Genomic DNA, 288,358 nt, shown 5'->3' with positions numbered 1-288,358 from the left:
AACAAATGGACTCTACAATTTAAGGCCAAAATCAAATCCAGACCTGGCTGCTCAAAAGGAGAGGGTTAAAAGTGAACATTAAAAACAAAAATAAAACCTTGGAAATAGGGTGCTGCAGAAATAGAAATAATCTGAAACACAAACTTTATACAAAGGCTAGACATTGCCTAAGTCTTAAGTAACTGGCTTATAAGCTCCAATCTACACATTTCAGTGAGAGGTTTCTACTTCTATTTCCTGTCTTTCCAGCTGCTGAAGAGAAAAATCTATTTTATCCAAACAAAAATCCCTAGTGGGTTACAGTTTAGAAATAAACAATAATAGAAATCCCACAGAACATCTGTTTTGGACAATGCCTGCCTGAAAAGCTGAGTGTTATGAAATTGGGATATTTTACTGAAGTAAAATGATGATGAAAGAGAATTTTCTACTTCATTGCCATATTGATATTTTAATTGATATTGATTTGAGAGCTCTAAAATTTAAGCTTATTAGTTTATATAAAAAACCACTCATAATATGTTTTCAAAGATCAGATGTATGCTAGGAAACAAACATGAGATAGGGCATGTTTGTCAGATGCAAATGAAAAAGTGGTCCATTTTTGGGAACAGTAAGAAAAAGTCCAAAATTTAATGCCAGTAAGTTCTGTGCAATGGGGATATTGGGTGCAATGGGTTCTGTGCAATGGGGAAGAGATGACACCTTTCAAGCAGTAAATGAAATTAATTTCACACATTCATAAAACATATTTAGAACTAGTGGTGTTTTTGCACTGAATTTATAGAAAACTAATAATTTCTCAGTCTCTCTCAAACTGCTCTCATATCCTTAAAAGACAGAGTCTATGCCTGTGTTTAATTTTATTCAAAACAGAGGCTTCCATTCTTTTGATTGTTTAGTGAGGGTTTAGTCTTCTATTTCTCACTACAGCAATTCACCCTTCAAAAGGTTAAGAGCTAGTAAGATAGATAAACATAATGGTAAGTTTAACAACAACAGGAAAATATTCTCATTACCTAGGGACATCTCCAGAACATAAAAATACCTGAAGGTCAAACCATTTTGCCCTTAAAAAGAAACCTTTACAGAGAATCTAAGCGATAACCCTTCTAACCTTTCACAGTTTTCATTGCATTGATGGTCTCTGAAATGACCACACTTTGTTCTGTTCATAAAGAAATTATATAAACCCAGAAGCAGTTTAAATACACTACTTTACATTCCCATTTTAATATGCAGTACTCTATCAACTCAATCAAATTATTACATTGTGGTGTATGTGCACTCAGTAACACACTTGGGTTTAGTAACACAGTACTCACTGCCAAGTTACGTGGGGGGAGGGCATGGAAATTAAATTGATTGGCACTTCTCATCAAAGCACTCTCCAGTGAAATTATTGAAGTGAATGTTTTCCCCTACTGTCCCCTAAGGAGTTAACCCAAAAAGTGTGCAAGATGTGATATCCCTTGGGCCATCATTACCAGGGCAAATCTGTGCAGTGTTAGGCATCCACATTGGTGACTGTTAGTGTTAGGTAACTTATCTATTACCTGAAGTCTCCATTTTCTGTTTGCCTTTTCCTAAAGATAAAATCACAAATATCATAAGCTACTGCTGTACTGTACAACAGCATAAACCAACTGAAAAGGAAACTCAAAATGGTTGCAAAGGTCCTCTCAAGTTCTGACATTATGCAAGGTAAACAAAAAAACAACTCCAAATCTTCTGCAGGGGCATCTGTTCAGAGGACTAATTCCATCAGAGGAGTGTGTAGGTCAGCTGCATAAACCCAGACCAATTGCAATGGTTTTCATTAAGCAGATGTGAGAAACTGGGCTTTCATACGTACTCCACAAACAGCTTTGTTTGAGGTCTCAATATCTGTTTCAACAAGCGCTGCAAAAGCCAAAATCGAGCTCTACTTCATATAATTCTTACTCCTGTAAGGGTCAATCATTTTATTGATTCCTGCAAATCTCACGTCCATTTCAGTAACACAAACACGTACCCCATTTTTAAGATGATCAGGAACTAAAATACTGGGATGGTTTTAAACAATTCAGATTGTTTCTACAATTCATGTGTGATTTAATTGTTTCTCTTCCTACAGGCTGTGAAGGTGCGATGAAATGTCAGCCCCATGCACGAGTAGACTATTCAAGGAGTCCAAGAGACTCAAAAGAAAAACAGACAGAGCTAAGATAAAAGCAACTTTTATTAAAATACTCTTCAAGCTTCAAAATGCATAAATTAATGGATGTGTAGCTACTATAATACATTATTTTACAGGAGAACCATAGGGCTTGTGAAGCTTTCATGAACACAAGAAAGCATAAGCTTCACTCTGTAATAAATAAATACTACTGTCTAATCTTGTCCCTGCTAAAAGATGTGTCGAAGCTCTTACACAGCAACATTCTGCTCCATTATTCTTTAAGTTTTCCAAAACATGAACATGTTACTAGTCTAAGCAGCAAAATCTTTATATTGAGCTTTCACGTCAATTCAAAACACTGGAATATAATTTTTTTAATTTTCTTTTCTTGGCTTAAAAGCAGTCTGTCTTCTTGCTGTACTTGGTAAAACATTTACAACCACTCTAAAATTGACCTGCTGAAAATCTAGTGAAGTCCAACATAATTTTCCTGGTAGGTATGATAATCTGAAATAAGTGCATACAATCCCCTCTTCATCTTCTTCCCCCAGCCCCAGAATCAAGGTAACATAATTTCTTATCCATTTGTTCAAAATTTTCTGATTTCTAACAGTCTACAGTTACTCAAACTTAGCAATGCAAATGACTTCTTTCAGGCAGAAAAAAGAACTGAAACAGCCATCTCCTCTCCACATTGGGAGATTCAGCCACTGAAGTTATGTTTTAAATATATATTTTTGTCAACTAATGATTAGCACAAAAACATTTTCATCCCATTTTTTACACATCAGTAGGAAAGTGTTAGAAAAGTATAGAAAAGGCTAGAATTTCTCTTGCAGAAAGGCTATTGAAATACGTTTCCTTTTTTAATTTTTTTTTCTTTTTTTTTGCAAAGCAGAAGGAAAAGAAGAAAGGAAGTGTTTGCATTTTGCTTTTGCAACTTGGGTAAAATCACTGGACATTAAGAACACGTGCTGAGACTTCATGGTGCCAGTCACGTAATTTTGTATATTTGGGGCTAAGGACGTGGATGGGAACCTTTTCCCTGTGGAAAGAAGTGATAGAAGAAAAATAAGAAAGAAAGAAAGTTTGTCTTAAGCAGTTTCACAATAGAGCATGCAAACTCCATGCACTATTCCTATTGCACTGTCTTCCTCTATCAAAAAGCTGGATCCAGTGTTAGTCAAAGTCAGTAGAGAAAGTCTCATTGACTTGAAGAACCATTAGGTTTAGCCACTGGTTGGTGCTCCTTTTGAACAATGATTATCCCAAAGCAAGGAGACATCTGACCCTCGCTTGCGGCCAGAACAACAATACTTCCCACTTACATCTTGCAATCAGATTCACACTCACAAATCAAAAATGCCTGATTAGACTTGGGAAAGAAAAACACAAGCTGACCTCCTATAGGCAACCAAATTGGTCCAAGTTTACAGAAAACCTCTACACAAGCTCCTGCACAAACATTACTACTGGACTGTACCAACAGCTTTTTAAAAGGTTTGTCTATGGAGGAAAAGATCTTGATTTTTACATGCTGAAGCAAAAAGCAAAAACGGAAGGAACATTTTAAGAATACCCAGATGTCACACAAGTGCACCAAACACTAAAAGTTAAGAATTAAAACATGCAAAGTAATAAAAATGTAAAACATCAACTCACTTAGTCTTCTTCCCAGCGTCATTTTCTGGTTCTTTCACTGAAAGAAAACAGAAAATTTTTATTTTCTAGGGCACTAAAGACACTGTACCACAACACTGAGATTCTCTGCTGTGCCAATGTATTCACTACAGTAGGAAACTGCAACAAGGCTCATTAGGATTCTTTGATTCTAAATACGCCCCAATGGACATGAGTTATATCTATGAACTTCAAGAGCCTCGTTGCCAGTAGGACTGCTGAAAAGTGGCTCTGCTGGTCTCTGCCCTTCCCCTTGGCCCACTCTCCATGCTGGCATTGGGACAGGTGATTTGAGAAGGTGAAGATGAATGAAGTTAAGAGGTATTTCTTTTGGATGAACAGCCAGTGGGTTTATATCAGGTGATAATCCAAGCACCTGTTTGCAGCCAGGCTGTTTCCCACCAAGGTTCTAGAGGTCTGCACAAGAGATAATGTAAATTCCCAGTCCTGATTTTAAGGCTGGCAAATCGTGCAGTAATTTTCTTACAGCATTTGTCAGCATGATAAATTCATCTTTACAGGATAACACTATTTGATGTTCAGGTCCCATACTCTTCCCTTACAAGGACAGATGAAGGGAATCTAACACAGGACCAATCAGGTCCAAAGTCAGAATATCTGTCACACATGGACAATAACCCTTATTTTCGGAGATCTTAACACTGGCTTCTAGAAATAGCTGATCTAATAAAATCTCCTGGAGAGGAGGTCCAATCTTGTCAATGCCTTCTTTATTGCAGGTCTAACTGAGAAAAGCTGAAGAATGAGAGCTCAGAGCCCCTGAGAGCACTTCTGGTGCCTTTCACACAAAATCAAAAATCTCAGCCAGAAATTTATGGCTGACAGTGTAAAATGAAATTGAAGTTTCAGGATAAAATTGCATGACTGGGAATGACTTTCACAACATCACCTGTTCCACTCCACCAATATATGTAATCACACCATAGCATAAGCAGAGGGTGGAAGCATAACCTGGGAATAAACTGAGGAACTACAGATTTATGTTTCTTATTGGTTACATCATTGCAGATCACATACTTAAGTACGACAAAGACCTTCTACATGCCAGAAAACACCTAATTTTTCTGAACCACTGAATTTGATCAGGAATGTCTCCATTTTGGTGAGAGAAGAAAGAAACAAATATGTATCTTTCAATATCTTTGAGAGCAGCAATAGAAATTTTAAGATTTATCTAGAATGTTTTAATACAGCTCAATCAGGAACGCTGTCCAGCAATGTATATATCCTGAACTACTTAGTAATGGCAGGGTTTTACAGTAATATCTCCTCTACCTCCCCTGAAGCCCAGCTTTAAACCAGTCTGTGCAGGGGCAGCGGCCATTATTCCACTTGCACCGAGGTACTCACTATGATCAGTGCCAGTGATCTGGGCGAGGATGCGGAAGGAGCGGGACTGGGTGGTGCCTGTGCGGGGGTGCCAGTCCTCGGTGTCTTCAATCAGCCGCTTCTTGCTGGCGTCGCTGTGGGTGGGCGTGTGGTAGAACTCCGTGTAGGTGTCCACGATGTGCTTCCGCGGGGGGCTGCGCCAGGGACAGACAGGGCAGTGAGCGCAAGGCTGCACACAACACCTCACCCTGGCCAGCTACACAGGCACGGGTGCAACCGTGACTTTTCACAGCATTTAAAGGCAGCTTCTGCGCTGGGACGCAGAAAGGCAGCAGTTGAGGCCCAGCTAAACACAGACTAAGTTTTCTGAACCAAGCACACCTTTTATAATTACTCTAACCCCACTGAAATATTTCTCCTCGTTTCACTGATGGAACACTTGAGACAGTAAAAGATAGTATTATCAAGATATCTACATGTTTAAACTTTTACCGTTTGGGTGGGTTTTTCCTTGGAGGCGACAGAATAAGACAGCAAGAGAAAGTTTTCCCAGCACAAACAGGAAAAGGAGAAAAAGAAAAGAAGAAATAAAGTCAGAAAGCTGAAATGAAACAGAAATGTAGCTAATTATTCTACTGAATTAGTTTCAAGAGAAAGGGCACTAAAATCCAATTAATAGCCATATTCTCATTTTACCACTAAAATCACTGCCCAGAACTCGTGTACTTTAATTAAACTCATGATGGCTTCCCTGCAGGGATGAGAGGGGAATTTGTATTGGTAAAGCAGGGCAGTCTACCTAGCTCAAATCAGGTGCCCCTTGACAAATTCTCCCTTTAGTTCCCAAGGGGCACAGCACAGATGTGTGTGCAAGGACCACCCAGTACACACCAAGTCTTTTGCACTTGGCAAAGCCTAGATCAGAACCAGGCCCCCTGAAAACGTAGATGGCCACATTCTGAGACATAATGAGGAAGTACTCTCTTTGAAAGAAAAACAGTGGGGTGATTGTTCCATCTGGAAACTTTCCCTGCAGTACCTTACAGGCTCTTATCAATCCTTGCACTAGCAAGACTTTCAGGAGTACAGGATCTAAAAGCTTTGATTCCAGTAAGTGATGTAAAGAATGTGTCAATTTGGGAAATATGGGAAAAGGGAACAAAAGATTCAAACTACATAAATTACTCCTAATTCTACATTTGTTATTCCAAAGCATTAATCTGTAACACCCTCTAAGTGTGCATTTATTTTTACATAGGAGGAAAACTGTGAAAAACTAGCTACTAAGACATACAACTTTAGTAAGTATTGAAAATCAAAACGCAACACAACTTTAAAAGTCACTTTTATTTTTTATACTACCTCTTCTCTGTACTTTTATGGCTCAAAGTATTTCTGGGGAAGAAAGGTGGAAAATGAGTGAGGAATGTTGTTTACTATTAACAAGTAAGAATTAGGGCCATTAAATGGAATGCATTAGTAAAAACTTAAGGTTAAAAAATACTTAATACTTGAAAGAATGTGAAAGGTACGGTACAAAATTATATCAGAAGAATTAATTTATTGATGCACAGTATTAGTGGAGAGCATGTATCACATATTAAAGTTAATAAAAGAAAAAGAGGTATAGAAACAAAGGCAGTGGCAATTCCAAGATGGAGTACAGAGAAAAATGGATTAAAGTACCGTAAACAGTTAATAGCAAAAATGAAATATGAAAGTTAAAGCAGTAATTAAAGGTGTGGAAATACCTGAGAACTTATTTAGTTGTAGTTTACTGCATTCTAGCAACTACCCCAGTGAAATAATCAGTCTTTTACATTTGTTGAAAGTGGTGTAAAGAAAATCCCACTGACTTCTCTTGTCCTACTGCTCTCCTTTTTAAGACTTGAGTCTACTAGTAATTACTCACTGTGGCAACAAGGTGGTGCCAGAGACAAAGGAAAAAGACAAGCTCTCTCAACTCAGCCTTGAGGCAAGGGGAGAAGAGAGAAGCCAATAAAACCTCAACCACTTATCAACCTAATTTGCACAAAACAGAGTATAAGGACATTATTTTTCTTTTCCGGTATGAATTCAGAATCCAGCCCTTCATCCCACAGTTCTCCAAGCAATTTTATTTTCATACTGTATTTCACCATTTACTAGTTGTATTACCAACACCAATGAACCACAGTCACATCAAGAATTTATCAGTACACACAAACACCACACCAAAGTTTTGTAGAATAAAAATGAGCTGAAAAATGTAGCACAGTGTAAAGCAAAGTCACATCATGTCCAATGCAGATAAAATAATGTATTACACTAAGAAAAGCTGAAGCTGTTTTGCAAAATTTAAATATATAACTCTGTAAGAGCTGTAATTTTGCAAAACCAGAATACATGCTGGTTATTCCAATAGGAAAAATAACCATAATTCAAGGCCAGTGCTTGTCGATACTAACTTTGTCGGTGCTGCTATCTGCAAGGAAAAAAAAAAGTATTTGATGTGTTAATTAATTCTTTGCCTCTTAAAAGAGTACAGGAGTTTCCAAATCCAAGCTCTGGTAAAAGCCATTTATCACGTAAGTCAAACTTATAAACATCAAGAGAACCTACAAGAGAAAATTTTACCCCAGCTGAACTTAAACTGAGTGAAGTCTGTGGACATCTTACCTGTTTTAAGCAGCAGGCACATCATCATGCAAGAGCTGGCAAAAAGGTCTTGATAACAAGTGCAACTGCACACAGGCTAGTGAAGGCAAATTGCTTGCTTTCTAAGGCAGAACTAAACAAGGGAAATTAAACTTCCTTTCCCATCCTGAAGTCAAATAGTTTATATCCTGAATGTTTGTTGAGGGAAGCCAAGAGGAAGGGAGGAAATTGTGAGTGTAACAAGGTGCATGTCTAAAGAACTGCATTTGCTAAGCAGTGCCATCTATGAACAAGGTACAAGTTGGTTTTTTGCATGTTTTGAGAAAATGAATCATACAGGCCACAGATGCAAAATGGAATTTATTTCAGACTGATCAATTATTCCAAACTCCAGTGTTTGTGATATTTTATAGATGTCACTGATACCATTTTAAATGGGGAGATACTTAAATATCATTGTAGAATCGTAACTTTTCTAAGTAAAATTAATTGGTGTAGCAGCAGACCAGTATAACCACCTTAGTGGATTTTGTCTGCTTGTTTTTGTTTTGTGCTCTGGGGATGCAGGACACTTGCCAGCCCAAACACAGTAAGAAAGACTGCAAAATAAAGTAGGTTTTTACAACTCTGAAATGTTTTCCAACTTTTCCAAACTAGATCTGCAAGACTGAGAGTGAGACAGGGATTTCTTCACCTCTCAGCTGTGATTATTCATCCTCTTTGATGGTATTATTCATCCTCTAAGTAAGGTAGGGCACATTGCAGTGCTCCCCCAGTCATCCTATCTTGATTGTAGAGTGCTTACTCTGCCTGCAGGACTTCCTTCCAGAAGCCTTAATTTTGTTACTATTGTTCCCCTTTTTCAGTACTAATTGCTGCTTTTGAATACTCCTTACACAGTTATATGGTAAAATGGTATTCCTGGAAAGATAAGAGCGGGTTTGCTAACATGTATTCAACAACTGCACCAGCAGTGAGCAAGTCCTTGGGATCTCTCAATTTCAACCCACTTTCTACAGAGCAGATTCCTGCCATCATCTGTTTAAGAAAGGGCTGGAAGTTACCATGGCTACAGTGCAATATAAAATGCATATGGGCTGCATTATGAGTCCACACATGGAAAATATTTGTACTAAAACATAAAGGGAATAAGTACCTAAAGAAGTATTTTTTTTGATTCCATAAGAAACTCAACTGAAACTGCAATTTACTCAGTATTTTAGTTGGCATGGCTGTTTACCTTTCTGTAGAGTTCTTCATACGGTTTCTATACTGAGTATCAGAGAAGAGAGGGACAAGGCCCATTCTTCCTGTCCCTTTCATTTGTGGGATGGGAAATAGAAACCACAGCTTTTAGGTTTTAAGCCTGAATAGAAAGGTACAGTTCCCCTCCAGCCCTTCTTATTACTTAATTCAATTGTCACTGAGGCCAACTGGCATGGGACTGATCAGGCCCAGCCTCCTCCTCTCCCCCAGCACAGGAGGTGCTGGAAACTGGTCCCTGAGGGGCTACAGCTCCCAAACTCTGCCCAGGAATTTCTGGGAGAGCCCAAGGCATGCCTAGCCAAAAGCTTACTGCAGGTCTGAGCTCCCAGAACTGCCTCTAGGCTCAATTTAGTTTACTAATCTATTGCTTACTCGTCTAGATGCTACACCAGATAAAGCCTTTTATGTCTCCTTACAGTCCCTTAAATGTCCAGTCTCTGATACCCACTTCAACATAAACAATTATTTGAATAAGGAAATTATTCACATTTTAAATCTGCATTGCTTAGGCTGAAGGTAAAAATTAAAGTTGAGGCATTTATATTATAGCACTGCAAAAAATCTGCTTAACCCCATCAGATTCTTAGAAAACATCTTAAAAGTTTTTCCTGTGTTGTGCAGAGAATTAATGAGATGTGTCCCTTTGCCTCCCTTCTGGGACCTTTTCCCACTGGTTCTGCCAGGGTCACGGTTGGTCTTCCAGAGCATCTCATTCCCAGCCATCACAGCACCCACTGACCCTTCTTGACAGACTGCTCTGCATTTTTGAGTGCCTGCTGCTTTCAGTCACTGTATTGGGTATCAAAATACACAGTGAGATTGGACATTGAAATTAATACCAGGCTTGTTGTAAGGTCCAGGACACGTGGTGATAGAACACATCACGTAAAGCATTCCGTGGTCCTTGTTCAATTTAGCCGTAACACTCTATAAACTGATGTGTCACTCGTGAGAAAAACCATCACCAAAAGTCTAGCTGAGCCCTTTGAAGCATCACTTTCAAAATAATTTCTGAGAGATCGACTTCTGAGGAGTAAACAACTCCTCCAAGCCGTGTTTTCCTTAGCCCTCAAACAAGCCCGGCTTTTTTCCTGTGAGGAAAGACCCCTCACAGCAAAAAAAAAATCCCACCTACCCATTTTGCTGTTTACTCTCCCCCTGGTTCTCTCTGCCTCCTCGTCGCGGCCCCTCGGCTGCGTCCTGGGCGCCGTCGGCGGCCGAGGCGCTCGGGGCGGCACCGTGCTGCCGTGGGACAGGAACTGCAGGTTTAGGAGCGCCCGGCACAGGCGGCCACGGCTCAGCGTTAGGCTTGGCGTTAGCATGCGCTCCGGGCACGGCACACGGGGATGCGGCCGACGCCTGCGCCGGCGTGAAGGCGGAGGACGGTGATGGGATGGAGGTGACCTTGGAGGAGGTTACAGCTCCAAACGGCCTCGGTGTCTTATTGAAAGCCACGCTCGTTGTGGCAGTGACTTTGGGTGCAACAGCAGAGGCAATGGGCACAGGCTTAACTACTTCGGCAGGTTCTGCCTATGTGGGATGAAAAACAAAACAGAAACACACAAAACCACGCCAAACGCATGCACATTCCTCAGCAGGGATTTCAGCTGTTCTCGAGGCAGATGACCCACCTAGCGTGAAGCACAGAAGCAAGCTTTACCAAGACCACAGCCATGAAATGTAGGGGGAAACAACTCGAGCCGTGCGTTTCAGGAGAGGGAACGATCCCAACATGCACAATCAATATGAAAATTCCACAATGTTAGCTCCTCTCAGCATATCCAAAACAGACACTCCACAAATCAAACTCGCAAGAAACTGGAAAACCTCTCTTTTGCAAAACCCACCGGGTAACTCATGTGGAAAAAACGAGAGCTTTTTAGAAAAATCCACATTCCGTGTCTCAAACCCAATTTGAGATATGCACGTTCCCCACACGCAAATGCGTTGTGCATGTGTTCACACACTGATCTGCTGCTAAGAGCTTTAGGAGAAGAATGAGAGCACACTGATGCTCCCCAATGTCTCCACATACCCATGTCAGATAATATCTGAAATCTCTTTTTTGTTTGGTTGGGTTTTTGTGCTGGGAACTATATTTTAACATTGTGGCTCCCAAACTGGGTCCTTTAAAGGTCATGGTCAGCAGAACAGCAATATACTACACATTAATTATGTCCACTGGAAAGGCTTTTCAAGTACAGGCTATTTATAAGTATATTCAAGTTCGCAAACAGCTTTTTTATCAGAAAGGGGATTTTGAAACTGTGGCATAGAATAAATCATTAGAAGAACTCAAGAACTAATAATTCTCCAGGGCTTAAAGGAAAGTGAGGGGATTTTTTCTCTGAAATTGTAATATTTGGATAAGCTTCTCTCAAATACCAGGAAAGATTTCAGTGTCTATTAAAGTAAACAAATCAGCACAAAAAAATTTTAGAAATCATTGCTGAAAAAATTCTACCAAATTCTGTTTCTTGCCTAGGTATAGAGGGAAAACACCAGCAATATCTTAAGAAAAAAAAAGTTCCAAGAGCTGGAGAATAACATTTATTCACTTTTTTTTTTTTCTTTATGATAATAATTTCCATGTCTCACCATTCTTTTTTAGGATGGGAAAAATGTAATCAAAGATCCAAGTGCTGCAATATTCCTAATGTAGCACATGGAAAACAAGCATGTTACACTCAAAGTGCTTATCAACAACAGGGTTTGATAGATGGATATTGGTTAGTGCCACATGCTACATTTCTTGGTTCTGATGATGAACATACCTTTGTCACATGAAAATGATCAGGTTTTTGTATAGAAGACACTCTGGAAAAGAAAAACATAAACATGAAACTCTTTAATGTTTAAGCATTTCCCTGTTCTACTCCCCACATCCACCCATAGGTATATAAAACACTTGGTTTTGTTTCCTCTATAGAAAACAAGAAGTACTCAAGTTAAATCTACAACACTGTTGTTAATACAAGGAAAAGGCCAAACTGAACTGAATTCATTTGTCCAGATACAATGTTAGAAAATCTAGCATCTAGCATTAAGTACTATTAGATTTACAAATCCATAATTCTATATCATCAGTTCAGAGACTTCAACTCCAATCTGCTTTCTGTTTTTCATTCTTTCATAAACTGTCACATAACTCCTCAGCTCTGGTCAATTTATCAATCTAACACTATTTATATTTTAAATATTGCATAGCCGATATACAGGCCTAAAACAGAACACTTCTTTTTAGAATAACACAAATCCTCTCAAAGAACTTGGCAAGTTAAATAATACAGGAACTTTTTACACAGTATTTGGTTTTCAAAAAATAAGGCTAATGTCACTGGAATTCTATAGTAGATGGCAAAAAATTTCTTCCGAACAATGGGCACATTGAAACTGCTGTGGAAAGGAAAGTGGTAGTGGAAAGGTAAGGAAGTATGGCAATGAAAAGGATTACATAGATAAAGAATTGACAGCTTTTGTTATATCTAAATTGAAATGGCAATGTGTTACAGGTAAAAAGCATTTCACTCACTCGGGGTTTTTTTCAGATTGCCATATACTTATATGCAAAAATACAGACGCACACTTAAAAAAAAATAAAACAAAATAAAAACCCAGCAAAAAGTCTGATACAGTAACATTTTGTTTGCAAACATTGCGTTTTCATGCTGTTCTAGTAGAAAATTAGCTTTTTGACACATGTGTCATAATTCCAACACATCCTCTGAATACTGTTTTGAAAAACTGCAGCTGATTATCATTTCCAAAAGACAACTTGCTAGGGAGACAAAAAGGTTCATTTAACTGGAAATCAGCTAACAGAGGCTACAGTTTTAAAACCACTTCTACTGTATAAACCAGCTTTTCAGTTTTTACCAGAAAAACATGGACAGCTACAGTTGAATTAGGCACACTTGTTCCCTTTAACAACTCTTTTTTATATTTTCCATTTTGTCCTTTTTTTCATCTGCCTTAACTATGTTTTTCAAAATGTTTATTCCTTCCCTCAAAGTCATTTGGCCTTCAGGGCTCATTAGATCCCAGCAACAGGAATCCTGGTGCAGGTTCAGTATCTACCTTATATAAAAGGGAAATACATATGTATTCCAGATGCCATGCTGGCAGTTGGGTTAAATAAAAAAAAAAAAAAAGGAAAAATTGTATAGCATGAGAAGATGATGTTCTGCACTTGGCCTTCCCTACTCGTGCATGTGCATGGCTGCTGACACACATTATGTCCACATCAACAGCAATTCTCAACAGAGAGAGGGTTTTGTCTGCTCTGGGGAACAGGTCCCTTCTCCCCTTTCCCACAGAGTGTGCAGACTATGAAAGCCTGACCTCTGGCCCTCCACAGCACTGGGGTGCATCATTAATCACTCCTAATTGCAGAGTTGTCAATTTGCAGCAACAAAAGCAACAAGAAGGGAGAAAAAAAATGCCAATGCATATGGAAAATTTTCTTTCTTAAGACCATCTCTATCTTAGGTATACTTGTTCATTTTTAATACAGTAACTTGAAATGTTTTATGTATCTATTAAGCTGGACCAACAGGAAGAATTAAGAAGACTTTAATTATTCAAGCTAACGACCATATTTCACGCTTAAGAAAAAAACTTTGCTAATGCTGGACTTTTGTTTAAGTCTCATAAAAGGACCATATTTATTTTTCTTTGGTTTTTACAAAACAATAAAATTTGAGTTTGCAATGGACGACATTGCCTCTATACTCATCAACACAGCACAGAGCAAAAATGATTTCATGCCACTATTACCAGACATCCAAAAGACATACTTTTCATAATTCATCTTCAAAAAATATCATACAAAAAGAAAAAAAAGGGTGGGAAAAAAAGCTTGATAACCACAAGGTTCACAATGTTCCTTTCAAACAGACAGACAACATAACACTTTCCCCACAAACATACTTGAACCGAGGACATACATTTGTGTGCCCCAGACATATTTAAAACAATTTTATTTGGCCTTGTTGACTTCAGACCATAATCAAACTAAAAATCTGCGATTTATCCCATGTTGTAAAAGGAAAATGCTCACCCAGCAAACTGAGCCACCAAGATCCTAACATGAAAAATGCATGGTGGTTAGATAAGACAGTACAAAAGGAAATGCACACTTCAAGCTGAGAAGCAAAACACATCCAACACAGACATTTAAGAAAACCCTTCCTTCAGGGCTATTTCCCACAATATTTTCATAGATAGCACTGAACTGCACAGCCAAAAAGTAATTAAACTGCAGAATCATGCATATTCCTTAGCTGTTAGCACTTCACTTGCCACCTAGCAATTAAACATATTAGGATTTCATGCAGGTTTGGTCCCATTGAATGTATGAATAACTGATGATAAAGGTTTTCAGAATAAGATGACACACTTGCCCCCTGTTACTACTTACTAGAAAAAACAGGATGGCTTGAAGCATGGTATTTCCTGAATGATTTAAAACTCGCAGTTCAGCATATTAGTTTATGCAATACTTTCAATAACATACAAACAAAGCAAAAACTTAAGAGCTCAGTATTTAGGCTTATTATAAACAACTCACACAAAAGACCTTGGCAAACGGTTACTGTATTAAACTTCATAAGAATTATTATGAACAACAAAAACAGCAGCTACAGTCATTGCTTACTGACAAACTATTACTGAAAAAAAAAGTGCACAATTTTTTTGCACAGCTTCTATATCAAAGTCATTTCTTTTCTACTGGGTGGGGGGGAAAGCAGCTATATATTTAGCTTGTGTAAACAACTCATTTTGACCAAACATGATCAAATTTGCTGTCTAAACATACCACAAGAAAATCCACTCTGATGAATACTTTCATGACATTTAATGCAATTCAAAACATTCCAACTTCCAGAGCAGCCTTATTAGGAAAATGAATTAGTCCACTCTTCACTGTAAGCAGTAGGCCCAGCAAAAACTATTCATTCTTTAAATTCCCCTATTATTCATTCACTTTCTAAGTATGTCACCCGGTTATGGAAACAAAAAAAAAAAGGAGAGACACAAACAATTTGATACAACCCTTCTATAGTTACTAGTAAGTGGAAAACCACATTATTAAAGCTAAAACTATAGTTCCTCAGGCTTCTGCAGTGAATACAATTTGATACACCACCTCCAAGGACTGATCATCAATGGCAACACTGTTATCTCAATAATCAACATGGAAGCAAACCCTCAGCCACTAAACCTGTAAATCTTGATTGAACCTAGAATCCAAAGGACATGTCAGAGCTGTCTCCTCTGAAATCCACTTAAAGCCCCATCATCCCCCATCCTTTTAAACCCCCTTAGTCAAGGGACTGTAATGCACCCATAACTTAAAAAGCAGATGAAAAACTCAATGGGGAAGTCACAAGAAGGCAACCGCTTATACGAGCCCTTCTATAAACAAGGGGAACACACAACTGGTGTTAACATAGCTGCTGTGCTTGTTGTTCTCGTGTTTCTGTAACCAGAAGGATTGTTCAAACTCTTGTGAGAAATACAAGAAAGTGCAACACCTTCAGTGAGTAATAGAATCACCTAGGTTGAAAGAGGTCTTTAAGATCAAACCCAACCATAATCCTGTCCCGGGGTACCAAGGCCAAGTCCATCAAATGAAGTCAAAGATGGAAAACTTCCTTTGAACTTTATTTGTTGTTCTGAACTGAACCTTTCTAACAGAAGGATGGAAAAGAGGAAGGATTCTTTTCCTGTCTTGCATCCTGCCCTTCCAATTTTCAAAACTAACTCCTTTTTCCTAGCTGGTGAATCATCAGGAGACAAGTTTTGGCAGCAGATGCTATATCCCTGAAAAGCCACTGGTCAGATCTTCCTTCCGAAAACCTGAATTTTTCATGGTCTTGCATCGTAGTCTGCAGTTCTGTTAGTTAGCTTCATTTTACTTCTAGATAGCAGTCAATTGGCAGGGGAGAAAGCTAAATAAATTTGCTTTCTGTAAATTAGCTAACTCACGGAACAAAGATGACAAGCAGAAAGCATTTAACTGTATATACAAACCATGACTTTCACTAGGGGTTATCTGAATAAAAACAAATGTAGACATAATTTAAAGCACAGAAAAAAGAACAATCCAAATATTTTTATTTTTTTTTTTCCCTTAAACACAAGCCCCTTCTCCATCACAGACATACTTCACTTGTTACCAATTTTGCTCTGGCTCACAAAAATAGAAGAATGAACATTGTAAAGCTCGCTTCTTGTTGCAACTTTACACCTTCAGAAATGGTTTCCTTGCATACATTAATACAAAAACATACAACTGTGTTTCCCACAGTTTTGTAGAAGCAGACACTGCCCCAGGCAACATCACTTGGTACATCAGCACTTCAGCAATCTTGCCAGGGCAAGCATCTGTGGCCTCAAGACTGCAAACTTTTCCACAGCCCAGCACAAGGAAAAGCAGAGGTAGAAAAATCGTCATTAAGTACAACTCAATGAAAACTGTAATTTGTTGCAGTCACTGCAAAAACCCAGAGATTTCTCTTTTTGTTTGCCTTAAGAAACTGCAATGTTTTCAAATCTGTACTCAGGTCATTGTGGTTGCTAAGAGATGGCTGTCAACATTTTATTTCACCAGTCATTTCCTTTGTTCTAGTTTATTATGCTAGCTTACATTTAGTTGAACATACCAAATTATGACAAATAGTGTTAATTACAATCAAACAACGGAAATGTCAGTGCTGCTGCACCCAGAGGGTGGTTGGGCACTAGAACAGAGCTAGTTTGTGAGTCACTCTCAACAGATGCTACAACTTCAGTAAGTTTAAAAGGGGGTAAATTAATAGAAAGTGTGTGCAGCCTTTTTCATTTGCTACACATTACAAAATATCTTCATATCCTCATAGTGTTCCTCCGCCAGCACACCAGGGTACAATGAAGCACTAGGTCAGGTAAAAGAAAGAAAAACTATGTTCTTGCTTTACTGGCTGCTTGATAGTTGGCCAAATCAAATTTAGTTCTCTACTCTTAAATTTAAAAAAGGTTTGTGATTTCACCATTATGTGTTAAAATAAACAGTGCTGATATTTTAGGAAAGAAAAAGCTACCCTCTGCTTTGGTATTCCTACCCACAAGGGATTAGTTGTTTTTAAGACCTCCCAAAGACGACAACTCCTCATATTCTCATTCCTGTGGTCTGTGGCAACCCTACCAATACATTTGTAAAGAGAATTTAAGTGCAGGCAGATAATATTTTATTCTATTACAGCAAAACCAAAAACCAAGCAGAAAGCTAAGGAAAAAATACCACAGAATTTATCTCACTTACCTTCTGTCACAGGCTTTTAAAAACATGATTTTTGCTTCAATGAAAGAAGAAGTTTTAGCAACCTGGAGTTCCCCTCTTGGGAACATGGTTAGCTCTGGACTAGGTGGACATTTGTACCCACCTGCCCGTGACTGCCCTGATTAAAGCCTGTTCAGGTAAAGCATCCCCAGTCCCAAGTATGGCCAACACCTTACAATCCTGTACGGCAGATTGCTGCCAGCTGTCCTAGAAAAGTCATAAAGCAGCCTAGATACAAGTGGTAGCTCAGCATGTCTAAATGACAGATGAATTTTATCCATTATGCCTTCCTATAACTATTTTTTTTCTTTACTTTAAGCCTTCCTAAAGCTATCTTGCTAAGTAATAGTGTTGACATAACAGCTAAAGGCAAGTGACAAGATGAAACACTTCTATCTGGTCTTCTAATAACCTATAATTTATACATTTGATTTTCTTTATCAGTGCTTATTAGATAGTAATTTTAATACAGCAATACCTTTTAAAAAACAGACTTCTTAAAGAAAAGCACAGGTCTAAATAACTCGCAGATCTAGTCAGTCCTCCAAAACCCTTAAAAAAAAAGGCTCTGCTTCACATTGACTTCAGTCTGTCATCAGATCTAAGTAATAATTTAAAAGATTCAAAACTATGCACTGAATTATTTTTTCCAGTGCTTTCCACAATATGGTGACTAATGTTTAAATTACCTCCTTTGTTTAAAACATAGCCCAAATAAACTCGAAAGTGTAGTCATATCTATTTTAACTGGAAATTCACCACAAACAGCTCCCCAATCCCCAACATGTCCTTATTTGGTATTTTTAATTTTTTCCCCTAAGCATGTGTGTGGGAATGAGCATTTTTTCTCAAATGAAGAATTAGAAATTTAGAGAGCCATTACATTATATTTTACTTCTTCTAGGAGCTAAGCACACCTCTCCTCTACAAAGCAGCTCACCCATTCCTTACTTCCAGGAAGTCTGAGAAGGACAGTGGAAGTGTACTTAACCAAATGGGATGAAAACTGTTTCTGAGGTGTCAGGCAGCAACAGCATATAAGAGCCCTGTCCTTACTAGGTCAGCAGCATGGGAAGTGGTGTCATTCACCCAGACTCCAAAAGTATTGTCCTGAAATCTGGCAAAATCCCAGCTGCCCCACCACCTCCTGCTTCTTCCTGACTTCAGGTGATACAAAGACCAATATGAGCAACCTAATAATTCAGCTTCTGAATTTCCATCTGTGGGGTTTCAAGCTGTGATCATCCTAACTACAATATGCAGACATGTGGAGAGCCTACCACAATTGCACGGCTATCAGGAAAATCACTGAGCCTGGGACTGCTCCAGAAAAGCCAGGGACTTTCTTTATTGGTGGCAGTAGCCACCAATAAAGAAACATGACAATAAATCTATTTAAAAGGATAAATTTGTGTTGGTTTTAGTAGGACACACCATGGATTCAGTTATTTCCCACTAAGGTCAGGAATAACATTAAGCTTTTAATTTCTCAGTGGGACCCACCAGCAAACCAGCCAATTTTCTTTCCCTCTCAGACACCTCTCGCCTCCCTCCCACATTACCCCAGCAGAAAGGGATGAATATTCATCCTCGAGGTGCACGAGCACAGGACCTGACTGGCAAAGTGCCACAAAGGCTGTCAGGGGCCTTTTCACCACAGGGGCTCTGCAGCCAGCACATACCTGAACACACCTTCGTTGCAACAGATGTGTTTGGGGGGCTCCCATGGGCCATCCCCTTAGGGAAAACCACTACAGGTGGCACTGGCAGTGGACAGCAGAGCTGAAGCACTATAAACCACATGCCAGAATTATTACTGGCAGAATTATGTGTCAGTTTAATGAGACCGCACTTGCTAGAAGCTATTAACTTTTCCACTAGAGACCCTTGCTTTTCTTGCACTTTATCATTTCCATGTATTGTTCATATGGTTATATATTTAAGGTCACTGGCTTAGCAGCGTATATTACAGGTCTAACATGCTGAGAAAAGCTATTTATGTCTCAACATGGCTGTCCATTATACTTCTAGATACCTAACAACTTCTGTTTGAGGGTTTCCTTATATTTTTCTTTCAACTGTTTGCATTAAGACCTCAAGTTAACCTGGCCAACAGGTCTCACCACACCTTCAAGGGAAAGTGGAGTCAAAGATCAACTGTCACAGTATGAACTGCAGCTGGAAATTATTTTGTTTTGTGCAGAAGCTAAGCAAGAAAGATTGGTAAGCAGCAGAGACCTGTAACAGTTCATTCCGGTACTCAATAAATTGCTAAGGAACCAATTATTCAGTAAAGGTACATAAAGCAAAGTCCTGCAATTCTTCTGCTGTTTGCAACAACCATGCAAGAGAGAAAAATTAATAATCCCATCTGACTCCAACTGATCCAGCTAACTATGGAGTTTTCCTTTCCCACCATCCAGGTTTTTTTTTTTTAAAAAAATACCTTTCATCCTTCTCAGCTCAAAATATCAAAATACTTAGGGCATAAGAGTCACAGCACACTTACAGCATATGAAGCAATCAAGTTGCTTTTGTGGGCAACTAATCACTGATGGAAAACATCTGATGGTCACAAAGCCTGTTGAGATCTGTCACAATGCTGCAAACATTACTTTCGTCTTGCCTCATAGCCAAAGTAAGTGAGTAATATTTGACAGGCACAGTATGTGTTTTCATTGCCTCATAGGGTTTTGTGCCACAGACATGACTTTCTACTGACAATATCCTGGATTTTTTCAAAGGCAGTAATTATTCAAAATAATTGTGTGGAAAAAAGCCCTTAAAACAGTGCAGCTGTGAAATTCAGCTCTTGGATACTCAGCTCTGCGGCTACTGCTTACTTTTATACGAGGTGGTGTAACAGATACATACCCAGTTTAACTCACAATGCTGTTACTCAATTTGTATTTAGCTGTTTTTCAGACCTCTAGAAAGTACTTTATACCTGAAAACCTGATTGCTTTTCCCAGCATTACCAAACACAACATCCTTCTTATGCAGTTATGTTTCATGATGTTATCGCTACCTTTCAGGAAGGCATTTATTTTCCAAACAGCCAATTATTAATTGATTTTCATTTTACTGTTTACTAGAGGAAGGTGGCAAGAGTTGATGAGTCAGGACACTAAAATTTTGATTCTCAACAGCTGAGAACTTGCATGGCAGAGGACATGTTTTATTTAAGAAGTGTCTCATTTTTTCCTGTGGGATGAAGCTTGGGGACAGTTTATCTAACAACACTTATCAGTTCACTTACTTGTCTGGGTTTTTTTTTCCTATTCTTTACACCCCACATACACAGAGGTGCAAAATTAACTATCTGAGCTTAAGAAAATAACCAGTTACCTGCATAGGTACTAAATATACTATGTAGCCAGTTCAAACTAACTTGAACTATTTTCAGCATATGAAGGGCATAGCCCATATTTAAACCACGTAAGCTTCTTTTAATCCATTTAGAAACAACTGTCTCTTGACAGATCACCACATATCCTTTTATAATTAAAGAATGCCTGCAAGTTAGCATCATAAACCATGCACGTTGGAGAGATGTGTTTTTCAAAGGAAAGCAACAGGTGTGGGACATAGTCTGCATTTGGAAAACAAAAGTGTAAATAGAGACAAGTAACATCATTTGTGGCACCCAAAAATAATGAGATGAGTATTTATAAAGGAAAAAAGGACACAGATTACACAGTTGACTGAGATGAGATGAAATGAACTTGAACATCTTTAGGTAAGGTAAGCTACCTATACATTATCAGATTTTGACCCACAAAGAACCCATAGTAGAGAAAACAGTGAAAATTATTCTTTCCCCATTCTTAATGTTGGTCCTGTTTATCCCAGTGTTAGGTCAATTTTCAGAAGATTTTAAGTAAATACCAATCAAGCATGTCCCACAGTCCAGATTACACCAAATACACCCACCCTGCCCCATCTTCTGAAAAAAGGGGACAAAAACGTCTCTCAAATATATTCACATGCTATTCAAATTCAAAGGCAAGGAGAGCAATATCTTAAGAAATGTTTAAACTTTCCAAAATGCAAGCTTTTCCATTTATCTGGACTTGGCCAGGAGTGCAGGAAGCACCACTGCTGACGCATTACTGTCGAGCAACTGCCAAATCCCAAGGCTACTGCAGGTTCTGGCAAGTAAACCAACGGGACTTTAAAAACTTTTTGATCAGAAAATTTTTGGACCTGGGTCAAATTTCTTCAAGCTCACTGTCTTTCTGGCAGTTTCACTAAACTGTTGAATTCGATGGACATTTGACTTAACCCTAGCACTGGATGCTCAAGCAGCAGCAAGAAAGCTTTGCCTAATGTTTGTAGAGAATCATTGTTTTATTGAGTTTCTGAGATCTTTCTAAAAACACTTATCCTTACATAACTAGCACAGAGAAGAAACAAAAATAAAAGATCAATGTCCCAAAGCACTATGAACAGTACAGTTATGCAATTCTCAGGAAGCTTTTAATCAGGGTCTTTGTAAATTAGTAGCAGTCAAAACCAGATCTATGTTGTTGCATTCCTTAGGAAATTACAGCGCACGCAAAGCACATCAGACTTCCAAAGTGAAGTTCCCCACACCAACACAGGCTTTGCTTGTATTTCCTAGCTCTAGACCTTGACAGCTTTGCTCTTGATCTCCTTTGTAGGACATAATATTCTAGAGCTGAACCAGAGGCTGCTGAAAACTTCCACTAATAAAAACCCCAAGGGAAAAACAAGACACAAGGCAGCACGATGACAATGATGACAAGGCTGGTTTCCATCACAGTGAAATAATTTCTTCAACTTCATATTCCAGTCCTCCAACACTCACTGATATGAGTGACAGCACTCACAAAACATGTCTCAGCAACAGGTACAGAACAACATTAGCTGTTACTACAAATAGTTTTTATAGCTGCACGCCGGGATGAAAGCAGAGGGTCTCCATTTTGTAACTGGTTTGCTACCACACGTAAGGCTGGACATGAGCCGGCAACGCATGCCTGCAGCCCAGAAAGCCAGCTCTGGGCTGCATCCAAAATAGCATGGGTGGCAGGGCTAGGGAGGGGATGCTGCCCCTCTGCTCTGTTCTGCTGGGACTCCACCTGCAGTGCTGCATCAGCTCTGGGGTCCCTGCACATGGGAAGGACATGGACCTGATGGACTGGGTCTTGAGGAACCAAAATGATCAGAGGGATGGAGCACCTCTCCTATGAGGAAAGGCTGAGAGAGTTGGGTAATCCAGCCTGGAGAAGAGAAGGCTCCAGAGTGACCTTACTGCAACCTTTCTGAAGGAACCCTACTAGAGAAATGGTGAGGAACAGTTTACAAAGGTAATGGCCTTAAACTGAAAGAGACTAGTTTTAGACTGGATATGAGGAAAAATTCTTTACTGTGCGGGTGGTGAAACACTGGGACAGACTTCCCAGAGAAGCTGTGGATGCCCCACCCCTGGAAGTCTTCAAGTCCAGGTTGGATAGGGGTCCAAGTAACCTGGTGTAGATGAGAGGTGTTCATGCCCAGGGGAGGAGGCTTGGAGCCAGATCTTTAAGATCCTTTCCAAGCCCAGCCATTCTATGATAAGGTACTTCTGTAGCAGGACTGTGTGCTTTGCAGATCCAGCTCAAGTCTGAAGGGAAGCAGCAGCACTGCAGCATATTAGACACATGAACACCATACAACTCAGTTACAGTGATGTTTGCTTGTTGTGTAAGAAAGGTGTTAGATTATTTTTGTGCAGGTCCATGAACCTCCTTATATCATGCACTCTCTTAATAAAATATAATCAAGAGCAAATTTCAGCAAATGAATGTATCCCAAATGATTCTCTGTATCCCTCCCCAAAGCACACAGATATACCTACGAGTAATTGGGACCAAATACATGTAGTAACCTGGGGCATGAACGAGTTTTAACAGTTGCATTGCTCTGATGCAGCTGTTCACAATTACTGACGGGTGTTGCAAGGCACTTCTGATTACTGTGTGTTTAATCTATATATAAATGCATTATTTTGCTACTCAAAAGCTTGGCATTTAGAGGGTATATGAAAGGCTTCAAAACTGATGTCTGCCTCTGATGTCCCAGCTGGCTATTTCAAAGTGTGCCAATAGAATTCAAATGCCACCAAAGAACATGCCACTGAGGTATCTGTGTTATTTTAAGAAGTGAAGATAAACTGTGGCCAACTTCAGATTGTTTCTTTAAGTCCTTCACTAAGTAACTACAGACACAGGTTAAAATAAATATGCAAGGTCAATGGCATCACAGTTTACGGTGCTAACTAACAAGCCCCTGAACTTTCAAGAAGGTATTGTATGGGTTGCACAGGTTAAACCAAAAATGGGTAGAAGAGTTTTACTTAAGAGCATGAACGGCAAATGCCCACCAGTCACATGGAAGAACCTACACACTCCTTCAATCTTAGCAAAAAAAATCTGCTATTTGAGAGCAGTTAGGGGGAGAATATTTTAATTATTTACCTGAAACAAAAGAGCTTTGAAAGCATTGGCTCACTGACTACAGAAAATATTAGTTATAAACAGTTGGAGGCTAATTTGATCATGCAAATTATTTTTATATGGATGCTGTTTTACTAAAAGATATTGTCTTGGCAAGCCATGGGGAGAAGTGCAACTTGATGTTCTACTACCTGAAGGCATTTTTCATGGGAAAAAAGTCATGGGTCTCAGCTGCTTCCTACAACAATTTTTAGGCATGGAAAGCACACTTCTTGAGTGATCTCTTTGGACAAAGATGAAAAGCACAACTGTACTGACATCTCTTAATAACGCATTTATGTTAATCAGACCTCTAACCAATATAATTTTTCCTGGCCCAACTGTTATCTTCAAGAGGAAACATCCACAAAATAAGGAAAAAAATAAACCACTGACTTGTGAAAGACTTAAGATTTCTGCAGTTTGAAAAAATGAAGGAACATTTCTACACAGTCCTGAGAAGTATTCTGTGTGTTTACACAAAGCTTGGGTTACCATGGTTTGGAAACCAACCACCCTCTAGTTTCCATAGCCATCTTCACTCCAGCAGCTACATGCACAAAGCCTGCTTCTTCTGCTTCTTGGAGAGCTCTCACCAGGGTTGATCCTTGCCTACCCAAGCCTTTCCTACAGGCTCAACCAGTCCAAGAAGCACAGAGAGCTTGAAATGACTGACTACAAGAGTGCTCTAATCCCACATTGAAAGACTTTCATATCTACCACCACAGAAACCTGGTCACCTGGGTCCTGCCCACTTTCGTCAGTTTTGGCCAATTTTTACCAGTTTTCCCTTTTGCCTCCCTGCCTGACCATTAGCAATCTCCAGTGACCTAAGGCAGGGAATAGCATTAGACTTTTAATGACATGCTCGGTATCTCTTATTTCCCTTTTTACCTACCTACACATGTAGCAGCTATGTCTGACAGATCCTCATTAGGAAGAGCAACTTAAAGCAAATAAACAAAAGAATCACAAACAAACAAACCCCACTCACACTGATAGGCAGGAAAAAAATGCTGAAAATGTCAAGAGGTAGTTTAATTCAGTGACTAATCATGAGACAAGTTCTCCATGGAGTTTAAAAAAATACAAAACCAAACAGCAGGAACATGGTGCATCATGAGAAGAATCGGATGAAATCTTCACATTTTTCATGAATAGAATCATTGGGGAGAATTATACAATGAAGAGGGTAGTCAAGAGTAAATATCTAATGTTTGAAATACTCCAGCTCGCCCTCATACTTCCTTTTGACCTCACCCACAGTGTGCAGCTATTATTAAGAGTCATTCTCTAGTGGTAATGTATGGGAGGCAAAAAAGAAACCCACCTCACCCAAGAAAACTATAATGATCAAAATAATGATCAAAATGAAAGGTGTCATTTTAAAATAAAAATTTGACTTAAGAGTACATCCTCAGAAAAAGCCACAAACAATTTACAATCTTTCTAATCTCTCTTCTTTAAAGAAAGAAAAGGCAAGCAGAAGGAATAGTTTCACAGTGTCCCTTAATCAGTTCTTGATCAACAACGTGCTTGGTCTGCTAATGACTTGTTGATAGCAGAAACAGTTCAGGTCCAGCCCTGCAAGGTATTATGTTTCTCCAGGAAGGCTAATAAATGCCTCAAGCTCCATTATCTTTTATAGCAGATTAAGTCCTCCTCATTAAACAAAGAACCTTTTTTCCCTCCACATCAAGAGGAATTCAAAACTTTATAACCATGTTTTATATAAAAATACATTTGTCCATTCTAGTATAAAAAAAAAACCCAGATGTGTAAATTATTAATCCATCCTTCCTACCAAGATAAATCTACCAGATTAAACCACTGAACCAGTTCATGATTTCCCCCAACCTTCTCCCCACATCACTCCCCAGCTTTAAAATTATCAACAATAACACTGAATTGATACAGTGCTAATTTCTACATGGCATGCTACTTCCACTCACCTCTATGTGTTGTGTACCATAGGATTTGTAAGCAACAACTACACGGTGTATCACAAAAATAGCTAACTTTAGTGGCTGATGTAAGTAAGAAGCATTTCTTTCTGACTAAAATGAAGAAATAAATTGACTCACTGACTTTATTAATTGACATAAGATATTCTGAAATTTATCTGGATCCTAAATAAAACCTAGCCTAACAGCTTTTCACAGAAGTGGCTAGGTAGTGCCACTTAGATGAGACATCCAATTCCCTTCTCCCAAGTTCCATTTCCTGCCAAAATACCCTCTATATGGTAACTGAATATTGATTTTTCTTTTTTTCTTAGTTGTTGTTGTTTTTCAATGACAGTGTTGTTTACCTGAGTTGTGCTGAAACTTGATTTTGTCCCAAGTTCCATGTAAGGTCCTGTTCACAGTATTGTGCACCTGAGTCTAGCAGCCCTGCCACAAGGGAAACTTCAATCTGCCCTTGCTCCAACTTGCTCAAATTGCACTAGGAGTTTTCTTCTCCAGGACAGCTCCCTTCAGCCAAGTGCAAAAGATACAAAAATTCTATAACCATACTCTCTACATGATTAAGTTATTCAACATTGCTCCTTTTTATTGGTAGCTCCAAGAGGTGCAACACAAAAACATTAGTCCAGCATTCACTTAATTATCTGGTTAATGGAGCAGTCACTTATGAGTTAAGAAGAGTTTGTGGAAAATGACTGACTTGTCCAGCCATCACCTTCCTTCCAAGACTTGGAAAGGAGATAACTCTGGGTCAATCATATCCAAGATCAGTATTGACAGCAGGCACACTTAAAAAATTCAGTACTTGAGAGGCCTTGAATGGAAAATATTACACTTTTTGGTACTTGCAAAACCTGTTATACATTATATTTAGCCCAGTACGTGTATTTTAGTGACTCCATGTGTCACTGAGACTTACAGTCTCTGCTTATGTGGAGGGGCTCTGTATGTAAAGGAAAGATAATCTGTTAGCAATCAAGCAGCATTAGTTACCTCTGAAGTCACTGTCCTCATTAAAACTTTGGCTTCCTAAACTCTGTAATACATTTTAAGAATGTATACTACATTCCATTTTTTGCATAGAAGCTTAGAAGCTAAAAGGGACACTATACAGTCAGTAAGATTGACCACCCTAGCTTTGGTCATTTTCCCTCCAAAAGACATGGAGTGTTAATAGTCCTTTCCCCCTAAAACGAAGCTCACATTACTGCTATAATCCATTTCCTTTTGCCAAGATGGTCTCTTACAGAGCAGCAGTCACAGGTTAAAAGAAACAACAGACTAGGCCAAAGAAGCAACCCCTCCAAAACAATTGTCAGCCAGAAAACCCATTGAACTGTTTGGTGAAGACTTTATTCCAAACAAATTAACATCATACATCAGCTTCAAACCAGCCTTAGCTGCTGACATAGATTCTCTATAAATTTTTGTCTCTCAGACAATGGCTTATAAGCTCTCACACAGCACATTTATTTTATTTTGCAAGATTTTGTCCTCAGCCACACCCACACAAAAACATCAAATTTTCATGGGGTTTTGTTGTTTGTTTTGTTGGGCTTTTCCAAGTTATATTCAAATTGTATCCTGGCAAGAGTTAGAAATGTGAGGAAATTGAGGCTTGCCAAAACCGTGGGAGAAAATACTCGGCAGACATCATAAACTTAGAAGTTTAAAGCATTAAGAAGAATATCAAAGATTCCAAAATATGAGAGGATATAAATCTGTTGTAAATTTAAATATAAGAGATATTGAAATGATTTGCAGATTTCATGTTAACAGACAAACTTTGCTCAGCTAAAGCAGCCACAGAAATGCTGGGAAAAAAGCTAAAGCTTAAAGATCCAATGTTTTACAAAGTAGGGACCAAACACTGTTAGCATCAAGTGCAATTAAGCCTAAATTGAGAAAGTATGCAAGAACAAGAATAATTTATTCTATTTATAAGACAAGTAGATGTCACTAAGTAAAAAAATAAAAATAAAAATTAATCCAGGTTCAGTTCTGGTTCAAGTGGTCACAAGTCCCTCACTTTATCTATCAGTTCCCTTTTGAGAATTTAAGCAAGCAAGGAAAAATGCCCAGATTTTTAAGTGGACAAATTATTACCAAAAGTGTTCATGAGATATTTCAATAAAATTTTTTTTCATTTCATCTCCATAAATATATTGCTAGTTGTTTTGTTGGGAAATTCCCATGGACCAGAAGCAAAGGCAAGTTTTTGTCATCTCTTATCGTTGCAGAAGAGATCTCATTCAGTGCAACGACCCAACCCTAACATCTCTGTGCTGCACATGTGCCACTGCTGCTAAAAGTTACGCTGTCATTAACTTCAAAGATTCCTAATTCTTTGAAACATAATATTCTTACTGACAATTGCTTCCCTGCTTCTCTTGTCTCAACATCCCAATTCCCACTCCTCAGAGCTCCCTGAAACAGGCAGGAACACTTCCCTTGTACTGATTAGTTGCCTCGGGCTTGGGGAGAGCAAGGATCTGACATCTCCAGCAGCAGTCAGGGGTGTCAGGTCATGTGCAAGACAGAGGAGGATTGTGGCACAAACACCAAACAAATGCATCGGGTTAAAAGGGCAGTTCACAATGTTTATGAAGTTGAGATAAGGTCTCTCAAACCTCCTTACTGATCACAGGAAGGAAGAGAAACTTTCCTTTCTGAGCACTTTTTGGGCAGAGGTTCCAACACGGGACTCCACCAGAAGCACCATGAGGTCAGGAGGAAAGCATGTCCTCTTCGCCCCTGCCCCAGCAGGGAGCCAAAGTCCTTTCAAGGCCAGAAATTGCTGCATCTCCATGAATGAAAGAATGTGGCACATGAGCAACTGGAAAGACAAAGGGCTTTTTTTCTTCCCCCCCCTGGTGGGAATAAGGATTCATCTGTGACTAAACTGAAGTGTCAGATGAATCCTGAAGACTTCCTGTCTCAAGTCTCAAACCACTAAGATGACAAAGGCTCAGATCTGGTGCAGACCTTGCCAAAAGCAGAGAGGGTGCACAGAAGTAAGTAAAGAAAACTGTCTTACTTTCTGCTTGAGCAGCTCACTGTGGGTTAGGTAAAACTGGGGATATACACTGTGCACCAAAGTTAGAGGAAAGTGCAATTGAGGGGGGGGGAAATCAGTGTGAGAAAATATTTTTCATCTACATACAACAAAAACACCTTGATGTTGTTAGCCTGTCTGGGATGAGAGTTATGTTGACAGATACATGAAACAACGCCTATAAGACCCCAGTTTAATTATTAGTTACAAGTGTTTATGGTAATCAAACCCACATGTCTTGTGTAAGCACCCAGGTTCTCACACCATGCAGGTGTTACAAGGCATGGTTTAGTTCTCACTCCCCCCTCACACTGAATCATCATCAGAAAGCAGCCACAGCGGGTCTGGATACCAGACTAACAGGTTCACTGATACAATACACAGACAAAGAAATCCCTACGGTTTTTAATTCTCTTGTTATTTTTCAGGCTGAGTGCTCAGTCCAGAACACATCCACTGAAACACATCCTATTCAGTGTCAGGCCAAAACACACCCCGCCGGAAAATGTGAGGCAGTGGAGATATATAAAAGAAAAAAACCACACCAATTTATACACAGCTCTTTGTTATTCAATCACCAGGCAAAGCTGGATTTCACTTCTAATACTGAACTAACAGCAGCATTAGAAGAAGAAAAACATAGGTCTATTTTACTGGGCTGTGGAACTCCGCAGTGTTTCATCAGAACACTCAGGTGCACATTTCTCTAGCTTTATTTTGTTGTAGGAAACTTCACTTTGGGATATGTGCACTCCAAAACAAAAATATTATTTAACAGCTGAAAGCAGATCTGCATAATTAACAAAATCTAAAAAGAACTGCAACAAGGGGTGTTTGCCTACAGGGCTCTTAACAACAAGAGAGTATTTGAGGGGAGAACACAAAACTTTACGTCACAAAAAACTAAGCAAAAATGGCTGGTAATAGTCATCCCTGACTTATCATCACGATACTTTATTTTTCTTAGTATCTTCTACTGAAGCCCTCAGAGCCTCAGAACAATTAAGATCAGATCTGACTATGTAAAAGGCAGATAAAGGTTATCTGCTTAAGAGGAAATGTCTAGTTTTAGGAAATCAAACATTAAAGCCCAGCCAAGTCTGCTGCAAAAACAGAAATGGAACTAAAAATTTAAAACTTATACTTAACCACTACATCAGCTCTGACACATAAAAATCGACCTGATATAGTAAGATCAATAATGGAAAACATTTTGCAAGTAATATAGCATTTTAAAATCGCTGTAATCAGCTGCTGCCTATAGCAGATAATATTACTAGAGAAACAAAAAAATGTTTTTCTACATTATGCTGCAGTGCTTATGGGATATTGGTGACTGTCATCATGAATGCCACGGAAGTCCATTAGAAAATGAGGAAATGAAAGCCAAAATTGCATCAAAGGCCTCCTGGAGAAAAGTACTTCATTAAAATCACTTCTAATGAAACAAAATGTAACAAAAACCTAAGAATATCACTTTTCTGATGGTTTTCTGAAACTCATTAAAAAAAACCAAACAAACCTACACTCCCCTCTGGGGATTATTTATAAATGGGAGGAAAGCAGTAACTGAAAGAACTTCCTGAAACACAGCTATGAACCTTTTCCTCAGAAAAACTAAAAAGCAGGACTTAGCCAGGAAATCACACTAAGAGCAAACAACATTGCTTTCATATCAGTCTTCAAAATCTGAACTATTCCATAGCTCCATTTCTGCCTTTTTCTGAAACAAACCTAAACTGAACCCCAAATCAATGCCCCTTCCTCCCCACCCTCAGAAATCAACACACCTTTCAGCATCTCCTGTGTGAAGAGATAATGAAAAGTAAAAAGTGCCTGGATTGCACTTACACAGCCACAATAGCTCTTGACAACGTGGTGTAGCCCAAAGTACCTGGTTTAAGTTAACCTTTCTGTGGTAATTGTAATATTGCACTGCCAGTGGAGACTCCTTTCCGCTCATGTAGGAAGCTGGCACTTGTACCTCTTAAGCAGAAGCTTTATTGTACATCACAGAGATACTGATAGCAAAATTAACTCCTGTGGTTTTCAAGAGATTTTTTTAGATTTCTATAATAAAGGTTAGCTTAGTTGTGTTCTTACATTCCTAAAATACATATATTCAGTGTTTGGGAAATACATCCAATCTACTCCTTAAAAGCACCTATATGTTACTAAAGAGCTCTTTAATGTGGGGGTGTTTGAGCACATACCTCACGTTCCTTCCACCCTTCAACAGCAATGAGAAGGCTTTGCAACATGCAGAATATAAAGGAACTTAAAGCAAAACTAACTTAAAGGGGTTTGCAAGCTGGAAAATGCTGTTAAATAAGTCAGACTCGTAGTAATACTAGTCATGACCTCACTCAGCCTAGATGTCTTCTGTATTAAATTTCAGCTTGCAAATGTTATTTCTTGCTTACAGCAAGAGCATATGAACTGAACAATATGGAGTTCATTAAGCAATTCCCTGCTGTCCAAAGATACTCCTCAACTCAGTTTTGTAGTGTTTTTGGTTTTTTTTTTAATTCTGTAAGACAGGAGAAAGTTATTGGTATTTCAGAAAGTTATTCCAAATCACAAGCAGTCATTTATCATTATCATGTCTTTCATCCATTAGGCAGAGCACTGCAAGCCCGTCCTCACCTTGCATACTGAGGCACACTGTCCATCTAGCACATGCCAAGATCAAGTAAGATTATCTAATTTCCAGATACTTCCTACTGAATTACAGCATTTCAGGGAAAATATATGTGAATAAACCTTCTCTGTTCTGTCTCCACAGACAGAAATCCATTGTGTCAGATCTAAACCAGAATACAGCTTTGTTTTACTTTAGTTTTACAACAGATGAAAATAGGCTTCTAAACTACTGTACACATAAACAACAAAAGATATTACTTTTTCTAATGATCTGCTTGTGTAAAGCCACTTTTAAAATTCTTGGTTTTTGCACCGCATTTTTTTGCTTTAAAAATTTAATCTTTCTCTTCTAAAAGCATCATTATACATCAGAGTGGTGTGATTCCTATAGCAGAACTATAATGGAGGGCAAGTATTTTCATATTGATCTTAAATATAGGAATTAAAGAATGTAGTCTATATAATAACAACGTGTGGTAAGTATTTCTTACCTTAGGCTAATCCCAAACATATCTGAAAGATATACATGGTTTCAGGCTTTAAAAGAAACATCTACATGGTCAGCAAAATTACTCAAAAAAACAACCCAAAAAACAAAACAAAAAACACCCCACCAAACCAACCAACCCTCAAAAAAACCCAAATCCAAACTTTACTTCCCTGTCTGAAAAGAAGCAGCATTTTTTAAAAAACTAGCTAAGAGTCAAATTCAGAATTACTTTTTGCTGTATTTGTCAGACATCTGTGCTATGCAACAATAGTACAGATGTTTCCCACTGGTTAAGGCAAAAAAGCAAGATGACCAATTTAAGGCACTTTAGTTACCACCTGACCCATTGCAAACAGATGGGAACTTCTAGGATCCAAAACTTTCCTTCCCTCCCTTTTCAGGACAGACTCCCAGGTGCAAACCTCCACCACAATCACTCACCACCTTTCAAATAGTGACCCCCCACTTATCTCCCCCTTCTCCAGCTCTTTATCAGGTTCTGCTGATTAGAACATCTGAGCTACTCTCCCAAGCAACCAACCTTTACTCCATCAAGGACTTGGACTACGACGGTAGAAACTTGAAAATTTATCCCAAATCACAGGCTCTCAGCTTGTGAGAGACAGTTTCTTGATGATGGCCTCCTCATTTTCACACAAAAGAAGGTGACATTTTTAAATATCCCCCTAATCTGACTGCCCTTGGTTTAATGCACCATGAGATAATTATGTAGACAAAATCTCAAAAACATAATGGTAAAACGGCTGCAATTGCTGCAGCTCAGAGGTGGTATTTTGCATTTCTCTGGTGGCAAACAAACTAAAAATAAAATTAAAACAAAACAAAAAAAAAAACCAACCAAAAAACCTACCAAAAAAATGCATTAAATGTTTCTTCTTTAATCTCCCTTTGCTTAATTTTCAACTTCCTGAGATGGTATAAACTATATGAGGGCCAAAGGGGAATGTACCTGAAATTAAAAGTGAAAAAAACATCTTTAAACTAAATTTGAAGGAAACATTTTGATGTTCAGTAAACAGCAATCTGCATTTGGCACTTGCCATTGTCCACTGTCTATATTTACTACTGTGTTTATGTTCCTATGCTACTTACCGCAGCAACCTCAAGAAACTGCACAGCCTTTACAAATCTTTTGCAGCTCTAAAAATTCCCAGCAAAACTCTAAGGTACACAGTGTGAGAAAGGCTGCTATTACTATTGCTTAACTCTCCCTCAGTCCCACCCATTTTCCTGGCAGATGAGTAGGTATCATCCTGTACATGTCACTGAACTCTCTTTTTTACCCTGCAACCTTCCATTTTCATCCCAGCAACTCTCCTTTGAACTTCCAAGCAAGCCTTTAGTTTGTTGGATTCACTTAGCTGCAGCATGTTTTGTGGTTCATCTAATTGCTACCTGAGGAGTAGCAAAATGCTCTGTACAACAAGACTCTGAATTCCAGCTGCAAGCAAGAGCTGTAGCCTTCCACTTATTTAGTGTGTGGGCAGGCTTTCCAAAGGCATGGCTTAGCTAAGCTAAACCTGTTCAGCTCCTAAATGAGGAGCAAAATATTCCTACCTTGCTTCCAACAAGCACATAGATTTATACAACTTTTGGATGGGAAAAAAACCCAGCATCATTCATTAGTTTTGAATTCTTTGGACAATGTTTTAACCCAGTATCACTTAATTCCTGAGTGAGATAAAACAGGAGGACCTCAGATGACTCAGTTGACTGCATTGCAATGAATAGCACAAAAAGGCAAAACAAAGTTCCCCAGGATTGTTTAAAGCCTCTGCAGGCTCCACTGAGTGAGCTACCTGAACAGCTGTCACCTCAAAGCTTAGTGACATGGCTAAACAAGAGAAGGGAGTGTCTGTTTGGGAGGCATTCTTTTTCACCTAGTTTATTTTTAGGCATAACTATGGAGAACTAGTATTAATGTTTGAAAGTAACAAACAAGATTTGGGGAACAAGTTGCCAAAGGTTTTGAATAGCATTTCAACTACCAGTATACAGTTTGTTCACATATTCCAAGCCATACTACCTCCATTGAGTTCTGTATATTTTCTGTCTCAACTCTCTCAATTAAAAAGATATTATTTCCTTAATCATCCATCACTTAGTTTTGACACACATGAAACAAGTTATATAAGAAATAGTATTGCAAAAAAATTACAGCAAAAAAAAAAAAAGTTTTCAGATTTTGAAAAAATTACTCAGAAGCTGTGGTGTCTTTCAACCAATTCTTATTGACTCTGGTCAGCTGGCATAGGACAGTGAAGCTACTATTTTCCTAAAAATAACAAATCACTGAAGAACCAAACTAAAGTCGAAATACCTATGTAAGGGAAATGATGATGACTGAAGCTGGGAGAAAAATAGGACTTCAGAATGCATTCTTATCATAGTTTTCTTCAAGCTCATCCATATATGGTTAAGGGAAACAAAATACCTACCCAAGGAACCTATGACTCATAGAACTTAAACATGAGTTTTAACCATCATCTAAAGTGAAGCCTGTAAATTAAACAAAAAATAGTAAGAAAAAAGCATACTAAGCTAGTCTTACTACTGAAAACCCTTTCCAAACTTGAAAAACTATCTTACAAAATAGAATTCAAATTATTCGTAACATTTTTTTCTTGTTACCCCATCTTAAATCATGAGAATTTCAGCTGCCCTTAAGCTAAAAGCCTAGACTTCGTGCTTCCTGAAAGAAAAACGAAAAAGATAAAGGAGCAAAGTATGATAAAGACTCATACTCAGGCAGGCAGCAAAAAAAAAATGTCATGGCTTTTGAGTTTACCAACTGCAGAACTCAGTCCTTATGGCTCATCTAAGTTTTGTCTCTGAGTCCTGCAGGACATCAAAAATATCCAGGAGACCCCAACCTCACCTATGACACTTGAGCAACCCTATGCTTTAAAGAGGTTTAGGGAAAAAACCCGAATAAACCCATGGCCATCACTGAAATTCATCTATTGCTTTGTAGCAGCAGTGTTCCTCCACTGAAGAGCTGAATCAGAACTGCACTAAATGCTCACTGCAAGCTTACTGCACCCAGAAAAAATTCTTCACCCCCCAAAAAAGCACTGTAATATAGCAATAGAGGAGTAAACAACCTGCAGAATCCTCCTTTTGCTTCCTAAGCCAAGCAATCTCCATGCCTTTTGTCCTAAATTAGTAAATTCATAGAGTTAAAAAAATTCCTTTACAAATCAAGCTATACCTGTGCAGATCTGCTTTACTAAATAGAGAGGTAAATATGTTTTATATCATTATAGGAAAAACAAAGCCCAAGACTTTCCATCTTTTCTGTTTTAATTTTATCCCTGTACTGCTGACACTTTTCCCAGAAGTTTCACAGGTATCATGATCTCATTCATTTGCAGAAATCCACTATTCTTTATCCTTCTCACTCCCAGAGACTCATCAAGGCAAATGTCTGGAGGAACAGTCCCCAAAAATAATATTTTAAAAATAGGTGGTGGCTTTTAGCTGTTCAGCAACTTAGAGATTTATTTATAAAAGTCCATGCTAAGTTACTGAACTTGAAAATATATCCAAAAAGCAAGCATCTGGTTTCCATCTGTCCTCATGGGAAACTGGACTGGTTTTAGATGAAAATAAAATATAGGGGTGCAAAAGAGCAAGATCTCAGTAAGGGAGGGATGAATACAAACAAAAATTGGAGGGGGGAGGAGATCTATCAAGAAGCTAAAATCACAAGTTACAAAATAAAAAGAAGAAAAACACACTTCTTATTTTTGAGTCATATAATATGAACAATGAACAAATAACATGCCTACATTCAAATTTCATTTCACAACTGAAAAAAATACATAATTTTGTACTAAACAATGAGACTTGTTTACTGAACATATTAATTTTAAAGACATACACCCAAAAATACTTGCCAACACATGCAAATGTTAAGCACCTAATACTGCACTCAGAGCTGGCAAAGCACAATTTTGTCCATTTGTATTTGAGCAACCTCTATGCAAGGTGGACTTGAACTTCCACCTCCTTTCCATGGCACAAAGCAATTTCATGTTTAAAAAACCAAGCTGCAATATTGCCTTACACAGAACAAAGAGAAGATTTTATTTGCCCTCCAAATATTTTGCCAACATTCAATTACAAGTTACAAAACATCTAAATTGGTTTTCCACAAGGGGTACATGCATATCTATCTTCATAAATATACTGCTTTAAATCTGTAAGTAAAGGTTTTGAAGGAAGTACTTTAAAACATCCCTCCCAGACAAGCTACTTCATGCCCCTTGTTTAGTTTATCTTAATTTTATTTTTTATACTTTGCACATGAAGAAGAGGGGAAGCCAAGTGAAAACCCAAGTAGGTTAACTATCAAGTTAAAATATTTATAATAAGGAATCTGATAATAAAGATTGTCTTTATTATCTCTCATGTCTTTGCCATAGACAAAAGAAGTTTCCTTTGCAGCTTTTAAAAGGCAAAGTGTTGCCCTACCCTGACCACTGTGTAAGCTGGGTTGCTGGAGTACACCTTCAAAGTAACACCACTCTCCTTCTAACCATTGTGTTCTTTTAAAGCAGCAGGAAACCAGGGCAGTATCTAAGAATTGATGGACTCTTTAAAAACTGACCTCAAGATCCTTGCATTGTAGTTCAAACTATCACCAGACTGTGTGACAGTACATAAAATCTCATAAGTGTAAAAATGAAAGATAAATAAAAAGCAGTAACAGCAAAATAAAATATGTCTAGATTTTCCTATTCTATGGCACCAACCTGTGCCATAGAAAGGCAGCTTTGCTTGATATTGACAGTATCTCTAATCTTACATGCAAACAGTAACAGCTTAAAACATTTTATTTATTTCTGTTTCATTTTAGGCGAGGAGACAGGAAGAGAAGAATAGAATTATGGAGAACACTCAATATTAAAATGGCTTATCTTGCCACCCTGTTTATATTCTCAAACTCCCTTCCCATGGGCAGCCAGCAACTCTCCAGTTAGCATGAGTCAGTTTGACTCCAAGAAGCATCTTCTTTGTAGGCTATAAAGAACAAATAAAGAAGCAAAGCAGATCTGTTAAACATCAGGGCGAGGAAGTTTTCACAGGCAGAGGAACCAGGAGAACACTGTCTACACCTTTGCTTTCTTGGGATCCAGGCAAAATTCAAAACAGCTGAGACCATGAGACTGCAAAGCAGCAGAGCCACAAGACAGGACATCTGTCACACCCCCAGATACCAGGACCAAGGCTACTCCTTTGATCTCTATTAGTTTGATCCTGACTTAGTCTTCAGCTGTCAGGTAGCCAACAGTGGTGAGTCAGATGCTACACTAGGTAGAAAGGGTGAGAACAGCAGGGGATCAGACTAACTCATAATTAATTTGATTTTCCAACCACTCATCTCTGTACCCAACCAGAAGCAGCCTCAGACAAGTTATTACCTGACTGGGACACACCTGCCATTACTTTCCTATATCTGATTCAATATATCTGCCCATTCAATTATGGTGACAGGAGAAAGGGGACCAACCCATCTGCCTGCTGCACTGACTCAGTGGGTCCTGGAAAGTGCATTTCTAAGCGACCTGCCGGTCTCCTTGGGAGCCAGAAAAGCAAATGACACACTAGATACAACATGTAGCTCTCCTAATGAGCTGGTATAATGCCTGTCTTTCATCAAGAAACTTTTAATGCCACCTTTACAAGTTTCACTGCAGGAGATGCCCTAGGCATGAACCACACCACAAGATACTCCTTTCCTCAGACTGAGAAAAGGGAATCCCTTAGTCAGGGTAGCTAAGGACCAAAGCACAGGACAATGGGAAAAACAAGAAAAAACAAGCAGCCTCTTACAGAAGAAAGCATGCACACACAACCATTCAAATGCACGTCACTTAGGGCTGGGAACAAACACAACCACCCTGGAGATGGATGTTTGTCAGATCTGCACCCATGTCATCTATTTTTATTCTAATACTGATTAACTCTCAGAAAAATACAGTGCTTTCATTAAGGGAAGGATAATTTGCCACAAAAACCAGTCAAACTGGTGAAGAGATATATTATGGACCTCAACCAACACTCATCAAGGAACTTTGCACTGCTGAAGGCAGGCACAAACAGCAATCATGGCTACAACTGCTGCTGCTTTCTTTGAAAACAAAAAGAGGTGTTTTTCCCTATGTGATGGATTCAGAGGCCAATCTCCTCCAATATGTTCACTCTCATCATTGAATCAAAATAGCAGTCTTCTAGCAAAAACAATATTTAGCCCTGGGAGGCTTTTGAGAATTGAAGGAATTTATTGCTTGTGCTGCTGTTCATTCTGCTTCAGCTTCAATAACGCATATGTGAGCATCCTGTCATCTTCCTGCAACAACTCCCAAAACATACCTCAGGCTATACCAGAGATATGATGGGTTTCAATAAACTCTATCATTTAGTAATGACACTGGGCCAAGCTGTAACTTCTATTGCAGTCACTTCAGTTAGCAAAGGGAGGCTGCTACTTAGTGACATAGTGGTATCACTATGTGGAATTCACACCGTGGAAACATCCCAGACTGAGCAGAAGTATTTTCATCCATTTAACTCAAGGGTTAACTATTGAAATCCATCATTCTGTTAGCTGGTAAGAATGGTGCTGTAGGACTTGACCCAAAAGAATATTCCTAGTCACCTGGGGGAGGGGAAAAAAAATTAAGACCTGCTTTTAAACAGATTAATTAAACAAAACTGAAACTCAAAGGAAGAGGAGATGTAATAGATGGCATAAGGCTGGAAAAACACTTAGTCAAGCCACATAACTAACATCTAGTAAGTTTTCTAAAATGCTGTAAATCAAGACAGATTGCAGGCTATGGCAGCATATCTTTCAATCACTGCTATTTAACTTCATGGACTTTGCCAAACCACTTACACGTTTTTATCCTCCAAATCACTGTTAGGATGATGATCAATTCTCTTTAAATAAAGAAAAGGTATCTTACCTTTGCAGAGTCATGTTCAAATTGCCTGTACACGCCTTGATCTTGTTCTGTGCTTCTAGATGAGTCATCCCATCCGTGCTTATCCCATCAATGGTGAGAACCACGTCACCAATCCCCACATGTGCTTGGGCTGCCTTGCCACCATCATTAAGCTGAAACATCCCAAGAACAGTAAATGAGAAACTTGGACACTTTATGCTTATATTGAACACTAAATCACGATAATTTATTCACAGTGCTGTTTCATGAAAAGAAAAAAGAAGATACCTTTTCTCATTTGTGAGTCCTGTGAAAATGGCTGTAATACCTATAGATATTTATTCTTATTTTGCTTTAATGACAGGAAAGTACTGCACTGCATAGCCTGTTTTTCAAAATCAAACTCCACTTCTACTTTACTGGCTGGAAGCTATGGACATTCATGAAGAGACACAAGCAGGGATGGGCACACTCAGTTTCCTGCACTCCAAGTTCCAGCCACCTTTCTCTTCACACATGAAATTTTTCTCACAAGAGGAGAGAGAAAGGCTGTAAACCAGTTTTTTGCATTCTAGATTTTCTACTTAAAAATCTCTTCAAAGTTCATTTGTTTGTCAATGCTTGGCCATGTGCAGGGAAGAAAAGTCAGTGAAGCTGACTTTTCTCCAGCTGCAACTACTAGAAAGTCAGAAGTTCAACATCACAACAGGCTGGTTGCAGGACATTGTTTTGCCTTTCTCTCAGTAGATTTACAGGCCCCAGTGACCTGAAGTATATTCAGATCAGGGTAAGAAAAGCCTCTTGAGAAGTCTGACTCTTTGATCAAAGTCACTGCCGAAGTTCAGTTCAACTGTCTTTGGTCCACTTGAATGAAACAATATTGCAACAGAAGCCTCTGTAAAGTTCACATTATTGTCCCCAACTGAACAATAAATCAATCTTTTCATCTGGTTCTGGTTCATGCAACTTAATTTCAACCACCTTCATTCCCAGAAACAGAAATTAAAGCAACACATGGTAAGATCTATGCACTGATTTATATCCCTGGTCCGCAACCTGCTAATCATTTTAGAGGCGGCTGAAAAAAACATCCTGAATGGTATAAATTCACTCTATGTTTCCAGAAGTATTTCCTATCTTACAGCAGAGATGTTGTAGCTGCTGGTCCTGTGCACGCAAAGCCTCACAAATCTGTCCTCTGCCTGCAAGCATGAGTCTGTTCCCTGAAGAAATCACTGCTTTTAGGGTAGTGCTGCAAACAGTAGAATTGCTTTATCTTCATACCCAATTTTGCTCATACCCAAATTGTAAGCTAAGAGGCCTAATTACTATAAAACACCAATCAGGGAAGCCCACAAGCATATAGAAAGCTATGACCATCATGGCTATTTATAGGAAATCTCCTCAAACCTTTGGGTGAGGGATGGGACCTGCCATAAACAGATCCCTAAACCGATATGTTATAGCACACTGACATTTGCCAGCAAGGTCTGGAAAAGGGAAAGGAACGTAAGGGTGCTAAAAGCTAAAGGTCAAATGGATCGCTGTGCTTTGTGATTGGACTCCCCAAGTGAATAAAATTTAGCTTTCTCAGAACGTGCGCAAACGCACATGATGCTGACATGTTGAAATCTGCGATGAGAAAAAGAAAAAACCAACCTACACACAGTTCAGGACTAAGACTTCAAAAGCCAGCTTCATAGTAATTATTTTCATGGAGGGGTGGGAGGCCTTATCACCAGGAGTGTAAAGGAAAACAAGTTTATTAATTAAAAAAAAAAAAAAAAGCCAAACATTTCTGTTTAATTCTAGTGGCCAACACACAGCAGCCCACAACCAACCACCTGACTTTCAAGAGGTCATTCTTAAACTGTTGCCTACTAGGGATGAAACTCTTTGCAAGCACACATGGGAGACCACTGTAAAATCATTTCAGCAAAACACCAGGATGAAATTTCATGAAAATAAGTCCTGAGAAGTGTGATGAGTCTCTAGCTATGTCCATGGGTCCTGTTGTACAGACAGACAATTGAATATGCTTCATAGGTGAGGCTGTCAGAGACATATCCAAGCAAATTACTGGACAAGAGTGAGAAGAACTGTACACACACAGAGGGATGCCAGAGTAATAATCTCCTTATCTAGATGCAGTGGATAAGACTTCTAAGTAACACCTACTGATTTGGAGTAAGAGATCTGACTCACTAAGCAGGAGAGGTGAGGTTGATACTTCTAGGAAATCTCAGCCAGAGCATGAGTATTCCCTGAAAGTAATGGTCAGCAACCCTGGCTTCTGAAGCACCTATATTGAAGTGGGACTGAAGCTACAAGGGCAGTTTTACCACCAGTGCAAGAGGAATATTATCACAAGTATATAAAAATAAACATCTACACTGAACATAAGAGGAGGATGAATTAGAACATTTGAAATAACTACGGATCTTTTTCAAACTGCAGACACTGAGAGCCTTAGTTTGGACACTTCTTAGATGCTGAACTGTGCATTACCATTACATGCAATAAATTTGTATAAATAATGAAGATTTCATATGCCAAACTGTGTACATATTTGAACCAAAACTGCACAGATATTCAAAACAAAACCAAGAGAAAGAAGGCCTATATTTCTTGTCACAATGGAACTCCATTTTTAAAACCTAGATTTTAAAAAATTCAACAGATATACAAGACATATAAATACGATTTGACACATATATTATCATCTACATATTTATCTCATTGCTTCTTTTGTATGACTTTTTTCTTTTTCCATCCTGTACAAGTGATTTTGTTCTTACAGTACAAATTTAACCTTAGGAACATTATCCTGCATCAGTCATTCATAAAGTACAGAATTATCTAGGGAAAAAGGTGATCCTTAGAACATACCTTTATTAAATGTGCCTGTGTTACCATATGGAATCAATGTAACAGGATGTATATGGAGAAGAGTATAGCAATAAAATTACCAAACCAGCTATCCAATAATCCAACTATCCTCTAAGCACCACAAATATTCTTCAAATCCTTGATGGATCTGTATTTATAGTATGAGGCAGGTTTTTAAAGTCAATCATGAATTAGAGCTACAAAAAAAAGCAGACTTTTTTTCCCTTGATGTTACACCACAGACTTGAAAGCTACAAAATTGCCAAGCCAGGAATGTTTCCTCCTACTTAATTGCATGTCTCTGTACTCTGTGAAACTCATTTGGAGACTGAAGGGGAGGCAAGCAGGAGAGACATTTCATGACCAGGCACCTGCTGAGGCCACTCACTCCCGCAGCCTCCGGCAGGAAACCTCTGCCCCTCTGCAGCAATCTGCTACACGGCTGAAAGCCAAAAACCAGCCTGCGCCATCCAGGGATGCTTGGGACACTTTTTAACAAACACAAGTGAAATCACCCATCTGATGTTAGATTTCAGTTTTGTTTGGCAAAATAAATTTTAAAAATTAAAAAAAAAACATTGTTGTTCTGGTTTTCGACATCAGAATTCCAATACTGCAAGTATTGTCCAAAAACACATACCAAATGGAGACAGAACAAAAGCAAAACAGTTCTTGGCCCAGGATGGACTTCAAAATCAAGGTATAAAATGTCATCTTAGCGTAGTTCTACAACTCAGGTTTTGAAATGTGAACAGCCAAAAATACCCTGGAATACAACAGTTTTACTGAGCTAAATTTTAGCCAGCACACTATTTCGTTTTGCAATATCCTACAGCTTTTTTATGTTTACTCTTAAGCTTTAATTAGGTATTTTGAAAGAGTCCTTTGAGGGCAATTGCACGTGTGCACACACATGTGCATCTATCTCTGAATCAATGTAATTTGCGGCCTAATTAATTTCTATTTAACATATAACCACCTATTTTTCCTTCACATGACAAGCAACTCTTCTTAGAGCTGTCATTATTTTGCTTTTATGCAGTAATAAATGAATTACTTGAATTTCAGTTACTCACAGGACAAAGGTCTATTTGACTTGAGATGCAGGCTGCCTTCTATATTCTCAAAATTGTTTGCCTTGAATCTATCCTAGCTGCAACCATGTTGTATGATGACACATCATAATGACTTTCCCAAAAAAAAACTGGTTTGTACTCTGACAGTAAATAATGTTCTCCCATTCCACATCCTTCAATGTCATCTGCACCTTCCTCTGAGGATGTAATTCACTGATCCTGATTTAAAACTCCTTGGGCACCCTCCAGCTTGATTTTTACCTCTCGACCATTTGATCCACAGTTGGCTGTAGCAATTCAGTTTAAAGTCATGAAAAATCAAACAGAAAGCAACCACACAATGATCTTGGTGTCACTACTGCTCCTGTTCTCTTTTAGTCTACACTTTTCCCTATAGAAAAGTATTTAAAATAAGTAAAAAGCCAAAACACAACATACTCAGAGAAAGAACATTACAGAATAATTTTGCAGAATCAAAACATAAGCAAAGGGGTAAACTCTTCTATCAAACAACATTCCACCTTTTCAAACCACAGGGCTTTATCTCCTTGCTACAATATACTTTATGCTAATATTTACTAAACACTGTTTTGTTTATCCCTAGCTTCGTTTCACTTGATCAAAGTATCACCATGAATGGATAATCAGTATTTTAACAGCAACCTCATAAACATACGTAGAGCTCGAAGTAAGCTAAAAAGCGCACCTTGGGTGAATTAATGAAAGAGGGGAACAGAAGCTCATTCCGAAATACAAGGGGGGAACACACTAGTGCTCTGTAGCAGCAGCAACTCCATCTCAAACACTGCACATCTGACCTGATTGCTGTTCTCCCAGAACCTTACAACCCACAGAACCTGAGCATGGAACACTCAGGTCCAACACTGACCACCACAAACACAAATAGATTAATGCTGTGCTCCAGAATGATATACCTGATGGGATGGCTCATCAAAGCCCTTCCCATCCTGCTTCCCTGATGGGAAGAAAGCAAAACCTACACCCTAACATGTTTGGTCCAGCTTAAAACTTCTGCATGAGAGGAAAAAAAAAAGCATCAGAGCACCTGCTCTTTGTGGCAAATAAGCTTCCTCTGCACTCAATGGAAACTGAGAGGTATATCATGTTCCTCAAGCCTTTACTACAGCAATATTATTCGCATAGCCAACAGATTAGCCAGACAGCTTTGATAGTCGCTTCCAAATCAAGAACATACATGCCAGTTTTAAAGTCCAGATCAAATTTATACAGCTGAGTTATAAGAACTCTAATGCAGGGTTTGCTGTGGAAAGCGCTGACACAAGCAGCTATAAAAAGGGGTTATGAGGCAGTCCCTCAAATAAGCTAAAGCTTTTCCCCAAACAAAGCAAGGATCAAAGTTAGCTTAGGTCAGAAAACCTGTCTGATTACCAGAGTACTTTGCTATGTACCACCACTAGGAAACCCTGCCCTCACCTTGCTCCATGTGGCTGTCCTCCCACTTGCTACATTTTCATTTCCCTCCTTTTTCTCTCCCTGTAACTTTAAAGGTGTTTTCAAACTGATTTATAAAGCTGTAACCTAAGGCATTCACAGCACAACCATTAAATAACCATTAAAGATAATGTATAAGGAAAAAAAGTGTAAGACAAAACACAGACAATTCTTGGTCCAGGAGTGGACCCCAACAGCAGATCCCATCCCAGTCCTGTTGAGAGAGCTGGCCTTGTCTCTTGGCCTGTCCTCCCAGGATGGACATGGGACGACAAACTTCCCCATGTTTGCTTCATCCCTTTCCCTTCATACACAGCTCCATCACTGTGATGCCTCAGTGACTCGGTTGAAGCAGACCTAAACCAGCCCTTTGACTCATTGCAGCCCACGGGAAAATGGGGAGAGCCCACAGGCATCTGTCCATTTTGCCAGCAAAAACCACAAAACCGTCTCTCACATTTCATTCTCAGTTCTGACAGCAGTAACCCCGACAATAATATATATTTTAACATGATTGAGCTGTGTGTCCCTATGGTCCCACATTCAGAAATTATGTCAAAGAAAAACTAACACAGTTTGAGTTTTCCCTCTAAGCAAACATGGCTGAGCATTCCTGTGGGTTCACGTTCTAAGAAAAAGACAAATGGTTTCAACCCTCTCTTTTTTCCTTAAAATTCTTCCTTTATTGTATTACAACATTTAATGTTTATCTACTGTCTTCCACAAAAAAAAAATAAACAAAAAACCACCAAATGAAACCAAGCTAACTTGGTTTTAGCACTTTCAATGATGTGTTGCATGCACAAGTCACTCATTCTATCCATCCTTGCATGCACTAAATGTGGAGCTACGCATCTACAGAGGAGCATGAGAGGACACTGACTACTTAAAACAGGAGAGGCACCGCATAGCTTAAATTACTCTCACACAATTGGGTTGATGCAAAAAAGAATCTAAAAATACACATTAGGTTTACAAAGCAGAGTAACTGCACCATGTACAGGCCTTTTGAATATGTGCTCTTTTATTTTATAATCACCTAACACCAAACAAACAAACTTGAATGCCACCAGCAGCGGCTCCCAGCTTCCCTCTCTTGCCCCAGAACAGGTTGCTAAGAAGTAGGAACAATTTCCACATGCCAGTGCCAGAAGGATTATTAACTGGTGCCATCTCTCACTTGCCGTGGCTTGACTGATCATGGTTTCCTTGTAGCTCAGCTCTTCTGTGGGCAAGAACCTTTGCTGCCTTCCCTTATGACAATCCAACTGCTGCAGGACGTAAGGAAGCAGAAATAATTTCAGCAAAGGTGCCTTCCCATTTAATTTTTGACAGAATACCACTATCTCATGATTACTGCAAGTCTGGTAGCAGTTACTAGAAAGTACAATTCCTGCTTTTGACCTTGCTGGTGTGAAAACAAAGTTAGCTAATTACACATATGGCAATAAATTCTGGTACAATTCATGTATTTAACATGCAGTTTAAACATTTTATCCAGGTAATAACATGCAAGTTAATGTGGAAACACCAACTGGAATTCAAAGGATTATTAAAATGAGTGAAAAGTCACACTCACTACAAAGAGGAATAAAGGAACTCTTCTGTTCAAGTGTAGCCCCATTGGTATGTAACAAGACCAAGCATCTGGTCTTGCTTTTCCAAGCCTCTAGAAGCATTCAGGAGAACAAAGACATGAAAAGATTGCCAACAAGATAGGATGGGCAATAACTTCTTGAATAACAAAATACAACTAATGTTCTGATTTGGAGAAGAAATAACATCACAATGCCAAAAAGCAAGTTGTCAAACTTAGGTTTGTCAAACAATAAGGCAAAATAATTCAGACATTGTGACTAGAATCATATTTGCAGGAAGCACATGGATAATTCCAAGAAAACTTTTGAAAAATACTTCTGAAACACTTGAGTGATGGAAAACAATTTACAGTCATGTGCCAGAATGTCTGAAGATATTTAAGCCCTACCATCCTTGAGAGAATGCTTAGCTTTCACTAAGAATTCTCTCAAGGAGCTCAGTTGTGTTCTCATGCTGCCAGCATGCCTTAAGAGCCCTATTTATTTTAACTGGCTTTCTTCTCTCTGACAATTATTCTTCAGAGAGTTTACAGAACTGATCCAGGTGCCTCTCTGAGAAACTATATGCCAGTGGGTAAAACATACTGCCTACTTAATTTCTCAGAGAGACAGAAAGAGAAAATGGAACAAAAATGTAGCTAGAAACACAACACAAAATTTGTATGGCTGCTTTAGCTTTTGGGAGCTGCACATCTCTCCTCCAACAGTGGCTTGTTTTTTGAGGTTTTTTTTGAACAGCCAAAGCAAATTAACTCCACAACTAAAGCCCATGATTTCTTGGGACTGCCAAACAGGCAACACCTTAGGAATCACTTGATTTGTACCAGAACAGAAGCTTCAAGCCTCTCTCATTTAGAGTAAGCGGTTTGGAAACTGACTGAGTTATATTGCTGGGGGCTCCCTAACAAACACAAAGCAAAGCAGAGTTAGTTTTCTCTAATAGAGGTTAAGTGTGAAGTGACAAAAGGGACTGAGCTCAGCTACTTCCAAAGAAACTGATTTCCATCCTGTAAAGGCCATACATATGACAAAGTCTGCAGAACATAAAATGGTATATGTCCTCCCTTCCCAGACAGTGTTCTGTTTATTCTTTTACAGATGATAAAATTAGTTCAACTAACTGAACATCCATCTCCTTAATAATCTTAGTAGCCAAATATGTGTCATCTTGTTTTCCTAAGGTTTTCATGGTCTATGATTTAGCTCCTCCTAATGGGATATACCTTTTCTGCATCAAATGTGATGCTATCACCGCACACTTGCCAGAACATCCAATTTAGAAATATAAATAGCACTATACATTATCCTGTGTAATTTAAAGATACATTTATTTTTTCTTTTCAATATGTCTCCCAGGACAAAGAGTCTTGTACATGGCAGCAGTGAGAAAGAAATGTAGCTAATGAAGCAATTCTATACATGAAAGCAAAGCAGAGAATGAAGTGGGGAGTGTGAACCAGAAACTGATGTGACAAAAAATAACAGCCAGAGGCAAGAAAATGCTACTACAAATTGAACCCCTCATGCTTCACCAGCCATTGCTTCACTTTCCCCTATCCAGAATCCAGGCATGCATAAACAAGCAGAAAAAAACCTGCTTGCTTCAAAGAACTGAGATAATGTCAAGCTGCACCATATAAGTAGGGAGAAGACAGAGGCAAATTCAGGCAATGCAAGTATTGGTTATTGGCACAAAACATCTGTCCAGAGAGGACAACTCACGTGAATGCCATCCCAAAGCACCACTCTGTAAAAACTGTACAAGTCCATTTGAAGGTGAAACCCAAGCCCAGCAGTAAGAGCCACCACACCCACAGAACCAGCAGAAGAGGCTGCAGACTGAGCTACACTTGTGCCAGCTCTCTGTTGAGCATGCAGCTCAGCAGCCAAGGAGGAAATACAGAAGAAATGCATCAGAGTGCAGAAACTCCTCCAGGCTCCATCAATAGGGGCTTCACATTTGAAGTATAAAGGCGCTAAGGCTTATGGCACCTCCCTTTGGTAAGATGGAATAAAAAGGCAATCTTAAACATGTGAAAGATGACAACTCATTTCAGATAAATAAGTGTGATCTGAAGTGTATGGAAAGTAACAAATAAACCAATCATAGCTAATATGCTATTATGGCAGTGCCAAAATCTTCATGAAAGCGCTGTTCTATTTTCTGTGTCACATGCAATGCAATGGAGTAGGATCTCCTTAGGATTAGTGAAATGCAAACTTCTAGCACAAAGAAATAAAAATAGGAGATATTAGTAAGTCCTTGAGGATATGTTGCCTTTTATACATCAAGGGAATATTATAGCAGTCATTCGTTTTAAACCAGTCACATACTGGCTAAAACCCCAAGTATGAAATATTGCAGAAAAGAGTCCAATAAAAAGCCCTCAGAAAACAAGAAACACATTTCAAAGCAGTTGCATATTATTTAATAAATTCATACAGCTGTTTTTAGCTAAGCCACACAAATCTTTATCATAAGCTAATAAAACTCATGAGAACATATAACAATTTCAAATTTAACTTTCCATTTTGAAATTACTTATATACATATACACGCATGCAATACACTGTTTTAGTTTGCTCGACTTTCAACATTACTTTTATGTGATTTTTTTTTAGACAGTTTCAGGTGGGGGGGGTTTTGTGCATACATTTTTTTATGGATATAAAACACTGGATATGTTACTAATAGACAGTGGTGTACATGTATTCTTTGGGAAAATATTTGTGTATAAATATTTACTTTTACACACACCTCTGTATAAATAAAAATGCATTTGTTCTCTATGCTAGAGACCTGTCTGAGACAACCACATGAAAATTATCAGCGTTTTTTTAGGCAGTGTACAACAAAAAGTAGTTGTCCAGAGCAAACAGGGAGCTATTCAGGGCAAATTTTCTGACGGCAAAATGAAGACCTTCATGTTAAGTAAGTTTTCCCTTACCATTCCATTTCCAAATGCATTACAGACATGCAAGACTAAACATAAACCCATGCAAAAGCCTCCTTACTAAAGCTCCAGAGAGAAAAATGCTTGTGTACTTGTTGCAGCTGAGAACTCTGACAAAATTTCTTGCTGTATTTTAGCCATCTTCTGAGTTTCAGTGCTGAGAGCTGCACTGTAACTAATTATAGTAACCTAAAGTCTGAGTTATGCTGCAACATTTTTTTTTTTCTTCCTTGGACATCTGGAGATCTGAAAGTTACACACACAGCTAAACAATGAATAAAGCTGATTATCAAATAGCTCTGAAAAAACAATGAAGAAAACTCAACCCTTCAAATTTACTTCCTGCAGCAGTCTACCACTTGCTCTCACAGCTTGACATTGAGCAGTGGAATGTGTCCGGCCATTCAAAGCCTGGGCTTGCAGAGCAATGCTGTAAGCTTAAGCTTGTTAGCCACGACAGCTCTCTGGTGTATTTTCTCTTTTTTTTGCTTCCATTTTCTTTTTTTCCCCTCCCCCCTGTTTGTGTGTATGTAGCCCTATGCTATCATACTAAAATCAGGACATTTCAAAATTAAGGCACAGAAAAAGAAACCCTCCCTATCCGAAGCAGAGTTTACAGTGAATACTGTCACATCTAAGGAAACAAACATTTATATCTTTTAGAGCATTAAATTTTGGGACTAAAATCAAGACTGCTCTAGCATTCTGGAAAAAAAAAATCTCATATACACTGGTGGTTACAGGCAAAGCTAGGAAACAATTCCAAGTAAAACAACAAAACACAAAAGCACAATACGCATTCATTTGTCCAACTTGATCCAAGACAGATGGTATAGAAAGCCTGCAGGTTTGGTTTGTTCCTGCTATTTTTGTTTGCTGGGTTTGGGGTTATTTTTTTTTGTTTTCTTGGTTCTTTAGTGGATTTTTTTGGTGTGGGGTTTTTAGTTTGTTTTGGGGGATGTTTTACATTACTATTATTGCTGACAATTGTAATAAATATTGATCCTTCACACAGGAGTCACAGGTTTCCATGTGACAAACTCTTTTCAACCTCTGATACAGATCTATATACAGCCTCTTGAATGCCTTCAAAGCTAAAGGGTAAAAGCCTGACCAACACACAAGGAGAAGGCTTTTGAAAAACAGTATAGCTGACATGTAAAGTCCATGAAAACCTTCAGGCAAGTAATTTCAAGTTTTTTCACTACTCAATAGCAACAACTTTTACTGTAGGAGGACTCCTGCTAGATTTCAAGTAATTTCTAAAAGTAAACATTACTTAAAGGATTGTTGGAATTCTGGAAGACTCTGGAAGACTTCTACAAAAAAATAACAAGGGGTACTTGCCTTTTTTTTATCTTGCTTGTCCTTAATTTGGCATCAACTATACCAAATGAAGAGCAAAGTTTCTGGTCCTTATAAATAATGCTCTTTTTGACCGATATATTGGTTACAGCCACAATGATTTGTGGTTTTTGTCTTGCCCTACTACCCTGATTGTTACTCAATTTTGTATATCTCAAGTTTGTGTAAGCCATTCATGAGTAAGGCTCTGGTGAAGCTGGTAATGTGAGTGACAACTTATTCTTTGACAGAATAAAGACAATTTCAAAACGAAAAGATATTCAGAATAAATCATACTGGATGTTCCCTGCTGAAAGCTTATCCTCAAAAGAGATTCTCCACATCAGTCCAAATCCAAGAAAAATTATGCCTCTCTAAAGCAGTGAAAAACTCTTCACCTACTGACTAAAAACAGTAAGTAGGAATATCCAAGAAAGTTGAAAAGCGAGGGAGGAGAACTGTCCCTCCAGGGCTACTCTGCCCTCATGCAGCTTCCTGCTTGGAGGTTCACCCCAGCTGAGACTGCTGGCAAAGCGAGTACCTGCTCCTTCCCTGCAGGATGCATCCATCAGCTGTGACAAACACCCAAATGCACAATGCAACACACACCAGTACATAACTCACTTCAGTGAGGCAAACCATGAGCAGCAGTGCATTAATGTTTGCAAAACAGCTCCTCAAGACAAAAGAAATCAACTTTCAGCTGCAAAACTTGGGTGTGTGGGGGAAAAGAACCCAACCAAGCAAAACCACCCCCATATATTGAGGTGAGACAGGGAATGCAGACAGTTTCCAAAATCACCAAGGCTCCACCTTTAGTTTATGAGAACATCTAAAAAAAGGCAGAAATATCACAGTCCTGTCTGTTCCCTCTCTCCCCAAACATCATCAGGCAGGATAAGATGGGTATGCTGAGGCCATCACAGACTCAGGCTGGCCACCAGAAGCAGAAGGGTTCGATGGCTTCCCATCCAAGACTATGATTCAAGGCATGCTTTATCAATCACCAAATGGCAACAGCATCTCTAGTATCTCCTGCTTCTGCAGGTGGAAGGCAGGAACATCACACATGGAAGCAGAAAGTGAGACTCAATGTGCAGCTAGTGACCTTTGGTGAGCAATGTCCTCATGTCACATGAGCTGATGACATCAAGGACTCACATCAGTCTGATCCAAAAATGCACTGTGTGCATATTTCCTGCCTATTTAACAAACCAGTTCTAGGGGAAAGCTTTCTCCTCATAAATACATTTTTTTATTCAATCCTTTTCAAAAAGGAAATGTTCAATGGAACAGTGAAAATGCCACTAAAGGATATGAGCTCTTCACACAGCCATCCATTACCTCTTTCTTGAAATTAACACCTTCAGACATTCCTCTCCGGCCACCTATTAGAGGGCATCAGATTTCCTAAAATTATGCAACTTACCAGAGGGAGGTCCTAGATTTACAGCACACATCCCTGAGTGGCTCTTCCAGACACTGAATGGTCTGGAAGCATTTCATGCTTCTCACTAATGTTCAGTTAATGTTCAGCTCCGATTACCGTACCAGTAATCCACAAAAAGGTTTGATTTTCCACAGAGCACAGGGTGTTTTCCCTGTCTTCTAAGCTGCTATATTTAAGTGGCAACTTATTATGGCAATGAAAATATGTTTAGGCATGCTGAGAATAAAGAATCTTCATACCTTAAATAAAAACAAGAGCACACTGTGATCAAAATTTTGAATAATTAGCACCAACACAGTTACAAAACATGCAAGACCTATCCCTACTTGAATTTAATACTGAAAGCATTTTAATATGCTTAAAATTTCACTTTAAAGTTTTGCTTCACTCACATAAAGCAATTTAAGCTGACCTGGAAGCATCACATGCTAGCTAAACTCGTATTACTTTCAGCAGGAATCTTTCAGTTGGTTACAGTGAGAAACAACTTCTGTACAAGAAAGGCTTGCAAAATAGTGGGAGATGCCTTTTTTCCTTTTCCCTCCAGCTTTCCAATAAGATTGTCCTTTAAACCCCCTGAGCACTACCTGGAGAGGGTTATTATAACACTCTGCTACAAATCACGAACTCACAACAGCCACTCAAATGTGAAAACTGAAGGAAGAGATTAGCATCTTGCACAACCTTTCCTTGACCCAAAATGAGTAAAATACTAACAAAGTTACTATTTGGAAGTTCAACAGGGCCAATACTTCACCTTGATACAATACAGGGTGTCTCAGGTGAAGTTTTGCAGTGCTTTTTGAGTATACAGATGAGGAACAAAAGCCAAACCACACTAGAAAGAGGGAACAATAAGCATGACATAAGCAGAAACATGAATAAAGTTGGAGACCTTGAAAGTAAAACATCTTCTCTGAAATATGCCCAATTATAAAAGAGGTTAGGGGAATAGCAGGTTAGTGTGGCTTTGTAAGTTTTCTTCTCCATCCACAAATGGACATCAGTGACCTGACAGGAAGATGAGGTCAAATGGAGACACTGAAGCTCCTTCTTACAATATGCGTATTATTCAAGAGCATGAACTGACAGAGCATTTGTGGCTTAAACACAGTATTCATTCCCTTACCACAAGAAAAATTCATGCAACTCACCATCTGTTCCAAGGAAGCAATCTGAGGGAGTAAGTCATTAGAGAAATACTGAGGGCATGAGCCTGGGCACCCAGGATGAGACTGTGGTGCCAAACTGCAGATATTTGCAGAGAACTCTAGCTGATGCAGAGTTTGGGTCAGATACTAGCAATGGTAACAACATCCCCTTACAATTCTGATACAAACCAATTCATCAAGCCTTTGATAATTGAAAGCATATAAAACTCAAATAAAAACAATAGCAGCACAAGATGTGGACCAAGCCAAAGACACAGCTTCTTCCACATTCTTATTAAACTGAGGAGGGGGAAGAAAAACCCCACAATTTTTCTGCATAAACACAACTTAAAGCAGAACATCGTATTTCTTTCTTCCAGGCTAGTGCAAGCTACTAATGCAAACAAAATAAAATAAATACCAACCAGACATATAAAAATCATGGTGCAGCTTAAAGTTTGCATTCAAATGTCAATGTGTAGAGTGATTAACCTGCCTGAGGTTACACCAGACCTCCCTGCTTGTCTGTTACCATCACATGCACTTCCTAAACACTAACCACAGCACTCACTGAACATAAAATAGCTGTCATTCCTCCCCCTTTTGCAGAGAAGACACAAGCAGGCTGGTTTTCATCATCCTAAGGAGTACAAAGCTGATTTAACAACTTAGCAGCAGAAGAGGCAGGTTGGAACAACAGTGATCAAGCACAATCCGATGAAGAACAAAATCATCTGTCACGTTCAAACACATTGAAGTGTGCTCATTACACATCTCCTGAGGAGAGATAGCAACACAGAGCTGTGCATACAAAAAGGTGCACAAAAGATACGGAAAATGAAGGTATCAGAAGTAAATCATTTGTGAAGTGAAGCATTACTATCACACATGCACAGACTGTGTAGCAGCTCTCTTTATATCACTGAATCTAACCCAGGTCAGCAACAAGCGATGGTTAATTTCTCAGCACAGACAGAGTAAAGTCTCATGTCCCTGGGGTGGGATTAAAGAAAACTCCCCAAAACAAAAGAAGAATGTGTTCTAACTTCCAATTTATATCACTAAATATGACACCTCAATAACAATACCCTGCAGTTACAGGTAGTTCTCCTGGAAACCATATTTTAAGGAACAGAGATCTCTAACTGAAAGGCTGATAGTATTACCCACCAAAAATTAAAACAAAATCAATTTCTGTGCTCTTTTAGCAAACCATGTGAATGGATAAGCAGTGGCAGTAGAACAGGAAGGGGATGGGGTGGTATATGGAGTCAGGGGAATAGCAGGATTGAAGCAATATAGACTTAAGTCAGTGCTTCAGGCTGTACCTTCCTACTCAAGGTTATTGGACATGGAGCTGAGGAGCTCTAAAACCATAAAGCCCAAACATGTAACACCAGAGGAAACACCCCAAGTCTGGAAAAGAATTTTTAGTGACGATGTAAACCACATAAACACACATCACTGCAAAGGCAATCCCAGGCAAGCTCCTCTAAGTTTCTGGGATACACCATATGCAGAAATTAGTACTAATCACAGAGCTCACCAACCCTGTCCCACAATGAAAAACATTTCTTTTTTTTTCCAACAAATAAGATCTTTTTGATTCATTGATGGAAAGACAGATGGTTTAGCTCTGCATAATTAAAAAATTCTATATAGTATTTTCAAATTTTAAATAGGGTCCCTTTAACACATTTTAGCACAGTTGCACAAAAATCTTATCTTGGTCAAATGCTGTTTCCCTCATATATACCATCTGGAAGTAAAAATAAAATCACTTTATCCTAATTTAGTGCTACTAGGGCATGAGGGTGGTAAGGATCAGGAATTAAATGGCTCACAGCCATTTATCTCCAGACAGACAGTGGTTTAGGAAGCAAGAGCTTTGTCTTCAGATCTGTGAGTTTAATTAGGTTTTAAAATAAAAAAGCAACAAAAAAATCCAATCCAAAGTACACCTCCCCCTACCCCGCAAAAAAAAACAACAAACCAAAATAAAACAACCCAACGAAAAAAACACCCCCCAAGTCCAATTAAAAAAGAAATGTACAAGCAAACGATAGAGAAAACTCTCCAAAACGGACAGTGGTGCCCCAGAGCCTACGTGTTGAACAGTGTACTCCAAGTGTGGTGTGGGCTGCCCAGCAAGGGTCTAAACTTTCATCTGGTGCTCGGGGGACATGAATGCAAGTTATTTTAAACCACAGCACATCCAGCCGGCACGTCACTTTAATATTCTGCTATAGATTGTATTACAGCTATGCTTTATAATGAACCTTTGGCTTCATCTCCAGTTCTCTGGTGAAGCACAGCAGTGCCACAGCTTTAGGGTTTTAAGAATTACAGGAGCCAGTTAATGCTTCTGCCAAATCCAGATGTGCAGCAGTATCCCAAAGGCAGTAAAAAAATGCCACAGGTTCTTGAAAAAGGGTCTCACATTGAACAAAGATAAGCTGAGTTTGCAACTGAGTTTATCTATATCTATGGTCTCCTGATCTGATTTACAGCTCCACTCTTCACTGTTTAAGTGTGAACAAAGGCCTCGTTTTAATGCAGAAATAAGAAAAGCACTCAGAAGTATCCACCTGAAGTATACTTAGAAAAAAATGAAGGGCCTGAGTGGTTTCCCAGGGCAGACTCAGCCAGCAACACAACCAAGCGCAAGAAGTCAGCAGAGGCAGGGCAGGGAGAGTGCCTGTGCCGTGCCCAGAGGGCCGGGACGCGGCCCCAGCAGCACACACGTGGTGTGACGCACTGGGACACGGGTCAGGAGGGACAAGGGACAGGCTGTGCCATAGCTGGGGCATTACCTGCACACATACCTCCCGCTAAAGGGCGAGGCAAAAATGGAATAAAGCACTGAAACATTTCAGACCTCTCGGGTGGGTAACAAACACTGCTCTCTTCCAGCAGGTATGTGAAATCAACAAACAAGAGGAAAGAATTTGAGACCTTTGCCACTTGTCTATCTTGACAGTGAAATTCTTGTTTGAGACCCCAACGAGGGAAGGGGCTTGAAAACACAAATCAGGTTGGCTTTCACTGCAAATTCAAGCACAATTTAGCTATCACCTTTTCTGTTTTTGTTTTTGCAGTGTTGCCAAGTAGGAGAATGGTCAGGCCATAGCAAACTATTGCATGTATGAAGCTGCCCTACAGGACACAGCCCGAGCCACACCTTCCCCAGAAGGTGCCAGTGCAGATCCTGCATTTCATGGGAGCCAGTTTCTAATCCTAGATCGAGAGTTGTGGTGGCTGCTTGCAGACAGTGAATCTACCCCAATTGAACTGCAATGCTCAGCTATAATGTATAAATACATACTGATCCTGAAAATTTTGGTAATAGGGCTGTGTTGAAAAATGTTTAAAGGCATGACCCCTGCAGGTATTTGTTACCACCTCTGCGTCAGGGCTGGTATGCATCAATAAAAAGCTGGGCCTGGCATGACAGCTTTCCAGTGCCTGCTGGCAGCAGTTCAGATTGTACTTTGAACAAAAATCTTAGTGTTGCAACATCTCCCTCCTAACCGTTCCGCAGCACTAAAATGAAGCAGGCAGAGAGACATACACATACACATTTTCTGTCTGCACTAAAAACTAATAAACATGAAAGCCCACTTATGTCAACAAGAGTCTGTTTAATCCTTGCAATAATTTACAAATGGCCTTTTCAAAAGCTTTGAGACATTCTTGACTAAAGAAAATAACACATTAAATCAAGTTTAAAAGTTCATTAATAACTCAAAATATTTTCTGTGGAGCACCAAAGTAAATTTTTCAGTAACTGCTGATAAGGAAGAGCTTGTTGAGAGATATCATCCTCCCCTAAAGGGTGTGACTATCTCTGTTTTGATTCCTGCATTTTTAGATTTTTTTTGGTAGCCTGGCTCAAATAATGTAAGATTTTCCTTTTTTTTTTTTTTCCCCAATGCACAAGTATTTGAGTTCTCAGGAGAGCTGCAAGTCTTAGAAGAAAAGAGAAACAAATTACAGTTTCAGCAGCATTCAAGACCAGCAGTGAAATGGAATAGCAAGGCACATTTGCAAAGAAAATACCATCATCTTATTTCAGCTTTGCTATAAAGGAAAAAAGGAAAAAAAAATAGTGGAGAGGAAAAGTTGTAGAAGGTAAAATCATTATAGAAAATGCTGGCAGGAGGTTACCACTCCAAACCAATGATATGAATCCCAATACCCACATGTTTGAGTGTCCAAATTTTAGCATCTGCTTATATACTAGAGCACAGTGGGCAGAGCTGAATGGAATTTTCCCACAAACACAAAATTTCTCATGCACCCTGAAGAAACGTAAAATATTCACTCAACAGCCAAATCAGCTCTATCAGTCTTCAAGTTTCTAAAGCCAAAGCCCATTAAGAGAAGTGAGGAAAATTCTCTTGAAAACCAAGGTTTTATTCATCACTTATGAAAATACTCATTTACTAGTACCAAAATACATTTCAACATGTGGAAGAAACAGGACTGTCTAAGCTTTTCTTTTCTGAGCAGTAATAGTAATCTTAGCAGTGATCTGTGTAGGCAGATTTCTGTTTGACCAGATAATTTATGAAACTCTGCTAAGATAGATACAAAATATCAACAGTATTACAACAAAGGCACAAAGTGAAGCATTTAAAATTGAAGAGGGTATATTTAGATTAGATACCAGGAAGAAATTCTTCACTGTGACGATAGCGAGACACTGGAATAAGTTGCCCAGAGAAGTCAGGGGGTTCCCCATCCTTGGAAATGTTCAATGCCAGGTTGGATGACGCTCTGAGCAACCTGTTCTAGCAAAAGGTATCACTGCCCGTGGCAAGGACATTGGAACTAAATGATCTTTAAGGTCCCTTCCAACCCAACCTGCTCTGTCTGATTTTTTTTTTTTTTTTCAAGTTTCATCTCAGACTAGGAGAAATTCCCTTCCACACGTTTGCATGTTGCAAATTTGCTGCAGTATGCAAGTCTGGACTGTCCTAGGAAGTATCCCAAGAAGCCTGGGAATGAGGCACCACACTGGTGGAGATCTGTAACACATCTGAGATGGAAAGCATGAGCTCCATAACCAGAGACAACATACAGGAAATGCTCAAGTAAATTACTGTCTGGGTGAACCAAAGGAGGAAAGTTCAGGGGGTATTAACATTTTTCTATATGATGAAAAACAGACTACAAAAGGTATGAGAAACAGATTTGTCACTAAACAGCTTTCCACGTGTATCCAGCTGCCAGAAATGCTAAATGGCACAATCCAAAAAGGAGGCATCATGCCAGCTGTCATATTCCTCTATATCAAGAGTGAACGAAACAAAGAAAGTAAAAGATATTAAGGATAGAGTTTCTCTTAAGGGGATTGTATTAATTCAATTTTTTTTCCCATGATGTGTTAGTTAAAAATCCAAGAGCTAGTCTAACTATATAGATATTTGGTATATAATATAGAGCCCTGTCTTGCACTGCAATCCAGCTTCAAAGTAACTGCATTGAAATTATGTCCTGCAATAACAGTGTAGAGTACTTTGCTTACACATTTGTTATGTTATGCTCTCAGTTACTTATTTTAAACAATAGCATATGGAGACATAAGGCACATATTGTAAGCAACATTCTTTCTTCTTTGCAAAAGAACAGTCTTTTTTTTACATACATTACAATCCCCAGAGTCTAAAATGACTAGGCCCAGCCCAGATATGTATGCAACATCATCTAGACCTTTTCCATACCTACTTCCAGCAGCTTTATGTTGTAGTGCTTTTGAAAAGTATCACAAATGTATAAATCAAGCATTATATTTCCTACACATCTTCAAGAAAGATTCAGGTTACTATTATCCAGTGTCTACTTATTCCAGCATTTCCTCACGACCTTGCCTGTCATGCTCCATCCCTTATTTACAAGGGCTTTACACACATGACACATACTTTTTAGAAGAGCAGCAAGCACAATAAGCAAACAAGCTTAGTGGAGTAATATAGAATTTTCACCAGCTAAAGGCTCATCTCCCCCAGACATAACCAGTAAAGCTGCCCCAGGAAAGCGGACCTTGTCCGCATGTAAGTATCTAAAAGAGGAGTGCTAAGAGAATGGAGCCAGGCTCTTCCCAGTGGTGCCAACCTATAGGACAAGAAGAAACAGGCAGACACTGATGCACAGGAGGTTCCAACTCCTGAATATGAGTAAGAACTTTTTTATTGTGCAGGTGACTGAGAACTGGAGATTGCCCAGAGAGGGTGCGGAGTCTCACTGCAGATATTCAAGAGCAGGATGCAATCCTGTGCCATGTGCTCTTAAGACTGCTTGAGCAGGAGGCTTGGACCAGATGAGCCACTGTGGTCCCTTACAACCTGACCCATTCTGTGACTCTGAATCCTTGAAAGACAAAGGAAGCACAAAACTTACTTCATTGAAGGGCCTATCCACATAGCATGGAAGTTTGGACTCAACACACTTCTGACAGACAAATTACAGAAATAAGTTTGTGTATTCATCCATCTTTTTCATCTGGAATACTGCAATCAGAAGAGACCCTCCACAAACTGCTCTCCATACAGAGCTCTCAACCTCATTATTTCAGTACTGCACCAAACAGCTTGTTCACATTTGCACATTTGGTACTTGGAGAAAAGCAATTACCAGCTCAATTCTCATTTTAAAGCTTGGAGAGACCTTGTTCAGTGTTCCTGTCAAGTCACGCCCAAGAAATTCATGAGGCCAATGCTGCCAACTCCTCCCCACTCTGCCCGAAGAGGCTCCATGGCATGGTGGGGGACATGCTGCCTCTCTGCCTGCAGCACCCCACATCCCAGTGTTTAATGAAGACCTGAGCAAGAAATTCCCACACACATCCACTGAAAGCCTTCTCCATCTTTTAACATTCCGAGCCTGCTGCAACTTGCAATGCCTCGTAAAAACTAATAGAAATATACTTCCCCCAGAGCACAATCTGTCAAAGGATAATTCATTTAGGACTTGGCTGAACGAGTTTCAGGGCACCACGGGCTTCCTGGAAGGCAGGAAGACCTATTAAATTATTCCACACCCCACCACTGCCACTGCTTTTGTTTTCCATATGCTGACACCAGAAGCTGGAGCCACCATTAATAATCAGCCAATTTGGCCAATTTATTTTCCTAACAGGGTGAAATTCTACCACACAGGCCATGTACTGTTTAATTCTGAAGATCACTAGCAAGCCAGCTGCTCCGTAATTCACTTTCCTCTACCACATATACAAGAAACTGCACACACCATGTCCCAATAAAACAGCTTGTAGACAGTCAACACCACTTTGGTCACTATGTAATTGATTTAAATCAATTTTCAGAAGTTTGGAGATTTGACATGTTGTCTGTTTAATTACACACACAACCCAGATTATAAGAGATCTGCAAAAATTTGCTTTGGGATTTAGGGAAAAAAACCAAACATGAGAAAAGTATTTGGCACAGCTCTGTGCCCAAAAGTCCTGAAATATTTATAATGCTACTTGACCAGCCAGAGCTGCCACCCTCACACATTCAAAAACCGTGAGTCAGGCCCTAGAAATAAGTAGTGTTTTTTAATCTCACAACTTTATTGCCAAGATACACTCTGAGGTTTTGCTGGGTTTTCCAACTTACTTTTCTTAAATCTGCAATGCAAGACCAAAGGATTATTTTGATGACTTAAACTGAATTCAGACTTGGATACAAGCTCATCAACACAAAGGATTGGGAGCTTAAAAGCAACCCCTCACAATGCTCCCCTCCCAAAAATTCAGTTACTTGGACACTCAAGAACAGCAGCAGCAAAAGTAACAGATTTCCTCTATAATCTTGAGTGCAGTGATTTTGGAAGGGCTGCTTTAGGAATATCTCTTCAACACACAGGAAGACAGCAAGAGCTTGAAGACAGCAAGAGCTTGAAGACAGCAAGAGCTTGAAGACAGCAAGAGCTTGAAGACAGCAAGAGCTTGAAGACTGAAGACAGCTATGTGTGGTCCTGATTAACATCCAGATGAAGTTACTGGTACACATCACAAAGCACTTCCTCCTTATGGGTTGACTGGAAAAATAAACTCAGATCTGTTGTGCTGCAGTGAGGCCCCTCTGATGACACAGATTGTGTCTCCATTTTATTCATGTCTTTCAACAACAACCTTTACTCCTCCTCCCAGTGATAAGAAAAGAGATGGGGGGGATGGCCAAACTACTATCTTCTGTGTGCTTTTTAACCAACACTTTGCTTTTAGACTGCATTTATTGAAGAACAGAGATAAAGCAAATGAACCTGTTACCTTCTTTATGACATTTAACCACATTGTAACAGCCTCATGGGCAAATGACACCTGAACCCCCGGTGCTCTCCTGAATCAAAATGGGCTGAGGCGGATAAGGGAAGGAAGCCACTAGCATTGCCATGATGTTGGGAGCACAGAAGGGGTCTCGTGGTTGGCTCCAAAAGGCAGCCTTACACACTGGGTAGGAAGAATCTGGAATACATAGTTGAGTCATGCCTAGGAAAGTAAGAATCTGTTAGGAAACTGAAAGGCAGAAAACTTCTCTAGATCCATTTCTGCACCTCACATTCAACACCAGCTACAGAACTTTCCCTAGAAGCCAGCAGTGCTTTTTGAGCTGGAAACCCCAAGCACGCACGTGCTGCTGACAGTGTTTATTCAGGAATCCAGGGGTACGCAAGTGCTCATAAAAGAGCAGCTTGTTTCTTGATGCTGAAGCATTTCCTGTAACTGCTCCAATAAAGCAAAAGCTGCCTAAATACAGTCCTGCTTTTCTGATTTAACCCAGTACTGGGCACAGTAAACCCAGGACATACCACTCTCTGGCACAGTACTGAAAGATGGGAAGGAAAAGAATGGTTACAGACTTGCAATGCAGTACTAATGCAAACAGAGACAAGATACCCCTATAGCTACTTCTATCACCTGCTTTACCAAGTCCAAAGCTCTTATCATTTGTCACTTGGAGCTCTCTGACAAACATACTAGATATTCACTAGCTTTGAAAATTTTTTAGTTTGTAATTTTTTTGCTACCTAGTTCTTATTCCCTTTATTCCAATCCCTTCATTTGCTTTATGAATCCTAAACCCTGTTAGCACCACAGGTAATAATTTCTGAAGAGCATTTGTCTTAAATGATAACTGAGAGCAAAAACTCCTTGTAGAATTACTTCAGCAGGAAGGCACAAGTCTTCAGATTAAGAAAAGTAAGAACAAAACTTAAAGGCAGTACAAATTGTGTTCCTGCAAAACTACCTTCCTCTTTCTGATAAAACAGGCAACAAACTAAAGGACTCAAACCTATTTAGCAGAAACTTTAAAAAACTTAAGAAAACCAACTCTGATTCAGCTTGAGTGGTTAGCTACCTTAAATACTGAAGTGAGGTTATTTCCCAATTCATAATGCCCATTTTTATGCACAATGCTTCCTAGATTGACACTAATATTACTTAAATATCATTTTGTTTAAGTCTAAACTATTTGCATGCCACTCCTCTCAAGGTGTCAAGAATCTGTATGCTTCTCCCAAAGCACAACAATTACACCTTACACTATGCTCATCTTTATCCCCTTACTCTGTAGTAGTAGTAATACTACTACTACTCTGGGTAGTATTTTTCCTCATGAGGAATTCCCTCCTGTGAGGCCTTATCTCCCATATCCAGCCTCCTTCCAAGTCATACAGAAATTTCTCTCAAGGGAATGAGTTCCTGCTGCAGGATAGAGGCTGATTAGGTAATCATCATCAGGGCAAACTGGGACAGGAAAATCTCTACAAAAGCTCATTTTGTGCCCTGGCAATATGTTCCTTGGTAAAGGAATGGAATTCTGGAATGGAATGTAGAATGCAGGAATGGGAAAATTAGGACATGCAATTAAGAAGAAAAAAAAGTACAGCATGAATGAGTGACAGGGGAGGCATTCAGAGTTAGCAGAAGCACTGGAGGCACTCCATCCTCTTGATGAGGTCAGGAACCAATCGATGTCAATGACTGTGGTATCCAAAAATCCTGTACTTGCACCCATCTGCCTCCAGTACACTGCCAGAAGTGTGCCTTACATCTGCAAGGAGGAAGCTGTGGGAGAACACCCCAGCAGTTTGGCCTTCCACAGCAGTAGGAGGTTATGAATTAAAGCATCGACACCAACTGGTTTGCCCTAAAGCCTTCTTTTGACTCCTGTAATCAGAGTTTCCTGTGAGCGATTTCCAGTTATTTCATCCCACACCAACCAGGACAGAGGTATAAACTGATCTGGGCTGTCAACTGCAACAGCAGCAGTTTTCATCAGCTCAGGTATCAAAACAAATTAATGTAATTTTAAGTTTCAAGGATCAGCAGTTTCCGCGTTTTAAAGCTAAAGTGGAGATGTGTCAGTGGAAGAAAATACTCCCACAGAGGAGCTACTCTACTGGCCAGAGAGTATCACATTCCCTCTGACATAAGAGGGATGGTGACACTTTTATCCAGAGAGATAGTGCAAGAATTCAAGCCTCCAAGATTTAAGTGCACACCTCATGAAAAGCATCTTTAGGTTTTCACATTGAAAGTGAACTGCATTTCTAGACTTTTACACAAAATTTATTCTTTCAGTCAAAAAAAACCTACTCATATGTATTTTGTTCATAAGCTCAATTATTAAACCAGTAGTTCAGAAGTTTTATAAAACTACCCAAAAAAAAGGACACGCTCTGAGGGTAGTAATCTCTAGCTTAAAAATTCTAACATGCAATAATTGCATACTGCAAAGAGAGAAGGGGAGGAAGCATCTCTACATTTCTAGGGTAAGTGTTAGCACTACTAAAGCACTTGATTTACTGATGGAGTTTGACTGTGTGGTCAAAGGCCTGTTTCTATTTGAGCTCTCTGGATGCCATACAAACATCTCTGCTAGTCAGTTCTCTTACACTAACAATCACTGGCTCATACATCTTTGAGACAAAGTAGAAAGTTGCCCGGGAAAGGTCAATTGGCTCCTCCTTCAAGCAAGTCTGTGCTTCTTTCTTCCTGGTAACAACAGTCTGAAGAACCAAAACTGCAGAGTGCTGAACCAAGGTGATGTACATTGACACAAGGTGATATACATTGACATAGGCTGAGCCTTATGCAAGAGTCATCTTATGGAAACAACTCATATGCCCACAATTGCACTTTTCCTTGAGTGTTTTTCTAGTGCTAAGACCTGGGTTCTTAGCATTTACAGGATTGCTATCGATCTGCACAATACCAAACTAATTTAATTTACAAATTATGCTCTCAAAGGAGATTCATGTAAGCCCCAGCTACAATGACTTGTGATTCTAGTCAGCTGCCAAAATATGACAGCTGGATAGTGGAGAGAATAGAATGTATTCATAGCTGACAGAAGCTGTTATTTAATAAGCATTCAGTGGCAGTTTTCACAGCTTAGTATACTGACAGACACATCCTAGCAAGTCAGGCTTCAGCACTTCCAGCCTGTACTGTCCCCAGGTATCTGCCACCACTGTGCCAGCAGACCCAGCTCCTGTGGCCAAGCCTGCTGGGCTGAGAGAACCTCTGCTGCATCAGTCCCCTCTACTATCCCTGCTTAGGGCACTGATGGAGGAAGAGTTTCATCTGTGGAGCTGGCTTTAAGCTCTGTCATGAAAATGCAAGCACAGGTTTTCTTCTGCCAACGTTCTTCAGCCAGTGAGTAGCACTAGCAGGGGTGGGGGCCAATTCATATCCAAGAGGACTATTTGGTACTACATGAGCTTATTCCTACCTTTGAGAGTGCCAATATTTGGGGAGGGGGGGCCTTCCTCACACCTCTCAGCATTAAGAAAAGATTTAAAGACAACAGGAACTCAGGCAGCCAGGTAGGATGCAAGGCTCTCCAACCATTATTGCTGCCTTTGCAAGACTGATCATGGCCCCTAATGACTATTAACATTACACTTGATCAAGTCATGACTCCAACAATCGGTCCCTGACAAAGAACTGGTGCACCATTCCCCAAGGGTTAAATATATCCTGAATATATATTTTGGGGATTGCCTTTTCATTACTAAATGATTGCTAGCATACTACCTTAGACACCGGGTAAAGAACACTCATGGGGCCTAGATTCAAAACACTGTGATTTGATGAGCAGCTGCAGAAAGCAAACAGAAGAACTATCTGAAATTCAACAAAGGCAAATGCAGGGTCCTGCACCTGGGGAAGAACAACCCCAGGCACCAGCACAGGCTGGGGGCTGATCTGTGGGAGAGCAGTTCTGTGGAAAAAGGACCTGGGGGTCATGGTGAACACCAAGCTATCCATGTGCCAGCAGTATGCCCTGAGAACCAAGAGAGTCAAGTGGACCCTGAGTTGCACTAGGAAGAACAGACAGCAAGTCAGAGGAGTGATCCTGTCCCTCTGCCCAGTCCTGATGAGGCACATCTGGAGTGCTGTGTCCGGTTCTGGGCTTCTCAGAACAAGAGAGATGTGGAGCTCCTGGAGCAGGTCCAGCAAATGGTGACAATGATGATTAAGAGTGCTGGAGCATCTCTCAAACCAGGAAAGGCTGAGGGAGCTGGGCCTGTTCAGCCTCAAGTACAGATGACCAAGAGGGGACCTCAGCAATGTATGAAACTGATGCACAGGAAGTTCCACATGAATGTGCACAAGTACTTCTCTACTGTGCAGGTGATCAAGGAACTGGAACAGGTTACCCAGAGAGGTTGTGAAGTGTCTCTCACTTCACAAGAACCCTCTGGACACAATCCAATCCATCTGTCCAATGTGCTCTGGGATAACTTCACTTGAGCAGGGAGGTAGGACCAGCTGACACACTGTGGTCCCTTCCAACCTCACCTATTCTATGATTCTATGACTTTATCAAGTTGTCTTTGATTTTTAAAGCTTTACAAGCCTTCCATTTCCCTATCAGTCTAATAAAAGTATGCCCAACCCTACTTCCACAAGCTCTGTGGTTTGTAAATCTCCCCTGATGTTTTGTTTTTCTTTGATTTTGACCATCCTTTTAAAGGTATTAGGTAAAGAAAATTAGAACAGCACAGAAGGAATTTCTCAGATACACATGCAAGTTGAAGACAAACAATTCCATGAATCTGCCACTCCGTGTTTCACAATGTAACGCAAAATCTAAAACCACAATGAGAAGAGGTAGAAAACACTGGACTCAAAACTACACCTGGCTTGTCATGTATAAGATGCACATTAAAAAGAAAAATCTTTAATAGCAGATGCACTATACACTTTGAGATTGAGCTGCTCTGCCAGGTAGAGGGAGCTTTTGTACAGCAAAGCTGCTTTTATTTTTCAAGGGTTCTGAACAAAATGTTCTATAGCTTGAGTTTGCACCAAAGTGATATAATTTAGTAACAAAAATGTAACTTAATTTATGTCTGCATTTTTTGTATTTACAGCATTTTGCTTTGGCTCCACAGAATTCCTTTTTAAAAATCTCAAATGACATTGTACCAATACAGCATCACACTTAGAGAAACTTTGATCACTTTCTCCACAGCCTGAACAAATTTTGGGTGCAAGAATAACTAAACACAATCACATTCATAAATGCAGAAGCTAAGCAAACAAGGAATCTTACCCTCCTGAAATTCATGCACTCTGTGTTAATCCAGGCCTATCATCTAAATCACTTGTCAGGTCTTCAAAAGAAATATGAAATAATCAGCACAAAATAAAAGTTTCTGTTGCCTTCCCAGGGTTAAGTACTTCACATTGTTCAGTAGAAACATTTTCCCTTGTCAGGGAAAAAACTAGATACTGTGTTAGATCATTCCTTAATATAGCCCAGGATAAGTCAAACTTCTTTCATATCCAGTTAACATGCAAACCATTTGACCTTTCCAAGAGGACTACTAGAGACCTGGCAAGATCCACTTTTTAGCCTATGGGACTTCGCACAAGGCATTACATTTTACTTCAGGGCTTTGCTACAGGCACAGCTGACAGCATTTGCGAAAGTTCATTCGTTCAAACACTTTCAACTATCTCTTGCATTTACCTCTGCTAAGCTTAACTGTTTAAGCTGAAGTTGCCAATAAAAGAGTAACTCAAAATGAGAAAAAAAAACATAATACTAATCCACAGTGGTAAAATATTATGGACTATTCCACATGAAATATTCTGGTCTACAAGTTTCTGTGCTCTGGCTACTTAGTAGTTTTGGTGTGAAATACAGTTTTTGGTGCAGCGCTTATTAATCTGCTTTAAGGGTGTGTATGGTCATTAATTTACATGCTATTTTGTCCCCATACTACCTCTCTAATTGGGATAGCATACCCAAGTGACTACACAAAACTGCACTGGTGTCTTGAAGTGACAAAAGATGGAAAGCTACTGTGTGGGAGCCCCACCCAAGTGATTGACAGTGTTGAAAGGTGAGTAATGAAAGAAGCAAATAAATGGGAAGAGCGGAAGGAACCCATTTCAACTCTTCTAAGAAAAGATAGTACCTCTCTCTGCAAATTCAGCTTGAGGACCTCACATAGCAAGGGAACCTGAAGAGGTACTTCTGTCATATTTTCTCTGCTGTCACTGCCCTGAAGACTTGAGTCATTCCAACTCATGTAACACTGGCCTTAGCGGCAGCCTCCATCCCTCCCATCTCTGTTTTTGAAACAGCCACCTGTAGAAGCAAACAAACTTAACAGAACAATGGGCTGAGGCCAACTGTATGAGGTTCAACAAGGAAAAGTTCTTGTGCTTGGGTCACAACAACCCCATCAAGTACGACAGGCTTGGGGCAGAGTGGCTGGAAAATGGTCTGGTGGAAAAGGACCTGGGGGTGCTGGTTGACAGCAGCTGAACATGAGCCAGCAGTGCCCAGGTGGCCAAGAAGGCAAATGGCATCCTGTCAAAAACAGTGTGGCCAGCAGCACCAAGGAAGTGTGTGTACCCCTGTACTCATGACTGATGAGACCACACCTTGAATCCTGTGTTCAGTTTTGGGCTCCTCATTACAAGAAAGACTTTGAGGTGCAGGAGGAGAGTGTCCAGAAAAGGGCAAGGGAGCTGATGAAGGGTCTGGAGCACAGGCCTCATAGCAGCAGCAGGGGGAGCTTGGGGTGTTTAACCTGGAGGAAAGGGAACTCAGGGGGACCTTATTGCTCTCTACAGCCACCTGAAAGGATGCTGTAAGTAAGGCGAGGGTCAGCTTCTCCCAAGAAGCAAGCAGGACAAGAGGAGATGGCCTTAAGTTGTGCCAAGGGAGGTTTACATCAGATATGAAGAAAATTCTAGAAGGGTTATTAAGCATTGGAACAGGCTGCCCAAGAAAATGATTGAGTCACCACCCCTAGAGACATTTAAAAGATGTGTAGATGTGGCACTTCAAGACATGGGTTAGTGGTGGACTTGGCAGTGCTGAGTTAGTGGTTGGACTCGACGATCTTATTGGACTTTTCCAACCTAAATGATTCAATGATTCTATTCCTTATATTTGTTCAAACTAATCTCAGCCTCAATTTTCATTTTTTATGACCACTGGCAGGAAGAATATCACCTTTCCCATATTTCCACTGCCTTAGGCATATGAGAATCAGCTTTCTCTCACACTTTTCCTTATATTGGTAACATATGAAATCTATTCTTTAAAAGTCAAAACAAATAATAATTGAAAAAAAAAAAAAAAAAAACAATGTTATCTCCTGGCTCCATACCAAAGCCAAACAAACAAACCTTTCAACACCATGTCTCTTCTCACAATGCCTTTTGATTGCCATCGGCCAATGAATAATGAGAAAAACAGTTACACTAAAAATAGCATCTCCAAATGGTGGGGAAGTCGACAGAAGCTCTCAGGCCTCCAGGGTGAGATACTTGCAAGGAAAACATGCCTAATATTTTGCAGTTCCTATTCAATAAATGCTCCTGTCTTTTGGCCTCTGGAAGGACTGCCAATTTTGCATCTGCTCTGAACATCTAATCAGAGTTTATTTTTTCACTACATCTGTCTTGGAGAAGCAGACACTACAAACAAATACTTGAATTTTTCCATCACGAAATATTTAGCTCATATTCCTCATACTGTAACTAAACTGTCACTTATAAGGGAAAAAAGAAGAACCTGCATTTTTTAATGTAAAAAGAATGTGCTCACGCATCACATCAGACATCCCCCAGCTACAAACTTTGGTTCCTTTTCCTCCCAGTACAGCCAGCTTCACCTTTGGTGTAATGACATCAGCAGAGGAACTATTTTTTAAAAATTAGCTTCCCACTCAGTCTGAAGAGGCTGTCTAAAAAATAAGGTCATTCTAACAGAATGAGATGGAGACACTTTTCTTATGCCTCTTCTCCCCCATGCCCTCCCTTCTTTCCAAGCCCACACACCAGTGCTGGTCTGTCATTCTTTAAACCATACAGCAGAATAGACAAGGGAAGGAAAAAATATGGTCAGAGGAAACTGCCCTTTTCCCTTTTCAGCACAAAGATGTTAAACCATAGTGAGAAAAGAGGCAGCCAGGAAATTACAGCCATACCAACAAATCTCTCTTTCCATCTTCAGGATAAGCTGAGGAGCTCCATAAAGACTGTTTCTTGCAACTACACAAACTCTGAAGCACTAACCAGCACTCTCAGGACTTTTGGAACACTTGCTCATATTAAACCACTTGTGCAGCTGGGAACTTTGTAATTATCCAAAGGAAAACCTCTGCTCCTTCAGGACTCCGTACACAGAGGATGTAGACTTTGGCACTGGTGGCTCATCTGTCATTCTCAGTATATTTTCAGTAAACCACATCTTGTAAACAACATTAAACAGAACAGAGTAACACTTCTTGCTTGGTATCTTGGCAAATCCTATTCATTTCATAAGCACTGATAGCGCCTGTAAAATACAGCATGTGCTGCCCCAGGAACAGCATCAGCAGGTACATGCTGTGGTGTCTGACAGCATCTCTGACATGTGCCAGGATGTTACAGAATTACAGAAAGGCTGGGATTAGAAGGGATGTCTGGAAAGCATCTGGTTCAACCCTGCTGCTAAAGCAGGCTAACTTAGGACAGCTAGCACAGAATTGTGTCCAGGTGGGTTTTGAGTATTTCCAGAGAAGGAGCCTCCACAGCCTGTCTCATCAGCCTGTTCCAGTGCTCTGTCACCCTTGAAATAAAGAAGTTTTTCCTCATATTCCGATGCAACTTCCTGTGTTTCAGCTTGTGTCCATTGTCCCTTGTCATGGGCACAGGCTGTGTCTTCTCTCCAGGTTCAACTCTTGGACTTTCCACAAAAAAGAGATGCTCTGGTACCCTACTCATCTTCACAGCCCTTTGCTGGACTCCTCCATCATTTTCTTGTCTTGTACAGAGGAGACATTCCTCTTCCTAACACACTCCAGGATACCATTGGTCTTCTTGGCCACCAAGACAAGCTGCTGGCTCACAGAATTTGTTGTTCTCCTCTCCTCCTCTCCAGCAGATCAGTCCCCAGCCTGTGCTGGTGCACAGGGCTGTTCTTCCCCAGGTGCAGGAGCCTGTATTTATGTTCTGTTGAACCCCAGTATGTTCCTCTGCCCAATGCTCCAGCCTGACCAGATCTCGCTGAATGGCAGCACAGCCTACTGGTGTGTCAGCCACTCTTCCCAGTTTGATACCACCAGCAAACTTGCTGAGGGGACACTATCCCTTCATCAAGGTCACTGATGAGTAACAGGACTGGACCCAGAATTGGCTCTTGGGGAACACCACTGGTTACAGGCCTCTAATTAGACTCTGTGCCACTGCTCACAACTCTGAGTGTTGCCGTTCAGCCAGCTCCCAGTCCACCTCAGCTGCAGCAGTAGAATGCATCTTCAGCTGCACTTTGTGCAAACCATCACAACTCAGTGACAAATCAACCCATCACTGCAATGTCAGCAGCTGCCAGTTAGGATTTAGTCAGGAGCTCTCAGTAGCTTCCAGGGTGAAGCATAAAGTTACTGACACAATTATCACTGGCCAGGCTAGCAGTTCTAATGTTTCCCTCCTATTCACATACTTGATTCAAAAACAATTTCCACAGCCCTCCATTTAAAAAAAAACTTATTTCATACTTACACAAAGCTTGATTTTACTGGAAATGACACACAGCTTAATAAAATAATTCACACAAAACACAAGGGCAAGAGTCTCAGCCAGACTCTAGTCAAAGTTGACATGCTCCAGGTCCACTCAAAACATCATTTTCCTTTATTGTCTTCTCACTATTTTCACACATATTAATGACTTCCCAGTACCAGCATAAAGAACATCAGGATGCTCATGTGGGACAAATACTGAGCACCTGATGTGCTGTACTTGCATTTCCTACTTCATCCCAAGATGGGCTGCTCTTCCATCTACTCCTTGAGTGTACTTCTTACCAACAGACTTATTATCACGAGTCTTCCGTCAACTACTGGCTTGCAACTTTAACACAGAAAAACATACTTGTAACAGTTGAAATAATGAAAATTAAAAAACTGCAAAACCAAGCAGTTATTTCTAAGGCAGGAGTGGTGTTCATTTGTTTTGGGTATTTTGAAGAAAAAAAGTGATCAGTGAAGCAGAAAGAAGCTGGCAGTGTGGGAAACACACTGAAAGAAGCTGCAGTAGAAAAACAGAACTGTCAGTCAGGTCAAGCATTTCAACATGACTGTATTCTTTTTTAATTCCTACAGCAAGAGAAAAACAAATAGTGAAACATCTTCTGAAAGACAAGAGCTAAACTTGTCACCAGGATTCAACAAAAAAGTATCTTTTAAACACAGGTAAACATCCAATGTGTTTGCATTAGGTGAGAGGGTATCTACTGCCTACAGACTACATTACTCTTCAAACTATAGCTTTGCTTGAGTATTTCCTTGTTTCTAGCAGAAAATATTGCCATAAAGCAGAGAGAAGTACCTTTTAGAGACTACATCACAAAAATTTTGATCAACTACTAACATGACAAGCACACATCTGGAACAAGTATCCAAACTTCCCACGGGTCATCCCAACATAATGAATACATCATCAATACCAAACACCATTTATTTCAATCTGCAGAGTACAGCAGTTTTGACAGTTCTAATGTTAGTCACGCTTACTGAGATTTTTCTGGTTTTGTTAATGAAGCATGGGGAACTAACAAACTCCTCAAAAAGTAAAGCAAATATAATGTTAATTCAAAGTTTAAAGATGTATGGATAGTTTTAAAAGCTACTGTGTTGCACCTAAATAAAACAGATGATATTGTAGTTATGATTAACCCCAAATTCTGTTAATAGAGAATTCAGCATGCCCAAGAGTCACTTCATGAAACAAACCTAGCAGTATATTGGGGTACTTTATTTCCAAAACTGCAATTTTTCCTTCCATTGAATGAGAATAAACTCTTGCACAAACAAATCTTATTCTCATCTCCTCTAAATCTCCCTGTTTTTTTCTTTTGCATCATAGTATAGGTCTTGAAGGAATAAGGACATCAGCTGCTTCTTTAATTAATGTAAACTACCATAAGGAAACAGTAAGAACAGCAACTCAGAATAATCTAAGTTTGCACACCTGGGCTCTAGCAATGTCTGTATTCTTCACTGCAGGCTAACTGCTCAGAGTCTGCAAAATGCCACCTCAGAATTAACTACCTGGAAGCCCTACACTACACTTACATGTGGCAGCCTGAGCCACTTTAACACTTGGCTGTTAATAATCCTCAACCCACCCTTTATCCCTTATTACTTTCAGAGCAACTTCCTTCCCACGGGCCCTTGCTTCATGGGAACCATACCGCCCATCACACTCCCACCGCTGCTCCCGCCCCACTTCAGCTTCCCAGCGTTAAATTCCTGACCTGTGCAATGGCACTCTGCAGGGCTCAGACAAGTGAGCAGGCAAGGAGGAACACTGGGAAAAGTCACCCTGTTGAAGTCCAGCCAGATACAAGCTCACGTACTAAGTTCCGCATGCATTTGTGTTGTGCGGACTTATACACGAAAGGTACATATGTTGTGTATGTATGTGTACATAACTATGTGCACATATGGTCTATAGTTACACTGATAAATGTAATAACCATCACATCACCCCAATATCATGTTTATTGCTTCCCATGAAATGTGTACAGCTGTACAATTAAACATAGCAACTTTACAGCACTCAGCTATATAAAGAGACTGATATAACCCTTCAAGTTGCTATTGGTTATGAAATTCAGACTAGTCTGCAATATACTAATTTATGAAAAATCAAATACTACCCCTGCACTAATGTTAACCTCATTTTAACCTAGTTATGAGTATTACATAGTAAGAGTTTTAACTAATTTTACCCTACAGAGGCAACAAGAAATACGCCCATTTAAACTGTATCCAGTACAAACTCAAGTGACTTAGTAAAACCTTCTTCAAGGAGCTGTGAGATTGTAATTTGTTCAAATCATTAGTGAAGAGATTAACTTTTCAGATAAACAGCTTTAGAAAGCAGTGTATTCTCTGTGTTTCATAAACTACACTTTATTTAAATTTAATTTCAATGAGTTTAAACTAAAGCAGGAAATTAGCCCTCAGCAGCCCAGCATTCATCTTCAGCATCTACAGGACAAATTAAAAACAAAACAAAACCAAAGAGTCCTCCTTGCCAAGGAACATAATTATGCTGTCTCATTACTGTTTTGCTAAAATAATTTAATTAGCAGCCCTCAGATACAGGAAGGAATTTATGCTACATCAGGAAAAGAAGGGCTTGGGGGGTGAATTGTACACACTGTTCTAGCATACCAGGAACATGGGTGTTGAATTCTTCTGGTAAAAACTATTGGCCCAAAGCTGGATTGGCATACCAGAACTAAGTTTTTTTTTTTTTTTTCCTTTTAATCCAAAGGGGGGGGGGGGGAAAAAAAAAAAAAAAAAAAAGCACTAGGCAGTCTAATACTTGCAGTCTAATACTTGCATACTCTTAACTGCAAGTAGGAAGACACAGCACAGCTGAGGAGCTGTGCTGAGGTGGAGATTGTGCTTCCCTGCCCATGCACAAATTAAAGCTCTGAAACCACACCAGCCCCCATCTTTCATTATGTTCTGCTCTTGTGGGCACTGACATTTGTCACTAGGGAATCCCATAACTGAGGCTCTAATAGGCAGCTCTTCAGGTCAATTCCTCCAGGCTACTCTGTGCGACAGCACATTTGATTCCTGCAATAAAGTTGTAGTCTGGGCTAATTCCAATGTTTCCTCTTTTAGATGGGAAGCCTGCTTACAGCAGGACTGCACTGTAGATCTCCAGGATAACAGAGGCCTCTACAAAAAAAGTATTACCCTTTCCTGAAGTTGGTTGTTTCACATGGCTTACTGCCTATAGTGCTTAACTGCTCGTCAGGTCAGTATCACAAACAAGAACCCTGTGCCTTTGCAAATCCTTGTCATGAAAGCCCTTGTACCATCAAATCAGCAGAGTGCCGTCCACATCCTCAGTTCAAATTTCTCTTTAGTGTACAAGTAACCAGCTGCTGAACAAGAAACCAAAATACAGTTCAGCTTTACAGTCCCTGAAATCCAGGAATAAACTGCTTTTCAACCCCTTCTTGTCTCAGATATTAACTGTCCTAATCAGCACACAGGCATATTTACACTTCTCCTGTCAATTTCAGCCATATAAAAAGAATTTTTCAGAGCTAAACTGTACTTTCATTTCACCAGCATAATCTGCCAGTGGATAATATAAGCCAAGACTAAATGAACTGGAAGGGTTTGAAACACTAGTTAAGATTAGCTAAAAATATCACCATGATGCATAAACCCAAATAGAAACCTGCTCCATCTCCCAGGGCAGTATCAATTCTGCCATCCCAACAGGTGTACAAAATAATTCATCTTTGTCAGTAAACTCCATGAAAATGCAGGAGGGAGAGGAGAGCTGTTGACAGAGGAAGGGCCATTCATATATAAATTATTCCACATGGCTAATCAGATTTAAAGGTGTCACGGTGCAGAGCCATCAAAAGCCAGTCCCTTCACCCAGAGATTTCCAGTGATCCTAGAAATTCAAGACTGCAATGTTTGTCACTATATTTTATGTGCAAAGTGCTTCAGCCATCTGAAAACAGTTTTGAAAATTCAGCCCACACTGAAAGACAAGCCTTCCCTGAAAACACAGTTGTAAAGTGGGAAACTAGTTAGACAGTGCTGGGTACAAAGAGCATATTTGTTTTGACTTAGTTCCTCAAATCCTTTGAACACCAGTTCAGAGCACATACTCTATAAAACACTCATGAGAAACTGGCACGTTCACTCAGGCACACATTGATGAACTGCTATTTACATCTACTGTCATTTAAATACCTTTTTATTACAAATGGTAGGATTTGTAATAACAGACACCACAAGATCCTCAAGCAGCTAAGAGCTGCTGAATAAACAAGGGTAACACGAGTGATTTTTCCCCACTGCTTCCCATCTGAAATGCACAGGCTCAGCCCAGTAAAGTAAATTGCTTGTTTCCTGTCAGCCTCCAACCTCTGCATTTCTATTTTCTGGATGGGAGCAGGGAAGGAAATTCGAGAGTAATTTCTTTCCTTATTTGAATAAACAAATGCAGATAAAACAACCATTTCAAATTAAAAAGTCCTCCCCATGCTAATTTTCTTGAAGCCTTCACACAAAGATTTATCTTCCCCTCTCTATCCCTCCCTCCCCGACCCCCAACAGTCCACCATGGGCAAGCTGAGCTCCAGTGTCTGTAATTAATGGCTTTGTCTGAAGGTTGTGGGTTGGCCACAGCATAACAGATACCCACATGCAGGAGAAGAATCAAATGCACTTACTCGAGAGATAGACAGAGGCACATTGAAATCCTTGCCTCCCTGAAGCCTGAATCCCCAGGGAGCTGGCCCGACCAAAGACACGCTGTAGTTGCTCATGATGTTTAGTATTCAAGGACCAAATCCAAAGAACTGATGCCTGCAGAAGAGGATTAGAGTTTAAATTTAAAGATGATAAAAAAAAAAAGGCACTGTCTGCAATTTTGAAAGCCTTCTTTCTTTGGCTGTATTCCCCTCCCCCCGAAACATCCAAAAACCCCACACCAGGTCTGCCATGACTTGTGCTTTTATTCCTCTTATGTTGTTTCCCTCCATAGCTTAAGAAAAAGCAGAACTTAGAGAACTGCTGCTGCTGCCTAGATGTTTGACAACTACTTTTAACTAACAAAACACTGTGTGGGGCAGGGGGTCAATACTGAGACAAGCATGAATTGATAGCATCCCTTAAACCAAAGTATGGAAGACATTAGCACTACTGGCACATTCACTTCTAAAAAAATTAATATCATATGCTGCCATGTCATCAGCTTAAAGCTTATTTCTAAACACAACAATGTCAAAGCATCACAACTTTGCAGTTAATCAGAAGAAAATAAAATTCCTGTGACTTTATTTTTATAGCATAGCTTCATAGTGGCAGAACAATGTCACAGATGAGACAGGTATCAAAACCAACCCCCAAAATAAAAACTGTGAACTAAAGCAAAATATCCACAGTCACATTTTAACACTAATGAAGCAAAACCCAAGCAACCCCTTCTCCACAAATGTGGCCAACAAATTACCTTTAAAAGGCAACTGAGATCTTTAAGTGCTGCTCAGCGTCAAAGATAAGGGCTTCAGTTCCACCTCAGATAAGTAATGTTACAATGACATCTTAGGTTGTGGATGCTGTCTATTTTTGTATAGTCGAAGCCCGGCAGGAGCACACCAGGGCGGGCTGGTGTAAGACTACACCGGGGCACAGCCAGATTCCATACTCATATAGGGACATTTAAGGTGGACCTTCAGCTAAGCAGCAGCAGGCGGCTGCAAACCCCACCAAATTCTGAAAAGCCCGGTTTTAGCTGCTCGTACACTGCAGGGGAGCCACGTTAGTTTCTCAGAGGCAGTGGGTTTTTCCAAATGCAGCCCACCCAAAAGGAGCATGAGAGCAGGGCTGCTGCAATCGATGCAAGGATGTCACTCCCCAAGAGAGCCATCCACACTGCACATTTCTGGGTTCACCTCCCAAAGCAGCAGAGATCCACTACTCAGACTTTTTTTCTAAATCAAACTATGAACATTATTCACACCGACGGCCCCCCAGGTAACCAGAGCACGGCTACAGGCATTAGGCAGCACAAGATATATATATTAGGAAGCAGAATTTGTAGCTTGTATCAGCGGTGCCTGGGTAACTGGGCCATTCCCAACCCACCACTGCCTGCTGGCATCCAGAAAAGGGGCAGCTCTGACCCCAGATGCTGACTCAACCCACACTTAAAAACCCCAACAAGCACCAATGTACAGAAGGGGAAACACACAAGACTGAGCTCTCCTCTAGCTAAAGAGGAAGAAAAGTCTCCGACAAGTTTGAGCTAGGATTCTTAGGAGGCTTGCTCACCACTAAAGCGAGAACTAAGCTGTTTAATTGCCCTGTGCACAGAATTCTTTCAAAAAGAGGATCTGAATTAGTCACAGATTTCTTTCTACATAAAAAGACTCACTCTTTTCACTCCCGCTAAATGAAATCCTTTGCAGTGACAGGTCAATGTAAATTATGAGACTGCAAGGAAGCAAGCTCCACATAGCGATCAGCACCCTGTGCAGCTGTTTCACACAGGTGAGCAGGCTTTACCTGGCAATTGAAACTAAAGTACCTGTGTAGCTTTCTTATTTTTATTTTTTTTAACTGAGAATCAGCTAGTTACAATTATAGACCAGGAAAAAGAATAATTTCTATTATGAATTGATACAATTCTTTTTCATTTGTAGCAAGTAGAAATAGGGAAGAAAGTGCACGCTGAAATACCGTGCATCCCACTCAACATCATTCATCTTTCCTTTGTCACTCCCTTAATTCCAGTATATCTGCATCTCTAGCCTGACAGATACACCAGGAAGGAACAGCCAACAAAGAAGACCCATTCCGAGTTTTCTTTAACAAATTTCTTAAAATGTGCCAGGGCAACAGCTAAAGGAAAACACCGCAAACCACCAACCTCGCTTCACGTGGAGAGCACTGTGCTGATAAATCAGCTAAGGGTGAAATTGTGCAACTTTCCTTCAGACGATCGAACGCTTGGTGGACCTGCGTCCGGACGGGGGAATTTCAAATCCCCGGCAGAGCTCCGGTCCGCACCGCCCCGGCCCCGCAGCACCAGCGGGGCCTTCCTGCCCCGGGACAGCCGTGCCGGAGGGAGCGGCGCGGGCAGCGCCAGCACCAGCCCCCGTACACCCCAACACGCCCCTCTGCCCACCTCCCCGGGACGAGGAGCCAGCCCCACGGCCACCGCAGGCTGGGGACCAGACACCCCCACCCCCCCAGGGGCGCTCGATCTCGGCTCCAGGCGCTCCCACAGCCCCAGCCGCTCCAGAGGCACCCGGCGTGCAGCCCCGCGGGTGCCACAAAGGGAGAGAGGCACCCCTGAGCCCCGAGCAGCCCTACGGGCAGGGCAGAGCTCGGCTGAGGGCGAGGAGCCCCGCAGGTGTCCCGCAGCCCGGGCTCGCGGAGGCGCTGCCCCGGGGCCGGGCCGCGCCCACGCCGCACCCCGGCACCCCGGCCGGGCGCCCCGCCACCACCACAAGCTGAGCGCCCCGCTTACAGAAGTTAAATGATAATAAGCACCGAGCACCTTTACAAACCGCGCATAGCCTACTGACTTTTTGCCTAACTCCCCCCACGGTGTTTTTTCTGCCGCCCCGGCACTCACCCGGCGGTGCGGCACGGCGCAGAGAGGCGAGGACACCGCGGCGCGTCTGTGAGGCGGCAGCACCGTCCCCCCGCTCTTGTTTTCACTTCCGTCTCCCGCCGCTCCTCCCCTGGCCCGGCCCGGCCCAGCCCAGCCCTGCCGCCGCGGGACGGGGCTGCGGGACGGGGCTGCGGAGCGGGGCAGGGGCCGGAAAGCCCGCGCCGTGCCCAGGTTTGCTGCGTTGTTTGATTTGTTTCGGTTTTAACAGGGGAGCGCTCGCTTTCAGCCCGCTTGGATTTACGCACACGCAGCTGCGGGCGCACCTGTGAAGCGCAAGGGCGAGCGGGAAGGGGCCGCTCCCCGTGTGCCCGCCCTGAGGGAAGGGGCTGCGGTGCCGGGCAGCGATGGGGGGAAGCGGCGGGGGCAGCCTGAGGCCGAGCAGGAGACCCTACGGAAAGAGGGAGTTTGGTTGATTTAATGTGGAGTAGCGTGAGGAATGACGGGGATGTACTCGCCCCCTGAGGACATCAAAGTGGGGGAACGGCGGCGAGGCAGAAGAGCTGTTGGAGCTAACAAAAGGCTGGCACCAGAACAAACAGGTAGAGAGTAACCATGCATAAGTTCAGCTCCGAAATTGGAAGGGATCCGCCAGAAATTAAGGTCTCTGGCACAGCCTCGCTGTAGGAGTGGGCGCATGGAATGAACCAGGCTCTAAGTGATGCTTCATCGGATTGTTATTGGACTAATTCGTTAGCACGGAGACTGTCCAGCTGGGAATCCATGGAGCGGGGCAGAGAGAGCCCTGCTGGGTCTGCCAGCGCCAGCCACTGCCTTGGGAGAGGCAGGAACAGGGCAAAGATGAAACAGCAGCACTTCGGAATCACTTTCAGCTGCACGTCACAGCTTGGTGAGGCTTGAGGTGCCTGCCAAACTTCACGTGTGACAAGTCATTACATGTAAAAATGGCTGTGAAACAAATGTCCATCCAGTTAACAGTACCATTATCTGTACGATTCAAAGGATTTCAGTGCCATCCTCAAGCATGGGTTTACTGTGGAGAAGGAATGTAGAAAAAAGCTTTAAATTCTTATTTATCACCATCCAACACAACAGGCAGTCCTCATAATGGACAGCCCTGCCTCACCCCTCTGGCCCCAGAGCACTGTCCCTTGCTTTTATTGTCACCTGCACAGCCTTGAGCCTGGTTTTGGCCCTTCTGTGCCCATTGCCCTCAGGCTGGAGCTGATGCTGGGTTACAAGACCCCCTGCCCTAGGTGCCTGAAACTAGGGCCTCTCCAATCCTCTAAGCCCTGGCTCAGTGAACCTTAACAAGGGTATTTTAACAGTGTCCCACTGAGCTGTGTGTCTTCTCACTTGCCATAACTATGACAAGTGCACCTCAAACAGCATCTCAAAAAGAAAAGCATCTAAACCTCCCACTGCTGTAGCCAAACCACTGTTTCAGAAATCTTCCTTCCTTAGTCTGCTCTTTTCCTATTAAGTCTCTCCAATCAGGCAAAACTAAAAATCCCTGTTACACAAACTGACTCTCACAGGATTTTAATTCATGGAAGTAAAAATTACCCAACAGAGGGATTTTTCATTGTGTCACAAGGGCTGTAGGTCACTCTCAAGCTGTTTCATTTATTAGAGTAGAAAAAGCTCCAGGACCCCACTCCCCGGTGTGACTGGCGTGATATCTCCAGTGTCAGCACGTCCCTGTGCTGACTGCTTGGGTAGCAATCGGCTCTCAGCTCACCAGAGCACACAGCCTTTGGTCCTGCCTGCTTTTGCACTTTGCCATGTTAGTGAAAAACATCCTTTTCCACTTCAGCTCTCCCAAAGCCTTCAGCTTTTCCTGTTGGGGAAGTAGCTTGCACATGCAGCATCTCAAGACAGCATTACATTAATTCACCATGACTGAAGAGGAACATGCAGAGAGACTTTTGCTGGTTGGTGTTGCAGCAGGTTTCAGCCCTGGCGAGCCTGCATGCAATCTGCACCATACCCACCCATTGCAGCAAGGCCAGTGCCACTCCCAGCTCTAAGCTGGCAGTCTCGTCTTTTTCCATCATCACTGTGCTGTGGCGTGATCGGTTCGTAACAAATGAATCTGTTTTCCTTTGCCTCCAGAGACAGGGAACAGAAATAGAGGCAACTCATTAGCTCGAGATGGCTCCATTCTTGGTCACTTTTCAAATATTCTCTTTGAAAAAAAAGCTTTTCATCAAAGATGAATAGCGAAATCAGAGATAGTAAGTTGAGCAAGAAACCTCGGCAGCAGCTTGAACTGTGGCCTGCCTGTTCTTCCTACCACTACCGGATTTTAGACAGAACTTGCATTTTTCCCTCTGAACAAGGAAGGAAGGAGTCTAGAAATTAATTAAATGCAGTAGTCAGCTAGCCAGGCAGATACAGCCTATCTCAGAATTACTCAAGCACTTAAGTCTCGTTTAAATGCCAATGAAATAAATGCCTTAGGTGCTGGATAATGGGCACTGCAAAACTGACAGAGAACATCACCTGCAGTGTTAAAGTACAAAAAGACATCTGTAAATGGAAAAAGTAGCCCATGAATTATGAACAGATTAACAATGCACAGTCGAATTATTCTTAATTAAGTAGCACTTAATGTAACATTACCTTTCTGTGTGCTAAGGCATTGAACTACAAGTTGTGCTTTTACTGCACTGCTACTTTCACTTTTGCTTTTCTTCCAAAGGTAAATCTAGTGTAAATATTTACACTCAGCATATAACTCGTGTTCAGCTCAAAGTAATTCTCTCTCTAAAGAGGTTAATGTGAATATCATCTAGAGCATAACAGCTTATTTCTATTTCCAGATAGCTCTGTGGCCAAAAAATACAATAAATTAGATAATTTCTATGTGTTTCTGAGAAACAGGGGCTGCAGTCAGCTTTTGATAGGGCAAGCTGTTACACTTTGGTCACAGTGAAGCCCAACCCACCTAGAACTGGTATGACAGAAAAGCTTTTATTTTTATGTTTGTTTGGTATTTTGTGGTTTTGTCGTTTGTTTGGTTTGTTCTGTTTTTCTTTTTCCTGTCCCTGTTTTGGAAAGATACCCAGTGCTGAATTGCATCCTCTCTCATACATCCTGTCCACCACAGTAAGTCCAGTTAGCCCAAAGACTTCTGGCATGGGGGGAGCCATGGGCAGGGGTTCAGGATCCAGCCAGCTGGGCAGCTGCACCCACACAATTCACTTTGGAACAGCTTTGTCAGCCAAAAAAAACCCTTATGGTCAAGTTTTCTCTTACTTGTCACCTTTTTTTCCTCTCCTCTTAGAGCCCTGTTCTCCCCCAGCTGTGCTGGCCATCTTCACTTGTCATCAACCTCTTGTCTCACTGAGCATATTTTCTTGTGTTACTTCTTCTGTAGCTGTGTCCTCCTGACAGCAGTTTGTGTCCCATCTCAGAGACCAAGACAGATTTTAAACCTGCAGTTTTCATCAGATTGAAAAGTTAACAGTGTTGGTGTTCCCACTCTAGCCATTGTATAAACAGATTTATTAATTTTTTTTTAATTTCTGATTTCTTTTTATTTTAGCTAATCAAGCCTTCATTAGTTTTTCTTTATTGGTGCTTTCCTTTGTAAAGTGAAAGTAATATTTACTAATAAAACACTCCTTATTTACAGTGTCTCTACAATCTTGCTAAATTGTGTAAACAGAGGAAACCTATGTTATTACCGGACTCCTTTGTAGTGACTGAGCAGACACATTGGAGCCTGGTCATTCCTAGTTCCTAAGCTAGGAATATCTGTTTCGTTCCCTCCTCCTCAGGTAAAAGAAGGACCACCAATGTGGATGCCACAGCCCATGCCACAGGTTAAACATTTCTAGCTTGTGACTCCAAACCAATGAAACAGAAACTAAACCTCTTCATTCCAGGAAACACAATTAACCTTTTCAGAAGCTTAAGGTTATCTCCTTATCACATTAAACATGGCCCATTTTAGGGACTGAAATCAATCTGAAGCTTCTCAGAACGTCACAGCCTGAACAGCTTCATCCTTAGCCCTGCTGTGAGGCATTAGCCTCATTTTACAGATGGTGACCAGAGGCAATAAACATTTATACATGCAAGGAATCGACTGTCAAGGAATTGAAACCAGTTCTTCCAAATTCCTTCACAGCTACTAACAACTGACTACTGGATTACACTACCCCAGGCTGACATAGCCCTCCCAAATAGAGCAATACATGGGAAGAAAAAAGGAGGGAAAAAAAAAATCAGACTTCATATTTACCTTTTTTGACAGAGTCAAGCAAGTTATGGGAATAATGCTTTCAATTATTCCTGTTCTTAGCTCTTGAAGCAAGCTGCCTGCCTTCATTTCCTTTTCCTTAATGGCAAGGAACGGTTAATGCAGAAACCTGTGGCTTGGTGTGGTTTAATTACAGTCCATCAGTAATTAAATTACAGTGCAGGAAGGGTTTGCTGAGTGATGTCTTTGAGCTATGTTTGAGATCCACCATGAATACCAATTAAGTGGGGTTTGGCAGGTAAACAGCCAAACTTTCAGAGTGATCCTTGCACTCCTGGATCAGGAGGATCCTGATGCAATTATTAATATTTATATTAATTTGCCTTGGGAGAGGAGGTGCAGCTTTGCCTGTGGACTTGTGCATGATAGATTGCCTTGGCGAGGGAGGGAGAGGTTGCAAGCTGCAGCAAGAAGAGCCTGGCAGGTCGGGAGCAGCCTGGCACAGGGGTTTGGACAGAGGGTACAGCAGGGGAGCAGGCAGCTCCTCTGCTTTATTCCTACCAGCACCACTCACTCACAAAAGCACAGGCTTTTTATAGGGTCTGTTCTGCTGTTCAGCCTGGGCACTCAGCAGATGCAGTTTGGGGCTCCATCACCACAACCCCACATCATGCTCAAGTCAAAGCCTTTCAGCCAGTTCACACAACTGAACCAGTACAAGAATGAACATAGTCCAAGCTAGTGACATCCCACTGTATCAACAGGTCTTGCAATACCTTTACAAGTGTTTGTAAATAAACTAAGGGTAAAAAACCCCAACTTATATTTTCTGTTATGTTGACTTAACTGCCCTGGATTTTATGACTGCTTAAGTAAAGCTGTACAGAAGCCTGTGCATACAGACAAAGCTCTCTAGGCCTTTGTAACCACCTCTAGAGTTGTTTGGGTTTTTTTCTCCAGAGAAATACAGAACAGGCATGAGAGCAAGAAGATCAGAGAACATGTCCAGGTCTTATTTTAACTTCTGCCCACATAAAATATTATATCACCGAATAGCTAGTCCCACAGTAAATAACACACAGATAAACTTTACTGACAGAGGAGAACAGCAGGGAAAAAAAAAAAAAAAGAAACAGCCATCAGAGAAGCTTGTGTTTATACATTTTAAAAGTTGGAACCAAACTTGTATGCACCAGTGTCATATTTATGTGAATGTTTTGCGGTGATTTATTTGTGAAAACACCAGTTCCTTGTTGACTTGGCAAGGTTGGCTGCCAGATAGATCTGGGTGTCACCCCCAGGAAACTGAAGCCTGCATTGTGCTGATATTTTTGGTCAAAATTCTGTGCATGAATCAAGATGAGCAAGGGGGACAGAAGGGACCACAGGTACACATAAGCATCCCTCACTGTCAGAAACAGTTGTGCCCTCCCTGGGAGGATCCAGGAGCCATCAAGCCTGAACCTTTTCCTCCTGAAATGCTACAGCATTTCTTCCTAACTGCATTTGCATCTTAGAAGTGCTTGTGCTTTTCTGGTCCCAGCTGTTCCCATCCGAAGGCTGTTCTTGCCCCTCTTTGTTTTAATGGCCAGCAACCTGCATCTTATTTCCAGACTAAGTTTAGTCACATATGGGTTCAAATAGTTCTCCCTCACTGCTGTTTGATTCCTGGGTATTTTTAGAGGGAAACCGTATCCCCTGTCAACCTTCGTTTTCCTGGGCTGAACATTTGTAAGGAAATGTTTGACTTTGCCTCCATCTGTAAGGAAAGATTGTGGCACTCCTGGTGATCTCAATAGCCTTTCCTTACACCTGTTCAGATTTGTATTTTCCATGGCCATGAGACATCAACATCATATGTAGTGTCCTAAGGACACCTTACTAATGTCATTGTCTGCCACGGATTTAGTGTTTGCACTGGAAACATTTTGACTGACAGGTCCCAGAATGACATTTCCTTCTCCAAAGATAATCATAACAGTGCTCCAAAGTACTGGAGAATTGCCCAGTTGATTAATTTTTTTCCTATTTTTTCTCCCATTTTCAGTTTACTGATAAATTATATCCATATGTGTGCTTTTGTTATCCATGTTTCCAAATTCAACTCTGTTACAATGTTGTTCTTCATAACATTTTTCAGATCTTCCTCAGCCTCCCAACTTTTGTCATCCACAAATGTCATTAGCAAACTTGCAGCCTTTGTGCCTAGTTTACTGTGAAAATATTAAGCAGGAAAGCTTTCAAGACCTTTTAATTTTATAACCATATATTTATATAATTATATACAAATACATAAACAAACTCCATTAACTACCTTTCTGCCTCATACTTCTTGTTGCAGTCTTCCTTCCTACAGTCTTCCTGATCACCTGGCACAAAAATGATGGCTTTGGCAATGCAGCTGGACATCAGATGCTGTCCTGAAGCCCAGATGAATGAAATCTGACACATTGCCTTTGTTTATAACCTCAGTGACAGGACAGCTGTGAGGTTAGTCTGACACAGGCTGCCCTTGAGAAGAACAAGAAGCCCTGCTGGGAGGAAAGTGCAGAAGTGCTGCAAGCTCTGTCTGGAGAGATGTTCAGACCAGAGCCACAGGAGTCAAGAGCTGCTAAGAGGTCTGAGTGAAGATGGAAACAGAGAAAGCCAGTATTAAATTATATTTCACCATGTCTTAGATGCAAAACATTATCATGCCAATGTTTGCAAGGCAGCAGAAGCAGAGCACTTATCAGTGTCATAGTCATAGACCAGTTTTGGTTGGAAGGGATTTTAAAAGGTCATCAAGTCCAACCCCCCTGCAATGAACAGGGAGACCTTTAACTAAATCAGGTTGCTCAGACCCCTGTTTGTTTCAAAACAAGATAGGGAACAAAAGAAAGATGGAGAAAACAGTATTTTAGAATTTAAGGCCGTTAAAGCAAGGGTAAAATACTCTCTTAGACAACTTAAGGAAAAAGGAAAAGAAAGAAAAAGTTGTTGTTGTTCAAGTATTTCTTATCCATGCTTCCTATGAGCAAGGTGGTCACCTAACATGGATAAATCAAAACTGTGGATATCTCAGTTGGTCTCTGAGCTTCTTACTATACCCACATATGGAAAAACGTACCAGCCGCTTCCTGTAGAGGTCAGGCTATATATAAACAACTGCAAGTGAAGCAGGACCTGATGCCATTGGCTCTGGGAGCTGCCTGTCCACAGCATCTGTGCAGCTGCAGGTGGGACATGGAGTCACATCAATCAATCTAGGGTTAAACAGGAGCTGACAGCACTTTGGAGGAACATGAAGTGCCTGCAATCTATTAGCTGGGCACAGGCCTGCACTTTCCCTCTCTTTGCACGAGAGCCACCCTCCAAAGCACAGTGATACAATCCCCTCACTCTTGAAGCTTTCATTCTGAAGAATACATGAGTGGCAGAACAGTGACATCAATCATTTTAGGCACCGTGTGACACGGGTTGCACAGCAGTACCTGCAGTGTCTGTGCTAAGTGACAGAAAAATATATTAGAGACTAGTTAAAGAAACAGCTTGAAAACAGCTTGAAGGAGAAAACAGTGAAAATGAGAGGGGTAAGAGTGAAAAGTTCTAGCCACCACCTATTGCGTCTAAACTCATATTGTTTCTAAAAATACAAAAGCAGAAAGCTGATGCCAGAAAGCTTTCAGCAAGTAAAGGGCCATGCTGGTGCCCAGTGTAAAACTGAGCCTCCAGAGCTCCAGGATTGAATCTGACAGCCATGTCCTAATGCCACTGCTGAGCTCCACCTCAGCTTGACCAAAACTTCAAAGCCTATTAAAATCAAGTAGGAAAAGTAGGAACTTTCTGTGGCTTTGGCTCCTAAGTTTAAAATTGGCTCTGCACTTTGTCTCGCATTTCGCCTCTTCCCCAGCCCTGTAGCTTGATACCCCTCGTTAGCCTGCTCAGGATGGTTTCTGTCCTTCTCTCTGGAGAACATTTGTCACCCTGGACTGCTCCAGCCCCTGCTTATTTTGCCGAGAAGGAATTTTGGCAGCAATTAGCTGAAGTGAGTTTCGGGACCTTCAGCCTGTTTGTTTGACCTCTGGAAGGAGGTGGCTAATTCAAGGACAATGGAAGCTGTCGTGTTACCTGTTTCCAACATGAAATCAATCAGGGAGAGCGGGAGTGAAGTCAGCCTTTCTGTTTTGATAAGAGGGTGTCCAAAGATCCCTGGAATGAGTGGAACTCCAGCAGCCACTTGGGTCCAGGGCCTCCTGGCCTGCTATTTATATACCCGGGGGCAGGGCTGGGGAACAAAGTGGTTCTTCTGCTCCTGTTTTATTTTTGTTTGCCTGACACTGAAGGGGAAAGGCACAGCTCACAGCTTTTATCATCCAGAAGTATGCATGGGCAATATTAATTTCTGTTTTCCTTTACAGCAAAAAAAAAAAAAAAAAAAAAGAGTTACCAGTGTAGCCTTATATCATATATCTTATATATGTATTTGTATCATATTCTACATAATATCTGTATAAAATATATATTATCATTAGATGTCTAAATATTGTTTAAACTTTCAAAAACAGAATCTAAAGGCAACCTTTAAGAAAACGAGAAATGAATCCAGTATCCCATGTGTAATGTTGATGTACCTGGTCTGTGCTCCAGGTGTCAGTGAATGGAAGATGGCTTCACTCAGGAAGTGGTTGCCTTAATGACACAGGGATATCAAAGTAGGACAGCTGAGAGAGACATGAGGCACACACCAGGTCACAATTTATATGGCAGCATAAATTGGTGTTTTGTGGAGTTTAATTCACACGCAGAACTATGTTTGAAATTCAGTTGTACACATATTTGTGCTAAGCCCCTTTGGAAGCAGATCCAAGTCATCCCAATGTTAGGATTTTTTTTAACTGGTTGGAGACATAACTTAGTCATTGCACTGGTTTTTGCCTTTGAGGAAGGGAGCAGTAGCACTTAATATCGTTTAGAAGTGCCCTTTTCTTGTTGACAGAGATAAGCCCCAAGAGAGCCTTTTCCAATTCTCCTGTGCTAAATATGACAGAAATGAGTCTTTGGGAAAAGAAATCCAGCACAAAACCCTGGGGAACACTAATTGCAAGCTTATTTTAAGCATCTTGCATGTTCTGAATAGTTTACAAGGCTGTTCCAGTTGCTGAGAAGTCAGAAATCTTGGTAATAAAGACCCTTGGGAAACTGATCCATCAGTTTTACAAGTTTACAGTGCTGCTGGAAAAGGGCCAGTGAGCTGGTCCCTGGAAATGAATGAAATATTTCTGTATTACCTCATATAGCTTGCAACACCGTAGTAGCTGAGTAACTTGCAAGTGTTACTGCATTCATCCTTGCAGTATCTGAATAATCCCGGGAAATGCAAATACAAGCAACTATAAAAATATTTCCACCTCTCTCTTGTGGGCAGGGTTTTCACCACTCCAAGCCCAGCAGGGGAAAATCTCAAAAAGTTCCCTCCATGGGGCACAACCACATCCTAAGCATGGACCCTGTTCCTCCCCCCACCCCAGGCTGCTCCCAAGCCTGTGCTAGCAGGCCAGCAATGCCCAGCTAACCTCAGTTTGTTTCTCACTGGACTAGTCAGGGGATTATGACAATTTTCTGTGGAGATGGAGGCACGTACAAGAATTACCAGATTACCCTCTCTGGGCTGGTTTCCCTCATCCCACAAACCTCTGGGACTGAGACATGAATCCAACATGTGCTGACTGACACTTGGGAGCCATAGGTACTTTGCATTAGTAGCTACATGACCTATAACTTAGGCCTTCTCATAGATTATTGCCATTATGCTATTTTTAACATTAGTGGTCACTAAGTATATATCTATGTTTTCAAACAAAAGCATGGCTCCAGCCCAGAGACTTTGCAAAACAATTTGCTGCTCCTTCCCCCTCCACCTCCTCTTTTCCTTCCCTCTCCACCCATACAATTCACTTCCAAATTCAGTTATCTCTGTTTGTCTCACAGGAAGTGCCAAAGGAAAAAAATAATTGATGATAGATTTGAGAAAATAATACATCGTCTATGCAGTACATACACACCATAAAACATTTTACAGTGCCATAATCCAAAATATGTGCTAGGAGTAGGCTAATCAGACTTATTTCAAAATAGCTGGTTAGAAGGAAAAAATATGAGAAGGGTTGATTGCAGACAGAGAGAACAGAGCACATATTCCATGTCTCACCAAAGCCTTTGCAAAAAAATTGCTTCTAACCATCTCTGTTTGCAAGAGGGGAAAACAGCATGAGAAATGACTTTTTTCCTTCTTGCACAAATCAGAACTTGACTTGAGAAACAATACACCCTGTCCTGCAGCATTAACCTTACAGCCTCGGGCACTCGGCTTGAAATGCCTCACAAAGTAAACAAACCCTTCTGGGGAGAGCCACCTCCTTATCTCTTCGCAGAGAAAGGAAGAGGGAAAGGATGAGTGACGGCAGGAAACTCACATTTCATTCCAGTGACGGATTTTGACCAACTTTTCATTCCTTGCACTGGAGATGCAAGTCCTTGAGAGGACCACAAAGAAAGGGATGAGTATACACAGCTCCTTTTAAGGAGTAGGGAAGCTCTTTTTGGCAAATAAACGTGTTTCCACTGTTGCTCAGTCCTCAGGATCACCAGACAGAGGGCGTGGGTTTATGTTTTTCCTTTTTTTGGGTCTGTCTAGCCAGAGTTTTGCATAACTTCCTCCACCCTGTTTCACTGATCTTTTTGTAAGGATTTGAGCAGTTCATCTGCATAGTGTTCTGTCTGACCTGCCCAGTGGTTTCCTAGGAAGTCAGGAATGCACTGATCCCTGGGTAGGTGCAGAATGAATCCAGGAGCTGGGTAGGTCACTGTGTTGCCAGGAACAGCTCTCATCACAATTTTCAGCTAGTGGGGCTGAAGCAAGGTGGGCACACCAAACTGGGACTGCCAAAACTGGGGACACCTCTAGCAGCCAGGGATTGTAGTCTGTCGCTTGAGATCTTGTTAGTAAGGCCTGACCTGAGCAAATGTGGGGGGGAAATGGTGAACTCAACAGCCATATATAGCTATTTCAAGCCCTGAAATATGCAGGACTGTATATAAGCTTTTCATATAATGGAGGTGGATACAGATAGGAATGAAAACCATGACAAAATGAAGCATATTGGCAAAAAAATGGTGCTGTCAGACTCACTCCACAGCTCCCCTGGATACAAGAGTCCCTTTGCTAGACTGCGGAAATTAAATGGATTTTATCTTCCTAAACTTCAGGAAAGCATCAGATCTAGGACTGCCTGGTTAGCTATTAAAAAAAAAATAAATAAAAAACCAACAAAAAAACAACCTGCAAGAAAAGGGGATGGCTAAAAAAAATATATATATAGGTAAAATCCTCAAAAAAACCTATGAATTTCAAAGAAATGCACATCTGCAAAAGTGTTAAGATATGTATGGGATTGTAGGAGAGCTTCTTGCAGAGTTACTCAGAGTCAATTTTGAAACAGAAAGTATTGGACATCCCATTTGCTGTGCTAATGCCAAAAATCTGTTTTCTTCTTTTTGATGATAAATAACCTTAGGGGGGTTTTCCTGTCCCAGAGAGAGAGTAGAATAAATTAAGGGTGGATGTTGGCAGCCTTGCAAGACTGAAATCTTGGAGCAAGCTCCAGAGCAGCTGGGATAAAGCAACCTCACTGGTGCTTCTGGATGGTGTTTAGTCTTTTCATAAAGTGATATGAGCAGAATAGGAAAGTAGCAAACAAGGCTGTGCAACACAAGTCGCCTTGCTGTAGAAGAAATCAAATATAAAGGAAATGTATGAATAATTTTATATTCTCACTTTGTCTTAAAAATGTGTGATATTCGACCCAATCTTTAATCCCTGAAACATTTAAAATATCAGGAATAAATTACTAGTTGATGGCTCCATGTCTTTGGAAAGTATCGATTTCTCTAGCTAAGGACAAAATACTTGATGTATCATTCCAGAAGTGATCATTCTTCACATTCAGCTTAATTCCAATGGCTACACACCTCTCTTGACCCTAGCTAAATTAAAAGAAGGAACTAAAACAAGAAAGAGGTTTAATAAAAGTAGCATTGCATCAGGTGCACAAACTTCCTGGAACAGCTAAAATTTACAGACAGAGTCATGGATTTTGGCAGAGCACTGGCATGTTTTGATGAGGTCACCAAAGGTGTAAAGTGACTGCAAGACATGTATTTGATTATCTCTTAGATTTATAGAGGATTTGCTTGCTTGGAAAGAATTTTTAGAATGATTGGCATACACAATTTGTGTAAGCTAATGGTGTTGGGATTTTATATACAATTCTATTTATATACAAACTGGGGGGAGTTCTGCTCCTGGATCTAAGCTCCCACGTAGGCAGGGGGTGAGAGTCTCCATTTGCTGCCTGCACATTCATTTGGACAGAACTCCACAGCAAGTGCCAAAAGATCCCACATCAGAAAGGCAGCATTTTAGTCCCACTGTAGACTGCCAGAGACATGGTCAACAGCCAGCATGGCAATAATCAAACTGCTCTACTGAGAAATGGCACAGGCCAGCAAGGAACTGAAGAAGATTTACTCACAGCCTTTACGTAATGGATGCAGAAAACTTTGTGTACTCTTGTTCTAATAATAGGCGTCCCCAGTGACGAAGGACATTTAATGGAAAGATAGCTCTAGACCCTTCGTGCTTTAAAACCATCTTGCAGTCTCTGAGCTTCTATTTATTTGCTTGTCCTCACCTTTCACTTCCACTCAAAACTATGTTTTGGCCATGTACATGCACGTCTACAAATTCCCCAAGGCTTAGAGTGAAAGCAAGGAAAGATATTCTCCGTAAGACGGAAAGGGGACAGGGTAGAGTTATTCTGCTGACACTAAGTTATAAACCCTCCCCCAGAGAGCAATGTTCTCTTCCCAAGATCACACCATCAGCCACAGAGGTGAAAAAAAGCTCATATGGTGATAAAAGTGATTGGAAAAAACCTCCCTTTTGAGCTGTTCCTGAAAAATGGGTCTTGAGCTCCTTTCAATGGAGCTAACTGCTTTTCTTCACTCTGCAGATTAATAAAGGCTCTCCAAAAGGAGCAACTCCAGAAGGTCTCAGCAAGAGCAAAGTAACAACAGCAAAGGACTGCAAACAAACATTTTTTTACCTTAAAAGCAGGGATTGCTTACTAGAAAAATTGTTAGAAAGGAGAAGGACCATACCATAGGGCTTTTGAGCTTTTTTCTTTTGTTTTTAGATGCTAAAGCATACAGTTTCACAAGAATGAAAACAACATATGGAGGGAAAGGTAAACAGACTGAAGATGGGGAAGCAGATGAGGATAAGAGAAATTAAGCTTCTTACTTGCGTGCCAGATGTGGGTGTGGAGAAGACATCATGGGGTTTGTAGGTGAATTTGTTGGATTCACTCCACTGTCTGTTGTTCTCCAGCTGAGGCAGCTAAGTGAAGAGGCAGCCCTGTCATCCCTGTACACAGAGAGTTCAGAACAATGGAAATAAATAAGTTAAGAGTAAGTACTATTTCAACTGAATTTAAAGGAGAAAAATGCAGTTGAGAAAAGGCTGAGCTAATGCATCCAATAGATCCACAATAGTTTTTGTGCATCTCTTGGTTTAAGAGAGATGTGCAAGGCCTGTTGTTACTTAAGGACTATTTTGGGAGCTGGATCAGAGGCAGAGATACAAAGAACTGAAAAAATGACCAGCTCTGACAGAGGACAAAACATGAAGAGTGCAGTGTGCTCTTTTCCAATGTCTCCTCCAGAAGCACTGACCTTCTTCTTAGGTTTACTCAGTGGTTATTTGCAGTCACTTTGAGGACCACATTTGCCAGCTTCCCTCTGCCTTTGTGAGGCACAGCCAGCACTCAGTAGTGTGTGTGGCTGAAAGTTACCACCTACAGCCATTCCAGCTGGGAAGGTGAAGCTGACTGTGGAGAAAAGTCTATTTCTTCCTCAGGATGGGAGGTGTTAGAAAAAACTGTCACGTTGGGGTGGTCAGGCATTGCAATAGGCTGGTAGAGTCACCATCCCTGGAGCTGTCTGAGAGGCATCTGGTGCTGGGTGCTGGTTTACTGGTTATGGGGTTACAGTGGCACTGATGGTTGGGCTTGGTGACCAAAAGGTCTCTTCCAGCACTGATGATGCTATGATTTAATGAAAAACAGCTGTTTAGAAATAATTTTAGTTAGGATGTAGCCACAGAAACTGGATGCTAGCTGCACAGCATGACACAGGATCATGTCAGCTAGAGCTTTTTTATGTGACAGTTGTTTTCCTGATGGGACTGACTCAAAAACTGCTTCTCCACTTAAGGGTAATACAAAGCTGTTTCATGATTTCCAACTCTTTAAGACATATTTTGCTATTTATGGAAGCATTTTCTCCCACAGATGCTGCTATCTTCTCTGCTTACAGCTAATTCCTTAAGCACCACAATTTCCTGAATGGCTTCTTCAGGTTTTTTGGTTTTTTTTTTTATTTTTCCAAAGGATAAGTGTATTCTTGCTGTCTAATCCAGGATTTGCACCAGTCAGCAAAGAGGATCTAGACTTAGCCATACATCTACTCTTCAGACTCTGTGAAGAGAGTGTCTGCTTTAATTTCATAGACACTGAATCAGATTTTATCTTCTATATAGATCTTAGTTTTATAGCTGCTACCACTTGAGCTACACTTCTTTTATAGCAGGGGTCTGAGATATTGCCAGAACTAGCAAGGGAGGCAAAAGGGTTTTCTTTGAGCCCAGAATGAGCACTCATTTGTGAAATGTGATGTTATAGAGGTTTATGAGCCGAAATTATGGCTAGACAATATAGTTGCCAGGATTTTCAAGTCTCCAGTGCCATTACAGCTGTCACCTGCAAGAACTGAATGGAAGATTTGGAGCATCTGAGGCAAGTTTATTCCCTAAACACAAACAGTTGACACTCCCTCATTCCTAGCAGCTCCAAGAGTAGATCTCAAAAAAGAATATAAAAATTTAAGCTACGTAAAATGTATTGGAAAAAACTCTTCTCTTTATTATTAGTAATTAATGTATGTCTAGGAAAAGAAGTGGAAAATAGATAAAATGGATTCCCCGTTTTTGGAGTTTGCCTCTTTCTGGCTGCCACCTCCATCCTTGTAATCTTGGCACTGAAAATGAGCAGGAGGGAGAGAAAAGGAGATAGAATCATTCTTCAGAATAAAAAAAGCTATCTCCTTTTGGTCAAAACAAAACCCTTTTATTCTCCACAGCTTGGAGGACTCAGCAGAAGACAGTGGAGTCATAGCAGAGGCAAAAGCAGATTTTTTTTTCCTGCCCGACGAGTTTTAACCTCTTTGAAAGTTGTTGGAACAGCTTCAGCCTCTTACATTTTTCTCTGTTTTCCTTGTAATTTTTATGTTTGGGGGACTTCTTTCCATAATTTTAAAATAATTCTTTTAGTGACTTCCCTGCCATCTCTGGGGAAAGTTTCTCTTGGATTCTGTGCACCTGGTACTCTGCTGTCCACATCTCAACAGCAGAAAACAGCCTCTCTCTGAACAAGAAAGTGATTCCCATTTTATTTTAGGGACACTGTGGGGAGAGATTTTTGCAAAGAGGAAGAGAAAAAGCAACAACGAAGAGAAAAAAAATCCTCAGTAAAATCTAACTGATAACTAAAAGACAAACAAAAGAAAAATTCTATTTAATTCGGTATTTTAGTGATGTTTTCATTCTTCATAAAAATGGGCTTTTAAAAATAGCCTTAAAAATCAAGCCTAATCCTGACATGATTTTTACTGGACGACCTGAAGCCTTGCATAGACTTGTCTGAGACAGGGATTTCAGAGTCTCTTCCTAGCTTTCCTATAAAAATGCGTCAGAATCCTGGGAAGATAGATCCTGGGAAGCTAGTCTATCGACAGCCTTGGTTGTAGGTTCTCAAATGCATATATTACTGCCGGGAAAGGAAACCTCACTGATGACACCTAGTGTTTTCCCATATCCCAGGGGAGAAGGCTCCTCTGAGGGACACCCAGAGGAGTATCCCTCTCCTCCCACCGGCTCTGCTAATAAAAACCACTGGAGGTGCAAGAAGTGGTTTATACTGATCTTCAGTAGAAGAAATGGGCTTCTGGCTGTGGGTGTATAATGATGCTAAGAGCAAAAACTTCTCTTTTTACCAGTTTGAAAAAGCAGCTCTAATGAATTTAACAGTGACCACTTTTAGCAGCAGATATGCAACTGGGTTTCCTGACACAGCTATTTAGTGTCTGTGCATATTTACGATATTTACAATGGGGAAAAACACTGTTGTCAGACTTTTCAGCTGATATAAAGGACTCAACATCATTGTATGCAATATGAAGACCAAAATCACAGCTAGGAAAAGTATGGCTTGGGGGCAAGTCTGTCATACAGGAATCCTGCTGTTTCCTGCCAAGTGACAAGTGGAAGGTTTTCCTGGCTGTGAGGGACACGGTATAAAGAGTCACACATCTTTGTTTCCATTCCCCCATTCTAGGCAGGCAGAAAATCAGCCAAAGCATCTGAGAGGATCATGAAAGAATGAAAGAATGAATGAGTTTTCCCAGATCTCTTAATCCTCAGATACCAACCCAAACAATCAGGACCAGTCACATGTATTGCAAAAGGCTGTTATCCAGACTAATTCCTGCAAAGTTACAGACAGTGGATAAAGTTTTAAAACCTTCTTATTTTCTTTTAGCAAAAAAATTTTAAAAAAATCCCACAGGTTTTTAGAGCATAAGAGAAGAGCACTAAACACTGAACTGAAAAGGGAAGAGGGCAAAGTTGCACACAGAATCCTGTAAAATTCAGCCTCAGTCTACACATCCTGAAGCCAAAGGTACAGAATTCACACATGGGAATGCAGATACTGAGAATAAATCAGCAGAGACATTTCAATAGAGGTACAAGGCTGGCAGAGCAATGCATTGGCACAGCCTCTATTCAACAAATGAATCCTCAGGGCAGCATATTTCTGGGAAAGCTTTTGGTCATTCCTTTCTCACCACTCCCCTGCACCCCAAACGAAGCGATGACTGAGTATTTACAGCCTGGCTGTGTCAGAGGGTTGACAGTCCTGCTGATTTAAAACCCAGTTCTACTAGGAAAAGTGGCTCTGTGAATGATAACCTCGTGGCTTTCTATTTATTGCATCTCACTGATTTCCAGTTCAAATGAACTGGAAAAAAGAATACAAATAACTCAGCTAGGTTGGGTTCTTTCTGGTTTATCTGTCAATGGCAATTAACAACACATGTGTCAAGCTCTGTCTTTCCATAGCTGAGCAAACAAAAGCTGAAAGTTTCAGTGTAGCTTTTCTACTTTTGCCACTTAAAGGAAGAAATGCCTCCCTCCAGAGCTCCCTTCCCTGCAATGTACAGCTCCCCTTTGGCAGCCAAGTGCCTTGAAGCCTTTCTCCTAAGAGGAGAGGCTCCAGGGTCTGCCCTCACAGATAGCAGAGGAAGGAGAAGGGGATACTGTACTGCTTATATTTTGCTTATTGTAGAGAAAAGTAAACTTCAGGCACAATTTTAGTGACTGTGTCCCTCTACTGTTTTTCCTCAGCTCACCTCCTAGCCCAAAACTGCTGTACACTTGAAATGGTCATTGAACTTTCACTTCAGCCCTGCTTAAGGCATCATTCTACAAGCTACATAAATCATTAATAATTCCATCAAAGTAGGTGAAAGCAAGCCAGTATAAAAAAAAGAAAGTCAGTCAATTTTTTCCCTATTAATCTGGTCCATGTGTTCTCCATTTTCTTTTCCATTAGGCAAATAGCCATTGAGTATTCAATGCTGAATATAAAATATTGCAAAATAGCAGCTCAGTTCAGCTGAAGTCTCTTCAGTTTAAGTCTCTCAATTTGCTCTCGATCAAACTTTTGAGGAGGGCTAAGATTTCATGGACCAGGACCAGAGCTGAACACAGATGGGCCCCCGAATTTATTATTTTTTTTTTTCTTTTATTCCATTTTTGCACAAATCACTTAAATGCAGAAAACTGTTCTGAATAGATTTTTCAACTTTGGGGGTTTTTTTCCTATCAAAGTAGAAAAGCTTGGATTTCCTGTTGATCTCTTTCCTTCTGCTCACCCCCTTTACTCTGCTGCACCCAGAGATCCTTTTCCATCAGTTTGATTTGTTATGCTGCAGCTTTTCAAAATTTGGCTATGTTTAGGAAAACAATGAAAAAGAGCAAAAGGAAAAATGAAATAAGGAGAAGTGCCAAGCCATAGATGCAGTCAACTCTTACCTTCAGTGAAGAAGCATGGAAAGCAAGAATGCATTTAAAGATGTAAATATTTGCTTTAGAAGTATTTCATGACAACTGGGAGACAGGCAATCCATTTAAAGCAAAGTTTTAACATGTTTAAGGAATCTTGTCTCTGCTTTCTCACAGGAGGCTGAATTCAAACTTTGACCTCCAGTTCCTCCATCTCTCAGCTTTTAGGTAACAGATGGGATTGGAGGAGGAGGGTGGTGTGAGTCTTGGAGCAATGTTTACCCATTAGGAATGGAAAATAAAGGGGTTCTGGCAATCCCCAAGGAAGCATTGTTTCTCTTTGGGCAATATGCTTTCATATATACATGTGTGTGTATATATATGTGTGTGTGTGTGTGTGTGTGTGTGTATACATATATAGGTATAGGTATAGGTATATGTTTATTTGTTTTAATGAGATTCATTTTGAAAGAAGCCAGTGCCAAACTTTTCCTTTTCAAACTTCTGCTTTTCACTTTTCCTTGTTTGTGCTCACTTTGCATTTCTCCTGTAGGTCAGAGCATGTGACACTAGGAATAGAGAGACAGGTATTCAAAAATGCCTGGTTTTAGGAGCCCAATTGCTCTTCAATTAGCACATAGCTCTTCTCTTAATAAACTCCCATCTATCTCTGAACACAACCAACAGCAAGTTGCATTCTCTCCCACAAAAGACACTGAAAGCAATTAGTGGAAAAATGAATATTATTAATAGTTCCATTTTCTGCCTGGGCTGCCAGGGCCAGTGGGGCTGTAACAACCACCAGCTCATAGTAAAATGACCTACAGCAAGCTGCTCAGCCAGACAGAGCACCTGGGAGAAACCAGTCCCTCCAACAGGTTCTTCCTCATTGCATCCATCAAGCATATAGATAGAAATGTGCAGCATTTAAAGGCCATATTAGCAGACACATCCTTAGACTGCTTTAGAGGTGATGGCTGCAATCACATTATCTGTCTCCTCAAATTTACCTGTTCTTTCAAATTCTTCTTTGCAGTGTATTTGAAGGATTTCTTGCTTGACCCATCTTATTTTGTTCACACTGATGCATTCCATTTTTTATTTCTTCTAGGACCTTGGCTGGGGAGGGGGGGAACATTACCAGACCTAGAGCTCTCTCTCTCTGCAGAAGTTCCCCTCTCAGCCCCAGTTCATAAAGGGAAGCAAAAGCACTCAGTTGTTGCCAGACATTAACTTGAGACACCTGCCACAGTAGCAAAGCTGAGCAGAAGTGTCTGAAAGACTGAAAGAACTGTGTCTTGTTTTCCATGTTACCCTGCTGTGCCAGATTTGGGCAGTTTTCATCCTGCCTCCCAACAATCTACACTTGCTTCTTCCCTGCTGTGCTCCTGCTCAGTGCCCTGTTCTGGTTCTCTCTCGCTTCTTGTTGCATACATTTCCTGCTTTAAAATGCCAACACTTCTTTCTTTGCCCACAAAGCAGTGTGCTCCTACTATACAATAGCTTTTAGCCATACCACAGCTTTCAGTTCCATTGAGTAACCATCTTGAAAATTAAATTTTAGAAGGCAATGATCCCTGCTACTTTTCCCCTGGACCAGGCTTTGCCAGACACTTTCTCATTATGTCACTTGGATTCAATTACACTTTCCTTCGGACTAAATATTGCCACAGATACCCAATACTTTCACTCTGCTGTATAAAAATAGAGAGACCTTTCATCCACTTTTCTTTTTTTTTTTTTAATTGTAGCGCTGTTCACGTGTAAAATGACAGAAACCTTTGCTGCCAGCATTTCTGGTTTCTCCCCATACTCTCCACCAGTTGGTTGCATTTAGAGAGCTGGAATCTGGCCCTGTGTTAATAATGTGAGGAGAAGTGTTTCCATTCACCCTGGTGCCCGGGAGCTGGATATAGCCTCTGCACACCTGAAATCCAAGAACACCCCTGTGGCATGTGGCACAGGACATTCCAGGAGCTGCAGGCCAGGGCCTCCTTTTTAATGGGTTTGTTTCCTCTCAGTGCTTTGGAGCAGCAGGAGAATAAAAGGTTATAATTGTAAAAAATATCATTGCTTCAAATTACAGTAACATACGTGGCTTTTCCCAGTACATTGCCACTAAAGGGCTTTACAGCTTCCCTTGCCCATTACCTATAAACCAGCCTCCTTGCTTCCACTGCCTCCCTCTTTGGCTGCTCATGGAACTGGCAAAAACTGGTTTTACTGGCAAAAAACCCCACGAAGCAGGCATGGAGATACCTGTGATGAGCATTGTGTAGTGAGGGGCTCAGTGGGACATAGGTATTCAGGCATGACACAAAAATCACTAAATTTATCACGAGGAATTGAAGAAATACCTGAAAGACCCTTGATGTGGAAGAGAAGCAAGTAAACTCAAGGCCCTCCCTGCCTGCCTTTACAGACAGCCAGCTGATACATAGGTGGGTGCATTTTGGACCATAGCAGTGCAAAAGCACCCAGGATGCATCCAGCTACAGGAGCTGAAGTTAGAGACTGGAAGGGGTTTTTTAGGTGCATTTTCTGTGTAAAACACTTTTCCTCAATAGGGGTGGCAGCAGCAGGGTAGAGGGAATAACCACAATGTTTGAAAGTCTGTTCAAACACGAGTCCTCCTCTCCAGTAAAGGTAAATGACCCTATTTACTCACCTCAGTTTTCTAGTGGGGCTACAGCAGAGGCTGTGATACCAATATAGCCACAACAGCAGTGCCTAGCTGTAATCATTAGCCAGAAAGAACAGCCTGTGGAAAAGAGATGCTGTAAAATAGCCCATTACTTCATGTCATGGATTCCAGGAAAACATGTTATATTTTGATTACGGATATTCAGAGCAGGAACTGCTAGTACGGCACTTGAGATAAGGAAGAGGCCAGATAGACCTAAATAGCAAAGCTTGGTATGACTTCTTATGTAATTATCAGCTCCCCATCACCATGAGGTCTGCATGTCTCAGGAAGCTAAAAATAGAGCAGCTTCCCCCTGCCTCTCTCTCCTTCCAGCCTGTGTGAGGAAAGACCTGACTCGCTCACTTGTGTTTGGGAAAGCCCTCTGAGCCCCCTTGGGCTTTCCCTTCAAAGGCAACATGAGAACAATACTGACTTTGTAAGAGTATTTTTATAACAAGGTTTGTTTCCATGTGGCACACTCACAAGATGTTGGATCTTTCACTGTCATTGCCAGTGTTTGGTAATACTGAGATATTTCAGTTACCAAAGCATAAAAGGAAACATCCTGTAGGCTGGAATAGAAATGTGGGCAACACTTCTTCCAAATTGCTTATTTAAAAAGTTATATTCTTTGAGAGAGACGACTTGGAAACCCTGCCCTTAGAAATACAATGTTTATATTAATTTCTGGTTACTTCCATAAGGCATGCCAGATTAAGGTGTGAAGATAATATTAATTTAGAGCCTGCTATTTATTCATGATTCCTGGAGAAGGTCCCAGGCATATGTTTTTGTGACAATTACAGCTGTGCATTTGAATCTGTCATTGAAATTCACTGTATTATACAGATAGAAATATTAAGTGGCAAAATTTGGACCCCAGTTGGGATCCAAAATTTCAGTTGTTGAATTTCTTGGATCTAGCAGATTGTTTTGTATTTCTTATATAATACATACAGTTGAAACCCAGATATTTCAGTGATTTTGACCACATCCTGCATTCAGGGAGCATGAAGTATCTGGATTTGTGCTGGAGAGAGGAGGAGACTGCCACAACACTGCTACTTTCTGCTCACACTTCATCCCAGCCTCTGTCTATGTTAAATGAGGGTGATTAACATTTTCTTCCCTCTCAGAAGACCTGGGAGATAGCCTGTTGATAAGTTATTCCTCACAGTGCTTGCCAACTGCTTAAATATAGTCTGTAAATATTTTGTGAATACTCTGTAACTGTAAACACGTCACATTTCTACTCCAGGTCTTTCAGACCTTTGCACAGTTTCAAAGGAATACTGTCAAAAGAGCAGGGATGCTCTGGGGTGCAAGAGGAGGAGGCAGGGGTCCAGACCAGGGTATGTGGGGCAAGAGCAAATGACACAGGATGTGCTCCTGGGATGAGCAGCCAGAGCAGCTTTGCAGTTCACTCAAGGTTTTCAGTGGTTTCACTGTGTTTCTGTGCCAAGGGGATGGAGCTCCTGGATTCAGGTGGACAGAGGGGGACACTCACCTGTGAGAGAAGATGATGAGTGGAGATAGTGCAGACTCAGGGGGCTCCAAGGAAGGTGGCCACTAAGCAATGATCATCCATTCTCCCCCACCCCACAAGAACTGGAGGGCACCAAACGAAATTGAAAGTAAAGAGAGGCTCTGTTTTGTATAAATCACAATTAAACTGCAGAGCCTGTGGGATGTTTTCATAGTTAGGCTTTCACATGAGTCCCAGGAGGATTTCATAAATCTGTGGAAGCAAAGAGGTCTGTGAAATATTATTAAATACCATTTCTGGCATAGAATCAGCAGAAGTTCTGGGAAAGCAGAGCAGGAAAGTATTGGTACCTTTTTTGCTTTTCTTTGTGGTTACTTATTGCTGGTCACTGTTGGAGACAAGATATTGACTCAACTGGACCCTTGGTCTGAGTATGTATGTTCAGGGTTCTTTTTCCATTTTTATATTTAATATATCTTGTTTCTATCTATTCAGGTTGGAGAGACAAGCTCGAAAAAAAGGTCAAGACTCATGAAAATTCACTGTGGTAGTCCCCTGCTTTTTATCCAGGTTGATGACAATGTTAAGGTTCTGGCTTGTTAGAGTGTTTGTGTTCACTTTTCCTGAGCCTTAATGTGTCCACTGGAGTCCATGCCCAGATTTTAGGAGCACAGTGGAGGAGACTTCCTTACCACCTGCCTTTTACTTGATATCTCTATTGATTCCCACCTACACAGTGATATTCTCCCTTTTTTTAGTTTGGGTTATTGAAACTGCTGATTTTTCTGTAGCCTGTGGTAGAGGAGTTTTCAGTATTTTAACAATGGTGATGTTCCAGAAGTGCACAACAGCTTCTCCTGATACAGAGGCACACGAAGAAGAGAGACTCAAACCACCAGACTTTGCAGGGTGGTTAAAACCTCCCCTTACACAAGTTTGGAAACACCACATCAGTCAAAATGGAAACATGCCATGGGAGTTTCTCCTTTGGAAATTTTAGTTGTTAATTCTTGCTGGAGAGGAAGAGCTTCACCCAAAAGCATATGTCTTGCTGCATCAGCAGCACCAGAGTATGGCAGAACAACCCAATCCTAAAGGACCCTCTGCCAGGCACCCTCAGCACTGCTCAGAAGCTGCTCCAAGAAAAATCATCACATAGAGAAAATAAATCAGACCAGCACAAAACCAAAGGCTTTCTGAGTAAGCATCCTATGCCAGTAGGGATGCATGCCAAAGCATCCATGAGAAAAAAAAAATAAATAAAACAAAACAAAAAAAACCCAATAAACCAAACTGCTGTCACTCCCAAAAATAGGCAAGATAGTAAAACCCTGACAAAGCATAGAAGTCTTTTTTTTCTTGCAGACCAGCACATCTGGCAGACTGAAGTCTGGGTGGACGAGGCATGTAGAAGAGAGCCCCAGGGTCTTGTCAGGAAGTTCAACACTTGCTGCTGGGCTCTGATGCAGCAAAATAAGGTTTTAAGCTATACTGTGATGGAAAGACAATTTGGTGCCAGGAGCAAAAGGCCACACCACCTCAATTCCTGGCCCCAGAAAAGTGTGTGGCTTTTAGGTAGCACGACAGCCAGGGGGGAAATACAGCACAACACAGGCTTGGCCCTGCCAGGCAGCTAAAGTTCAAGTTATTTCCACATTACAAAATGCCTTAGGGGACATGCAATTTTTCCACTTAAGGTTAGAAAAAGGATAACAGAGATCCTACTGGTCTCTTGGCAATTTTCCTCCTCAGCAAATCAGAAGCAGTTCCTTGTTCAATGGCTGTGCATTTCCAGGAAATTTACTGCATTTCTTCAGCAGGAATCCTGCTTTGTACACTCATCCTGACAGTCACACCTGCACTGAGACACACAAAACAATGTCAGCCTGTTAAAAACCATCAGCAAGTAAGTAATCTCAAGGTATTTTTTAATAGCAGGATTTGTTTCTGTGTGTATTTGAACTTTTAAGGAATTTATTATTATTGTACTGGAGCAAACAGTGTCTGAGACTAGCCTCTGATGACTGTCACTGACACTGCACTTGAATATCCTATTTTTCATCCCAGATGTGTAAAGCGAGTAATCACATCCTTCTCAGTCTTTTTCTGCTGCATTTAACAAGGTGAATGAAGTTTGGTCCTGTAAGAGAAATTTTTCATCCCCATTTTCTCCACAAGCTGGTGCCTAGACAGTCATAGTGACCCAAGCATGAAAAAGTTGCTGATGACTCTGAGCTCACTTCCGTTGGATTGTCCATAGATGGGGTTAGGCAAAAAGACCTGGTTTTATTAATTGCTTGGCTACAGCTTTTTTATATCTTTTATGAAGATGGAATTGGCCCTTTTTATGCTTCTGGAGGATCAATAGCTTCCACTCTAAGCTGCTGTTTTCATTTGCTTTGCATTTACCAAACTCCAGCGTGCTCAGTTTCACATTTTCCACACTTGTAGTCTGCTCTAGGCTGGATTTTTTTTCTCCATCTCAGGAAATAGGGATCATTTGTTTCCAAGAACACGCCTGTGGAAAATTAGTTGTTAATGTTAACAACATCCATCTGTTCCTTTGAAGAGATTTGCCACCTGCTTGCAGTGGAAAGGAATAAGAAATTTGGCAATGAGAAACTTTAGGGAGACAGTCTTCTGCTGTCCCCATGAAAATCTACTCACACTGAGTTCCCTATAAATGTCAGGAAAACACCAACTTCATATGGCACCCGCTAGCACACGTCTGGCTGTTCCAGGAGAACAGACCTGCTCCTTGGCATGGAGGGAAAGAAAGGCCTGGGATGCATCACCCCAAGGACCATGCACAACAGCAGCACTCCATCTCCTCCCATCTTGCCTGTGTCTTTGGCTGATTCAGTCCTGAACAAGGTCCTGAAGATGACAAGGGTCTTCTGGAGCTTTGTTTTAAGGTGAAGAATTCATCTGACCTTTTAAATAAAAATGCCTACATGATACACAACTACAAATGAAGAGGAAAAGATGTTTCAGAGTAAAGAAGTCAATATATTGTATAACACACATAATCCCTACAGAAATTTTCTCTCAGGGGATTTTACCATGAAATACTGGCACTGGGATTGCTGGCACGCAGTCATCTCCTCGTGCTGGCATGGGAGAATCAGTAACAGTGGATTTACACCTGACTGACATTTTGCAGTTAGATTTTCATGTCCTGCTACAACCTGTAGCACTAACAAGTACAACCAGAGTGCAACGAAGACACACCATAAAGCAAGTAAAATACATGGACAGACATTTGAACTCTTAGTAAGCTGTAGTGTATGTTAATACATGGGTAAAAGTGGCAGTTACAACAAAGGCATCCCAGCACCAAAGTTTTCACCTAATTACTTGTCCATTCAAGGTGCAGACAGAACACTGATTATAGACTGAGGCTATGGATGAGCTGCAGAGCAAGAACTAATCCTCAGCTTGTGTTGAGATGAACCAGGGGATGCATCTCAGCTCCTTCCACCCTGCCAGACTTCATCCTGCACTCACCTGGTCCATGCACTTGCTAAATCCAAGCACTGTGGGCAGTTTTGATCACTCCTGTGTGAGAAAGGAGTCAGTATCTGCTGCATAATATGTACCCAAGTTTTCATCTCCCCACTAACTTGCTTTGCTTTCATGTATTTGTGAAAGAACCAGACAAAAAGTATCAAGGATAATCTGCACAGGGAAGCAGTAGAGAGCAGATGTAACAACAACAACAACTAAAAAAAACCCAAAAAAAACAGGGTCTGGGGGAAAAATAAGGAAATTTTAAAACAGGTTATTTACCATGGAGTATTTCCCCATTTTTGTATGTGACATCACAAACTCCAACCCCCAACATTTGCCCTTGGAGCCCTGACCTTTGATCCTTGACCCCCTGACCCTTAACCTTTAACCCTTACCCCTGACCCCTGGCTCTGGCCCTGTCCCTGGACCCTGGCCCTGGTCCCTAACTACTCTGCCCTGTCTGTACCCAGCCCTACTGCTGGGTCCTGTAACCCCAAACTCCTGGTGTGTAACCCTCAGCCCCAAGCCCTGCCGGTCACCCTGCAGCCTGCACGTGTCACCCCTACCTTTTTGGTGTGCTCTTGTCCTCCTGGGAGGGCTCTGGTGTTGGCCTGCTGTTAGGATTGCTGCCTGCTGCTGCTGCCACAAGGGATGAAATGGCATCCTTAGGGGCACTGCCACTTTCTACTGCTGGTTTTTATTTTAAACCAGAGCAAAAAATTACAATCCAGCTTAAACACAGAAGAGCAGAGGAAAGAAACTAAGTCTCTGTGAATAAAGTAGATCAAACCCAGAAAAGTTCTAAATACACCCAAAAAACGTGATTAAAACCAAATAAGGTTAGATTATTATTAGATTATTATTACTGGATTTTAGGTTAGTGCCAAAAGCTTCTTGTTCAGGTGTGTCTCTTGAAAGGAGGGAAATGGGTGGATGTCTGGGAACTGAGTGAGCTTTCTGATAGAACGTGGTATTAGGTCATGTTTCATACCAGCCCAAAGCTGAGAGATTCATTAAGATTAAAGTAAAATTTCTTATTTGAAAACTTTATCTAACCATTGATTTAACTATTAAAAAGTACCATTGTCCATGATAAAAGAAAGTGTTTACACTTGTGGTCTGGATTTTCTGTTACTCATGAAAACTGGAACACATCCTATAATTGTGCTATACAGAGTATTAGCAGAAACAATTACTCATTACCTTTATTCAGATTTAGGACAAAGATCAAAGTCTGCTATAAGAGTTTTGATGTAGTAGACTTTGGCTACTTTTTTTCAGTTTTGCTCACCTGACACCTAACATCCCAGCTGAAATCATTGTATTTCAAAAGTAGCTGCACAACTTCAGGCTTTACCAAGCCAGTGAACTCTAAATTTAGATGTTATGCAATCAAGCAGATGAGTGCTTGCATCTGAGCAGACTAAATTACTTAAAAATAATGTCATATATATATATATATGTGTGTGTGTGTGTGTGTGTGTGTGTGTGTGTGTGTGTGTGTGTGTGTATCTTACTATTAACTGGATCAGAGCACAGGTTTCAAAAGCTTTGACTCAGCTTTTTTATTCCTCCTCCTGGCTCCAAAGATAATGATTAAATAAGAAAAAACAAACAAACAATGGATAATTCAGTTTAACTCCTAAGTATTTTTTATTCCACTTGAGTGAACCAATACATTCCTTTGTGAAATGGGAAGCAACATTAATTAGTGTACATTTTTATGTGCCATCTATCCTAATGTGGCAACAGAGAAGCTTGCAAAATTCTCCTGCATTGTGGTATTCGAGACTAATTTACTCTGTGACTGATGTTTCTGCAGAAGTCTCACAATGATGGAGTAAGTCTATCTGATATTTCATACAACTTTATGTTTTATCTCTCTATCTTTATACCATTTGGTATTTTAGCCTGCATCAGTTTAAATAAGCAGTAATTTTAAAGTAGCTTCTGAAGCTATGGTGCTAACAGTGTATGACACTAACAGCATAAAAGTGAAACATTGTTTGCACATACCTCAAGCCTGCTAATTTTCTGAGACACACTCACAGTACCATCACAGTAATAAGCACCAAACACATACAAGAAATCACTGGAGAGCCTTCTGTAGGCTAACAGGTAGAATGCAAGACTTCAGATATGGAGGAATTTGTTGACTATGACTTCAGGTCTTCCATTCTTCATCCTGCCAAAACCTATGGCAATACCATTCTGCCTACAGTCTTCCCAGCATAAGTCTGTCATAATCTGAATGCAAAATCTTCTCCAGGTCATGTTTTTATAACGTGGAACAGCAAGTGCATTTTCTATTGTTATTTGGAGTCATTACAACAGTAAAAGTCAGGTCTAAGGCTTGGAAGCCTTGAAAGTATGCTCTTTTCCTAACATATGGCTCAAGAAGAAAAGAGACACAGCAGCTGAGGATATTAAATGCAAGAAGAAGTAAGGTCACTGACTGCACAGTTGGTGTAGGGAAAAAAAAATCAGAGAGGGCAGGTTTAACAAGAAAAAGGGCAAGAATCCAAGATGGAAGGACAGTATGTTTAGCCTAGGACTAAGGCTGCCCCATTTCCCATGAACATAATACATAATTAACATTTGATAACACATTGTGGCCTAAACTATGCAGTGGATGAAAACCTGGCACTGTGGAACTGCAAGTGAGCACGTCCCTGTCCCAGTCCCCGGCAGCTGTCCTGCACTGTCTGCTCACCGTGCCAGTCCTCAAATGGAGGAATTGCCCTTGGAATTGCTGAGCTCATTGTAGATGACCTTGGCATGATTCCTGGCCCTGTAAGAAAACTCAGCACTCAGTGGGCACAGGCTTTGGCAGCCTGGCTGCAGGAACCGCAGCCTGGTGCTGCCCCAGCTGAGCCGTGGTCCCCCAGCACCACACACCAGGGCCACACACAGGCAGCAGGATGGGGCTCCACACCCAATTTCCTCCCTGCTTTCCACAGTAAGGAAGTATGAGGGTCTCTAGCCAGCAGAGCACCTCAAATAATAGCAGCATGTGGAGTGTCAGCACTGCATTAGGCAGCCTGTCACAGCAATTGCCTCTGTAACCCACCAGTGGCCTTTTTCTTTTTCTAAAAATGGTATCAAAAGTGAGTGCCTCACTCCTCTTAAAGGTCTGGCACCTGGCAGTGCCTCAGGTGTGCAAGTTTGGAGGCATTCTCCTCTCTCCTGTGCTTCTGTGGGTTTTCATTTGCTCTTTAGTAGCGTTCCTGTCTAGATTGTTGCAAACAAGATTTGTGTTGCCTTTTTTTGTAGTGAAAAAAGTAATTAAAAATACTTCCATGCTTCCCATCTGGTTTTTGCATCAGGAAAACAGGCAAAGAGAAATTACTTCCTGAGATCAGCCAGTGCAATACACAAAACCTGGAAATTCTCTCAGTGATCTCTGCACGATCTAGGATACAGTCAAGGAAATAAACCGAGACTATGAACATAAACTTTCACTCTCTTGTTGAATGTCTGAATACTATTAGTCTCCCTGGACCAAATATTTGCACTATTATATCCAGAGGAGTACCTTGATTTCTACTAATATGTATTGAAATTATGTAAAGAACAATGTAATTCAAGTTGTTCAAACTATGTTTGAAAATCAGAGACTGAAAGGGAAGACATGAAGAAATGGGAAAATGAGTAAAAAAGGAAGAGTGCATAAAGAGGAATAAAATGCTAGGAGAATCCTGTGAGCCTGAGCCATAATGTGAAGCACAGATAAAAAGGAGCACAGATAGTAACCACAGATAAAGATGCAAGTGCAGATCCTGTAGCAAACACAGTACTGTGTGATTCTCTTCCCAAGTTGATGTTTTACCCACTTTGAAGGCCTCTGGTAAGTGACCTGTAAAAGACATCTGCTGGTGTGTTTTAGAGGAGATGAGAAGAACCTTCTCTGATCAGACAGGTGATATACAGCAGCCAAGGCTTTATTCTTTTCAATGACTTGTCAAGCCAGCTGTGAGCATTCACCCTTTCAATCACAGACTCATTAGAATACATACATATTTAATCAGGACTGTAACTCTGAAGGTACTTTGAATGCTTCTACAGTAGTGTATGTTTTAGCATATAGCACCTTGCATTTTGACATTTAAGTGACCATGCTAATGCTGAGGTAAAATCCAGATTTCTACCACTAAACTTCAGAGGATTAGAAGCTGGGAAGTAGTCACTTTCCAGTGAAAAAACACCAGTTTCTTTCTTTATGTTTAGCAAGCTGCCTATTTAAAAAAGAAAACACAGCAAAACCAATGCTGAGAATTATTTGATTAAACTCTAGTTGAGGTCATGTAGCCATGTGCCTTACTGCTGGGGCTGGTGGAAGCTGTGGTCTTGCAGTGCTTCCCATCACTGTCCAGAGCAGGGCTGCCAAAACAGGAATGCTGTTCCATGTGCAGATAGCAGAAGCATTCAGCAGCTGACCCTGCTCTCAGTCACTCGTTTTCCTTTCTGCTGGTGCCCCCATCAGTGGCAACAAATCAGGCAGCCTCCTTGACCAATGCCACTCGATCCTGCTGCCAGATCTTCCACTGCTCATTTCCTGTGGCACAATCTGAAAGAAAGCCTGTTTCCATGCCTGAGCTGGTTTGGACAAAGAAAACTCTGAAGGCTGCCTAGTGACTACCATATAAACATACAAAAAAATCTGATGATCTAACCCACAAGGCTTCAGTTATTTGGTATAATTAAGTGGAGAAGATGCCAAGAAAATAATTACCGGAAAGTTTTCTTTTGAAAAACTTATGATAGAAATTTCTCAACAGCTTCAAGGAACTCCATGGATGAGCTAAGCCCTTCCAAGTCCAGCAGATTGCCCTTTTTGTCATGAAAGTGGAATAATTCAGTCTCTTCCTCTTCCAGTTCTTCCCGAAACAGATTTGTCTCTGAGGTAGGAATGATGATGATGCGAGGGACTGCATTGCTAATAACAGAATCCACAACTCCATTCACTTGACTTCCTTGAGTTTCCATATGGGAAGTACTTGAGTCTCCTCTGGTGACACTGCTGCTATTCAATCTGACAGGCAGAGAAGTTGCTCTCAGGGAGCTGGTCACAAGTGCTGCAGAGGGATTGGGTAGGACAGGCTGCCCAAGCACCTTCTCCAAACAGCTGGAGGAGAGCGAAACCTGGAGTGGAGACATAAGATTTAGCACTGTCAGACACCATGTGACTGAATTTTTGTATTTGAAACATTCCTTGCCACTAGTCAATATCTGAGCCACCAGGCCAATTTTCTGAACACTTGAATCATTAACTTGAGGGAAAATCATGATGTGCTAACATGTACAGCTTGGATAGCAGAATGTTAAATTGAGCAAATGAAGAGGTACTCAAATATCAGCAGAGACTGAAAAGAAAAAAACAAAAACAAAAGATCAAAAGCTCATCCCTGTATCCAAATTATTTAATCATTAAATAATGGTATTACTTCATTTTTAACACATCTAAGGGTATCAGGGTACTGGATTATTGCTTTTCCCTCTCTTCTCATGGAAGAGATCTCAGATAAGACCCAAGTTCACTCAATTATTTTATTTTCCTGAAGTTTTGTCAACTTTGTGACAACCTCTGTCTCTATCCAAATGGCTCCTGAGATACCTCAGGGAAGTGGTGGCCTTGCACTCACACATTGGAAAGTGCTTCCTCCAAGAAAAAAGTAATAAATACTCACTTTGCAAACAATTTCTTTTCTGCCTATTTTAAGAGAATTCTAACTTGGCTCTGATGGCAAGGCCTGTGTGTTCTTTCCATAAGTCTTGTGCCCAATCTGCAAATCCAGAGTCAACTAACTAAGCTTTGAAAGTGTCAGTTAATATTCAGGCTAGGGAAGGCACAAGTAATCAGTTTTGTCTTCCTTAAAAAATAATAACAATTAAGGAGATAAAGTCACTCTGTCAGATACAGAGATAAGCTGGAAGTCCCTCCTTTCTAGGGAAAACCAAAATTTAAAGTGCATATTTTACTTCATTACTATGTGAATTCCCATAGTTTTGTGTCATTCTACTCCACAAGCAGGAATCATTCACAAATCCCTTTTGATAATGATTTCTCCAGCTGTTCTACCTACCAAGTGGAGGGAAGCATACTGTGCTAAAAAAGTGGTTTAAATCAGTATGACAGAGAAGAAAAGTCCATTCTTCTATATCAAAGATAATAATAGAATGAAAAAATCCAATTCCAAAACCACTCCTCCCTATTTCAAGTGCTGTTTTCACCGCAAGAGAAGGATAAGTTTCTTTTGGGTGTGGCTTGGTGGGCACAACACCCACTTACAAGTGTTTTTAATAGTTTTCACACTGGGTAATTTCCTTGAAACAAAACCTGGATGCAGAGAGAACATTTTACCACTCTCTTTTGAGGTCAAGTATCCAAGCTCACATTCTAATACTTCCAAAAAAGCTACTTCACTACCATGTTAAATTTCCAGATGTCAGCCTACATTAAGTTTGTTACTATCATAACTGAAGAGGTCCATGGGGCTGGAGCATATCTTTGTGGCAGCAAGGAAAACAGTCACATGCATTTTAATGCTTTAGAATGCACCAAGCCTGGGACACTGACTGGCTTGTCCACAACTGAGAGTTTTTGGAAGGGTTGTAGTTGGAATTCAATTAAAGGCAATCCAGTAGTGCTATCAAACATAAATATATAAAAAAAAATGCATTGGTGCTTCCTTAGGGTTTGTTGGTGGTTTTTTTTATTTTGTTGTTGTTTTTTTGTTTTGGTTTGGTTTTTTTTTGAGGATAAATGGGTGGTCTCAATGGGAAACCCTCTGAGCTTGACAAATAAATATTTATTCTGATAGTATGAATAGTGGTGCATTGGATTTATCTGAACACAAAAAGGACCTTCACAACACACAGGACCCTCTGCTGAAAACAGTATGAAAAGCAAACGAGGCTTTGAACATTCAATGTAAATAATCTCATAGCTCAGCGTATGCCATTGAAAGTCTGAAGGGTTATTTATCAAAGGAATTCAAGAGATGTCTCTCAAAGGAAAAGTAGGGCACATGGCCTTCTTGTGGGCTACACAGTTGCTAAATTTCAGATACAGATATGTTTATTTCATTACTGAACTGTTTATGCAGACTACCTGAGATTTACTTCCCTTCTCCTTCCTTGTGAGACTGAAAGCCAGTGATTCTCGAGAACGTGGAGACAATAACCTTTGCCATTTCCCTATAACCTGCCTTTGCCACTTGCCTACAGCCTTGGACATGCTTGGCTGCTGAAAGAAGGCAACAGAACTAAGTAGTAGATTTGAGCCCATGTTGCCTGACACCACATTTGAAGCCACTGTCTTTCCACCAATACTGGTCACAACAGTTACAGGAAAGGAACAAGTTTTCTCAGGACTTGGTCTTAAATGACACACAAGAAAAGACAGGACAAAAGCATGCAGGAACTGGGTCATCAGGTGGCTGGAAATTTTCAGAGCAGTTCCTGTTTAAACCATGATGTCTCTAGACAATTTCCATCAGATCTGGAAGGGAGCACAGGGGACAGAAGCAGATGCTGTAGCTGCACCCACCCAGACATGTGGGGTGTTTGTCCACATGCACTAGAGTAACCCCAAGAAAGGGTGCCTCCATCAAAAAAGGGTACTCAGTCCAGCCACAGACAGGGAATTGTAAGCCACATCTGTCTTTCCCTGAAAAGGCAGCACTGGTGTATGGCTGATGCTGTGCCACCCATACAAGTACTGGTTTGGAAAGTGCTGTTACAATCTGGCAGAAGATGATTCATGGGCGACCTACTGCTCCTATCAGGGAATGGGGTGCTCCTCAACAGCAGGACACCAAACCTCAGTGGTTTGGCCAGTGAGGGTGATGCATCTGCAGAGGATGCACTGAGTACTCACCATGTCCTCTTTCAGTGAGGGAAGGGTGGCAGTTGCCAGACTCTCCCACCCTTAGGGAGAAATGGGAGTTTCTTTCTCGTCTTCCCCCTCAACAAAAATAAAACATTTTAATGTACACTGAAAAGAAGGAAAAGGGTGGCTTCTCTCATGTCAAACTCTGTTTTGCAGACTTGACTTTACTCTAAAAGGAGACTGCCACAGTATGGACACAAGAGCCATGAAGGAAGGAACCAAAGCTAGGATAGATAAACAGGCAGAGAGGCAAAGAACTCATCTTCCTACATCTGATGCTATTGACTATGCCTTAATGAAGCCTTAGAGGTATAAGCAGAGCTGGATTTCCAAAAACAGGCAAATATCAGTGAAAAAAGTAAATTAGGTATTACTGTCTCTCTCATTTGTCACACACACACAAGCAAAAACAAAAAAAACAAACAAAAAAAAAAACGGCAAAGGAGAAAGAGAATGTTGGAATCAGTATAAATAAAGCCTACAGATGAAATAGATGGGCATAAAGGCTGGATTATCATTCCAGTGATGATGTCCTGCAGCAAGATTAGCACTAAAACAGAGTCCTCAACTGAGACTTTTTTCTGTACCTTTTTGGCAGTGGCTGCATCGCAGCTGCAGGTCTTTGGGAGCAGGTCTCTCTTCTCTTGACTCAGACTTGTGGAGAAAGAGTGACTTCGGCGAGGCTTCAATTTCTCTTGAGCTGGCTCTACAGCGTCGAGCTCCACATTGCTCCAGATCTAATCACACATTGATGAAGGATTTCAGACAGTTGCATCCTTTCTCAAATTCTTGTAAGTTCTCAAACTCTAGCAAAACCCATACACATTCACAGAAAAGTAAAGCTGTTCTAACATAGGTCTCACACTCAAAACTCCCCTGGGAGAGGTTTTATTTTCAGTCTTGTCACTTCCCCTGGACTATTTTGCTTGCTGACCAAAAATAAAACCAACTTGGAAATAATGAAAATATATTTAAACTCCTTTTACCAGGATGTTTTTCACCCTTTTCTTATCTCATTGCTTATGCTATACTTATACCTGCAGAGCATCTGAATTCTAAAGATGGGAGCCAATACAATCAATCTGTTTAATATGTCTTGCGGCATTCTGTGTGACCATCAGCTGATACAAAACCATGGACGTGGACAGATCCAAAAGCATAATTGATTACATCCCAGCAGAATATTCAGAACACCAAGGGCTTCTCAATCTGCATGAGCTTGCTGATTTTACAAACCATCATCAGTGCATGGGAGACGGTGGGCTTTGCTCTAATTTTCTAAGAGCATGTCAGTAAAGAAGCACAAATGGGACATTACAAAAGTGCTGTTCCATTTACAGGCTTGGGTGAGGCCATCTGTCATCCTTTACTTTGTGGTGACTTTTTGATTGAGTATTAATTGATGAGATCATTCCACTCCAACACCAGCTTTTAGATATGGATAGACAGAGGCCAGACAGACAGTCAGACAGACAGGGCTCTACACAAATGGGAAGATACTGAATAATTCCTCTGCATCACCTTGCTCATACATCTATGTGTAGCCACATGGTTATTTCCCCTCACTTGTTGAATAAAATTACTTGAATGAAATGTTCCTTGACATGACTCACAAATTCATTTGTTCCCTTCACTAACATGTACACAACACACAGAGCAAAATGTTGGTTGCAACAGCTGCATCTTTTACAGTGTTCCTGGTGTCATTTCTGGCCCATCAATATTTTATTGGAGCATTCCAAAATTTCAGTCAGTCCTGCTGTCATGCCAAAGTCATAGAGCTTAGCTTTTATTTCAGCAGCTGCTGTTTCAGCTAAAACCTCTACAGCTGCACTGAGCTGTCAGTTGCCCCAAGGACAATTGCCTTTGGCTGCATCAAGTCGGCAGAGCACAGTGTACTGCTAACAGCAGTGTTTTTATCTGAGACTCCTAAGCCAAAGCTGTGCCAAAAGCTGAAGCCTCTTACCCTCATTATCCTGTCCACTGAAGCAGCACCCACATGGAAATACATGCAATAACCTGCTAACATGGACAAATCAAAACTGAGTACTGACCAACAGTGAAAGCTTTTGGGTCAGGATGATGCAGAAGAAATTACTTCCTTTGGCATCAAACAAAGGAGTAATGGGAGAAAATTTAGGGTTTTATACCTGAAAGTATAAAAGGTATGCGTAGGATTTATAATCTTGTGAGAGGTTACTGGTGGCAGCTGTCACTGGGAAGTTTCTGATGCCCAAACTGAGGGGGAGCAGCACAGGTCTCCAGGAGGGCCAGCCCCAGCCCAGACTCTCCTGTGGCTGCCATCCCCCAGGAGCCACCTTCCCATCACCTCTACATGCAAGGCCAGCTTCTTGTGAGTGAGAGAGGCTGTGAAGAGTCTCAAGGGGATCTTTTGTTTCTATCTCAGTCACCAGCCTTACTGATGCTTGGGGTACATTCTTACAAAACTCCCCACCATGCTCTAGAGTCAGGAGCCTTTCACTCCTCATGGTTAAAATCTGGGTAAAGAAGTCAAAAATTTCCCATTCTCCAGAAAAGGGACTTTTTTTTTTTTTTTTTATAATAAGAGAGCTTTTGGATAAGTTATAAAACTTTGGATGGAAGAACCAGCAAGATACTTAACACAGCCAGTAGGCACAGTAGTGACACAGGGTGTCTGACAATGGCTCTTTTTAGTTCACATTAAAGACTTACTCTGAACATCCTTGGTCCCAACAGGCATCAGAACCACACAAATACATTGGCCTAAATGCTTTTTCTGATTGTAAATCATCGTGCACGAACTTCCAGCTTTGCAGAAATGACCTTATATGACCAAAAAAAATTAGCTACACCCTCCTCCTTCCCTTTTCTGTTCTCTAATTTTGAATATGTATTTATAGAGTTGCTTTTTCAGAGTCTGAGAAATGTTATACTCCTTCTCTTTCATGGAAACAAGAAAGGACTTACAGCTTCTCCAGTAGAAACAGTGGAAACACATGTGCTCTTGGTCCTGCCAGCAAGAGAGTGGTGGCTGCAGAGAGAGGTTCTGAATGATGACTCATTTATGGATCCCCTCAGGAGGTCATTCTTCGATATTCGTATCAGGAATCTCAGGCAGGGAACAGCTTTGTGGATGGTTTTTCTGAAGGAAAATGTGTGAAGAAAAAAGAAAGCCAAACCTGTCACACCAAAGACATGGCTTTGAAATTCATGTGGTGAAAATGCTGTCTCTTTCCATTACCTCACAACAGCTTCTGTTTTGATTAAGGGGGTCTTAAAGATTACATGCAAACAGCATGGTAGCTGGTGCAAACAACTCAACAGGCTGAGAAGGAAATAACAGGTCCTTCTGGGCCTTGTGTCAAAACACACACAGAAGAGCTGCCTAGGTAAGTGGTAAGAACTGAAAATATCTTGAAGAACATGATTGCATATGGTTTATTTAAAATGTTAACCCTGAAAATTTCAGGCTAGTTGGTACAAAGGTCTTTACTGCACAAAGGCACAGAGTGAGTGGAAACAAGGGAAGAGGAAGAGGGCCAGAAGAATCAGATGTTGTTACTTATTTGTACCATGGCAGCTACTGTAAACTCCTATTGAAAATTAGCACTGTGCAAGCATAGAGGAGAAGAATGGTCTAGACCCCAAATCTCCCTTATTCATTAAATAATAATCTCAGTCATGCTTGTGTGAGTCTATTTCTCCTGACCCCAACCTTGGCCCTGCATGGAGCAGAAGTGTCCAAGAGCCTCCCCTGAGCAATGCCAGCTGGCCTTTCTCCTCACAGGGCAGTGCTGGTCAGAATACTTCATTTGTCTAACACCTCCCCAGCACTTCCCAATCCATTATATCAGCCCAACAGATGGAGCTAATAGAGGTAAAAAAAAAATGAACAAGTCAAGAAGAGACAGCAACAAGACATATGGCAAGGAACTGATGCAGGGGGCGACAGATCACTGGAGGATGTCAGTACATTGACTTTACACTGAGATGCAAGTCAAGCAGATGTATATTTTAAAATCTGTTGCTTCTATAGTTACCGTGTTTTTTGAATAACCAGTACATTTTAAATCATCATTTCTATTCTCACAAAAGATCACACATGTTAAAATTTCAGAGACATGACTCTGGCATCATGAAATGAGGTCACTCTCTTGTAAGAAACCCACCACCACCAAACCTCACTATGTGGCATCATCACCACTCTCTGAATAGTTCTGTGTCTCTTTCCTCTGTAATTTCAAAGACAAGCGAACAGCAGCTCCATGTCCACTCTGGAAATGAGGACTGAAAAGAGCTGCCTGTACCATCATTCCTGATCCTGCCAAGAGATGCCTGTCAGTGACCAGGCAGGGCCCACTGAGCTGTTTGAGGCAGAAGGCTCCTCACATGGTGCTGGGCAAAAAAAAGATGGTTAATGTTGTGCACAAAATAAAAAGTCCTGAGAAAGGGTTTACAAGACACGAGAAAATTTCCTTTCATAAATTTCCATAAATTTCCTTCAGGCTGAAGACCTCAGTCTGGTGCTGAAAAGCAGCTGCTAACTTTTTTCGCCAGCTAAGAAGCTGAACTACTTTCCTCTGACAAATTCAAGTTAGTGTAAAATAAACCATCCCATTTATTAAATGGGATTTGGTGCAGAGGTCTCCTAATGATGGAGATTCAGAAAATAAATGTCTGATGGTGAATTTTCAAGGAAAACATATGAACATTTCTGAATGTCTTGAGGGACCAGAATTTCTATCTTACTAATATTTGGGAGGACTATTGAGGGACATTTTGCTGGTTGGGATGAAAGTACAGATTTTGAAGGGAGTTTTAATATTGTATGCATGAGATAAAAGGCATAAAGTGAGGTACTTAATGATATTTCTATAGTCTGAAATAAAGGAGTCACTTAAAGTTAAATATGTAGTAATTGCAAGCAACTTTTTAAAAAACTCTGCAACTCAGTTATTTGTGATTATTCATTATTTATGATGTCGGAGCTTTGAACCAATATTTTTTGTGTAATTCTGCTTTGCTTGGGAGCCAGTTGGAAACAGAGTAGCAGAATTTCCTGTTTGCTATAAAAGAATGATTCCAAAACCTAAAACTTTCAAAATATAAGGGAGTTTCTGCAATAACTAATATAGCAATGTGTTGGAGTTATTGTGGAACATAGAGACAGAATACAAGCTGTTAAAGATGTGAAAGCTTTCTTCCCCACAAAAGAGCATTTCACTAATTAAAACTTTGAGTACATTCCTCACTTACATTCATTATTTCCTGTGAGTCCTATGAGGGAGTGGTGTTTTTCTCCTTTCTACTGGAGGGGAATGGGTGCACAGGAGGATAGGTAGATGAGAAGAAATATAAAAAACTCTCAAACCAGTTTTTAGAAGCCAAGTGCTAGCACAAAGATCACTGTTACATTCAATACAATGTACTTTTTCTTTCCCCTTTTGTTTAAGGAAATGCCACAAAAAGGCTTGGTTTTGTTGGGCTGTTAAGATACAGTGTCAGGAACTCTCTGTGCAAAAAAGCATCTTACTTTGCTAGTGGATTGAACCTGTTTTGAACACTTTTGATCCTGATTTCTAGATGCCTCTTTCTAGAAAGATTTGGAAAATAACTTAGATGTAATTTGGCTCAGTAGTTCCAATATAAAATGACAGATTATCCCCTGCTCATACCCTTAACCCTTTAGCCTGAACAGACTGGCCCACTTATCTGAGCTTGAATAAATTACTTTCAAGACATAATGTGAGTAATTAGAAGATTTGGAAATTATCCAGAAACAATAACCTTAACATATATATTCATTATTCACTGGTTAAGGAAAATTGGTCCTGCCAACATATTTTTACCAACTGACTTATTGTTGTATTGTAGGGCTTTTTCAGTTTTGAAACTGCATTATTGATTCATCACAAGGGACCCAACATTACTTCTTTTCCTGACTGGATTGCTCGCAAGTGTATGAAATATCTTCACAATAAGTCCATAAAAATTTCTCTTGTTGATATGTCTAGAAATACAGATTAGAAAGCAGGGGAAAAAATAAAAAAGATAGAACAAGATACTTATTAAGAAGATTTCTGAAAGCTTGGTGTGGACTCCAGTCTTTTTCTTGACAGTCTTAAGAAGCCAATGCTGATAGGAAAAAGACTGACTGAAGCAGTTCACTGTCCCAGAGCCAGAGGATGGTGTGGGTTGGAAGGAATCTTGAAGGAACCTTAAAGACCTTCTAGTTCCAAGCCTGATGCCATGGACACCTTCCACTAGACCAGAATGCTCAAAGACCTACCCAACTTGACCTTGAACACTTCCAGGGAAGCATCCACAGCTTCTCTGGGCAGCTGTTCCTTGTTCCTTGCAAAGTAATAATAAGCTGAACACAATAACTTTGGTTCAGAAACAAATAATGGGTCCTAAACACATCAGCCAGCCACGCAAAACTTCTCAAACTCTCAAACTTCTGCAACCCATCAGAAAGTTGGCATTCTCCTACTCTAAACTATAATGCTCTGCAGACTTAAAAAATCTCAGATGGTTTTTAGAGGATGCAAAAAGGTGTTAGCTGTGCTAGCAGACATTTTCAAATAAAATAGGTCTCCAAAATGGAGAAACAGGGATTTGACAGACAAACCCCTCAGGGGATAAGGAGCTGGCTGGGTGGTCACACTCAAAGCATTGTGGTCAATGGCTCAGTGTCCAGTGGAGCTCAGTGACCAGTGGTGACCTCAGGGGTGGGTGTTGGGACCAGCCCTGTTTAACATCGCTGTCCCACATGGACAGTGGGACTGGGAACACCCTCAGCAAGTTTGGTGATGACACCAAGCTGTGTGGTGTGGCTGCCACGCTGGAGGGGAGGGAGGGCATCCAGAGGGACCTGGACAGGCTGGAGAGGGGAGCCCATGGGAACCTCAGGAAGTTCAGTGAGGCCAAGTGCAAGGTGCAGCCTGTGGGTCAGGACAATCCCAAACAAACACAGGCTGGGCAGAGATGGATTGAGAGCAGCCCTGCCCAGAAGGACATGTGGAAGTGGATGAGAGGCTGGACATGACCCAGCAATGGCCACTAACAGCCCAGAAAGCCAAACACGTCCTGGATCGTGTCCTGCATCCACAGCAGTGTGGCCAGCAGGGGAGGGAGGGGATTCTGCCCCTCTGCTCTGCTCTGCTCTGCTCTGCTCTGCTCTGCTCTGCTGAGACCCCACCTGCAGGGCTGCACCAGCTCTGGGGTACCCAGCTTGAGAAGGATATGGACCTGTGGCAGCAAGGAGGAGGCCGTGAACATAACCAAAGGGCTGGAGCACCTCTGCTCTGCAGGTAGGTTGAGGGAGCTGGGCTGTTCAGACAGGAGATGAGAAGGCTCTGGGCAAGCCTTACAGCACATTCCAGTACCTGAATGAAGGCTACAGGAAAGCTGAAGAAGTACTTCTCACAAGGGCATGTAGGGATAGGACAAGGGGAAATGGCTTTAAACTGAAAGAGGAAAGGTTTAGAATGGATATTAGGAAGGCATTTACTGTGAGGCTGGTGAGGCACAGGAACAAGCTGCCCAGAGAAGCTGTGGATGTCCCATCCCTGCAAATGTTCAAGGCCAGGCTGGATGGGGTTTTGTGCAACCTGGTCTTGTGGAAGGTGTCCCTGCCCATGGCAGGGGTTAAGAAATTGATGACACTTAAGGTCCCTTCCAACACACACCATTGTATGATTCTACAGAATCGTAGGGTAACAGGTTTTCACCCTTTTTGGTCATGGTTTGACCAGCCTTCTGAGAAACCTTCACTTTTCTTACAACCACACTGTCATGCATCAGACATCCTAAACAATTAACTCAATTTTTAGCTCCCAAGTTCTCATTGTCAGGCAATGGAATTTACCAGTTTCTCCACTTCTTGGGTGAAACAAGCCTCGTACCAATGACTAACCCTGCCATCTAGTGGTATTTGTATATTTATCACATTTACCACCATGGCATCCCTGTGTTTTCTTAGAACTTTCAACACAGCGTCACTTTGTGGTAGCTACTCTTTGAAAGACTTGCAAAAAATTCTACAGGTATGCTGGATAGCAGTTCTGTTACAAGTATATCCCCTTTACATAAAAAAGTATTTTTTGCTGCCAATGTTTCAAATGTTTTTTGTGAAAAAACAACAACAACAAAAAAAAAAACAAAAGAAAAACCAAAAAAACCAAAAGAAAACCAAACCTTGAACATATGCATATATAGCTGCTTAAATTGGTAGGGATGTGATTTTTTGAGCCTCGCTGGTTGAGACCTTTTATTTAGAGAGTGCTCTGTAGTGGCTGTCTCTGGTATGATGAAAAGTGACCTGTGCATCATCTTCTCCTCCTGTCAGTCACGGTGCTGTGCAGCTCCACAGGGCAGAGCAGGGCGCTGAGGGAGAGGAAAGGTGAAGGGCCACTTTTGGCCACTCCCAAGGCTATATCTGGAGCTGCCATGTACCAGCTGGGTCTGACCACCCTGAGCCCATCATGGCCTGGTCAGCACAGGAACATGCACTGCACGGGGTGAGGCTGAAGGAATGAGGGTAGTTTGTTCCGTAAAAGATCCACATTTGCATGTACAGTTATACACATACCTATATATTTACTGTACCTGTATCTTGGGTGAATTATTGCATATATGATGGGGTTGTAGATTGCAGAAGCTTTGGCAATAACTGCTGGCACAGATTTGGAATATGGTGTTAGGCTGTTGCCTCGACTAAAACAAAGCAAAAACATTACACACAGCTATACCATGGATTACATGGATACTACATTACTATAACATATTACTCTGTTAAATTGGTTTAGTGCTGTTATCTTTTTATAAGAAATACACCTGTAAAGTTGATTCATTCAAGAGATTTCTTTGCTCAGATGACAGGTTTGAATTTGACAGCATGCTCTTGGTTTCATTCAGTTATTCATTAGATATTCATTCTTTAGATAGAAGACATGCACGAAGTAATTTTAGGCTGACTAGGAACAACAAGAATCACCTCCCATGTTTCTGCAATAGACAAAAAAACCCCCAACCAAAACATCAACAAAAGAACCACTGTGGCCATCTGGGAAAAGTGAATGGTGATAGAAAAGAAAACAGAATCAAACCTAAAAAACCTTTCAGGAGCAGCAGCATGCATGCTGCACAGCAATGTGTGTCAGTGCCTCAGTTCTGAGCACTGCAGAAGGAAGAGAGGACTTGAAGCGGTTTGAAACCATCCCTCAGACTTTAAGCTCCCACAGTCAGTCAGGTGTGACCAGTGTCAGTGCAGCATAAGCACAGTTAATATGGTATCACAGAATGGTTTGGGTTGGAAGAAAACCTTTAAAGATCATCTAGCCCAACCTCTCTGCCATGGGCAAGGACATGTTTCACTAGATGAGCTTGCTCAAAGCCCCATCCAACCTGGCCTTGATGAGTAGAACATGCATTGACAAGACACCAGGTGCATTTGGAGTGGAGAATGGGTGGAGGAGATAGCAGTTTATGGGAGGAAGGAGGTAATTAGGAGATGCAGGAGCTAATTCCTCCAATTTATACAAAGAAAGCATCATGTGGGAAAGAAAACGTCGTGTACCAAATATTAACATTAAAAAGTCATCATAGTTTCAAAATGCATAAACAAATAATCCCTTTTCTGGGTTTATTCACAAGGATATAGCAAAGAATGAAATATCACCTCTATTACAGTGATTATTTAAGACCCATTCAAAAAGGAGATTTGCCTCATGTGGATGTCAGTACAAATCATATTTGCATAACCCCTGCTGTTTGGACTCCTCTTCCACTTACCCTGCCCAGGCAATCAAGGTGACACAAGCATATGGAGACCAGGACAAGACAAACACAATGATCACCACAAAAGCAATTTTTGCCAGCTTCCACTCATTCTTTATGGACTGAGAGAGGTAGGATTTCCGGCTGCAGGACCCCAGCTTTTGAACATCTCTGTGAGAGGGGCAAAATACAGATATTTCAGCAGGACAATGAAAAAGCAACATCTGCAATATGTTCTCAGCAATATGCAAAATACAGTAAACTTTGTATTTCACCACTCTAACTCTTCTTTTTTCCCTCTGTTATTTAAAAACCTTGTAAGGTAATTAATGTGGTTGCTAGTGTTATGTTTGCCTGCGAGACTGAGCCAGAACCCCTGGGACTACAGGACAGGACTGTTGTGTCCTTATCCCTAACACAAGGAAGGTTTCAGGTTGCAAAGATACAGAAATTGATATCTCTTGCCCTTCATTGCTTTTAGAGGTGGAGTATGAAAAGGCACAGCTGGATGGGAAAATCAAATCTTATGTCTTTTCCTTTTTGATGGCGGAACACCTTGCAGAAATTCCACTTCACGAGGTAACATATGCTGGAATACCCTGATAGCTTTGATAAACCTGTCCCAAACACTTGCAAGGACATTTTTACTTACCTGCAGATTTATTTATTAAAGAGTATTTTCAGTGGGAGGCACAACAGGCAGTCCTATTGTTTTTGTCACGAAAAATCAAATTCTCTTCTGACACCAAACACCCCCGCATTTTATTTTAAAAAGTTTTATATAGTCAGGCATTTTGTATACTTTAGCATAGAAATAACAAATTTTACATATTAGTGTTGCAAAATGGAGATACATTTCACACTGAAGACATTAATTACCAGCCAGCAGGGAAACAGTATCTGCTGGTGCACTGTAAATATAGAAACATAGAATGGCCTGGGTTGGAAGGGAGCTTAAAGATCATCTAGTTCCAACATCCCTGCCATGACCAGGGACACCTTCAACTAGACCAGGGTGCTCAAAGCTCCATCCAGCCTGGCCTTGAAAAGAGACACAGGAAAAGCTTATGTCCACTGTGCTCCACAGGTGTACAAGACACCATTATTTAAAGGATGCATTCCCTCACTTGGTATGAAGTATACACACACAAAGCACAATAAAAGCTAAGACAAAGGCCAAGAAATAGAGTTCAGAAAGAACTTCATTTTAGGCATATATAAATGTACTTATAAAAGTGGAATTTAGGCTTATAAAGCCAAATGATTTCAACAAGTGTCTGCACACAGGAGCAGGGAAAAGTCATCAGAACTGATGACACAGTTGAGTAGCAGGAAGGACTCACAACACCAGCTGTGAGATAAGCTGACCAAAGGTAAGCCATGTGCTCATTAGTAGACAAATAACTGATAGAATGATGTCAGTTTATAGATCTAACACCCTGATGATTTTTCATTTCAAATACAGACCAACAGTTTTTTGGGGAAAAACAGCTGAGCAAGCATAGCCAGATATTGTGCATGTATTTGTGATGCTTGGGTGATGCAGGCTGGTTTTTTTGGATGCCTGCCTTAAATAAAACTGTCAAAAAATATGAGAACTGTTATGTTTACAGATCTGCTCTAAGGCAGATGATTCCCCTATCACTACATATTTTTATTATCCCTTGAGGCTGAGAACTGCTGGAATACACAAGGACATTGTTTTTCGTAGTGAAAATCTGAAATACAAATAACTCAATCTAATTATCTGATGTAATATTAATTACTACAGTGGAATAAGATCAGAACCACCAGAGACGACTTCTTCTACTCTGAAATTCACACATCCATTCCAATTTTAAATGAGTCAAAAAAAATTCTCCTGTTACAGCTGTCAATTTCAATTCAGACTAATTTTTGATCCAGATTTTTCTGCAGCTAAAGAAACTGAGAAAATATTCTATTACATAAAAAGAGCTATGTACTTCTTTTGGCTGTATTGCTTACCTGCCAGTACGTCTTATGGCCAGGAACATCGATAAATAGCAGTGGAATATTATTATCAGGGGGATAAAAAACACGCAGCAGCATAAAATCATGGTGTAGCTTCTGTTTGCAGGGGAGTAGGTTACATAGTCCCACGTACAGGATATCATCAAGCCCTCAGGCACATAGGAACCTATGGAATACATGGAACACATTATTCACACATGCACCCAAAGTTACCACCGGTGCTGATCCAACCACTGAGCACTTAAAATAAACCCTGTCCTGTATCCATGGTCTTCAAGAGCCATGCCAGCCAAACTACACATCATATATGTGAGAAGTGAGTGCCCACGAGGAGAGGAGGTCCTGACTACAGAACTCTCAGGTACACACTAATACTCCACCTGCAGGTTGTTCTGCTTGAATACATCCTGGGTGTAGTGGGGCAGAGGGTTTGTGCAGTACAGCAGGTGCAGATGTGTGCTACAACAACAAACCATCAAGTGGTGGCAGGGCATCCTCACAAGGAGAAAATGACTGATGAGAAACCTCATTTTTTTATCCCCCAAGGAAGACTAAAATGAGCACATGGGCACTGATAGGAAAGAGAGAGAGAGCAGACAACATACTCCAGCCGAGGAGCGGAGCCACGCTCCATCCCAGTGAGTAGAGCCACACTAGAGCGATGATCTGCATGGTGCGTCTCTTGGAAGTCCACTGGATGGACTGCAGGGGCTTTGTGATCACCAGGTAGCGGTCAACAGAGATAGCCAACAGAGTCATCATCGAGGTTATCCCAAAGAGAGCCCCGCAGAAAGCATACAGGTTACAGCCTGGAGAAGGAAAAGTGAGAATGTCAGGGGTTTTCTTGAAAAGAGACATGATTTCTCTCAGACCCCACTGAAATAAACCTCCCTTTTTTATCCTTGCTCAGGATATATTCTGTCTCAATAGAAGCATTTTTTTTAGCTTCACAATTTCATAGTTATTAAATGTTTATTAGAAAAACACAAATATAAATAAAATACAAATATATGTATTTAAACGAGTCCTATTTCACTGCAGGCTGCAACTGGGAACCTTTTGTCAATGGAAAACTGCCTCAAAGAAAATCCAATCTAATTAAAGTTATATTTTCCTGGACTGTTGCCCAATATATTGATCTTAACATGCTGCAGCAGACATCTGTCAATGATGGATGGGTGGTTCAAGAAATTACTTTGGTTTATGTGGCTTAAAAATGTAGAAGTGGTTTAAATTTGGTGACTAAGAGACCAGCTCTCTTAAAAACATAGCTCCAACTCCTATATTTAATGGCACTACTTTTTAAAAGGAATGACATTTTTTACATGAAACAGACCCCTTAACCCCTTCTGCATTCAGGCACTGCACTAGCAGATGGAAAAAGTTACACTGAATTTAATAGAGAAACCTGTGTGGAAAGAGTATCCATTCTTTGAAACCTTGCATTGCCCTATGTGGTTATAGACAAGAGCCCACCAGGAATGACAAGCAGCAAAAACACCAGTTCCAACCTTAAAGCAGAGTTCTAAAGTCTATACAAATAACTTTCGACTAAGGACCAAATCCTACTCAACTCAGATCAAATGCTTCATTTGTGGCAGCATGATAATTTGCACTGATTTTATCTAAGGGGATGAATAAGACTAAAAATACCTTCAAACTAGGAAGAGTCCCTTCTCTGCTGCTGAACAGTGCATGGTCTCTCGACTTGCTCCACCATTGTACAGCCACCAGTGGGTGCAAGTTTTCATCCATAATATGATGAGGAGCGCCAAACAGCATTGGGCCTTCTGAGGTTCTTGCTATACCCACATTTCAGCTATAATTTCAGCATTTATCACCTTTCCTTTCTTACAGTTGGAAAGAAAGGAGCTTGAATTTGCCGAGTCCTCAAATGACTATTGTTATTTAAATCTCTGAATTAAATATGAGATTCCTAGAAGCATGCCAATAGATATGCATACATTTCTAAATAAAAGTAGTAACTAGGCCACAAAATGATACACAAAAATTATTTACAAGTTACTAAGACTTTTCTACCTATTTTCAGCCATAATACCTCCCTCACAAGCTAAAGGTACCATGATTATAGGTGCAAGTTGACTCCCTCCTTTCCAAAATATGTAAGATAAAAGAATCACAGCTGTAATTCAAAACATGTTGACATCACGCTGACTGATGATGTCTGGGGCTGTGACTCAAGAGATTTCTGCTGCTCTGTCTGTGGCACAAGCCAAGATTGTTGTGCTGAAACAGGCTGCAGGCAGCATAAAGCTGGCAAGGTGTGAATTAGCGTTGAAAAGTACCTATGTCTCCAAGTATCCATTCTCTGTGCAAGCTGTTGACAAAGCACATGGGTGCCTGAGAAGCCGACATCAGGAAGTCACTCAGAGCTAAATTCATTATAAAGTAGTTTTGGGGAGTCCTCAGCTTCTTGTTGCTTAAAAACATGAGAAATACATAGTTTTAAAAAGACAAAGTGGAAATTTAACTTTATAACTTTGCTTACTAGCATAAACAAATACTGTCCAGGTTGGAACTGATGGTTACTTGCAGTGAATCAATTGCTAATCATCAGTCAATTACTGCAGCTACAGCTGTAGTCATTTCTAAATTATTGAAAAAAACCAGGAGCGAAAAAAATGAATTGTTTTCTCTTCAGGCTAAGGAGATTTTCAGCTGTCTTGATAAATATGGATTTGTTCAGAAGAGCAGTTCCCTAGGAGTGCTGTAATATTGATTGTGCCTTGCACTGCACATGAGGAAGATCTGAAGAAAGTTACAGAGCCAAAGGATCTGCTTCTGGTGATACTTTAAAAAACTGCTGACCTGAGGTGTTGTGTTGACACAGTTGGCCTGAAATGGTTGAGATGCCACTAACTAAATGATCCTTTTCAAAGTGCTACAGCATGAGCAGAGCACACACACTGAGATTTGGAGAAAGTGCTTTTGCTTATGTACATCTCATAAGAGAGAATGAAAACTCTCAGCTGCAGATGAACAGGCAACATTAAACACCACAACAAGGTGTGAAAGCAGAGGTCTGCAAGCAAAGTTTGTCCAAGGAAAACAACTGAGACCTTTCTGATGTGCTTTGCAATATCAATATTTGCAGCTAATATGAATTTCTTTCCTCATGCTTATAAATAAATAGTGAAAAAGAAAGTGAGAAAGACATCTCAGTGCTGCTGCAATTCTAATAAATTCTTGGGTCTCATAACTGCCTGCAAAAACAGGGTAAGAGAGAGTGCTGAGTTCAAGTGCTAATCTGCCAGTGCAGATTTTCCTACTTTGACAATTTAATGCCTTTATTACACCTGCTAAACCACACACATTTCAAGAGAAATACAGAGCTTGTGCTGCATTTTAAAATATCATGAAGGTATCTACAGTTACAAGGAATTCAATTTCTCTAAATCATATTAGAAACTGGTTATTCAAAATAACTCATTTATTGGTCTTAAACATTTAAGAATAGGAAAACTAACAATTGGTTCATAACCCACTGGAGTCTCTAACACTGAAAGGCCCCACTGCATCACCATGCATAATGACAGCAAGTAGTGAATGAGGAGGATTTTGAAAACCATCATCACAGTGTGGGACTGTGTTGGCAGATGTTTCTTTTTTCCATGGGATTTTTGCACAGTCTAGCTGCAGTAACTTTGGTTGACTATTACTCTGCCAAGAGAGCACACAAACTGACAGAAATCCTACGATCTGCCTGGAGCAGGAAATACACTGGTGGCATGAGCTCATTTCATGTAGCAGATTGCCTTCTTGGTCCTTTCAGGACCACTGGGCTCCTGGGAAGAGCATCACTGTTGAGTATTTCTGCAAATACTACAGGGTTAGTGAAGAAATCTGCTGCTGCGAGACTGTGGTTTCTATCATTAGAAGTATTAAACCATTCTTTAACCTTTCAATTGGAAATTGTAGAACAAGGTATTATTTTCTCATTTTATTTGATTCTTTAAAACATCAGGAATATACACTGAGGTTGTCGATGCACATGGATGTGTTTCCATGTGTGTAGGGTTGCCTCCCCCTCTCTTTCCACCACAATTGTTGCCATTAGATTTAATCCAAGTGGAAAGCAGTGCAGAAATCTGTACATGGGCACAGGTGAAACTCAAGGCCACTCAGATCAGCCACAAAAGGAATTTTTGTACCTGTAAAATGCGTAGAGGACTAGGAGGTTTCCGATGATGCCAATGGAGCCAATAATGAGCACACATGTTCCTACGGTGTAAAGAACATGGCCAGGGATCTCTACTTTGGTCACAGTGTGTGGCTGGGTACTCATGTTCAAACCCTGAATTGAAAACAGAGGAAAAGGAAAGCTTAGCCCATTTGGGACTCAGTCCATGAACATACGCTCAGGTTGTTGGCATTCACTTCCACAGCTCACGCAAATCAAATACATACTTCTGAGCTCCTCTCATATCCCCTGTAATCAAGTTTCTCTCAGATAACTTTCATAATTTTGACAGTAGGCATTTATCTTAAGAAAAGAGCAACAGAGAAAGCAGACTGGAAAAGACAACAAGGAAGTTACAATGATGTGAAAAAGGCAAAGAAGCATAAGCATAAAACTCGCTCTGGGTAACTGCTGCACTTTGGGGCACAGAGCTGGCTGACAACACAGACTGACAGCATCAAATAACCTGTCACATTTTGGCTTTATTAGGAGAAGTGATATCAAAACCCACACTAACAAACATTAAATCCCCTGCATCTCCCCAGGCTCATTATCCACTAACTCAGTGCTACAAAACCTGGGAATTCCCTATGCAAAGGAGAGGAGATGAGAGGTATAACAGCAGCACTAACACTGCCAGTGTAAGAAAACACATATTAAATAGTTTTGACACCATTTTCACTACCCTGTATCTTCACCACATGAATAGGCTCCCTCTGTATTTTTTTTTAATCAAATTCATATTTATCACTGTCTACATTCAGCAGAAAGGCAGCCTACAGCTAATCCACTCAGCTCACATTAGCATTAGCAACAAGAAGAGTCCAAATTGCCTTGTGAAGATTCTTATTTACCAAGTCACAAGCAGTTAAGTCTCAGACTCGCAATCAGACCTGGAGAGCTGAATCAAAGGTGTGGTACCTTGCCACAGCTGAGCACCTGCTTTACTTCACCCCCTTTCTCCACTGCACAGCTCAGCAATGTGTGGAGTGAGTGATAAGGCTGATTTTGGCCTGTGAGATAGGAGCTGGGTGATAGAACAGGTTAACATGATAACTATGTGATGACAACCACTGATAGTATTCAAGCAGCCATTTTTTTAAATGATGGGTACACCCTTTCTTTCCCATTGCTACCTTCTGATCTCCCATACTGCTGCTTCTCCTTTCTGCCTTAAGTTCCTCACTCATCTGTGAGGTGCACACAGGACAGCTCCCTCCCTGCACAGCAGTCCTGGCTGTGGGCATTATCCCATTATCCCCCCACGTCTGTGACCCTCCTGGGACATGCCCTGGGGAGGCTGCACTGGGCAATGGGGAGGGCACTGTGAAGGCTGCTGCACACCTTGAGCATCCGCACAACAGTGGTGGAAATGCTGACAGCAAAGCTCCCTGGACTGAAGTGATGTAGTAAAAAGTACAAAAGCTATGGCTTCAAAGCAGGAAGGTGCTTTTGAGCCTTCTCAGTCATCTGACAGACTCTACCCTTGACAGGATGGCTACTGCCAACATGGCACTTCACCATACAGAGATCACATCACTGTAAAAGCAGGAAGCAATGGAAGAGAGCATCAGCTGGCACTGGTTGCACCAGGGGGCTGTGACTGTGATTTCCAGTGCTTAGGCAGCAATAAAAAACGTCACTGTGTGCAGCATTTACCCTTGAGAAAAGCATGAGAGGTCATGTAGGAGCAGGCAGAGCATGGTGAGGTGGCCCAGCAAAGAAAGCTGTCATGGTTTTTAGTGGCACCAGGCAGAGCCAGCACCATGCTCTCAGAGCAGGGCTGCCTGGGCCTGCAAATTAAACACTGTAATGCCTCTCCTCCTCTCTCAAACCCAATAATCTCAGCAGTGTGTGTGCACTGAATTATAACCCTGCCACAATTCTGACAATGCATACCGAAGAAGCTAAACTGGGGAGAAAGGAAAAGGGTTCATTTTTACTTCTTTTCCAGCTTATCTGTTAGGCATGCCAAGGATTTGCCTCTGCCTAGAGGTTTATTATATATTTGGGCTATTATATAAACGTAATTCAGGGCAAGTATATGCCTGTCATGATTTATGCTTTACATCAACATATGGGAATTCACAGTTGCAGAAATTCATTTGAAAAATGGACAAATTTCACACCCAAAGGTGTCTCACCTTATCTCTCTGCTGAAGAGAAGCTGACTTGGACATTTTGGCCTCGTTTACTCATTTGTGGGTGGTGAGCTGTGTCAAAAGCTGAAAAATATCTCAAATGACACATTTGTAAACTCAGCTTACAGTTTGCTGGCAATACTGGATGAAATATAAACTATTGATGCTTACAGAGTGGAATCTGGAAGGCAATAAATACCAGGGATTACACAGAGCCTTCAATCTTTAGTGAGAAGCTAAAGTGAGGCATGTTTAGATTACACAGACTTTGGATCTTGCCTCCAGGGGAGTCCATGAAATACCACAGCCACTTCTGCTGCAATGTTAATAGCAGTTAGATAACTTTCAGATCTAAATGGAAAGACAGCTACTCATTCCCTCTGCTGGTGTTATGCTGAGAGCAGGATGTGGGAGGCATCCAAGCTGTATTAAATGTGGCAAGCTGACAAAGACCAAAAGCCATTTATAACACTGTCATTTGAATCTGAGAAGAAAAATGTCCAAATCTCTGTGTGTGTGTGGATATATTTCAACAGAAAACCTCAACTTGGATAAAAAATAATTTCATTAAACAGGTGGAAGATTTTTAAATAAAACAGGCTAAACCAGTACAAATAGCTGTAGGTTAATCAAGGAGAATATACACCTCATTTTTCTCACATAATGTATTTCCCCAATTTGGCATATTTTCACTATATGAAACTTTTAAATTAAAATATTCAAGTACTTTTAAGGCTGAGAATTTAAAATCTACTTTGGTGGACAAATGCTGCTTTTCTAATACAGACCTGTCCTCCATACAGCATAACATCCACCTGGAGACAAGTAGCACTACCATCAAGGTTTTAGGATATTCATTAAATTTAGGCTTTTTCTCTTTTCCTAGTGTCAACTCTGATGAGATGGCCTTTCAGCAGTTTTAATTAACAAGCTAAATACTTGCTAATGTAAATATTTTACTGTATAAAGACGAGGGCTGAAAATACGAAAAAAATAATTACAAGCTTAGTGATGAGCTTTAAGGAGAAGCTCATTTTTGCAGATCTTCTCAAAAGCTGTTACTTCTCTATGCATTTCCTTTTTCTACTTTTAGCTTCCCACAACTAGTAAGAATAAAATTAAATTATAGGAGAATATTCCAGGTTGCTATGAGAGTTTTTACTCAAGAAAGCTCAAATAACTATTACAAATCTTTCCAGATAACTTGGTAAGCAGGCCAGCAGCTATGTACAGCAGGTTGCATTCACTATAGACACTGATGAGTCATACTGTGTTATGTCTATATTAGCCTCTCTTAGCACCAAAATTATATATCAAATGGTCAATGACAGCTGCTATGAATCAGCAAAAGATTAGTTTGTACTGTGGGGAAGGTCCTGCCTTTTAGACTTAGTAAAGCAGAGATTTTTGTATCCACCTTGAGTCACTGAGATATACTTTGCAATACTTTGACTTTATACTTTAGCCTGATCACCTTTATTTTATTAACTGCAAACTCAGACCTCTTGAGAATGCAACTGAAAAAAGTTAAAAAAATTAAAAGGCATGTTGGGAGAAGTTCCCCTTCAGCTGTTTCACACTGCCATGGTGATGTACAGCAGACCTGGATTCAACATGCCTGGATCTCAGCTGTATTTATGGGTGCTCAGTATCATCACAGACGTGTCATGTAGAGTGAGAAGCCTGCTCTGTATAAGCCTCAGTCTTGCTCCTTCTCTTTATGGGTGTGATTTAACATAATGATAATGAAGGAAGGCACTACATTTTATTCAATGAATATATTGAATATTTAATGGATGAACCGAGTTTTCAAGTGCTCATTTGAAATGAGTTCACCGGTCCATTGTTTCCCCCAGAATCGCTTTGCCTCTCTCCATATTTTGGTCCTGGGAAAGAATCCTGAGCACTCTGCTGAAGACACATCCTTTTCCTGAGTGAACATTCCAAAGCCACCATCCAGAATGACCTGATTGTTTAGGTCAAAAATCCAAATGTAAACAAGCAGCCCATGAAGATGCCAGTAATTGCACCAGGGCCAGCTTCTGGTGTACATCGTGACCCTGTGCTTGCTCTGTTTGACTCCATCTGAATTAATGCTACAATCATTTGCATTTTGACTCTGAGCTGTTGGAGGACCTGACAACTCACATAAATTATGATGTGGCCTTGCCCTTATATATGAAATGACTACAACATCAAAACATTGTCACCTACATGGCTGCTTGGAGGGCTTTCCTGGCAGGGTAGCCAACAGATCTGCAGGCAAATGGAGGGTAAACAATTAACAGTTGTCCCTCAACTATCTGGCAAAGGAAGCAGGCACCAGATATAAAAATAAACTTTCTCTCATATTTCTCCCAAAATAAAGATGGAAACCATCAAACAGATGAAGGAAGTCATTCTAGGAAAGCTTTTGTACTTTGATTTCTGTGACAAAATGATGGCTGAATAATCAGAGTTATCTATTTCCGCTTTTCAGATGCTAAGATTAATAAAAAGACAAAATAATCAATCCATGCAGAAGAAAAAAAATTGTTGTTAAAAAAGGAGGGCAAGGGCAGGTCCCCTTCAGTGGGTAGGGGTAGAAAATACTGGACTGAAATGGTTGTATGATTTGCATTAGGTAGATATAAGATTACCCAAAGCTTTATTTACCCTCTGATTTTGCTCGTGGGTGCAAGCTCATCTTGTGGAAATGATTTACACTGAAATGAGCTTAAGGAAGGGCTTGCTTACATGGGGGATTTATGTGCACTAACAAGGAAATAAATTAGCAACATAGCAGCCTCCCTGTGTTGAACTGCTTTGTGGATTCACAATGTAGAAGTTTGATTTGCTGTTCAAAATATTGTCTATACCAGTACACCTGAAAATTTTTAAGAAAAATACTAAACAATGCTTCGGTATGTTAGCTGAGATGGGAGAAATCTGAGTGTGCCAGCTAGCAGATAGTACTTTCCAAATTCCTTTTATTTTCACTGATAGTCCATATCATCCAGGTAATTTCAGTATGAAGCACCACCTGGCTTGAAATTACAACAAAATTTGGGGCTTAATGGAATATCTTGTATGTTGGAGCTCTTTGAAGCAGCAAACAGAAGGTGGTAGCTGTGTAGAGACTATAACAGAAGTACATATATATATATATATATATATATATATAGTATATATATATAGTATATATACTCAGATATTTTATAAAATATGACGTATTTAAAATAAAGATTTTTGGGAAATATTATTAATATCTTTGGGCTTTTAAAAAAGCCCCAAACAAAATCAAGACAACAACTTTGCTTGTTCTGGCTGACAGTTCCAACACCACACAGTAAGGTCAGAAAATTTGGCCCTCAGAAAGTCAAGTCAAACCGTGATCATCCACATGTGGAGAAGCTGCTTTTCTTATCAGCCTCTGGGTGACAGTTCTCTTCCACACTTGTTCCAGTCAGTTCACATGCAAAAGCCAGAAGCACTCAAACACACATTTACAGTGTGTATTTAATAAAAATGAAAATTGGTTTAGCAAATGGACTTCCACACATGTGACTTCTATGCAGTCTATCCAAAAGTGACAAAGAAGAACAGGATGTCCTGTTATACACAGGCTACTTGCCTGTGTATAACAGGACAAGTAGCAAAGTCAGGCATCTGCCCCACACCAAGGCAAGTGTTCACCCAGACTATCGTCATAAATTTTTGGTTAAAACCTCAAGAATTTTTTCTGACAATACAGTACGTATTTAGTTGATTCCATTCCAGCAATTTGCTTCTGGGCTTCTGGCCAGTTGAAAAAAAGCACTGGATTTCAGAACTCATTTGTATCCTTAAGATCTCATGTTTAGCACAGCCTCTGCTTTGATGAGATGCTTTCTTTCAGGCCCTTAATATCTGTGCTTAAACTTCTTGCAAGCAATCTAATGAGGCATGGCTGGGGATGGCAGAAAAAAACCTCGAACCCCCCCCGAAAACTCCAAAGAGAAGAACCATCAAAACCTCATCAAGTTGTCAATACAAGAATCATCAGATACTTAAAGTAGGCATACTCAGATTTTTACATATCCAGCTTAATGAGTCAGTATAAGCAATAGATATTAATAATTCAGATGTTTTCTAAATTAATCATATTATATTAAAATGATGCCTCTGAAAATATAACAATCAGTAACAAACAATGAAAATGAAAAGAATTTAAGTTTTAATATCTGTCTGCTAGTTACAAAGCTCTCAAAGGGCATATTTTCATCTCTCTGGAGACTGACTAAAACAACTTTAAAATGTATAGCCTTTTCTGGAAAGCACAGAGACACTGTTTTCTATGTACATCTTCAGCTACACTGCTGAAATCAGTGATAAAAGACACATTTGTTTGTCAGAGCAGGAAGGAAAAGGAAAAAAAAATAAAATATCCAACCTCAAATATCAGCCCAGCTGAAAAACAAACATGTGTTCCAGCTCGAGTGCTCTCTGCATGGCTTGGGCAGGGCTTGGCAAATGAGAGGGATTACCCAATATTTGACAAGTTTTTCTATGCCTGCATAGCCCAGCCTTGCTTTGTGGGGAAGACCTGGCAAATAATTAGTACTTGGTTTCCTTTCCTGAATCCATGCCACGGGGATCAAACCTTGAGGCAATGGACTTTAATTTCAAGACCTCAGAATTTTAAAGCAAGGTACCAAAGGCATATTTCCTGAGAACATTTCTGTTCCAGTATTAGTGTACTTGTATAATCCAGACAGGTAACATTAACAAGGTCTTCACAACATTTTCCTCTACAGAAATTTTATGTTCTATTTAAGTGTATTCAGTTCTAGTCTGAAACCTAAAAGAACCAAATTCTACCATCACTTGTGAATTTTTGAAAAACAAGCAAACAGAACCCCACTACCAGAAGCTGCTAACACCCAGTTAAGCTGGGGGCTCAGTCCATCTTTCCCCTATCATCTCTCACAGGCTTGCATCCCAGCGCAGACAGTTCCTTAATGTGACCCCTGAGACACTCACCATATTGTCCCCTTGGCCATAAATGACGTCAAAATTATCTGATGCTGTGTCCAAATGCACCTCAAATCACAGCCCCAGCTATACACGCTCGGGCAGGCAGCACACTGAACAAATCTAATCAATGCTGACACTGCATCAAAATTAGCTGGACTATCACAGTTCAGTGCATATTTGTTTGGTCATGAGGGAACAGATGACTGCTAGCACAGTGCAACAACAAAGCAGTAGGCAGAAATCTCAGGAGATATAGATATATATATATATCTATATATCTATATACACATATATATATATTTTTAGAGCCTTAGAGCGTGTTAGTTAGAAACATGGGTGGTTAGAAGATGATATGCTGGCTAAGTCCTTCAATATAAGAATTTTAGAAGTCATCAGGAAAAAGATACAGCAAATACTTGTTTTAATCTTACTATGCAGCATACTTTAATATGTTATTTTTCTCCTTCTGAGCATCCTGCTGCTAACTGGAGTTCTTTAATAATCACACAAAGTTCACCTAAATAAGAAATCTCATTCTTCTATGTTTGCCAGCCAGTGGTGAGAGTGTTTTGAACTCACTTGGCTCTGTAACCCTTGGGGACAACTTGTGCTCTTCACCTGAGCTGCTCTCCCTCCTCTGCCTTCTGTGAGCTCATCCTGCTCTGGTTCATTCACCCCAGGCTACCAGATGATGGCACTTCCCATTTCATCATGCCTCATACCAGGATGCTCCTGCTCCAGCCTGCCCACCATGTGCCAAAAGCCTTTTCATCAGCTGCCAGTGCTGGCTGGTGACAAGACAATGCCACAACACTCATGGACTGCCTGGAACAAGCCCTCTCCCACTCCATCAGCCCCAGCAGCACGAGCTCAGCTCCCAGGTGAGACTCACATTACTGCATTTAACAGAAGTACATGAAGAAATGTCTGCCCATCTACAGCTGCTGGCAACACACTGAAATTCTGATCTCTGCCAGTAGTTTCTGAGAGCTCTGCTCTGAGGTTTCAACATATACTCTGGCTTCTGTACAGCTGAACTTTTATATTTTAATTACAAAAAAAATAAATAAATTTCTTCCTTACTCTTGATAGCTGAAAGAACATCCTTCACCAGCCACCTCTGGTCTTATGCACCTTGTCTAATGTTAACAGTCTTTTCATTCCACTGTTCAGCTTCTCAGGGAGACCCACTCAACTGCTACTGGAAGATCTGTGCATGGAAACTGCTCTGAGAAAAGTGCCCTGCAGTTTAAATAGATCCCATCAAATATTGTGCTTACTTTTAAGGGCCATGGGAAAAAATCCCATCAGCTGACATTGGCTTTTCAAAGGCTGATTACAAAATGAAAGCACATCCCACTAAATCAGCTAAGGCAAGATGTTAACTTTTACTAATCCCATATGGTGTTTCTAATGCTACTTTTAAAAATACAAACAGATAATAAATCTTCACCAATGTTGTCATTTGGTTCCTGCTGGATTCTCTGCTTTAGACTTCTTCTGTCATATCACCTATGAAGAGCAGTGGTACATGATGAAGTAAATACAAATAATAATAGTATTATAGAATTACACTTCTTTAGCTACATTACAATGAAGCTTTTTTACAATTTTTACTAACTAGGCATAAAGACCTGTAGATTTCCCTCTCTACTTTTCACTATTTATAAAAACCCCCACTATTCTTCTCCAGGAAATACTCTTAGCTGAAGGCCCGAAAGCAGATATGTTCTGCACCAGCTAGGGTAATTTCCATATTTCAAAAAGAAATTTGGGCTATGGGTGACATGGGTGGGGGTGGAAGACAACTCAACATCTTGTTGGCATTTGAGTCATTCTATCATGTACATTTGGGAACATGAAAACTGCTAAAAGTAGCCAGATCAGAGCCCCACCATCTCCTGTGTCTCACACCTGGCAGAGTCTGGCAACAGATGCTTTTAAGAGGAAGAACATGGAGAATAGAGCAAGTGAACATTCTCAATCTGCTAATTTCAAGCACATTTATGATATTGGTATAAGCACTGTCACATTCAGTTTCTGTTTAGATCAAAGATTTGTCTGATCACTCTAAGATGAGGATTCTTCCATGCATGCTATATATGCTTGCTTCTGTTTAATATTCCTCTATACATGGAAGGTGAGGTGTGCAGAAGGCAGAGCCAGACACTTCCCAGAGGTGCACAGGGAATAAACGTCAGGAGGTTGAAGTGAGCCCTGCTTGGAACAGGTAGTAGGACTTAACAACCACCATTCCAACATAAAATATTCCATAATGCCAGCAATAAAATCTCCAAACACACAGTTAATAAATAAGGGTTAAAGCCATAAGTGAACTGAAATACAATTTCAATTAATCAAGAACATGTATTCTGTCTCAGTAAACTGAAAATCGTAGAGAGTCAAGTGAACCTAAAAGCTGTTTTATGCCCAGAGACTTTAGACACTTTCAATTGATAATCTCTGAAGAGACAGTATTTCTTGCATGGGAAGGCTGCAGTTAAGTGCTCCACCTAATTTGCAACTCTTTTTCCTACTGTGGCTTTAAATCCCACATTAAAGGAATGATTTCCAGAGGTCTTAGGCACTTCACACATATTGATTGCACTGCTGGCAAAACACCTACTGTTTTCCTGTGGTGCTGAAAATACTCCCTGGTGTTTATCTGAGCTGTTAGGTGTCTAAGCATCACAAAAAATCTGCCTTTGAAGTATTTTTTGATTGATTTTAGAGAATCTAACTGGACCACTGATACAATGTTAAGTCCAATGGCCTGATGCATTTCAGTCTGACAGATTCCCACTAGATATAAAGCACCTAGCCACCACAGGGAATGGAGATAATCAAGATGGCTGGGAAGAGAAAGAAGTTACTGGGAGAAATACGTTCAAGGAGACCTATCTCTGCAGCAAAAGGCAAGTCTTTATTGCCAAATGAAACCTTTTGGCAGGAGCACAACTCCCCTTAACTCAAAAACAAGAGTAAAACAAACTCTCATCCCAGAAGGAGATCATTGCTTTTCTAGTCCCATGGAGGTTGAAGAACTCACACATTTCTTGTGGATTTAGCATTGCTAAAGGAAGAGAGACCAATGTCTCCAAAAGAACAGTTGAAACCGGCTGCTCCATTTACAATTAGAAATTTACTGCAGCACTGAAGACATTTCAAAAGACCTTTAGATTTCTAAAGTACTAAACTAACAAAGCATAAAAAGAGACATTTGGTGGAAATAGGTGTGTATAGTGTAAGTAATGTCTGTATCTCTCAGAAAATTATCTCATGGCAGTGCTTATCCTGGGAGAAGAACCAATATCTTACACAAAAGCAAATGCCTTTACTTTGGTTTGGAGAAGCTTCAAGACAATTTTGAGACAGCAGTGAAAGGAGCTTCATCTTTTCCCTCTCCACTGCAATGTGTAACCCACTAAAAGTAGGGATGATGCAGTTGTTTTAATGTAGTCCCTTGTTTTAATTCTACAGGCCACTTTTCAAGACTCTACAAAAACTAACAAAAATTTTGGCACATCAGTGTTAGGAAATGTCATCTCCCTCTCACCCTCATGATTATGTCTGGATATGGGATAGATTTGAAGCATCTTCTACATTGCCTTGGAAAAGCTTGGAATCAGGAACAGAAAATCTCAGCACAAGACAGCTCCCTTTTCTGAGTTAAGAAGAAAAGTGCCATTTACAGAAAAGAACCTTTATGTTAAAAAGCATATAAAAAAGCCAGCAAAGTAATATGCACCAGAGAACCTCAAAAAACCAACAGAAGTCTAACAAAGCCCTGTGTCCGCCTCAAGTCACTTGAGTTCACACTGGACCTTCCTCTGTCCACCCAGTTCTGGAAAAGCATCACGTTAAAGAGCATCTCTCAATGGAAGAATGGTTGAAGGAACAATTTGCTCACAACAGCTGTGGGGGTAGATAGAGATATTTGAGTTTTCTCCAGGAGTAAAAGCCTACTGAACACAAATAGCTACTATTAGTTGCAAAATTGCATTGAACTTCAGCAAAAGTTTATTCCTATTAGTTTTCTTGTATCAAACACTGAGCTAATGACAGAGTGCAAAGCAATTTGACAGCCATTGATTCTAAATATAAAAGAATTCTGTTACAACTGGGTTATTTAAGTTTTTTGAAGCATTACCCAGGACACCATCAGACTGCTGTCTCCTGTGCCATGGAGGAGGGATGGCAAACACTGCAGATCTTGTAGCCCTCCAGCATTTGAGCCACGCTGCCTTCCCTCTCCAGCTGCTTGAGGAGTAACTCACTGGCACTTACCTACAGCAGTGCCACTGGAGTTTTCTGAAGTGCCAGCATTGATCCACTAAGAGTCTCCCTGGTGCTCCTGAAGTCACCTTCATTTGCCATCACTCAGCTGTGGTGCAATGGTCTCTGCAGCACCATGGAGGGAGGGACCTCTTACGGCAGCGATTGCACAGTGACGACAATGCTGCATGTTTGTAAGCCATGCTGACACTTTCCCTAGCAGAGTAAAGTCAATTACATCATTTGAATACCTGCACAAGTTTCAGTACAGAAATTGTAGCAAAAGATACCAGGTATGTAAGAAACTATGTGTATTTTTCTTTCTCAACAAAAGGCAAGTAATTTATTGAGCACTACATTATTGGCTGCAGAAAGTTTGATGAAAGTATTTTGTCCTATTTTAAATTCAAACCCAAATAAATTTCCTTCTCACTTGAGATAAAGTCCTTTTTTAAGCATTACTAACTTTGCAAAGCATGAAGTGAATTCTTTCCTGTTGCTTTAGCAGGTCTAGATTAGCTAGAGCTCTTTAAATGTTGCCCATTTCATCATGCAGCCAGCAAGGGCTTGGTTTCACCTAGTCAGTCATTTCACTGGGAGCACAGCTGTGCTGATGGCAGTCAGTCCAGAGGGATCAGCAACAATTACAACAGTCCATCTTTCTATTTCTTGGGCTTTCTGCTTAGGGCATGTTTGAACTTTGCAAATCTGTCAAAAGAAGCTGCCGATACCATTCCCTGGGCTGTTCTCAGCAGGATCAGGTGGTAACTCCCAGCTCGGATCTCACTGCAAGAGGCTGGCCCAGGCACACGGGGTGATCCAGCTGCACAGCAGCCCCAGCCTGCATCCTAGAACCATGCCCTGCATTCTGTATGTGCCACATCACACGTTCAGCTACTGACTACCGTCTGTACCAGGCATTTCTGACTGCTGACTTATTTACCTGATAAGCATGCTTCCAAGCCCCAGTGCCTACCAAAGCTGCATGTGAAGTCTGAACAATATATTTTTATTTAAACTTTTCCTAAGGTGGCTGTCCTTATCACAGAATTTATAAAGAGTGTCTAGCAGCATGCAATCAATTCATGCAAGTCAGCCTGGTGCTTCCTCTCAGCTGCATTATGAGTAGCTACTAAAATTCCCTTGCATCTGTACACTAAGATTTCCTGCTTTTCAGAACTGAGCGAGTTTGACTTGTACTGCAGCTGCAATGTCTTGCAACTCCATGCTTCTATTAAGTTTGCCTAACTTTGCAAAGCTCTCAGGCACATTGATACCAAAGGCTGAATTATCTTATGCAGTAACACTGCTCTGTCATGCCCTGGGGGCTCAGGGGTATGACCAGCCTTGCTTAACCACCTGCAACAATATGCAGACACATCTCTACTCTGGGTCCTGTTTGTGCACTGAATTTTGCTTTCCAGCTGCCTAGCCAGGGACTGCTGGACTAAGCAGATCATCTTCAGCAGCCACCCTTTCTCTCCAGGCTGGCACCTCAGGGCACTGGAAACACAGGACATCCTAGAGGGGGATAATTTGCAACCTCTGAAGGAAGCCAAACAAAGTCAACCAAATTTCAAATTTAGATCCCTTGATCAACTTACTCAGTTGCATATATATATATATACATTATATACATATCATTTTGCACAGCTAAGTTTGTGGCAAGAGAAAGCAATACAGGATGTGAACCAGTTGAAAATTTGGTGAGTATATAATGACAGTGAACAAAACCTGGATTTCCTCAAAAACTTTAGAGAAAATTTAACAGCAAAAAGGGTCACAGGTAAAAATTGAATTAAAAAGAAAAACTGAAAATTAAGACCTTTAGCAGTGCCAGAACACAATATTGGTCAATAAATTTGAGTTATGAGTTACATGCTCAAATTTCTTTTCACTTGCCACTTATTACTTAAAAGGACTCTATAAAAAGCTTGCCCCAACTTTTGGTCTCACTTTTTCCAGGACCTGTTGCAATGAAACAAAATCTGCAGTTTCCCCTCCCAGGCTGGAGTTTCTCCCACAGAGTTCCCATAAACTTTTCTTTTCCACTCTTCAGACTAGAAATAAATATTCTTGGTAGACTTCTTTGAATGCCAGGGCTGGGCTGGCTAATGAAACTAAGTCCACACAAGTCACCAAAGATTTATCAGTAAATCTTCTGACCTAAAATCTCTACAAAATATTGTAATGGTGTAAGGTCAGGGTATACAGGGATGGGGCTGTATGAGGACAGAGGTACACAAATTCTTTGTATTTAGCTTGCTGGGCTTTGACCTATCTCAGTCTTCTGCCTCAAATCATCATAACTAATTTGTAATGCACAAGAAAATCCTCTTTTCATTATGAATGTGTTCAAATAATCCTAGCTTAATGTATGAGGCTTGTATTGACAAGCCTTTCTACAGCACTTCATTTAGGTCACTTTACATTCTGTTAATCGGCTCCACAAAAGGATAACAGTAAAATCTGCTTTCGGACTTCATTTATATTTCCTTTCTCATAAAAATGTTCCTGCTATTATGGATCAGATCACAATAAGGTTTAATCAATCGGCTCTTGATGATGCAACAAATACCATCATAAGAAATCTCCTAATACATCAACCTTTTGCACAGCCAGTTCTCCCATCAGCTTAAACTCCAAATCAATCCTAAAAATCTAAACAAAACAGCACAAAATAGAAAACAGATTTCCCTCTGGGTGAGCCGGGTCAGACAAAAACACACACACACAGAGATATACACACACAGAGAAAATAAATATCGAAATTCACATTAAAACAACTTCAGTGAGATTTTCCTTCCAGAGGAGAAGCAATTCATTTAAATCATTCTTTAGAAAATAAAGCAGAAGATAAATGCTCCCTTCCCTCCTCCCCGCCCAGCTCCCGCTTCCTGAAGCCTTCCTCCTGGCACGTACTTTTTGGGTTCAGCCGAAAGCATTTCCCTCCCCTCCGCACATCTGCTCTGTGCAGGGCTGCCGAGCTGCGACTCATCCTGGGGAGTGCTGGAAATCCCAGGCTTTTAAAAGCTGCTCCAAGCCCCTCCTGGGCTGCCAGGCTGCCAGCTCCGGCAGCGATCGAAGAGCAGCGTGGCCCCCAGCAAGCCACACGACCCGTCAGTCACCCCCAGTGACTGCTGCTCCAAGTGCAAATAGATGACTTCAAACAAACAAATCAACAAACCCTATCCACACCCAAATACCTCACAATTTAAAAATAATACATATATATCTATATCTATATATCTATATACATATATATATATATACACATACATACATATATATATATGCATACATTCATAAATACAAACATACATACATATGTTATTTATTTATTTGTTTGTTTGTAAAAAGGATGGACACACAGAATAGCTCGTTTCCAGGGCAGCCCCGCTGTCTGTCTCTGCCCAGCCCATCCTGGCTGTACCCCAAGCCCCTGCAGGTGCTACCACTGAGGCTGGGCACCCTTTGAGAGTCAGCACCTGAGGCTGTGCCTGCTGTCCTGCACTCTGAGGTGGCTGGAAGCAGCATCTGGGCATCCCCTGCCACCCCTCTTCCCCAGCCTCCACTGGCTGGCCGAACCTGGCTCCAGCTTTCCCCTTGCACAGCCTGTGCTCCATCCCCACAGCCCATGAGCCCCCTTGGCCAGGTTAGGGTGGCTCTCCCCTGCTGCACAAGTGAGCAGAAACATGCCTAAGCCATGGGTTTCCTGCAGGGCTGCCAAGGAATGGTATAAAACAGAACCACTTCCCAGAAACTCAACCTGCAGTTACCAAAACTTCATTTGCACAACATGCCTTAACATTCAAGCACTTCTCTTCACAGAGGTGCTTGAATAGCCACAGAAAGTTTAGTGAGCAGCAGTGAATGGGTCACAGGAATTTCTTACCTCACACCAACTTGTTGGTGTCATGGTTGTAAAGATGAGTATTTCAGAAGCACTGGAACATGATGTAAAGAGCAGGGATCTGATGGCAGGCATGCTCTTTGAGAGCCTCTCTCCTTCACCCAGGGTAGAAAGACATTAGAAAAGTCTTTAGACTTAGAGATAGGTTTCGATCTCTATATCATTTCTATTTTCAATGTATTAATATTTTCCACATACTTGCTTTCAGTGTTCCCCTTTTAAAAGGTGGGAATGGAGAAGATGTGTGAGAATGAGTTTTGTCTGGACAAGAAAAGGTTTAAAGCAGTAGAGAAAGGAGGTAGAAACTACAATTTAATCAAAGTTCAAGGAACTTACATGCTCCCTCCATCTAGGGCAAGACTGGTCACAGCTCCTCAGGAGAATCTGAAAACTGTTTCTGCCCATAGAGTAACCCTTTTAACTGATGATTTTAAAGTCAGTAGATATTGAACTACAGGTGTAAAACTTACAAGAATGTTGTGAGTTACATAGATAATCTGCAAATGGTGGAGATTCTAGACTGGAGGCCTAGATTTCAAAACAAAGTTTATTTTGACATTTAATAACCCAAAGACACAATGAATATGTTAGAATATATTGAACAGCCAGCCAGAAAAGAAAAAACCCAAAACTATTCAGTGAAAACACAATATGGTGTTATGCACTGTATTATAAAAGTCAAATTATGGTATCATTGTCATACATAATTTAGACACCAGTACTGTTTATTGGTCATTATGACTTCATCCTTGGGTTTCATTCCCTACTGATTCACCTTATTTCCATTCAATCATTTGACCTGGCAGGTTCTGACTCCCTGCTCTGAAGATGCCCAGTTGTTAGCTGCTGTCTTTCAGTCAGTTGTACACTGGCATCTTTTAGGTCCACCTGTTGACCTGATCTCTGTGATCTGCTGGCTGTAGATCTGTTTGGGAGTGAACCTCAGTTCTTTCCATTACTTTGTATGCTCCAAGTTCAAATCCAACATACACATACATTAGATATTGTTACAGTTACATTTTTTTGGTTACCTTACAACTTTTTCCATAAATATTGCCTTTCAGAGGAAAATCTATACACAATATTGGAGCTACTATATACATTAGTGATAGTTTTAGAACCTGTTGATTTATAATTTGTTGGCTAATAATGTTTCTCAACTCCAGTTTAAATTTTCTGTATGTCAACAGATATCACACAAGAAATTACCAACCCTCTAACATGCACAGGAGGGTTCTCTTTTTTCCTTTCCTTACAGAAGTAACTAAAATACTGGAAATGCTGCTCTCTGAGATCTGAAAATGTCCCAATGGAACTGAGGAGCCAGACGTCCTGAGGAACTGCTTTCTTTGCTCATGTTCACTCCCACATCTGCAAGCTGGAGCTGAAACTTCTCTGAGTACAAGCCACTACATACAATACCTCACATAGCTGGATCAAACTGAACCCTATCTTCTGTGAGATATTCTGATTTCAGTTTAGAATTGGATACCAAGGGGAAAGTTAACTGCCAAATAAAGCAAAGTTCTTCATGCTTCAGACTTGTTTAGACTGACAGGTTCTTGACTGACAATTTAATTTGGCTCCATGAATGACAGTGTTTAGGTACAACTAAACCTCCAGCCAGAGGATTATTGAATTCCCGTCCCCCACATCTCTCTTTCCTCCTCTGATATCAAGATTAGTTCTTCATTAGGCCTTTCTATTTCAGCTGTTTGTAATTAATCCTAGAACATGAGAAAATGCAGTAAACCAAAGTGTTTGGACTCACTGAGCTTTAGGAACTGTACTTGCATGCTTAAACTCACTGTGTATTTAAATAAAAGCACTGAAAATCAGTGTCTTAAAATTAGTCACAGAAGACAGATTGCTCAAGTAACTGGAGAAACAGGTAAGGGAAATAACTGCCTAAAAAAAGGTCAGATAAAATGCCTGAGACACAGTCAAGATCCAAGCACTAAGTGGTAGCAGTTCTGTGTGCAGATTTAAAGGAACCAACCAAACATTGAACAAAATACAGGAAATAAGTATATGTGGTTGTTTGGAGTTTTTTTTAGGAAAATAGACTACAGTGATTCAGGATGAATAATAGCACTTTAAATTTCTATGACACCTTTCATCCCACAGGCTCCCAAAGCAGTTGGCAAATTTAACAAATTGAAGGACATTGTCCTCCATACACTGGAATCATTTTATCCATCACTAAAGGCATCCTTGCAGGAGCAAAAAAAAGTGGTATCTGTTTAACAGGTTAGATCTATTGTGACAAACACCACATCTCAGCAAAGCTACAGGGAGAGCATAATTGTCAACAGCTGGAATGAGTGCTGAATCCTGGATTAATCAGTGGTTAGAAGTAGTCTGCTAGTATTTTTCCAGTTACCACTGGTGACGATGACTTTATCACAGATCTTGAAGAGCTGCCATGCCCAGGGCAGGCTTTCTCATGACCCAGCTCCTCTGGGCACCCTCCTCAGCATGAGGTGCCTTCACATGCCACCATCCTCCTCCTTGCAACACTTGAGTGTTATATTCACCAGACAGAGTGAGAGCAGAGATTGACTCTAAACATCCAGGCATGAAAACAGACCCAGTGGTCAATCAAGAGATGCTGCACACTGAGAAATGTAGAATCATAGAACAGTTTAGGTTTGAAGGGACCTTTAGAGGTTATTTAGTCCAACCCCTGTGCAATTAGCAGGGATGTCTTCAACTAGATCAGAGCCCCTTGAATATTTCCAGGTGATTCATCACCTCTCTGAGCAACCTGTTCCAGTGCTCTACCAACCCTCATTGCAAAAGTCTTCTTTCTTATATGTAATCTAAACCAACCACCTTTTAATTGATTTGAACAGTCAACTTTGATCTAAGCCTTCACCAAAGCCTTTCTCTCATTGCAGCTGTATTTCTGGAAACACAGAAAGTGTCAAAGGTGTTTCACACACAACAGACTGTTCACATACACTGATTCCTAAGGCACATGGGTCTGACAACAACCTGACCAGATCCTTGGAAGTCTCTGAACATTGAGGTTAGCAAAGCAGGCTCAATTCGGTTACAGATTACTGTCTATAATGGCAAAGGGAGCAGAATTGCACTGAAAAGCTCCTCCAGGAGTTTCAGATTGAGTGGGATGGAGTGAGCTTCACACTCCCCTTGTCTCACAGTCACATCAGGGATCTCTGTCCTCTGTCTGTCCAACAATGGCTACTGATGGTACACCTATGGCTACTGATCACTGAAGAGTGAAAAACAAGGTGAGTACAGCATGATTATTAAAAAAACTACAAACAAAACAACAAAAACTGGAAGAAAGAAGAAAATTCAATGAAAGCTAAACACATAACCACTGAACTGGTACATTCTAGCTTGAAAAAGAAAAGAAATAACATCAAAATCCCTTTCCAGGTGTGCTGTTGGACCAAAAGACTGTCAAGGTCTGATGAGTAATCCACAGTTACATGTTAATTTTGGGATGGAAGAGCAGCATGTTTGGAAATGTGTTTTGGGCTGTCGAATAACCAACAGTGAAATAAAAAGTGGGAAAAGAATCACATGCCAATTAGCAGAATGGATTTATTGAAAAGTCCATATTTTTCACTGGTTTAAAAAAATAGCCACAAGGTTGATCCAGGAACTATTCTTGGGACTGTTATAAGCTGCTATACAAACACTCAATGTCATCCTGCTGAGCTTCTGACAAGTCTAAAAAGTCTCACATATTTCGCATGGCAGCTGAAATATTTTAATTGCAAAGGAAAACAAAGTGTTAGCACGGCTCAGGCCAGCTGAGTGTGAATGAAACAACCATAGAAACTTTAGGGCTTGGAAAACCTGCCAAGCAGTTGCTTAGCCAAGTGCTTCTCAAGGTAGGGTTAGTCGTCATGGACAAGTGGCAGTTTTTCAAACACTAAACTTCTACAGTATAATCTCAGCTTTAGGATATGAATGCAGCCAGTTAACATCAAGGTATGAGTTAGACAATCACAGAATTAGAATGCAAATCTCTCTGTTACAGTTTGCTCTTGAGTGACAAAGAAGACCCAACAATGCTTATCTAGGACACATCATATGCACAGGTCTCACCAGCAAAAATGTAAATCTGTACAAGCTTGACTCTCTCCTTCTCCTCCTCCACTAACAGAGCATATTCTACTGGCAATGATTAATTGGCATTTGTTTTTTCCTTTCTCCTTCACCTCTGCTAAGCCTAGAGAAGTTTTTCCTGCTTTCATTCTGAGAGTGAGAAGCTGAAGGTACCTGAGGTGGTTGTCCCTGCATAAACAGGGGCTTCAGCATAATTGCTATCCCTCTCTCCAAGCCCCTTCTCTTACAGAGGCTGATATTCCTCCTATTCCCTTATTCTACCAGCAGCAATGAGTTACCAGGACTCAGACACAACTTTTCATCCCAAGCTCTCTTTTAGAGTCCCTCCACGGAAAGAACAACCCAGTCAAGATCCACACCCAATCTCATTCATCAGCTGATGACATTAATTTTCTCAAGTACAGCAAAGGATTTTCAGCCATGGCTTAGAATCTTCATGGCCTTTGAACACCCTGCCTCCCAAGGAGAGGGTCCTCAGCATCAAGCCACAGCCAAGGAATGTTATCTCTGCTGGAGACACAAAATGGCAGGGGAAGAAATGCAACTGTCAAATGACCTGAGGGAGGAATTCAACTTCATAAGGCTCTGGGGGAGACATTCATCTTGGGGACAGGAATCTGGGCTCTTTGTTACCACTCCCAGCACTGCTATGCACCCTCTGGAAAGGCTGTTTGAACTGGAATGGAAATGGACCTGTCCTGGAACAGGGACCTCAGATCAGCATTTTGCTACACCACCAATACTGTAAACTTATTCAAAAGACAACCTCTTTTACTTTCAAGATTCAGTTAAAAAAACACTTTTCTTGATACCAGTGTTTTCCACAGGAAAGACATTCTGATTTTTTACTAACTCACAAGTTTTTTCTCCGGCCTCATTCAATCACAGAGTTTCTCCAACAGCTTGTGGAAAAACCCTAAAAGTCACAACTTTTGCTGTCAAAGTTATGGCAGTGACAGTCACACAGATTTTGTTGTTGTTGTTTTGTTATCTTCTATATTGAAGTTTTCCATTTCTGGTCAAAGGTGACTTCTTTCTAAAAACAGAAACATTTTCACACTTTAAATGCTTAAAAAAAAATCCTTTTGTGTAAAAAGCCAGCCTGGAGAATTTCGTCCTGGCAGCTGAACAAATCAAAGTCCTATCAATGCTTAGAGAGGTAATAAGGTTATAAAAAAGAACCCCAAATTTGGTACTGGCTCCCTATTTTAGACACCCTTCTTAAAAGAAACATCGAAACAAGGAAGCACTTATAGATCTTCAGTTCCTATATGACAAAGGATGAAAGAATATACTTGGATGTAAAGCAAGTGTGACCCACATGTCCTTGAAAAGGGACAACTGTTACAATCCAGAAGGAATACATGTTAGGCAATAGCTGTGCTACTGCCCTGAACACTTAGCAGAAAGTGCTGTGGCCTGTTAAGTGCTGGCTCCAGGGGCTCCAGCACAGCCCCTAACATGGCTCTGATGGTCCCTGCTGACACGGTGACACGGGCTCTGTGTGCGCTCCAGGTGATGCTCTGCCCTGTTCCAACCATGGCACTTTGCAGAGCACGGAGAGGGAAGCACGTGTGGTGTGACCTTTCTGAGCTCAGCCCTGTCCTCACCCTGTCAATGATCAGACACCAGTTCCAGCTCTGCAGGAACCTGCAGTGTAAACCATTCTCACCAGTCACCTCCTAAATTAGGGGAATTAAAATCCAGGTTCTGCTGAAATGATGGGCATGAGACGGCAATGTGCTTCGGAAGATCTCAGGAGGTACTGTGATGCAAAAAAATCCCCCACAGTTTCTTCAGCCATTTCAGACCAAATAATACTATGGTTTGAATTGCTCGTCAGATAACATTCCCCTAAAGCACTGGCTGAACCAGAAGAAAAAAATGAAATTTAAACTACAAGCTTGTTTAAAAATTTGGCTTGATTCTTGACTTGAATATCTTCAAGACTCAGTGACAAATACCAAACCCATTGTTGATTCTTACCTCAGAAAACAGAAGCGATAGTGTTCCAGTAACTGAAGTAGATGCATAGCAGTACATTCATCCTGAGGTGAGAAGAAACTTGAATTTCATCTCTGCTAGAAAAAGAAGCCATCACTAATACCTTCTGGATGACAATATGACATGTGAATCTGGTTTTCAAATACAGATGCTAAAACTAAAGAAAAATAAACCCAAATTGCCTAATCTTTCTTTCAAATGGGATCTTCTCTGCCTTTTTGTCTTCAAAAATTTCAGTTCACTTGCAGAAGAAAAGGAGGAAACACTACTTGGTTGTAATACCTCAGGAAAAGATTTCATACTTACATTCACTGGGTTTTTCTCCAGAAGAAAGAACAAAAAAACCTGTTAGTAAAAGACATGTTCTTCCCTTCACCAAACATTCTCTGGTCTAAAATTCCCTCTCTTTCAGACATAGATAATTTCTCAGCTTTCTTGGTCTAATGCCACATGAGTTCCTGTAATCCCTCTCCCATCTGGTACAGAAGTCATCCGGATGCACTTACATTACTCGGCAAAACAAATATTATTAAAAAAATCCAGCACTTCACTAAAATGAAACATTTCAGAATAAAACTCTTTGCCTGGGAGCAGGGCATATAAATGAGGAGATTTGATGAGCACCACAAAAGAAGCTGGAGTGGGACTGAGAAGTCTGGGCTTCTTCAACCACCTGGTGTCCCCCTTCCCTTTGCAACAGGTACTCCCACAAGTAGCTTCTTTCCCGTCTTTCTCACAGAAACCATAACACAAATATGCACATTTCCTGAAAAGAAGACAAAGTTTTGTTTAGTCTAGAAATCATTAACAAAGAAAGCTTTGAAATGAGTTGTTTGGGTTTTTTTTCCCCAGACATATAGTGAATAAGGGATAGCCAGAATGTAAAAAACAACTATCTGCTCTAGGGACTTTCAGGAATGGATACTTTTTCCCAAAGCTCAAAACTTCAGGGCAGAGAGAGAAGAAGACAGAATAAGACATTAAAACAGCAGGCTTAAAGGACATTTTTATCAGGGGATATGGAGAACTACACAGAACAACTTAGGGACCATTTTATGTATGACTAAAAGAGGTTTTGTGTTTCTTCTAAACCTTTTAAACAGAGTGTTTTGGGTTTTTTTTTTAAACCACAGTTTTATTTAGAAATACTACAGAAAATTTTGCATTAGAACTATACACAGGTCAGATCACACACTTTCAATTTCTGGGAGTGCCTGCATGCATGTGCACACATACACATACTTCAACAAAAATTAATTTCAATTAAAAAACATTTCCTAATATAGGGAACAGGCCTTATTCCTGAAGTTATCTCTATCATTACTGATCATTTATTCCGGCAGCTGCAATTTTGAACTCTCCATCCAACTGCTCAGCCCAGAAGGCTGGTCTACAGAAAAAAAAACATTTTTTTGTTCTTTCAGAAGCATAAAGGGGTGTTAGATTGTAAAGTGAGCTTTGCTACAGTTAAACTCATTAAATACAGCTGCATATTACAACAGATAAACAGTATTAAATAAATTCTTGAGTCTCCTTATTCTTGTTAAGCTTTTCCCAAAAGTCATAAGTACTCTCCCCACCTTTTTCCCAAACAACACAAAGAATAGGAAGCAATGTTTCTTTGTCAGAGCTACACTCTGGCAACAAGGCACATGACTTTGAGGTTTAAACACTTTAGCGACAGCTACGCTTCTATCCAAACTAATTTATAGATGAAAATAAAGAATTAGAACAGTGAAAAATCAAAAATTCAGAGATGGAAAACCATCTCCATCTTAGACTATCCATCCTCTCTAGCCAGCTCCATGAGTCAGAATGGCATACTGCCATTCAAGGAATGACTGGAACCATTCCTTTTTATAACTGTAATACAAGAAGTAATCCAATTTGCTTCAGAGTAATCCAAACAGCCTATAGCAGATTCTGTCAGGCAGAGAGCACAGGTTTGTGAGCTTTCAGGTATGTTTAGAATTGTACTACTAGTCCAGCTACACCATGAAGTTCAGTGTTGCAGCTCTGCCAGGAAGCAGCAGCTGATGCTGAGGAAAGAGGTGACACACCTCATTCAGCATCACAGCCACAGTGTACCTCTAGAAGTCCAGGAGGGAAAAATTCCTGTGCTCAAATGGCAAGATTTGCCATAGTTGTTTTGTTACTATTAAATTAAAAAATTAAATCCAAAAGTCACTTCATCCATCTCAAACTTGTTGAGCTGAATGATGGGAAATTCAGATTTGGTGTTACACAGGAGAAATATTAAGTTGCTTTTCAGTGAAAATTGTTGATACAAATACAGTTTTATTATCCTTCCTGTCAGTTTCTCTTTCAGTCTTTGATATGAGTAACAAATCACTTTTCCTAAGTCATGGAACCATCTTCTACTGTTAAATCATAAGCTTCCATTTGGCTTATCTATTTGTGTTAGGATAGTGAGAATAGAAATTGGTTTACAACACCGATCCTCATAAAAGCATTAAAAAAACATCTTTATTGGATTTTCTAAAGAGACCTATTTCTGGGCACAAATCACCAGGATTTGGCCTTTACTTTGACAGAATCAGCCCTTCTTGTTCTATATCCTTTACTTAGCTCACTTTTTAAAAGTCTGCCCAACACAGAGCTGAGTCACAGAATCAGTTAGACTGGAAAAAACCTTTGAGGTTACCAAGTCCAACAGCACCACCTTGTCAATTAGACAATTGCACTAAGTGCCATATCCAGTCATTCCTCAAACACCTCCAGGGATAGTGACTCCCCCATGTTCCTGGGTTATCCATTCCAATGTCTAATCAGCCTTTCTGTTAATAATTTCTTCTTTATATCTAACCCAAACTTCCCCTAGCACAGCTGAAGACTGTGTCCTCTTGTCCTGTCACTGGTTGCCTGGGAAAAGAGATCAATTGCCACCTGGCTCCAGCTTCGTTTCAGGGGGCTGTAGAGGGTGATAAGGTCACCTTTGAGCCTCCTCCTCTCCAGGCTAAACACCAGCTCCCTCAGCCACTGCTAATAGGACTTGTGCTCCAGACCCTTCACCAGCTTTGTTGCCCCTCTCAGGACATGCTCCAGCACCTGTATGTGCTTCCTGAACTGAGGCACCCTGAAGTAGACACAGGACTTAAGACCTCACCAGTGCTGACAACAGGGGAGGAATCACTTCCCTGGTCCTGCTGGCCACACAGGTCCTGATACAGGCCAGGATGCCATCGGCTTTCTTGGTCATCCAGGCACAGGAATCAAATTCAGGTTCTATCCTGAATAGGCCAAAGTCTGCCCTCTGCAGCTGAGGCTGTGTCTTCTCCCTTTACTTGTTTCTTTCAGTGCCTCTTGCTTCAGACCTCCCTGACCCTGGTTTGGTGTAACGGGAACATGGCGTGATGCATAGGGTGGCACCGGGCAAAACCGTGCAGCCTCAATTTTAGCCATGCACTGACTTGTTTTTATTTCACTTAAGAGGCCTCACCGAAGGCATGCCACATTCATTACCATTGTAGCACTTTATAAACATCAACCAAAGGAATAACTACATAAACATCTTGTTAAATTTGCTGTCACTATTTCCTCATGATCTGATGATAACTGCGTAACTTATTGCTAATACTAAGTATTAGTCTTAACAGATTTGGCACATATAATGACTTCTACACCCACTCCCTGGCATTTCTGTTTCCCTGCTTCCTGATCACCACTGACTTTGTGTTACCCAGAGAGCCTCCTACTTTCTCCAGAGAATTTTGTAACCTCTTATCTGACCCCACAGCTTCTAAGGGTGAGTTGGTACCATATTCTTCTGGACATGGTAATTCTGAGTGCTATCATACATCTCATCATGCAGGGAAGATGCATCTCAGACAGAAACAAAAAAAAGTTTTAAAGTCAAAGTAGAGGAGTTGAAGGCATCTTTTTCTTTCCTCTGTGGTGCAACAATTACAGCCACTGATCTGGTTTAATAGTTGTCTCATTAAAATATTTACTACAGTCAAAACTGAATATATAGAACTGCTTTTTGATTTAGAAAATGTAACGATTCATAATTATTTTTGTTTAAGAGAGGTAAGAGAGCACCCTTAACAACCAGGGTGTCAGCAAACTCCTAATTTTAGTTTTACAAATGCTGTTCCAAAAATATCTTCCAAAAATTTTTGACTCAATGGTCTGAGAAATACGTACACAGGAAACTTAGCCTGAGATTTAGATTTATTTTCCAGAACTATGGGGTTTTGGATGCTTATACTGAGAGATTAATTTCTTGGTTAAGGTTAACTGAAGTTAAAAAATACTCTACTAAACCTTCAGTGGTCTGGAGAAAAGGATATTTGGTAGATTTTAGAGAGAAGTATAAAAGCAGAGTTTCTGAGGATGAGCATGCTAGCTAGTGCATGTCCGTAACATTTTATAGGAAGCAAAGTATTCCCAAAAAGAGACCAATAGTTTCCATAAGTTTATGGAATCTCTAAGTTTACCTTGTACCTTTTGAAGAATAAAAGTTTGATAAAACCAAAGAAGTATCCATACATAAAATTTTAATGTTAACTAAACCAAAAATTGCTTAAAACTTTAGGGTATTACTACTGTAGTAAAAGCCAGATTTCTCAAAACATGCTAGCCTGTGTTAGGTAATAGATTTCCATGATGCCTCAAACCCTCAGGATTCTTGCTTAGTATAAAGAATAAGGAAAGTCTGCTAACAAAGCTAGTGCTGTTTGTTAGTCAGGTCTAGCATGAAATGGTTTTACATTCATAAAATGGTATTACACTCACCTACTGCTTTGCACTCACCCATAGCTCAAAACAGGAACACAGAACAGCAAGAATCAGCTGAATAAAATGGATCTGTGATGATTTCACTGGGCTGTGGAGAACTGCTGAAATTTTATAAATCTGTGAAAAGTGAAGAGACAGTGAGTTATGGAGCCCTGGCTTCTCCCGTAGTAAAGTGTCTGCCACATTTTGATCTTAAAATAGTGCCACTATTCCAGAGGGACATTTCACAACAGAATTGACACCTTACTCACCCTATGGTCCCCCCTTCACTTAGCTAGCTAACAGATATCCCCCCTTAGCAGAGAGACTCCTGCAGTAGTTCACATTCTGGTGTCAGTCCCACACTCTTGTCCTTTAGTGCCAAAACACCATCCAGCTTCACATTAAAATACTGCTGGCAAATCAAGGATAAAATCACTAAAAGTTTAATGTATCCACACATGTGTTGGGGGTTGATGAAAACTCTGACTTAAGGCCATGGGAAAAATCCCGTTAGTCATGCAGAGCAAAACATTACCCACACTACCCCCTGAATAGTTGTATGCAAATGTAGCTAGAAAGTTCTATGGTTTCTATGTTGTTATTGGTTAGAATTTGGTGCATTATTTTACATATTCCTAATCCCTGGTTCTAATTGGTTCCTTCCCCTCAGACTCCACCCTCAACCTACCTTGTATAAATTACTTTCTACCCTGCACCCTGGCCTTTTTAGTGAACCCCATACTGTTGTCCAGCTTATGTGTTTGTTATTTTTGTATTAAAGTATTATTTTTCAGGCCACTGAACCATGCCCATCCCTCATTTATTCATCACCTTCTGGAGGACCTCTGACCAAGGATCCTGAGGTAGCACCCAGCCAGACCATCTGGGCCTGGCACGCTACACATGTGTTAACATGCTAGAAATTATTAAATTTGATTAATTCTTTCAGCCATATTTGATTGTGTGAAAACTACTTCAACTTTGACTTGCCCATTAAAGAACTCTCTCAAGCAGTCTTCCAAAATTAACTGACAGACATTTAATTTACTTAACCTGCTGCCCATTTTCACGTTTCCTATCCTGGCTAAAAATTTAAAACATTTTATTCTGCTTCCTAGTTATACCTTAGTTAGCAATGTAATGAAAAAAAAATATCAGTGTGATAAAATCAAGAACTCAGCAAAGGACTCAGTACATCTTCAATGTATCACACCGGACTAACCAAGAGCTCTTTATTTTCCAGGGAAGCACAGATTTCATGGGAAATTTACTGTATTAGACTAGAATATTAAAAAATAAATAAAATCAAAACCTTTATTTTATTTCAGGTTGGTTTGTACAGAAATTAGTGTAAATAATTTTCCTGTGTTGTCTGACATGACTTAATTTCTGGCAGTTAACAAACCAGAAAACTACCTTCCCCCTCTGACCCAGAGAGAATATACTAACTCTCATTCTCATCCAGGGGTGACACCACAAATATTTCTCTGCCTGAACTGCTTGATGTGTGGGAGTAATGGAAAAAGTGATTAATTAGAAATTACCTGGTAAGGGAAGAATAGCTGTAAGATCTTTTTTTTCTGAAAGAATGCTTTTCCCCTTGGCCACCCCTCCAAGGCACTGAAAATGGAAAAATCTGGGTGAGAAGTTAAAATGTGCCTTTCAGTAATTCAGGTCATGTGTATTTTACAGACTTTGATGTATGAAAATATCTTGTTGACACTGAAAAGACTTCTACACTGGTAAATTCCTGATTTTTAAGAATTTTGATCCCCAGGAAAAAGCTTGAAACATGAGGATTTTATATCAGCAAAGCTCTGCATGCAAATACCGGACTTCCTTTTACAGGGGTAAATTCTAAATCCTGCTTAGCTCTCATAATAGTCCCCTTCAGTCTGAGAGATTTCTGTAGCATGCATCAGGTGAGTGTCATTATTACTCTCCTAGAAATTCTTCTATTAATGTTTTCTGCTTATACTTTAAGGTAAAGAACTTTTCCTTGCCCAGGACACCACTCCATGATACAGCTGCAGTTTTCTGGAGCTGAGATGTCCCTATTGGTCTACAAATCAAAGAAAGGCATTCATCAACTACATCCTGATTGTGCAAACATAAGTCCATGGGGAATCAGGTAGACTCAAAACAGCAGAGAAGTCTTGCCCTCTTAAACTGATCTTTCCCAGGCTGGTGATTGCATGGAAAGCACCATGGAGAAAACAAAACCAAGCCACACCACAGAGCAAAAGCAGCTGAGCATCTTGAATTTCTTTGGACCTGCTGTTCACAGTAATGATTTAAACCCAAGAAATTCATGATTCTACTGATGTCTCACATTTCTGCAAAGTACCCTCATTGGTTTAACCATAAAGGGACAATGAATTCCCCATTCCAGCTCAGCAAACTTCTTACATGATCAAAAGGCACAGAACCCATCAAATTATTTCCAGTCCCATTTCTTCCCCATGATATAAATCTGGCCACATCAAAACAACCACATCTCTGTTGCACTGATGGCCCTCCTAAGACTGAGCTGTCACCCATATACCACTAAGTCAAACCTGTCAAACTGTTCTATGACCGCTAAGCTAAGACCAAATGACTTCACCAGTGGCCCCTGGGCTCTAACAAGTGGAAAATAACATTGATCTTAATCAGATCAGACACCAGCTTCTCTCAACTCTATCTCAAAGTCTATTTGATTTCATGCTTCATTATAAAATCAATTAATTGTTTCATTGCCTAGTCATTTTATGTGCTTCTTATGGAATATATTGTGTTGATATTCAAAAGATAGCAGGCACTCAGGATATTTTGCATTATCCATACACAGTAAGAATGGAAAAATTATTAAGACATGCAGCACATGTAAACCAATGCCATGAATGAGTTCACCGGACCATCCAAAGCAGTGTGATCAATTGTACCAGCCAGGGGGCCTTTCCTGAGTGCCTAAAAGCCCTGCTTTCACAGGGCCTTCCCAACCTGTGACAAAGAGACAAGGCCATCCACAAATCCACCCTCGGCCTCACCTTCTGCCAGTGCACAAGCACTTGCCAGCACAAGAGCTCAGCCTCCTCAGAGCTGAAAGCAGAAGCATCTTCAGTGCAGTGAGGTATTCTGGAAACTGAAACTAAGCATGAAACACCAAATTAATTAGTACAGACATTACAATGTTCTGGACATGTGGAAAAGTTAGGCCATCATGAGGCTCTTTTGTGGCTGTGCAATAATGATTTAATTTTCCATGCAACACATAAATGTGAGTGGATGTTTATGGAAAATGGAATCATTAATTCAAGCATGGTTTCCTAAGGAAGCTGATTTTTAAGGGAGTTATTTATAGATTATTCTATCAAGCTTTTAATTTACATCTAGATTCAGTAAAGTACTTAGCCATGATGCATTTAAGTTTGAGATGCTGCTCCATGAATATATATAATTAGAAACATTCATGTCAGACAAATGGGATTCTTACATTAGCAATGAGAGAAATAAGTTGTTAAGATTTAGCCCTACAAAAATATGCATATATCTTTACCCCTGCAGAGAGTATTTGCAAGAGATGTGGGCTGGAAAACTGCTTTTCTGTTTTTATGTTAACTTCTGTCACAGTTGCCATGGTCATATTCCAAAGAGTATTTTGCCTTAGCCTTCATGGTTAAGTGCTCCTATAACAAATAATTGATTTTTTTATGTTGGATTTCATTGCATTCTGCCACAACAAGGGGTGCAACAATTCCCCTGGGCCCTGAAGTCTTGGACCTCAGGCAGCTACTAATGACCAACAGGAAAAGATGACCACAGGATGGGTCTTGGTTTAGCAAAATTCAGGATCCTTTACTGAGCCAGGGACCAAGACAAGAACGAGGGCAGAGTCATGGTTTTTATATGCCAGGATACGGGTGGAGTTTAGGGTCAGAGTTCAATAGCAATACAAGCAGGAGACTGCAAAGGGGTGGATTGAGGAGGGCAACCAATGGGAAGAGCTAAGGGGGGGACACTGCAGTAAAATTTAAACCACCGAGGGTACGGGAAAGGAAGAACATTCTGGGGCTATTCCTTATCTGACAAAATAGGGTGGGGTGCCTTTTCCCGGGCTTGAGGGGGCACACCCCACAAGGTGGAGGGGCAGAATCTTCTTTAAGTCACGCCCCTCACTCAATGCTGTCTGTGTAGGTGAATCCCCACCTCCTGGGGTGGGGGCACTCCACAACTTCCCCTTTTATTTTCTTTTAGAAACAGAGGATAGTCTTCAGGTTATGGCCCTAGGGTATTCTTAAAAACTTAAATTACTTAGTACTTATTGGACAATTTATAGAGTGATTATGACAACTCAAAAAGGGATTCCCAGAGACATAAAGAACAGTAGAACAATACTAACATAACAATGACAATTATAAAACTAATAATTTTAGCTGAACTTGTGACAACAGTCTCAATGGAAAGACTCTACTTTTGAAAAGTCCCTTCAATCAGTCTTTAGTTTTTTCTTCTTAAGTCTTCATTTTCTTCTCTTCTCTTCTGCTAGGTACTCAGGAACAAATTGTTAGGGTTTTTAGACCAAGAAATGCAGCACATTTGGTGAGGGTGGCTCAGCTCTAATTTGTCTTGAGTTGTTGCCTCGTTTGTTGCTTTTTCTCTGAAATATAGAATTCAAATCACCAACTAGATTATTTTGAAACTCACACAGGGTGTTATATGGGTAAACATGAAAGGGATGCACACAAGAAATCAATTTTGACATATATAAAGATTAAAAGGTATAGGTAAGAAAGTAAGTTTAATGTAATGATTAATGTAACACATAACTAAAGCCTTCTCTTTCATTTCTTTGCTCTCAACTTACTACCCTTTATTCTTAGTAAACCACTTCTTTTCCTTTTTGCTCCCTCTCACTGTCTCCCTTTTCTTTTTCCTTCTTTCTCCTCCATTTATCTTCCTTTTAATAGTCTTTTAAGTGTTCTACACTACCACCCCTCATCTTACCATCAAACAGCTTACATACACCTCCTCTTCACTTGATTTTTCATTCTCATTAGAACTTCTGTTACTTTTCCACTAACAAGAACTGTAGTTTAACACATGAAGTGCGAAATTAAAACACATCATTTATAAAAACACAAAATAAAACTCATCATTTGTAAAAAGCTTTTTAAACTGGTGAAAAATCAAACCTCAAATTAGACCTATTATGCCTTCATACTCCCCCCTTTTATTATTTAATTGTTTGTGGGGGAAAGCGATCGTTATGGTGTAGTAAATCTTTTAGAGATTACTCTTTATCATAAGAGCCATGAATATTGTCATTCTGCTGGGCCCCTTGCAGAAAAGGCAATAGGCAGGGCATAAAGAGTGTATTCTGGAAAATTTATTCTTCAAATTAATTAAAATAGAGGGATTTTATGCTTAATGGGAATAGAATTCGCTTGAATAATTTTTAAAACTTAACATGAATAGTGGGAGTTAGGATTATTTGTCTCACATTAATTTTTTGTAACTTCAGCTGGGAACTGTTTACATTATGTATATATGAAAATTAAGAGAGATATTAATAATTTGTAATAAATTAACATTAACAAACTAAATAATAATACTGATACTTAATACAACTTTAGTTATTATAAACTACTGATGTCTTTGAATAGAGACATGAAAAAAAGGTACTTAACTTATAAGACTTAAATTAATACTATTAAATCAAGCTACTCATTTTTAATGAAGACTGGGGGGCTGTAAAATATGGTTTTCTGTAAGAGATGGTTGCAGGAGAAGGCTTGAATGGTATGTAAGAAGTGTAGGTGTTACTCTTGGCTGTTCCTGCTAGATAGATTATCTAACAGAGGGACTAGAGGAGGCACTTAGCAAGCACTCACTGAGGTAGATGTTGCCAGCGGAATTGCTTTATGCAGCAGGGATGTTCGATAGGCTGGTGGAATCAGCATTATGGCAGAAAATTTTAAACTGAACTTAAAATCAATTTCAGTTGAAGTTAATAGGTCTTGAATATAACTAGAAGAACAATGGAAGAAACTTAAAGTTTAAATGACTAAAGCCTAAAAGGAAGGTATTATAAAGATTATCTTAGGAGAACTTGAAATTTATACTGTTAAGCTAAAATTAATAACAATATATTGCCTTTTAAAGTAAAATAGAGAATGAAAGCAAAACTAAATTTGACATCTATAAAAATAATTTAGCTTCTTAATTTAATAAATTCAGACTTGAGACAGCAAAAATAATTAAATAAACATATCTTCAACATAATATAAAACTCACTTAAAATGATCTAAATATGACTGAAAGCATATTTACCAGTGAGGGGGAGTGTTAGAATTAGCACAGAAAACTTGCACAGTTACATTAATTTGTTGTATAGAGCAGGCTTGGTAGTAGTAATAATGTGTTTTTCCTTTTCCTTCTCTGTCAGAAGTGCTTGGGAGCTCTGGGTCTCAGATTTTGTTGAACCCAGCTTGCCCTAACATGTCTTTGCTCTCAGTAATAGTAGTGGTGGTTAGAAGTTTGCTGGGAATGCCTGTTGCCACAATCGAGGCGGTGGTCACCAATACAGGCACAATTTTGTTGAGCACAAGATTTCTTGGGAGAGTCTGAATAGCAAGAGCTGTATCTAAAGGAGGCTCCCGGCCCTGGAACACAGGCTTTAAACTGATGGCTAGAGTAGGATTTGGATCAGCCTGGTTTCAAAGGGGCCATATTGTACCAGCAGAGGCAAGAAAGTGGGAGACTCTCTCAAAAGAAGGGGTGGAAGCACTGATGTCCTGTGCTGGATAACCACAGTAAGTTGTCAGGGGCTCCATTAGGGGAGTTATGGGCACCACCATTTTGGGGGTAGTAAACAAAAGGATGGTTTCCAGAGCGGGGCTTCTGGTTCAGTCTTACCTGTAAGAGGCATGTCCTATAATGGAATGGTCACAACCTCCAGAGGTGGGGCATTTGGGGGAAAAGGGAGAGCCAGAGGTGGAATCGGGGGCAGGAAGAGAAGGTGAAGAGTAGGAAAACAGGTTCCAAGTGGCACGGCTGTCACTGTCTTGGAAAGGAGGGTCCGAGGTGGCACAGCCAACACCACTCCAGAACAGGAGTTAGGTTGTTAGCCCGGAAAAGGGCTAAGGAGGGTGTGTGAAAATCAGAGGGTAAGAGAATAAGGGGAACTTCACAGAAGTTAGAAGGGGGTTTATGGGAGAGGTGACTGACAGCAGGAGATTTTTACACATTGTATGGTGGTATAGGGTTTCTCAGATGGTAGAAGAAATGAGCAGTAATCAAAGCACTATAGTGTCTTTCTTGATTATTAAATCATATATGGTCACACAAACTAAGTCCCAAAAGTTGATATTAAAGATAGAGTTTACAGACATGCTGGGAAAGGTGTTGTAAAGCCACCAAACAATCTTTTTCAGATCCCTTTTAGAAAACTCTCTCCCAAAGGAAACTAAAAGCTACTTAAAATGTTTATAAAAGTCCTGTTGCTCCTTTGTAATTGTTGTTCCCATGGATTTCTCCTTTATCCTTGTCCCCGTAAGCTTCCCCCCATTCAGCACTAGGACTGGTCTGGTACCCCAGTGACCATCGTATCATCAGGGCCTCAGGGCCCTTCGAGTTGCTACCCCACATTAGGTGCCATTTGTTGCAGCAAGGGGTACAACAGGATTTAGTTTTATCTAATATTCCTTACGCTTATTCCTTGATAATCTGTCATGTTCTCTTCTTCTGTGATTAACAAATATTCTTTGGAAGTGGCACACAACATTAACCTTGCCCTACTTTTGAGGTGTCAATGATTGACAGAAGTCTGTCTTGCATCTCTTTTGAAACCATTCTTTATTCATATCCAAGCTGTAGAAGTTTCACTCAGAGCTGAGCTTCACTCAGAGCACAGTACCCTGCTTTTGACACTGACAGCCACTAATTCTTTGAAAGAACATTCACCAGGACTTAAAAGAGGCAGATATGGAATAGCTTGCTGCCTACAGAATGACTTTTTCCCCCTTTTAATTCAGAACAGTTTTAGGTCTCCTCTCATGTTATTATCTTATTTTCTTGATACGATTGCAGCTTTTGATGGTAGAATAATTTCTAAACACATAAACAGTTTCTTGGAGTCCTAAGGCCCTGTTTGTATACAGGGCACGTCCAGCCACACTTGGACACTCACAAAGGTATCCCACGGCCTTTGTCAGGCAGGACATCTCCTGCCAGTCAATCTGACCAGCCCCACAGACCTGGCTTCAGCCTGGAAAGTGCCCTCCTGCCGATCAGGGGAATGGCTGGACAACTGACTGGCTAGCTTTCAACAAGCCAAGTAATATTTACCCAGAACACAAGTATTCAAGGTGGAAATATTAGTCTCAAATCGACTTACAGTATCTTATGTTTTAGGTGTTCCTCTTTTGCCCAGAAGCAGCTGAAGTCCACAGTGCTTCACATCCTCCCTGATAAGTCTATGTCTGTTGGTCAGGGTCTCATTTCTATCCATTCCTGGAAAGTGATCCTGATGTGAATGCTACATTCCTTGTAGCTTCTTCACTACTACTCTGTTCTCCAGGGCCAGCACAAGGCCCCGTAGCCTCAGAATTTACCTGCATTTACCTGCATTGCTTACTTGAGAGAAATTCCCTTAATCCAACCTGTCAGACCACTGAAAAGCCCAAGTGTGTACGCTGAGGTGACATGGAGGAAAACATCTAGCAGTAGATGTGTCCCTGTCGATGTGAGGAGCACACTGCAATGCCTGAGTACTGCAAGCCTGTCTTTGAGGGACACCAGTTCACATCCAGCTTCTGTCCTGACTCTCCAAGGGGCTTGGTATGTTTGGCATGTTGACTAGAGCCCTACCTACCATGTAGGAGTGCTATGTCAGTAGTGGGAGACAGGAAGAGGGTAGTAAATGCCATCTGGGAAGCACTGGAAAACACAGTCTGAAAGAACTGGTTTTACTCCGAACACTCTAGGCTAGATAAGCCAATTTGGAAAGTCCTTGGCTTCTGCAGTATGAAAACTATTAGGAATTAGGATAAGTAAACACTTGGACTCACGAAATTACTGATGGTTTCCATTGAGTTAGAAGGGATTTGTTAAGTTTATTTTTATTATTTTCTTAATCTATGTGCTACTAGAAGAAAATTTTATTTAAATATCAAGGTCCAATATTCCTGTGAGGCATAGAGGTCTAGCACAGCTGGATTATTTAGAACTCTTCACTCTCTTTGCTTGATCAATACTTACCTCTAAAAATAAGTTAACTATTTCTTCTGGTAACTCTATTTACAACATCACTTTCATGAACTTTCATGAGGCTGAATATATACAGCACTCATAAGCTGAGAATCACATTTCCTCATGTGTATTATCCTTAATAATGTGAAACTTTGTTTTCAGGCTCCTGCCCTCACTATTTTGGAATCAAAGAGTGATTCAGGGCTCACTAAATAACTCTCCCATCCTGTGACTGAGAAGAGAATCATCAATTTCAAACCTAGAGAAAAGGCCACTTTCAGGATTGTGCTTCAATAGGGAAGAGGAGAGAAAAAAAAAGCTATGAGTCATAATGTCAGTGATTTTAACATTGATGAACAGTCTTCTCTACTCAATTTATGAAAAATTACCATCACCATTTGGCACTTGAAGGAGATAATGTAGGAATAAGTGGGTTTAAGTCTAACTTAATCATGAAGAGGCCATGTTGTTTCCACATTTCTGTGGTGTAGTATTTGAAAGTCTTATGCTGAATTCTGAGAGCTCATACCAAGTTCTATAGAAAAGGAGGTTCTACAACACCTTCCTGGAATAAGTCCTATATTTGTGTACTTTACTTGGGTACTCCAGCTTTGCCCAGAGAACAGCACAAGTCCACAGTTTAAGATTGTTACTTCCAGTGAGTGTGAGTGTACCTTCACTAGCTCCAGTCACAATTCTGGGCAACCCAATATAAGAAAGATGTGGATTTACTGGATTAGGACCAGCCCAAAGTCACAAAGTCACATCTAAGGAACTGGAACATCTGTCATACATGGAGAGGATGAAAGAGCTGGAGCTGTTCAGCCTACAGAAGAAACAGTAGATATACAGCAAAGCACATGAAATTCCATGTTCTGTATTCCATCAAGGATACACCATTTAAACTGTGAAGGTGGTAAAACACAGAAACAGATTGTGGAGCTATTAAAAACCCAACTGGACATAGCCCTGAGCTGTCCCTGCTTAAGCAGAGTGGCTTGACTAGTAGATCTCAAGAGATCCCTTCCAACCTAAACTACTCTACCATCAACACCATAATCTGCAGCAGCAACACTGTACAGTTATTTTATTACTGTTTTGTTCCTGCACAGGTAACATTATTTTTGGATGGTCTGTAGTTTTCATTGAGCTACAAGTAACTCCAAATAGTTCCAATTGATTGCCCTCTAGTTGGGGATAACATGAAAAAATAAGGTCAAAGATAGCTTCAGCAATAGAACAAACATGACATCTGCTTTAGTGGTCAGCTAAAGTGTTTGCAACCAGTCATACAAAGGGCAAATCCTCTTTCCAGTAACTTGCTGTGCTAAAAGAGATAATCCCTGCATTGCCTGTGATTGCTTTCAGTTCAGTTCTCTGCTTAGGAGTAGAAGGATCCATGCAAAATAAATATTGTGAGAAAGTACAAACTGTGCTAGACTTTGAGAATGTGTACTAAAATTTGTTACCTTTATTTCTCCCCCTTAGAATGCAAATGAATGCATTCCTGAGCCACTGAGTAACTAAACAAGCAAATGAATTTCTGAAGGTGACAAAATTTTACCTTGCTTTCAAACAATAATGTGCACATACAGGTACTTCCAGGTAAACTCTTACTGTACTTTTACTCCAGAGCACTGCACTGTGTCTCAAGCAGGGTCTTTGAAGGACTTTTTATCAGAAGGTAACTGATCCATCTCAGGTTGGAAAGAGAAATGTCACTTTTCAGCTTCTACTGGGGATAGAAATCTCCATAGACAACCCAGGAAAGAGGAAAGATCCTTACCTCACTAGCTGGACTTCATCATCTGTGGACTCTTCTCATCTCCTTTGTCGTCAGAATAATGCTTGATTGTGGTAAGAGATCAGCAGTGCAAGGTGTAAGTGGACAACTTTCTAAAATGAATGTATATCCAATTTCAGCTACTAACTCATCACCTTTCAAACATTTGCAAAGTATGATATATCAAGAACACAAAGCTACTTTCATTTCTTTAATATTGTGGTAAAAAAGTCAGAACTCTCCAGTGATTTTTCTATTTCTTTAGAGGAAAAACAGCAGTGTATTACTGGAAGCCTGTACACAAGCAGAGTTTAAAAAGTGAAAGAGACTTAGTAAGTTTAGCAAATTCTTAATAGAAGTAGAAATTTCAAAATAGACAATACTCAGCAGGAAATATTTTAGTATGGAGGAGGAGATGTACACAGTGTGGTGAATACATTCTGTAATGTTTCTGCACATATTTTGCAATGATAAAAAGAGAATGTTCACCACTTGAGGAGACTACATTTTTCATGCAAGGTGCAGAAGGAAGTGCTACAGTGTCCTCTCCTGTTGGGAAACACAGCAATGTGGAGAACAGGATAAGGGGAAAAGGTCATCTGAAAAGAGACAGCAGTGCCAGAGCTCTGGGTCTCTCTCTCAGGCATACACCAAGCCTACAACTCTGCCTGCACACAGACCAGGGCTGTCTCTTGAATATTTCAGATTTCACTTAGCCACAACTGGAGACTGTGACTCTAAGTCCAACCATTCCCTTCCAGCAGGGGTCTGTCTAGGCTATTGCCATTGCTATGTGAGGGGAAAGAAGCAGCCCTTGCTTCTCTTCTAGATCAGCAGAAAGAGTGAGAGGGGTGTGAGACAAGGCTGGCTTGGGTAACTTCTAACAAATTCAGGAGACTACCTGGATGAGCAAAAACTCCCTGATCACTCAGACATATAATGAGATTGGTAAAAATGCAAGAAAGCTGCCTGCAGGCAACCTGTCAGACTGACAGTGTAATGTTTGGGGTTGGACCAATACCTTTGCTTTATCTTTAGGTACAAAACCAGGCTGATGCAGACCTACGTTCAACCCCACCCCAACAACCCAGCCAGCTCCTCCAGGCCGCTCCTCTCTTCCTGCGCTCTCTGAATCAGTGGAAACAAAAGGCAGCATTGTCTGGACAAGTGAATCATTTCATGAGGATTCCCAGAAAAGCTCGACAATGGAACAGAAAACCTATGGATACGTTATCTTGTCTCACTTTTTTTTATCAGTTTCTCATTGCACCCCGGAAGAAGTGCAGTGATTATTTAACACATAGAGACTGGGGGGCGCTCTCTATTGCTCATGGATTGCTGTACACTCACAGTTCTGATGCTTGGCATAAAATAAAATGTCAAATGATGTGCCAGAAGTAAAATATCACTGCCTAGATCACAACATCACAAAAATTTTCAGGTAAGAAATAATCTTAGTTATAGGCACAGTAAAATAAAAAAACCGTCATGGAGAAAAGGACAACTTACACAGGTACTTAAAACTCTTGGAAAAAACTGATCTATCTTTGCTAAGAAAAATACTTACTGATGAAGATGATGTTGCAAAAGCCTTGAGATTACAGCAAATGTTTTGGATAAATATCAGAAAATTTGTAGTTCAAGCAACTTATGTCTTCCTACAATTTTATCAGGATAGACAGAATAGTCCAAAATATGTTCAAAACAAGTATTTTACTTCAACATCCAAAGATTTTTTTCCTTTCTGCATTAGATAATGACAAAAATATCAAAACCTAAAATAGGACAGAGATTGGTCTTTTTACTCAGTGCGCTTCCAATTTTTATTTTGTTTTTCATTCTGCTAGCAAAGCACTTGCACCCAAACCCAGAAATGTTTCTGTTAAAGTGCAATTGTACTTCTCTCATCCCCTAAGTCATTCAATGCCACTTACAGCAAACATGAAGAAGGAACTGCTCTCAAAATACCACTGCAGTTTGTCACTGGGACTTTCTGTATTTTGAAATCAACAACAACCAAAAGTTCTATAAATGTAATGACAAAATAGGTGTAGACCCTTTACAGTGTCACAGTCAGCATTTGCTGGATGGATGAAGTCAGTAATATGGCAGCATCTGTGAAAAGCTGGAGGCTCTCTACTAATTTTAGCTCCTGAAAGTATGCAGAAACTAACAAAAGCAAATAAATGAAGGAACAGTGGCTGCTTGAAAGTCTTAATATCTCTTAGAGACTGTTATGCCATCTGTATCTCCTGAAAAGAATGTTGGAAAGAGATGGGTGGGCAGAAATAAACGTTTTCACAATATCATGATTGTCAGAGTACCAAGAACTCAAAACCAGAAAACTCTTAGGAACGACTCACCAGACAGGAATCTTGAATCATTTCAGGCTTCCCTTGATGAGGCAGTAAAAATACTGATACTGACCTTGAAAGTCCCATCTCTGGGAAGCTGGAGGCATTTCACATTATTTTCTCCTATGCTGAGAAGAAGGCAAATCCAGGAATCCTGACAGAGTAAGCTCTGGTCTTCGTATGAATTAAATCTCAAATCACCAAAGTTAATAAATAATTTTGCATTGGTGAAAACAGAAATTCAGCTTGTTTTGTATTAGTTCATTTCACCCTGAAGAGACTTCCTCCAGCTATGACACTTTGCTCAGTGCCATCTCTGTCACTTTGGAAACTGCACCATTATGAGTAAATACCTCTGGTTGCTTGCTGCTGATGGACACATCTTGTCTATCCAGTGTATCAGGCACTTAGTAACACCTCCCCAAAGCTAAAATGAGCACATTACTAGAAAAGATAGGGTTTTTTTCCAGAAAAAAACAGAAGCAATGCGAAAAGACAGTGCAGTTTTGCTCTGCTCTTTCATATTGACCACCATGTCTGGTTATCAGAGTTGGAACATGGAGAACAACACTGCTGCTGGGAACTGCATTTTGATCCAGATCACCCTTCCAGAACATGCTGCCATGGCGATTTTAGGCTTTCTGGCACCTGAGAAAAAGGAAAAGGGCCAACACCCCTCCGCTCCCCAATGCTGCAAGAGGTGAGTCTGAAGCCAAAGGCAATCCCTGTTGCTCTCCCTGAAGAACTTTTCCCAACTTATTCTCATTCTAATTGTGCCTGGTTGTTGTTACTTTTTAATTAATTTTGTATTTTATATGTGTCTAACATCCACCAAATGCTAGCTTCCTTCCCCTTCTTCTGCACTTTAAACCACTAAACAAAAGACACTGCTTTGTTCTCTGGGCCTGCAACTACTGCAGAGAGGCACAAGACAGAGATAATGAAAATAAAATATCCATAACTAGCTTTATAAATGGCCTCCAGTTCTATGGCCCTAGCTCTTTGCTTTCTATGGGCAAACTAAGATTGCAGCTGCCTACCACACAAGTTACCTGGGGATTGCACCCTGAGCTTCAAGCCACTGGAAGCAAGCACCGTTAAAGACAAGCCTGCTGGTCTGAACACGGCATCCCCCTGAAAAGGATGTGAAGGAAAGGCTGAGGCCAAGGATTGAGCTGTCAGTTCAAGGATTGCCCCATGGGGCAGGGGCACACATTTCAGCTGAAGTCCCTGAGAGTCCCAGCTGGACAGAAGTGTCACCTCATGCTGCGTGTAGCACACACACAGCACTGACACATTGTCTGGCAACACAGGGGTGGAGCTGCACTTGTGTAAGAGCTTCAGAAACCACCAGAGAGATGAAAGGAGCAAAGAACAGAGGAGATTAAACCACTCTTACCTATCTATTTTACTTTTTCCATAGCCAGTATAAATTCAAAGAACACCTGAGAAACTTCTTCTTAAGCACCTCAGACTATTGCTTAATTCAGGAAGGAGGAAGAAGAGCTAGCAATCCAAATGTGAGATGATTTTTATTTTGAGAAGCAGATCATTCAGAGTCCCTTTCTCCTTAAGCACAAAAGAACAAATAAATAATTTTCTTGCTGATAAATTCAAGGCAATTTTCTATTCTGTTAATCTCATGACTCCACACTCCAACTTCCCTGGTTTTTGAGTCTGGTGCACAAAGATTTACCCCCTTTTCCTCTTGTCTCTGAAATAAGTTCCAAGAACTACCTCAGTCCATTGGCATTAATTCTTCCTGAAAATTTCTCCTTAATCAAAAGAATCCAGTGTTTTAGCTATACAAGTTAATTTGTTAGCTGGTATTTTCAATAGGTTTTTTTAAAATATATATTATACTTCCTCTAACAGCCTTCACCATACCAATGCACAGGGGACACTGAGTTTCAGAGGTGGGCTGGCTGTGGAACTGGCTAAGTTCTGTCATCTGGACAAAATACAAGCAATTCTTTAGTGAATTTATGTTGGATTTACCAGTACTGGTTTTCGTTGTGATTAGAGTGGTTGGTGTTGGAAAGTCACTGCTGGAGCCATGGGGCAACAACCTTAAGGTTTATACACTGATCCTTTTGTCCCACTCTGACAGATCAACCTCACATACTTCTGGGGACAGAAGACTTCTCCTACAGCAAAAATTTAGAAAAGAAAAAAAAATAAATTAAAAAACCCAACAACAACAAACCAACAAAATCCCCTGAGGATTTCCCCCAAAAAAGAATGAAAACAAAACCAAACCAACCAATGAAAACCACCCAACCCAATCAAGTTTTTAAACGTTCTTCTTAATCCACTTTAGTTTCCTTGAAAGCAATTGTGATATCTAATGATACGCTTAGTGGAGTCACAAAGGATGTCATTAAGAGAATTTTTAAGAAGTCTCAAATTTCAAAATGCTGAAATAAAAGTGCATATCTGCAAACAGGTCCTGTGCCTGCTCAGGGCTCCCTGGGGGCTTCCTAGTGGGACCATCCAGTACTTGTAGATGAGATGAAGGGGCTTCATGTTTTTAAGAAGGCTTCTCTTTAAAAGTTTTTATTTGCTTGTTAAATAACACATTTATCCAATGTTATCCCTGCTGAAACTGATGTGGATGGAATCAGGCAGACAGCACATGTTACATTACGTTATGAGTCTTAACATTTCACTAATTGCATTGACCTACTTCTGTGAATCACAGATTATTCTCCTGCTCATAAAGCACATCTGTTTCCTTTATGTAGTTGTTCATGCAATGTGATACAATTGCAAGGGCCCACACGGGGTGAAACCTCGTGATTTATTTATCCAATGCAAGCAGACAGCATTTCCAGCTTTCATCAATACTTTGACCACATGAACAAAATGAGGAACAAAGCTCTCTTATCTTCTGCAACTTGTACAGCTACTTATTTCTTAACTTTTCCTTCCCTTTTAAACAAAGATAACAGAACTTTAATTGAAATTAGAAAAGCAGCTGATCAGCTCTGACTTGGCCATGTGGTTTTTCATTGCCATAACAAGTTTCTGCAGGCTGTAATGGGAAACAAAACTCCAGTATAGAGACCTCAAATGGATAGGGGTCAGCCATCAGCTGACATACCAAGGGCCTCCATTCAGTATCTCTGTGCTGAACTGCATCTTCTGAATAGATAAGTCCTCTGGTTATTCATCAGGAGTTTTTACTTAAGTGTCACGTATGCATGCAACTCCCTATGAGTTGGGAAGTGCGTCATTGCTCCTGTGCTAAGGTAGAAAAGCTACCAGGATAAATGCATTCTATAGGGCAACTGGCTTTTTAAACCTTGGACAGTTTTTCATTAATAGCAGATAAAGCAAATAGTCAACCAGCTGGCTCAGGACTGAGCATTACATACATGAAATGCTGAGGCACACGCACTAGAAAAGGTCATTCCAAATGTTCCGACTAAACGAGCCATTATGATGCTGCCCAAATTCTCAATGGCAAAACCAACACCTGAGATGGGAGCCCACAAGTCCTTCTGCCAGCTTCACTGGATTTTGGATCAGGGTCTTTCACACAAAACCACCTGTAGCTGTGAACCTTCCTACTTAGGAGTAAAGCCAAGAGACCACTTCTGAACGTGAAGAACTGTGTCTAACAGACAGCTCCTTATGGCTCTCCATGTAGTAACTTGAAGATGGATCTTTCAGCTGATGCTTTTCACTGTACACACAAAAGCTCCCTGCTGCCAGGAGCACAAGAAAAGTTATCAGCTAAATTTAAAACCCCAAAATTGCAGGCTCATCTGTAGCTGATTGCTTCTCTAAGCTGCTCTGCTTCAAAAGAAAATCTCATTATTTCTTGTGTAATGATCTCATTGATCATTAAGCATGGCCTTTTACTAGAGCTGCAGTAACACTGAGAGGATATTTGATTAAGAATGGATAATTTCATTTAAATGCATTTATGACTTCTGTATATTTTTAACAAAAATATCACAAAAAATGTAATGGAAAGTGCACGAGCAGAGCAAGCTGCACGTGTAGAAACACGCTTATTGACACAGATGGTGTTTTCAAATACACTAACCTTTTTTTTATATTTCAAATTAGAAAAAAAAAAGGTAACAGAAACATTAATTCCCAATAGACTTTATATGTGTCAACTTTTCAGAAAAGAAATACCTGGTATTTTCAATAGTCCCCACAGCATTACAAACACAAAAGTGTTTGCAAACTTAAGCTGCAAAAGTCCAACATTAGGTCTTTCTGAAGGTGTACTTTTCAGGCTGAATTTACTTCTTGCTAAAAGAGAAGGCAAATTGCTGGGCTTTATTATATATAAACATAGAAGACCACGTGCCTTTGCTGCATTTTCAGGTCTAGCATTTTGCAGGCCTAATACCCCTCCTTAAATGGCTTAAAAATGATAACTTGCAATTATTCACTTCCTGTATCTTACACGAAATGTTAGTTTGCACAAATCTCTAACAGCAGCATAGTGTTATAATTAAAAAAAAAACAACATAAAACACACAGGGCAGAGGTAGGTGAGGACATTATTAAGGAAGTGAACATGATGACTGTGTCTAAGTTTACAGTCAAAATTCTGACTTGAGTGAATTTATTCTCTTGAACACACAAGTAGGTGCATTAACTGCAGGTTACTAGTCTTGATAAGATGGTCACGTTTTGTGAAGTGCAAAAATCAACTCACCATAAAAAATGGTTGGAATTTCCTTCCCAGCAGGGAAAAAGCCACTCTTTGGCAATGTCCTTCCTCCCATTCCAGCTCTGGGGAGCTGGCCTCTTACTCCTCCCAGTGCAAGATGTCAGGAATCATGGCTGCTTCTCCTGGCACATGCAGTAAGCAAGCTGTCTCACCACAGAGCCCTGCAACAGAACATGGGCAACTTCATGAGATGATATGTTTTGTTCCAAACCTTCTGCTTAACTATCAGTTCCCCAGCACAAGGTGGAGCAGCAGTTGGGACAGAAGATGTGGGGAAGATCTGGCCACAAGTCAAGAGGCAGAGTGATCCCTCAACACCTAGGAGTCACAGGGCAGGAGATCTGCCTGGAGTGTACTGATCCCTTAATAGCCTGTGAATGCCCCGGGACGGACATCTGCTGAACCAAATCTTGGATTTAAATTTAATCCATGTGAGCTCCTCTTCATTTATTTAGGGCTTTCAAACCATGAGGAGAGCCCCCATGATGACCAAGAAAGGAAAAGTGTCACTGACAATGTCCTCACTTCCCTTTATAACACACACAGAAAACATCCTTTCACTGACTTTGTGACTCCCCACAGTTGCCAGGTACACGTCGGCAGAGTTGTTGTCCATGGGGCTCAGCTGACCATGAGAAACTTGGATGTTGCAAAAGACAAATGGGCAAGAGGTCAACTGCTGAATCCTGAGACCTGATTGCAGCTCCTGCTATTAAAGTGCCCCTGCTGCCATTCCCAGGAAAGGCGTTGGACATGAATAGAGGTCTCTGCATCCAGGTTTTATACATGCTTCATTTAATACATCATGATCTTGACTGGTTTGCTCTCCTATCCCAGGAGTTTCCAGAAGCTGGACAGAGGTGATAGATGCTTTAGGCAAAGAGCCTCATGTAAGAGATGGATACACAGTCCCAGCTTGACTGCTTCATCGAGCACTTCAGCCAATTTCTCATGTCGTTGTCAGCAGCTGCAGGCCAAAAGGGCAACAGAAAGGGAGAGCTTAATCTGCAAGAAATCATCAGCAAATGAAACCAAGGTTAGATCAGGTCAGTGCATTACTAACTTCATTATTTTGAAAATGCATGTACAAATCACTTCCCATTTTAGAAAGCAGAGGAATTTATTTGATAATTCAAATGCATTGAACCAAGTTTGACATAAAGGAAGAATTACGTTTATTTAGGAGAGCCTACTTCCTGATCATGTAAAGAGCTGTATTCAGCTTGGGCACCAGGTGCTCCTGAGCACAAGCCCTGTAAATCCCACTGTTTGCATACCCCCACTCCTGCCAGACCCTAAGGTGCTCAGAGCAGCACTAGGGAAGGGAATAATGCCAGCCCATGATGCATGGCCTGAGTGCAACTTCCACTGGACAGGGAGTGAGTTACCCATTTGAAACAGGAAGTGAAAAATTTGGTCCCAGCACACTCCTGTCACAGGTTGAAAATCTTTTCTCACTGATCTATATTAAAGATTTCCTACAGCAAAGCGAAAGAGAGGGTTTCAGTACCTTGTCAGTCATTGAAAGTACAGTTGTAGCACAAAGGGGTACTTGTGTTTCATACCAACTCAATGAATGGGAGTCTTGGAGCAAAAGTACAGTTTTAACTCATTAAACTTCCCACAGAGAAAGAAAAAGTTGGATTACTAGTGTGCTTATTAATGCTTTACCATGCTTTTTTACTGGTTACCTTGCCAGGGTTAGGAATAAACTGCTGTCTGCTAAAAACAGCTCCTTGAGAATAATACCTTCTGCTTCCCTTTGAGAAGGCTGAGAACCAGATCCCACAACATGCTGCTGTGTTCCATTCTCTGCTCCAAACCAGAAGAAATAAAAGTTCCTAGCTGCTCAAAATTTGCAAACGCTTATAAATTTGTTTCAAATTCTGTTTGCTTTAGAACCATAAACATTCCTTCAGTTTTCTGCTAATGAAATGAGGAAAAGTCTCAAACTGCTTCTCTGCAACTGAAGGAACTGTTTTACCCCATAGAGGCTACTTTATCAAAAGTCAACAATTAAAAACTGATAAAATATGGTATTAGAGCCCTTTAAACTTTACTTTTTGGGATGCACTCAAAACCACCACCTCCAAAGTGACTTTCTGGAGACAAGGAATATTAAAGCATAAATCTGCAGCCAAAGCACACCTAAAAGCATGGAAGTTCCACCACCAAGCTATGCCTCAGCAATTTGGCTTATCACTCAGTCTACATCAGTCCCGATTAGAAGATCTTTTGGGGTTCTTTTTGTAAATTTTTTCTTAGCTGTAAAGGCTGCTGGTTTGTGAAAACTCAGCTGTTGACATCAGGGAAAATCACATGAAATTACATGAAAATGCGCTGACCTGCAGCAAGTGATTAAGAGTGTGATCTATCACCTCCTCATGCCAGGAGAGACTGCTTTGGTTAGCACCACTCCCTGCACCTGCAGGAGACACACACACAACTGTTTATTGATAAAAAGTGAAGAAAGCCTCAGGGCACATTTGTGTGGTACACATCAGACTACAGCATTAAAAAACTTTGCTCCAATTCCGCTGCATTTTGGTCCCATGCTCAGGGAAGAGCAAAGCAGAGCAACACTGAATGGACTTTACTAAGGCCAAAGTACAATGGAAAGGAAAATGAATAAACAAACAGAAAAGCACAATATCCACTACAGATGAGAAGCAGCAACATGACAGCTGTAACTACTAACGAGCATTATTCATGGACAGTTTGCACAAATCCTTCTTCACTGATAACAAAAAAAAAACACCCACCGAAACCCCAAACCCACCAACTTAAATCACACTTGGTTCTTTATATAAACAGCTTTGAAGTTGGGGTTTTTTTTGGTTCTGGTGGGTTTTGGAATGTTTTTGTTGGTTTTATATCTGACTCTCCATTTGCAGCTATTTGAGGCATTGCTCTATAACTGGATCCAGATAGTGCGAGCTTCACATTAGTTAGAAATAATCTACAAAAGACATTACCTGGCTTGTTCAACACATTTTACATTTAGAAAAAAAAACACCCATCATCTGACTCAACTCCTCAGCGCCCGTCTTTATTATTATTATATAGATCCAAATGGCACTTTATCACTTTAAATTTACTTTGAACGCAAGCCAAGAAATTCCAGCACTCAGCATTGCTCTGCATGCCCCAAGTCAGCCAACTTGCTTGTTATCAGGAATGATGCATGCAGCGTGTGTGTGTGAGACGGGGGAGGAGGAGGAGGAGAGCCGCTCACGGGGAGGGAGCGGTGTGTATATTAAGAGCCCGTGCTGGAGCGCGGTTGCCTTTGAGGGTCGGCACTCGCAGGGACCGCCGTGCACAGAGGAGGGGACCGCGGAGCGCCGCACCGCAGTGAGTTCTCTTTCAGCTCTGCTAGCGCTGCAGCCCGGCTCCTCTCTCTCCCCTCGCTGCTTCTGATCCTACTCTGCCCTCCCTAGGCTACCGCTACAGTGCCCGTGTTGGGAGGCGAGTCTGTCAAATGGTGCTGCGTCTAGAGCAAGTCCTGAGAGAGTTTAATTTTTAGAGATTTGTTCGGTTTATTCAGCCTGACTCTCTGAGTGGTGCTACGGGCAGAGGAGCTCCATACGGTGGCTGCAAGTGTAACTCAAGTACCCCATCTGTGCACCTTCTTTGCTACTTACAGGCATCCTTAAACTGTGCCCGCTGCGCTTAGGACATCTGTACAATCACATGCACGGCTAAAACCAGACTTTACTCAAAACTATGAACTGCTTTTCCAGAGGCAAAAGGGCTGATCACTGGCCTGCTGTCGAAGCAAGCCCCTGCTCCCCGTCAGTGCCTTGCACAGTTAGTGCTGAGCTACTTGGATAATCAGGCTACGTGTCAGGGTAGTTGCCTAAGAAAAGACAACCTCGGAAGTGAAGAAATAGGAGTGAGGAGGCTCTGGGCATTCTGCGAGGAGTTTTCAGTAAGTGAAAACCCATTTCAAGCCAATATTCCATTACATATGAAGGCTGACTAAAATGCCTTCACTTACAGAACCAAGCTAAATCTAGGCTAATGTCAGAGAAATTTGACTAATTTTAAGCAACACCAAGCAATTATTCCAGGTAATTTTTGTGCGCTCTTCTGTAAACTTTTCAAATCCCTTTGTTCTAAACCAATGGAATTAACCTACTCTGGGGTTCTAATTCCCACCATCATTCTATAGAGAAAAAAACCTCCTGCATCTGCTTCCACTCATTCAATTTTTGTCCTTATCAAAAGTCAAAGTTTTTTTGTAATTTGTCTTTTACTTCAAAATGATACTCTAAATAGTCATTGAGGACTTTTTTCTTTCATTCTAACTGCTGTCATTTTCCTATATACATAATCCTCCCACACACATTTCCTCTGTTAAAAGCCATCTCTTGTTCCCTGTTCATTTCAGACTATGCAAGCAAACAAACCGTAGCTATAAAATAACTTTCCTGGGCTTCTGTACTCCTTACAACTGTTTGTAAACACTGGTACTTTTATACTCAAAACTTGCAATGTCTGTAAAGAAAAAAAAGACACAGAGGTCTTTTTCAAGTTTACTTTTGTTCAGTCTTTTGTTTTATTTAATCCAAAATAGAATCCACCTCTCCCTAAAAATGCGCACATTGTGTAAATTACTCCCTGCTGCAGACACACACATGCCCAGGCACACAGTCAAATCTATTTGTATAGAAATGAGACGGAAACTCTCCAAATTTTAAGCTGAAAATATACACAAAGTAATTCTTCAAAGTTCTGGGTCTGTGCACAAGCAAGCATGTTAGCCAGTGCAGCACGCTCCTGTGCCACTGCCCAATGTGCTCTGCTGCTTTAAGGGTTTGTTCATAGCATTTCTCATTGCTGTCTGTCCCGCACTGCTTCTCCTGAGCAGCTGGAAGGCAGAAGCAGTTGAAGTTTGTGCTCATTTTCAACACAGCTTGGATCGAAATCTCACCAGAAAGTAATTACACTGCCCAGGAGCCACTGACGTGGCTGGTGTTGGGGGCAAGCAGGGGGCAACAGAAAAGGCTTATTCACACCTGCTGGAGACTTATCATACATGCTGCAAATCTCAAACAGGTGATTTTTTTTTACCCTTTTGACAGTTAGTCCAAGAAGCATGAGGAAAAAGAAAGAAAGAAAGGGGAAAAAAATAAGCCAAATCCCACATACACATTTCAAAGTGACACCACTTTGAAGAACCTTGTCTAATCTCCAGGCAATCTGCTAAAAATCGCACAAAACAAGCTACAACAATGAACTGAGAAACACCGAAAAGCTTGCTTTTGAATCTCTTTAGAAGTAACTAAAATAGTTGGGACTTAGTAAAGAATGAGCCTGAAAAGAGAGAAAACAAGGACATTCAGTGATACTGAACAGTGATACTGGGCAAAGTGTACTATGATGTTTATTTGTAGGAGATGCAAAGGGGAAAGGCAAACAAAGGTTGAAGCTGTCTCACAGCTTAGTTTAGTTGATGTGTGACAAAAAAGAATGTGTGATGTGTAACTGTATGTCTCAGCCAAAGGACAGTTTTTCTGTGCCTGGCACACAGCAGTTGGGACTGCCCTGGAGCCAGATTAGCTGGGGGTTCCATGAGAAACTGGCTGCAAAGCGTTTCTCAGAAAGTACTTTCTACTTCAATATAGGAACACACAGGTTAGGGTTTCACATACCGAGCAGTTTGTGACTGTAACTCAAGAGTCCTGCATGTTCCTCACTTATGGCCAAATCTAGGTGGTCCCCAGGCTTCTGGCTAGGTGTTGCTCAGAACAGTAGGTCCACCTTTGGCACCACTGGTCCTCTCAAGGAGACTTGCAATGCCTGAAGAGCACTTTAGCAAGGTTCTGGATCTGCTCAGGCTCAGGCTAAGAAAATAATTTCAGAATATCTGAAAATATTTGAGATCTGTGCCCCAGCCCATTGTACTGCTGCCTCCAGGGCATGGTGGTCTGTGCCAGGTAATGCAGGGCATAGCAGGACACTAGGAATTTGTGACCAGGACACATAGTGGGTGGTACTGGAGAACTCTGCAAAGTGAACAAAAACCTTCCTCAGTCAAACCTGTGCCTGCTACAGGGATCATACACAGTGCTTAAAAGCTATCTAATTCTTTCATGCCTATAATTTTGGGGTGTTTTTAGCCAACTATACAGTAGATCCATGGTATGCAACAGGTCAAGAGCAAAGTAGTTTAGACAAGCAGGGGGAAGGATTTGGTTCTTGTACTCCCCCTTGCACATATACACACACTCAAACCCACACAAAGCTGGGATAGAAAAAAATACCACTTTTTCACATCCAAGGAAAGATGTTAGGCAGCCAAGACAGTTGTTATACAAATTATTGTGCTGGACAGGCTTAAGAGGTCAGAAAATGGATGTGATTCATCCTGGCAAACGCAGCTGGCTTTGGAGAGCCAACTAAACAATACAGAACAACGTTGCTCACAACTGAGCCCTGAGCTTTGTAGGAATATTATGAGGTCATGCTGATTCATCTGAAGAGTGCAGAGAGAGATGCAAGGCATGAATTTTACAGGAATGACATGGGGCTGGCAAGCATTAAGATTATTTAGGCTTTTGTTCTACCACAAAATGCTTCTGGGAATTCTTAAAACATCTGATGTGGAAATAAAAGACTTAGTGGTTAGGATAATTTCTCAGGAAAAACCACTTCTTTTGCCTGCATCTTTCCTAAGATCTCCTGCAATTTTATTTACCAGTATTTCATAGTCTTGGGTGTGCAATTTATTAATCTAAAAGAAGTTGCACAGAACAGTTTCAAAAGTTATCTGCATAAAACTGGGACCAAGTAGATGCAAATCCAAAGCTTGAGGATCAGGCAGGAAGCAATCACCCCAGATGCTCAGGTCCTAAAGGGAAGGGTGTGGCAAGCCATGCAGGTTGAGCTGCTGAGGTGGCTGAGTAAAGCTCATCAATGGTGTCCATCACCATTTCCCTGCCTCCTTAATCCTGCTGACATGTGAGAGTTCTGTCATTCACTTCAGTTCAAAGAAAAGGGGTGAACTTCAGATAGCTGCCCAGATTATGATCAGTTTGATTGCCATTGCCAGAGGGGTAACCATAAACTCAACTCAGGGAAACCCACTGGACTCTTGGCATTTTCCTTCAACAAGTCTTGACAGTGGACACTTATTCACTGCCCACTCACACTGGACTCCCATTTAAAAAAAACACAACCCTTTCATATGTTTCTTATCTTCCTCTTTCACTAATACATTGTGGTTACTTTTCTAAAAAAATTAGCAAAAAAAGTCCAAGTGGGTGTTTTTTTTCCTATGTTCTTCAAGGATTTTTTTGAGTTCTGATTTTCTACATCAGCAAAACAAGCCTGAAGCTTCCTCAGAGAGATAATTGCTTTAAGGTCTCCTACAGTTCCTTTTTTTTTTAAGCCCATGTATTGACAGATCAGGTTTTGCTCAGACAGTAGAGCTTTACTCATCAGGTCACTTAAAATAACCATTAGTACTACTCAATACTCTCACAGTAAGGCCTTAAAACCTCTTCTCATTTTAGGATGCTGTTTTCCCCCACAGTTCACAAACAAGCAGCACACCAGGTGCATACACATGCAAAATCCTTCTAAAAATATTTTAAATCTATATTATTCTCTAAGTGATCCACGTGTCTAACCTTAGAAATCATGCTAAGAAGTATCCATTATATAAGAAATTTGTTACTTCAAAAGTTGATCCTACATAAAAAATTCCATAAACATTTACTTCAGATGATTTGTTTATTAAACAGAAAAGGATGCACAGATTTTTTCTCTTTTCTCTCCAAGGTCTAGATTGCTATCTTAGCAAGAGGTCAAATTCTAATTTTTATTTTCTATAACTGGACCAGAGTGGGAAAAGAGACCATAAATTTTCAGAAAGAGAGCTTATGTCAGATTGAGAGCTGATAGGAAATAGAATTATTTAGTGTTTTTAATTTTATTTTCTGTCAAAAACGCAGACTGCTATGGAATTCTTCCATTGGAAAACTTTCAGTCTTCCATCACTCTGCCAAAATTCTCTAATCCTTCTCCCCAAACGATGGGCAGAAAATTTCTTATCCTCTTTGCTGAAAAAAGAATTATTAAAAACATCTTTTTTTTGGAAGAAAAAAAACCAAACCATGCAATCACCACTATTCTTAGTTTTCAAAGGCTGAAAATATCTCTTAAATCACTAATATTTTTTCACCCAAGATAAAAAAAATGAAGACATTGCTGTAGCAATCAATTTGATCAGTAAGCAGGAGGAGAGCAGCACCACACCTGCAGACAGGGAAAGGCTTCTTCTCAGATGGTTTCTGTCTTTTCAGCACTGCTCAAACAGGAAAATGTAAACATTACACCTTTTTCCAAAACAGACTGATATGCTGGTTAAATAAAAAAGGAAGAAATACTGCTCATGGACATTTTTTATCTTTCCTACAGTGTACAGTTTATAAAGTTAACAGCTGTGGAAATTTTTCTTTACTTGCCTTCTACAGTAATTATTTGAGTCTTGCCTCTCTGTTTCCTTCCTCTGAAATGTGAAAATTTAAACAAATAAAGGCAGAAAAATTCACTTGGACAGTTAAAACGTAATTTTAAAACTGAGGAGGGAGAAAGATGCTTTAATGCTCAGCTCTTCAGTCACAGGGATAAGGAATTCACATGTATGATAAAGGCAAAACTGAACTTACTATTCCTAATGTTTCTCAGGTGAAATAAAACTAAGACTCTTTCCTGGTTAAAGATTTTTCTTTGTAGTCCATAAATAACACAACTCTCCCCAACCCCTAAGGAACAGAACCAAAAATCCATGCTTCATACTCGGAGGAGTCAGGTCACTCCTGAGATTACAGCCTAAGAAAGATTTCTCCTTTAATGTGGAAAGATTCTTTTGTCTGTATATACAGAGACCCAGCCAGCTTACCTCCTTTCCTTTTCTAAACTGAGCATCCTAGCTGACATTAGCACAATTTGGCCCTGTCACTGGGAGTAACTCTGAAATCCCAGTGTTACCATTAATGAAAAACATTCAGCTGACACTAATTTAAGGCTTCAAACTGTATAAGTGGCAGAAATATGTGAGTAATTATAAGAATTGGGTGAAATTGCAGTGCCCTATCCACCCCTGTCAAAAAAAATCAGGTTGTTTGGTTCACTTCTACTTCAGAACTTATTTTGATTTTCAGATTAACTTTGCAGAAAAATTTCATAAAGGGCAGGAAATGCTTGGGAAAAAAAAAAGAAAGAAGGAAAGAAAAATGTCCACAAAGCTTCTCACCTTTGGATAGAATAGTGCTTAGAGAGGATACAAATTTCAATTCACAAGTCATAAAGCAAGATTCTTCTTGGCAGAGAGATACCTATCGGCTTACATGAGTGGAAGCTGATTTGTTATTATACTTTTATCCTGTAAAATAATGAAAATGGAATATATAATCAGCTCCAGCAACTCAAGCACTCTGAATTGTTATAAAAGCTTAATCTTACAATAAAATAAAGAGGTATCCATTGACTGAATCATCACTCCTGAATCATTGTCATGCTCTGGTTGCAGTTTAAGAGAGGACAATGACACCTGGCAGACAAAGACCTCCAGCTTCCCCTTTTGTGGTAGGCCCATGACCAGGACAGCATTGTGTCAGGCACTCATTGTGGTGCTTTCCATAAGTAACTCCTAATTTAATGAAGGACCCCCATGCTGAATAAATATAAATACAGTGCAATGTATCATGTTTTCAAAGCACACTGTTCAAGTACAAATTTTTAGAAACACCCAGATGAACTTGACCTCAAACCTACTGGTCTTGCTTCCTGGGGGGAAAAAAAGCTGGGCTTTTTTATATCTCCTAACAATGATAACACCTTAAGGCAAGGAAAGTCTTAATTTCTTGCAGCACAAAATACAGTTAAAGGGGACTTTGCACCAGAAGCCCTTTGTCAGACTTTGAATGCATGTGAACATGTAGCTCAGCTTAGCTGGTTTTTTTTCTCCCTCTTCACTGCCAGCCCAGGGAAAGCTCTCTGCTCATTGTCTTCTCAAATACTAATAACCTTATAAAATGTAATTGTGTGCTGCCTTTTAAAACTTTTTTTCTCAGAATTCATATGCTGAGTATCTGCCATTGTCATGTTCCACTGCAAAGGAATAGCAAAGGGATTCTTTTTAACAGATTTCTTGGCATAAATAAAACACAAGCATGGGAAATATTCACATCTGAGGACTGTTCATCAATAAAGAAAGATGTGGTCCTACCGAAGGTGGATAGAAAAGGGAAGAGCGAGGCAGGGCAGACTGCAGGGCTGAGCAGGGGCAGAAGGAGCTGAACCTCTAGACGAGCCTCCTGCCCCCTAGAAATTGAGACAGCAGGCCCTGGTTATGGCGCAGCTAACTGTGTTTATGTGCCAAGACTCCTCCCACTGAGCATTGGCTAGTCGGGGAGAATTTTTCCCAGGCAGCAGGAATTCCACTGCCTGCAGCCCAGTGGTGGAAGTTTTCTCTCCCCTGACTGACTGCCAGGCAAAGTCTCCCCACATCCAGAGCTTGCCACTGTTTTCTAAAGGCGTTGTCCGCTCACAGACCCTAAAATGGCAGCAACCTCTGCCTCCCCTCCACCCCGTGTGTCCCAATTGTCTCCCACATATAGCATGCATTAAAGCTCTAGAGTAATTTTCCACCCCATGTCAGAAAATGGATTTGTAGCATAAAACCTGGACAATGGTGAGGTGTACTGCCAGAGGAAATCCCCCGGGGCCAGAGCTTCCCGCCATTTTCTGAGGGCGCTGTCTGCTTCAAGGCCCTAAAATGGCGGCAGTCTCTGTTGAGGCATAAATAAAAGTGAATTGGTTCCTCACATGCATCCAGGTTTTGGTGCTTGTTACCAGTTTGAAGAATATTTTCTTGTATTACCTTGAGGGCTGGATTTTCCAAAAGACAGATTGAGCACTGTTCCACTAGAGAGCCCAGCAGAGTTTTGGTGCTTAATTTTGCTGAGGCTGGGCACGCAGGACCGAACGCTGGCTATCAGAGGCTGCGTGCTCTGGGAACACACGTGAAAAGCAGCCTGAGCAGCGTCCAGTCTGCCGGTGGTTTTTCTCTTCTGTACTACTGCTATCTAAAACTCAGTATTTCAGTTCCCAGAAAATGCTGGTTTCTTCCTGGGCTCTGTTTTTTAAGTCTAATCTTGCTTGAAGTTTTCAAATTGATTGCTCAATCCTGCTTCAACTGGAATAAAAGCACCCCAAGTTCATCAGGAAATACAATATCTCTGTAAAGCCACAAAAAGTTTTAAATAATTTGAAGTCTGTCATAAAATTTTTAGACACTTGTAACTCCACCCTGTTTTTTTGACTCATGAGTATAATGGTGGATGCCAATTTTACACATACTTAAAATTCTCTTAGATTTCCTGTTTGATTTTGTCACTGAGTGGTTCCAAGTTGAATTTAATCATGAGATCCATTAATCTTCTGTTTAAAGGTATGTTAAAGCCAGTTAAGCTGGCTTTCAGAAAGTCACAGAGGAAAGCTGGAAAATCAGTTAAGCGGGTCAACAACTTTAAAGTATTAAAGCTAATTTAATAGTAAATTTAAAGCTGTCGAATTCATGGCTTTGAAATCTGGATGCCATGAAACTGGGACTGAAGTGTCAGGAAAATCCACAAATGCCAGAGGTTTATGTCCAAAAAGGAGACAGCGGAGTCCTGCAACTTTATTGGAATAAAGGGAGAGATTCCAGTGGGGCACAGGCCCACGAGGTTTTCACTCTCGAGGTTTCAGAGGGCACAGCCTCCTTTTATCCTAAACTCCCGGCCACACCTTACCCCCTTTCCTTCCCCACTGGCTGAGGCACTGGGAAGGTACAGCCTTCCCAAACCACCTAGCTCATATTCCCCCCCCCCTTGAACCTACTATTTCACCCCAAAGTTCAGTAGTTCAGGCTTGTGCAGCCCCTCGTCTGTTTCAGGAGACAAGCTCTCTGGGCTCTGCAGCAAACCTGCTGCCCAGAGTTGGTAGAGACATTAACACTCATTTCAATGACATTAACACCCACACCTTCACCCATCAAATTGTTTATAGAGACATGAGCTTTCAGAAGTGCTGTCAGCGTAGGACAGGGCAGGTGTACAGGGCTGTCCCAGCCACGTATCCATCAGAACAGAAATTGGAAAAACACTGCTTAGAGGGCAGGTGTATTGGTGGAAGGTAAATCAGCCCCCTCCTACCTTTATACACATCTGGCTTTGCAATGAACTCACCTGAACAGATTTAAATTAAGATTTAAATTAAAGATTTTAGCACTAATGTGGCTAAATACATGCAAGTCTGGACACTGAGGTCCACCTACCTCCACCATCTTTCAGTATTTTTAAGCCACGACTAACCTAAAAAAAGAGAAATGAATTTAAATAGTTTAAAAGATTTTCCTGCTCTCTACCTCCATAAAAGTCCCAAACATCTTCATCCCAAAAACCAGCTCAAAGACACCCAATAGGTCTTTTTCCCCTAGTAATGGCATTTTTCAATAATTCAGTAATTCTGAATTGAAATAGTTTTAATTTAAATAGTTTAAATAGTTTTAATTTCTTTCCTCATGATCCGCCTTTATAAAACACACTGGGGAAATGAGGGAAAAAAAGGACAAGGGAAAAAAGACCCTAACAGCTTATTTTGTATGTCTGGCAAAAAGCTATTCTGAACACAAGCATTTCTTTAATTTAGAAACTTAGCTGTAATTGTTTAGGAAGCTTTACTCCTGACATTTCACAGTAAATATAAATAAAAAATAAAACCTACAAACATTTACAAAAAGCATGCTTACAGTAAACCTATAAAGGCTTTTAAAACGTCAAGTACTTTTGGTAAACTCCTTTTGGAGTTGGTTTTGGTTTTTCTTGTTCATGGATGGGAAAAAAATCATAAGCTTAAAAGAGCATCACCACTACAAATACCTGATTACTCCTTATGGTGTGTTCATTAAAAATTTGTTTATCTTTGCTTTAGAAAATTCAAACAATAGTTTCCTCTGCTTCCTTGACAGACCAAAATATTCCACTATCTACCACTACAGGCAGAGAGACTTGCTGATCATCAGCCTGAACTCCCAGTTCTTCACATTACTTCACTACTCTTGGCTGTGTACAGCTCTTTGTGTACAGAGTGCTCCCACTCCAAGAATTAGGCTCTTCCAACACACCTATTGGAATATGTTTAGGCCTTAACCATCTCCAGCCCTCTCTCAACATAGCTGTCTACTCCCTCACGACTGCACCTTAAAAATCTACTATTCTTATGCTTTTAAATGCCTTCATTAGCTGCCAGCAACTCTTTGCTAACACAGGCCCAGGTGGGCTAGAGGCAGCTGGGAAACAGGAGTCATGTGTGAGTGTAGCAAGTTCAGACTGCTGTAAATGTTCATGGAAAAAACTCTATGGGCATTCCTAAAGGAGGGAAACAGACACTGTATCAGTAAATCAGACTAAATCAATAGCATTTGCTTGTCTCTAGAAAAGTGAGAAGACTCAAGGTTTGTATTATTTTGCCCCTTGGCTCCTGAATCACTGTCATGAATCTTAGATAACACATGCTTCTTTAAAAATGCCATTCTTTGCTCTCAAATGACCACACCAAATCAGAAACAGGGACAAAAGGGATGAAAATCCTGTTAATCTAATCTGATTCTCTCTTTTTACAGTAACTTTGTAGACATATAATCCAAGTTCATAGTGTATAATACTATATAGTTTTATCATATATGCAGTAGAGCATACCAAGTAATAAATCCGGGTAAAAAATTTGAAAATGGAGTAGCCAAGCTCTGCCACTTGCCTAAAACAGACTTGAAAAAGCTTTCTCTCTCTTTAGAGAAAGAAGTGGTTGTACCTATAATCTGTGAGCTGCATTTGCCAAGCAGCAGACGACTGTGTTTTCCCATAATTAATACATCTAAAAAAACTAATCACATCCTGGTGCAACTCATTTCACCTGGAGCCTCTCTCTTTTATAGTGTGCAAAGGAACACACTTAATAATTGTAATGGAGCCTCTGTTTGGAAGCACTTTTAGATATCTCCATTGGTAACTTTCCAGCTGTGTTCCTGCTTCTCTGCTAGGCCATCTGAAATGAGAAGTCTCCATTCACAATAATTCACTTCTGAGACTGCTGTGTGCTGTAGGGCAGCAGATGACTTTCCCAATGAATTAAGTAGCCTCTAATATGCTCATTTGCTATGTTTGTTTTTTTTTTCTTTGGGTTTTCTTTTTGCTTTTGCTACTCTGAAGACAGAAGACATATGTTTTGACTTTAGTGGAACAAGTGGCAAAAGCAGTTTGCTCTTTTCAATTAAGGGTAAGGTTTTCTGTTTCTGAAGGAAGAGCTTCTCCATCTAAAGTGAAAGCTGATGGTGTATCTCCTCCAGCACATGTTTTCAAGGCAAGATGACTAAACAGGGGGTTGTTCTATTGTGAGATTATGTGGCAGCACATACTCATTAAAAAAAGAAAAAAAGAGTTCCCTTTCTGTCCTAGTGCAATTGATCTGTGTTCCTGACTTTCTTACAAACACTCTGAATGTGGTGAGTATAAAAGAGTGATATATGCAATGTCTACTTCAAGGCAAAAATGAGAAAGGGTTTTACTTTGGGTGAGGAGACAGATGGTTGTTTTGCTACCCTTTTTCCGACACATTCAAATCTCAGCTGAGCTCTCTTATGAAAGTGCCATGTGTAAATGCTTACCTTTGCTTTAAAGCAACCTTATCTGTTCACCTTTCCTGTACCATCCTTGCTATACAATCAAACTCAAATACTTTTTTTTGTTGCCTGTTACCCTGGGAAACAAATAGAGCCTTCCTGTAACGTGACTCCTAATAGAATTGAAGGGGAAAAAATAAATCACATGAAAACTTAAAAAAGTAATTTCAAGTTTTCTTTTGGCTTCTGTAAAAAAACCTGAAAATTCAATTACGATTTTCTCAAAACAACACCATAGCCTGGTTTCCATAGAAAATTTGTCTTCTGAAATAATTCTGGGCAATTGCTTATACAACTTGGGTAATAATTGATGCAAAAAATCTCAAGAGTTTGGCAATTCTCATGATTTGGTCTTGGATGAAGGTCTCCATAAGAAGTAGGGCCTGAGCAGGACAGGTCTGAGCAAAATTGCTGCTCCAGATAAGAACTATATTCTGGTACAGAGTATGATTTTAGATTTGTACTCTGGAAGAAAAACAAACCAAAAATCACTTTATAAAAAATGGCCTGAGTTTGGAGTCACAAGAGAAAGAAGTTACATCTGAAAGTTCCTATTACATCTGAAAAAAAATCAAGCCAGCTTTCTAGAGACACACAAGGAGGAACTGCAGGTTCATCTGTCTTTGTCCACATCTGCGTGTGCTGAGGCTGACAAATGCAGAACAAAAAGGTGTGAGCAACACAACGATTGCAAAGTGCAACGCACCAGGGCTTGGTGTAATATTTCCTCTGCATTGTACAAGCACGTCTGTCAAAAACAAGCACACAGAGTGGTTTTGGAAAAAAGGAGTTAACTTTCTCTGAAGCAGGTCTGTCTCCCCTCCCAGCAGGGCCCAGCATGCCACAGTACAAGCTCACCTACTTCAACCTGCGGGGACGAGCAGAGATCAGCCGCTACCTCTTCGCCTATTCGGGCAAGAAATATGAAGACCACAGGATAGAAGCAGCAGACTGGCCCAAAATCAAGCCAAGTGAGTAGCACAAGTTCTTATAGCCAAAGCTCCACTAGAAACATCAGCAAAAATGAAAGCAATTGAAGAGGTACCTGTATGTTTTATGAACAGAAATACACTTAATTTCTGGCTTTAGTTAAGCTTGTGTGAGTTTTAAGGTGAGACAGCCAAACTGTCATTGCTTATGCTCTCACAGGAGATGGGATCCAAATGTTCAGACAACATGAAATGCCTTGCCTGCTGTCATCCAGCTGGGCTTTTACTCCTTATCAGTTCAGTACAGCTTTTGTGTAACTAAAGATAACCAAATTAGTACTAATCTCAGCTTCTCTAGATAATTTGATCTCAAAAAAACCACACCCCAGCCTTTACCCTGGGTTTAGAAAGCCAAATTGGAGAGAAGGGTCAGGAAGGACACTCCTTTGCAATGTGAAAGGTCTTCAGAGTGGAAAAGTGATGAGAAAAAGTCAATTGATATAGGAAAGAATAAAACCAAAAGGATCAAAAAGAGGTACTAGAGAATAATTTTTCCTAAGAACAAGCCTTGCCACCCCTTCCAAAAGTACCTGCTATTGTACCCCATTCATTTAATGTCTTTTAGTTTAAATAACCTTTTTTTCAGCTTTTAAAGGTATTCATTATTTCTGTTCACTAAATTAACCTTAATTCAAATGAAACAGATCTTGAGTTTGAAGCCTCAGGGTATGAAATCAATGTCTTCATTTCATGGATTAGGCTTGTGTTTGGCTACATGGGCTATGACTTTTCACATCCAGAATGGACAATAATGCTTTGGTTTGGGAAAAAGACACACTGATTCATAAGGTGACTTGTATTAATGAAGCAATGTTTCTTGATAAGCTTTCACACCATTTTATAAGCCCAGCCAGCAAGCTTCCAAATTTTTCTAGGGTGCAGATTTTGTAGGTTTGGTCTTTCCTGTTTGCAGCGACTAGAATGATAAACACCCAAACACAGCTGTAATCCAAGTTGCAACTGAAGCCTTCAGTGGTGCTCAAGCCTAGAAAACAGTGGCAAAAATCCACAGAAAAGAGTAAGAAGCAGTGGAACAGGGATTTCAGCTAGGGATGACTGACTTTGGAAACCTTTTCCTTGTAAGACCTTAAGCCAGTTGACCACGTGGTATAGCTTATTTCTCTTTCACTGAAGCTCTCAGGAAAGCAGAAACTAAAGGTGAGATTAAGAATTCAGATGACCTGAGATAAGCTCTGCACAGGCTTTTCATTCTTAATTACACACAGCAAAGTATATGTGGAGTTTTCTATACTGATTAAGTAAGACAAACTAAAAAGACAAAGCATAATTACTCACTTAAAGGGTGCAGTGGCATTCACATTCTAGGGCAAGATGTTCTAACAGCAGATCTGTCAGACAAGTTAAAAGCATTGCATCACTCTGAATATTGCTGATGATCCCAATGTCTGAGCAGCGCAAGAAACAATGCAGGAAATTTCTTCGGTGTTCTTCAGTGCTCTCTCCACAAACCTCTCATTATTTGTACAGGACTTGTTCACTGCAGTGAATGTGCAGCTGCAGTGCCCTTACCAATGGGACAGAGACCCCTAGAAATCCTAAGGTACACACTTCGTAACTCTATCTGCTGCATTTACAAATGCTGGCTGAGTCATTAACCTTTGGACACTTTTGTTTCTCTTTCTGTGCCCTGAAAAGTTTGCTGGCTTACCAAGGTTAATTAACGTTTTTCATTTTCTCTGCATAATGACCTTTCCTAGCAGCCTCTATAACTGAGCCCTAGATGAAATTCCATGACAGATAAGAAGTTTAGTAAAATGTGGGAGCTGCTGCTCTAAGATTTGTGAAGTCGTCTGTGCAAAATTTATTCTGGTCTAAGAGTTCTTTGAATTTCAGGCATTTGTAGACACCCAGTCAGTCGCTCAGTGGATGGGAACAGGAATGTATCCTGCTAATTGACCAGGAAAACATACACCTACACAGAAATTGTTGGGTGCATATCTGAAAGTGGTGCATCTTATGGCAGCAGGCTAAACCTTTGCTCTTCAAACCCCCCTGAGCTCTAGCACCAAAGTAATGGTGCCATCTGCCACCACTGACATGCACATTACAGACAACAAGCAATTAAGAGGTTTGCTAATTAAAACAAGAGCAAAGGTTTCTTGGGTGTATAAAAATGTAATGCTGCTTAAGGAAATTGTATGGACCTGATGACTACCTCCACCTCCTTTGTGAGGTTTTCTCATGGTTACTCACAGTATTTCCAGACACAATGTTCTCCCACAGGCAAATCATTCAGCAAAAACACTGAATCAAAGGCAGCAAAAAGGCTTTGGAATAAACAGCCTTAACTGTTCAACAAGACCAATAGCCAGCACACCAATCTGCCCTAGGGCACCTAAACCCTGACTTTGCAGGCTGTGACTCAACACAAGAAATGGTTGTTTCCTGGAGAGGGAGTAGGTTTGTACAGACTTTGTGTGCTTTCACACTGTAAGTGTTGCATACAGCATTTGCCCTATGGAAAATAAGCCTTGCATTCTCTGCTATCCTGAGTTTTCAAAATGTGCCTCAGCTCCCTCCACAGAGACACAGTTTGAAGAGCAAAAAGCACCAGGTAACAAGATTCTTGCCCAAAAAGTTAAACCGCTGCTGTGTTCAAAAGTAAATGTGAAATGAAGAGATCCAAAGGCATTTCACTCTGTTGAGAATTCTTCTGTACAACTTTCATTTGTATCCGTATTCAGATCCTTTATGTAAAGGATTTTTTCTTCTCCTATTTTTCCTGAACTGGGTCTACCTTATAAAGAAGAAAAATAAGTAGCAGATTCCAGTCAGATTCATCCTGGTGAAAACCAAAGGGTGGTCAGTATTTAGTGATGATAAAGGGAATTACAGCTACATTTGATGTAACAGCAGCTAAAGTAATGCAATTCAGTATGCAGCTTATTTTGTAGCCCTCAAAAATCAGTAAAACTGGTCCAATTAATTGAACTAATTACAAAATTATATATTGCTGGAGATTAATAAATACCAGACAAATTGCTGTGCACACTTACATATATCATGTTTGCTTGTACCCGCTTGCCTTTGAAAGACCTGGAACCATTTTTGACCACAGTCTGCAAATACAATGTGATGCCCTATTTTTAAAAACTTCAAGTATGAGGAAGCAAGATAAACAAAAAAACTACTTAGGGAAGAAGCTTGGACAAGAGAACACTTTGTGTTTCTTAAGCTAGTAAGGAACAAATTGAACAATTCAAGTTTGTCTAAGAGCACAAGGAGTCAGGTCTCTGAATGAGATCTGAGAGGTCAGCTCTGCTTCAGCAGTTTTCTGCAAATTAAAGTAAGGTTTTGTAACAAATACCAAGCCAACCAAATCATCACACGATATAAACCAGGAAATACATTATTCTGAAGAAAAGGCTTAGTTCTGTAAAACAGATGGGAAAACAGAAAATCTGTGCATAAAGATCAGTGTGCAGAAAGCCCATTTAGAAAGCAGACTTGCAGCTGTGGCAAGTTTAATTTTTGACCTGAAGAGTGTGGTGGGGTTTGTTGTTTGTTTTGGCATTTTTCATGTGGCTGCCACCAATAAGATGCAATCCTAACGCACCTTCAGGAAAAGAAATAAGTCCTCCCTCCTGGAAATACTGTCCCACTTGGTTTTGTTTATACCCAATGATGCTTTTGTTGTGTATGAAAGGATGGCCTATTTGAGCATAAGTACTTCTGTTATTTGGCTTACACACTCTGTTATCAAAATTTCTGTAACTCAATATTTTTTTTTTCCCACTTCTGACACTAATCAGATCATCTTTGCCAAATTTTCCAATTGATGATTTTGGGCAAGGACTGCAGTTTAGAATATAAACACATTGAAAGAAGCCAGTGTATAACTACTAGCAGTGTCCTGCTTTAGCACAGAATTTTAAAAATCAAACAAATATCAAGCAGCAGCTTTCCATAGTGCTTCACTATATGTAATTCAATAATTATTTTAACAAGTAGACAAACTCATTCTTTACACTTCTTCTTGAACACACTCTGATTTGACCATGCCCCCATTTAAAGGGCAATCAATTCAAGATCTACAGTAGGCTCATACAAAGGAGCCCATTATGTGGGATCTGTACTCCCACACAATGGGCTCCTCACAAAAAGCATCATTACACTGCCATAAGCCATGATACAGCAGAAAATCCACTGTAATGGTGAACTAAGTTACCACCACCTGAGATATTAGGCTGGCAGGCAACAACAGTTTTTGATCGTGGCTCCTTCAGGCAATTTGAAGCAATGGCAATAACAGACTTTATCATCATAGCAAAGGATGCTCTTCTCCTGCACTGATGGCCATAAACATCCCATAAAACAGTTCAGGATGTGTAGAACGGTGCTTGAAAGGTCCTTAGGAAACCTGACAGACTAATGGCCCTGGAAATACTCTGAAGATAACAGATAAATATTGAGAAGCATCTGACAGCAGACAAAAATTCCTCAGGGGTGCAGTTGCCCTTCTTCCTGAGTGACTTTCTGCTGTGAAGCTCTACAAAAACGTGTACATAGCTATCTCATAGGGTAAAAAGCTATCTCATAGGGCAAAAAGTAGTGCTTGGCAAGAACTTCCAAAGAGAATATGAGTTGTAATAAAATTGAAGCTGGGATGAGATTAAATCACAGCATCCTCCTCATCATCCCTTTCTAGAAGATTCAGATTCTAGGTACCTCCAGCTCTGGGCCTACCATTTCCCAAGTGCCTTGCTCCTCTGCCACCATTAAAAAATACGTATTTCATATATTTCTTATTTGAAGATGCAAAGTATCTATTTGTTTCTCATGATCCAGTTTAAATATGAATGGATAGGAAAAGCTGTTATGGTCAGTCTTCAAGGCAAAGGAGAACTTATTTTGACACAGATATTGTAGTAAGAAACAGGTCTGTGACATTTATTTGCCCCCACATTTGACTAATCGTGCTGCCTTAGTATGGAGCCAATGTAAGCTTAATCACCAAATGATTAATTATGCAGCTTTTGAGCAATAATCAAGCACTTAAACGCAGGCAACATTGCATCAGAGCCATAGACAATTATAGCACTGGCAGGTCAGCTCAGGGAAAATGGGGGAACATATTGGAAGGACAGAACGGAAATGAGAAGAATGATGAAGATTAGTGAAAATGGAAGAAAGAGGTAAGGGAAGGAGAAAGTTAAGAACTGTATCTGGAGAAGAAGCCCAGCACTAACAGCTGACCAGCCTAGGTGCCAGGCTTGGACAAAACTGTGCTGAGCTCTGTTGTGTTTCCCCTCCGTGTCCCAGACAGAGGAACAGTAGCACAGGAGCACGAGCCGCTGGGTCATGGCCAGGAGAATGAATGAGGAGCTTGTGTTCAAAAGGAAGGCCTGAACCAGTGAGAGCCTACAAGCATGGCACGATGCCAGCAGTCATCACAGCCCTTAGGGGCTGGGTGGGGTGGAAATTAAAGGGATGGTCTTGCTTTTAAGACACATCATCTCCCCTGCTCAGCTTTATAAACATTAGAATTCTTGTCACAAAAGCCAACCAAAATTAAAGTAGTATGAAAATGAATTAATCCAATTCCTAAACACTGCACAGATACTTTAGTGAGATCTTCCTAAAATGAGGAGACTGCAGATCAGTCTAAGGACTTGTCCTCTGTCAAGGTTTTCTTCATGGGGAGCGTAGACTGCAGATTTCATTCCAGCATACGATACAAAAAGCCAGTAAATAACCAACATAATATGAAAAGCAGAACCTGCTGATAAAAGTTCCATTTAAAGAAGACTACGGATTTAGTTATTCAAAAAGGAGGCCTTTTAAAAACCCTTTTCCTCTTTCAGTCTAAATTTGGAACACAAGCATTCACAGCTTTGTACTTCAGATGAGCGGCAAAGCAAGCAGGAGCTAAACGGGAAAGGTCATATTTTGTGCATGCCTGAGAAATGACGCTGTTTGTATGACAGCAGCAATAGATTTTTTCTGCTTTTCCTCCTCAAAATGTATTTGCTCAAGTGGGAGTTGGAGACATTGTACGACAACATTGTTTTGAAAAACATGGAAAGCGCATCCATATGGATACACAAGGGTTTAAACTGACGTAAGTACAAAGCAGCCCCCAAAACAACAAGGGTGAGAGAAAAGCCAGCAATGTGACACTCACATCCTTCCAGCCTGCACTACTCTGGCTCAGTTGTAATTGCTCCCCTATGGATGGTGTTTCATGCCTTGCCCCCATGACCTTGATGCTACCCAAACATCTCTCTCACACAGCAGCTTTTCACTTGCTCATCTAAAATAGGAGCCTGGCAGGAGCCATCCTACCTGCTCTGCTCATCTTCAGTCAGACAAACCATGCCTTTCACCAAAGCTGAGAACATTTCAGCAGGATTAGTGCCATGCTTATACACATGGGGCATTTGGGCAACTTCTCAAACATGTCAATGAGCAGAATTGGACCAAAAGCACCACAGGAGGTCAAAGCAATCCACAGAAGCCCACATTAATGAGTCTAAGGGTAAGACTGCTTAAATGCATGTGCAGACAGATTTCTGTTGTAGTTTGGAGCCCCTGATAATATGGCCTAGGTGTGGTTTCTGCAACTGGCAAAGCTTCTAGAGGTCACATTGAGGTTATTTGTCGAACCCCAACCTTACCTCCAGCAATCAAATGTCCATCCAGGGTGAAGGCTCCTCACATCCTCCCTAAGGATGAGCTGTGTGACAAAAATCCACACCCCTCTTCTCCAGCTGGAGAAGGAAGACTCCCAAGTTTCACAGAAAATGCATTCTTCCCCATAACAGGCAAACTCAGATACACAGAAAAATCTTCTGGGAAAATTGTTATTCTAAATTGCAAAAGCAAAGAGACACTTTACAGTAGGTTACAAAAAATTTTGGTCGTTACATGAATGTTAGACAGTAACGTTTTAAAGGCAAAGATTATTTTTTCTAAATTTTCCAGCCTGAAAACACAGCTTTGTAAGCCATTATACCTTCTCAGATATGGAGAAGATGTAGTGTAAATATCTTCTGCCCCTTGACTACTCTTCGCTATTTTCCTGCACTGCAAAGCAGCCTGAATATCTGCTATACATTCTGGTGCTCAGGAGTAGCCTGCCCTGCACCCAAGAAGAACCAACAGATTTTTAAAATTACCTGCACAGTATATGTGTACTTTCATCAAACCTCTTAGAATTGCATTAATTTATAGCTTATTAACTCAATAATCAAAAAAAACAGTGTATAATTAAATACATGCTGGAAAAAAACCTATGTTTACATTAAATCCCAGTTTTTTTCCCTGTTTTTGATAAGAAAAAAAATAAATAACATTTTGAATACACAAGAAAGGAAGGGACACCTACCATTTATCATCTGTTATCCTTCAAAGATTCTGTGGTTCAGTAATGACAGCAATAGATTTGCTGCCTCCTAACAAACAAACCCCAAGTCTCACTATAAATCAAAGCACAAATCCTTTTAGACATTATGGGATAACGAAATGAAGTCTGCTCTCATTTTTTAATTTTAAAATTGTATTAAGAATCATGCAATTGTATGTACAAAAACAAAGCTGTCTTTGTATATTTTCAGTCACAAACTCAGTTTCTCTTTCAGAAAAGAGTAACCAGGTCTTCAAGGAAGTAGCTCAGCACTGAGGAGAATGACCTTAATAGACATTACTCATGTTTTCAAGGAATGAATTGCAATTCCCTTGAATTCAGAAATGACCAGATTCCTGAGAAATAGAACATGAGATATGACTACCACTCTGCCACTGAGCTGACTTTGACACCATAATCCATGTTCCTTAAGAGTTCAGAGAGATGCTTCCCTCCTTTAGTTGTAATCAAGGGTTTCTTAAAAAAAATAAGAAAAAAAGCCCATAATAACAAACTGGCTTATTAGCTTTAATTTTTTCTTGTGGTGACCCACAAAGTGAAACATCAGTCAAAGCTGGGGTTTATAGACTTCTCCCCTGTACATAAACACAGCAGCAAAAATATCTGTGGGTTTCTAGATGAAGCAATCTCAGTCTCACAGTTTCCCAACCTGAGCAGTGAGTGACAGCGTGTTTTGACAGCTATTGCTACAGACTGGCTTAGTCATACTGACCCTGCCAGAACTGCATCCACCCCAAGGCATTCCTACTGGGGCTTCCAAAAGAGGCTGCTTAACTCCTTCCTGGGGGGAGCTGTTACCCCTGCTCTGGCTGCACTTCTGCTGTTTCCTGTCGGCAGGCATTGTTGCCTATCTCCGTGCGGTCTTGGGGGGTATGGAGCAGGCTGACCACACTGGCACATCCAGCAGTCACACCTGCTCTCATCCTCTCCACTTGTGCCAGCCTGAAATATGTGCTTTAAGCAAATATCTCTGCTGTTTTGGAGCTCAGGGCCCTCTGCACCATTAACCCAGAGTGAAGAACCGAGGCTCTTCTCATTTTCATAGCCAGAGAGCTTTCCTGGTAAACATTCAGGGGATACAATTTGTCATCTCTCAGTGATTCTCAAGGAAACAAAACATGGACCTGCCAGGGCCTTGCTGCTCTCTGGATAATAAACATACAAAGTCTTCTGTGCAATAAGTCTATTACTGCTTCAATAACAACCAGCAGAGCCTGCTGGGGTACAGCAGCTAATGCTCATTGAACTCTCTTGCTTCGGCTATTCATCAGCTTCCAAATTCATACTGAATTCCCACTGTGCTGAAATTAAGGGGAAAAAAAAGGTATAATGAGTATTGTGTTCAGATGCAAGGAAAAAACCCAAATGCCCAGAGGAGTCCTGGATGTCTTGTGCAACTGCAAAATCTATGTTGCAGATCAAGATTTAACATCTAGGACCCCGGTACCTAATGTGATTCACAAACCACATGCTAAACCACAGGGCAGTGCTCATCATTTATGAAGTTACCTTGCTAAACAGTTACAAATCCATAAGGTTTTATTACTATCCCCTTTTCATTAAGAACTAAAAATCCTCATGGAATAGAGGTGTCATTCCAGGCGCCCTGTAAATCTTTACAGTTCTCCAGTTTTGAAAGCACTTTGCATGCTTCCAATGACCAATGTTTTCACTCTTCTACTACTACCTTTTTACAGCAAAAGACAGTCTTAAAATGGATATAAATCTTAATTATATAAAGTATAATATGGATGAAAATTTAATACAAAGCATTTAGCTATGATCAGCACTTGCAGTCACGTACTTGGGAAGAGCATCCTTGGAAATACAGATCCCTCAGTGAAGAGCACCAGGTTCCCAGGAGCAGATCCTCACTGCCCTAAACATGACTGTTTCCCCCAGATTAAGCTTTGCTCCAGTGTTCCAGTTCTATTTCACATCATGCCAGGAAATTCTCCAAAACACAGCAAAACAGCAGTACAAGTTTCCATGTAACTATGACACTAATAACAGAAAAGTAAGACTGATTTCTTATCTCAGACTCCCTTACAGATATCCACGACACCTGCTTAGTCTGTCTTTCCCTGTACTTAAAATCTGGAGGCTTCTTCCCCATAACTGGCTGAATTACTTTTTTAATGCAAGCCACATCAAGTGAATTTTAATATCTTCTTAGGATTTGTAGTTCAGAGTGAAAGATATATTTGTCTCCATGAGGACTGCCAAGTGAAATGCCTTGTCACAACCTAAGTTCTGAAATGTAGATGCTTCTCTTAATCACTGCTTCTGAATTTCAGACAACAATAAATGAAAATTATCATGCCATCTTTGTCCAATCCCTTGCTTCATGCCCTAGCTGGATCCTGCACTATGAAATTTTCAGTAGTACTGTACTTAACCTTGGCAGCCACTTTCCGAGGAGAGAAGGAAAAATTAGTATTTCCCCTGGAAATTTTCCCTATATAAAGAATTCTGTAACTATAGGAGCACATTTGGCCTCTACAACAAAATGGCAGGAAATAGGAAATGCAATGCCTGGTTTCTGTGCTATAGTTGCCTTCATGCAGTGCAATCTGATGACATCCTTACCCTTTTTTATTTGTAGTCCATGCATTTCTCCACAGAAACAGTGAAAGTGTTGAGTGCTATAACAATGCATATCCTCTGAGTGGTAAAACTACAGCTGTCACAGACTCTTACGGTTAATGGTGATGATTGAACTTTTGGTTGTTTTTTCTTTTTTACTTTCTGCTCCAAGCTATCCCATTTGGCAAACTCCCCATTCTGGAAGTAGATGGAGTTATCATTCATCAGAGCCTGGCGATAGCAAGATATCTTGCCAGAGAAGCAGGTAATGTATCTTTGATTATTTTCTTTCTCTCTTCTGTGCTTACATTTAATGCCCAGGTAAAAACACATCCACATAGAAATAGAAACAAGCCAACAGCTTGGCAAACCTTACCATGCAGAAGCCAACACCAGCATGGCAAAAATTAAAGCCTGGGGTTTGGGCTGACTTCTCCAGTCAGCACACTCTATCCACCTGTCCCTGCATGACAGAAAGCACATACCTGTTCTTTCCCTAAGGCTGCCAGGGCAGTTTCCCCTAAAGCTCAACTTTGACCTGCCAGGCTAACCAGAGAGATGACCAGGAAGAAGAGGTTTTGGAAGCATTAGAGATTATCACAGCAGGCAGAGAACTCTGAAGCAGATTTAGGCAACAATTCTGGGCTAGCAGAGAGATTAGAGGAGATGTTGACATCACTTGTATCTTTAAATACTTACATTCCGTGGAAGTACACAACCAGTTAGATAAAATGATATGAGACTTAGTAATGCAAGTAATCAAAGAGAGTGGCCAGGCTTTGCTTTAGGTCAATGAGCTGTCTTTCAACACCATCTGCAAAATTGGTCTGGCTGAAGGCAGATGTGCCCACAGCATGCTGGACATCAGCAAATTGAAGATGGGGGCTGGGAAGCAAGTACTCTAGTACTTTTTTTTTACACTGTGAGCAAATGGCTGTAGCCTGCCTTTCAAAGTAACTCCCATTTTCTAACCGAGGAAGAAAGCAGAAGTTCATAGCATTATTTTTCAAGGCTCTAACACAACGCATTTTCAAGTGTGTCTTGCAATACTCTGTTACTGCCCATTTTCTCCAGCTTTGATATAATCTACTCCTTGCAAGAGAGGAGAATGAGGAAAGCCCACCTGGTGATGCAAAACAGTGGGAAAACCCAAGATTTTGTGGGATACTCCCACCCAAGATTCCTCTCTCTCTGGCTCCTGTCGGGAGGCTGATCTGGAGCCATGCTGTTTTTGCAGCCTGAAGTTTGGACTTTTTTGGTTGACTTGCACCAGTGACAAAGGCTTGGGATCTGGACCACACTCAGACCATGCTGTGCTCTTCCCAGAATTAGTCATGCTGTCAGCTACAGCAGGAAGAGGAAAGATATCTTTTCAACTTCACAGTGAAAACTTGCTAGTTCTGCCATTAAGCCTGCATACACATCACTAATCCTTTTAAGTTAAGAAATGGCATTTTTAGGTGCCCAACACCAACAATGCATAGCTGAAGGATCACAGAAGTTGAGGCCCAAGAGGAGAGGCACAGCCTTCACCTCCAAAAACACAAAGTTTCAGCAAGGGAGATGACTTGACAGAGGTAGGACATGCAGTTTGTGGTCTGAACCTGCACAGAGATGAAAGCATAAACACAGGTCTGTGAAGTGACAGCCGGGGAGAAAAAGTAGAGGCTTAAGAGAACTGCAGGAAAGCCAAAGAACTACAGGGGAGAAAAGCAGATTTGTAAACAAGACACAGTTTGGCTGAAGTCCCTGATTACAATGAAAGATTAAAAAGTGGAATGTCATGAAAAACTTCTGAATGAGGTTGAGTGGGCAGGATATAGGGAAAGAGAAACAGACTTACACAGATGCACTTTCAGAGAACATGTTGACCATGAGATGGAGAAGGATATTGAAAACTGGGATAGGTGAAGATTAAAGGAAAGGAATCTGTGCAGACCCTTGCTGAATGTGTGGTGGAAAGCAGAGAGGATAAAGAAACAATGTTCAGGTTGGAGGCTCAGGTAAGGGATAGAACAACTCACTACCTTGGAAGGCCAGAAGAAGAAAAAAGCAAAGGTAGATGAGATTGCACCTGGATGCAAGGAGTCAAATCTACATTGTGAGCATCAAAAAGATCTGGAGAATGTGTATTTTTATGAAAATATTCAAATACTTTACCTTTGGGGGGTATCAAAAATTCCTGCTGATGCTGTCTCTAACATCCTTTCGTATGCTTGCTTCCCACAGGTCTGGCAGGCCAGACACCTGTGGAACAGGCCTTAGCTGATGCCATTGTGGACACCATCGATGATTTCATGACACTGTTCCCTTGGGCAGAGAAAAACCAGGACGTGAGAGTAAGCCAGTCACTAAATTAAACAAAGATAGTGCATAAGCCATGCTCCTGTCTGAGCATCAGTTCTGGAGACACTGATGGATGTCAGCCACTGGGTTCATCACCTCAGCTCAGCAAAGCTGAACTGCTGGAGCTCTGTGGTTCCTCTTTGAGGCTGATCCCACCTTCTCCTTCACCAGGTTGTTTTCACCCTTGGCAGAAACTCTGAGGCCATTGTGAGCTGCCCCTCACTAGCTCAGCTTGAACCAAGGATGTGCTTACACCAAACTGCTCTTCAAAAGGGCAAAGGCAGGACACTTCCACCCCAGCTGGCACTGCAGAATTCCTCTCTCTTCTCTTAAGGAGCCTGTGCTCAAATCTTTCTGCCAACTCAGTAAGATAAATAGCCCCATCCCATCCTTTAGTGTTTCTGCATTTTGACTTCTTCTAGGTGTTCAATAAGTGTCGGTGTTCAATTACATCAGCTGCCAGGGACAGCTGCTTGTCAGTCACCAGAGCAGTGTAGGACAGTGGGCACTGCTGATCAGGACAGGTAGCACAGACCTCACTGTGCTTTTCAGACGCCACAGCCCACACCTTGGTCCTCTGCAGTCCTTCTGACACCAGACTATGGTGCCATGGCTACTTTAACACACAGTCACAGCCTTGTCTTACACCATTTGGGGTTCCTTTTGCCATCAGGCCAGTGCCTCTCACCAGAATCCCAAAAGCAAGCACACAGATCAGTTGCTGGGGGAAGGAAGTGATGGATGAGTTCACTCCAGCATTACAAAGGCTCTGCACAGCTCTGACTCAAGCAGATAAGCCTGACCACCCTCTTAGGGAAGCAGAGGTGTAACAACAGCTCTCACCATAAATTGCCAGTGCTGCCACCTTCCATTTATTCAAAGGCAGCATCTCAGATAATTTAGGGTATCTTACTGCAGAGACCACAGAGTAAAAAATGGTGCCCTAAACTCATAAAGAATAAAGAAACAAAATGAAAGTGCTCTGAAATCTTGCATGGGAAAATCTGAAATTTGAAGGTTTAGTACTTAAAAGTGTGAATTTCTTATATTTCCTAGTGATTTCCTGAAGTTTCCTCGTTTGGGGAGGGTAAGTGGACTCGTGAGTTTTAATCATTTCAGAAGAGCCACACCCGCTGATGTGCCGGTGCAGAGGCAGCACTGCTGCCCCTCCATGGGGAAGCTCCTGTTGTAACTCCTGCGTGTGCCCCAGCTCGTACCCAAGCACTTCTCCAAAACAGGACCCAGATCGTGTCACCAGTGATTAATTTAAACGGGAAGAGCTGGCAGCCAACCCCGGTGTGCCCATCCACACGTATGCACGCTAAGTTATGTGCTGGGGCCAAGGATGGTCGGGAATCTCACCGTGGCACTCTCCCAGCTCCTTCCTCTCTCCTCCTGGGTCCGCTGCCACCACCTTGTGGTCCAAGAGGCGTCTCACGGTCTCACCAGGCGGGATTTAAGTCAGTGACACACACTGAAGCCAAAACACCTCCCCAGACCCGACCAGTGCTCACCCCGGGAATTGTGAGAGGATGTTGTGCTGTCTAGCCAGTAGCAAAGAGAAATAAAAGCAAAGTAGGAGAGCAGAGCTGGAAGCTGCCCCTGGAAGCTCCCTCTGTGCCAGGCACAGACTTCATCTCATGTTCCCCAAAACACAGCTGGCATTGCAACAGCTTGGCACCCTCTGCTGCAGAGCTCCAGGGCTCAGACGAGCAGGTTGTGCCACTCCAGAAGAGGGATCCTGCTTGTGCCCACCAGCTTCACAACTTGGCTGCACAGTCCTGTACTTGGGGAATTTTGTTACCATCATGATCACACAATAGTCTGGGGTTTTCTTTGCAGGGTAAAACGGTGGGGAAGGGATGGCTTACCTAAAAGAACAGAAATACTGCAACCTGGGGCACAGATATGAGATTTCTGTACTGCAAACTCCTGGCTGATACTTGCAGTCATCTCATCCAATTACTAAGTTCTTAACAAAGCAGAAAATTATGTCAAATCTTTGATCATGTCTGTAGATACACTGATTTGATTTCAGCCTGCATTTAGGTTTCTGCCTCTTTATTTTCTTCTTTTTTTTTTCCCGCATTAACATCAGTTAAAGCTGTAGAAATAATTCCATTCCTGTACACCGGTGCTTATTTACCCAAGCCTGTGTTCCTCCAAAATTAGGCCATGCACAGTAACTGCACAAACTGTGCCATGTAGGTTGACACAAGAGTTTGCAGTCTTAACTGTTTCCATGCAGGTGAGAAAACCAGAAGCAGTTTTCCTCACCAAAGGAAACAGCTTAGCCCTTTTAAAAGCAGCCTAAAGACGTTTTGCTCTATGGGGAACAGCTAGCAGAGAACCACCACCACCACTACCTCATGCTACAGCCACTAACATGCAAACACCATGGCCTGAGCCTTTTGATCATCCTTTAAAAACACATTCAATTAAGCAGCATTTGACTGACAGCATGGAAAGACTGAGCACAAGGGATTCTGGAAATCTGAGGCTATGCACACTAGAAAAGATAACATTCAGAAGAGTCCCCCATGATTTGCTATAAGCCATTAGGAATATATTTTGTAGCTGGATTCTTCCCAAATAGATGGCTGAGCTCCTGTCTTGCCAGGGCTGGGTGTTTTTTTCTGTTAACACAGAAAAAGGAGCAGCATCACCACAGACATCATGTCACCATCAAGGAGCACTCAGGTGCTCATTAGGGAGGAATTGGCTTTAAGTCATGGCTCAGGAAGCCACAAATGCCATGTCTTGGTACCTGACCCTAATATTTTTCATATGTCATCTTTTTCATAAATAATAAAAACCTAAAAAATTCAGTTTTGCTGACTGCTGTGCATCTCTGTGTGTTTCTTCCACCAGAAAAAAGCATTTGATGATATCCTCACCAACAAAGCACCTGAACTACTGAAAGATTTGGATACTTTCTTAGGGGATAAGAAGTGGCTGGTAGGGAATTCTGTAAGTATAATTTTTGTTTCTCCCATTCCCACCAGGTTGTCAGAAAAATTAAGTAATAGACTATTGCTGAATTTCTGGGTTTCATGTCAGGCCATGAAGCAACTCTCCCCACACTTTTAACCCTTTGGTCTTACCAACACACAACTGGTCACAAAACTGCAAAGTGAAAATTGTTTTCCACAATATTAGAAAAGTGAGGCAAACCAGGACTAGGATATGTGTTTTCTAAAGCAGTTCATAAGTATGTTGACAAAAAACATTTTAAATGCCTTTGCCCCTGTGAACACAAATTCATGACTACACAGGACCCTGTTTATCATCACTGACTTGTTTAAAAGGCAATGCAAAAAAAAAAACCTTTTATAAAAACATAGTACTCTTTTTACCCCAAGATGTTTTCTGAATCACAGTTTCAGCAGGAAAGACTAAGATTGTAACACAACTAATATTTGTAGCCAAGACTTTATTTTAACCAATATTTACTGAAGTCAAGCCTTGCATTGCAACCTAACTACTAGTCCAGTCAAAATGGGCTTAAAAAAACCCCAACCCCAGAATGAAAATTTATAATACATAAATTTACAGTTTTTTGAGAATATTAGTAGTCCTAGCTTTTGAGATTACTAACTAAAATCTACTGCTTTCTGTCCCATTTCCACTAGGTAACATGGGCTGATTTCTACTGGGATGTGTGCAGTACGACACTTCTGTCCTGTAAATCTGACCTGGCAGACAAATACCCCAGGCTTCTGGCTCTCAGGGAGAGAGTGCAAGCACTTCCAGCTATTGCAGCCTGGATCCAGAAAAGGCCAAAGAGTGTAATGTAGATCAGCTGCTCAGAAAAACAAATGCTTGTTTAGTTTTCAATATGACAAGCATCCTAAGTTATTAACTTCTGAATCAATTAAATTAACTTCAGATGGCTACACTGTATCAAATCAAAATCTACCACTTGTATCCACTTGCAAGAAAATCTAAAACACTGATTTAGTAGAGTAATAAACATTGATTCACTGAAGTGTGGTTTCAATCACATTCCCCCTCTACTAACACAGTGCTTGATCAAACCAATTAATGTTCTGAGCACTCTCAAAGGGAGAAAAGGTGAATATACCATTCCAGAGAAGTGCAATCTCAGTAACATTTTGCCTACTGCAGGCTTTCAATCCAGAGGAAAGCAAATTAAATGGAGAGAGCAAATGCTTGGGACACTAAGCAAAAAAAAACCAACCAACCAAACAAAAAATAACCCAAAAAAAAGAAGACCCACTTAGTCAATAAAATGCAAGGGCCTGAAAAAAGTGCCCGAGAAGCTTGAGGTTTATGCTGTGCTCCTGAAGAAAACAAAATCAAAAACTTCCAAAACAAGCCAAAAAGCACTTGCCCAGCTGAGCTGGTGCCCACACCTCCACCAGTTCTCCATAAATGCACCAGCTGCAAAAACATTCAACAGCTCAGTATCTATGCCAATAAGAAAGAGACACAAGCTGGGGGTTGGTGATGGCAACCAGGTTTAGAACAAATGAAGGGTCTGCTTTTCCAGTACTGGAGAAAAGGCAGGTGGAAATCCTGGCAACGTGGACAGCTGTGGATGAAAGTGGTTTACACAAACTCAAGGGGAGACAAGTGCTTGTGAGAGGTCTCCATTGTGTGGTGTAAGCAGATAAACCACAACAAACTTGGGCAACACTCTGCTGGAAATCACCACTGTTGGGACAGCATTTCCCTTCACATTTACTTTCCCCTCCCACCTCAAGTATTATTTCACTGAATCCTGAGTGACACAAAACAACCCCTAAGAGAGCCAAGTCAAATACTGTCAGAACAGAGAGAAACAAGCTTTACTAATTTCCATCTTCACCTGCTTTGCAACTCCTTGCATCCTTTGCTGTGGCTCTTCAATTTTCCCTTCTTTAGATCCCAAAACTCCTCTTCAGCAACTGACTTCAGAGAGAGAGAGTGGCTTTTTTTTCCCTTGTACTTCTTTCCCAATCAGAAAAACAGAACCACAGAATTGCTGAAGGCACCTCTGGAGGTCATTTGGTTGAAGCCTCTGCTCACACAGGGCCACCTAGAGCCAGCAGCCCAGGACTGCATCCAGTTAGCTTCTGGTTACCTCCAAGGATGGCAGCCCTGTGTTCTCTTGAGACCTGCAGCTGAAAAGAGTAGAAACAGTGAGCTTCACAGCATCTAAAGACAGACACTGACCCCAGGGGTAACCACTGCTCCTCCAGACTACATTAACTGATCCCACACACATCCAGAGCACCACACAACCCACCCTGAAGGGCGGGGATCTTGTTTCAATCCACATTTGAACCAAGCAGGTGAGCACATGCAGGTTAACAATGGGATAAGAGTTGGGCTAGCATCATGCTCAGCAGAAACACACAACCAAATTAGCTGTGGTTCTCTGTTCAATCCATCTATTTAGTTCAGCAGAACCAATGAAATTAAAGAAGCACAGAAAACTGATTCTTATCCTATCCCTTCTCAAACAATACAGTGCATCTTCACCTTATTTCAGTTGTGCACTTTGGAACAGACAGCGCAGCCACACAACATTTCTAGGAAAAGCTAAGCAGTTTAGTCCACAACTGGAAAACAAGTTTTGTATAAGCTTTAACTTGCCACCCATTTTGAATTTGCAGAAATCATGTACAGTTGACTGGAATACCAACAGACTTGACCAAACCATTTATCAGGAGTTCTGCTTTTACAATCAATATCCTCACACCATTGTAATTAGAGTATAGTGACACACTGGTAATTAATTGCTGCTGGACAAAGCCAAGTCAGTTCGATTGGAACATTCCAGCTGGTTTGAGAGCTGCCTAATTGATTTGTATCATGCACATTATCATCCTCTCACCTGCCCCAAATCACTGCAAGCACGAAAACATTTTGTCAGTCTATGGAATTTTATTGGAACAAGTTGATACAAAACCAGTATGGAACATCAAATGAACCAAAACAACCAGAAACAGACTCGAGCATTGTCAAATAAGGCACATATAAAAAAATCTACACGCGGAATCCAGTGAAACAGACAGTTTATATATATATATATATTTGGAGGTAGAAATAATTACAAAAATACTGACAAATCTTAAGCAGTAGCAGATTTGTTAAAACAATTACTACTCAGGTCCCCATTTTCAAAAGTAATCTGTAAAACCTTTATTCAGCATCTGAGGTTGGCACATTTGGGCCATTTATGCTTTTAAAGCATCAAAAAATGATACTGGTGTTAAAAATTTTTAATACCATGAGCAATACAATAAAGAAACTACAAAAAGTTATAAACATTCATAAAACTCCTGGTCAACAGTAATGTAAGAGTCCTTGGGGTACATCATCACCTTTCTTCCTTGAATTTCACAACATATTTACATTTTAGAGACCCAATGAAGCTTTTAATAGCGTGGCTATATCTGCTGGAATGGTTCCTTCTTCTCCTGAGGAATAAAGACAAGCATTAGTACAGCTTAAAATATTTCACATAAACAGATAAAAGCCTGCATCCCCTAAACAGTAAAAAAATCCTCTGCTTGTAGGACTTGGTCACTGATTTTTGGCTCAGATACAGAGGGCATTTCCTGTGAATCAAAGAACAGCCAGCAAAAATACATCTTTCTAGTTTAGCATAAAAACTTCCAAACAACACAAGACTTGTCTGCATCAAGAACCTTCTTTTTCTCAGAGTAACATACTGCAGCTTCAGCTTACTTAAATGGACATCGTTATGTGCAAGACACCTACCTGATTCTGCTGCAGTCATATCTTGTTCTAACTTCAATTTCTGTTGGCTGATTTTGAGCATGGTTTCTTCAATAGTGCCCTTACTGATAAGTTTTATAACTTGTACTTCTCTGAAAAAGACAAGAAAAAAAAATCCATTTTCGTAGTTTGGATTAGTGCAAAAGGGAAGGATGCTATGCCTTGGCTCAGCTGGCTGGGGTTTAAAACAAGGATGAGGAAATAGACGAGAGGGCAATACAAAGAGCTTCTAGACTTTTTTTCTGGAACAACTGTGCTCTGCATTGGCAGAAAACATGTTTTCTCCTGCGCTCCCAGCCACTCCAGATGTCTGGACAGTCACAAAAATCTCCATTAATATAAATAAGTTCCCCCAGATTTAATTTTACTGTTGAATACAGTTGAAATTACACACATTCTGTAGTTTCACTCTTTATGATAAGGTGGCACTTAAAAGCTTAGAAGTCTCCTGAAGAGAACAAACAGATTGGCCAAACAGTCCCAAAGACTTCAGATCTGCCTTGGGATAGTTCCTAGCACCAGAAATTTGAGAGTTATAATGAACTAGGAAAAGGAGGAAAGTGTAAATAAAGGTTTGTTCTGCCAGCAACAAGGACTAAGACAATTACAGTTCCTAGCTCCCACACAAACCCACAGCTGCTCTACTCAAGTCTCTCCTTAAAACTTTTAATCATAGATCCTGTTGTCCTTTTAGCATCCTTTGAGAGCTCACCTCCAAGAAAACCCAAGCAGTATAATTAAAAAGAAGTCTTACCGTGTCTGACCTACTCTGTGGCACCGGTCTTCTGCCTGCTTATCGTTGTAAGGGTTGCAGTCAATGTCATGAAGGATAACAACATTGGCCGAGGTCAGATTAATGCCCAAGCCACCAGCTTTGGTGGACAGAAGGAATACAAATATACCCATATCAGTATTGAACTCATCTATCAGATGTATCCTGCAGAAGACAAGACACCATGCATCAGGCCCTAGAACACACTGGCTCCAGAGTTGAACATGCAAGTAGGGATGATCTTCTGGAAGAGAGGACAGCGGCACTGCTGTCTGAAGTACAGATGTTATATGGCAGGAAAAAGGTTACCAACAGTCCTCTGCAGGGACCAGAGACACATACTGAGTGACAGATGGATAGCAAAGAGTGAAAACAGGCTTAGAAAAAGATTTTTGATGATCACAGAACACAAAGAGTCAGTTGGAGGACAACGGAAGACTGGAACACATGAAACGAATGGGAAGGCAGGGGATGAATTACACTTCATGACAATCTTCTGTACTAACTGCACATGCAAGGGCAGAAACAGACAGCAGCTCTATGTGGGAAGTAACATCACAGCAAGAATGACAGCATTTTGAAATGAAGGAAAAAGCATTCCAAAAAATTCCTCAGAAGTTCTTGAGACAGAAAACCAGCTCTGCTCAAACACAAGAAATGCACTGCAACATATTCAGCTGCAGGGACAGACAGAATGGTTTGTCCTAGAGAAACAAAGGGGTGTATCTGCCTACTGTAAAAGAGATACATGCTACTTTCAAGGAGTAGTTACAGGTGTTACAACATGCTGACACACAAATCAAACACACCAGGAACTGCTGAAGATATACATTTTTAATTTCCCTGGCTAAGACTGTAACCCCACCATCTAAATAAACATCTTTCAACCTCACCCTTACTAAGGTGATCTGAAACTCAACATTAAACACCTTCTAAGGACAATGTCCAGTGAGCACAGACTTCTATATATTGGAAAAAATAAAGGTAAGGGTCTGAAGTCACCTCCCCCTCTCCAGCACATTCACCTTCTCTCTCTCATTTTTGGCAAGTCACATACCGCTCAGAAATCTGCGTTTTTCCATCCAGCCTAATGTATCTATGTTGCCAGTGTTTTAGGAAAACTTCCAAGATGTCCAGCATCATAGTGAACTGGCTAAACAACACAACTCTGTCACCCTGGGAAAGACAAAGCAAAACAAAAATTTTGAAACATGTTAACTATGAGCTACAAAAATTCTTTATTGATGTCAATATATGATTTTACTTTCACAGAATCCTTGTTTTCCGAAATAAAAGACTTAAGCTGAAAATCATCCAGTCAGGACTGACTTTCAGAGGAGATTCCATATTCAGTAGTTTCGCTGCATTAACTCACTGTCTGTCATTGCAGTAATATTTTAATTACTTTGTACTTAGGTGGCTCAAACAAATCACATATCAAATGCATAAATGACAGATTACTTCCTCCATAAACATCAAAACACTTTCATTCAAAACTTAAATTTAAATATTTAATGTAATAAAGAGAGTAGCCCTATTATGTTTGAAATAGATCCACAGCACCCACCAATGCAAATTCAGGATACTCTGAAGCATTATGACACATGGCTTATTTGCAAAATAAACCTGTTTGAAGCTCAGGGCAGGACTTCAAGCAGGATCTCTTCTTACCTTTCCACTGGCTTAACACACACATGATTATTCTAATGTAATACAGTCTTATTCTATTGCCAAGAGAGTGTCCAAGTCCAGGAGGCATCAAAATTATGCAAGACCCCATATATTCTTAGAGTACTTAACTTGGGATGAATACTCAAACTTGGAAAAGTGGGAAAATTTATTTCTAGAGTGATGTGCATATTCAGGGCTACACATTAAAAGCTGCAAGAGTTGCTCTGCAATTCTGCACATGTACTAAATTACATTGTAAAACTCCACAGCAAAGCAACAGGGTTGCACACAGAGCTGGCAGATAATAATTTAACCAGTTATTTAGAGCCACTCTTCAGATAGGAAAAAGCTTCAGACATCTGTAATACCTTCTCTTTAAGGTCGGAGAGAATGTGTTCCAGTGCTTTAAACTTTCCAGAATCCAGGATCTGATCCATGTCCAACATGAAGTCATTGATGTGAGAATATTGCCTACAAAGCACATGCAGCTCAAAATCTGTCATTACTGTCATATCTTCAAAGATAAGGTCAGGGTTAGCATCACGATGTGTGGGTTCCTGTTAGTAAAAATAAAGGGAAATAATGCAACACACAATCTCACCAGAGAATTAAAAGCAAAGCCACCACACAGTGACATCCATAATCTCTGAAAGAAAGAACTAACACACCTAGACATGAACAAATGCTAGAGCATGGCTCATGCAAGCAACAAAAGATGAACTCTCATTTATAGGAGAGGATAATAGAGGTTTATAGGAGAAGATAATTACTTCACAGTTTAGCTCTAATAAGCACTTGTACTGGCAAAAACTTAAGAAGATGCTCAACCTTCATAGCAATTACCTACTTCCCATCAAACCCTACGACCTTTTACCCCTTTATCAGACCTCTTCCCCTGAAGACACACTCCCTTAAAAGTGAGGTCAAATCCTTGGATAGATGGTAGAAGGCATGGAAAGCCCAGCCCAAGATGTAGGGTGGGTAGAGGGGTGTCATGCCTGGATGAAAGAGGAAAAGAAAGTGACATCTGGAGAGTACAATGGTATGGGAATAATAAGGGACAAAAATCCTTCATAAACCAATGAGTCACTTCTTGATTCCCCCCAGCCTTGTCTGGCTTCACTTTAAAAAAAAAACCTGAAGAATATTTAAAGCCAGCTCCAACTTTTTTTAGAGCACCTGCTGCACATGAAGATTTTTATTTTTTTCTATTTTAGAAATAATCAACAATTTTCTCCAAGCTCCTCAGGCATTAACATCATACAAATTAAAAAAAAAATAAAAATCCTTAACAGATCAACACCTATGTCTTCCCTATTTTAGTTCTGCACTACTCAGTTCTTGCTACTCAGAAAGCTACTGAAGTCAAGTGCCCATCTAAGATTTTTTCCCACAAACATTCTGGCTTTAAATCCTGGGGAGGAGGGAAGAGGTGCTAAGGGGGAGCCTATGAAAAGGAGATGACTACAGACCCACAGCTGTTCCCTCCATTCTAATGATACAGAAATCAGTGTTAAATACCTACGGAGCTTGATCAGAGCACTGGATAGATGCAGAGGAATAAAAAGCAGCAACAATGAATTAAGTTGGGCAAAGACACATTTTTGACCAGGAGTCTGACAACAAAACAAACAAGTCTGCGTTAGAAATTCTGAGAAATGAAGGACTGCTTCTGAATCTCATCCCCTTACCTTGAGCATGAGGGTGGACATCGTCCTGAGCTTTTCATTCGTGTAATATTGACGATGCAAAAGAGGGTGATTGGCCATTTTTCTAAGTTGCATCATTGCATTTCCCATATCAGAGTTCTTCTCTGTAAACAAAGAAACCATCTTTGTACAACTACTGAAAAGAACCATCTGAAACACCCTTATCTCTCAGCAGACCTTTGTTTGCAAGAACTCAGTTTGAAAATTCACCTATTACCTGAACTTCAAAAAATTCATAGAAGGGATATAGACAGTTTATGAGCATTAGCCATTTCTACAAAGCAAAGACTGTAGTCACATTCATATGTCTCAGCATGAAAAAAAAACCCATCAAAAGGAAACAAGGCCTTTACATACCATTACTGTTAATAGTTTTCTTGAGTTTGTTTAAGAGAGCCAAGTAGAGTTGTTCCTGTTTCTCTGACATGGCACACAGTTCAATGAGATCTTTTTTGGGAGGTAGTTGTTTAAGGACCTGACAAAATAAAATGATACCAGATAAAAGCTGTACTGTTGTGGACCACCAGTAATTCTGCACAGTCTTATAGATGTTATGATACTCTGCTCATTCTCCTCATCCTGGCTCATTTCACTGCTTATAACTTCACTAACTCAGGCAGCAATTCAACTCAGGTCTTGACCTGGATTATAAATCAACCTCCCCATCAAGTAACATGCTACTGCTACTGCACACTCCAGAACTGCATGATATATTATATGCAATACATGGAATCCACTCCCCTGCTAATCAGTGTTACCCCCTTCAGAACACTGACCACTGAAGTCTGCAAGTGCCCATTAACGTTTCTTAAGATCAGTAAGTAATTTTGTCTCATATTATAGTGTTAGTATCAGAGATTATGAGGCTTTTTGGCAACACAAACCCATCATTTTAATGACAAAATGTTACCTCATCTTTTACTCTTCTCAAGATGAATGGTTTTATTATCTGTTTTGCATGTGCAATTCTCTCCTTCTCATATATACTTTGTTCTTCAGCACTCTTCTAAGGAAAACATCGAAAGAATTCAATTACACTGTGAAGCTTTCAGCTGTTAACACCACCACCTTAACTTCTCTAAATTGATGAAAACCCCAGCCAAAACAGACATACTTGACCTAACCATTAGTATTCTAAGATATCCTGTTACAGCATCTTTTAATTTAAAATGTTTACTCAGTTGTTTCATTTTATAGATTTTCATAATCATACTACCTGTTTCCATAAGATACCAATAAAACAGAAGTTATGCAGCAATAGCAGTCTTCTAGCAAAAAAAAAAAAGTTATTTTCAAGAAGAGAATTCATGGTACTCACTGTTTTTGAAGAGAACATCCTTCGAATTTCACTTGTGCTACTGCTGAACATATGGGGCATGACAAAATTCAAGAGGGACATCAATTCCAACAGATTATTTTGAACTGGAGTCCCTGTTAGCAGCAAGCGATTCTTGGCCTGTTTGTCCAAAGTGGAAAGAGCAATGAGAAACATTTGTCAAACAGACTAAAAAATATTGGCAAAAAACCCACAGCTATGGAGAAGTGAGAAAATGAACTTGATTTAAATTATAACTATTTAAGCCATATATATTTGGAACTAATGGAATAATTTCCTTGTTAACTCAACAAAATTGTTTACAGATCTGTGGGGAACTGTGCACCAATTTAAGACAATTAAAAAAGCATTCCTGGATCTATTAGGCTTTTTCTTGTTTGTTCTATTTGGGCTTTGTTTTGGTTGGTGGTGGTGGTGGGTTTTGTGGGTTATTTTTTTTTGGTGTATTTGTTTGGGGTTTTTTGTTTGGTTTGGTTTTTTTGTTGTTGTTTGGGATATTTTTTTCTTCCTCCTGATGACTGTGTTCATTGCTGCTCCCACATGAATTTCTCTAATGTAGTACAGTACTTAAGCACAAGTTTTGAATTGCAAGCACAATCAAGTTTTATTGCTTAAAGATCAGCTTTTGCAAAAGGCTATGGATGAAAACACAACCTTGAAAAATAAGGTGCAGTAAATGCTCTTAAGTTTATTATTATTGTACAAATACTACAGCACTAGATCAAAATATTCAGAGAAAGAACTGTATTCAAATCTTTTTCAGAACGTTGCTTACTCAGGCTGCAAACCACAAGAAAAAATAATTTCAAGCTGGCTCTTTTTACGCAGCCCTATCAGAGCAGGTCCTTAAATACTACAAGGTTTCAGCACAACTAATCAGAATAGCATCTTTAAAATCTTTGCTACTACGGGATATAACTGGGAACTTACTTAATACTGAAACTCAAGCACTAGCATCATTGTAACGACTGTACAGGAAATTTATTATGTTGCTTTGGGAGGCTACGTCCCTGAAAGAGACCACTGTGCAGGATCCACTCCTTACACCACACCAACACTCAAGTCCACTTGCATACTGTAGTTTCTCTAAAGTAATGTGTATGTGAACTTTACAGTTAATATTCCATTTTCCCCCTGCTTGTAGCTACAAAACAGAAAAGCCAGGAGCTGTCCCCTCTAACCCAGCAATAACTAAACCTCTTACATTAATTGTCATGAGGTGCTGGTAGCGGACAGAGCTCATGTTCTTCAGCATATGACCTTCATCAAAAATTGCATAGTTAAGCTTCAGCCTGCGGAACAGTCCTCGATCATCTGAGCTGCTGATTGCAGAGTTGTATCTGTCAGAGACAAATATCACTTGCACTTAGTCTCTCTCTGAAAATGAATGTACTGTTATCACAATCAAATTAAATTTGTTACCATTGTTAAGTTATGGAGAAGGTACATGAGGGGCAGTAAAACTGTCTGGAAGTAACCAACCACAACACAGTTTATTACTGGCAAATTATTTCAGTGTACTTGATGAGCCAATGTTCTCAGTAACACTTCCTAAAAATCTGCTGAAATCTGTTACAATGTAATATCCACAATATACATGCTGACAGACATATATCTAAAACACCTATGACACAGTATCTCTTACACAATCATAAAGCCCTAGTTAACCACTGTCTGAAACCCAACTCCTAAAATTTTCTGGTTTCTAGTACCACTAGAGGTCAGCAGGATCTCACTAAAGCTCACTGTTTGTGGTCCTAACTGTACTTACGTAGTCACAATCACATTGAAATCAACGACTTTATTATGAATGTCCACCCTGAGATGTTTCCTATCTTCTTGGGATCCTAAAGAAGGACAAAACATAAAATGAGTACAATCACATATATTTATATACATGTAAAAATTAAAAACACCATAGAGAAATCACTCATCAATAAACCTGTGCCTTAAACAACTGTCTTAAAACAACACTGCCATGAGCAAATCATCTTTTGTTACACTGGCCATGCAAGCAACCATATTAATGGATTTCTTTTTCAACTAGATTCCTCACCATAGTAAAAGAGGACGTTCAGTTCAGGACACCACAGATGAACTTCTCTTATCCAGTTATCTGTGAGACAAGATTAAAAGAAAACCCAAGTCATTTATACTTTATTATATCTTCCTGTTTCACACCTCAGCATCAAACAGAACTTCTGATTTTAATGCAAATCCCTTTAAATTCTCCTGAAGGTTAGGAAACATCTGTCTTAAAACTGGAAAACTGATATGTAAGAAACTGAACCAACCCCAAATGGCTTCTAGTAAAAACCAGATCGCACTTTAAAGTCCTGCAGGAACAGGCCCTGCACGGTCTGTAGCCACTGTGTGAAATAAATACAATGTGTAACTTTGCAGTTTGGTTTCTTCCCTAGACAGTTAAATCCCCAGAAAGCAAATCACTTCATGTGTCAGAACTTGTCTGCAGAAGTATGTCACCAGGAGAGACGGTGCCTCTGGGGGCAGGCAGAGGCCTGACATCCCGGCTGTGCAGCTCCAGGTGTGCAGCAGCACCATGGCCACAGGCAACACTGCTGTGCCCAAGGGGAAGCTGCTGCTGGAGAGCCAACACAAGTGCTGACCCCAAACCACAGCATGAGGGGACTCTGCTGAATGCCACTTGGGAAGGGGCTGGACCCAGATCAGTGATGAGGAGACACCTCTGGCAAAGTGTCAGGAAAGCTGCCAGCAGACTGCACTGCCCAGGCAATGCCAATCTGTCTCTACAATTTGGATCCAAGACTGACTTCATAAAAGCACCTTTGTTTACATTCTTACAAACACCTCAGGTTTTAATGGAGTTTGAAAGCACACTAAAAATGATTATTTTAAACCTAAGTTGAACAACTGGAAACTTTTCTGACACATCAAGAGAAGTTTCTGAAGCCAAATTAAGTATTTTATATTAAAAGCAGTATTTACTTTTTAAATTCAACTTGTTACTTTCCCTCGTCATTCAACAAATCCAAATTTAAGTTCATCAAGAACCATCTTCTGCTCAACCTCATCAGCTTTGCTGACAGTTCACCATACTCTTTCCAATTTCAACTGAGGCCATAAAACAATCAGAACACACAAGTAAAAGACAGTTAGGCTCATCATTTTAGGACTTTCATCTGCTTTGACAGATGCTGTGCAGTAAAGAGGAAAAAAGACAGTGAGTGTTTAAAATGCCATGAAACCTAACCCTAAGCACAGCCTGAAGACTAGGAGGTTCAGCCAATAGTCAATAAGTAAAAAGACTACGCTACACAGGTTCAGATTGTAACAAGCAGCTTCATTTTTTTCGAAGGAGACAGATAATCTAAAAAAGGTCCATGATAAGTCTAATTAATTCAGAACAAGAATGCCTGCAGTATGGTCTGCATTCCAATTCAAATTACTTTAGAAGTTGAGTACCACCATAAGTAAACCAAATTTTCTTTCATTAAATTATCTTTGCTTTACAGTATGTCCACGACTGGTGTGTTGTTTTGTTTTTTTCCTAACAAAAATATTTTTGAAGCTTCTAACTTACCTAATGTTGAAGCTGGCACAACTATCAAATGGGGACCTCTATTGCCCTCTTGGTAGAGATAAGCCAGAAATGCAATAGCTTGAATTGTTTTTCCTAAGCCCTAAGAGAAAATAAATCCATTTAAACAAAACTTACAATCTGTGGGATTTTAAAGTGTTTCCAGCTCCTAAGACAATTATGGTGTAGTGATGGCCCAATAAAGATTAGAAATCTGATTAGAAAATTTGTTGTTTAACCAATTTCACAGAAAACAATTCCTTCTTAAGTACAACCTCAGTCAAACTTTATTATCATTTCAGCTCAATATTTGAACAAAGATTCATCTTCTCAATTTATGAAGTTTTTCATTTTAGTTCAAGTTCATCCCTCAGATAATCTTCAAAAATTTACCTCCTGAACCAATGGTGCAGAAAAATGATTACTTGGAAACTAAATGTTTATTTCCATTTGATTCCAGTTGTACAAAGAGTATCCCAGCTGTTTCTGAAGTGGAATTTAATACTGGAACCAGATGTAAGATAAACCTACATTCCCATCAACACTCACTTTTCCTGTTTTCTGCATCATGAACTTAAAAATTTTGTGTATCTACCACAAAATACACACATTCTTACTAACATGAAACATACAGAAATTGAGAAGCACTGTCTAAGTCATAGCAAGGCAAAGCTGTGCTTTCATTCATGGTTCATCAGAAGATGAACAGCAGCCAGGATTATAAACAACAGACCACAAATTCAACAGCTGCATCAGTAAGGTGTTTTCTGTTGTACATCTACAGGTGGTGTCAGCATTTAACAAAAGCTCAAGCCCATAAGCTTGTCTCTCTTAGTTCAAAGTTGATGGGGAATGTCATGACAAGAGATGGTGGAAATACTGCTTCTGCAGAAGCAGAGCAGGTTTCTACCTTGTTTTTTTTTGCTGTGTTATCTGTATGTTTTGAAACTGATGAAGAAATGGAGAAAATAGGGACTCAGTGCAATAAATGCTTGACAAATAGAATGAACCATATTTTTACGAAAGGAGCTGTTAAACTCAGTGGTTTGAAAACAACCTGTTGTGGTAGAAACCGGTTCCATTTCATCAGAAGGCACTATGCGACTTGCAATTCTGGGTGTCCATGAATCTTAGGCTACCTCTGATTTTCAAATGGAAAAGAGTTCAGCAGCTTTTAAGATCTTGGAGAACCATCTGCAATCTAAAATTACTTATAATTTGCTTGAGGTTTCTAAGCAAGGATTTAACAACGTCTTTTTTGCAAAATTTTAATGGTTCTTAGACAAGCACTTTCACACTTACCATTTCATCAGCCAAGATGCCATTCAATCCATGTTTATACAGCAGTGCTAACCAGTTCAAACCAATCTTCTGATATGGCTTCAGTTTCAAACTGTTGAAAACAATCAAGCTTATTACTACATTTTATTTGTTTCTTCACAAAACACAACTTTCCATTTATGGTAATCAGAGACTGGCAGGTTTAACACTGCTTTAATTTTAATGCACTCCAGACCTCTTTGTGTAGTGAGAAATGCAAAGTTTTTTGTTACTTTACTTGTGTAAAGTTACTTTACACAAAGTAAAGAACTTTCTTAATCAGTCACCTGTACACAAATTGAGTTGCTTATTGCATTTTCACAGAACTAAAATGATCAATATGAGTAACACAAGATGATATCAATCAGTGATACACAACCAGATAAAAGCAGTTACATAACCACTCATTTTTAAAATACACAATTAAGTGGCATTTTGCAGCTGCATCCCTAATTTTGCTCTGTTGTACAGTTACTGTTTGTGTCAGCACCAAAGAAAAACCCAGAACACAACTCACGAAACACACTCAACAGCAAGTCACCCAGTTCAGCACTTTTTCCAATGAAGAAATGTCACTGACATCTTTCTGCAAAGACTTCCTGCTTCCTCCCAGGTTTTGTTTTCACACAGCTGAGAATCCTTTTGCTATTTACTTGTAATAGCATCCAACTAGAATTCAAGCTGCTACTTTGGCCATTCCCACTACACCCCAATATTTCCTAACCCTTAGGATAATACCGTCCACCATATCCATACCTCATACTATCCATTTGGATATCCTTACCAATTTACATGCCTGAAAGAAATCCTTCCCTACAACACATCCCTGCTGCCACTCCAAATGATGCTGAGTTTCAGATTACTTTGTACAACTGCACTTCTGATGTCTTTCATTCAGCTGACAAACCCGTTGAGTTTGCTCAGATTTGTTCCAATGTAGCATTTTTGAAATGGAATTCTATTTGAAATCTGTCCCCCATTACAGAAGCAGGTTTGCTTGGGCTTTTATTTGAAATAAGTTGACAACTCATGATTCCATTGCTTAAGGTTGGCTGTTAGATTCACCAGAAATGGGACAAAATAAAACCTGTTAGAATTCTTATGCTCTTATCCTGCCCACCCAGCTTTCCTGATACACTTGAAAAATCTGTTAGAGTCTCTCAAATGTTGCACATCACCATCTAGCTCACTGAGAGCTACTAAGTATCAAAAATCTGCACCTCTACTCTCAGAGACTGCAGTGCTGAAAATCAGAGTCTTCAAAAGTATACCTTATTGTCCATCATCCTTCTAAAGCATAAAAATGAGAGATACCTGCGATTCAGAATGGCGGGTTGCTCTATGTTCCATCCATATTCTCCGTCTCTAGTAATCCTGGTTACCTGTTTTGTCAGTTTATTGGAAATGTCTTCACATTTATTCATAAGCTTTAGAACCACATCCCTCTCCTTCAGCAGTATCTTGCAGTTCCACACTATATCTTCTGACAAACCAGAAGTCTTTGTCATTTTTGCAAACTGAAAAATAACAATAATAAAAAAATCTATGAATACTGGTAAAGCAGCTGCAGTGAAAATCCACAGCTGCTGCATGCAGTAATTCAAGTAGGAGACAACAGCATCCTGATCTTCTCTCAAAACTCCATGTACTCCTTACACTTGGCCCACTGCAAACTGTGTAAATCCACAATGCAAGTCATCATTGGAGCTCCTCACATTGTGAAACTCGAAATTTTAAGATACAAATTCTCTTCAGTTTATAAAGTAAAATACAAGTGGCTTTAAACTCAAAATCCTCAACAGGAGGTAACAAACAGTGCAAAGCCAGCTTCGAAGGCTAGGCACAATAACAAATCAAAACCCCAAAAGGAAGGAAAAAAAAGCACTGGTTCTCATTAAGATGCCCTTTTAAACAAACCCTACAGGGTTTTTAGTATACTACTAAAAGTATAAGATGTAAGCATAATGTAGGCATCAAGGCAAACAAAAGAAGCTATAATGAAGGTTACTATATTTTGTTATGGGTCTCTCTGGGGCTCAGCATTATCTGATTCCAGTTCTAACTCTACCACAAAGGTAGTCAAACTGGACTTGGGCATTATGTTGGGTTTTCTGTGGTCACCAAGTACTGTCAGTACAAAGAAGCCTTGCTTCCACCACTTGCTTCCTCAAGTCCACACTAGCTAGTGTGTATTTCCTTCCTCTAAATTTCAGATCTTCATCACAGGATGAATATTTTACATGTCAGAGACAAGCAGCCTGAGGTTGTATCAAAGCAGGCCCCTCAGCAGGCCCATCAATTTCTCCTAAATTCCATGTAGTCATCTGCAGAAAGTATAAAACCTACCACTAAATATGTTTCTGCAGTAACTGGGGTCATATTTGTAATTATAGTATTTTCTCGAGTATTTCCACTGTAAGCAGCTTTCCATTGTTACCTGATGCATTAACTCCTTCCCTTCAGCTGGCTTTGGTGCAAGGTGGTTCTGGAGTTTGGTTTTTGTGGCAGTTTGTTTATGTGCAGCCAAAGAAAATGAGATGACAAAATTTATATGTATTTCACTGTAAAGAACAGGCTTTTTTTGGGTTTTGTTTATTAATAGATTTGAAGAATTGAAGAATAAAAGATGCTTTGGATTTATCATTCTTGTATTAAAACAGAAGTAGTTTTCACACAGATTTTTTTTAATTTTAGACCAGGGATCTGCTAAAACTTCATATGTATATATCCTGCAGGAAATTCCTTCCATACAAAAGGAGTTGTATGATCCAGCTCAAGTAACTCACCAATATGGCCACACTGCAGAGTAAAAGCAAGTTTTGTTAAGGTAAGAGTATAACCAGATTAAATTAAAGTAGAATTTAAAAAACAGCTTTTATAAGGAAAATATTTTAAAAATAAATGGAGTGATGCAATTACAGTTTGGGGGTGTATTTTTTTTTGTTTGTTTGTTTTCCATTTTAAACAAACCTCAGAAAGTTTACCAACACTCACAGGTTAGACCAGGCTAAGGTGCACATGTCAACACCTGTAAAGGCGTTCTCCAAATAGACACCTCCATTTAGAAATAAAAAAGAACACAGTTTTTAATAGGTGCCTACAAAATTTCGACATTTGTTTTGATGACTAAAGCTTTGGTTGGCATGAATAGAAATCCTGTAATCCATAAATAAAGGTGTGGAGAATTGAGCCATATGTTATTAACAGAAATTGTATTGTTTCATGTCAGCACATTAGCATCCACGTATAAAGAAATACTTTAGCCACTGGTTTGCATGTGAATCACAGGGTGTTACCCTGCTCAGAACACAAAGCAGATTCACAGGTGGCCTTTGCTTTCTAGAGATCCTGACACCCACCCAAGTTCAGCTTTTTTCAACTAATGCCCAAAAATGTGAGACCATCATGGAAACTGAACCCATGAGCTTTCCCAGCACACTAGGAATTGCCACACCAACACACTCTGGACTTACTTTACACCACTTTCAAGATGATGAAGGCTTTCTCTTTAATGCCTAAGCATGAAAGTCAGCCTCAGCCTTGATCAACAAACACCATTTCCACTGTAAGCAGCTTTCCATTGTTACCTGATGCATTAACTCCTTCCCTTCAGCTGGCTTTGGTGCAAGCTGGTTCTGGAGTTTGGATTTTATGACAGTTTGTATATGTGCAGCCAAAGAAAATGACATGGCAAAAAAGGTGGAGCTACACTCCCTTGAGTCTGTATCCCCTAGCTCATATACTGCTGCAGTGCACAGAATATGATGGGCAAGATCCACCTCTGACAACTCAGTTCCCCCATTTCTCTAGAAGTGATGTGCTGTGTCAGCAATTCAATGTAACACTTCCCATCAGCTTAACTTGTGTGTATTCTGTAAGAATTTCTGTAGACCACAAAGACTTTAAATGCTATGTAAGACAGCTTATTTTGTGACAGAATAATACTGTGAATGCCAAGAATGAGAGGATACAGCAAGTCTCACATAGATACATGTTTTTACACTAAAATGAAATCCAAACAGGTAACAGTTACACACCTTAAAAATACAAAACTGAATAGCATTAAACCCTCTCTAGTTTCTCTCCCACATTTACCAAAGGAAGCAGAAAATTGCAAGACCACCAAACCCAGGCCCCAAAACCCCAGCAGAGCTCCTCTGGGAGCCAGTCTGGCTCTGCTTTTGTTTCTTAGCACACAGCAATCCCGGGCAGGTACTGCCCTTACGTGATTGCTGAGTGCTGCAGTTTCCACCACGGGGCAATGCCACACTTTGGAAATGAGAGCGCTGTTAAAATATAAATAAGCACCAACGAGTTTTTTAGGGGAGTTAGGATTGGGAAAAAGGGCAGTTGGTGCCCAGAAGTACTTCCATCAAGGAAAGCAACCATGCTGTCTGCTGGCCCACAATGTGTACCAGTGGGGTATCATCAGGACCTCAAAGCAAACAGGAAAGAGAAATGAGAAGCTAAACAGAAGACTGAGGGGAGACCTCACTGCAAATTACAACTTCCTTACAAGGGGAACCAGAGATACAGGCATAGGTCTTTTCTCTGTGGTGACCAGTGGCAGGACCAGAGGGAATGGCCTGAAGCTGTGCCAGGGGAAGTTTAGGCTGGATATTAGGAAAAGGTTTGTCACCCAGAGTGGCAGGGCACTGGTACAGGCTCCCCAGGGATGTGATCACAGTACCAAGCCTGACAGAGCTCTAAAGTGTACTTGACATACAGTGCAGGCATTTCTAAACTGCCAAATTAATTAATCTTCGTGACCAAGGACAGTTTCAGCTCTCTCCATTTATTTTGATAACTGTGTCTACTAAATATCTTTCTGTATGTTTTAAGCATTACTAGATCAAGTTAAACACTTGAAATATCTACTCCAAAGAGTAAGTATTTCCAAGTGCTCTTATTAACCTTAGAAGCCTATGAAATTAATTTAAATCCTCTTGGAAACAGAATAGCTTAGTCCAAATTAAAAAAAAAAAGTCTAGAATAAAAAAAAATACTCATTTATGTTTTCCTGGAATAAAACATTCAATTTACAAATAAGTAGGCTTTAGTTTTAATCTCAGACTGAGATCCTTAATATCTTCCTCAATTCTAATAATGAACACGTGGTAACAACTTGTAGTACTTCACATCGTGTTACACAAGATACCATTAGAGTAAAAAGAGACCTTAAAACTAAGCCAATTTATTTAATGCTCTAACTGAATCATCTCTCTCCATTATTCTAACTACCCTTATTAATTGGTAGGAAAAATGCTGTGTTACTGAGCTACTGGATATTTATAAACAACTAAATCCACATTGATACAAAACATCTGCTAAAATCTGCTGCAAACCACTTTTACTCTGGGCAAGTATTTGCAATACTACATAAACATGTGGCTGCTGACACCAGCAATCTTCATGAAAGACAAATTTTGAACGCAAACAGGCCCATGCAGCTTTTTTTTTCCCTGTAAAATATTTTACACAGAAAAGGAGAAGAGCCCTGTAGCAAATACTTCTGCAAAGAATTAAGCTCAGACAAAATCCAACAAGTTTAGAAAGTAATAGCTGTATGACAGATGTTCTGTGAGAAGCCAAAGGCTTGGGGCAAAACGGATTTCTTTTGCAGCATACCAGTACCCTGTATTTTTTTTAAGTATCGTCCTCTTGTCTCCCCCCTCCCCTTACAATACAACATACAAAGATCATTCTGTTTTCCTTAAAATTCTGTTTAGCATCTCTTACTGTTTTGCAGTAATATATTTCACACACTGAATAATAAATGTTATTGTTTTACATATATTCAAGAAGTTCTTGCATACATCAGTGGGGGGGGGTTCAGAATGCACACTGATGAATAAACGCAAATTACTCTGTAAAAAGGCCTGTGCACAGTTACTTTTAAAATTCATAGCAATAATAAATTAAATCAAGACTATCTGCTGTAACACACTTCAAACCTCTTACCAGAATATTGCTCTTAGCAGGTCTGAGGTCTTGCAGTTAACTGAAACTGTATGAAATGTGAAGTCTACAAACAAGCCATGGTAAACATCCGAAAGTAACAACAAAGCGACAGTAGATAATGTACTTACCAACAGATATTGCTTTCCTTTCTGTGATGGATTGTGGCTGAGCATTCTCATGCTTTACCTTTCTTTAATAAAAACACAGCAGCTCACTCCACTAAAAATGGCTGCATTGCTTAGCTAGCAAAACCATGCTAGACACTAAGCTGCACTGCAGTAAGATAAAGGCACAAAAGAAGAAAAGGGGAAAAAAAAAAAAAAAAAAAGAGAACAGCCATTTCTTGCCTGAAAATAAAAACATCCATGCTGGCTTCTTCAATCATGGAGCTACCCTGGAAGCTGCTGCTGCTGCTATACAAGTGTCTGCAGTAAAGGTCCTGCCACGTTCTTCCCTTCTGCATGGGTTGTCAGCTACAAGAGCTCAGAATAGGCTAGCAAACACCTCCTTCTCACAGTGAAAGCTCTAATTTCTCCTTCTGCAGTGAAATCAACCAACTTTCTCTGCTACACAGTGAGTGACAGTACTGTCAGCCAATCAGCTTGAGTTTTCCATAAAAATCACCCCTTAATTCATTCAAAATCAGGTCATATGACACTATTTGAAACGCTATTGGCTTAGGAGGAACATAGCATTTCAGCCTAATGAGGATAAGGCCACCCATCTAAGCCTCCCTCGGCTGAAGCCACCTTGACTCTAGGCAGGCTGGGGATAGGAAAGGAAGAATGCAGACCTACCAGAGCGTCCCAGCTGTTAAAGGGCCGGAGCGCTATTATCTTCTGAGCCTTTTTCTGAGAACACTGGGGAATCAGAGTCAGTTCACTCAGGGAAGCATCCTGCAGGAAGCTGAGGATTTTCGCTTTGTAGCCATCCTCCATGACTTCATCAGCACTGCTGTAGTCCTCATCCAGGGAGCTTCCGCCATCTTCGGAAGCAGACTCATCCTCCGTGTGTTCTGTTTCTCTTTCAGCCCTCCAAATGCTCCTTTTGCCTTTGTCCTTTTTCTGAAAGCCATTCTGCTCTTTCTCAGAAGCTTTCTGCTTTGTCTTATCTTTACTCTCCTCACTATGGCTCTCAGTGGAAGCTTCGGTCAAGTCAGCAACTTTCCTTTTGGGAGGAAATTCCACACCTATGCATGCAATACAGAAGGCAACAAGTTAATGCATATTGGTATGGGGCTGATGAAAACACAAGTTGTTCTTCCAAAATAAAACCTACAGATCTGTAAAGCACAGTTCTAGTATTTAATACACAAGAACAGGTGTTACTAAGAAAACACAGCAGGTGTTACTAAGAAAACAGAAAAGAGAATCTGTATAACGTATGTAAATAGCTCCAACTATGAGTACAAGATAAGCAAAGCTCATTTATATAATGCTCAAATAGAAGAAGGTTTTAAGTGTCTTGAAATAGAGATGATCAACATAATGTAATATTTGTGAGCTGCAGAAGCTCTGAGGTAAGAGCAAACAGTTAAGAACTCTGATGTATTCTTAAGATGAGATACTGGTCCCACTGCACCTGACTGCAGAGGTATTAATTCTGCTGACTTGAGAAAAAAAGCCTTCTTTTCCCAAGAAAATGATATTTTTTTTTCCATTTTAATGCACTGTAGTACAGTATTTGGGGTGGAACAATAAAAACATGCACTTGTTAAAAAAACTCAAAGAATGAGGCATCTCCAACCAAAATAATTCAGCTGCCTTGAAATAAGACAGAAGTTATTTAACACACCACAAGCAAGTAACTTTCAGAAGTGCCTTGTAAGGGTTTTGACTCCTTCATTTCAAGAGAGCACTTGCAGTGCAGAAGTTGCTCTTCTGCCCAATCCCAGCTTGCTGTTGATTCAGTTCAACCCTGACATCTGCCTTCTTAGAAGCATCAATAAGGACACAACTTCCTGAGCAGTGATAGCTCTCCCCACTTGTAAAGAAACCAATTAAGAACACTACCCTATCCCAAGAATACTTACATAGCTGATACAGCAAAACTTGTACATATCTGACAGCTGTGTAACACACTGAAAAGTAATCAACTCTTTAAATAGACTTAAGTTATAACTTGCAGATTTACTTGCAATCATTGGGTTTTCTCCACGCCACGTTTAAAGTACTGGTATTTACAAACAGATTGAATAACTCAAGGCCTATTTCTACTATGTTCCTCTCCTAGAATACATTTTAGAAGGACAAAATAGCATATATTGCTTGTTTCCTATGCAGTTATTTGCAATTACTAGTTTAGAAACCAGTAATTTACAAGTACTGCAGTTAGAAAACAACCCTTTTATTAAACAAGCAAGAAGGGAGCAGAGTTAGAGAGTGCTTAGAGTTCTAACACCCTTAGGTAATTACAACTTTTTATGCCTATCTGTATTAGCAGGGTAAAAGATATTTATCCCTAGTTAGACAGCAAAAGTAAAAATACAGAAAAAGTGAGCTTCCTTCTTTCATCCTCCCTGTAATGTAAATTACAAGTATAAGAGTAAGTTTCTAAGCATGGTGCTGTCAGGACTCATTGCTGAACATTCAAAACTATTTGCATCACAAGTCTGTTTTGTCTGGATAAAATGAATTATAAATCTGTCTTTACCTTCCTCATCGTCTGCAAATATTTTCAGGGCTTCCAGTGCATCATGAAACACCCAGTTATGTTCCTCAAGTACTTCTCTCAGCTCCTAGTAAAAATAAGACATTTTGCATTGTGGTGAGATAAGCACAAACTAAATTTCTGTGCCAAATAACATCAGCAAATAAAACCCCTGTAAATCAGATGATTCAAAATAAAAGGAAATCAAAATGAGGAAACCCTTCAGGCTCTGTACACTCAGTTTAGGCAGAGCTGCACTCCACTTTTCAAAAGTGTAAGAACACATGAACAAGCTTTGCTTCCAACTATTTCAAGCACCCTACTGAAAGGTCTCAAGCAGTCACTGAGGACCATCAGGTACTAAAGTAATACAAACTGCAAAATATATTTAGCAGTCTGGGGGAGAAGAGTGAGAGAGGGAGGGATCATTCCCCCTTGCACTTTTCAATAAGTCATCAAATTTGACTATACTAGGCTTGTCATAGGGCTAGAAATGTAGGAAGAGAAGTTACATGTATTCTCAACCACATCCCACAGCTCTCAGTTCAGGACAAGCTACATTCTAACATCAGGAACAGCAAAAGCCTTCCTACCCTGGGCTCTTTCCAAAAGTGCTGTTGGTATCAGAACTGTTTCATATGGACTATCAACAGCTGCAGTTTTCTTAAGAACTCAAAACCTGATGTGCCATAGGGAGACATCAGCTCACCTCCTTATCTAATCCAGGGAATGTACCTTGCAACTTCTTCACAAGCATCTCTTGCCTCTCCCATTGTCTTTTGGGCTCTGAGTCATCCAGCTATGTTAAAAAGAAGTTTTTAATATTAGGTTTAATATTAATTACAACTATAGAAACAGAAGAAAACCTAATCAGTATTGCTTATCCTTAAGCAGCTACTCTAAATGACAAAAGCACTTAAGATAAATTCAAACTGAAATGATTCCTCATACATAGTCAATGATCAAAGAAAGACCAAAACTTGCACAAACAGAAAACGTCTTCAGTCATGGAAAACTGGGACTCTTTACTTGAAAAGCAGGCACAGTGCAAAGTCATATACCAAAATATAAATAATTTAGAACTGTCTAGTTTATTTTGCTTTAAAATCAAAAGTTATTAGCAATTCCAGATGATATTTAAGGCAGAAGACATCAGGGTTGGTAATCAGATTAGCTTACTAAGCATGCGTAGTGTTTAACCCACCACAGCCTAAAAACATGTCAAATGGTGTGTTTATATTAAGATTTATGAGTAAAAAAATCCATAAATTTTATGTCACAGCATCATAGAGTCCCATCAAAAACTGGTAAAACTTTTCATCAACAATAGCTTCACCAACAGCTACTACCAGCCTGCAAAATGGAAGTCAACAAGTGCCAAAACTTCCATGGGCCACAAGCTGCTCTGCTTTGTATTCCACCACAAAGAACTACGTGAGTTTCTTCCTAGAACTTTGAATACAAAGTGATTACAGAGCTACTTGTCTACAGCAGAGTTACCAACATTTACTTTTCTGAAGGAGCACAAACCACATCTTCCAGAGGCACTCTGAGTAACAGAGGACATTATTCCTTTCCTCAATGAGCCTACAGTGTCACTAAGGGAGCAGCTAGAGTCCACAGAAGAGCTGCCCAAGTATGCTCTGGTCTTAAGAACCAGAGGAAAAGCAAGACTAAGAAAAAACCTGCAAGTTCTCACTATAGTTCTCTATAAGCTCTAAAAACCCATATTCCACATTTGTTTTTTTCCAATCCTTCCCCCTTTAATTGTAATGATACTGTTAAAAACAGAAATCAAGCTGATGTATCAAACCAGGATCATGACATAGTTCCCATTAATTAGCAGAGGTCAAAGTAGTCATTCCTTTAAATGTAACCAATTCATCGTTTTTAAAAATTTCCTGAAGTCATACTTTCAAATATATAAGCAACATCTACAACAAAGGATAGCAGCAACTATAGCAACAAAGATGTTAACTTCATGTGCTTGAGGAAATACAAGGAATGACCTGAGGAGGAAAAGTGATCCAGAACCTGTCGTTCTCACTGACGTTCACAAAAACTGAATGGTACTCAGAGCCTCACACACTGCTACCTGCCATCAGCTACTTCCACCAAAGCAGTGAACTGGCTGGTGTGATATAAATCCACAAGCAGTAAAGAACAAATCAGGTAATTCCATTCAGAGTGTCAACAATAAAAGAAGTACAAAAAAACTCATCCAGATGGCAAGATCTGATTTGACTTAATTTTCTGATAAAACACACCACTGACCAAGTCAGGTAATTCAATTTATTTTACAATGCACAAAGAGAAAAGCGCAGTACTTACATAACTAGCTTTTGACTTTTTTGCAACTCGCTCATTTTTGGTTTTGCAATTTGTGGGAGATTCACTTAGTTTCCTTTTACCAGAGGCAGCTTCAAAAAGAATTGAGATGGAAAAGAAGAATTAGTTCCTTTCATTGAGTTCACCTCAAAACAGTAGGAGATTTTAATTACTACAACAATGTAGTAGCTACTTGTTACCCAAACAATGTTTACTAGTCTCCATAACAGTTTCCTACTACAGAACACAGATACATTGAAACTTGAAGCAAAGCAGCTGCTTGAAGATACATGCTTATTTACCTCTAAGTTATCTTCAGCAGTCTGGCAATTAATCAAGTAATTACCTCTCATATATAACAACCAAAATAGAATTTAATTATTATTTTTTTTATAATTGCCACACAGAGGTTGCATAAAGGTGTATCTGTGTCTGGTTTCACTCAAGCTGGTATTTCTTCCAGGCTGAAGCCCATCTGTCTGTTGGAATATGTACATCTCTGCCAATCTGGAAGCGCTGATGACTGATTTCTGGCTCAGGTACACACCAGAGCAGTTACCAAATGCTTTTCAACAGTAAATCCAGACGTCTCAAAGAAAACTATGCATATTAAGTCTGTGATAACCTTATCACTTACAAATAGTCCACATGAGCCATAACTTTCTGACTATCTTTGGGCCCTGGTGATTATCAGGAGATTATCATCTCAGCATTAAGGCCTGCCCAGCCAGGTGCACTTCCAGACTGCTGCTGTGCATGGTTCATGAAGGCAAGAACACATTACCAGTATTTCTGCACACCAGCTTGGCTTGAAGCAGCATTACCAGAACAAATTACTGTGAAAATTCCTAGTTTGTGATCTGAAATAGTACTGGAAGTTAGATCTTCTCTGGAATAGTAAGTGCCTGCAGAGCTTTGGTGTCTGATACCAGCATCTCTGGCCAACCTCCCCTCCCAGCTTGCCCTTGGAGACCAGTGAATGAACATACCCACACACACACACAAAAAGCACATTTGCTTTCCAATCCAGAAGACTGATTGGATGATCAAAAAGTTTTAACTTCAGTACATTAAGTAGCCAAATCTTTGTACAAGACACTTTGTGTGGAAATACTTTCAAATAAATTTTCTACTACAGTCATTCACTCTGACATCAGAGAAGTAGCATGTAAAAATAGAAAGAAATAATTTATTAAAACATCCCAAGGAAAAGTAAAGTACTAGCAACTCTTCCTGAAATTATAGATCTAGCAAGAGATACCAGAAAACTTTGTTAAGATTTTTTTTGAAGTCTATGTATTTATATATATTTAGACAAAAATATCATCGAATCATAGAATTTTTTGGGCTGGAAGGGACATTAAAGACCACTTAGTTCCAAACCCCTGCTGTAGCCAGCGACACCTTCCACTTGATCAGGTTGCTAAGAGCCCCATCCAACCCAGCCTCGAACACTTCCAAAGATGGGGCATCCACAACTCCTCTGGACAACCTGGTCCACTGCCTCCCTACCCTCACAGTAAAGAATTCCTTCCTGATTTCTAATCTAAACTTACCTTCTCAATTTGAAGCCATTCCCCCTTTTTCTGTCACTACATGCCATTGTAAATAGTCCCTCTCCATCTTTCTTGTACTGGAAGGCCACAATAAATACAATAGGCACAGTTCAAAGCATCCAGAGAATATGCCAATGGAGGCTCTCCTTCACCATTCAGACACTGACCTTTCTGCCCAAGACCTAATTTAAACAATATTGCCGGGAAAATGCCTGCTACGAGCTTAACCCTGAGAAATGTGTGGTTGTTTTGATACCCAAACTAGGAGCTGTCAGGCTGCTGCTGGGTCAAGCACTGTAAGTCATTCGAGACCTTGTGCTATTATTTCTTAAGCTCAATTAACACTGTATTCAGGATGGATAATTCTGAATGTGAACAGTGACCCTGAAAACCTCTTTGCCCTAAAAAAATAGATGGGCTGGATATAAGAGTACTTAAAAGATTTTCCTGGTTTTAGGTCACAGCTGAGCACCCAATAGCATTTGAAGGAAGCCCCATCATGAGCAATTTTAGAGGACATTGAACTGAAACAAAGGATCTGGAAAACCATGGTCTCAGGAACCCATCAACACAGAATTATTTAAAAATCAACCTGTGGTCTTCGGAAACCCACCATATTTGCAAATGACAAAAAAATCCCAACTTTCTGAACACATCCACTTTGGAAAGTACACTTAATTTTTCCTTTCTGTGCTAAGGCAGTATACAGCTGAAGGGATAAAGAAACTCTTGCTGTTAGGTAGGAATCATCCTTCGTGCAGGCAGGGTACACCAGGCCTTCCAGAGGAATCCTTGTTCTCCCCATAAATACTATAACTAACGAGAAAAGCTGCTCCAAGGTCTCATAATTTAGAGGAGCATATGTAATTATTTCCCCTGTTACTTGCTGCTACCTCTAACAAAAAAAAGCCTTTTCTTACTGTGACTTCCCTCATCATGATAAAAGAAAACAGTAGTTTCTGACTGCTCAAAAAGCAGTGAATACCAGTCAGATTCACATGAGGCTTCAGCTCAGAAGCACACCCACCACTTTCATGGTTTGCAAGATGTACAGAAATCAACACCAGAAACAAATCACAAACAACTGGTATTACTACAACTTCACATCTTAGACATGTATTTTCAATTTGTCACATCTTCATACCTTTAAAAAATCTGCAATGTTTCTTGTTTTAGCTCTATACAACTATTGAATTCAAGCTATAAATACAAGTTTTGTAATTTTGAAAGGATAGAAAAATTCAAGGTCACACTTTTTTCACAAAGCTGTGCTTCGCAAAACTGTATCTTGCCTTGACCTCTCACACAGTCAACATTTCACAAGTAAAGCATATCTGAAATTGATACAGTTAAAGCAGATGTTCAGTAATGCCTCCATTTTTAAAAAATGTGTCTAAAATTAGGTGATTTATACCATCACTGTCAGGCATGCTTATTCCTAACTAAATATTTTATACAACAGCTGTGATTAGTGGGAATTTTGCTGCCAAGAAGACTTCTCTATGGCTCATATTAAAAGGATGTGAAACAACATTCTTAAATCAACACAAAAATGGCCAAAAGGCAGGGCCTACATACCAGAAATCAAAGTGATTTAGTTCAAACACTGTGAAGTGCAACAAAGTTTAAGAATATATATTGGCTTAAATTGGTTTAATATTTATCAAAACCTTTGAAAAGTAATCAGTCTTCCAGGAACAGCAGCACTCAGTGTACTTCTCAAAACATGCCAGCCTTGTTTCCTATTGCCAGTATCCAAGAATTTCCATCTATAGAATCTGACCATGCACTCAGTGATAAACTCAAAATTATTTGGTTGGTTAAAAAAAAACCCATCAAACAACACAAAACACAAAAGCATCCCTTCATTCAAATTAGTCTGAGTGTTCTTAAAGCTTCTTGGAAATTGTTAAAAATCTTTGCACTTTTATATGAAAATAAGAAAATGATAATATAGTAAGTACAGGAGAGGGAATCAGATAAGCAAAAAAAATGTGTACTTTAAAAACAAAAGTAAAATAGTTCTCCCTCAGCATATACTTACTCCTAGACATATTGCTCCAAATCCATAGGATCTTGCATGGAAAGATGTATGAACTACTCAGAACAACTAAATAATCAAGAGTGGTCATAAATAGCTTTTTCCAAAGATCCTTCAGGAAAACCTTGGACAACTGAACTGTAAACAGATGGCTGATCTGCTTTTATAATATCAGCATTCCACTCTTCCCTGACCAACTTCAACAAATCAAAAATATAAGACAAGACTTAGCCCTGGACTTGAGTGATGTCAAGAAACAAACCCGAAGCCCAAGAATTATGACCCTTTTACACATCTAACACTTAGAACACATTCCCACAAAATGTGTTTCTTTGTTTTGCATTGTTTGTTTTGGTAACAGTATGAGACTGTGTAAATTGAGGTGCAGAACAGACACCCCTAAATAAGTTCTGACAATTCAAAAGCACGGTTTGCATGATGTTTTGCTAGAGAACCAGGGGGGTCTGTGTAATGTTTACAACTAACAGTTCTTATTTAGAATTACAGGCAGGTCTTGAAAATAACCTGAACAAAAAACTGACAGGTCTTGATACAAACAATATCTACTTATTAACAACTACATAGCCCATACATTCTTTCCATACTACCAGACTGCTTACCTAGAACATTTAGAATTACTTCTGCTAATCCCTTACTATTTGCCTCAAGTTCTGGACAAAGAAGGAGCCAGCAAGAACAGAATCACTTCAGAACCTACAAACAAAGCAACCCTGAGCCTCACAGAACAAATTCCTCTTCATGGTTTTATTTACAGATTTTGGTCCACATCCTCTATTTATCTTTCTTCCTGCAAAGCCTGTAAATTCAATTTTATGTTATTACAATAAAAAAAACCACTAACTTTTAGCAGAAGCTTAACCACTTTTTAAATATCTCCCAAACAAGTTCACTGAATTAGCTACAGCTTCTAAAGTTTGGTTGTTGTTTTTGTTTTGTGGGGTTTTTTTGTTAAACATACCTTTGTTATTGATCTTCAAACCAGCAGCTACTGCTTCATCCATTGTGCATGCTGACTCTATCAGCTGCAAAACAAAAAAAAAAAAAAGCAACTGCTAAGTAGAGAAATTTAATGCAGTTGAACAGAGGAAGACAATGCTGGATCAGCTGTGACTAAAAAACACTTAAAACCCCCAAATATACATGTATTATTAAACCCAAGAGCTAAACCAAGAGGAATCAAATTAGCTGTACTGATCACATACCCTGTATTTGGAAACACTTAAAAATGGATACTGGAAAGATTTTGAATAGATTGTCATGTATTATTGCTTTCTTCCCTACTTCACAAACATATCCTGCATTTTTACTTCGAAGCTTTTTTTCAAAGACTATTCAATGTTACTATCACAAAACAAGATAATACAACCCTGTAATTCATTAACTCAGGAAGTGTCTGAATACTATTGTGACACACTGGTTCATTTCTTGTAATTACAAGCATGAAATGTATAATGTGCCTCAAGGTTTATCAATACATCCTTGCAGTCCTAGATTGTTTCTCCATCCACATATAATCTCAACATAGATCTGTTTTACAAACTACACATTGAGACTTTAAGGCTTTCTGAAAGTGAGGTAACAGCAACAAAAGCAAATGGCCTAAATGTTGCAAATATGGGGGAAAAAAACCAACAAAAAATGAAGTTATGAGGAATCCTGAATCCCAAGTATCTGTTCATGTTTGGAAACACCGTATTACAATTTTGCTACAATGACACAATTTCCTTTTCAAATGGCTCATGATTTTTTTCCTTAATAGCCTTCATCAGTTGTGTCAAGTTTGTCAGGACAGCCTGCTCCAGATCCTTCATGAAGGAACAACAGATTTGCCTGATATTCCTCCACCCTCCTTCAAAAATGTTGCAGCTATGCAATTACAAAAAAAAAAAAAAAAGAATACATCTGCACAGCCTCTATTTTCTACAAAGTTCTGCTGATACAGTAGCTATCTTGCAGTCTCCTGAAAACAAACACTATCAGCCTCACATGCTGCTCAGTAGCTAAGTCACAAAACAGCAGTTTAGACACATCACATAGCACTTCTAGCAAGTTACTAAGCTACAATGAACTTTTATCAGTCTTTGAATCAAATAAATTCTATGCAGCCAAAAACCGAGAGATACATTCCAGACACACACAACAAATTTTAATTACAATGTTCAGGAGAAAAATTCAAAAATTGCTACTTGCAACCTTTTTGTTCTTCCCATAATAAAGGGAGAGCCTAAACATAAAGCTGGGAATCAAAACACTCAGCAAGGAGCACCAGTAAAATGTCTGTATTTCAATGCCATTTCAGGAAACCAGGAAACTTTACAAATTAATTTAAGCACATTTAGCTTTTTAAATTAAAGCTAGTGAAAACCTAGTTATCTATTAGCATTGAAAAATACTTTCTAAAAACACCTTGCACTGTAATAAAGGTATTTTACTGTACTGAATTGCCGTATCTCCCTTGCAAGGAGTTACCTGTAGATTTGTATTGAATGCTGGACAATGGCCAAGAGTTCTCACATTCACATGTCAGCACAATAAGAATATATTACATTAAGTTCAAACCTACCCTTTGCCTCACTGGAAGTACTTAAGTATCAGTATCTATTAGATGTCATAAATGCAAGCTTGCACAGAGTTTCATCTACTGGAAGATGACAGTGATATCACTCATTTTGCATTTCATCAGTTAGCTCATACCAACAACAGCAGTTACCAAGTTATCAACTGAGACAGCCATAATTAAGCTTAACTGTCACAACAAAGAAATACTTGAAAATTTTTCCATACACTGGAGTTCACTGTTGTTGAATCTACCTAAAGGTGTTTATTTGAAGTGTCTATATATTAATTTTTATAGATATCCAAATTTCCATGTATGTGGAAATGTTACACAGCTGTACTTCCCCTAAAATGGTGCTTTTACCCTTATGCTATTAACAAAACAACAATTAAGAGCTGCATTATGTTTGCATATCCAGGTTTGACAGTGATATGGGCTACACAGGTGGTTTCTGGGAGAAGCCACCAGGAGCTTCCCTTACATCCAAGAGATTCAGGGCTCCAGGACAGTCCTGCTGCTGGCCAAGGCCAAGTCCACCAGGGTCAGTGGCAGCACCAGTAAATAACTGTTAAGGAAGGGGCATAAGGAAATGGGGATGAACAATACACCTACAGCAGGAGAGAAGAAGGAGAATTCATGAGAGAAAAACAGCCCTGCAGACACCAAGGTCAATGAAGAAGGGGCTGGAGGTGCTCCAGCCTCTGGAGCAGATTCCCCTGCAGACCATGGTGAAGCCCATGGTGAGGCATCTGTTCCCCTGCAGCCCATGGAGGTCCGAGGTGGAGCAGAGATCCACCTGCAGCCGCTGGAAACCAGCACAGCAGAGCAGGTGCATGGCTGAAGGAAGCTGTGACTGCATGGGAAGCCCCCGTGAAAACAGGCTCCTGGTAGGACCCATGGAGAGAAGGGCCCACACTGGAGCAGGTTTGCTGGTAGGACTGGTGCCCCAGTCTAAGGGATGCAGAATGGAGCGGCTTGCCCTAAAGGACTGCATGCCACAGAAAGGGATCCAACTCTGGAGCAAGGAAAGGGTCTCAGGAGTCCTACTGAGGAGGGCTGATAAAATGACTGCAGTCCCCATATCCTATTCCCAGGCACCACTGGTGTGGGGAGGAAGGAGGTAGAGAAAATCACAAATAGAGTTAAGCCCCAAAATAAGGGACAGGTGGGGAGAAGGTGTTTTAAGATTTGGATTTATTTCTCATTACCATATTCTGATCTGATTGGTAATAAATTAAATCTTTTCCACAAGTTGAGTGTTTTGCCCATGACAGTAAGTGGTGAACGATCTCTTCATGTCTTTATCATGATCCAAAAGTCTTTCACTCTATTCTCTTCCCTCTCCCGCTGAGAAGCAGAGTGACAGAGCACCTTTAGTGGGCACCTGGCATCCAGACAGCATTACTCACCACAATACTGTACCCTGTAACGACTTCAGAAGCTTAGAAAACCTGCCTATAAAATAATCATCAAAATAAAGAACTGAGAATTATTACTTTTAATAATTCTTGGTCACTTCTTTGGGGAAAACGTTCCTTCATAGTTTGCAGCTTTGAGTCTCTGGTATCTTCCTCTGCATCCTCCTTCACAGCTGGCCGCTGCTCCCCACCATTTACAAGTGCCAGCTGGGGCATTTCCTCTTCAGGCTGTTCATCGTTATCAGATGTTTCAGAGCTACAATGTATGGGGGAAGAAAAAATAATTAGAGTTTATTTTTGCTTATGAATGTTTTTACCAGAACATTACTGTAAACTAAACCCACCAGGATTGCACAGAATGCATTTAGATGCTTTCAGTAACACTGATCAATTTGTATGCAAAGGGACACCTCTATTCAGGACAAAGGCATGTACCAAGTACAGTCTCCCCTTTGCACTCAATTTCAACTTGGCAAAGAAAACAAAAAAGGAAGAATGGACCAGGGAAATCCTATGACTTTCCCCTCATATTGTGTTATAAGAGGTTATTGATAATTTAATAACAACCACCTTAATAGAGTTCATCATTCCAGCTACCTGAATTACATCAGATAACTACCCCTAGTTTATCTCAAACAGCCTTGCTAGTGTTTATTTACCCAAAAAATAAGCAGATGTGGATTAGGTTCTTTGTAAACACTTTCCAGGTGCAGTATCAACTCTCTGTCCTAGTTCTCAGCTCACTGAGAAAGAAAAGCTCCTTGTGCAGCATCTTAAATGTATATATATGGGAAGAGCCTTTCTAAAAGAGTTGTTCTGAAACTTCTGAAATTCAGTGTTCGGAATTCACTGGAAGATTGATTATTAGAGCTAATTTGCATGAAAAGCAGCCACTATGTATCTTCTGGCATATTGAGTTGCACAAATAAGACTGAACCATCCTTCTCCCTTCCACAGACACAAAATCTCCTTTTGGGAATGCAAAATTAACTGAACTGTATGGAGTTTGCCATTTATTAGGGATTTCACCATCAGAAAGGCTTGTTTGCAGATCTCTCTACATAAATATAGGTTAAATACTAAAAAAACCTCTGTTTTTCCTCACTATATCTTTCTTTAGCACTTGCAACAGGAATACGGCAATAGAATTATGGAAAAAAAATTGTTCCGTGTCACTTACATAAAAGTTACACACAGGTAAGTGCCCATCAAAGAATCATTTTCTCCTTTTTCAAAAAGCACACACAGCTACCAGGACACTGACTGTGCCTCTTAAGAGTAAGGAAGCAACAAGAGAGAACCCAAGTTATTCTTCAGTCCACCAAGGCATTGAGTTGTAAGCCTCAAAGTATGAATGCCTTCCACTTCAAAAAAAATCTTAACAAAATATAATTTTAAAATATATTGGCATATTTCTGATCTTTTTGCCTTCCTTCATAAGGAACCAGGTTTCTTTCAAAAAAGTGCATATTAAAAAGAAAATCAATCCAAATGAAAATGGTAACACTCCAATTATTCTATCTTTTCCTAATAGAGAATAACATCTGGACCCTTGTCAACAAAGTCAGAGTTGCATACATCATAAATCTTACCCTCTGTGTATAATCATATTCTTATCAAGCATAAAGAAACAATCATTTAACTGCTAAGTAACTATGACCCAAAAAATCTTGTGGTAGATTCTGCTCTTTTTCCAACAGAGTCCAGACAGTGAATCTCTGGTAGCAAAACTTGTGGCACACATTCTTTCAGGAAAGATGTATTTTCTACTCTAAACTTTCTGCTTTCTGTTCTGTACCTTTTTCAGAATGAGGGAAGCTAGGATACTCTGCAAAAAAGGAAGTAAAAAACCCCCCATGAACTCCCCAAACTAGGTAGCACATGCACTAAATGTACAATGCAGACACTGAATTGACTGATTCTATGCAAAGCCAGAATTCAGCACAAGCTGGAGCCAGAGCTCCTAAGCCAGCAACTCTTGCCACAGTTTCCATTTGTTTGTTAGCTCGACCAGAACAGCCACTTGTGAGACAGCTCTGTGTGTTCTGTATGCATCAATCAGCAGCCGAGCCAGAACACTGGGACAAAGTGACGGGCACTGAGGTGCCCGGTGGCTACATGGGAATTCTGAGGAGTACAAGAGGATGTGGCTTCATGTTTATCAATCCCACTAGGAGTCACTGTCCATCTCTCCCTCACAGCAATCACAACACAGTATAAGAACAGCAAGCAGTGGCTCTGCAAGTTCCATCCTGCGTGGCTTATCAGCATCAGCTCTATGTGGTACAAAACCACTTGAACTGCTTCCAGATGGGATTGATCCCAGAAGCAGAGTAACTACATTTACACAGCACTGCACACAAGCCAATTTGATGCATGCAACCAGATGGCCACCTCTGTCTCCTTGCACAATTTACAACTTAAATCACAGGCAGAAGCAGGAGCTCACTTGTATCTGCTAATTTTTTTTCTCCTTTACAAGTAGCTGCCTTAATTTGAAACTTTAGGGATGAAACACTAAAAAAAAAAAACAACACAAGATCAGAATTTCAGGTAACCGCAGCAGGAAAATGCATTATTTCACTTCTGCTGTAAATGCCCAGTAACTCCCTGCTCCATGTAGGACAGAAAACCTGACAAAAGACTATACCTGTTAATGCTACAATTCCCACAAAAAGTTTTCTGCCCATTAATTTAACAAGACTATCAAAAAAGCAGGTAAAGCCATCTTGCTTTGCTTAGCACTAGAACATCTAGAGAGCACAGTTACCACACAGAAACATAATTAGCAGGCATTCCTTTAACCTGCTGCAAATGGTTGCCCATGTCCAGCTACATCTTGTCTCACCTGTTCTCTCAATGCTGCTTTTTTAGCATACACAACAAGTGACTCCTGCACAGTGACTCTTCCCTCCTAGCACATTCAAAAATATGAATTTCCAAATCACTTGGGAAAGAAACAGTTTTCACTATGCATAGGAAACACGCCAGGCAACTAATACTTAAGTTTATCTTAAGTTTACCTTGGGACTCATACTACACACTGAAGCTCTATTTGCTTCCCTGTCAAATATAGTTGCATATACAAAAAAAATAATTAACTCCAACAGTTTAAAATTAGCAAAGCAAGTGTTTTATGGTTAAGTTTCCAAGTTGCACTATAAGGATTTCAGAAGGGCAAAAGCACAAATGTATAAATGAACAAACATCAGACATTTCAACATCACAGAACTCCTCCCTCTGAGAAAATGTTTTAGCTGGATACTTCTTCCCCAGAAAACCAGTGAAGTTTAGTTATGGGCAGATGAATCACAAAGAATCCAACCTAGGCTCTGATTTTCAATTCAGTGTTTCAATCTAGAACACCCCACGAAGGCGCAGAGACACAACAAAGCAGGCTCAAAGCGTACATTACGGCCACCTCTCCCCTCGAAGCCTGGGTTTCTTTGGCAGCACCGAAGTTTCTTGGCTCCTCCTCACTGTCAGACACATCAAGGAACTGCACCCCTCGCTGGCGCCTGAAGTAAGACTCTTTCATTGTCCTCTGAGATTCAGGAGTTTCTGGGATGGTGGAATACTCTGTGCAAGCCATTTCATCGGGAGGAAAAAAGAGATGACAATGACTTATGACTTCAAATATTTATCTGTACTTAGAACATCAGGTAGCTGTAGTTTCTTTCAGACACAATACCCAGTTAAACAGAACTCACATTCTCATGCACAGAAAATACCTGTAAGCTGCATTCTTTAAAGGGGGAACTTACCTGGCAAAGGATCTTCAGCCCTCCTACATCAAAAACAAACAATTCTTATACTACAAAGTTTAAGAAAACATGTGTTTTAGATTAATAACTACTTATAAATAATTCTAAAAATACTTATTTTTAGATAAATCAATAATGAGCAAAGTCCTCTGAACTACTTCCAGGCTGATCAGAACACAGACACACAGGCATATTTCTCTCTTTTCTCTAAGAGAGAAAAATTGATGCACAGAGCATAGAACATGACAGCTGCAGAGAGTATTTTCTGTATGAAGGAAATCTTGAGGAAAATAAGTTTAAAACAACTCCCTGTAGCAGCACAGAATGAATAGGAAAAAAGATAAATCCTAGAAGTACAAGCTATTTGCTGACACAGGAAAATGTACACGCTCTGAAAGGGAAAGGCATGCAGTAAACTAAAAAAAATATGGTACCAAATGTTACAAAGCATACTACAGAAAAAGAAGGAAACAACTTTAAAATGGAGCTTAATATTGGTTAAAGGGATAGAGGTGAATGTAACTCGGTGTCTATGAAGAAACATCAACAAGGGTTCAATAACAGTTCAAAAGAGCAACCATTTAAGCCTCAAGGCTTCAGGTTGTTAAAGAAACTTCCCTGTCCAACCATCCAGAAGCCACTCTGGCAGCACCTGAGCTGGGACCAAGACCCCTTTGCAGCTACAGAATCACACCAGGTTTCCCAGAGCAGTCTCAGATGTCCACATCCCCAGATGAAATATCATTTAATCATGGTGCAATTACGAAATCACAGCTCGAGCTGGTGCTTCCACGGAACAACCCCAAACAAAAAAAATTCTGGGCTTTTACACCCTCACAGTCTAAGTGCAGTCAAGTCTGGAGACATCAGCTCCTGAGTGTTGGGTCCTCTGGCTGGGCCACAGGGACCTTTGTGTGAGGGGTCAGCAGTTCTTGCCTCTTGCCTGGGGCACTCCCCACCCACAGCTCAACCTGCAGCCACACACTGAGCTACCAGCATTGAATGGATCCCTCAACATGGTGACCTTAGCCACACACAGGAAAAATCCAGGATAAGGGGCAGAGCCACAAACTTCTGGGAAAGTTGTGTTTTAGTGATACTACTGTCACCTGAAGTTCTCATAAAAAGATCCTAAATTCTCATAACACAAAGAAAGCATCACAGGTATCCTCTCCCCTCTAACACACCCACCCTTTTTTAAAACTCATGTGCCTGTGAACCAAGCACCACTGGTGCTGCTAATTCTGGAACCACAATTTTGGCTGGAAGTAGTTTCTTCTGCCTCCATTCACTAACACAGAAACTTGCTGAATCAAATAACTAGAGTGTAACATCAGTTTGCAAAGCTGATTTGCCAGCAGACAGTAGATGTAGATGAAGCTAGAATAAATTCATCTGATAGTCAAATGCAGAAAGGAGCTACGAGGCATGTAATTTCTTCATCTGTGGTAAAAGACCTAATTTTAGTTGAGTTATCAAAATCTGAATCTTTTCTATCACTTTCAAAACACAATAGAGAATTATGGTAATGATTTTTAGAAGAGGCAAAAGTCTCACTTCACAAATTAATCTTATTTTGAAAAGCCCGTACACATGCAAATTTAGGAATGCCTAAAAATTATTAGTTCTGAAGCAGTAGTACACTGTTCCAAGACAGACCGCCCTGCTGGCAGTGGAAGCTTCCTGACAGTGCCTTCTTTTATCTGTCTGTTTTAGGAAGGAGATGCGTTGTCATTGATGCAATTGCTTCATCTAAAAGCTGATTAAGTTTTTAGATAAATACAGGAGAGGAGCAAAGAGACCTTTGGGAACATTATGAAGGTGGGTTATCAGGGCAAGGGCTATCACAACAGGACAGAAATACAAAATGCATTAAAAAAAAGGTGATTCAGTATCAAAATAGGTCTGCAAGAAACATGAGAATTTTGCATCTGTACTGAATTAACAGAACAGATCAAGGCAGTTTTCATGGATCTTTGCCTTGTAGGTTAGACTAAATTCCAAATATATTCCCCTTGCAAGCAGCATGACATGGAAATGACACCTTTGCTAAGAGGAATCCTTACTGAATTTTAAAACAACACAAGTAAGCTTTACAAAAATACAATGGTCTTAAAAGTAATTTTATTCATAACCTTAGATAAGGTTTATATTTAAATAAAGAGTATTTACTGCTTCACTTAGTGATTTCTCATTTTATTTTTATTTTATTTACCGATTACTGTCCAGTGTTCACGACAGCTCCTAACACCCATACTTATAAAATCCCAAGTTGCATGGGAAAAAAAAACCAAACATTCTCCCTCTCAAAAAAAAACCCAGTCTTCTCCCCATTCTTCACCTATTCCACTGAACAGAGTCCCCTACTAAGTGAGGGGAAGTAGAAATCACACATGTAATAATGTTTACTTAGAGCATACTGCAACCTTGTAGAGTAGTAACAGATTAAAGTTATTGCCACAACACCTGATTGTTGGAGGCAGAATTTTCTGACTACAGGCAATTCAAAAGAACTATTAAGGAATGTCTGCAAGCCTAAGACCAGTATTTGACTCTGATGCCAGAAACAGGAACACTCCTAAGTAGCCCTACATGCACATATCAACATCAAAACCAGAACCCAACCCAATAACAATCAGTATTCGCTATCATAGACAGAGAATACATTCCCCTGTAATTCTAAACACAGCCTCTTAAACAAATCAGACACCACACTCTGCAAAAGCCAGCATCTCTCCCAAGTGAAAATGAAGATAAAACCAAAGCAATATCAGAGGCAATACTTAAGAGGCTTACCACATTTATTAACATTGTCCAACAAGCATTGTCAAATAGAAAGTTACTTCCACCTAGTTTTGGAAAACAGTATCAAGCACATGCTGCACAAGTCTACAGGGTAGTATTTCCTTTTCAAAGGGAAGTATTTCCAATGGCTAAAATAATCCTAAATGTCAGTATTACTCTAAGGTGCTTCTTAAAGCATCCCTTTTAAAATGGTGATTTCTTCAATATATGTTCCCATGAACCCTTAGAAAACGTAACTAGATACTGCAGTCATGACTTTTTTTCCAGAAATACTCTAAGTAGAATTATACTCTATGAACTGAGACATAAGCAAAAGACAGGATTTCCTCAGATCCTAAAGAAAATGACAACAGAACAAAAAACGAGCACTATATGAGCTGTGAGCATTATAATCTCAAAGTGCAGTTGTTTAGGACACATATTCAAACAGTACAGAGAGGGTATCAACAAAATCAGCCATCAATAACAGGGTTATATATTGTACTTCAATTTCTTTTACAACTTTTATTTAAATTCTTTTTGGAAGCTTTGTAAGCATGCAATACAAGACCTGAATATAAGCTTCATTTTGAAATTAATGTTGGTAATTATTCTAATTTGTGCAGTTCTGGTACAGTTCTGCTCCATTTCTACAACTGTGTAGAGTAATCTCATTATCTTAGTATACCCAGCTATTTACGTAATTAAAAACATCTACACAAAAATTAAGATGCTTCACTGTTTCCTTAACCTATTAAGAAATTCAGAACCATTTGTAACCCATTAGTAAATACTAATTTGCAGGAAAAACTGTAGTAAGCCACTCCAGTGTATTTTTCCAACTCTTTTTAGATACAGCTATCAGATACAGTTTGGTAACTGTCGCCAGACTTGGTTTCTATCCCTCAGTAAATGCAGTTCAGAATTATCCCCCACAACCTGTCTGCAAAGTCACTGCAGGTCTGTGTAATTTTGAATACAGACAAATGTACAAAGATAATCAATTCTCATGGCCATCACACCACAAATTGCTTGTTAAGCCATAAGGGACACGTGCTCAACACAAAGGAACAAGAAGCATGACCCACAGACATAAATGGGGTACAGAACAATCTACCAGTGTTAGTTCGTTCTGGGGGAAAAAAAAAAAAAAAAGAAAATAGCTAAAAAGATAATGGTGGTTCATGACACAATATTAACAACATCTGACTATATTTTTTGAAGATGGATGACTTAGATTTAGAGAAGCCTATACTTTGTTAAATGTGTATTTCAGGCCACTTGATAAAACAAACTTGAAGAAATCTCTCAGAAATTACACTGAACTAGTTGTGTTCCTGAAGGAAAAGGTCAGATTTTAAAATTCTTTTGATATACACACTGTGGTTCCATGAAACCAAAAGAAATAGAACAAAACCCCAAGTTGTTAGCTCTTTAATAGCATTTCTGTTTGTATAAGTGAAATAAAGATCACGCTCCTCTTCTTTCCCCAGTTTCTTGTACCACTATTTTGTTAATCACTTGGTTTGTCTTCAGAAGACATCTGAGTAATTGTAGTCCTCACATGATCCACTGAGCATTAGGGCAAGTTATTTTTGGTGAACTTGGTGTAAACTGCTTCTTGTACAAAACAACTCCGTAGTTTGACTTGGTGCTGTTGGCAGCAGAGTGCACACAATGCCAGAAACTCATGCCTTGTCCATCAACAATAACAAAAGCTGTTTCATTTGACCCAAACCAAGAAAAATTCTGTCTTCCTGATACCAATTAGGAAACAAGGGGGACAGGCATCTGCTAATTAAATCTAGTTTTCTCTATTACATTTAAGTTCCTCATATCATGCAGACAAAATTTAAGTGTTTTATTTTTTGTTAACTTCTGTAGATATAGAAAATGTAATTTCATCTCTTAAAAGGATATTAATTCTTGAAATAGGTTACATAACATTGATGTGCAAATAAGTGGGAGAAAAAGTCACTGAACTACTTGATCTTTAAACACTCAATGTCTGTGAAAGATGAGATGTATATGTATGTATATGCAGAGCACTACTAATTACATCTCAATTTTAAATGTTAATTAGTGCCCCAGTCCTACACCACCATCTGTGCCCATGGATGGTCATTTCCATTGGACACCTGCTGTAGTTTTGCCTGCTCTTGCACTCTACCCTGTCTCACTGTTAGCTACCACCATCTCCCACTAGTTTTCCTCACAATTACTTAGCCTTGCATTCCATTTCTTTTAGGCTGGCCTTCACATTCCTTTTTATTACCTTGTATCTAAACTCATGCCTCTAAATTGGGTATTACATCCCTTCTTCACAGTCCTACCTCTGCATAATTTAAGTCAAGGGAAACCAGCATTTTGAAAAACAAGCACTAAAATTTGACAGCTATGTTCTAGCTACATGCTTACACTGACAAAGCCCACAGGCAGATTAAAGGAAGAAATACAGTATTAAAATAAAGTAAATCCCCAAAACAATGAATCACAAAACAAGCAGCACCATCTATTACTGCACAACTACATTCACAGGCCAAGAAAGTCCTCTGCACTCAGTAACTCCTCCATACCACAAGACAATGATTGACCACAAACAGGAAGAGAACACCTGTTCCAAAGTGCACTTCTTCAGTACACCAAATTTTCCATACAAGCATTACAAAGATACATGAGCAGAAGCCAGAATTAACAGCTGCTGGCTTCTTCTTCCTGTGAAGTTCTCCCTGTCACCAAAAGATTATTTGCAAGTGGACAGGTCACTCAATTCCAGACTAGCAACTTGCATGTTTTATTTATTTTTAACACAGAACACTACTTAATATTTACTAATGTAAATACAAGAGCACTCAGATCAACAGAAAACAGTCAACCTGCACTAAACCCAAATTTAGGGAAGAGTAAACATCCACCTCCTGTAATTCTGACTTGGCTCAGCTTTAAAAAAGGAACGCCTCCACGTGTATGAAAGGTTCTCTTCTGTCACGTAGATAAGGTATTGTGAAAAACTGCCTTGCACCAAGGGAAAGTCACGTGCAAAAAATGTGGCTAAACAACATCCATAGACATTGTTGTTTCACTTCTGAATAAATGCATAGTCAAAGTCTGTCTGATCTCTCCAGTAACACCTGTAACTTGACAACTGTACCACAAGTTATATGGCATGTCTGGGAAGTACCAAATAATCAGCAGGAGATACTGTCTGTTCCTCAAATCTTACGCAGTAACAGGGAAAAACCTACCAGTAAATGTGACTACACAGCTGACAGCAATTTCAGTCACTAGTATTAACCAACAAATCCAAACAGGAACAGCACATCCCTACTGTCTCAGCCAAAGGAAACCAACATACTATGACAGAATCAGGTTTTGACGTTTCCATGAAAACCCCAAGCTTCAGCCCCACAAGAGGACAAACACTACAACAAACCATTAAACACAGTTAGCTTCTGAAAATCAGTACCAGGTCTCTCAGCTCCTTACAAAATCAGGCCCAAATGAAAAAAAACTGTTATTTTTAGTTCTGTCTCTGATGCTCCACAATGCATTAGCCAAGGACTCTACTCAAAAAGTTAAGTCTACAGTGTTGCATCTATTAGACAAATAAAAGCCATTTCTTCCTTGAAAATCCTGAAATGTTAGCGTAAAGTATCACTAAATGAAGTTTATAAATAGGAAAACATAACACACTTTCAAGATTTAATCTGAAGCTTATTTAATCAATTTAAAAAAAACAAGTTATCTTGTAAAGTTACCCCAACTTGCCTGTAAATGCACGGGTTCAATTACATTATACACGGCTACAAGTGAGAATACTTTTGTGGAAATTGCTGTGAAACGTGTACACAGAAAAACACATTTGTAAAACAAACAAAAGGGGGCAAAACCCAAAAAGACAAACACCAAAACACAAGCCAATTACTTTATTTCTAGAAGTTAAGCACTGCATGCAAAAGGCCTGACTCACCAGTTCTCTCTGTCACGTCCGAATCCGGAGTGTCTGGCCTCTTACTGTCACCCGCACCTTCCTCCTCATCCCCTCCAGCGGCACCGACCGCGGCAGCACCGTCAGGTGCCTCTGCCCAGGCCGCCGGCGGGGACGGCGACTCCTGCTCCGCGCCCTTCCCCTTCCTCTCGAAGCGGAACCGGTCCAAATTGTAGAGGCTCATATTCTTAACCTTTCTGTGGGAAGAGCCAGGAAGGGGAGAGAGCCTGTTGCCCGATCCGAAGAAAACACAAACAACCCAAGTCGTTTATGCGGTGCTTTATTGAGGGCCCGGGAGCCTGTGGACTAGCGTCCAAAGACAGAGCCCCATTCCACAGAAAAATTACAGGGTTTTTATATGTTTTCTACATGATTTCTTAATTTCTTTCACTACTTGGTACGATTATCTCTTTGACCTTTAAGTTTTGCCAAAAGGTACATTCCTTAGATTATCTCTTAGTTACACTGCTTACATTGCAATATCTGCTATATAGTTCATCTGCCGGTTACATATGGCCTACCAAGCCTTAGCATAACTACTACTAATGTCAACTAATGCTAACTATTAACATTTGTTACTATCTTAATAATACAGTTTATTGAATCAAAATGGCAACAAGCCGGCAGGGTCCGTCAAATACTGCTAGGAAAATGCTGGCAAAGGACCGGCCGGCGCTTCCACAGAAACCCGAGGCCAGGGACACTGACGGGCAGTTGGAATGCTCCTGCCTGCCCATCCATCCGCCCTTCCACCCACTTTCCCACTTCCCCGCGCTTCCCCGGCCTCCCTCCTCATCTCACGGCGGCCGGCACCCCCCGGGCACGTGCAGCGGGCCCCACACGCACCTGTCGAGCAGCGGGACGGTCGCAGAGGGGCGGTGGGAAGGAGCAGCGGCGGCCGGCAGGGGCCGGCCCGGCCCCCGGGGCAGGAGTGTGGGCCGGCGGGAGGGCGAGATGAGGCCCGGGCAGCGGGAGCAGGACGCGCTCCCCTCAGGAGCGGTGCGCGGGGCTGCCGGCGCGCGGCGATGACGTCATGATACCATCCAGCCAATCGCCGCTCCCGGCCGGAGCGCGCGAGCGCGTGCGCCTTCGCGCCTTTTCCCCCGAGAGCGGAGGGAGGTGCTGCCCTGAGGGGCGGGAGGGACACCGGGCTGGGGAGGCGCCGGCATCGCAGCGTGTTCCGTGTGCTTCTGCGGGCTTGGGGTCTCACACGGCTGCCGCCGTCACCGAGCAGATTTGCGGGTTTCGTCTTCAGACACCGCACAAGTGACGGCTTTGATTCCAAATCATAGCGTGTCCACACCTCGTCCCCCACGTCCAAGTCGAAAAGTTTGGGTGGAGAACTGCGAGGAGACCATAATAGGAGATTTGGAATCCTAAAATACAGGGTCATACAATCTAAGAATAGTTTGCGTTGGTCCTTAAAGATTCCTAGTTCCAACGCCCTTGCCATGGACAGGGACACATTCTTCTAGACCAGGCTGCTCAAAACCCATCCAACCTGGCCTTGAACACTTCCAGAGATGGGGCATTCATGACTCCTCTGGGCAGCCCACTACAGTGACTCACTACTCTCACAGTAAAGAATTCCAAATGTCTAATTTAAAGCTACTCTTTAAGTTTGGAGTCATGGCCCCTTGCATGCTTCACTTACATTCTCTTGTAAAAAAGTCTCCATCTTTCTTGTAGGCTCCCTTCAGGTACTAGAAGGCCGCAATTAGGTCTCCCCTAAGCCTTCTCTTCCATGCCAAACAAGCCAAATTCTCTCAGCCTTCCCTCACAGGAAAGGTGCTCCACACCTCTCATCATCTTGGTGACCTTCCTCAGGAGCTGATCCATCAGGCCCATGTCTGTCCTGTGCTGGGACCCCAGAGCTGGTGCAGCCCTGCAGGTGGGGTCCCACCAGAGCAGAGCAGAGCAGAGCAGAGCAGAGCAGAGCAGAGCAGAGCAGAGCAGAGCAGAGGGGCAGAATCCCCTCCCTCCCCTGCTGGCCACGCTGCTTGGGATGCAGCCCAGGACACGTTTGGCTTTCTGGGCTGGGAGTGACCACTGCCAGCTCATGTCCAGCCTCTCATCCCTCAGCACCTCCAAGTCCTTCTGGGCAGGGCTGCTCCAGATCTGTTCATCCTCCAGGATGATACTGCGGTTTGATTTCACCCATGTGCAAGACCTGATACTTGGTCTTGTTAGAGTGAGATTTCAATGGGCCCGCTTCTCAAGCTTGTCCAGGTCCCTCTGGGTGGTAGCCCATCCTTCAGGTTTGAATTTGGGGCAGTTTTCAGCTTAGGCTCCTCGACATATTTCCAGCATTATATTCCATTGGCAGAATAAGTGGGAAGACACCTCCTTTTGCTGTCTCGGGTCAGGGCCTGCTGCCATGCTGTGTTTTGCTGGATGTGTGGTTGCAGAGCACAGGCACCTGAGGTTACCTGGAATTGTGGAGAACTTTTCCAGGGCTGAAATGGTGGCCTTCAATATGATGAAGTGGCAAAGAGGTACTGAAACTACCTTTACACATCTGCCACTTCACATACCAGCCAGCCATGAAATAAAGAGCTTCAAGGCCTGGCAGAAATGAATAAGCATTATACCGGGGAGCCAGGTGCAGCAGCTAATAAGGACATTCTGGAGAGATTATGCTAGCTAACAGAAAACCAGAAAAAGAAGCCACTTACCCATCTATTGTGCCAGCTCTGTAGTTCTGGGCTCACAGGATGTTCCTTCGCCCTTAAAGTTATTTGACCTCTAAATTGCAGTACCAAACACCTTAGAAGCAAAAAGATTTGGAGGAAATCAAACTTCAGTGATGTCTTGCCTTCACATCAAATATTATTATACAATTTGGAAAACAGATGAGTTTAAATTTGTTAGAAACTGCATTCTGCTAATCCCAAATACAAATAAGTGACAGTGTAAATGGAACAGAAGAGTGATTTCGCCCCCAGAGGCAGATGCCAAGGCACAGGTGGATTTGCAGACTGGCTGGTGCTTGAACAGTGTAGTTCAGAGATCATCTGAGGTTATTCCCTGAGATTATCCTCTGAAGAGGACTAAATTGTGCTGGAGAAGGAGTGTCTGGGCTAGACTCACTCTTGTCATTTAAAAAGGCAAGACGAGATCAAGGGCTTTCATGCAAAGAGCAGGCCAGTGTGAAAATGGAAGAGTTTTGCCTGTCAGCACAAGCTCAGACTCCTACCAACTTGAAATTCCACCCACTTAAAAGGTGAGTTACCCCAAAAATAGGAATAAAGAAGCTTGTAGGTACGTCAGAGGTAAAGCTGGGTGTGGGCTAGAGGAGGAAAAAAGAATGGTCCATGAGGATACTTACTTTAGCTCAGAGAATTTGGCTCCTTGGAACCTGACAACCATGGCCAAGCTCTGAGCTTCTCTGCAAAACATTCGTACTGCTGTTAGCACCTCTGATGTGCTTGCCTTACACTGATTTATTGCAACACATCTAAAGGTTAAGGACTCTGACAAGACATTGACCACTTTTTCCATGAGGCAAGGATGACATGTGATAGATGTCAAGTCATGTTGTCTTACTGACTTGGAGGATGAAGTCAAACAACGTTGTCAAATGTCCAGAGACAAATGGGCTTTGAGGCTGCAAAGGTGAATGAGTATGTTTGAAAAGTTGAGAATAGAAAGATGAAATTGGGAAAGCAAGTGTAAAGGGGAGCATACACTCAGCTCAGTCTGTGTTTGTTACTCAGCAAGTCTTGGGGGAAAAGTTATAAGAAAAAAAACCCATAAATTCCAGAACTTGGGGAGAAAAAGCAAGTTCAAGATAAGAAAACAGTGAAAACGAAGGGGATTAAATAGAACACTCCAGAACATGCCAGATTTTAAAAACATTTCGTTTACAGGAATTAGCATGAACCTAGAAAATGCTGCAGCAGATTACTTCAGTTTTTACAGTGCTTTGAACTTGGAAAGACTGGGTAATTGGTAGGTATTAGTATTGTTAACAAGCTATTGTGAATTCCTGGCAAGCAAGGCAGGAAAAATGTCTTTTTTGAGGTGCTAATGGCACTGGTTGGACAGCTTGTGCTTACTGGAAAGCTGACAGATTGCTGTCTGCTATTGTTTTGAAGGCTGATTTGTGAGTTTTTGTTGGTTTTTTTTAAAGAATGGTAGCAGAACTTTGAAAAGAATCTATTTTTATACCGAATTTCTTTACATGCAACATTAGAACTGTTACATTTGACTTGTTTTCACTTAAGACACAGTTTTGTTGCTATGCCAGTGATAAAGGAGCATACCAGATGGTATGTAGGCCTTCAGAGAACTTTATGAAGGTTGATAGCTCAATGGTGTATAATAATGGCCTGAACACTGAAAGAAGCAAAAGAAAACAAAGATACCAGTTTAAAATTACTCATTTTGAAATTGATGCAAATTGAATTTGCACTGTCCTTAGTAGAAGGAAATTCAGTTTTAGGAGTTTGGTAACAGGAGTAAAACTTGGTGAGGTACAAAGAGTCAACAGTCTATGTTACATTTTACAAACCGGCAGTAAAATTGTTGTGCACTAGTAAATAATCAGCCAAAAGACAAAATGTGTCTACAGCCATTCCTGATAAGTGCCTGTTGTTTCAACTATTGTTCTTTAGATTCATGCTCTTTTCGTGTCCTGTCACTTCAAGCAACTTTGTATTAAGGGAAGGTCTACCTCAGCTATCTCATGAGAACCCACTGAAGTTGTACTGTAGTGTACAAACAGCAGGGGCTGTGACAGGTGAAGCCTTACAGCACTGCTCTTGGGGCTTGCCCCCAAATATTCTATAGGATTGGTGGAAAGTGTTTCTGCTTTGTCACAAATTGTGAGCAGCAAGACCAGTTGTCAAATAAATGCCTGATTATAAATAATAGTAATAATAATAATAACAACCAAAAAAAACCTAACAAAAATTGTAAAATCTATTAAAATGTTAAAACTAATTTAGCTGACACTGAAAAAGCATCAAGAGTTGTATGTAGCACATGATGTTGCTGCAGCAACCTCATCATACCTAAATATATGACTATCCAAACAATTTTGTTGTGTGAGCTGCACAGTGATTGCAGAGTAAGGCCTCTGTTTGGAACTGTCTCTTCTCTCTTACCCAGGAGTTTTTTCCTTTTTACTGTCCTTTGCATAGACAGTGTTTTTTTCTACTCAGCAAACAGTAAAAAAGACCACAATTTGGGAAAGAATAAAAGAATAAGACTGGTTTTGTAGTATGATAGATTTTGTATTGGTATTACTTTATGTAAGTATCTTTTTTTTTTTTTTTTTTGGTGTATGAAGATACTTTTGTTGTGGTTCATATTTTCTAGGAACATGAACCAATCAACTACTCTACTATCATTCTTGAACATTGCTACTACTTTATTTTTTTTCTCACCTGAGGTTATTTAAGGTAATTTTTTTGCAGTACTGTTATTTCAATATTGATCTTATGGTGTATATATATATGTGTGTGTGTGTGTGTGTGTATGTATAGTTTTACTTGTTAAAAAGTAAATGCAGTTTATTTTTCTCTATTTCTCTGAAATAGTTGGGTTTTTTTGAGTTTATATATATTTGATTAAGAAACAAGAGAGAGAAAAACTTGAGTGTAGAATTTCAGACATTGTGCTTGCTACCCATTTCATTCATTTGGGCAAATGCTCTCTCAGAAGTCAAGCTAACCATTATCAAAGGCCTGGCTAGCTCTCAAAAGGCTGTGACTTGTCAGAAACCATGCATCCAGGATACTTCTGCTGGGGTTTTTTGTTTTGAGTTCCAGGTTAATATTACTTACAAGCACCTGCTGAATTGTGGATAGATCTGCCTAAGGCTGAAACACCAGTTTCATTGGGACAATCATGGAGTTTCCCATTTCATTCTTCTCCCACAGCACATCACCCATGCAGAGTTCACCATAGGACTTCAGGCTATCTTTATACCCTTTAATCCATTCATGATAGCATATGGATCATCATTTACTGCCCAATTTGTCATCCCTCAACACTCCTGATTTAATGGCATCCTACATATCCTGAGCACTTAGAATCTGTATTGAGTCAGAAAATTATTCTAGAAAGGAAAGCAGTAGCTGTTGTTTATTTAATATATAAGGAGTTAAAAACACTTCAAAAAATACATCTTCATCAGAATCAATTTTTCCTGAAATGCTGAATATATGACCTTTGAAAAAGAAAGAAGTGTCAGAACTGTATGAACATGCATCATTACTGAGGAGTTTGGTTTGTCACCTGCAGCTGAAACCTCCCATATTGTTTGCAAATCACAGTCAAAGCGCTTTTTGCTTCAAGGAACCATTTTGAGAGGGGCATAACCTCAAAAGTGCAGGCCAGAAGGTATTTCAGTTCTCCTGAATCAACTGAAACAAATACATTTCCAGTGTGTGCTTCCATACTTATTTTTTGGCTTACTTCTATCAGGCTACACTGCTGTAATTCTTCTATACTGTTGTATTTTTGACACTTTGTAGTACAGAAACTGACAGAGTAAAAATGAACAGAAAGTTCAAGTTCTTTGGCCCAGCATTCATATAACTGTCCCCATAATTCATCAAAACATGGTGCTTGCATAAATAAATACACATGAGCAAATACAGATTTGCACCAAACATTTTTACAGGGTTTTGTTTGGTGGGGTTTTTTTTTCAAATATATTTATAAAACATGATCCAGCTATTTTTCTCCAGGTATTTTGAGAGGGAAAAGGGCTGAACTGGACTTCTGAAAGAGTATCTTTCAAGAACAGAATTTGGCCTTAAGCAAATAAAATTTGTTCACTAGCTTGTTATTAGTGCATAAGCAGTAAAAGAGTTCTGTCATGTACTGTTCTGAATCTCAAAGGAACTGGAGCAAGGCATATACAATCTTTCATTATATACATTTATGTGTTATTTTATACCCCTTTCTGTTTAATTAATGCTTTAAAATTATAAACCCTCATTTTACTGCAAACAGAGTGCTAAAAGAATCCATGCCTGCACTTGTTAAAAATACATAGACCAGTTATTTTTCTAAGAGGAAAAACTCAAATCATCCTTTGAGCTGTTTTTATACTTTCTTTGCGTTTCTTTATAATCTACTATAATTTGTTTCTTCAAATCTTGGTATTTGAAAGGTGGAGTAGTGGTTTTTGTAAATGCACACAGAAAAAGATTAGGTACAGGTACACTTCCACTCCTAGGACCAGAGTTAATTCCTTCATTTCTCTTTCTGTAATCAGAACACTTTGCTTCATTTTATTTTACATTCAAGGACAATAAGCCTCATTCTTAAACACATATCTTATTATTAGAGAAATATTTTTTACTTATTTCCAAACTCGATAATCTCCCTAAGAAAATACCTTCAAAGCTTTGGAACTTAGAAAGGTCACACAGGTAAATTAGGATTTACATGACATTTTTTAACTGCTATTTAATTCAACACTGTCATATTATTATAAACTTTGCAAGAAAGGATTACTGTTACTAGGCTGCATTTAACTATTTGCACACAGTAAAAGCTTCACACATTTGGGGAAAGGATGACAATTTCCTGTCCTCTCTCTGTTGTGAGACTTTGTATTTACTGTAAAGTGAAAGATAATTTTCAGGTCTGGGACACAACCAAGCTTGAAACACTTTTAATGGGAGAGAACTATTATGCCAATAAAATGCCAAGAAGCTATAATCACTTAATGTACACCCACGCCCTCACCCCACACACACACACACCTAGGGAGCAACAGCCAGCATGGATTTGTGAAAATGTGCAATGAACTGATTCAGCTTGTTTTGAAGCAGAGCAGGAAGGTTCATGAATATGGAGGAAATGGCAAATGTTATCTCTGTTGGCTTCAGTAAGGCTTTTGGCCGTGTGTCGTTATGACAGATCCATGACTTGGGGTATCCTATGGCATTCCCATTAGCCAGAGGAACGCAATCCAGATCAAACTCCAGAACTGATTCATGGCCCTATACTGACTGAGTGGTCAGTATAAAAGAATTTATCATATGGGGGGGATGTTCCTGTGGCTTTTGTCCAATCCTTGTATTTACAATCCAGATCACAGGGTGCAAAGTGCAGATGACATCAAACTAAGAAAGGACTGTAAGCATCCGGAAGTCCTGCACTGAAATGAAGATTAAAGTTCAGAATGATCTTGAAAATTAAAGAAATTGTAAAAAAATAATTATGTGTTACTAAGAAATCACTGTTCCATATAGGCTCGAAAAGGAAAAAAATGAAAAGTGGAATAAATACAGGTAAAACAGATGAGGAAAAAAATGTCCTACATAACCATTATTTGGCAGAAGCAGAACTGGGATTGATAACAGGTCACATCACTATGAAAAATGAAAATGCCATGTTTGGTCATACTAAAACTGTACATCCCCAAGACTGCTGTTTTCTTTGAGCAGGACTGTTATGCCCAGTGCCCAGTAAGGCAAGAGCATTGTGTCCAATTTGGGACACAGTTTGGGGTCCAGCTTGTTTTATTGTTGCTGAATTTGAGATAGCTCAGAAACAACCTCTATTTATTCTCAGCTCTTTAGATTACGGCCTTTAAGGAAAAGTTTAATAAATGGGATGTGCTTAATATTAAGTAGAGAATTTGAAGTAGAACATGTCTGCAAGTGCACATAAAAACACTGCAAGAGGTAGACAAACATCTGTCCCCTATTTTCATGAGAAACAGAACAAGAAGAGATTGCATTAGGCTTAAGAAATTCTTTCAAACCATAGAGATAATTAAACACTGGAGTATAACATCTGGTGAGATTGTGAATTCGTCATCATTAGAAACTTTCAAGAACCAGTTAGGCAAACATCTGTCAAAGCTGACATAGTTATAGTTGATCCTGCCTTCAGGCAGAGAAAGAACTGGATGATCTCCTGCTGTCTCTTCCAACTACATTTTAAAAATTATTATCTCTTTCTCTTTCTCTGTTTGGTCTGCTTTTCCCAGCTCCCTAATCTGTCTTCTTGCACCCAGTTTTAACAAGAACTACGTGGGACAACTCAGAAAGTCATGCATGCCTCATGGAAGCTTTCCTTAGTTAACCCTTTTAATTAATTTTTACTGTATGAGACAGAAATATCACATGAACAAGCCCATGCAGTTGATTTTAACAAATTACAGTTTTCTTTGGTCAATATGTATGTATGGCAAATGAGAAAAAACAGTTTTTGAGTCTATTTACAATATGTGTTGTAATGAGACTGTTGGGGATGTAATAACCCCCCAAATTTCCAGCTCCTTCTTTTAAGATAAGAACAAAAAGAGGGAAGGGGCAAATGCTGAATGAAGGATGGGATCTCAAGCTATGATGAACCAACCTACAGGTTCTAGAGATGGGTGCTACTTTTGGATGGATGCTGCCTTTACTTCCATGGTCTCTTCCCCTCTCTAGCTCAGGGACAAAAGGCAAGACAGACCATGGCTGCAGGGACAGACTTCCCAGCCTCTGGCAGTGATTGCAGCTGTTGCTGAGCTCAGGGATCCACTGGTCTGCCAAGGGCTGGGGCTGGCAGAGGTTCTCTTGTCCCTGCTGCCAACCACACTTTGTGATGAGCTTCAGAAAGACAGACAGATGAGCATGGCCAGCATGGAAATGGAAACTTTCCCCTCCTGCAATCCCAGCAAAGCCAAGAGCAGAACACAGAAATCACCTGGCCAATGCATCTTTGGCCTCAGAGGTGAGGAAATCAAGCTGATAAGCAGTCATCAAGCAATGGAAATGGCCCTATATAAATACCATGTTGTTCCTGTTTTTTTCCCATACAACGTGTTTTTAAAAGGTCCCTTATTTCACTGTGAGAGCTAGCATGAGAGGAGCTTGGCATCACACAAAATTAATCTCTTGAGTTTTTTTCAATTTCTAACTGATTATATTTGCTTCTTTTTGAAGGGCAGTGCAAGGGAAATGGTTATAAGAGTTTCTGAAGACTTGCTTCACATTTTAAGGCTTTACTGACATTTTCAGTTAAAATAGAATAATCCTTTTGGGATTAAAACAAATGTGCCTCTTAATTGGCATGGCACATTAAGCACAAATAACCATAATATATATTGCCTGAGTAGCAAAAGCCATTTACTAAGTACTCCCTAGCAAGTACTGTGGTGCCTTATTTTCTAACCTTCTGGTATGCTGACAGCTCAGTTTTCAAATACTCGTGAAGTCATTAACATTTTTGCCTCTTCTGTCTGAGCTTTACAAACAAATGTTTTTAAAGTGCATTCTCTACTTTAAAAATACATATAATAATATCATAATTACAATAAATACAACAACAACAACAACAACAATAATAATACATATTCTTATGCCTCTCTCTTTTTCTGTGACAATTTGGTTAAACAATAATTTTTGACAGAATTTTTTACCAGGGCTAGGCAGCTCCATCATCTGCATGTCGTGAGTTCAGTTACTGCTCCCTTGACGTCCTGAGTACCACTCTGAAGAATTCTCTCGCCACTTGTGTCAATAGCAAAGAATTACTTGTGTGCTAAATAATGGTCTGCTACCGTTTCATTTTGGGCAGAAATCTCCTCGTCTAGGAAAAGAGCAGTAGCAGGGGTGTTGCTGGTTTAGGAACCAAAGGAAGCTCATTCTCCTGGCCACCAGGGGGAGAAAACTGCCACCGACATTTATAAAGTGCTCAAAATCAACTTAAAGATGCAACTTTTTTTGCTTACTAAGGCTTTTTCAGAGATTTAGGTCCATCTTTTGTCTTAATAAATTATTTATGAGAAAATGATTAATTTTAAGGTTTTTTTCCCCTAAACTACTGTGAGCACCATAATGTAATACAATTTTACTTAATTAACAAATGTAAAATAGTTATTATACAGATCTTGTTCTCTCCTGATAATGTTGCATACTACCTTATTTTAAAGCTAATCCTATTATTTCTGATAGGACTGGTTACAAAGTAAGATACAACTTAGTGTAAGTACAGAAAAATACTGCACTAGGTGAAAGGAGCAAATCTGTTCAAAACAGGGTGACATGGGGTGACACATACTCACCCCTTGGCCTAGTATAAACTCTGAATAAGAACAGAAGAGTAAAGAAAAAGAAAAATAATGCATTTAAATGTTGACTTGGTACTCAAGGAGAGTAACGTGCGTTCAAACTGCCTCCAGAATGTAAAGAAAGAAGTGTGTGGGGGATTGCATCTTCTTGGAACAACTAATAAAAACATATTTGAGGTTAAATGATAATGCAAGTCCTTCATGTAGTTACTTTTATGCATATTGTATCTTGCATCTCTCCTGAGGTATTCAGCATGATTCCCTCACATACCTTCTAATATTGTTTTGTTCAGCCATTTACTTTCATTGTGGCAGAAAAACCCACAGAAAAAAGGATTTATGTCACAAAAGCGAGTTCCATGAAGAAGCTGTTTATAATAGAGCTTGACTTTAAAAGTGGCAGCTGACCTGATTTAAGAGTAGCTGTGGATATTTTTAGCCACAATTAGGGCAAAAGCTGACTGCACCTTGCAGTAAAGGCACAACAAACTTAGGGTCAGGATGAGTTCTGGGTGGTGTATAGGTTAGCCTTCAGCCCTACTAACCAAAAAGGCAGAAGTGATGCAACAGCTATTGTCCACTAGATGCCAGGCTTCCTTTGCGGAGCAGAGCTCTGGCTCCAGCTTTCCGTATGTTTTATCCCGATGGCCTCCGAGGTCCCCTTCTCTCCAGTGCTGTGGGCAGAAGCTTTAATGTTTAGCACCAAATCCTGATCCCGTTCAGGCTGCCTCCGGGTTTATCACTGTTATCCCTCACGAGTTTTCAAGAGAGGCAAAAGGCTTTCTGGAAGACTGGAGTTGCCACTAAGAAGAATTGGGTATTTGCTGAGTTCCTCCTTTTTGCACAAGCAGAAAGCTCCCAGTGAAGAGAATGGGATGAGTTCTGTGATTGACATACTCAATCTGCAAACAAACCTAGCTGAACAGTGGCAAGGAAGAATGCTGCTTGCCTCCTGTGTTCCTGCTGCCATCATCAACAGGTAGGTGACCTCCAACCTCTGGTTGTCATCAAATAGACCAGGCAGCAGCTCAAAATATTGACTTAAAACTACATTGGGGCAATATTTGCTTTCTGATTATCTTGCTTCTGTAGTTGAGGGAGGCTTCCAGAGTGCAAGCATCCCTCTGTATGGGGGGAGAGGGGCACAGTGGGCCAGTAGCTCTCTGTCAGTACCTGGGGCAGGGCACGCTCCATCACTCATGGTGGACCAGCCACAGCAGCAGCAGGACTGCACACTCCTCCAGGAGGTCAGCAGCTGTTGGCAGTGCTGCCCCCGTGCGCTGGCACAAATTCAGGCTTTTTTCCTGGGATTTGGGTTACCTCTAAGAAAATGGGAGGGCTATTGGAAACCCCAGTCGTTCCAGTTTCTGAATACACCAAAGTTGTGAGGTGCTTGTGGTCTTACTAAATGGAATAGTCATAGCAAATTCTAATTCATCTTTAGAATCATGGAGTCATTTAGTTTGGAAAAGACTTCTAAGACCGTTGAGTCCAACCATTAACCCCACAGTGCCATATCCACCACTAAACCATGCCCATGGGTGCCACATCTACATGACTTTTGAGTAGCTCCAGGGATGGTGACTCCAACACTTTCTATTATATAGGCAGCCTATTCCTATTCTTCACAGCCCTTTCTGTTAAGTTGGTTTGGTTTTTTTTCTAATATCCAATCTAAACTTCCCCTGGTTCAACTTGAGGCCATTTCCTCTTGTCCTATTGCTTGCTACTTGGCACAAGAGACCAACTCCCACCTGGCTCCAGTCTCCTCTCAGGCAGTTGTAGGGAGTGATGCGGTCTCCCCTGAGCCTCTTTTTCTCCAGGCTGAACACCCCCAGCTCCCTCAGCCACTCCTCACAGGACTTGTGCTCCAGACCCTTCCCCAGCTCCATTGTCTTCCTCTGGACACGTTTCAGCACCTCAGTATCTTTCTTGTAGAGTGAGTGGCCCAGAACTGAACGCAGGATTTGAGGTGCAGCCTCATTCACCAGTGCTGAGTGCAGGGTGATGTTTCCTTCTCTAGTCCTGCTGGCCACACAATTGCTGATACCTTACTTCAGATCAGTAGTTGTCTGCTGGGAGTAGGCACCTCAGTTTTAAAAAGTAAATTGCAGGAGAGAATACCTGATTTAAGTAAAGACTTGTGGCAAATTAGAAGCTACATTAGTTGAATTACCTATTGTTAACTTAGAGTATTAACTAACATAAAAAATTACTAGCTATATTATCCAGAAATCCCATTCTTTAATTCAAAATAGGATAATGGATATGAAATCTTTCTGTAAAGCATAACAGCCCAATTAATTTAAAAAAAAATCACTCCTGGGAAATGATAGTAAATGCATAACATACTTGCCTCTCTGCAACTGACTCAGTTTCATTAAAAAAAAAAGAAAAAAGAAGAAACTTTTTTGATTCATTCATTCAACTTTGACAAATGGACCGGTTTAGTGTCCATGTTTATTCTCTCTGCTCTCAGGTTTTGTGTCTGTGGGCCCTGTGTAACTACGTGGCAGGATCTGCAATAAGCATCCTGTGCAGCTCCTGCAGACTCCCAGCAGAGACCAAGGGGTTTGAGAAAACCCCGAAGTGAAGCAGTTCTCTGCTCACCTGCCAGCTCCTCCCAATAATCCTGCCCTACACTGCTTGCTGGAAACAATTACAGGAGTAGAATAGGGCGCTCTGCCACTTTGCCTGTCATCAGCTTCCCTGTTGAGATCAAGTTGCATAAATGTTAATGGTCCTGCCCGTCTCCAGCTCAGCACTGTCGCATCCCTAAAAGCCACAAAACTTTGGGTTTTAGTCTGAGCAATCAACGTATGTGGAAGGATTGCTGTGGTGTTAAACTTTGTCAGCACCATGAGCTGGGGATTTATTTTAGAACTTGATTTTCCTTGTGAGCATAAAGGAAAAATGATGAAATGGGCTGCTAGTACCAAATACAGGAGAAAATGTTATTCCCTACCCATGGTAGAGGAACCAGCCCTTTTACACTGGGCAGATCCTCCCAGATAGAGACATTTCTTTATTCATGTAACTCAGTGAGTGGTAAATGAGGCATGCTCACAGAAGTTATTTGGGATGGAAATGAGTCTAATTAGTCTATCCAGCTTAGGAATAGCACTGTGAAGCAAGTCTGGGGAAGTGGGAGTTAGCAACAGAAACAGCAGTGGAGAAACAGAGTTATGTGCTTTCCACAGTTAAGCAGAATATTTATTTGAGGTTTTGTCTGACAGAATAAACAATAGATAAGCGGACAGATCAAGCAGGCAAGCATTTCTAAGAAACTGGCTTAAAAACATCCTTATTTTAATTGCATTGTCTGTAAGCAGTCTTCTACATATTCCTGCCTCAGTTTTCAGCTTCATAATTTGTTGTACAGTAAACAGTAAAAAGCTACTCAGTTACTTCAGAGCTTTCTCAATGGGGCAGATGTGCTCCAAACTTAAGTTAGATCAGTAAAAACTGGTGTCTTTTGAGGTTAGCAAGGGCACAACAACGATTTTAAAATAAGCTGCTAGAATATGTACATGTATTTTATGTACTGACAAATCTTTTAATCGGAGAGAATCACATTTAGTAATGAATCGCATTCTTGGAGTGAATAATTCAGCCCTTGACGCCAACCTCTGAGGGAGAATATTGTGGTCATGGTGTCTGAACAGTGTGGTAGCTATGGCTACCTATATAATTCTTAGCAATGGAAAAAAAGTGACAATGACATTAAATTTAATCAGGTTCCCCTTTTCTGTGGTTCCCACTGGGATGAGCCACTAGTGTCTTGCCTTAAATATTCAAAGCCTTCAAAGTTTGCATGTGTTCATATACTGGGACAATATCCTGCTAATACAGAACAATGGATCTGTCATGTATTTCTCCTGTGGGTAGCCGTAAGTCTGAATTTAGTTAGTATAGGGTATTATGATTGCTGCTTCTTTAGTGATTGTCTTTACATTAGTCTTCACTTAGAAGGAAGAGGAGCAGTAATGAAATGTAGCAAAAATACAATGAACTTGGCTATTTTGGTTTGGAAATATGGAGCAAAGAGACTGTGTCTTCTTAAAAAGATCCAGCTTTATTTCCAGTCACACTTCATCTGATATGAATGAGCTGGTACTACATATCACATGGCTGAATACATTTGGGAAACATGACCTAACATATATTTGGGAAAGAGAGCTTAGAGTAAAGCTGGAGTAGTTAAATGTACAAATTCTTTGAATTCTCATTTGGTAAAATTCATTAATTCTTTTTGTGTTTTGTTGACAAAGCTGTAAAAATGTGACTTTTATTAATTAATATTTACTAGTGCAGGAACTTTCCTTAATCTGCAGTAAAAGCCAGTAGTGAAAAAGTTGAAACTGACTAAATACTTAAGAGTAATTATTTGAAGCAGATGTTTTAAAACTCAGTCCTTGAAAAACATTTACTTTTTTATTATTTTTAATCGGGAGGGAAAAAGTAAAGAAATATATTTTTTGCTGTTAATTTGAAGATATAAGTTTCACAGCAGGTAAATGTGCCACAGGAAAAGCTAGTGCCTGTACAGTTAGGCACATTTGACACAAAATCTTTTCCTCAGTTTATATTTCTTTGGAGAGTCCCTGTAATCAGAAGATTACCAAGTTGTGATGATGTAATATTTTCTCTTACTATTTTTTTTCTTTTTTTTGTAGCTTAATGGTTGTTCTCTCTGTTTGTCTGGCATAGTAAACCAAAGCCAACTCTTAGTACTTAGTGCAGCAGAGCCACGAATTTGAAAGCATCCCTAGTAAGGTGTTCCTTCTCTCCCAAATGTACTCATAAAGGAATACTGGTGAGTGAACACATTGCACAATTTCCACATGTAAACCAGAAAAAAAAACCCTTGATAAGAGGTGCCTCCCTCTGCACATGAGATTCTTACAAACTATATCTCATTAAATGATTGAAATGAAAACTAAAAAAAATGCCACTCTCTTCTATGATACAGTACATCCTAAAGGAAACAGGATGTCAGCCACCTTTATTTATTTTTCTAGGTTATTGTAGAGTCATATATGCTGCTCGTGATCTCTCTGCCTGAATGTTTCTCATAACTGTGATTTGTTCACGTGAAAGAAAAATGAAATAATCTCTCTTGCCCTTTCTTTGCTTTGTTCAGAACAGAGAAAGCACCCACCTTTATTTCATTTGGTTTAGGTAATTTAAAGCGTTAGATGTCTATTAAGCATGCAGCAAAGACTACATACTTTTATTTTTACATCATAAAATCCATTCTGTATGGGGGGAAAAAATCCAAAAATCTCGTTTGAGCCAGTGCAGTTTGCATCCCAGCTGAAGAATCAAGCTCCATAGTTTGATCCAGGCCATCAGTATTGTCAGCCTCACTCCCTGAAGCTGCAGCACACCAGCTACAATCTAACAGTATAACTGGACATTTAATTTTAGTTGAAAAAACAGCATCTTTTTAGCTGCAGTCTGTCGCTATGGGATCACAGAAAATCTTGCCCAAACAGTAGCAAGAGCAGGACTGTCCATGTTTCCCAGACACACTTGCTTTCTCCACTTGGAGATTTTCTCCAGGTGGGAAGCAGAGACTCTGGCCTTTTGTCTAGGTCTTCACAGGCTGCCCCACTTAGCGCGAGCCTCTTGCTCTGAATGCAAATTTCACACCAGTGGCTTTTACACATGCACGGGCTGATGACACAGCGTGTGTGCAGCAGTTCCAGTTCCTCCCCAATTTAACACACACATGAAGGTCGGGCATCTAGGGCTCCCCATGGGTGTGTGCTGCAGCAGAGCACATGCGTCCGTCCAGGAGATGCCACATAAAAATGCGAAACCTGCCCAAGACTTCTGGGTACCTTCAAGAATCAAGAGAAGAATGAATTCAGCTTGCATGAAGTCTCTGTTCCTCTTTGCCCATAACCCAGATGTTCTTGGTGATGATTGTCCAGCCCTGTGTACAGATTTTGGGTTGAGATTCATCTACATTTTAGTCCTATGTGTGGTCCTGTGTATGAATACAGATTCAGACTTTGATGTATATTTTAAAACATCTACAGGACTAGCAATCCAGTTTTAATTTTCTGTTTTATTTATAATGTTCTTTCAACCTCCCCTCAACAAAATCATCTTACTTCTACTTCAAAAGTTTTGCTTTACAGGTTGCAAATGTCACTGATAATGTCAGAAAAAAATGCTTAGGAGAATAATCACCCCAAGCCTGCTGACACCAGAAAGTGACATCTGGTCTAATTAAGCCCTAATAATGAGCTACATATTAAGACATGAAACAATACTAAGCAAGTAATTTTTAAATAAAAAAACTTACCTAAAGTAAGTTCTCCCCTATGCTGTGTCAGAGTTGCTAACTGTACAGTCAATGGAAGAGATGACACCTGCTTTGGCAAAACAACTTTTACATCTCCAAAACAGTGGCAACCAAATTTAATCTACTTTAGGGAATGCCAGTTCTCTTTAGCACAGCAGCAGCAAATCCCTGACTAGTAGGTAGCAACATTAAACAGGTCAGTAAATAAAAGGCTGAGCTAGTTGGTTTTAAGTTATTATGCCCCCAAAACTGGCCACAAGCTTCCAACCTCTGTTCTGCACCAGGGTTTCACTGAGAGCTTGGGGGTATAAGGGGAATCAGCTCAGTTTCTTGATCTGAGGCCTGGGAAAAACAGATTCATCTCACATTTAATTTCAATCCAAGCAGATATTGTATTTTCCTTTATCTGTGTATTTTACAAACACTTGGAAAAATAGCAGCTAGTCACTAGTCCTTAAAGAAATATTTTTATTAGCATTTTCCCCTGGAATAAGGGTGGGTTCAAAGTAAATTGCTATTAACAAAACATTTCATACCCAACCACATAGCAAATATACAAACTGGGACATCTAGATAACTCCTCCTAGTCTGTATGTTCGTAGAGTAACCCAAATGATAAAAAGTTGTTTCCCCACAGAAACTGCAGGAACGGGTTTGGGAGCAGATATCAGAGACACTGAGAGGAACAACAGTCTTCCAAGGAAGTGATGACAGCAAGAGGGTTCATCAGCAGCCAGCAAGGTGTGAGCACTGCCTCTCACACCACAGAGGTGCTAAGAGGAAATAGCATAATCATGAGACTATTTCATCAGAAAAACACTGTTCTCTCTTGCCTGGACAGATTGTGTCACTCATGGCCAAAGCACCACTGTTACCTGCCTGATCACTGATTGATACCCAGTGATCACAGCTATACATCTGAGAATAAGTTTGTCATAAAAGCTTTTTTCCCCTGCAGTGTCTACTGAAGTTAATACACACTGATAGGCTTAGCTGTCATTTTAAATTGAGGGATATACCACCAAGACCAGGTAAACAGCCAACCACAAAAAGAAGAAAATTACTGTAAGAAGAGTAGAAAAGCAGGCTGTGACAAAATCTTGTGCTTAACACAGAGAAAAAATTCAAATGTTGGCATTTCAGTTTGAATTTTTTTCTGAGAATTATACAGCAATTACTAATAGGAAGTAAGAAAGATACCACCAAAGTAGTGGACCAAAAGAGAAATATCAGGAACTTTTTGTTCTTCCTTCTCCTCTTGAAAGCCAAGTTAGGATCTTAGCAGTAATGCAAAAACTACCACAGAGTTAAACTTCCTTTGTGTATGTAGGGAAACAATGATGCTGCCATTCTGTGTCTTCTTTCTGGTTCCACAGTTAGATACTACTACAGGGCTGTGGATATGTATTTCCCAAGGAAATACAAACTTTAAGGGATGTTTAAAAAGTACAGCTGTGGAAACGTTTAAACTACTTTATAAGTATGGAAAGTGGGATTGATTCTGCTATGGCATGATACCTAAACTTACATTTGATGCACATTCTGTTTCCTGTGATTACAAGAAACAGTGCACATGGCTCACTTATCTTCAGTTGACTCTCAGAATTGCTACACTGATTGTTTTATTATCATAGCTTTTAACTTCAAAGTTTTGAACAGGTCCTAGACTGAAATGAACACCACTGCACATATATTTAAGCTCTAGAATCTGTGCAAGTCTGCATAAGTATTCAGTCCCAGTATATCAGCTTCACTCCCTGCATTTTCACAAGAGAGGCACAATTTCTACATAACATACCATAAGTACTGAAACTGGCAAATGTGAGCCCCCAGGAGGTAAAAGCAAATGAGATGTACCCAGAGTGACAACTTCCAAAGGTCTGTAATGGAATTTGAAACAGTCATATCATCAGTAAAGCCATTTAAACCAGAGGGAAGACCGCTCATCTCAAATATTTGGTAGAAGAGCTGTGTCACTAAATAGAATTACCAATGGATAATAAAAAACCCCAAAGAAACAGGAAGAGCCTTTTGAATCAAGACAGATAACAAGAGTGAAGGGATTGTAGCTGTGCCACAGGATAAAATCATGTTATGTATAATACAGATTTTGGATTATGTGGTTAATGGGCCACAAATTAACACTTTTTTGCTTCAAATGCTAGTTCCTCCAAAGCTTTTGTAGAAAACATGCACATACCCATGTCCTGGCTATCTTACTGTATTTCAGATGCAAACTCATGAAATTTTGCCTGGGTATGATTAAAGTAGCAGTTGGTCAAAATGAAAAGTTTTTCCTTCAACTTTCTGCACTGACCATAGGGATACCACCTGACTCCCTTCCTGAGGTAAGAAAAGGTACTGGTAGTTAGGTACTAACTAAAAAAGATGCTGTTACAAAGTGAGGCTATGTGGGCTTAGTGCAGGTGTGGCTTTTTATTGCTGGATGTTCTGGATCCCTGTGATAGCTCTCCAGGGGGAAGCAATATAATAAAAAGGGTAAGCTGATATGGCCCTTTGGAATAACAATCTTCTTAATTGCTTTACGCATCTCTTGCATGGGCTCGCCTCAGGGGAGCACGCCCTGTTGTCAAACAGCAGCTTCTGTATCACAGGTATTAAACGCTGATTCCAAAGTGCACCAACTTGTGTGTGCCCAGCAGAGCCCGGCTGATCATTCATCAGCTCAGCACAGGGGTGATAAGGTTATTTATCATCCTGTGGCACAGCAAAGTTAGTTGTAGATAATTCTGAAACATGTTCCTGCAAATCAGTGTAATAAATATATATATATATATATATTATTGAGTGTTGGAACCAAATTAAGCCTGGGGCAGGAGATACATATCTGATGCCAGGGATGTCCTTCTGAGCTAACAACACTTCTGACCTGGTGCTAGGTGTGTCCCTGTTTAATATCATATACGCCTTTAAAGTGGGGAATAGCTTCCCTGGGGCGCTGGGATATTATTGTTGTCACAAACTGAAATGTACAGCGTGACATCTGTGGAGCTCTCTTCTTGGGCAGGATTTGGTGACAAGCAAATATTCTACCTTTGTCGTTATGACAAAGACTCACTGTTCTTCCCATTGCGCTAAAACAAACCAGCCAAGTTGGCACAGTTGGGTTTCAGATTCCAGGGGACAGTGAGTCTCACTTGGGAGAAACTGTGTTTTATTTCACAGACTGAGGGACACAGACAGTATCAGTTGGAGACACATTGATTCTGTTTTGTTTTCCTGGTGTTTGTGAGCTGGCCTGCAAACTGCTCACTTCACAAGCCACTCATTTCAGAGTTTATGGGAGGTGCAGCTTCCTCCGTCTCATCGAGTCCCAGAGCCCCAAGCGTGCCACTGTGATATGAGGAATCTTTAGCTGCAGTATTTGAGTTAAAAGAATCTGTGAGAAATCCAAGAACACCTGGATGAGTTATGAACAGCTAACACCATCAGATTAATGAAGGGTCAAAGGGAAGAGGCTTTTACCATGTAGAGTGATTAGAAGGGGTATTGCAGGCTAAGGATAATTTAATACAGTTGAAATTCTGCTTTATGCAGTCTGAACAGATGCCACAAGCACAAAAAATAATTTACAAAACCCATCTTGCCAAATACAAACACCACTGTCCTTCAGGAGAGTAACCACTGGCAAATTAAGACTCTTACATGTACTTTTCCCCAGGCAGCTGGCTGCAACCACCAACCTCCTTGACCTTGCACTAAATGTGCTTTAAAGGAAAGGGAAAAAAAAGTATTTCCTTTTCATGAGGGGTCCTTTTGAGATTGAACACAGCATCTCTATTTTTTGATTTGAGACTAAGAAAGTATTCCATGGGTGCTTCTTTCTGGCCTTGGGACAAAATCTACTCAGAATTGCATCTTAAGATAACCTGTTCAGGATTGGTGCCTGCATGGATGGCAGAGAAGGCTATTCCCAGCTGCTCCTGGAGGCCAGAAATAATGTTTGCACTTTCCAATGAAGTAAGAGGGCAGAGATGTGACTGAATCATGACAGAACCCTTCCTTAATTCTTTCTAAAAGACATTTTATGCCCCAGTGTGTATGTCAGTTGAATTCTGAAACATTTTTTGTGGTTTTCTTAAACAGCTTCCACACACCATAGTTCAGTATCAAATGTTCATACATTCCTTGTTCCCAAAAGTATTTTCCTTTTTTCATTACTAGTGTAAATTTCATTGAGGAGCAGGGAAAGTTTTTCTTAGTGAGGATAAATATCTTTCTAAAAAAGGTGGGCTGTTAAAAATGTGACAAAGACTCACCAAAAACCATAGGGACCTTTTTTTCTTATCCTCTAATAGCTTGCTGGTTTGCAAGTACATTCATTTTTCTTTTTTTATGTCACCACACATTACCAAAAACATGTGTGTTTTTTTTCCTGTATTTATTCCTATGAGCTGATAAATAATTGACCCATTAGGAATCTTTGATCTATTCCTGTATTGTGTGGATAGTGTGATAGACCAGACACAAGTAAACAGTGTGGCATTTCTCATATTCTGCCTATCACAGCCTTTGAAGTTGCAGCTTTGAAAAACAGGGGTGATGAGGAGTGCAGAGAATCTGTGTCAGTGAGGCAAAATTACTAGTCCAAGGAGTTTTGTTTTTTGTTAAAATGCACTGACTTTCTCTAACCCAGCTTAGTGCTTTTGTATGATGACTGGGAAATAATAAATAATAAATATTTAGTGAGCCTCGCACAGATTTGCTGCTTTCGTATTTGGGTGTTTGAACATTTTGAAACAGAATAGGAAAGAAGGGGCTCAGTTTTTTCCTTAATAAAGTTATGTGTTCCAAAAGACAGCTTGGAGCACCAGAAACGCTGAAAACACAGAGCCTGTGACTTTCCTGACAATCCTTCTGGTGGCTCTCAACCTTTTTACCTCTGAAGGAGCGCCGCAAAGGGCGGAGATTAATGTGAGAAATCCCGCGGCCGAGCGGCTCTGTGTGCGCACACCCGGAGAAGCCGGGGCACCTGATCCTGCCCGCGGCCGACAGTGATGGATGGATGTCCCCGCACAGTGCCGGGTTCAAGTGCCGGGATCCCCGGAGCACCCACCGCGCTCCGCTCCCCTCGCCCATGCCGCTAATGTGGCGACACGGCGCGCCAATCCCCAAGGCTCAGTGTCTGCTACTTAGACTCATTACAATTAGTCAACTTGATATATTGTTTACAATTTACACCAAACAAGCTTGGGGCTAATTATGACTTAGCTAGTTTGTCTCTTTGATGTCAAGGTCCTCCACAGGAGGCCCAGGCTTCTGAGCAGCAACTGCGTTTAGTCTCAGACACAGGTACAGGGAATCGACACAGGCTTCTATTTCCACTGTAGCTATGCAAAGTCCTCAGGCATTAAGAATTATATTAGCACAGCTAATAAACTTGCTGCAAATAGATTTATTTCAGTGTCCTCTTATAACACCTGCTATCCAGGAAAGCAGCAATTAGGAAAAGTGACCACAAAGCTGTTAATTTTAGCCATTCCTTCGGATATTCAGACACGCTGAGACTTCACCTACACAAAATGCAGTGAGAGACAAATGTGCCTTCATTCATTTCACTGCAATTTATGGATTGTTTTTCTGGTTTAAGTTGTATCATTAGGAAAGTAAATTACTATTTACTTACTATACAGTAAATTACTATTTACTGTAGCATAAATGACAGATGGTTTGACCTTTTCATGTAGAAATCTAGGTTTACTCTACCATTGTGTTGCTAAAATAATATTGTATAAATGAAAGCATATTTAAAGTACAATTTCAAATTACAGAAATGTATCAGTGAAGTTTTTAAGGGAGAAACTAGATCTAGTCAGAATTGATACAGGAAGGAGGGTTTTCAACAGAACATGGTGCTCCTTCCATCAACAAGAAGAGAGAGCCACAAAAGTTCCCTTTGCCTTGGACACCACGGTCACGTCACTGACCTTGACTCTCACCTGCACCTTTGGCACTGGGTGCATTGCTCATGCTAGAACCACTCATCCCCACCAGCAGGTCCACAGAGACAAGAAAAGTTGTGGTTAGAAAAATCTAGCATCAAATAGGCTTTCCTAACAACTCCTAGCTCAAATCTGTGCCCTTTGTAGCTTGGTTTTGGGTTGTTTTTTTACCTTCATTTATTCAGCTCAGTATAGGAAAAAAGGTTCGTACGTCTTTTAACTTGGTAGCGGCAATAAAGAAGCTGCAGCTTGGTTTTAACCAAAACTGTGGTGGTGAAGTGTCACCAGTGTGGGAGGTGGAGAGACTGAATTCAGTGGAAAAAAACTCATATCTCTCATAGTTATATCTCATATATCTCATAGTTAAGTAAAATCTAACAATAATGACTTAGAATTTTCCTGGTAAACTCCACTGTGTTCCTGAACAGTAACTTTATCAATCAGCACATAAGTATTTTTAAGAAATGAAAGATGGGTGCAAATAGGTGTTAGAAATAAACTATGTATGGTGTGATTTATGCAGTATTTTCCCAGAAACTTTGCATTCTTTTATCTCTATCTGCATTTTTCTGTAATCACAGCAAAATCTGCTTAACTACTGAGGCAAAATGAGGTAATGGAGGGGATAAAAATTTGGATCAGGAAAACATTAAAATAAGAGTGGGTAATCAGACAAGATAATATCTGTTAATTCCATTTCCTTGTCCACCTGTGAAAGTAACCACTTGTGAGTAGCAAGGATTAAAGAACAAGCACAGTGAGAGTCCCTCTAAAAAGTACCATACCTAACAGAAATCAATACAATCCTGCAGGTCTTATTTTTAAAAACTATTTCAGTTGTGGATTTATCCCTTCAAGAGTTAAGAGATAAGCCTCAAACTTGCAGTCTGAAATTAGTAGCAAACTTACCCTAGCATTTTAGGCAGCCAGTCAGCTTATCCACAGAGATAGGCATTGACTACAACTTTCAGACCCTTAATCCATCTCTGCTACACAGAGAAACCTACAAATTGAAACAGCAGTGTCTGAGAGAGTCCTAACCAGCTTCCTCATGATTACAAAAAAGGAGCTTTCTGATGGATCCTTTTGGGGAATAATGAAACTCTTCACGGGGCCTGAAGTCCTCCTGAATCCCCATGTGCATATCTGAGAGGATAAGTGCAATCACAGCCAGTTATGTTCAATATGGAAAGAGCTGCAATGCAAAGTTTACCAGTTCCAGATGAGATTTTCCGTTTCTTTTGAAGCTGAGGGACCATTGTGTGGCAGCTATGTCTGCTGTTATCTGTTATGTTTATGCCACTTGAAAATCTCTGACCTCTGCATTCCCTGTGTCATAAAAAGAACAAAGCATTGAATATTGATTAATAAAAGTCTTTGACTCTACCAGCAAAGCAGCTACAAGCACTGGGAATTTGTTTGAGTTGAAGGGTATGTCCTCCAGGACTCAACACCTCTAGTTTCACTCTTTTGACCCACAGGAAACTGCTTCTCTCTCCCTCCGCTAAGTAAATTTACCTGGCCAGGTGGCAACAAAATTGTATTTCCGTTCCTTCTGTGACAGAAGGATAAAGTTGAGATAATGTTATAATGCCTTTACAACATGAAAACCAGTGGTGAATCTGAACCACCTGAGTCCTGTCTCTGCAGGACAATGATAAATGTCCGCCTGAAGTGCAAAGATCAAGTGCTGGGAGAGCAGGGTCAGATGCTTTACATGACATCTAATGTGACTGTCATTTCTCAGGCTCGGTAGCCGATGGAAATGTGGCGACAGGATGAACCAATCACTAAGGTACCATGTCTGGCATTTAAATAGGGTGCAGCAATTCCAGCAGTGCCAAATGATTAGAGATCTAATTGCCATTGTCTAATGAATTCCTCTGTGGTGTGATGTGCATGTTCAAAGAAAGTGTTAAGCTAAGTCCAGCAAGGTACTCTCAACCAAAAATGCATTTTTAAAAGATTAAATTCTGTCTTTCTACTCCTAAATTATCTCATGAATTACTAAAAGGTTCCATACAGGCGTATCTATAAATAATGGACGACCATTTTGCTGTTTTATTGGGAATTACCTTTCTATACATTCCAGCATTTGGCTCTAGGGAAATACCACTGTCTGTATTAAATGCCCCTCCAAGATCATGAGAGTCATACAATTCAATTTTTTTGGTTTAAAAATCGTTATCAACTTCTTTTCTTTCAAGAGTATGTTGCCTTATGATTGTTTCAATGTACTTGTGAGAGATACAAGATAAAAAATATCTATTAAAGGAACGGAAAATATGATTTATTGGGAGACTGAAGACCTCCCTGTCCTCAAGTTAAGGTGATTTGGTTCCACCCTTGAGCACCTCTGCGGGAACAGAAATTTGGTGACAGATTGCTCTTCAGTTGATTTAACTCAGGCCATTACACCATCCTGTGGTGTCATATAATGAGGGCAATTTGGTAAACTCATTCACAAAAATCAGATGTCCCTTTTTAAAATGGGACAGAAACTAACCAGTCACATGGTTGCCAAAGACTGTCATCACCTTTGTGTTCCTGCTGATGTCTAAACACGGAGTGAATTTTTATTTTCCAGGAAGCTATATTCTCTTTCAAAGAATTACATCCAAAGTCAGGCAGTTCAATGGCCTGTGTAATACCAAGGAATACTGTGGGCTGCAAGCAGTGTGATTCCTGTCTGCGTATGGAACTTAAACATTCTCACTTGGATTCAGATTTTGATATGAATGGTCTGTGCCACCTCCCATTATAAAAAAATGCTTTTCTCTAGAATTGCGATTTTGTTTCATTCCCGTTCCTGAAGACTGTAAAAATCGTGGAGATAACTAAAAGCCTTGTCAGCTGAATATCCACTGACAGGCAGCTTTTTTCTACCACCAAAGTCCACCTTTTTCATAAATTGGGAGGTCTTTAAGTGCCTCTCCACGTCACTTTCTGATCTCCTCCTAAAGGTCAGATAAATGTGAACAAATGTAGGCAGATAAAGTTGAATGTGAAGGGCTCTGAGGTTTTTTGCCAATCCTGTGATTGACAGCTAAGGCCTTGCACAGTGACAGTGTCACTTGAGAGACCCTACCCCTTTTTTCCCAGGTTTTCTGCGGTCTCTGGTGTCACGGGGGGACAGCCCCCTGTGGTAATGCCAGGCTCCTCACTGTCAGGGGGCTAAGACCTGGACTAATTCATTGCGGTGCAGTTTAATTAAACTGCACCGGAGTTGTTTCCCTGGTAAAATAAGTGTGGGAAGAGAATGTGTGTCAAAAGAGACATGCCTCTTACTGTGTGTGCTTTATTGTTACACCACAGCTAATATATTGTGGGAATTCCCATGGAGTCAATGATAAACTATATTATCAAGCTCCATAAAATAGGCATTCTACTAGTGAGGGTTACTGTAGCCCACAATTCCATTAATCCTCCTAATTTATTATATTATAGCTGTATGTGAGGTCTCATAAATTTATTATACCCCTTTCATCTTGATAAAAATGCTTGTTTCTCCTCTCAAATAAAAACCCTTATTATTTGTTGTGTCTGTCTCTAAAAAATAAATGTATCAACCCCTTGCAAGAAAATATGATTATTGGCTGAGAAATGTAAACTGCACTTGACATGTCTTCTGCCATAAAATTAAAGAATTTTATTAAACCTTGCTTTCTGAGTACAAAAACCAGTATATGAAGGCCCATTGAATTTTTATTTGCTTTTGTTTTAGAGCACTGCATTCTCTTATATATATATATATATATATCTTTACAAGGTTTTGTAATTTAAAGCCACAGAACCTGCATCTGTCAGCTTTGCCTTTTATGAAGAAGGCAATTTTCTGAGACTCAACATTACATGTCTCTTGGAAATTCATCTGGGTGGCAAACAAAATCATTCCCTCTTTTAGGGCATTTCACATGAGTAAAGTATTTGTTGATAGGTTATGTTGCAGTAATCTTTACTGAAGCATGTATTTGCTAATACATGTGCTATATTGGGTTAAGTATAGATGATGAAAACTTTTCCCTAAGAGCTTGTGTCCCTGAAGGGGATCAGAGTGGCCTCTGGCTTTCACTGGGACTCAGTGGGTGGAATAGGAATCTTGCTTCAGCTACAGTCTGAAGTCCTCTATCATGGTTCAAAGCAAAATATGGACAATCAGTGGAGCCCCACAATGAGCAGTATCAGGCTGGACTGGGGAGCACAGAAGAGGCTGTGCTGATTCAGTCCAAGGGCACCTCCAGTCCATATCTGTGATAGTGGCCAGAAGCAGGTGCTGGACAGAGAAAAAGGCAAATTTAAGGACCCTCCCAGCTACTGTCTCAGGCTGCTTTCAGCTCAGATTTCTTGAGAGTGATGTGGTTTGTCTTATTTGCTAATCCACCATGGAACTGTCTTTTGAATATTCCTTCCTTCTCCTCTTGAACTCAAGCAAACTGTTTAAAATGCACAACATCCTTTATCAAGGAGATCCACGCACCTACTTCAGTCTGGAAAGATGAAGAAAATCTCTCTGCACTCATTTTTACCCTGGTTCTTCCATGATCTGAGCACCCTAGATTTTATGTTAGATGAAATAACAAACAAGCACGTCCCTGTCCATTCTCTCCACACTGCTCCTTACTCTGTGGATCTCTACTGTCCTCCCCCTACATCCCCTCTGTTGCTGCTTGGTCAACCCTCATACAGAAGCTTCTCCTTGAACACCTACATTTTAAGAAGAGGATTTCCTCAGCCTCTTGTATCCTTGTTCTTTTTTTTTTTTTTTAATTCCAGTTATCAAATTACAAGCTTTGTTATGTTGGGATCATCCTCTAATCCATCTCTCCTTGTAAGTCAAGTGCAAAAAAAATCTGCAATGCTCTAAGTAGTTCTTTACCCTGGAAACAGCTCACTATCAGGGAACAGCACCAAAATGTGGTTCCAAATCCCAGTTCAAAAGTTTGAAGCACAAGGAAATGATGCTGGAGTCCTACTGAATAGGAGACTTCCAATACAGAATAGGGTAGGGTAGTCTAAATGAAGCAGCCAAATGTAAGTTTCTCCCAGGCCACAAATGTCGAAACTAGCATGTCATGGGGATCTATAAGTTGTGAGAAGTTGTTGGTGCTAAAGATTACTTTTAAACATAAACAAAAAGGCTGAGGGAAAAATGTTGAAATTTTGTGATAAGGAGAACTATCCATAGGAATATATATATATATATATATATGAATATTTTGTGATATGAAAGAAGGAATGAGGGAAGGGTAAGAAGGTGATAAAAATACTCTAGGCAGAAACTCTATTGTGAAAGAAGATTCAGTTTTATCTCAAAACACACCAAATTTTGTCTGTCAACACTGTTTCCTGTTCCAAGCTAGAAAAAGTCTATTATCCCCCCCAAAAAAGTGAACCTGTTAGAAGTGCCTGATTTGGTATAATTAACTACAATTCAAGGAATGAACATGAAAAAAAATGGTTTCTTTGGGGAACCAGGAAGAAAAATTGTATTGTTTTCCAAACAGCCTGAAAAATAACAACTGGCAGGTATTTCCCAAGAATGCCTGTGCTAAAATCCTTGGGGAAGAAAATGATAGATTTAAAACTGCATTAAGAGTTTAACATCTCAAGTTTGGGTAATTAGTAACAACAGAAACGAGGCAGAGAGAGCAGTAGCTGGTGTCCATGCTGGTGCTTACTGGGCTGTGTGTATGGGAGGTGGGAGGTCGAAAAAGCTCCTGTTCATCAAAAGAGCTGATAGGCTTTTGTCATTGTGGGGGAAAAATTCTTTTCCCCTCAAGCTGTTTAGAATAGTCTGATGAGAGCTGCTTTTTATAAATCTTTATGAAAGGCCTCAATGCGGACTGTGCAAATGCAAGGCAGCACTCAATTGTTTCTACACCAATTTGTGCTTCAGAGCGTGTTTGGACAGCACTACTGAAAGTATCAACAGTGGGACTTTCTTGGCAGATTTTTATTTCTTGGCAGAAATAAGAATCTGCTCAATATCATTAAATTTGCCTCTCTCCACAGCAGCCACTTAACTGCACCAGGATACATTTAAGGACTTAGCTGCCTTGCAATGACATCATGTTTGGTAGAGAATGAGCTCCCAACTGGTGGCCCTTCCTGGTGTGGCCAGACTATTTTGTGTCTAAAAGTTTCTGATCTCAGAAGAAAGAACTTTTACATATTAAACCAAGAACTTGTCAGTAGATTTAAACTCTTGGGCCACATTTCATTCCTAGTTCTGGAACCACAGTGAGATGCACCTTCTACAGCTGCATTAGGCAGCACAAATTAGAGAAATAGTTGTGGAAACCTGAAGCAGATCATAGGCTAGCTGTGCCATGATATGTGATGCCCTTTGCCTCAATTCAGCTCTGTTGTTGTAATTTCAACAGAAATCGTAGTGCTAAATAAGACTGAGATGTTAAGCACAAAGCTGGTATGTCCTGGGACAGTGCTTCATAGAGAAATTCACTGCTCTAGTGAATTCAACACTTCACACACTATTCTACCTTTTGACCCTTTCCTTTGTGTCAAAAAGTGGTCTTTGTTCTTCCAATAAATACATTGCTTGTGATGATTTTATTGTACTAAGTTGTTTTCTCAGTTAAAGAAATCCTCCCCCATGTTGGGTATGGATTTCTACCTGCCAGCAGATTGTTTCCTACCTAAAGATGCCTGGTTTTTAAAATGCATATATCCATATCCTACTTGTAGTGACAAAAAACCAAAACAAAACAAAGCAAAACAAAAAACAAAACCAAACAAAAAAAATACCAAAAAACAAGAGGAAGAATCACTATGAGCTGGCAATGTAAGACATTCTTTCATTCTGGACTGCAAAAAAAAAATTGTTCTTTAACACTGAACAGTCTTCAAAAGTTATTTCTTATGCTGCATTCTTAATTTTACGTCAGTCTTATTTTCAGTATTTCACTTAGTCATATTTAGCAGCCAGGTGATAAAGACAACAGAAATCTTTAAACCTCTTTACAACTGGTGTCCTCAAACATGAGCAAATTTGTTCTATACTGTATTAAAATTATGCATTTAATGTGGGAAAATGATCCATCAGAATTACAACATAAGGAGTGTGCTTCAAAATCAGTTTGGTGCAGTAACCATTAAATACTGCCATAGTTTACGATGTTTTCACCTTAACAGTCCTTTAAGCAGAAGATATTTGTCATCCAGTTGGAGGACGTGTCATTGCTTTCACAGAGAACATTTACCACCTGTGGGGCTTTTTTATTTTTCATTTTTATGTTTTGTAAAATTTAATTCTAGATTTTGACTAGACAAAATCTGGTACTTGAGACAGAAGGAACATGGACCTGAATAAGACATTTTTATCCCACTTACCCTTTTAACAAGACGCTAATAAAATTAACACTCCCTGTTATTAATGGGCATTGCCTGATTTGTGTGAGTTGCATTGCTCAAGTTCTTTGAGATACCTGTGTGACCACAGCCATCACTGTATAGTGGCAGAGGAAATGGTCTTCACATCAATTTTTCATTTCATCTTCACCATTCATTATTTTTGCATTTTTACACCTTAGTACAAGAAGGTGAATATAAGTAGAAATAGAATAACAAATAGAAAACACTTGGCTGTTAAAGCCAAGCTGCACAGGTTGGAGGAGTGTACACTCACTGACCTGCCTTGGCTAACAGTATCACTCCATCAGTCACCAGCACAGGAGATGTACTCAGGAGAGAGTTTAGTATGCACATAATTCAGTGCAGAGATAGGAATCAGATTCAAAAAGGTATTTTGGACCAAATGCCAATAAATGTGAGGCACTGAGGTAGCAAGTGGATGTGGCTATACTTCAATACTCCATACTTCTGCATTGAGATTAATGAGTATGAAATGGCAGCAGGAAAAACTCTACAAGACAGTTTTCTAGAGGTGTTAATTAAGGAGTAGAGTTTAGAGGGAGCCTGGAACCAAGTGTAAACTGAAGCTTTGTTTTCTCAAGAAAGACAAAAGAAAATGCAATAGGATTTACTATGCTCAGCTACAAAATCACAGTTAGTGATTTTCACATAGGTCAGAAAGAAAAGGCAAACCCCACCCACATTTTTCACCAGTGTTTAGCTCAGATTACTAAAACTTGTGCATTATTTTGCTTCTTGGAACAGATCCTATTACTGGTAAAATAACTTAGGAAAATGCATTTTGTCAGCACACCTAAATCTGTAGGCTCATAGGGACCAAACTGAAATTAAGAAAAAAAGGAAAAAAAAAAAGATAAATAAGATGTGCATAGAATTGATCCATTTATATCACAGTAGGATGATTTGACATTGTTGATTGTAATTGGAATTAACATGCCATACATGAAAATTTTCCTTAAATTCTAGTGGACAAATATAAATCCATCACATGTGCATCCTATCTTATTGGCATATTGGGAAACTATAACAGCTGCACCTCTTGTTCAATAATAGAAATGCACCAACAAAATAATGAAGTTGCCTCTGGTCCACACAGCAATAGGAATCCCAAAGCTCACCTCACATACAAATGTTTGCAAGAATTTATTTGGATCATGGCCAGGGAGTTGACACTGGAAGGCACAGTGGGAAAAGTGGATGCTGACAAAGAGTATTTCAGGGAAACAAGTAAGGTTCCTTGTTCTGGAAATTAAAGCTTCTGCACTGAGTCTAACTTGGCTAAACTCAGTTGTAGCATCAAGGGGTGAGAAGGCATGATGCAGACTAATAGTACAACTTCTGTACTGCTTTCAATTTGGAGTCCAAAACTGTAGTTGGGAAAAAAGATCAGAGTTTTACATGACTTGGCAAAGAAATGGAAATGTGGGTAGAGAGGTGTGTGGGCAGGGAAAGGGTCCAAATATGAATTACTCTAATAAAGTTAAGAAACAGTCAGTTCATTCAAGGTTCTTCCATGTTGATTGGCAGCAGTCCTGCATTTACAGCATGTGGTGAGGCTTGAAATTAAATAGACTCCAATGACAGCAGTTGGAAAAGGTTGTTCAATCTTAAAAATAAAGCCATTACACTCTGTCTGGAGGAAAGGTCAGGGGGGGAAGAAAGGGATGAGAAAGCTGTGCAGCCAGCCAAGGTGAGGAAGAAATAAAATCACAGGACACAGTTTCTCAACCTGAGGAATTGTTTTCACTCTGCTTCTGTAGAGATTTTGTTGGACTTTGATTTTTTTGCAGCACTGCTATAACTTGCAAACACTATTGTCATGGCTAGTACCTAGTGAGCAGGTACCAGAGCTACCACAGCTGCTTCTTACACTTTTTTTTTCTCATTTTTCCCTTTCTTAAATTCATTTTTCCAGAAGCACAGCTGTGCCCTGCAGTAGGTCCATTGGAGCTGGCTGGCAATAGCCATGTCCAGTACGGGTCAGCCTCTGGCCTTACCCCACAGAGTGGAGCCCCTGCAGCCCCCCTCTGTCAGTGCCTGGGCACCTGTGCTCAGTACTCAGGGAATTTCAGTGATAAGGACATAATTAGAACATTAAAAAACCCCAAAACAGGAAAACAACAGCAACAGAGAGAGCAAATGCCAAGGGACAGAAACCTATATGAATATGTGATATGTAACAAACAACAGTGAAAGCATAGCATATGCCAAAGGACAGAAATACATATATATATATGTGGTCTCCCTCCAGCACCTCCTGCTTTTCCCATGCATGACTGCTTACACTCAATATTCCTCCTAATAACTTTAAAAGGAGTATCTTAACACATTTGATAGCATTGGTAGCAGACTGGGGCAAAGCAATTGAACATGGTGACTGCAGGTGTACAGTCCTGCCTCGGCATTCAGGGAAACCTCTTCCAAAGGCTTTTTAAACATTTCCCTGTGAGCCCCAGCCTCAGTGGGGGGAGGAAGGACTCACTGCTGGCAGTTTCTGTGCTTGCCTCAGGCAGGATCCATTCCCATACTCAGTGCAAGCACAGCCTGCTCTGCAGTAACCCCAAACCCGAACACACCCAAGACAACCCAAGTCCCACCAGACATAAATTTTACTTTCACATCTCCAGCCTGCCGCCGGGGCTGGTAGGGGCCTTGTGTCTACACTGAGGATGTGCTTCCAGGGGGTGGTGACAGCTCTCAGAAGAAAGCAGTGACTGAAAGGGGAACATGTCAGGGGGCCCTGTCTGACATGGACCTTAGCAGCATGGGAGAGGTTGCAGGGACGGCGGAGGGAGTCAGTGCAGCCTGGCAGGGGATGTCAGCATTAATTCTCACCCTTAGACAGAGCCTTCTACCAGCAGCTCAAATCAAAAAGAAAAGTTCACTTTTAAATCATAAGGAAAGCTGCAGAGTGTTAAAAAAAAAAAATCTCCACCATAAATAATGAAAATTACAGTAAAGCAACATCTGAAATGGACTAAGAGTAATACACAATTCTGATCGAAACAAAAACTATTTACCTCAAACTGCTTACACACAAACCAGGATTTTTTGATACTAGGTTCACCTTGTGCCTTGACTGTTTATGTGTTTTATTGATTTGTTTGAAACTCTAGTTGGGGAGTGTTCAGAATTTACAGTAAAACAATGTTGTAGAGATCAGAAACACCATGTGTGTTAAATTACCAAGGGTGCCTCTTAAAACTTCAGGAGCAGTATAAGAAATAACGTGAACATTTTCAAAGTTTCCTATTTCTATAACTAAGAAATGCAAATTAAAGTCAGAGATTGTGGCCAGTGAGAGCTGAAGCTCAGCTTTTACGCGTGGATTAACTTGTGTGATTGATCACCCAAGTCAGAGCAGTTTTGCTTCTGTTTATGAGCCGGCTTCATCGCTTACAGAGTTCATCTCTGCTGAAGAGAGAAAAATGCCAGTGCACAGGTAACAGTTTATCCAAGCCATACACATTCTGGAAAGAAAACAGGCTGTGAATGTGAAGGCAGTGGCAGCATTCAGACAGAAGGACCTGGATTCCCAGGATTTTGCATTGCTCTGACTGATGTCACAGACAGAGTGGGCTGGGGAAAGGTTACACACTCCTACATTTGTTCCACAGACACTTGCTGGCTGAAGAGCTTGCTTTATTAATCCAGCCTTGAATGGAGAAGTCTGAGTGCTGTTCCTTTGTCCTTTTTTTTCCTGGGTTTGTGTCCTGGTTTAGGGACAGTTTGTTTTTGGATTTTAGGGGAAAATACCAGTGCAGGTCTAGCATTTGTAAGTAAAATCTATAGTAATAAAAAAGTAAGGGCTGGTGGTTTTCTGTGTTTTGGTCTGAGAGTAGGGGGATTTGGCAATCATTTGACACAGTAATATCTTTCAGAGATGCTCTTGAAAAGTACTATTATGAATTGGCCTCTGATGACTAGTGAAATGGATACAGGACTTACTTGTCTTTAAAGAGTAGTGGCACAAATTTCAGTAAGTTTTAAGGTCAGGGAATACTAGAAATATGGACCTGTCCTATTATAAAGTTGAATCAGAAGAAACCAACAGTTTGTCATGGAGAAAAGGAGCCAATATTTTTAAACACAAACTTACAGAAAATTAATTGTAAAACAACTTCCAAAACACATATCACACTTTGTTCATATACACACAAGTGGTGAATTCTTAATTAAGTGCAGACAACACTCTGCAATGGAAGTGTAAATTTGAGTGTGGCTCACATGCAGAAAGCCAAACTGAGTCCCAAGTTACCAGCTGGTAAGATCTGAACAGAGCTAAGATAATATCTCAGGGTTGTAAGGGAAAAAAAAGCACATCACCTATCTGCTGTTGTCTTTAGACAGCATCTGGAATAAACCAAAGTAGCTCTGTAAGGAGTGTCATATAAGCCTCCTTTGCTACCATGGTGTAAATGCAGAAGGGGCAGGAGAAATTGCACAACAATCTGGAAATCTATTGGGGAAAATAAGCAATTAAGGCCAAGAAGCAGCTGTCAGTCAGTGGCTGTGACATCAGGTCTTTTCAGAGCATGCCTTAGATATGAGTGCATCATATCTGGCATCCCCAAGTGTTTTGCTTGGCTAGAGAGTTTTAAGGACCCTAAGGAAATTCAACTACAAAAATAAAAACCATGGTCCATCCTGAGTAATATCAAAACCTTCAATCAATCGAGATTCACAAACCTGGGCACTTTCCAGATGTTTACTGTTGCAAACCAAAATGAAAGAGAATTTTAAAAAATGCTACCAGGAAGAATTACAGGACTAGTAATTCTGATCATTTGTGCTCTATGGACACACGCTCCTTTTATGGGAGCAAGAGGAGGGTTTGGAAAACTCTGGAGGTTTTTTTGTTCTGGCAAAACATGGTGCAGGAAACTCCATGCTGATTTCTCATGAATTGCTCACCATAGTGTCAGCTGGACCTCAGTAACAACAGCTCCTTTTACAGGGAAACTTGGGAGACATCTATCAGAATTTGTTTTCAGGCACAGATTGTGACACTCCATAAGGTGTTCCAGGGTCTCTAGAACATAAATTGCAGCTGCAGAGCAGTTATTCTTAAAAGGTAAATAATTACTTAGCAATTTGTTGAGGACAAAGAACAAGTAATTTTTTGTTTTCCTTATAGACTATGAAATAGCACTTTAGGCAAAAAGTGTGATTTGCCATTAGTTTCTAGCTCAGTCTATGTGAAATATTGGCAGTACGAAGTGAATGTGGATCCCTGTCTGTTTAAATATATCAGAGAGGAAAGTGCAAAGGAGCAATGCCCCTAAGGAAGGCCAGATAAAATGCTCACATTGAAAAGAGCCTGGACTACAACGTGGTACCAGCTCTTCGAGCCAATCTTAGCACAAGGAAGTCAATCTTAGGGCTTGAAATGGGAAACTGAAAGAGGTCACTCTGCTTTTATTGAGCTTCTCCTTCATGTCAGCCCAGTGGGCTGTGTGTTGTACTCCTCACGGGTCACTGATAGCCTATCACAAAGCCTCTCTGTTTGGATGCCATCCCCGAAACCTCACCAGCCAGCAGAGCAGAAACACTAAGGTAGAGCTACCGTCCAAAAAGCTTCACAGCACAATAGCTGCTGCTGTCATGGCAGGACAATAAAGTAGATTTTATGCTGGTATATTTTTCTCATCATATGCATGACAGAAAGTCTAATGGGCCTTACTAGTTTCCTAGTGGCTTTTAAGGCCCTATAAAATAGCCCACTATCAGTTCGATCTGTGTTCTCAAGATGTCTGCCTGAACATCAGAGAACTCCAGCAGGAGCTATGTTTTTATTCCCCCAACCTGCAGGGAAGAGATAAGCTAATTAGCTGAGAAATTAGAGAGGGAAAACTATTAGCATCACAGAAGTGAAAACGAAAGCACTATGAGAATTTATACACAGGGAAGACCTACCCCACCTACTGCTCCCTGAGGTCTGGAGGGGTTTTGTTAACATACCAGTTATTTTCCAGGGGAAGACAGTTCCTGCCAATAGTCATGATAAGAATATCTTTTAATATTGGTGGAGAAATACTTTGTCTTTCAATAGTCTGCTTGTGGTTGGGTCTCTGACTTTATGTAGTTTCAAAAGGAGCCTAGGTCTAGAGGACAAAAAGGTTGTGCTTCAAAATTACTGACAGAACCTACAGGCAGATTTAGCATGTGGAAGGGAAGATGTTTTTCTTCTGACCAATACATCATGTCTAGCCAATGAAGTCACCCCTATTTTCTTTCTTTCTCAGCAGCCTATGATTGTCCTATGTCAATTCACTTGGTGCCAGCTCCTTTTGGGGGACTGGTAAATCCTCACCATTTCCCTGTATCCATTGTTATCCTTGATTCAGGACAAAGTACAAAGCTCATTAGTTTTTCTCTCTCTCAGTCTTGGTTATACTGGCCCGATCAACTGCAGCTGAGTCCACAGAAACAGTACTTCAAGAACAGAAGACAGATGGATTACATAATCTTTTTGCAGCATAATTTACAAACTTCATTCTTGGAAGACAAAGAGACTGAGTTCTTCTGTTTTTAGTTTTACACAGATCCAGATTCATTGTCTTGCAACTACCTGATAACTTATTGAAAAGGTGCAAAAAGGCAGAACAAAACCATAGAATCAGAATAAGTCCACCAGATATTTCACACAAACCAATCATTTATTTACAAAATCAGCTATCAAACACTTTATTTTCAACTTCTTCCCTGAGAGTTATCGCTATCCTCAGGATGTCTCCTGGAGAGACATTCTTGGTTTCAAACACTGCAGAGATCAAGGGTGAAGGTAAGAAGGAACAGAGAGACTGGAGCAGACCTTGTGCACCTAAAGTAATTTCTCTCAGACATTTTGTTCCTAGTTCTGACCACAGCTCTTTCTGACTGAGGTGATCACCTTTCCCATCACACCTCCTGATACATCTCTTTCCTGAGTTACTTTCCAGAAGGTTCCAGACCTGTAAGGGAGAGAGTACTGCCAGACCTGTTCCAGATTTCTATAGCATCACTTCCTTGTGACTCTTCCTATGTGCCCCTCTTGCTGCTGAAGCAGTTCTCTTTGCTCCTCCTCATCTCAAAGCAGATTCATTCCCATCAATAGATAAGCACCAAACACATTCCTTTTTTGTGGGTACACTTCTGAATGAATAATAGGGTTTTTTTTATTTCCCCCGGATCCTTTTCTGGAAATTTCCATGCATAGCATCAAAATGAATGTGACCATCAATGCTGTGGCCCTTTCCACTTGAGGTTCCTTTAAATACCTTCTCTTAGCTATGCCGAGCTTTCTCCAGGCCCTGCTCCTGCAATCCCTCTTGCCTTCACGTGGTCCCACAAAAGGAAGTGACCATCTAGGGAGCAGCATGCTCCAGAAGCCAGTTCATAGAGGGAAAGATGCTGTTTTGCTGCAATAGTGAATTCCACCACTGACCTACAAACCCATGCCACTTCTGCTTCCAGCCCAATGTGTGTACGAGCGCTGTCAGTGTGCACGAGACTGCCCAGCTCAGGGAGGTAATTACAAGTTCATTTTGCACCTCCATAACTCCCTAGTTACTGTGTACAACAAACCCCTGCAGCCTCATGAGACAGGGCACAGGCAGAGACCCTTGGAAAGGGAGAGGCATCTGTTTACTCAAAGTACCCAGGTCAGGACAGATGAATATGCATCACAGGTGGCCTTTCCTAGTGCCATTTTCAGGACAGAAAAAACACTTGTTGTAGTACCTAAACATATGTATTACAGCAGTACCTGGCTCTGTCACAGACATCTGGGAACAACCTGACTTCTTGCACTGCCCACCCCTCTCCTATGCATTACAGTGTAAAGACATGGGATTATGTGGCCCAATGTCCTACAATAGTGCCTTTGAAGAACGTGGAAAAAAGTAGAAGTTAATAAAACTCTCTTAATGCCCTCCTGAAAAGGCAAAGTTTTTCAGCAACTATTTCCTAAGAAAGAAATGCTTCTTCTGTTGGCTTGTACTTTCACTAAACTGATATATATTTACATAAACATTTTGTATATTTACTGTTGGCCTTGAGAGACATAATACACGTGTCACTGAGGTCAATAACATTTTAATTCTAAAGAATTTTTTTTTTTTTTCAAAGCCACCTGGGAATGGTTAAAACAGGATACAGGGCTTTTATTCCTGCCTGCCTTCACGAAGGCAGCTCTATTCTCTGCTGTACACACGATAGTTGCTATGCATACAGACAGAGCCCTAACAATGCTATTCTGACATTTAAGTATTTCACGCTCTGTGCAGGACAGCCTGTTTGTATTTTTAAGCTTGGTTCTTGGGCCAAGTGCAAAGAGACTACTGTGTGACTCTGAGCTTATCTTCTGTACTCCCATCTAAAAAGTTAATGCTTGGGTGTGTCAGGTATCACCTGGGGATTTAAGCAAGAGGCTTTTGCAGTTAACCCAATCCCGTGACCTGCTCTGAATTACCTTTGATTTGAAGGCAGTTTCGTTAAGTACCCAACTGCCCCTTCCATTAATTGGAATCAAATTCTCCTGAAATGTGGGTGCACAATTCCTATTTTACCTCCTTAATGGCTTTGTACATACTCTGTTACACCTTAGAGCAGAGATATCGGTGAGACACAGGTGTAGAAGGTTGTTTTGTTGTGCTCATCTCGAATCTGATTTTCTTAGCTGAATATTTGCAGAATGTCAACATCTAATTAATCTGGCAGATGTCTATATAGAAGATTTGGAGGTTAGTGCCTCCTTAATAACAGTGCTTTCTCATCAACAAACAAACAGTTTATCACTGGTTTCTATGTAACAATATTATGATCACACTAATTTTTGCTCATCTTGCAGCATCTGGAAAAGGAGGGTAATAAAGAATAATTTGTCTCATTTCTCATCATTACTGACTGAAAAGGTGCATGTAACTAGTGTAAAGAGTGGTGGCATGACTGCCTTGCAGGCTAAATAAAATCTAATATATGCCCTCAGTCAAGGGCTGTAACAGGATCTTGCATTGATGCCCCAAAGGAACTTTGCAGGTAATAGAGGAACACCACCTTAACAGCAAATTTTACTAAATGGCATAGTCAGTGTCTATGTTCTTAGCTGGGGTTTATACTCTGGAAGAGAGGATCTGAGGGATTTTTCTGAAAGGATTACTGCCCTGGGGACAGGCTCATCCTCCCACCCTGGGTCATTCCATGCTGTCCCTGTGCTGGTACACAGAGGCACAGGCAGCTGTGGCTGCACTGACATGACTCCTGCCATGTCCTACAGCATCCGTGAGGCCACCCCTGCCACTACAGCCAGGATCAGCTTCTCTTGAAACTCAGATGACTCCATCCCCCTGCAGCAATGCCTCCTTAGCTGTAGCCATGAACTGTTGCACTGTGCAGAACAGGCAGATGGAGGAGGATCTAAGAAGTGATGTTTCAGAAAAAAAAAGGGATATTTGCTGCAACACCAGTTTACCAGGTTATAACTGTTTCATAAATTCTCAGTTATGGTGAGAGTAAATAGCAACTGAAAAAGGAGCATCAAACTGGAGCTGTGCCTGGAAAGCTGGTGTGTTTCTTGTCTCTGCGCTTCGCTGTACCTGCTGGTTTTGTCATTGCTGTAATTTCTCTTTCAGGGACATGTGGCATGTGTGCCACCTCGTTCTTGTGCAGGCTGACTTGCCCACTGAGGGAATGATATCTGATAGGTGTCTCATGTCTAACTTCCACAAGTAGTGCAGACAAAGGCTTTACAACAGAATCCCTTATTTTGATTTAGGGAATGTGTGAACACACAAGTACACAGCAATTGTTACCATTTTGCCACTCTAATAATTCCTTTAGGACTGGTGCCTTTTGCTTGCTGTCCCCTAGGTTTTTAGAAGCAGACAGATTACTGGTTATGGTTAAGATACACATTGGATACAACTTTTAGTAATTGAACAACACCTCTTGAAAATCCTGCTAGGAATTGTCCCCAGGGTGTTTCCTGTGGGACAACATAACTCAATTTTTGTGATTTAAAGGTTCTGTCTAGTTCTTTTAAATATTCCTTTGTCGTTGTAGTGCTCTGCTTGTAATAGATTGTTATTGCCCTATATTGAGTTTGCAGAGTGAAGGTAAATCTTTTGTGATGTGATTGTGCTACCCCAAACTCAATATTGTTCAGAGGTCCTTTATAACTCTCTGGTTTCACTGCAACAAGCCGGACAAATTTTCATTTTTACTCTTTTAGATTTCTATTCTCTGTTCTGAAACTCTAAGGGACAATATTTACACGCAATGTCTAGTGCACTTTTCATGAACTGAGAACTCAAATGCCGTGGTGGGACCACAGTTATTCCCCCATCTCAATTTACAATATACTTAGGGACAGAGAAGGCATTCTATACTGCATCTATACATGCAAATGCACACACAAACACACAGACACAGTGGAAAAATTGCTCATGTTTATGTCTGCCCAAGTGGTTTTTTTGAGAAGCCTTCCTAGATGGGTGAGTCAACTTTTGCCAGCTTGATGTCAGATCACACAATACAGGTCAGGAAGCCTTTCCTGTTTGATGCTATGGGCACAAAATATCTCTGAGAGCACAAGTCTCTGGCACAGGTCTT

General features: G+C 40.4%; 4 protein-coding genes across 20 annotated transcripts in view; 1 reads left to right on the top strand and 3 right to left on the bottom strand.

The window, feature by feature from the left end:
• Window positions 1-87,090, bottom strand: part of PDLIM5 (PDZ and LIM domain 5) — a 131,338-nt gene extending 44,248 nt beyond the window's left edge. The window contains exons 1-9 of one of the 6 annotated variants that reach the window (XM_033513380.1): window positions 86,965-87,090; window positions 75,736-75,871; window positions 39,068-39,219; window positions 11,869-11,911; window positions 10,230-10,624; window positions 5,684-5,701; window positions 5,213-5,385; window positions 3,824-3,860; window positions 1,557-1,586 (exon numbers count right to left, since the gene is read on the bottom strand). In XM_033513380.1, the coding sequence (XP_033369271.1) occupies window positions 1,557-1,586; window positions 3,824-3,860; window positions 5,213-5,385; window positions 5,684-5,701; window positions 10,230-10,624; window positions 11,869-11,911; window positions 39,068-39,219; window positions 75,736-75,831 (944 nt within the window). In that variant the 5' untranslated portion in view covers window positions 75,832-75,871; window positions 86,965-87,090. Of the gene's footprint in view, window positions 1-1,556; window positions 1,587-3,823; window positions 3,861-5,212; window positions 5,386-5,683; window positions 5,702-10,229; window positions 10,625-11,868; window positions 11,912-39,067; window positions 39,220-75,735; window positions 75,872-76,517; window positions 76,626-77,936; window positions 78,059-78,647; window positions 78,753-86,964 lie in introns of those variants that run through there. The other 5 variants (XM_019006393.2, XM_019006399.2, XM_019006395.2 and 2 more) reach the window with 5 other exon arrangements.
• A 19,281-nt stretch (window positions 87,091-106,371) lies between these two features.
• Window positions 106,372-182,244, bottom strand: LOC107203034 (melanopsin-like). Of its 9 annotated transcripts, XM_033513976.1 has the most exons (17): window positions 182,108-182,244; window positions 173,411-173,850; window positions 172,831-173,006; window positions 167,363-170,296; window positions 165,799-165,908; window positions 156,326-159,420; window positions 154,815-154,916; window positions 150,021-150,804; window positions 128,575-128,717; window positions 126,709-126,842; window positions 125,008-125,211; window positions 124,397-124,568; window positions 122,426-122,581; window positions 121,241-121,348; window positions 115,598-115,772; window positions 113,236-113,385; window positions 106,372-109,899 (listed from the first exon to the last, which is right to left on the bottom strand). In XM_033513976.1, exons 8-17 carry the CDS (start codon window positions 150,075-150,077, stop codon window positions 109,513-109,515), a joined length of 1,686 nt encoding a protein of 561 aa, XP_033369867.1. In that variant the 5' UTR covers window positions 150,078-150,804; window positions 154,815-154,916; window positions 156,326-159,420; window positions 165,799-165,908; window positions 167,363-170,296; window positions 172,831-173,006; window positions 173,411-173,850; window positions 182,108-182,244; the 3' UTR covers window positions 106,372-109,512. The 9 variants fall into 9 exon arrangements, with proteins under 9 accessions (XP_033369867.1, XP_033369868.1, XP_033369869.1 ...); XM_033513977.1 differs by lacking the exons at window positions 165,799-165,908; window positions 167,363-170,296; window positions 172,831-173,006; window positions 173,411-173,850; window positions 182,108-182,244 and having other exon boundaries at window positions 150,021-150,112; window positions 150,712-150,804; window positions 156,326-160,934; XM_033513978.1 differs by lacking the exons at window positions 165,799-165,908; window positions 167,363-170,296; window positions 172,831-173,006; window positions 173,411-173,850; window positions 182,108-182,244 and having other exon boundaries at window positions 150,021-150,082; window positions 150,712-150,804; window positions 156,326-160,934.
• Window positions 176,089-204,872, top strand: HPGDS (hematopoietic prostaglandin D synthase). 2 transcript variants are annotated; one of them, XM_015624317.2, is made up of 6 exons: window positions 176,089-176,196; window positions 188,404-188,547; window positions 198,711-198,803; window positions 200,768-200,877; window positions 203,756-203,854; window positions 204,517-204,872. In XM_015624317.2, exons 2-6 carry the CDS (start codon window positions 188,415-188,417, stop codon window positions 204,679-204,681), a joined length of 600 nt encoding a protein of 199 aa, XP_015479803.1. In that variant the 5' UTR covers window positions 176,089-176,196; window positions 188,404-188,414; the 3' UTR covers window positions 204,682-204,872. The 2 variants fall into 2 exon arrangements, with proteins under 2 accessions (XP_015479803.1, XP_015479804.1); XM_015624318.2 differs by having other exon boundaries at window positions 176,091-176,196; window positions 188,407-188,547.
• A 1,884-nt stretch (window positions 204,873-206,756) lies between these two features.
• Window positions 206,757-248,085, bottom strand: SMARCAD1 (SWI/SNF-related, matrix-associated actin-dependent regulator of chromatin, subfamily a, containing DEAD/H box 1). 3 transcript variants are annotated; one of them, XM_015624306.1, is made up of 24 exons: window positions 247,915-248,085; window positions 247,051-247,265; window positions 239,943-240,111; window positions 236,611-236,788; window positions 233,516-233,579; window positions 228,943-229,031; window positions 227,321-227,410; window positions 226,615-226,699; window positions 224,760-225,151; window positions 219,316-219,518; window positions 217,984-218,074; window positions 216,685-216,784; window positions 215,179-215,238; window positions 214,894-214,969; window positions 214,327-214,462; window positions 213,105-213,242; window positions 212,697-212,792; window positions 212,144-212,261; window positions 211,769-211,890; window positions 210,446-210,634; window positions 209,464-209,582; window positions 208,389-208,571; window positions 207,617-207,726; window positions 206,757-207,312 (listed from the first exon to the last, which is right to left on the bottom strand). In XM_015624306.1, exons 2-24 carry the CDS (start codon window positions 247,250-247,252, stop codon window positions 207,251-207,253), a joined length of 3,072 nt encoding a protein of 1,023 aa, XP_015479792.1. In that variant the 5' UTR covers window positions 247,253-247,265; window positions 247,915-248,085; the 3' UTR covers window positions 206,757-207,250. The 3 variants fall into 3 exon arrangements, with proteins under 3 accessions (XP_015479792.1, XP_015479790.1, XP_018861884.1); XM_015624304.2 differs by lacking the exon at window positions 206,757-207,312 and having other exon boundaries at window positions 207,319-207,726; window positions 212,697-212,789; XM_019006339.2 differs by lacking the exons at window positions 206,757-207,312; window positions 247,915-248,085 and having other exon boundaries at window positions 207,319-207,726; window positions 247,051-247,279.
• Window positions 248,086-288,358: the final 40,273 nt, after the last annotated feature.

The sequence above is a fragment of the Parus major genome, chromosome 4, assembly GCF_001522545.3.
Source record: "Parus major isolate Abel chromosome 4, Parus_major1.1, whole genome shotgun sequence".
NCBI lineage: Eukaryota > Metazoa > Chordata > Aves > Passeriformes > Paridae > Parus > Parus major.
The sequence above is the reverse complement of the archived record's forward strand: the minus strand, read 5'-3'. Positions and strand labels throughout refer to the sequence as shown.

What these genes read in the sequence shown, in the direction of transcription:
- HPGDS (XM_015624317.2), top strand. Translation starts at nt 188,415, where the DNA reads ATGCCACAGTACAAGCTCACCTACTTCAACCTGCGGGGACGAGCAGAG. An exon ending in CTGGCCCAAAATCAAGCCAA is followed by an intron (nt 188,548 to 198,710) that starts GTGAGTAGCACA and finishes TTCTGCTCCAAG; the next exon opens with CTATCCCATTTGGCAAACTC. An exon ending in ATATCTTGCCAGAGAAGCAG is followed by an intron (nt 198,804 to 200,767) that starts GTAATGTATCTT and finishes TGCTTCCCACAG; the next exon opens with GTCTGGCAGGCCAGACACCT.
- SMARCAD1 (XM_019006339.2), bottom strand. Translation starts at nt 247,252, where the DNA reads ATGAGCCTCTACAATTTGGACCGGTTCCGCTTCGAGAGGAAGGGGAAG. An exon ending in GGATGTTCTCTTCAAAAACA is followed by an intron (nt 212,793 to 213,104) that starts GTGAGTACCATG and finishes TGTTTTCCTTAG; the next exon opens with AAGAGTGCTGAAGAACAAAG. An exon ending in TGAGAAGAGTAAAAGATGAG is followed by an intron (nt 212,262 to 212,696) that starts GTAACATTTTGT and finishes TTATTTTGTCAG; the next exon opens with GTCCTTAAACAACTACCTCC.
- LOC107203034 (XM_015624308.2), bottom strand. Translation starts at nt 144,002, where the DNA reads ATGCCTGCCATCAGATCCCTGCTCTTTACATCATGTTCCAGTGCTTCT. An exon ending in CACCAACAAGTTGGTGTGAG is followed by an intron (nt 128,718 to 143,909) that starts GTAAGAAATTCC and finishes TTTTCAATTCAG; the next exon opens with GGTTTGAACATGAGTACCCA. An exon ending in GGCTCCGCTCCTCGGCTGGA is followed by an intron (nt 124,569 to 125,007) that starts GTATGTTGTCTG and finishes TGTATTCCATAG; the next exon opens with GTTCCTATGTGCCTGAGGGC.